This window comes from Papio anubis, chromosome 12, assembly GCF_008728515.1.
Source record: "Papio anubis isolate 15944 chromosome 12, Panubis1.0, whole genome shotgun sequence".
In the NCBI taxonomy this organism is placed as follows: domain Eukaryota; kingdom Metazoa; phylum Chordata; class Mammalia; order Primates; family Cercopithecidae; genus Papio; species Papio anubis.
In genome coordinates, this window is record NC_044987.1 from 105,289,031 (window position 1) to 105,577,388 (window position 288,358).

Genomic DNA, 288,358 nt, shown 5'->3' on the forward strand with positions numbered 1-288,358 from the left:
TGATAATCTCCACCCTTTAATTATAGTATTTAGATCATTTACATTTAATGTAGTTGGTGACATGTTTGGGTTTAACCCTATCTTGCTCTTTGTTTCCATTTGTCCCTTTTGTCCTTTGTTTACTTTTCTTTTCCTGCTTTTTGATTGAGTATACTTTTGATATTCCATTTCCAGTATTGCCTTATTAGCCTTGCCTCTTTTAAAAGTGATTTTTAGTGGTTGCTCTAGAGTTTATAGCATGCACTTTTAATTTATCACAGGTATCTTACAGACACCTTCCTGGTTATCTTCCTAATTCACTGGCAACTACTTCGTCTCCTTTGCTGGTTCTTCCTTTTATTCTCTACCTGTAAATGTTAGAGTGGGCCTAGTACTTGGGCCCCTATCCTTGTCACCTCTCTAACTACACTAATTCTCTGGGTAATCTTATTGAGTCCTAGGGTTTTAAATCCCATCTTTATTTGCAGTCGTAACTTTTCCTCTGAGCTCTAGATAACCAACTGTGTAAATGACACTATACCTTAGATGTCCAATAGACATCTTAAACTTAACATGTTCAAAGTAGAGCTCTTGATTTTTCTCTCTCAACATTTCCTTGCCCTCACCCTGCTCAGTCTGACATATTTCAGCTCATGGTATCATGCAGTTACTCAGGATAAAAACCTTGGAGTTACCTGTAAATCTTCTTTTGTTTTCATCTCTTATATTCAATTCATCAGTACATCCAATAAACTCTACTTCCAATATAACTTCTCACCACCTCTGCTGCTACCATCCTAGTTTAGGTCACCATTTCTTACTTGGGGTCCCTAAAATAGTGTCCTAGCTGAATTCCTTTCTTCTACTCTTGCTCCTTACAGCCTATTGTCCACTCAGTAGCAGGGATAACCTTTTTAAAAATGCCATTCAGATATGTCACTCTCTTGCTTAAAACTATCCAGTGTCTTTCCATCCTTACTCATAGTAAGACTCTAGAATCCTTTTGGCCCATATGATCCTAACACAATTTGGCACTGGTCTTCCTTTCTGGCATCATCATCTATCATGTTCTCCATACTCAATACGCTTCAGATATTATTCTTACTGTTCTTAAAATAAGCTGAGCTTGTTCCTGCCTGAGGGCCTTTATACCAGCTCTTCCCTCTGCCTGGTGTGCTCATGGTTCACTCCTCAACATTTATATTTGTGCTTAAATATCACCTCTGATCAACCTACCTAAAATGTCTCCAAGTCATTATCCACATGTAATACTCTGCTTTATTTTCTTCACAGCATTTATTGACATTTGAAATTATATTCAGTTACTTGTTTTGGTTATCTTCCTCATTAGAATGTAAGCTTGATGATGGTAGGTACATTGTTTTGTTCCGTGCCATATCCTCACACCAAAAACAGTATCTGGCACACAATAACTGCTCAATAAGTATTTGTTGACTGAAGGAAACCATCACATTAGGTTTTTTACTTTTTAAGGGAAAATAATCTTTTTAAGACAATAGACTTAAAAACATGAGTGAAATTTTACTTTCTCTTGGTCCTTTCTCTGAAAGTAAAGTAAATTTTGGTGTCAGATGCAATTCTCTTCAGTAATAGCCTTCAGGTTCAGATTGTGGGCATGAAAGGATTTCTTTACTGAGTGATTTAACCAAAGTAATCTGTACTGAGAAGTAGATAATAGTCACAGCCCAAGGTGAGAAACAATGTTGTGTCCTGCTCATAGTCTCACAGGATACTTTTGGTGTGTTGTTAAGGCCTAAAGGAACCAAAAATCATTCCTTAGGAAGTTCTCCCTCCAAATATTTCCTAAACCCCAGACTTCTACACAGCATATAATACACTGCAGTGGACTTCCAAATGTTTCCTTTCTATCCCAACCTCGTCCAAAGTCATCCTCTCCATTGAGATGGTACAGATGACATGAGAGTTGAAAGAGCATCAATCTCTTATTAAAGGATTTTCATCATTATGACTTCCAAAGAAGGGCCAGGGTACAACTGGCAACTGAAAGGTGCTACGAGAGAGAGAGAAAAAAAATCCTTGAATCCTCCATGCTTTGGACAAGACGGAGTTAATGGAACCCTCATTTGGCCAGGTTGTAAGATATCAAACCAACTGGTGACAAAAAGGCTGTTAGGAAAAAAATTATTGGAACTATATCCGGAAAACAGAACAAGGTATTTTGGTGCAGCGTAGACAGAAGACAGGAGATCAAGGTGAGCCCCCAAGGATCTACTAGAGAAAGACTATTGGAAATCCTATAGGAGCTGCTGCCACCAATGTACAATTTTCGTTAATTACCTCAATTGTGGCTGTTATCCCCTTAATGAGAAACATAACTTTACTTCTAAGCAGGCAGTGATGCTGGCAGAAAGTTGAAACCTGAAAATCAGCAGATACGGGGTTGCATACAGCCCTTTCTATTGAAATTAAGCCACACAGAAAACACAGGGAGAGGACTCCAAATAGCTTCAGACAGCAGCCAGCCATGCAGGGCCCTCACCAGGCACCGGATGGACGCTCTCCGGACTCCTCAAAAGAGGCCCAAATCACAAGTGCTCATTTCAATAATGTAAGAAAATAAACATGGGGCTTATTTACAGCACAGGAAAGGGACTGGGGCAAAAGAACTGCTCATTTGGTAATCCACCCTGACGGGGCCAGATAGGATCCAGACCCCCAGGCTCTCTGGTAACAGAGTAAGCAGAAATAGGGGCCGGAAGAGGGCTGGCTGGCAGCATCACCAGGTACAATCTGGTAAACGATCCGGTTAATAAAAGGGGAAGAGATCTGATACATCGTTCCATCTCACCAACTCAGGCATAAGTGCTCTTGCTATCTCCAGTTTCTGGCTGAGGAAACTAAGGCATGGTCAAGGGAAGACACTGTGAGAAAAGGACATTTTTTTAATTCTATTTATTATTATTATACTGTAAGTTGTAGGTACACATGTGCATAACGTGCAGGTTTGTTACATATATATTTGTGCCTTGTTGGTGTGCTGTCGCACCATCAACTCGCTGGCTTCATATCAGGTATAACTCCCAATGCAACCCTCCCCTCCCCCTCCCCATGATAGGCCCCGGTGTGATGTTCCCCTTCCCGAAGTCCAAGTGATCTCATTGTTCAGTTCCCACCTATGAGTGAGAACATGCTGCGGCTTGGTTTTCTGTTCTGTGATAGTTTGCTAAGAATGATGGATTCCAGTTTGCATCCATGTCCCTACAAAGGACGCAGAAACTCATCCTTTTTTATGGTCGCATAGTATTCATGGTGTATATAAAGCCACATTTTCTTAATCCAATCTGTCAATGATGACATTTGCTGATTCCAAGTCTTTGCTATTAGAATAGTGTGCTGCAATAAACATACGCTGCATGTGTCTTTATAGCAGGATAATTTTGCATCCTTTGGGTATATATACCAGTAATGGGATGGTTGGGTCATAAGGGTACATCTAGTTCTAGATCCCGAGGAATCGCCACCGTTTCCATAATGGTTGAACTATTATGGCGCATCAGTGTACTTCGTTCAGGTACGTAAATGCCATTGGAGAAGATGGGGTTAGTGGAATCCTCATTTATAGCTGGGACTAAAACATACCACGCAGCTTAGGTCTGGGCCGCGCGATGGACTCATACCATCTTACCAAGCTCAAGAACTCCCACTAAGGGCCGAGAACAAGGAACAGGCGAGGCGGGACATAATGTCGATCAGCTCATTATATCTTTACGGACTACCGCGCGGCAGACCGCGCGTGAGGGAATGTGCCATCACGAGGCTGGGTACGGTGGCATATCTCGAAAATCCACCACGGCGAGCTCCATACTCGGGTTAGCCATTCTCACCCTCAACCTCCCGGTAGCTGGGACTACAGGCGCTCCACCGGCCTTGACTAATTTTTGTATTTTAGTAGAGACGGGGTTTCACCTTGTTAGCCAGGATGGTCTCGATCTCCTGACCTCATTAGATAAAAGCCTTTCAAGCTCCCAAAGTGCAGGGATTACAGGCGTGAACCACAGCGCCCGACCATTTTTTTTTTTTGAGATGGAGTCTTGCTCTGTTGCCCAAGCTGGAGTGCAGTGGTGCGATCTTGGCTCACTGTAAGCTCACCTCCCGGGTTCATGTTCTCCTGCCTCAGCCTCCGGTGGCTGGACTGGGTGCTCAGCCACTTCATCCTTTCAGCTGTGCATGAAATTATAGTAGAGTAGGTTTCCGCCTGTTGTGGGAGGTCCTCAATCTCCTGACCTCGAGATCCGCCCACCTCAGTTATAGGCGTGAACCACCAGCCATACAAGCCAAAGACTACATTTTTGTGAGAAAATGAATAGTAGGAATAACAGAATGACTGAATAAATGTTCTCTTCCCTCAACTGGATTAATGCTTGATTTCCCCAGGTTGTTCTTCAGCTGTGCTCACCAGAAAACCAAATGTTCCTTGAGTTGATGCTTGGGTATAGTACCAATGGTATGTTTGCAGCTATAAGTAAAAGTCCAAATAAATATATTTTAAAGGGAAGGTTCTATATGGTGGCAAGGCCTGACTGGTGGCTTTGGTCTAAGACATATGGATCCCTGCTTTGTCAGCCGCTCCCACCCCACCTGCAGTTCCTGAGAGGTTGTAGACAAGATGGGGCTTTGCTGAGGAAGCCTCTAGCAGACATAGCTGCCTGGTAACTCTTGAGAACAACCTTGTCTTCTGTCTGATAGTTCTGTGCCTTTCAGGGAGAGTGGGAAGAGATGCAGCCAGTGTTCCAACCAATGGAGAGCAGAAGAAAGGAAAAAGCGCTATCCTGGGCCAGGCATGGTGGTTCACACCTGTAATCCCAACACTTTGGGATGCTGAGGCAGGAGAATCGCTTGAGCCCAGGAGTTAAGAGACCAGCCTAAGCAACATAGTGAGCCCTGTCTCTACAAAAAAAATAAGCCAGGTATGGTGGTGCATGCTTTTAGTTTCAGATACTTGGAAGGCTGAGATGGGAAGATTGTTTGAGCCCAGGAGTTTGAGGCTGCAGCAAGCCATGATCACAGCTCTGCACTTCAGCCGATGGGACAGAGTGAGACTCTGTTTAAAAAAAAAGCTCTACCCTAAAATGGTTGCAAATGTGAAGAAACAAAATGCCAGATACAGATGCTGGTGACTCAACTATTTCTTGAAAAGGAAAGAGGCCTGGAAACTTAGGAGAGGGGGCCAAACTTTCTCTGATTATCTTCCCACTGTTGCCAGCAGTGGTGAGCCAGAAATTGAAAGAATGACACGAGGTTGCCTGTACAGACCCACACACCCTCCCAGGAAATGTGGGGAAGCTGGGGATCCCTAACAGTCCATTGAATGGAGGTTGGGAGAGGCTGTGGCTTGAGCTTACAATGCCCTCACCCAGTCTTCAAATGAACTCACAGCTCCCACCCTAAAATGAGGGGGGAAACATTAAAATTTAGAGTGGGTCTTGCCTGCCTGACTTTCCTCTGCCAAGATAAGCTCAATAAGGCCTGTTCACAGATGATGCATAAAGGGACCAAATGCTGCCCTTGATTCTACTCAGAAGTAGAAAGTGGGTGAGTACCAAACACACGCCGAGGACAGGAGCTCCAGGGCTTGGACAGAGCTCAGGGGTGAGGTGAGTAGGGGTAGGCCTCACAGGTTTCATATGCGTCCAGGTCCTGCAGTGGAAAGCTCAAGTTGCTTTCAAAGTCTCTCTAGACGGAAGCTGCTGCCAATATGGTTAACACTCCTGCCAGAACTGCTCCTCGGGAAGCGGCTGGAAGAGGTATGGGGCCAGTTTAGCATTCTCTACCCTGCCTCTCCGTGCCAGGGCTGCTTGGGGAACAGCCCATTGTGGCTTCTCTTGCTGCAGTGGAAGAGTACCTGAGCCAAGAGAAATGGAAAAAGCAGCATACCCCCAAAGGAGCTACAAAGCAAAGGAAACACAGCAGGCTCAGGATGGGTGGCTGATGGGAAGTCTCCAATACCCAAAGCCTTTACCCTATCAGCTGGGTCCTCACAGGCTCTAACTGCAGAGCTACGAAGAGCCTTCCCAGAACCCAACCACTTCCCAAACCCAGTCTCTGCCTCATCTACTTTCTGATTACTATCTTGGCTGAAAACCATCAAAGGTTCTTGGATTTTAACCCCAAATCAACATCAGAACCTGTGGCTAGAAACGTGCTCTCTTTCAGTGATAAAGATGCTCTGGTTTCCTCCTGGCATGGTGCCTGTCAGAGGCTATCATCCTAGAAGGAAGCTGGGATCACAGGGTTATTAGCTACACCTGCGGCCAATGAGAGCCGAGAGAGTTTGTCTCTTTTAGCTCCCAGTCTGCGTCAGCACAGACCAGCATGACAGTCACTTTTTTCCAAAGGCAGCAGAGAAACCAGCACTTAAAAACCATGAGTTCAAAGCCCAGCTGAAGCAGATGAGGCTGTGGCAGAGAAACCAGGGTGGTCAGAACTTTGAACTCGACACTGAGTAAAAAAAGGATACAGCAGCTGAGCGTGGGGGTTCATGCCTGTAATCCCAGCACTTCAGGAGGCCAAGGTGTGTGGAGCACCTGAGGTCAGGAGTTTGAGACCAGCCTGGCCAACACGGTGAAACCCTGCCTCTACTAAAAACACAAACAGATTAGCCGTACGTGGTGGCAGGCGCCTGTAGTCCCAGCTACTTGGGAGGCTGAGGCAGGAGAATCGCTTGAACCTGGGAGGCGGAGGATGCAGTGAGCCGGAATCACGCTATCGCACTCCAGCCTGGGAGACAAGAGCAAGACTCTGTCTCAAAAAAAAAAAAAAAAAAAAGATACAGCAGAGCATCACTGGCAGGAAAGAACACAAGATTCTGACAACTAAAGTTGCTGTTTTCCTCTTTAATTCTTCCAGAAAAAGAGGTTTATACCTAAATGTGTGAGGGTTGGTAAAATACATGAGACAAACATTTTAACAACTATGTAATGTTAATCAGCAAAATAAAAAAGTGTTTCCAGCCCTGGCATTCCAAGCAGGCCCAGCCCAGTTAGGTCCCTGGGGGCAAAGCCAGTGGCTCCGTGTGCACTTGGGCCAGGGCCAGTTCAAGTTCGTCTTCTCTATAGGCCAGTAAGATGTGATTTCTTTAAAAAGATTTCTTAATCTAAAACCAGCTGTTGTCTGCTGTAGGCCAGAACATGACATTTTAATTAGCATGATTGTTCCGCTTCTGAAACCATGCTCTATGGCATCCCAAGGGCAGATGATCCTGACCTAAGCTTATGGGTGAGGTTTGCTGGTTAGCAGCACAGAAATACACTAACAAGGAAGTGAAGTCCCTAGCCCACTCTGAATCCATGAATCGCCATCACCTGCTATATCCCTGTCCTGAATTTCTACCGTGACTATACCACCTGTCTGTTCAGTGGGTATCCTCACCTTTGAGGTTGTTTCAGGTGCCTGGGATAGAATGCTCCTTCTTTAACATAAACTGTTCTATGCTATGTTGCAAGATCTAACACCCAGTATTCCTGGGAGTAATGAGGTACTTTAAATGGAGTTGTAATTCCTTTAAAGTCCAATGACTCCTATGACGATGACAAAGTCACACAGCTCTCTAGGGCTCACAATGAACTCAGGTGAAAGAGTTCCTCTTCCAAAATCAAAGGACTATTAAGATTTTAAAAAAGAAAAATTTAAAAATGTACCCTTTGGGAGAGAAGCTGCATTAGAAACCAGCCACTAAGGTAGTGCATTCAGTGATGAGCAAAAGGGCAGAAATATCTGAAGAAGCCAGGGCAATATGACACATACACAATGCCAGCAGAGTCCACAGCTTTCAGCTGAGATTTCAATGTAAGGCCCTCCCCTATACCTGCCCCACATCTTGGAAAACAAACTAGAAAATCCCTAGAAAGGTTAGAGGTCCCCACTGTGCTTGTCAGCCTCTGGTACCTGGGTGACAACAGAAATCTTTTCCTTGCTTTCTATCATATCGTCCCCAATATTATGAATATGAGACCAAAATGCTTTCCTATGTCTCCTACTGACCAGTACATATTACCCAAATCAAAAGTATTTGTTAAGTACCTGTGTTTGCTGTTGTCAGACACTGAAAAAAATCACAGCTTCAGTTTCTGCATTTACAAAATGAACAAACTGGATGAGATGATTGCTTGCCCCCTTTGGCAATAATAGTCCAGGATTCGATCACTCATTCAAACGAAAGAAGACAAAACTCATATGATTTCTACTTCCAACTTTGCTACTTCTGAAATTTTCTTTGACCTCTCAAAGTCTGGGGAACACATCTGAAGTGACTCTTGATGAAACTACAGCATAATAACTGCCCACCTTCATGTCACTCAACAGAACAATGGACGGTATATGAGTGACGTTGACTGGCATAACAACTAGATTTCTGTAATCATATCCATATTCTAAGCAAATTGTTATGTATTTTGTGTTTTGGGGACATATGTTATGGCTAAAGACCAAACTGTGGCTAATCTTAATATTAGAGCCATATAAATCTGTTTCGAATCCATAACATTTAACATTTGCCAGGGTAGATTTGTTCATCAACTGGGCTTAAAGAGGTATAATTCACACATGTGCAGTATTAGTAAATGCTGAAATTTAATGATTTAAATATACCAGCAACTGTTGCAAAGCAGTTGTATAGCAGCATTTAACGTTAGCCAGAACCTCCCTGGCTAATGTTAAGTTTATTGAGAGAAATTTTGGAATCCCCTTCGGATGGGGGTCACAATTCCCACAACTTTTACAGGTACCAGCTAGAGTGACTCCTTATATGGCTAGTTCAGACCCTCTGCTTTTCTCTGACAATACCTGTAAAACATTGACTGGATCTAATCAGGAAGCAAACAGATTCCTCTGGAGGTTTCTGAGTCATCTGCTCTTAAAGTGGTTACCATTTGGGACCTTCTGATGCTGGATGCACAGGGTACCAGACATTCCTCCTGGCGTGTGCTCCCAGACACGGGCAGAAGACTGTTGTCGGGCCAAAGACGGAGTTAAATATACCCAGAGAGAAAGGTGGTTCCTTGGACTATCAGGAATTGGTGTTGAAGACACAGTAGAAAAAGGAATAAAAAATAATTTTAATCATATCAAAAAGCCAAACCAAGGAGGAATAGTTCATGGAACTGACAGGGTCCTGACTCAGCGGCTGGTGCTCTTCCTGTGCACAAGCCCAGCACTCCAGGTCCCAAGGCATTTATCAAATCCCACCAAGATGTTTGGGTTTTGCACCAAATTCTGGGTTTGGCTGTTCCTCGAAAGAACTCACTGATGTAAATGACTAAAAGTGAGGTCTGGGTACCCCTTACATGATTCCCCAGACCTAAAATGGGCTGACAGGCTTCTCTTCTCCAGCAGTCTTACTGTCCGTGAAATTTCCTTCCAGATTGTTACACGGAACTGAAAACAAAGGGAGCCTCAGCTGGATTTAACTCTGGAGCATGCCAAAAAGGCTTCCACTTGGCATTTTTCAAAAGAACCCATCAGAGATCATAAGAAATACAAGAACAGAGGTTGCATAGCTCGAGGTGCTTGGATATTCATTCTAGGTTCTTGTTCTTGAGAAAGTGGGTTAGGTGGGTACATGCCAAGATCCAAGTAGGTCAACCTTCCACCCTTAACCCACTTCTCTGACATCGGAGGGCTGGGAGGCCTTGTTCTCTCGCTCTGTCCCAGTCTCACATTCAGACCTCCACCAATGGCACGTTTCATAAGCTGCCAATGTTGGGGAAGCTCTTCAGTTTCTCAGGAAAGTCGTCTTTGTACAGGACAGGGTCAGCTCGGTGTTCCACCACCTTGAGAGGCATGGTCCCGAAGACTGAAGCAAACTTGTTGATGCACTCTGACCTGTGGGGTTTGGGGAGGAGGTGGGGAGGAGGGGTTTGAGCAGAATGAGAAGGATGGGGGCAGGGAGAAAAGATAATATGTTCAAGAGGCTGAGAGATAACAGCAAAATACATAATGTTCAACATCAACAAAAAAAGCTCAAGGAGCCACAGTCTGCTCCCAGGTTCTTAAAAAGGTTGACAGGTGTGGAAAAAAGAGGTGTACTGGGGGTACTTGGACTATTAGTTCGGTGGGAGAACATGAACAGGAGATGGTGCTTGGCGGCCACAGGCCTGCAAAGGTCAGAATATCTTTTCCCCTCCCCCTCAAATTCCAGTCATTCCTCCAGCTCAGTGTGAGAGGGCCTCAAACCAAGGTGGATTAGCTGCCAACAGTACTTAACCCCATCTCTGCCAGCGAAGAGAAGGCAAAGGATGGAAAGAAAAAAAAAAACTACTTGGATCTGAGCTTCAGTTTACTGAAGTTTAAAAGGAGAGGAGAGATCTTGTTCACAAAGTGATGAAAGGCAAAAAAAAAAAAAGTGACAGGGCCAAATTTTAAACAATAAATACTTCATTCATTCAACCAACATTAACGGAGGGCCTGTAAGTGGCAATCTCTGGGTATGATGTCAATCTGCACAATCTTCTGTGAAAGCTGAAGTTCACATAGGACAGCCTTCATAATTCTCATCATTTTTGTCACTTCCATGTCAGAACTGTTAGTGACAACTGCTTCAGTGCCAGTGCAGGGCAGCACCACTGGAGGAGGGGAGAGGCTGTCTCCCTATCTCCACCTCACCCCCAAAGCCAGTCTTCTCAGAGGTGAGCAGGTCAGGCATGTGTTTGGGAATGGCTCTGGTCAATCAGGCCAACTGAGTGTGACAGCTGGGTAATGAGGATGCTTCAGCACTAGGCCGGGGGAAAACAAGCCTGGAAAAGCTGCTTTTGAAGTCAAGGGGACCTCAAGGATGGATTTCAGAAAGGTCAACACTCTTGCCTCAGTCGGGCCCAGGATATCTGAGAGCGCTACAAAAAGAACAGACTCTAACTGGAGGCAGAACTTTTCACCAAGCAGGAGCTGAACGTCAAGACACAGACCAGAGAGGTCTCTTCTGTCCTCAGAGATACTGCAAGCATTGTTTCAAATTCTTTTAACCAACAAGTTTTTGTTCAAGTGCTCTGAGCTTTAGCAAGAAAGCTGTTAATTAAGAAGACTGCTATTATCAATTCTTCTCTCTTGGTCATTATGTTTCTAAAAAAATTTGTTATTATTTCATTTTGAGCCTTTAACTCATAACATTATCATGCCCACCAATACCACAAAGCAACAACTACGATTTACTGTATGTTCCAAGCTGTGTTAAAATTACTTTCTACTCACTAATAATGCACTTAATCCTCACAACAACCCTATGGGGTAGGACTATTATTCCCATTTTATAATGGAAGACTGAGATACAGAGAGGATAAATAACATGTTCAAAGGTCAAATAACTAGAAAAGGCTACAGCCAAAGCAGGCATTCTGGCTTCTAAGGCTAAAGTCTTAATTAGACGATACAAAGGTACTTACTAACACAATTCTAGGGTCCAATGAGGGGGACTGGAAATTAACAACTGCTGAGCACCTATTATGTGCCAGATAATTTACATACATATCTCATGGATTCCTTAAAGTGATCCTCCCCCATAATCATCACCCGCCTTGCCCAACTATTGGGTTTATAGTAGCCTCATGTTATGGGTTAAGAAATTAAGGTTCAGAGAGGTTAAGCAACTTGCCCAAGGACCCAGGGGTAGAACGACCCAGGGGTAGAACGTGGTGGAACTTGGTTTTAAACTCATGTTTGAGCTGGCAATAGAGCCTGCTCTTTGGATCACACTCTACCATTACACACCAGTGACTGAGTTTCCCTCCTGCTGGAAGTCTTTTGAGACTCAGGAGGTGGTGTTCCTAGTTCCAAATTGAAGGGAGACTGGGAAAAGACGGATGAACTTTAACAAAGTGAGGTGGACCAAGCATGGGACAACAGCTTCCCTCTCTTCAGATTATGGGGTCAAAGCAATGGCAGATAAAATCAAATCTCTCCAAGGTTTACTTTTGACTGTTGTTCTGCCTGTAACATGTCCAGATTCTTCTCATTTCTAGTTATGCATACAGACTCTGGCCAGCAAAGCCCAGCTGTGCCCAGCGTAGGTACTAACAAGTATGTATTAAAGAAGAATCCTGGTTCTTGGCAGAGGATAGTGGTTCCATGGCCCTGTAGAGAGTATTGAGGACAATGTCTCCTCTGTAACTAGATCTGCCAACAGGAATGGGTCACAGGCAAGAAGCCACTGGGGCTCAGGCCAGCTTGATTTGTTGACAGCTGCCCCTGGCTAACCCAGGTCTAGTGAGTACTTCTTTCTCCTTCACACAGACCCACAATGGAGAAGCGGCAGGCCTCCACCGAACGGTCAAGGTCCTTAACTCTCCTGCCAGGTAATAACAGTGCTTCCTACTTTCTTTTCACACAGGGGGTCTGGGTTGGAGAGCAGGTTAGGGGAGACAGGATTTTGGCTGTTTGCTGGTGGCCCACATGAGCTGTTGTCAGGGGTCCAGCTACCATGTCAGTAACCATTCTCCTGTATTGGTTTTCCAATCAAGTACAAACACACCAAGAGCTGCCACTGACTATCTCTGAAGTGATGAAGGTGTCTGGGGAAGAAAGAACTAATGGTTTTCTATTTTCCTCTCAAACACATACCATTACTTAAAGTAACCAGCAGTCTTTAGGACTAACGCTGGGGAAACTGGGAAGGAAACTAACATTCCCAGGCCCTGTGCTGCAGGCTTTCATGTATCACTACTTCATTTATCCCCACACATAACAGCTTGGGTACAAAGATGCTCAATAAATATTTGTTGAACCTATGAATGGACATTGTAATTTGACAGACATTAATATCCCTATGTTAGGAGATGAACAGATTGAAGTTCGGATAAGGTAAAGTCAATTTCCTTAGGTCAGACAGCTGATAAGTGTGGCAAACTCATCATTTGAATAAAGATTAGCCTAATTCAAAATACTATGTTTTTTTTCTTAAATCAATACTGTCTGCCTGTCATACTGCCCTAACCTTGGTGAAGACATTTGTCAAAATGAAGAGCAACACATGCTTCTGACTCTTAAAGAACTAACAGCGGATCCTGGAAACAGAAGCTGGGCAGTAATGGAAGCTACTCTCCTACATAACTGAGATTTCTGATCCCAGACCCCCAAATATAGGAATAAATGAGCTACTGAACCACAAAACCCAACACAAGGTCACACACACTTGTACAGTGGCTAACTGCTTTCATTGTTTTGCATAAAATGTGTATTCTGCAAAGATTATTATTAAAAATAAAACAGCTGGGCATAGTGGCTCATACTTATAATCCCAGCTACTTATGTGGCTGAGGCAGGAGGCCTGTTTGAGGCCAGGAGACCAGCCAAAGATGGGGGAGGGAAAAGGAAGGAAGGATGGATTCTACAGTTGTAACACCATCTCTTTATCTACCCAAGATGGCTTAACTCACGTCTCCTTTCCTCCCTATCTAAATGCCTTATTGAATAATTCAGTGACTCAATTTTTAATATAAATAGTTTTGTTCCCAGTTGCTAATTTATTTCCAGATTTGTTTCCCTCTATTCTCTGTGAAATTTCTCAAAAGAGTAGTTTACATTCACTAACTCTACTTCCTCACCATCGACTCATACTCTAAAACCTTTTGGCTTCATACTCTATGACATTATTACTATTTTTTACAGATGGGGATTTTGCTATGTTGCCCAGGCAAGAGTGCAGTGGCTATTCACACAGGTGCAATTGTGCAGTGGTACTGCCTTGAACTCCTAAGCTCAAGGGATCCCCCGTCTCAGCGTCCCGAGTAGCTGGGACTACAGGTGCCCACCACCACACCTGGCTATTATTTTTGTAAGATACCAACAACCATGGAATTCAAAGACCTTCTCCAGCCTGTCTGTTCCTTGCTCCTTCCATGCTTCTGAGCACTGTATGTCCTGGTTCTCTCCTGGCCTTTCCAGTGGTTGCCTCTCTGTTTTCAGTTACTCTTTGTGTCTCCTAAATGTCAGAATTTCCCAAGATTCTGCCTTTGCTTTTCTTTAGTCAACTGCTGTCTCTGGACAGATGACTGCCAAATACAGTTAGTTATCCATATCCAAGGGTTCTGTGTTTGTAGATTCAACCAACCTTGGATCAAAGATATCTGGAAAAAAACTGTATCTATACTAAACATGTACAGACTTTTTTTTCATGTCATTTTTCCCTAAACAATGCCATGTAACAACTATTTACATAGTGTTTATGTTGTATTAGGGATTGTAAGTAATCTAGAGATGATTTAAACTATAAAGAAGGATATGCAAAGGTTATATGCAAATCCTAGGCCTTTATATAAGGGACTTGCGCATGCATGAAGTTTGGTATCCTCTAGTGGTCCTGGGACAAACCCCCTATGGATACTGAGGTATGACTGGGCTCAACTCTTTTTTTAAACTTCTTTCTGAAATTCTAGTTGCACATATCTATATCTTGATATACATATATAAAAGTATATACAGAGACTGATTTGAGTAATAATAAAACTCCGGTCTTCCAAAAAAAAAAAAAAAAGGCCAGGCAGGGTGGCTTATGCCTGTAATCCCAGCACTTTGGGAGGCCGAGGTGGGCAGATCACAAGGTCAGGAGATTAAGACCATCCTGGCCAACATGGTGAAACCTTGTCTCTACTAAAATACAAAAAATTATTGCCGAGAGTCTCTGCTTCTGGCCTAGGGTTTTACTGGTTGGGATCCTAGTGATTTTTGAGGGATCACTTCAAGTGTCACCTCTTTTAGAAAGTTATTCCTAATAATGAACCTAGCAAAAAGTTACTTTTCTTTCACCTGATCAATTATAGCCCTTTGAGCCTCTCTCAGGGCACTCATCACAAATAGCATTGTTACATATACATGTAACACTATTAAGGTCCTTGACGCTGTTAAAGTCCAACAGTTAGCTCCAATCCCTCCATCAGCATCTCCTCCTAGCTACATATCCTACATATCATAACATATCCTATCGTGCCTATAATCTCAGCACTTTGGGAGCCCTAGGCGAGAGGATACCTTGAGGCCAGGAGTTCAAGAGCAGGCTGAGTAACATGGTGAGACCCTGTCCCCACAAAAAATTTAAGAACTAGTTAGCATGGTGGTACTAGGATGCACCTGTAGTCCCAGCTACTCAGGTGGCTCAGATGAGAGGATCACTTGAGCCTAGCAGTTTAAGGTTGCAGTGAGCCATGATTGTATCACTGCACAACAGAGCAAGATCCTTTCTCTTAAAAAAAAAAAAAAAAAAAACAACTTCCAAAGAGGAAGCCTCCATATCCCCCTTAGTTACTCCAGTGTCTAATAATAATTATATCTAAATTAAATCCCCCTATTGCACTTTTTTTTTTTTGAGATGGAGTTTCGCTCTTGTTGCCCAGGCTGCGGTGTGACGGCACGATCTCAGCTCACTGCAACCTTCACCTCCCGGGTTCAAGTAATTCTCCTGTCTCAGCCTCCCAAATAGCTGGGATTACAGGCATACGCCAACATGCTCAGCTAATTTTGTATTTTTTTTTTTCTTTCAGTAGAGACAGGGTTTCACCATGTTGGTCAGGCTGGTCTTGAACTCCTGACCTCAGATGATCCACCGGCCTTGGCAACCCAAAGTGCTGGGATTACAGGCATGAGCCATCACACCTGGCTCTTGCTGCATTTTAAACCTCTTTACATTTGTTAAGATCTCAGTAGTGCTAGAGGAGTTGTTTAGTCTCAGCATGAACTTCAAGGCCATCATCAGGTCAACTTTTCTCCCTATACTTCCTTTCCTGGACCATGTATCCCCACCATTTTAACTCAGCCCAATGAATGACTACTTAGTTCACTGTTACGAATTTTCCCCAAACTGTTATTTAGGTTTAAATAACAATTTCATGTACTCCAATAGAAGTCCAGTTGGGGTCTCTTCCAAAGGAGCTCTGACAGTGTATGTCACTACCCTTAACTGTGAAATACTTAGGATACCAGTGACAGTATATTATTTCACATCAACAGCTGGTGAAGGTCATGTCATTTGGGTAATGTTTATATATGAAAAAGATAAAGAGATTATTTAGAGAGTAAAACAGAGTAAAACATTACAGAATCCAGGCCAACTGAAACAACTTTCTGCACACATATGCAAAAATTCTCTAGGCTTGAAGAATTTTAATATAGCTGATAGATTTCAGAAATGAATTCTGCAAGCAGAGGCATATGAGATCTGTGAAATCTGAACTAGATATTTCATTCTAAAAGGCTACTATATCCTTATCTGAGTGCATTTTTGTCCCCTGACAAGCGCTACTGGGATGTCAGAGTTTGCTGTCTTATATAAAGAACTGTCTTCTGAAAGTATTAGGTTTGATTCAGGCACTTCAAAGCTTGGGGACTTTTGGGGTACAGGTGAGAACTATTAGGTCTAGTACAGTCTTAACGGAAGACATACATCTCCCACGCCTTTAATACTTACCTACAAGGCCTAGGATTACATTCCACACAAAGGTGTGCTTGTTGAGTAACTGACTTGAATCGAAATAAAGAGAGTATTTTAGAGTTGTCTTGCCCCTCTGTCTGTAACGTGAGGGCTTTGCTTTCGATCCTGTTCATGGCAGGCATTTCCACAGTGTCAGCAAAGGTAATTTGTCTCTGGTGGGTTTGGTTTAATTCTTCTAATCAAGCTTTTACTATAATGTGGAGCTATTACCCTGAAAAATAATCCAGTATTTCCTTGGAATTAACTAGCTTCCACTCAAATGACTGTAGATGGCTAACTGCTTAGTCCACATGGAGAATTTGGCTTCTGGAGCTTAAGGCCAGCTATACTTTTAAGACCCTTCCAGCCATTACAAATTGAGTGAGTGGCATTCCGAATTAATTCTTTGGGTGACCTGGGCTTGAACTAACCCAATTCCCACAGTGCACATGGAGGTGACTATGGCTACCAGCTGCTGTCCTTATATCTCCAACAAAGTCCCATAAACAGGCCTGAGGCAGGAAGTAGAGATCAGAGGCTAAGGCGCACTTTTGGTTGGAGGCTCACTTACCTCTCCACCATGTGTGTTTGGTCTAGCGAAAGCCCATCTATGGCTGTGCACTCAGGACACTTGAATTTCTTTCGTGGGGTTACCTGCCAGAGGAGGATAAAAACATACCTGGCTGTCAGTGTCAAGGACAATCAAATCATGCTTGTGACACCACACTGCATTCTTTTGTGTTGTAAGCTGAGATGTTGCATGTGCGTGCACACACACACAGACACACACCTCGCCATTCCTCCATTCAACTCTGTCTGGCTCAGCCAACAGCAGAACTCACAAGGGCCCAATAAAAAAGGCTTGGAGGGCTTTTGCCTTCTGTAACTGGAAAGAAGTGGTGATGACAAGCTCCTTAATTCCTGTTTAATGACTGTTTTCTCACTGCCAAGGTCCTTGTATAAACACCATTTGTTCTTGTAGCCATAAGGGCGATGAAATACAGCTTCCCATAACTTTCACCGTAACCTAGTTCCAACAGGCGCTCTTTCTCCTCTTTCCAGCTAATGGCAAATGCTATGAGCAGCACCATGCTCTTGAAGATGCCAAGCTATTCTGCAATTCCCTTGAGTCAAGAAAAAAATTGAATGGTCCCTCATACTCTGAATCTTTTTCCCTGACTCCCCACTACCCTCTCAAACTTTAACTAGTGATCTTCCTAGCAAACTCAGGGGAAGCTGCTATCCCAACCTAGTGAAGATAAATAAACAGTGAAGAGATGGAAGGGAAAGAAAGCTAGATAAGTAAGTCCAGGCTAAGAAGCATAGAGACACTGGGCATTAATGTTCAGAGTCAGCAGCCACAGCTGAAAACATGTTGAAGCATGTTAAAAAGCAAATTTGGGGCCGGGCACAGTGCTCACACTTGTAATCTTAGCACTTTGGGAAGCCGAGGTGGGTGGACTGCCTGAGCTCAGGAGTTCAAGATCAGCCTGGCCAACATGGTGAAATGCTGTCTCTACTAAAATACAAAAAAAAAAAAAAAAAAATAGCTGAATCCGGCTGAGTATGCCTGTAGAACCAGTTACTCGGGAGGCTGAGGCAGCAGAATTGCTTGAACACAGGAGGCGGAGGTTGCAGTGAGCCGAGACTGTGCCATTGCACTCTAGCCTGGTGACAGAGAGAGATTCAGTCTCAAAAAAAAAAGAAAAAAAAGCAAATTTGGGGATGGGAGGGGTCCCTTTAAAATAACTCTCACAATTTGCATTATTTTTTTTGTGTGGTCAGCTGTTCACTGAGTTATTTAGAGAGCTGGGGGACAAGGTGTGGACTGGGGCAAGTTTGGTGAGCACAGACAGTGATGTTTCCTCCTTCCCTCCTCACTTTTGTTTAATCTGGCTTCTCTCATCAGTTAATAGCATGAGGAATCAGTGGATAATGCCACACCATGCTTCCAGCATAAGCTCACCTAGGAATTTGGCTTTCTGGGCAGATTGTTAGGGAACCTGGCATTGCCCATTTTCACACATGAAATTCTAATCTAGAAGGAAAAAAGACCAAGATAATTCTACTCATATAAAGAAGGGTACCTTCTGTACCTACCTAGGGATCTTATTTGAGCAATGTCTAAATTTCAGGAATAAACAGGCATCTTTTACAGATACAAAGGCCTCTCATAGGATCTTTGTGTATTCTCAGCTTTTAATATGTTATGGGAAAGGTACTTTTAAAAACTGGTAATTGATATTTAAAAACAATTAAATTAGTTGTGTTTAGGACAACTACAGTTACATAACTGGACGAGGTGTACTATTTTCTCAACATCTAATAAAAACAAAACCAGCTACCTTAAGAAAAATTTAAACTACATCCTTTAACTAAAAGAACTAGATCCCGTATCAGCTTTGAGAATATAATTAAGTTTTTGATTTACAGATTGATCATCATAGCCTTTGTCTCTGATACTGAAGGTTAAAAACTGCAACTAAAGAAACTGTATTAAAAAAAAATGTTTAAATTGTCAAAGCCTAGCTTCAGTTTCCCAATGTGACCACATCAATCATAGAAGCTTAAACTAAAATGGAGCTTAAAGTTTATCTAGTCCTATCCTTAATTTATAGTTACAAGAACTTCTTAGGCTCAGATAATAGATATTTGCCCAAGGTCTCAAAACAAGTGAGTGACAGAGCCTCCTACCTTGATAACTGCTTTTCCCGTGACGTTGGCCACCAGGAAGTTCATGGCAATATCTTCACAGTTCATATGAGCATCTACCCAGTTCTTGATATCCCCAGGCATTTTGTAGGTATACAGGTAATTAAAATACTGTCAAGTGAGACAGAAAGAAGAAATATTCAAAAATAGCAGTTCCCTTTGGCTGATAAATAAGGGGCAGCATAGCCAAGTCATGGGGACAAGCTTTCTCTCATAAGATTAATCACAAGGCTGTATTATTAGGAAAGGTACAAGGAGGTATTAGAATGCTTTTGGTCAAGTGACCAAGCATGTTCTATATGGTCATTCTTCTACCAAAGTGTGTGCTTTTTAAAGCAGAAGAAAAATGAGTCAATTCTAAAACTACCATATATATGAAATAGTATAGAAATGCGTCAAAAAAAAATAAAGCATACATAGTCTACTACCATAAATCTCGTTAATTATAAACCTTAGTTTTTGTTTTTTTGTTTGCTTGTTGCAAAATACAAAAACCCATTTCTGGATCTAGAGACCTGAAAAATATGAGGGCAGTAGTGCTGAGCTAACAACAAACAATCGATATGAATACAGCTAAATTAAATTAACTGTGTTGAGCTGAACAGACCTTTCTCCTGACATCAGTTCTTTGCTGACAACAGACAAGTTATTATTGTTTAATTAAACCATACACTCCCAGGGAGCATTCTACCATTGAACTGAATATTCTAAAATCAAATGCATATTCCCCAATCTCTCCCTAATAAAAAAAGAGTCAAAAAGACGAAGTGATGATTCCCAGAAGAGAGGAAATACAAAAGGCTAATAAATACACAAAAGGAATTTCAATCTTACTAGTAATCAAATCAAAGTTAAGACAATAAAAATCACTTTTACTTATAAAAATACTAACTTCTTTTCTATTAAACATTTCATGCAAGAAAAGGCATGGTAAAACAGTTTTATATTTTGCTGGTGGGAGTGTAAATTCACACAAACAATACTGAAACCAACAGACACATACACACATATATGTACATACACAACATATATACATTTAGAATATTCACAACATATATATGTATATGTTGTATATGTGTATATATACGTGTATGTACATACATCTTAAAAAACCCAAAATATTCATTCCCTTTAATATAATAATTCTATTTCTAGGACTCTATCATAATGGTCATGAGTACAAACAGTTATGAAAATGGACATCAATCACTAATATTAGATATTAAGCATTATCTAAAATAGCAAAAATTTAGAAAGAAATATCCAAGATAGCAAAATAGTTATACATGACTTCTAAAGCATTAAGATAATGGTATCTTAATTATGCTAAGAAGTAACTGTTTATGAAGATATGTCAATGACATGAGAAAAGGCTCACAATACAATACATGAAAAAAGCAAGCTAATGAGAATATTTACAACTGTCTGTGTATACATACGAGTAAGTAAATAAATAAACAGCAAGCTAGAAATAGCACCTGAAAGATAAAATGCTTATCTCTAAGTGACAGGATTATAAGTAACTTTTCTTCATTCTATTTTATGTATTTTCCTATTTTCTACCATGAGCGTGCATTATTACTTGTATAATTAGAAAAAGGATAGCTTTATTTGTAAAATACTGTCACACAATATGGCTTTTATAAGCCCTCTCTGCAGGTTTGGAAAATTAAATTGGGTCAGATAAAATGTGTATCATTCTCTCAGTTTTGTCAACTTGCCCCAGGACTGTGCCCCCTTACCTTGTGATAAAAAGCTGCCCCGGTGAGCACCATGGACACTTCATTCGTCCACTCAGACTCGTACTTCCACTTATTCATCTCATGGTCCCAGAGATGCAGACGACCCGGGTAACCCACCAACCGGTCAGGAAATTCTCGCCAGACCTAAGGACAGACAAATAATAACAATCAAGTCTCAATTCAGACAGCAACCATTCAGTGCTGAGTTATCCACACAGGTATCAACAGACTTGCTAGGTTTAAACCGTTATAACCTAAGAAGGTAAGAAGGTCATAATGGGATTCTGGAGATGTTCCATCAGACAGGTGCTAGTTATTCTGCCAATACTCAAAGACAGATGCTGATTCTGACTTCTTCCCAATCTTCTTGTATGTGCTTGGGAATTTCAAGTAATGTGGGGGTAATAGCTTACTGAGTTGGGCCAAGGTAGGCAATCTCTTAACATGATTAATGAAATAGGTTCCATTCTTAATGAATTCACAAAATGAAGAATAAATGGAACCTTGCAACTCAACTGCCCTGATTTGTATTAAATTGGTGATCATGAAAACTTATAATAAAGTCTCCATTTCTTAAAAAAAAAAAAAAGCATCTATTTCTCTTGAGCATACACCCATTCTTATGACCTATTGGAAGCCTAAAGTATAGAAGGGTTGCCTCATTCTGTAATCTGTAACACAATAAAAACAAATATTTGATTTCCATATCTGGAAAAGTCCTTACATAGAGTTTTGTTGGATTAAGCAGAATTGGGTATACTGGGGATGAGGAATTTCCAATACCTTCTCCCATGTATTTCTGTATAATTTAGTTTAACCTTGAAAAGATCCATACCATGAATGAGTATGATAATTTGCTGGTTGGTCTTCGTGCCTCTTATCAGTCTCCGTTGCTAGCTCCTCAACCATCACCAGACTTCTAAATAATGGAGTTCCTGAGAATTCAGTCCTAGGCCCTATTCTCTTCTTCAAACTCTCTTTAAGTAATCTCATCTAGTTTCAATAACTTTAAATATCATCAATAATCTGGTGACCTCTAAATTTATGTTTAGCCCTGAATGTTTCTAAGATAGCCAACCATTTAATTAATATCTCCACCTGAATAAACAAACCTAACACGTCCAAAACATAACTCTTGATTCCATATCCCCAGACCAGTCATTCTCTCAATCTTCTCCATCTCAATAAATCAGCCAGCCAGTTGCTCAAACCCAAAAGCTAAGACTCAGTCTTTATTCCTTCCTTTCCTCATGTTCAATCCATTAGCAAGTCCTGCTAGATCTTCTTCTATCTCTTACCACCTCTAGTGCCATTCCCTCTAGCCCAAACCACCACTGTCCATCACCAAGATTACTGTGCTAGCTTTCTAATTTGTCTCCTTCCTGCCATTCTTGCCCTTCCAAAGCATCATTTGCACAGCATCCCTAAAAGGACCATTCCTAAAAGAATATTGGGGTATTCTGCACAGGGTAATTCAACTAGTGCATTCTATCCTATTTTATATCTATTTTAATAGAGTTATTTTCATCATCAATTTCCCTAAATATATATAAAAGTCATATGATCATATGCCAGAGCGACTAGAGGCTTCCCCAACACACAAGTGTTGCTGAGTCCAGAAAGGACACTTCATGCCACTCCCTAGGGCAGAGCCAGTGTGTTTGGGCCCTATGCCCTTTTAAGTTTCCTACGGTTGCTGTTAACAAAGAACCACAAACTGGGGGGTTTAGATCAGAAACTAGTCTTAAGTTCTAGAGGTTAGAAATCTGAAAGCAAGGTGTTATTAGGGCCATGCTCCCACTGAAACATGTCGGGAAATGTTTCCTTGCCTCTTCCTAGCTTCTGGTGGCTGGCTGTCAATCTCTGGCATTGCTTGGCTTGTAGATGCCTCACTCCAACCCTCCGTCTTCACAGGCCATCTTCCCTCTGTGCAAGCCTATCTCTGTGTCTAAATTTCCCTTTTCGATAAGGACATCAGTCTGTGAATTAGGGGTCACCTGACAACATTTTAATTTGATTAACCTCTGAAAATACCCCATTTCCAAATAAGTAATACCCCATTTCCAAATAAAGTCACATTTTGAGCTACTGAAGATCAGGACTTCAACAATTCAACCTATAGTATCACTCCCAAAATATTCAAAGAAAGGTCTCGCCCTCAAAACAAAACAAAATGGCTTCCCACTGCACTGAGAATAATATTCGAACTCCTTCACATGTCACAGAGGGCCTGCCTACTCTTCACCTCTTCTCTCACCATGTCCCCTCACTCTCCAGTGGCCCTTCTGTTCTTCAGCCACCACTAGACCTCAAGCCCTCTGCACTTGCTATTTCTTCTGGCTGGAGTGTTCTTCCAGCTCTTCCAAAGGCTTGGGTCCTTCTCATCTGTCAGGTCCCTGTTTAAATGTCAACTACTTTGAGAGGGCTTCTCGAACCTTCCTTGCTGAGGCAAACAGCACCCCCAACCAGCCACTCGTCGCCAAACCCCCCCCAACCCCATCCTTTTCTTTACCAAACTTTCACTTGCACTATTATCTTGGTTATTTATTGTTTACTATGTATTTTCCTCTTGCAGAATTTAAACTCAAAGAGGACAGAGACTGTTTTATACACTGTGGTATCCCAAGCACAAAGAACAGTGTCTGGCACTCTACAACATTCCACACGCAGTTGTCTAACGCACGATTGGGCAGAATCTCAGCAAGTAAAAAGCCAAGAATGAAGGGAATCAAAAATCCTCCTCTTTTCTTCAGAGAAAATATATACCAGAGCCAGTATACTCCTTAATTCAGGAAGGAAGCCTGCAGCAATACTGACCAGCAGTTACCATTAATTATAACGTGATATCCATTGTGTGTGAAGACCACAGTCCTACTTCCCCACTAAAGCACATGTTGTGATTTGTTTTTCCAGAAGCGGGTAGAAGGGGCATTTTTGGTGAGACACTGCATTGTCTTGTCCAGTCCTCATTGTGACCATCTCCGTGCTTTTATGGAATGTCTGACCTAGGTCTTGGGCGTGGTCTGGGATCATGAAAAGAGCTTTCATTTGTGTGAAACCAGCTCACCTAACAGGGCTCTCAAACCCACAACCTTGGCTTCATTAACACCATGTTGTAACCAACAGAGCTAATCGACCACAGGCATCGTCATAATAGCTGCAGACAAATGAATCCATGTCAAACATTTTCTCAGATGTGTAATGCTGCTGCTGTGTTCTCTCTACTCTGGGGTTTGTATTTCAGCAGATTAAAATAATATGATACTATTACAGTTTTATAGAGCCCAGAGCAGCAACACAGTATGTGAGCCATAACTTCTGTTTGTTTTGCGGGCCTGGGCAGATGCCATGAAACGCGCTGCCAGCTTCCTTTTCTCAGCACCAAGCACCTGCCTGTTCAAGTCACACCAATGCCATGATCACTGATTCATGGGGTTAAAGAGATTTCCGAAGGGCTCCAAGCACACATAACTAAACACCAGGGATGCCAAAGTGAAAGAAAAGGAGTAGGGCGTGGGGAGGGGGCATCCAATTCAGTTGGCACTTCTGCTGAAGATGGAAGTTGCTTTTCTCCCCCTGTTTACTTTGAGTCAACACAGCTCTCTACTTCATGCTAAGAAAAGCTCAAATCGCTTTCCCTAGGGATTCTTCTTTACAAGCCCCTCTTTTGCAGCCATAATAATAACATTATTATTATTGGCTCAGTTGTCGAGTCCAGTGCTGTTAAGATTTCGGTCTTCTTACTGTTGGCTGAAGTCACTTATCAGACTTCTCTCAGGGACTTAATTTGGTGACAATGGGTCAGATGCTAAATTCCACTGCTCTAAAAGGCATCAGAGGTGTCCTGAATTTCAGGTTGCTTTGGAGCCTTTATAGTGAGCGCTGTTCCTCATGCGGGGCCTCTCAGCCCTTGACTGATTCCAAGCAGCTGGATACAATCAAGATACCATCCTTGTCACTTCATCTATAACTCTGCAGCTGACTACAGGATCAAAACGGAGTGAAACAGAATGGGATGGGCCCTCTCTAATTGAGCCCTAGTGTAGTACGAAGTCGATTATGTATACAGTAAAGCATTTTCCCAGCCAGACGAGCAAGAGCTCAAACTCTACCCTGTCTCTTCATGGCTACCCACCCCTACTCTAATTCAACTTTTTTCTTTTTACCTCGGGGAAATGCTCTGGGTCAGTCTTTTGTCATTACTACCAAATGCCTTTATATATTGTGGTGTGGGCATTTGAAACTTCACAGAATATCCCTGGAGTTCCAGAAACAGTGCTTCCACAGTTATATTCAAATCACAAAGTCAATATTAAATTGTCTGTACCGTTGAAATCCTCCATATATATAGCGCCCTCATCTATTTTAAATTGCACACATTTTGGGGGACAGAAGCCTATCTCTGTTATAATAAACTCTATGCCTAAGTTAGGGACTTACCAATAATTTGGATAGTCCTTCCATTTGTGGCTATCCCACACTACTAGTCAAATGGGGATTGTAACGATGTAAAAACATCCTCTAACTGTTTCTTTCCATTCTAATTTTTATAATCTTGGTCCTCAACACCTCTTACCTGATTATGGAAATGTTCTGCTCTCTGGATTCTCAGCTATGCCTACTTGGCCATTTTCCAAGTTCTTCTTTCTTGAGCCTCCTGAGGTCTTTTGTCATGTCCCGTTACTATAGATAGGATTAAACAACTATCTTCTACCTTTGTGTAAAAGCCCACAGGAGGCAGCCTAGACTGAGTCTCACACCCTCTAGAAAGTGGACCAGAGGCACGTGGTTAAAGCAGATCCAGGAGGCTCTGCCACTGGTGCATTGTGCAACTGACCTATTCAAGGTGTGTTGCTTCCATTTTGCATCTATAAAATAAGGGGTTGGATTAAGTGACTTCTAATGTCCTTTAACAGCTAAAATCTTTTATCTTCCTCCTCACTGACCTGTTCCCAGGGAACTAACCCACCAATTGTGATCTGTTTCAAGTTGTAAGTTTCTAAACAGCATGTGCTGCATTATCTAACTTTGTTTAAAATGCCATGCACATATAAGTACCCAATAAATGGTCCTAAAAAGAGGATAATGCACTACCTTCTAAGCCAGCTTAGAGAGTGCATTTTAAACTCAGGGTGTGTGCTAACCACAGTCAGATTCAGGAAACAGACTGGGGGGAGAAGGGGGAAGGTGTAACAACAGGTGGTGCCCATCTGGGATGTTCAATTATGAAATAACGGGTCAGCACTAGGAGAAAAGCCACTCTCTGAAGTGGCTTCTACAGTCATCACACTGTCAAAGGCACAGTTCCACAGGGATATTGCTACTGGGTGAGCAATGTATCAGGACTCATGAACCAAGAGACAGACTAAGCAGTAGTGAGGGAAATGGAGTGAGGGTGCAGTCTATGGATCCAAGGCACATCAAACTGGGCAATGGCTTCGTTTCCTTCCTTGCACACACTGCCTGAGTTTGGTCAATCCTTAACCATCAAAGTGCAACACAGCTCTAAGAACCAGCACAAACCTTGCTGTCACATGCCTAGGTCAGCCAAGACAGAGCACAAGGAATCCAATATGCAAAAGCATCTTTGAATTAGTGGCCCTTCTTCCCTTCAGGTTTCATCTTGCATGCTGCCCGGATGGGAAGGGGGCAGCTGGCCGGCTTCCAATTCTGAGCTGGTTTCCACAGAGAAGCCAGTTATAGGATTCACTCTCAGCCCTCTGGGAACAAAGCTCACCTTTTATTTTTGGAATTTCCTGAAATGAAGTGGAATGGAGGGACTGACTGGCTTCATTTTCAGCTTATGCTTTTAACTACATTGGTAGTTGGCAGTTTGTATCCAGGAGGTGCTTTGAAAAAAGCCAAAGAGCCTTCATTCACTCCTGGGCCACAATTCAATGCCGATACTAGCCATCTAGAGCCAGGGAGCCCAGAAGTTGTCACGTAGAGTTCCCTAATGCTGACTAGTTTTGACAAACACATGGACAAACTGCATTATGGATTAAGATTTACCTGCGAGATCACTTTAGTCTGCCCGAGAGACCTTCCCAACCCCAGGCAGGAGTTTGCTTAAAATAAGCCAAGCAGGAAAACCAATCATATGGGCAGGCTTCTGGGGTTTGGGCAGCATTCCCATTTGCTTCAGTCTGGGTAGAGGTTGGTACCTTGGTGCTGGGGCACATGGTCTTCATTCTTTGCAAGTTATCTTTTAAGGCCAGGGGCCATGAAGATGGCAAAGAGACAGACTGGGGTTGGCCATAGTTGATAGAAAAATTTGTGCCATTAAATCTTTCAATAATTACCCCTCCTAGGAAGATACTGCCAAAGAAAGTGTCTTTAAACATGTACCTCATGTTTGTATCTGTACCAGCTCACTGGACAGCACAACCATGAGCCTTCTGTGGATAATAATAAGACTCACACTTTGGGAGTTGGAGCTGATGACCACTGTCCAAGTCATCTCGGAGATCTGCAACCTCAGAGATCATGTAGAAGGCAGAGGGCACTTGGTCCAGTTCCCTCATTGCACAGATGAGAACACTGAGACCTGGAGAGACGTGGTTCTCCCAAGGTTACAGTGCTGGGTCAAATCTAAATTGGTCCGAACTCCCAGTCCAATCCTCTATTCATGAAGTCATCTGACTTGCTACTATGCTAATTCTAAAAAGCACCTTATTGTCCCCAAGCTCAGTCCCTCACCTGAAAACAAAGAAGTCAGATTATGGTGTCAAAAACGACATTCAGGGTCAATGTTCTTCAGCTCTGTGGTGCCAGTGGCAGATACGAAGAGGGTCACAGGTGCCTGCTGAATGACTAGGTTCAGAACAGAACCAGGTAAGGAGAGGAGGTAGGGAACATGACAAAACCCTTTGCTCCCATCAGTCCTCATTTCTAAAAACTACTGGCTCTTTGTGAATGTGGTTTTCATTTAGCAAAGAAAGCCATATGCTCACACCACTAAAAGAAAGAACTCCTGTCAGCTGTGCAGCAAACTAGTGAGACTCCACATCTGACATCTGAGGGCCTACTGGAACCTCGTAATCTGTGAGGCTCCAGAGCAGAGAAGGAAACGCAAGCAAAAAGCAGCTAAATGAAAGATTAACCCCAACTACTATTTTTCATGAGGCAATGAATCTCTTGGGAGATAATAAGAAGGGAAGGAAAGATGTGAGTTCGAGGGGATGAGAGGAGGAGGAAGACATGGGTCAGGATCAGGTCGTGGGTTTTCTAATTTTGTGCTCCCTAAGACCCAGTAAAGATGAAATCACTTTTATTTCCATAACCTCAGCTCCAGTGTGGGTCATACTATTTGTAAGTCTAATCTCAGGAGATTGCTTAATGAAGTTAAAAGGAGAATAGTCATCATAAGCCAAATGATGATTCTCTTTAAATCCTGCACAACCAGTGGAAACAGAGACTTCAGTTTCTTATAAATAACCATTATTGAGCCTTCAAAACTTCCAGCTGATTTTGGTGAGGCTTAATTTAAATGACCAGGGATCAAATATATTAGCTCTGTCCACCAAGGAGGAAATAAACTCTCCTTACTTCAAGTAGCCGCCCTGGTGACTTCCATCACTTGCAGTCAGGGACACTACAGAGTAACTGGCCAATCCCCTTTGTTTTCTTATCACTGTGCAAAGGTAGGAAATGACAGTGACCACAAACTCAGTAATCCTGGCTGGCTTCAAAGCATAAATCTGCTTCCCAAATCATTATTTAACGCATTAATTCATCCTAGTGCCCTATATGCATTCTTAAATCCCATAATCTCTTGGTGGAGAATCAAGCAGCAGAGAGACTTTTCCAGATTACTTATTTATTTATATCTCATCTATTTCCAAAAAATGATTTGGGGTCACTTATAATAAAAGGCAAAACTAAAGTCCAAAGTATCATAACAGATGATGTCCTCAACATTATTAAATATATCTATATATAAACACATATATCTAATATAAATACACATATATCTAATAAATATAGATAGATATAGATAGATAGATATATCTCCAGATATACCCCATCTAGCTTTAAAATCTTAATTCTGATATTAAGTTCTAGAAAGGCAATCCAACAGCAAGCTAAAGTCATACAAGCTTAGGGATGGAGAGATTTGAGTGTTCTTATTTTATTAATTCATTATGCATCTGACTCACAGATACTAAGCTCCCAATATTTTTTAAATTACACATTTTAGTTTGAGATATAGATTCACATACAGTTGTAAGAAAGAATGCAGACAGCCTGTATACGCTTTACCCAGTTTCCCCCAACATCCTGCAAAACTGTAGTATGACATCACAACATGATATTGACATTGAAAGAATCAAGGCACAGAGCATTTCCACAGCCACAAGGGTCCCTCCTGTTGAACTTTTAAGACACAACTGTCTCCCTCCCTGTCCCTCACTCCTGGCAAGTACCCATCTGGCCTCTATTTCTATAATTTTGTCATTTCGAGGAGGTTATATAAATAGAATCATACAGTATGTAATCTTTTTGGATTGGCTTTTTTCACTTGGCATAACTCCCTGGAGAATCATCCAAGCTGTTGTGTGTATCAGTAGTTTGCTCCTTTTCATTGCTGAATAGTATTCCATGGTATGCACCTGCCATAGTCTGCTTAACCATTTATCCACTGAAGGATGCCTGAGCTGATTTCAGGTTTTGGCAATTACAAATAAAGCTGCTACAAACATTCACATATAGGTTTTCATGTGAGCATAAATTATCATTCCTCTGGGATAAATGCCCAAATGTGTAATTGCTGAGTTCTATGGTAGTCTCATGTTTAATTTGATAAGAAACTATCAAACTATTTTTCAGAGTGGCTTTACCATTTTACATTTCCAAAAACAATGTGTGAGCAATTCAGTTTTTCTGTATTCTCACTGGCATTTGCTGTTTGTATTTTTTTTGGTTAACTTTAGCCATTCTTACAGGTGTGTGATGGTATCTCATTGCAGTTTTATTTTGCATTTCCATAATGGTTAATGATGCTGAACATCTTAGTTGCCACCTGTATATCCTCTTCAGTGCAAAGTCTGTTCATGGCCTTTGCCCATTTTCTAACTGGATTATTTGGTTTTTACTGTTGAGTTTTGAGAGTTTTAAAAAACATATTCTAGATGTTTAGCCCTTTGTTGGATATGTGGTTTGCAAATACTATCTCCCAGTCTATAGCTTGTCTTTTTGTCCTCTTCACAAGGTCTTGACAGAGCAAAAGTTTTACATTTTGATTAGGTCTAATTGGTCAATTTTTTTTTTTTTTAATGGATCATGCTTTTGGTGTCAGATCTAAGAATTCTTTGCCTAGCCCTAGAGTCTGAAGACTTTCTCCTTTTTTTCCTAAAAGTTTTATGGTTTCACATTTTACATTTAAATCTGATTCACTTTCAGTTAACTTTGCATAAAGTGTGAGGTCCAGGCCAAGGTTAAATTTTTGCCCATGGATGTCCAATCTTTCAGCACCATTTGTTGAAAAAGTCAGCAAGGAAAAGACCAGGACTTTTCCACTGAATATGGAATATGGAATCATTATACTTTGAACAACCCCTCACAATTCTACTGACAGGAAGTATATATAAATTCAACGTCCAAATACATCTAATTCAATAAATATTTACTGAGCATCTACTATGTGTCAAGCATTTAGGCATATAGTGGTAAACAAGGCAGATACAATTCTTGCATGAATGGACCACGCTGGAGAAGAGGCTTTCAATCAAGCCCAGATCTCTGCTGTGGATGTATTTAGTGGCCCTGGTTGTGAGAAGTCAGTTTCTTCCTTCCCTCTCCAAGCACAGTGTCAACATGTGGTCATGACCTCCACCCAACCCCTCAAATCTTCAGCCCAAAGGCTGATTGGAAACCTAGAAATATTACTAGTAATGGTTGCCAACTCTTGATCTAAACCAGCCAACAGACAGCAGCAAATATATTTCAATCATGATTAATGTGAACCCTAAGCACCAATTTTCATGCACCAAGAAATAAATACTATCTGAGAGATGAGCTGTAAATATCACACTGATTAGTTCATCTTGCTTTCTAGAGACTTGTTTCACAGTTGTGACATTTCTAAGGTCTGGGACTACTCTGATCCTTCAAGTTTTCTTTCTCTTTATTCTCCCCAAATGTGGAATCACTATGTCTAATGCAATAGCAATCACCAACCACTGCCTGAAACTCACGATTTTGCAGGCAGTTGTACAATTTTGCAATGAATGGGTGCAGCTTCATATTCAGGAGAAATGATAGAGCTTTCCTCCGAATGCTACATACACTGCCCTCTTGAGTGAACTGGGGAGTTCAGGCCTGGGGCTGCTCTGGCTTCCCCTGGCCCTGGGCCCAGTCCTGCCCACACATCTCCTTGGAGTATCTCTATCACATTTAAGACAGATAAGCAGCCCATGAAGACAAATTCCCCACATCCCCAAACCATAAGCCAAATTCTGAAGCTCTGAATTCCTGAAGCAGCCAAAGCTCCCCTGTAATCAATCCCAATGAGACAGCAGGCAGCTTTTGGAACAATAACCCTCAAACATATGGATCCTTTCAGGGTTGGAATATCATTGCAGATATCTCCTTTTGAACAGGGGGAGGGAAAGTACATATTCTTTAAACCATCAAATGTACCAACACCTCTTTAAAATAACGATCCCATATTATGAGCACTAGTTTTGAGGCAGAGATACAAAACCAGGTGGCCTCCATGGTGCTGCAGACAGGAAAGATCCTGGGGTGAGGTGAGGGTGCGGAACACACAGCGCTGGCTATGGAAAGGTCTGCAGGGCTCTTTCCTCACTAGGGCTGCTTGGTACAAAACGGAAAACATACTAAAACCAATGGAATGGATTTATCTGGAATGGCGGTCTTCGAGGAGGAGAGACCCTCAGACAGGCAGATGTGCCAGCAGGTAGTATGTGCCCTTCTCTGTGGGGCAGGGAGGCTGCTAGTCCTACTTTGGATGTTTCATTAATGGCTATATAAACAAATTCTGAACTTGCTGTTTTAATTTGCTCAGTGGGGAAGAAAAAAGTGCCACTCTCTTGTGATTCCCAACTAGGTGCTTTTTTTCAACGATCAGATGTTATTTCAATGTTCAGCAAACATATTTGATTTCCTTCCCTTAACATTTGTTTGACTTGTTCTCCAATGGGGACTGGGTGCTTTGGAAAAGCTCTGAGAGGTCAGGCTTTACTGCGGCTTCCCTCAGCACCTCCCTGGGCTTCTGGCCCACTACTTGGGATCTTCTTTCAGCAGCACTTGCTGTAGCCATGGCACACATGAACTATTTTCCCTCCAGGTCCCTGTGAGTCTTGGGGGTGTAAATCAATGCAAGCTGGAGATAGGACAGACCTAACCGATTATTTAGTTCTCCTACAGGCCGAAAAACAGGGAGCCTGAAGCAATGTGAAAAATACTCCAGGGAGATGATCCTCTAAGAAAGAATGACTCACCTCTGACCATAGTTTTCCATTTGTCTCTTTTAGGAAGCTCTAACTGTACCTGACAGATGGGAACACTCACAGAAATGAGCTGTTTGTGGCCCATTCTCTTCTAAAGACAATAGTCTCTATAATGGCAACCCTTCAGGTACTTCCAAAAAGTGAAAAATGGAGGTAACAGACAGGGATATGTTCTTTTCGACACTGTACTGACATTATGGCCAGGTTAAGGAAAGGTACTCGGGGGAACTGTTGCTTACTCAGATATATACACAAGGCTCAAAGAGAGCTCACACCCATCAACTTAAAGAACACGGCTAAAAAAATTATAGTTTTCTAAAAGCTCAACTTTGGCAAAGTGGTCCTAGCTACACTGTAAAGCTTTAGTGTCAGACCTAGCACAAAAGCTGATCCAGTGCAGCTCTGGCAAGGTTTGACCTTGTGCTCGCCAAAAACAGGCCTGGCTCAGTGTGAATTCCAGTGCCAGCAGCACACCAGCAGCCATGCAAGCTAACTCCCAGACTGGATCCACAGTGCACTCTGGGTACAGGCCACCATTCAGATACGAGAAAGAAAGACTTTAATTCCTAATCTTCCCAGTCATTGCTAGGTCAGACTTAGGCTCAACGATCTGAGTCACACAAGAGGTCAAGGAATGAAAATCTGAGGTGCTGGTTCCCACCGAAAGCTGAAATACTTTCAATAAGTATATTTACTGGAAGTGGATGCACTGCAGGTATGTACTTTGTTTTATGGTTCCTCTGTTAGGGATGGCCCCTTTTTATCAGCCTCAGCTATGTAAGTAAGAACTGAGTTTCTCTGTGCCCAAGATGAACTCAAAGGGTGAGCCTTTCCTAGAGCCCATCCATGGCAAGATGAGATAGGAGGTTCCATGTGCTGTAAAGAAAAACCCTTCTGCAGAGACCCTCCTGGATTCCCAACAGACCGAGGCACATTTTCACATTTAGGATTCTGGGGTGTAAATCTAGGCAGGTAAGCAGTTAATTTCTTATCATAAGCACAAGCCTGTGAGAAGCATGTCCAAGACTTGCTTTGCATTTTAATTTTTATTTATTTGTTGTTTTGAGACAGCATCTCACTTTGTTGCCCAGGCTGGAGTGCAGTGGCGCGATCCTAGACTCAAGCAATTCTCTCACCTCAGCCTCCTGAGTAGCTGGGACTACAGGTGAGTGCCACCACACTTGGTTAATTTTTTTTTTTTTTTTAATTTTTAGTAGAGATGAGGTCTCACTATGTTGTTCATGCTGGTCTTGAACTCCTGGCCTCAAACCATCCTCTCACCTTGGGTTCCTAAGGTGTAGGAATTACAGGAATGGGTCACTGCACCCAGTCATCTACTAGTTTTTAAAGAAGTTATGAAGTCTAATTCTAGGATATGTCATTTCTATTTTTCAGCTGTTGTAGTGAGAAGAGAAAAAGTGGAATCATTTATTAAGAATTGCAGATTCTAGGCCGGGTGCGGTGGCTCACACCTGTAGTCCCAGCACTTTGGGAGGCCGAGGTGGGCGGGTCACCTGAGGTCAGGAGTTTGAGACCAGCCTGGCCAACATGGTGAAACCCCATCTCTAGTAAAAATACAAAAAATTAGCTGGGTGTGGTGGCAGGTGCCTGTAATTCCAGCTACTTGGGAGGCTGGGGCAGGAGAATCGCTTGAACCCGGGAGGCGGAGGTTGCAGTGAGCCAAGACTGTGCCACTGCATTCCAGCCTGGACAACAGAGTGGGAAAAAAAAAAGAATTGCAGATTCTATAATCTCTCCTACTCTCGTTGGATACACATGTAGAGAGCCATAAGTTTTACTAATTCTGTTTAAAACATAAATGTTATACAGCATCTCAGCTCTGGAATTCTCCAATTAGCGAAGCCCCCTCATCACTAATTAAATCTGAGCTATGGAGTAAGCTGGTCTTTTCTTTCTCCTTGGTTCTTCAATCCATTCAAACACTAAGTCTATAGATTTTCCACTAGCACAATCTCCAGTCTCTGCAACCTCTAAGTCATCCTGTTATCTGATGGCTTTTACCATATACTTCTCTACAAACCTACAACAACTCTTTTCTGCCTGTCACTTTAAACTTTTCAGTTGACCTCTTAGCCTGGGCCTCCGCTGGCCCTCTATTAACCTAAGCAGGCTAGCTTCCACTGCTCACCAAAACAAAATTCCCACTCTGCCACATCGATATGCTGATGGCTCCCCTGTGCTACCACACACACCAAGCTCATTCTCCTTTGGTGTCTTTCTACTTGGTGCTTCCTGCACCAGGAAACCCCACTCAAAGATGGTTTTATGTTCTCATGAAAAAACTGGGGCATTCCATGCTATTTTGTGGTCTTCCATGGTTCTTTGAGAGTATTTACTTGTTATTACCTTGGGAAGTTGTGAACAAAGTAATACAAATAAATTCTCACAATGTATTAACACCCAGGAGGTATTACCAATGCTATCACCTACAGGATACCCAGGTTGTAGAAGGGAGAGCATCAGTATTTTGTGTGCTTAACAACACACAGTTGCTCTTGGTGAATTCCTATTCTCACATGAACAGGAATTCATTCACTGACTTTATAATGGATATTCTTAGCCAAGAGCATTTCACATCTCTCAGGTGAAAATGTTCAACACTTAAGTGTTACTAGTAATTTTTATGGTTGGAAATGAGGATCAAAGAATGAAAGAAAAAATAAATTCACAGATTCATACATTCAGCCAAGTCTCCATGGCTCATTTTCTGCCACATGTTTTAAACTGTCTCTCTCAAAGGTGGAGGAGGGGAGGAGGAATAAGTTGCTTTTTATTTCCCAGCTCTCAGATCTGAAATAAAAGCAGACAGCCTTGGAAAAAAAAAAAATCAAACATTCAAGTAACACTATACGCTGCTACTGTTCCCCTAGGAGTCCCTCGCAAATGAGTATCAAGAACTCAATAGATACTTTCCTAGTAAAATACATAAACAGATAAATAAATTATCCCAGGCTGAAAAGAATTTCCACATCTGGTAGCTCACTAGAGCTTGTCAAACAAGTCAGAAACACGCAGGGCCAGAGAAGATCATTCCTAGCTCCTGATTTCAGGGCTGGAGAGAGAATGGAACATTTCCCAAAGCCCTTTGCCTTCCAACAGGAAATACGATCCATATAAACACACAAATAACCCCTCTGTTGTCTTCCAATTAAATAAATAATGATACCCGGTATTCGGTCCAAATGTCTGTGTGCTCAAGTCACAGACGCTGGAAGAAAACGGGCTTTCCTACACGGTCTAGCCTTTCGTTCCCAAGAACTTGCTATGCTGTACCTTTAAGGGTTATATTCAATGTACATTTAACACCCCAAAGAAGTAACTTAACCCCTGTGCCCTTCAGTTTTCTCAGCAATAAAGCCTGAAGTGACAGGATGATCCTAAGATCTTCACATTCTGACACTGTGTTTCTTTTAAACAGAGCTTTCTGACTGGGGTCCTATGAATGGGTAATGAGCATGTAAAGATCTAATCCTCACCCATTAGCAGTGAGGCCTCGGGTGGGTCACATCTAGTGTGCCACAGCCTCATCTGTGTATCCCAATAGAGCGTATTGGCATCATCTATTTGCGCAATGATTTGACAAAGGATGGAGAAAGGACTATTGTGGCTCTAATAACTTTCTCCTGGAGAGTGATTCTAGAGTTCACTATCAATTTGCAAGCTAATATCCAGGTAGATCTCCCCTCATCATTTATCTTACATCTCTTCCCTCTTACACTAGGCCCAAGTTTCTCTCATAGCTCTTGGAAGTGTGCAATCTGTGAACTGGCCTTTAATTACTGCTTTATGTTCCTTTAGCAAGACCTGGAGCCAGTTGCTTTAAAATGGTCTCTGTAAATCAATTCTTCCAACTCTTTAACATAAGCACTGCCTTAGGATGCCTTCGTACTTGTGAAAAACATGCTGGAAGTCTAGGGCTTGAATCTACATGTTATTCCTCAATACAGGTATCGTTAGAATCCTGAACGAAGTAAGATCTGGTTCACCATATTCGGCTCTGTCTCCTCCATTAAAATAACTTCTTGATTTCTTTCTTCAATTTCAATATGCTGTTGGCTATCACCAGCAAATACACCCTTATCTTAACACACACAGTCTCTCTGTGTTCCACAAGAAAGTGAAGGAATCTGACATTTTTTATGCGTTGAAGTTTGGTACTTTTCCACACAGAATCACACCTTACAGATCTGGCTGTACTTCTGATGGTTTAGAATCATTACACCCAAAGGGATCTCAGGAAATCACTTGGTCTATTCTTCTGTGTCCAAGCAGAACTAGGAAAACCACTCTAAATGCTGGGGGATTGCGGGCTTCCTTTTCTTAAAAATTCCCAAATGGGAGACTGCTATCTCTCCAGGCCTCTTAAAAATTCTTTGGGGCAACAGCTAAAAAGGTCTGGTGCATGATTTCTCTTTGATTCTCTTATAGTAAATACTGTATTTAAACCATTTTTAATTTTAAGTAGGATAATGAATTTAACTATTACAGAAATGATAAAGGCTACAGAAAAAAGAAGAAATAGAGATGCTTATTTCAGAGAACAAGCAACGGCAAGGGGATATTTCGATTATGCTAAAGGTGCTGAGGTAGCTAGACTTACCTAACTGGCCTAGTAAGAACATTAAATCCACAGTGGCAGATGTGCCCTCTTTTTAATCACACATCAAACATTTACCAAAATAGACTTTTCATGGGGCCACACAGTCTCAACACATTCTAAAATAATAAAATCATAGAGTATATTTTCTGACCACAGTAGAATGAAGCCGGAAATACGTAAGAAAACTATTAACTTAAACATTTGACAAAAATAAGCTATGTACTTTTATATAACTATGGGTCAAAGAAGATAATACAATGGAAATCAGAAAATATTCTGAACTTAAAGACAATAGAAATATGACACATCAAAATTTGGAAATGCACCTAAGGCAGCAATTGAAGAGTAATTTATAGCTTTATAAGCATATATTAGAAAAACAAATATTGAACTCAATGAACTGATCTATCAAGTCAAAAGGCTAGAAAACAGCAGCAACGTAAATTCATCAAAGAAGAGAAAGAAATTAATCAAGAAAGGAGTAGTAATTAAATACAAAAAAGAGCACAAGAGAAAAATCAACAAAAATTAAAAGTTGAGGCCAGGTGGAGTGGCTCATGCCTGTAACCCCAGTGCTTTGGGAGGCTGAGGCAGGAGGATTCCTTGAAACCAGGAGTTCAAGACCAGCCCACAACAACATAGCAAGACCCTGTCTACAAAAAAAAAAAAAAAAAAAAAAATTAGCATAGTGGGACAATTCTGTAGTCCTAGCAACTGGGGAGACTGAGGCAGGAGAATCACTTGAGCCCAGGAGTTTGAAGTTACAGTTAGCTACAATCGCACCACTGCACACCAGCCTGGGTGATGGAGTGAGACCCTCTCTCTTTAAAAAAAAAAAAAAAAAAAAAATCAATTCTTTGAAAAGATTATAGATAAATCTCCAACAAGATTCATCAAGAAAGAGATAAAACAAAAATTGCCAGTATCAGGAATGAAAAAGAGTATATCATTCCAAATCTTACAGGCTTTAAACAATAAGAGAATATTATGAATGACTTTATACCAGTACATTTTGTAATTTAGAAAAAATGAACAATTCCTTGGAAAATACGATTTATCAAAACCAATACAAGAAGAAAATCTGAATAGTATTAGAGACATTAAAGAAACTGAGTCTGTAGTAAATATGCAAGGGTGCTGGTTGGGAAGGAAGGGAACATGGAATGGATAGAAGAAAGTTACAAATATTAACTATGGTCTGGAGATCAAGCAACAGAAGCAAAGAATGTGGTACCTATGCATATTTTCTCCTTTCCAATATAGACCAGTTTATTTTTCTTCTTTTCTAATTACTATCTGAAATAAGAAGTATTGCTACAATTTATTCAGGTTATACAATTTATGTAAATTTATGCTATTTATTCTTTGCGTGTTTACAGTTGGTTCAGCTTCTTGAGTCTGTACATTTATGTCTCTTGCTAATTTGGGACGTTTTTAGCCATTATTTCTTCAAATGTTTCTTCAGTCCCACATTCTTTCTCTTCTTCTGAAATTCTAATGACACAATATTATATCTTTTGTGATTGTCCCACAAGTCCCTGAAGCTCTGTTCATTTTTCGCCTATTTCTTCTCTGTTGTTTACACTGGAGAATTCCTATTGATTTATCTTCAAGTTCTCCAGTTTTTTCTGGTTATCTCCATTCTCCTACTGAGCCCATCCAGTGAGTTTTCAATTTTAGGTATTGTAATCAGTTTTGAAATTTCCATTTAGTTCTTCTTTATATCTTCTTTTTACTGAAACTTTCTGTTTTCCATTTGTTTTAACAGTACTCATAATTGCTTATTAGAGCTTTTTTGTGATAACCTTTTAAAAATCTTTATCAGATAATTCCAACATCTGTGTCATCTTGTTGGCATCTGTTAATTATCTTTTCTCATTGAAGTTGCAATTTCCTGGTTCCTGGTATAATGAGTAATTTTGGAACATTCTGATTATTGCTATAAGATGCTGGATCTGTAAATTTTCTCTGTTGGTGTTTTCTACTTCACTAATTTAGCATTTACCTTGCTTCCTTCCTTCTACTTGCTTTGAGTTTAATTTACTCTTCTTTTTCTAGGTTCTTAAAATGGAATGAACTTTTGGTCACTGTTTTAGACTTTACTTCTTTTTATAAGCATTTAATGCTATAATTTTCCCATAAGCACTGCTTTAGGTGTATCCCACAAATTTTTTTCCAGTTTTGAAAGAGTTTACTTACAATAAAAACTATCAATTTTAAAGATATAATTCACTGAGTGTTGACAAGTGTATATAATTATTATAACCACTACCATATCATAATATAAAACATTTCCATCACCTGAAAAGCTTCTTCTTGCTTTTCTGTGGTCGATCCCATGCCCCAGCCCTGGCAATGTAGTTTTTTCTACTCTAGAATTTCATATACATGGAGTCATACAGTCAGCAGCCTCCAACCTCTGACTTTGTTCACTTAGCATAACACTTCTGAGATTTATCCATGTTGCTGCATGTATCCATTTCTTTCTTTTTATTGCTGTGTAGTACTCCCCTGTATAGATATTCCACATTCTGTTTATCCATTACCAGCTGATGTTTCTAGTTTAGGGATCTTATAAGGATAAGTCTTTATGTAGACATATGTCTGCACATATTTATTTCTTTTGGAAGCTGGGTCATATAAAAAATGTTTTATATGCCAAACTGTTTTCTAAATTGGTTGTACCAGTTCACATTTTCACCAGTAATGTATGAGTTCAAGTTGCTCCACAGCCTCATCAATACTCAGTATTGTCATTCTTTTTAATTTTACTTATAGCCATTCTAGTGGAGATATAGTGGTAAACTCACTGTGCTTTTATTTTAAAATTGCTGCAATGACTATGATGTTGAGGATTTTTGTGTGTGTTATCTTATATCTCTATATCATCCTTTATTTATTTATTTATTTATTTATATTTTTATTTTATTTTTTTGTTTGAGATGGAGTCTCATACTGTCACCCAGGCTGGAGTGCAATGGTGCGATCTTGGCTCATGGCAACCTCTGCCTCCCAGATTCATGTGATTCTCCTGCCTCAGCCTCCTGAGTAGCTGGTATTACAGGCTCACACCACCACACCCAGCTAATTTTTTGTATTTTAAGTGGAGATGGGGTTTCATCACATTGGCCAGACTGGTCTCAAACTCCTGACCTCATGATTCACCTGCCTCAGCCTCCCAAAATGCTGGGATTGCAGGTGTGAGCCACCGCGCCCAGCCTATATCATCTTTTAAAAAATGCTTCAAGCAGTAATTTTTGCTCAACCCACCCTTTCCCCCTCTGTTTAATCCTATTCAGCTTTTTTAAAGAAGTTATTCTTATTGACAAGTTATAATTATATGTATTTATGGGGTACAATGTGATAGCTCCATACACATACACATTGTAGATAAGCAAATCAGACTAATCCATCACCTTGCATACTTATTTCTTTGTGGTGGAAAAATTTAAAATCCATTCTTTTAGCAATACTGAAATATAATATATGTCATTACTAACTATAGTCACCTTACTGTGAATAGATCACCAGAACTATTCCTCCTCTCTAACTGAAACTTTATACCTTTTGACCAATATTTCCCCTTTACCCGCCTTTCTCTCCAACGTCTGGTAACCACCATTCTACTCTCTACTTCAATGAGGTCGGACTTTTAGATTCTACATTTAGTGAGATAATACAATATTTGTCTTTTTGTGCCTGCCCTCTAGATAGCATAATGTCCTCTAGATTCATTCATGTTGTCACAAATGATAAAATTTCATTCTTTTTTCAAGCTGAATAGTATTCCATTGTGCATATGTATCACATTTTCTTTATCCACTCATCTGTTTATGGATACTTAGGTTGATTCCATATCTTCGCTATTGTGAACAACGCTGCAATGAATATGAGAGTGCAGATATCTCTTCAATATACTGATTTCAATTCCTTTGGATGTATACCCAGAAGTGGGGTTGCTGGATCATATGGCAGTTCTATTTTTAGTTTTTTAAGGAACATCTATACTGTTTTCTAAAACAGTTGTATCAATTTACATTCCCACCAAGTGTACAAGGCCATACATGTGTGGTCCATTTCTAAACTCTTTATTCTGTTTCATTGTCCTATATATCTAAATTTATCCCAATACTATCATGTCTTGATTACCGTAGGTTTATAGCAAGTTTGAAAATAGGGAGTGTAAGTCCTGCAACTTTGTTATTATTTTTTTAATTGCTTTGACTTTTTCAGGTCTGATGCATTTCCATTTCAATTTTAGCTTGTCAATTTCAATAACAAAAAGCCTTCTGGGATTTTGATTGGATTTCTTTGAATCTATACAATTTGGGGAGAATTTACATGGTAACAATACTGAGTCTTTGGATCCACAAGCATGCTATATCTTTCCAATTATGAAGTTGTTCTTCAATTTCTCTTGGCAACATTTTTTAGGTTTCACTAAACATATCTGGCACACATTTTGTTGAATTTTTCAAGTATTTCAGTTTTTATGCTACTGCTAGAGTATAAGTAACTTTTCTTGTAGCTTTTTGGAAATATAGCTGATATACAATAAATAGTTATTTAAAGTGTATAATTTGACATGTGTTGGCATCTGTATACACCAGTAAAACCATTACCCCAATTAAAATAATGAACATATCCATTTCCCCTAAAAGTTTTTTGTACCCCTCTGTTATTCGTCCCTCCTGCCCTTTACAGCCTGACCCTTCCCACTTACCTTCCAGGCAACCACTGATCTTTCTATCTCTAGGGTTAGTTTGCACTTTCTAGAATTTCATATATATGGAATCATAAAGTATGTTCTCTTTTTCATCCTGCTTCATTAACTTAGCATAATTATTTTGAAAAATGTCCATGTTGTTGCATGTATCAATAGTTACTTATTACTGAGCCATATTCTACTCTATGGATGTATCACAATGTTTATCCAGTCAACTGTTGATAGACATTGTTTTATTTTCTCCAGTTTTTGCCTATTACAAATAAAAGCTGCTTTCAATGTTAGCATACAAGTATTTGTACAGACATATGTTGTCATTTCTCTAGGGTAAATACCCATGGGAAGAATGGCTGGTCATAAGCTAGATGTATGTTTAACATTTTAAACTCCAAACTGTTTTCCAAAATGGATGTAACCAGATTATGGATCATGGTAAAGTGGAAGGGCATACAGGCCAGAATAATCTTTTCTATATCTTTCATATGTGTGTTGGTAAGGGAGATTTATTCATTAATCAAATGTTACTGAATTAACTACTGAATACAATGAACTGGGTTAGGCACAGAGGACACAGCAATGAATAAGAGAGCCATGGTTCCTGCCGTTTGCTGCTTACATTCTAGAAGGAAAAACAGACACTATAACAACATAGTTCACAATTATTTGCTCACAAAGACATACAGAGTGCTCTGAACCCAACCTGACTGGGGACTCTCTGAAAGCTTCGAGATAGTAACAGCCGAGCTGAGTGTTGAAGGATGAGTAGAGATTAAGAAGACAGATATAATCCCAAGGGACTATATGTGATAACACCACAAAATAGTAGTTCTGGGATCCAATATAACTCCCTTAGGATGTAAATATTTACTTATTTATTCCCTTAATCAGTCAAGCCTGCTCCCAATTCCTGCATGAAAATCAATCCTAGGCTTCAGCATAAAAAGCAGGATTTAGGAGCATCATGATCTTTTGTCTCTTGATTCAACACTAAACTGAGTCCCTTCTTCAAGATAGAAATGTCCCTTCTGAATAATGAAAACAACAATCTCTTTCGTGAATCATAGTGGAATCATGAATGGAATAATGAAAATAGCAGTAGTCATAATGATAACAGCAGCAGCAGCTAACATGGCATCTGTAAAGTGTACAGTCTACTGTCCATCACACAGGAGGTGTACTTACTGCCCTTTGGTGCTTACATTCCAAAAGGAAAAAAAGACACTAAACAACATAGTTCACTATTATTTGCTCACAAAGAGGTATAGAGTGCTCTGAACCCAACCTAGACTGGGGAATCTCACTTTCCATGTGGGAGGCACTATGTAATTTCATCCAATGCAAATAATAACCTCATGAAGTAGATACTGTCATTACCATTTTATATAAGAATGAACTATGTTCCAGAGAGATTAAATAACCTGTTCATCATCATAAATCGGTCAGTGATAACAGCAGGAATTTGGGCACAGAGGCCCTAAAGCACCAATGGTAGGGGTACCTAAAAAATGTATTTGTTTGCCTTAGAGTCAAAATAATTTTGTGACAGGCAAATGATATGCTGATGACTGTAAGTACTACTTCTGAGGACCACTGATCTCAGGCAAATGTCACAGTAAAATCCTCAGGGAAGACAGCACAGTGTCAGAAAAATTTGGATTTAAATCCCAATTCTTCCACTTATTAGCTGTGTGACTATAGGCAAGTTATCTAACCTTACTTAGTCTCAGTACAGAATGAGAAAAACATACCTGCTTTGCAGGCCTGGGCCAAGATCATAAGTAATGTACGGAAACACTCAGGACGTTGACAGTAACATAGTAAGTTGTATATACAAGGTTGTTATCAAAGTTGTTCCTTCCATAGCGTCTGGAGATTCTGACTAACAGAGATAAGAAAGCTTCCTGGTTTCACTCTTCTAATAATTCCTTCTTTAGAGGTAATATGGAATCAAACACAAATAATCAGAGGAAAGAGGTAAAGATTCGAGGTCAGTCCCTTTAAGTGCTGCAAAACTTCCTCTCGTTAACATATTCTTAGTTGCTTAAAACAAACTCAGGGTTGAAAGAAATCAAAGGAATACATTTAGCCCACCCTTCTTTTAGTAGTCTTCCTTTAGACCAACTGAAAATACTAAAGAGACAGCACTCTGTCCATCTTGGCCATGCTGTTTTGAACATTCCTTTTTTCCACCTCTCTTTTGCCACAAAAATAAACAGATGAGTAGCATTTGAAGCCATTATATGCAATGAAGAGAGAAATCACTGGCAAAAAAAAAAAAATTAGTCTTTTTTCCATGACTTGATTAGAAAAACAAGTAGGCAATTTGTTTTTAAAATGAGAATAGTAGTATACTAAATATCATCCAACACCCTAGACACTATGCTGTAAAAGTCATCTTCTACGAATAAAAATAAATCCAAAAAGATGAATGTATGTTTTATTAAGTACTCTCATGCCTTTCATTGGTCAGTAACTACATCACCCAGGGCATTACATATCAATCTATTTCATAACAATTTCTTTTACACTCAAATGAAGCTACATTTTTTAAAAAACCTGGGAAAACTTGAGCTTTTAATTTTTGGTGGTGGTGATAAGTGTCGGGAGGAGTGGATTCCTTTTCCTTTCCCTTAAAATCCACCTTCGATTTAAGTGTTTAAAAATACATTTCTATAATAAATACATGTACTAAATATAGCTTCACTAAAAAAAAGTATGATTTAAGAACCCCAAATTCAACAAATCCTCAGTTAACTAAAGAAAATGGTTACCTCACTCCCCTTTCCCCTGAGCCAGCTATAGCTAAATGACTTGAACACTCTGCGTGCTTAAGTCTGATACCACCTCTACCCCCAGCCGCAGGCCTCCGCCTGTCGTCATCATGCATCTCACGTACACCCTGACAGGGCCCATCAATTCCTATTGCTTTTCACCAGGCCTCGACTCTGGCACTTTCCCCTGGGGAGACCTTTACTGGTCTCCATACTTAACCCTTGAACCCAGCCTAATCCATCAGCCTCACTGAATAAACGGTGATAGGGAATGTTTCTCCCTAAAGACAGGCAGCCAGCCTCTCCACTTAAAACTCAGAAAGAAAGTCATCAACAGGGTCTGCTTTGTTTGTCAGTGTCGCCAGCTTCTTCACTTATTGATGTTTTTATTGTTGCAGTGCCCAGCTGCTTGAGTCAAAGGAAGTGGTATTCAAGGAGACATCAATTAAGTGCTTGTTAAATGCTATAGATGCTCTTTTGAAATTGTCCCCTGGGACTCTCTTTGGGAGTTCCCAAAACCAGTGGAGGGCACAGTTGCCATTTTGGAATAGGGTTTCTCCAGTGCTTCACAGAACAGCTTCATAACCCACACTCTTATGCACACCTTTTGGACTCTACTGGCAGATTTTAGGAATTCTGACTTTTAAGAAGGAAATATAATACTCTTTTTTAGGAAAGACAAGCAGTCATAGAAAGTAATATTAAACATATAAACATACGGTGTAAAACCTCCTTACCTCATAACCAAATTGCAGCTCGTCAGAGGTCAGCATAATGATGTCATCATCAATGGCCAGAACAGCTTCCGTCTCGATTTCATCATAAGGGAAGAAACGGTTACTTAACTTGTTTTCAGCAGTCCTCACAACTTTTAATGGAACCCGGATTTTGGGCCAGAGAGAATCTGGAAAAAGGGAAAAGGTATTTACTATTCTCTTAATTTTGTGAGGAGATAAAGTAGTAAAAGCATGACATCACAAATGAGATAGAAGAATCAACTTCTATCCATGGCTCTCATCAAATCCAAAGGTACAACTGTGCCAGGGGAGATTCTCACAGATGCATCTTTATTATTATAAAAACTATATATACTGTACATACACACACACATACACAACACGTATACACACATACAATATACATACATATTTATCCTCTCTAAATCCTTGTAACATTACTAATTCTCAACACTGTCCTAACTAGAATGAACAAATTGGCTTCAACTCACAATTGAGAGGCAGAGAAGCCAAACGACTCGACCAAGGTCACAATGACAGGAAGAAAAATAAAGTCTGCATTACCTCATTCTCAGGATCAAGACTTTAATATCAGAACTCTACCCACCTGTGGTAAATACTCTGTAAAATACTTCCAGGTAAGTTTATCCTAGCTGAAAACTTGCCTGTAGCTGTTCTAGGAAATACAGTGTATGTGCTGAAGATGTCTGCCCCGACGTGCCCACCTCCGTCATGCAATCAAACAGCTTTCAGTGCCGCTAAAATCCACCCCTCATCAAAGTATGTTTCATTGAATTAGTGTAGCTTCCTTAACTCAGCACTGTATCCCCTCCCCCTGACTCACTAGGTTTGGTTTCTCATCATGACCAATTTACAAAGTAAATATCAAATTTCTAGGTCCAATTATGTGGGATTTTCTAGTATACTAAAGAAGCACCAACCCATGACTTGCCTTATATTTTTTTCCCATTCTACTTTATGAAATGACTGGAGTAATTGAACCACAGGTTCTTTGTTTTAAAACACTGCATTTAGCAGAGATGAAATTCAAACTTCTTTGGTACAGTACCCATGTCCATAGATGTCAGAGGGCAGTTTGTTTGTTACACATTTATCAAATGAGAATAGGAAGGCTAGGTATCATACTGCTTTCAAAAAGTCCATCATGTCATTGTAGAAAAATCTCATTTTTGTGGGTCTTGAAGTCCCAAAGTGCTCATGGCCACTCCAAAGTCACCATAATGAAGGAGAAGTATGATACAGGGAAAGTCAGTAGGGAAAAGCTGTCTTAACTGACTGCATGTAAAATGTTTTACTTCTGCATAGTTGTAATATAACTGGTTGTAGAACACACTGTTGTGGCACTCCCAGGGTCTCGGAAGGGGCCTGTGCAAGTGAGAGGCCTTGTAGTCAAGGAAGAGATTCATGGTCTTAAAATAAACCTGTGGCACAGAGCCTAAAAGAGAGTGGTCAGCTCCAAAAAGTGTGTTTGGGAAAGGGCTGAATCCATGACCAAAGAAATAACCCTATGGGCCACTGCCTTTTCATCAATATCAACAGTTAATTATAGTTAATTCTTGGCACATAATTGATAAACATCTTTGGAATAATGCACGAACACATGACTGAAAGACTGGAGGCCTGAATTCTGCATTATCTATGGGATGTTAAGCAAGTCCATTCTTCTCAGGACAAGAATAAGCAGAGGGAAAGGGAGAAGTGGACTTTGTTAAGCAACTAATATATGCTAGATGCTTTACAGATGCACTGTCATTCAATCCTCCTGACAACCTTATGAGGCAGGAATTATTTACAAAGTAGTATTTTCACGGCTCAGAGAGGTTAATTAACTTGCCCAGTGATACACAGAAAATAATAAAGCTAGTATTTGAACTTAAGTCTGTTTAGCATTAAAAGACCAAAAAGGACCTGCAGCTTCAGAATTCCATGTTTCTCTGGATCTGGAACAAAACTAGTAAGGTTCAATCACTTTCTCCAGCAATCATTCTTATTCTTGCTTGATCCCTACTTCCTATATCAGATAAATAAAATTCCTGTCATACAACTACCGTTTCCAAATCCTTGTAAAACATGAATACATTGTAACAGTGGTCCTCAACCTTTTTGGCACCAGGGACCAGTTCTGAGGAAGAAAATTTTTCCATGAATGGGGGGGAAGGTGGGGCAGGGATGGTTTTAGGATGAAACTACTCCACCTCAGATCATTCGGCATTAGATTCTCATAAGGGGCGCGCAACCTAGATCCCTGCATGAGCCGTTCACAATAGGGTTCTCACTCTAGTGAGAATCTAATGCTGCCGCTGATCCTACAGGAGGCGGAGTTCAGGCGGTACCCACCATTCCTCCTGCTGTGCAGCTCGGTTCCTAACAGGTCACAGATGGCTACGGGTTCATGGCCTGGGGTTGGGGACCCCTGTACCGTAACATCTAAAATGAAGGAGGTTATAGCCCTACCTACCAGACCAGTGGTTTTCAAAACTTTTGGTCTCAGAATCCCTTTATGCTCTTAAAAATTATTGAAAATCCCAAAGAGATTTTGTTTATATAGGATACACACACACACGTGTGTGCACACATGCACAAACACACACATAAACACACTACTTACTATATTAGTAATTAAAACTGAGGAAATTTTAAAACATGAAATACATGAAAATATACAAGCACACATTCCATTAGCTGTGGGAAATGATGTCACTCATGACCTGTAGATTCTGGAGAACTCTACTGTACATTTGTGAGAGAATAAAAGAAGTGGAAAGATAAATTATGACTAAGTGTGATTATGAAAATAATTTCCATATCCTGGATCTCCTGAAACGATCTCAGGGATGTTCACGGTACCCGGATTACACTCAGAAATCAGAGTTAGACTCTGTTCAGATTTGGGTACCACAACGTTAAGAGAAGTACCAACAAGCCCAGAAAATAGTTGAGAAGAAATAACAAAGATAGTGCAGGCATCTGTATCCAGGCTTTCTATAGAATGCTTAAAGAAATGAAGTGTGCCACTTATCACTTTATTGCCTCTCAGTTTCAACTGTAGTCATCATTGCCCTGTTAGTGATAGCCGAACTGGACCCTGCAATCATGTCTCCTTTGCCAGCTGGCATGGCGTCACACTGTGTCAGTACAGGGCACTGAAGGGCCAGTGCAGTGCGTGGGGGTGGCTTTCTTCCTGGTTCTGGTATGCCTTTTATACTTCTTGCTCCAGTAGTGCCTGGCCAGCAGGCAGGCAGGCAGGCAGGCAGGGGCACTTGTCTCTAGCAAGTGTAAGTAGCACCTCTTCCCTGGGGCGGCTTCCCAGCAGGTTCTAGCACACCCCAACAGGCTTCCTAGTGAACTTAACAGCACCCCTCCAGGCAGCTTCCCAGCAAGTTCTGTGGATGCCCCACCAGCAACTCAGCCAAAATTCTCCCTGTGGGTAGCTCCAGGTGAGCTCCACTAAAGCCCTAGCCAGTTTCCCAGCAAGTTCACAGATTCCTGTTGAATTCTATGTGTAGATGAGGGCATGATTGGGTTTCCTGCTTGTCAACTTTGGCCTGTGGCACTTCAGTAAACTTTACTAATCCAGTGAGTGTGATTAGTAAGGTGTGAATCTCAGATCTAGCTGGGGAAGGGGCTCTCCCAAGTTTATTTTCTATAATCTTTAGAGTTCTCTTTACCCTTTAGTAGGCAAATCCTGTTACTAGTTAATAATTCTTCAGATTAAATTTTTCCTGTTCAAATTACCATGCGGTTTCTGTCTCCTAAATGCACCTTGACTAATATTCTTGGGCTATCAGAAAGATTATCGAATGAAAAGGGAATTGTTCTCTATGGCCTCTAGAGTTAGAAGCATGACAAATGGAAGGGTAGAAGTTACAGGGAAACTGATTCAGACTTAAAATAGGTAAGAACTTCCTGATGGTATAAACTGTTCTAAGATGTGTTGCGTTCAGCAGCACAATGTGCCCTTTTACTTCAAATGCACTCACTTAGGTCAGATTTCTACTTGATATCAGGTGGAAACTAAACAAGATGCCTCTATGGCCAAGGATTCCACGAGGCAGCAAACATCACAGAAAGAACACAGTCTTTGGAAACAGCTTCGGATCCCAGGTCTACCACTTACTTGTCATGTGACCTTGAACAAGTTAAACACCCTGAGCCTGCTTCTTCAACTATGAAGAAGGAATAACGACGCCACCATCTTGACATGATTGACTGTGAGGACGAATGGGAAAGTATTCAGCAACACAGTGCCCAGAACACCGGCGGTAGTCACTAAATGTCAGCCATGCTGTCTCTGGAAAGTCTGCGTCTACCTACAGAACCAGAGCATTTTTTCTGAACCCTAGGTAGCAGTGTCAAAGTGGTACATTTGAGATCTGGTACAATCCAGTGGTATACCCCTGGCTCAGGTCTTCCACATCCACTTTGAGAGAAGCAAGATCCCTGCCATGAATCCTCTAAACTCTCACACGCTAATAAAACAAAAGAACATGGAACTTTGGTCATGTTAATTCCACAAGGCAACAAACAGCTCCTCTTTCCACTATGTAGAGAAACTAGGCTAGCTACTTTGATTAAGTATGAACGTACCTCTACACTGGATGGAATCTGGACTTACAATTGGGGAATGTGTATAGCATATTCAACCCATAGACAGCTTTCCACACTGTTCATCTATATATGTCCAAAGAATTACCTGAGACCATGTCCACAAAGAACTAACTTGCCTCTGTGAAGTCTTTGAAGGGGAGGTTTTAGAGAGCAATGAAGACCCAGGAGGATGATATGGGGTGCAGGTAGAAATATAGACTGAATCACGGCTTTTTAAGATACATGGTTACTTTTCCCTGTTGCAAGTTAGGTCTGAGTAGCCAAAAGTCGGCTTTGGCAAAAGGTGTCTCCATTTTACTGATCAGCTATCTGTGGACCATCATTATCACCAGACAGGACTCTAAATAGAATTCTCAGTTTCATGTTTTCCCTTTGTCAAATTAAACAGCCTCCATGAAAGAGAAGTAGCATTCCCTCAGGCTTCTGACAGTATCCCTTTTGTGGAGGCCAGAAATGAGAGGGCAGCAATCAAAGAATAAGCATTAAAATTATATCCTGCCTTTAGATAATCCTGATATGGAATTTTGATTCTGGAAAGGTAACCTTTAAAAAAGTCAGGACTGGAGCAGTAGAAGGAGAAGAGCATGAGGTAGGAAAGAAAAATATATGTGAAAAAGAAAAGAGGTTTTTTCCTTCCCATTAGTCTTTTCAAAAAAATAGATTTACTTTTCTGTCTCTCTGAGTCCCTGACAAGGATCTAGTTCTTATATATGATCCCAAATCAAAGAACTGACAACACAAGATGATTTTCCTACAACTAAACGGTAATCTAAATAGACATGGTGGGGGCGCTTAGTGCAAAGGGCGTGAGCTTTAGATCTAGAAAGAGCTGTGTTGATTTCTGACAAATTACTAATCTGAGTTTCATTTTTCTTATTTTTGTAAAATGGGGATAATAATAGCTTCCTTGCAGGCTTGTCCTAAGGTCTAGAGATAATAAGCATGTAGCACAGTTCCTATTCCTAGGATTTAAAAAGTATATAATATGGTTACATCATTATCATCTTCACAAATGGATTCTTGTGAAGTCCTATAAACTTCACTTCTCTACTGATAACATGAAGAGGTCTAGACAAAGGATATGGGGGTGACCCCTAGAATGCAGACAGAAACTGTCATAGCTAGAAATCTTCAGGCCTAACTTCTATTGCTTAGCCTAAATGGGGTCTTTTTTCCTTACTCCTTTAAATTCTAAATGAAACAGCATGCCGTTGTATCTTATGTCTCATCCTGTGAACCTATAACAGACAAAATAGAAATGTCACCTTCCATTCATACAAAGTAGCCTGAAAAATATGATTTTTCAAATGCATTGCAGAATTTATGAAAAACAAACAGCTGAGCCAGGTGACCTGATAACTTCACAGTATGAGCTTTAGTCCAGCTCAAAGGAGAAAAAGAACTCCTTGTGTTATGGATTTCTTTTTTTAAGTATATTGATTAACGGTTTTCTCCATGTTGGATGCCAAGAGAAATGTGAGCAAAGACATTTTTCTCCAACTTGGCAAAGGTACTACAAAATGGTCAGGTTAACTGAAGATGACCCCAAGTCCCTCCTGCCAATCACTATCATAAATACAACCACAGATTCACAAAATAAATTATCAGATTATCTCCATACGAACCTTAAGCCTACTTCAGAATTGCCTGAGTTGCTGGTGTACAGCTGGTCTCATGAACCAACTCCCCGCAGTCCTAGAACTTGGCTCACAAGGAAGGTGGCTGCTGCTTTTACTCCCCTGTTGACCATCCTGGGTTGCTGACATGCTCAGCCAACACCACCCTGCCTGCTAAGGACTATGCAAATCACAATCTGAAGCTGGGAGGCTCCTGATATTAATACAAATTTAAAACTAAAGTCAGTTAAAAGAAGAAAGGCAGTAGCCTGCCTTTTCTTCTGACAAAGCTCAAAATCAATGTGATGAAAGCTCACTGGAAATTTCAATTGCCTAGTCTAAGTATTTACTTAAACTTAAAACCCAGAAATTTGGACTTAAGTATAACCAAAAGAAAAAAGTATTTGGTTGGGTTGGAGAATGAAAAAAAAAAAAAAAAAAATAGGAAGGCGGGTAGATTTCTGCCTACACAAATCCTCCCAGCAGCAGACATGGTAACCACAATATTTATTTTAGTAAATGTAGAGAAAGCGAAAAACATCAGTTTTGCCTCTAATATTTCAAAGACTTGGACTTGCTTTTATATATATATATAATATATATGTTACCAATGCTGTATGTGAAAAATCAGATGCCTTTGCTGGCATGCGGACCAGAGCTGACAGCCTCATTTACCAACTGAACAAACACCCCACAGAAGATTAAACATGGTTCATGTTCTCCCCAAACAACCACATAGCCAGAGCCAGAGCCCTGACCTAAAAACCGCTGTTAGAAAAAAGCCAGTCCAGTCACTACATGTGTCAAAATTAGGGCCTCATCAGTTAGGGGCTGTTTTTCCTCCCTAGAGTCAAAGTCTTTTAAAAATAAAGTCCTGGTCATAAAATTAACCACTACATTTTAGCAGGGTCTTACCAAAAATTAAAACTGAACACCCAACTCCAAAATCTGGGCTCCTGCTACACTGCCTTTAGTTGTGCCAGTGTAGAGGCTTAGATCAAGAAGGGGAAAAAAAAGTTATCCTTTCTCACAGTTTGCAACGATACCTTCCCAAAAGAAGTGACACAAATTCACAATAAATAACTCACCTTATGCCTAAAGTGGCTAACCAGGAGTTATAAGGAGAAGCCTCTTTTGCATTTAGCACTATAATTTGCAATTCTGCCTTTCAGGCAGGACTGCAGGAGCAGGCTGAGAGTCTCTCTGAAAGCTGGTGGCCTTTGCATGCAGGAGCAAATACAGGCCTGTGACTACCACAAGACACAATAAGCCATTCCAGACCCAGTGACAGGCCCCAGACTTCCTTCTACAAATATAACTCATCCTTTATAAATGAAGGGACTAATTAGCAATGCAATACCATCCAATTCACTTCACTCTGGAGAAAGGCAATTGGTATGAATAAATCCAAGTCAACAATTTCCTTCTTCACATAGTTCCTTATAATTGTCTCTCTTTTCCTTCCTTTCTGTATTCTCACCCTCCCTTCTTAAATGATGCCCACATCTTCCTTTTTCTTTTACCCCTTTCCTTCTCCCTCATTAAGTACCAAACAAAACAAAAACCCAGAAAACTGGCCATGCTATAGTGTTGAGAAAGAGCAAACAAATCTTGGCATAGAAAATTAATTTTTAAAAATCAGGGAATAATATAAGACCTTCATTTAAAATAGCTGTTTTATTTACTCAAACTGTGGCTCCCTAAATCTAAAAAGAAAGCATATGATTCTCTCAGAGAATAAACATCTCATGAAGTGAAGGAAAAACTAAAGAATTTTCTCAAGGCAAATTCTGATTTGCCTAACAGAGCCAGAAATATGGTCTTCTTCCAGCCTGGACTATAGATCTACTACTGGCCATTTTCAGGGTTGACTCTCCCGACTTCAGTATATCCATAAAAGAGACTAGCCATAAAAAGTGTAGATACTACTGTCAGGCAATAAACTAGACCTTATCGGTGACAGTGGTGCACATTACTAACTTCAAACTCATTCATTCCTTGCTCTAATCCATCAGAAACTTCCTGGCTTTAATAGGCTATAAATGGCAGGAGCTTTGAAGTCCCTGGGATTAGGATCAGTAATACACAGACTGAATGAGAAACTAAATGCAGGTGGAACATACTCTGTGCGTCCCGAATTAAAAACAAATCCAATGAATCAAATAGTCCTCAACCCTAGCTGCCAGCCAGCAGATTACAGGGGTGGCCAAGGCAAGGAACAAAGTGATTAAGGGAGAACCAATGGGAACTTCTAGTGATTGCTCTCTTTAAGGACCTGACTTGAAGTCTGGACAGGGTATGCTTTGCTGCTGACTTTTCCAATCAGACGTGAGGCCATCCTTTTTTATTTTATTATTATTATTTATTTTTGGAGGAAAGTACAGCATCAGAGCAGAGATAAGAAAGGAGAAAACTAATGCCTTTTAAACTGAGTTTTCATGTAAACAAATCAGCTGAGATGGCTGAGGGAAGCTGAGATCTGTTTTCCCAAGGCTGATAGCCTTTGATCCTATTGATTCCTAAGCCCTCAAACACTTGTGGCTACAGAGTATGCCAGGGCTTGGAGTTAAATGGGCCACCCTAGAACAAGAATGAGAGGACTGAGAAAAATGAAGGCATGCTGTCTCAGAAATGGCATTGCTATTGACAAAGCAGGAACATTTATTTAAAACAAAGGATGTGAATAATTTGGCCATCCAAAATCAATCCAGCTGAGAGATGCACTAAGGCTTCTTACCTTCTGGAGGGTTTTTATTCTGATTATTCCAGACGACAAGCAGTTTGGATAGACTGGGCACCTTGGACACTTCAGTGATGACCCGGAAGAGGCTCTCTACTCGGTCGTAAGTGAGGACTATGGCAGTGAACCCTTGAGACTGTGGTGGGATCAGCGGGAGGAAGAGTGGATTGCTCACACTGCCCCACTTCTACAAGAGGACAGATTAACACAGGTCAGAAAAGCAGCTGTAACAATATGGCTCACCCAATATCGTCAGCAAACCCAAACATGGCAGGCTTGGTGGCTTTTACCAGGACTGATCCCAGAGCTAAGCAACTGCTCAAAGTCTTTCCTTCCTCAAAATGTGCATGGACTAATTAAGTTTGGCCCTGATATCACTGAAAAAGGAGCTGAGAACTTTTGCAGCTGAGAAAAGAACTCTAGTTAAACACGACAGACTAAAGCATGCATTTATCTCCACTCTCTCCCCAAACCCAATAAAAAGGCAGTTGATGAATATAAAAGAATACAAATCTACAAGGACAAAGAGATGGGAGAAGAGACAACAGCTGATGGGCCTATTACGATATTTCTGAAAGACGGAAAGGGCTAGAGAAGGGATAGCAGAGGAGGAGTGAGAGTGGAGACGTGGGCACCTACCAGGAGGGGAGGCAGCAATGGCAAGCAAGCCAACCTGGGAATTCACAGGGCTCGGGAATGAAACTCACCAGATACCTTGTGAGGTAAGAGGAGTGGTAAGGTTGAAAACAGGAAGACTGTTAAAAATCTGTGTAAGGAGCAGTTAGAGGCCCAGATTCACAAACCCTCCCTTGATCCTACTCAGCCAGAAAACGACTCGTCCCTTATCCCAGCTAGAGAAGGGAGGTTTCCTTTCTGAGGAAACTGAAGCTCTAGACAGGGAAATACAGGCACAGAGGAGAGGAAAAGATAGGCTAAAAATCTACATTCTGAATGATGGGCCCTACAGCCTTCTTTCCCCTTCAGTTCCCAAAGCGTTGGCAACCATGTGGCTAGCTCGGCACCCCAACATCTTACAGTGAAGTCCTCCAGGCAATAAGCTGGCCTTCACACAGAGAACTTCCAATCAGCTTTTCAGTGCTTCCCTCTCAATCATGAGCAGATTCTAGAATCACAGACATTTCAAGAGCATCTTCAGCATGAATGACAGAAACCAAACGAATAAAGAAGAAAAGGAACTTAGAAGTAACAGGAACAACAGAAGTAGCAGAAGGAAATTAAAACAGCATCAACAACAAATTGTATCCACTGGGAGATAAGATTCTTCATCCATGAAACAAGAATAAATTCCTATTTTTATTTTAAAAGCTCTATCAAAGAACAGAAACAACTCTTTGACATTAAAAATATAATAGTTTAAAAATTTTTTTAAGGGCAGGATTGCTACCTGGTTGGTCCTGCCAGTCGGGGGAAAAAAGGTCAGGATTGCAAGATAAAGATGACAAAATATTCCAGACTGGTGAACAAAAAGGCAGAGATGAAAAATAAGGACAGAAAAAAATGAGAAAATCTAGGAGGTCCAACATCCATTTAATAGGAGATTCCAGAAAAGAAAACACAGACTATGGGAGAAATAAATCTATCAAAGAAATTAAAGAAGTTCTCAGTACGTAAGATATGAGAGGTATGAATTTTCAGATTGCAAACGATTAACAGAAGTAGCACAGTGAATTTTTTAAAAAGACAAAAATAAAAAAACAAAAACCACTGCCATATTACAGTGCATATTTCTGAACACAGAGAATAAAGAGAAAATGCTCACAATGTGTGAAAATAGGTGAGAAACATATGAGTTCAATGTACAATTCTCAAAACTTATCTGTTAAGTGTGAAATGTTTTTAAAATAAAGTTTAAAAAGTAATGAAAGAAATTCAATCTCTTTGCTATCATTAAAATATTAAGTACTTTTAATACAGCAATGTAAGCAAAACTGTTTTTGTACTGATAATAATTAAGATTATTTAAATGTTCTTATATTTTTTACCAGCTTTATTAGGATATGATTCATATACCATACAATCTACCCACTTAAAGCATATAAAGGTTTTGGTATATTACATCGTTCACTTTTTAAAACTGTAGTAAAATAGATATAATATTAAATTTGCCATTTTAACCATTGTTAAATGTGTAATTCAGTGGCATTAATTACACTCATATTCCTATGTTATCATGCAAAAAGCCCAGGACTGAACTCCATCTTTGCCAGAAAGTGGCTGAGTATGAAATGTCCTATCTGCTATCACGGCTGCTGCATACTTCCCAGCCTTTTATACTCTGGGATTGTCAAGGTCCCCTATCAATCTCATCCATATCACTGATGGACACCCATCACCACCTTTGTGACAACGGCTGTCTGCCAGATGTAAGAGTGTGGGATGAGAAATGCACACAAACACACGGAATACACATGGTATGGAAACTCAGAGAAGCTGAATGCGATTCCTGGGGTCCTAATTTCAGGATATTAAAGCCAAAGTGTCCACAACATGCTATAATTAGATTTCACAACCAAGACACAATAGGAAAGGCCATCTTTTCTTTTTCTTTTTTTTTCTTTGAGACAGAGTTTCATTCTTGTTGCCCAGGCTGGAGTGCAATGGCACAATCTTGGCTCACCTCAACCTCCATCTCCCGGGTTCAAGAGATTCTCCGGTCTCAGCCTCCCAAGTAGCTGGGATTACAGGCATGCACCACCACACTCAGCTAATTTTGTATTTTTAGTACAGACAGGGTTTCTCCATGTTGGTCAGGCTGGTCTCGAACTCCCAACCTCAGGTGATCCACCTGCCCTAACCTCCCAAAGTGCTGGAATTACAGGTGTCAGCCACCACGCCCGGCCAGGAAAGTCCATCTTTTCAATGTTGACCTTCTGTTTCCATGACATCACACTTTAATATTAAACTGTAGTCTTAGGAAGGTGCCTGGATTTTCGTATTTGACCTTAGCAACTCATTGTATTTCTAGAAACCTTTTTGAGTTTTCTACCCCAAATTTTATTCTTTATCTCTTCCTGACCTTTATGGAAACTGAAGTCAGAAAGTGGCCCTATATTTAAGTCATAATTAATCCCCAGGGACGGTTCATGGTCTATGTGTCATCACTATCCCCAACCCAGTCACCTAACCCTCTTGACACAATACTCACTAATGCCTGCTTGAAAAACATCATTTTAAGTGGAAAAGAAACAAAAAGATTCTTTTAAAAAAGTGTATAAAATGATTTAATGTGTGATATTGAAACAGTCAAGATTTACTGAGTACTTACTAAGTGCAAAGCACTGTGCTTTACATGTATTACCTCATTAGATACTCACAACAACCCCCAAGATAGATACAGTTATTGTTCTCACTTTACAGATGAGGAAACTGCAGAACTAGAAATAGCAAATGATGTTCAAGGCTATATAACCTGTAAGTGATGGAAGTGAGATATAACTCAAGCAATCTGATTCCAGAACACCAGACGGTAATGGTTCACAGCCCTTCCCTACGCCCTCCTACATACATACCCAGACCGGGTATGCATCACCATTTTACAGACTTTGGAAAATGCAAGTGTGGGGCACTCCAGAGTTTGCGGCTTCTAGCTCTTTTCTCAGACAAAAATCCTAAAAGTTCTTGATCCTTGTTAATAAAATCTGGGCCAATAAGCAAGAACCCACCCCAAACACTATGATTTCAGAGAGTCTATGGAATAAAAACACACCAAATATATAACACTGACACAAAGTGTGCACATAAATTTAAAAAGGTAAATACACCACTAAAACAGAAGGAAAAACTATTAAAACTCTAACAGAATGAGGTCTGTTCTTTGGGAGAAGGGGGGAGAATGCCAACACACTTAAATGTCTTTATGACATTAAGAGGAGAGGAAAATTCCCTAAGAGATGCAAAGCTTAGACTCACAAAACGAGTGCCTTGGCATTTAAACTAAGGCACCCCTGAAAGGCATCGCAGCTCTGATTTCAAGGAGCTGCCAGGGACATGGAGCCAGAGTCGCTGGCAAGACAACAGATCGGGTCTCATCCCACATGCCAGCTCCACTTGGGAAGTGAACTGGTAGGAGAGGAGGGAGGACAGGAAGGAATGGCTGGCTGGGAAGTGGACAGTAACTTTTCTTGATGTTCAGTTTTTCCACACTTGCATCCCAAACAGGGCTTGACTACTGGAGAAGCAGGGAAGGCAGCATGGGGGGTATGGACAGCATGGAAAGGAGCATAAGGAGGACTGGATCTTGCCGATACCTTCCCTTAAAATCCAGAAGTGGAGATGAACACAGGAGGCAGTATGTAAGCTTCTAAGCATGCATTTACTCAAATACAGGCTCAATTATTTACTGTAGAACACACCACCAGAGTTAATGCAAATGGCTTCAAAATTGAGTTAGCATGTTTGAAGTCAGTTTTGGAATCACAAGTCCTTAATCGGAATCCAGGTTCTTTCACTTGCCAGCTGCATAGCCTGGGCAAAGTACTTAACTTCTCTTGTACCTCAGTTTCTCTATCTATAAAACTCATCATACAACTATTACCATCTTTCTAGGTAGTATTACTTGGCCTAAATGAGGTAACATATGTAAGGTACTGTCATGTAGAAGCATTCAATAAATGATAGCCAATGGTTGATCTTGTGTGAGTTATAATTTCTCCGGGCTTTACTTTCTGTGTGTCTCAAAAGCGGGTAGGAGGTAGCCTAAGCAGTCTTGAGATCTCTTGCAGCACAAGAATTTCGAACGAATTGCAGTACAAGAATCCCAAATGAAATCCTTCTTTCTCCCTCTCTTTATCTTATCATGTTTTAAGGTCCTGGTTTAAGTGGATTCTCTACCGCTACTTCTTCCTGTCCAAATATATTGTTTTTAATATCCATGATTTTCTCTTTTCCTTTCTATTCATTATGCTTTGGCTATCCTGAAAGCTCCATGAAGGCAGGAGCCAGAACACCTACTATTTAGAACAATGCCTAATTTTTCAATCAAAACTTGTTTTTTAAAGAAGTGAGTAAGTTAAAGCCAAATGACTCAGGCCTGTTTTATCTGTCTCCCTTATGTATAGATATGAATAGCTGATGTACATTCAAATGACTAAAATTATGAGTTTTGAAATGACTCCCAACCTAGTTAACTCGTTTTATACATACTTACCAAGAATCTTACTGTGCTGTGTTCTGAAGAAGTGTAGGATTTTATAGGGATATTTAATAGAGAGCTTTAATCTGGGCCTTGCCATGTACTAGTCTTGTGACATGTACAGTTCTTTGAGTATCAGTTTCCTCATCTGTAAAACAGGGATCATGATAGTAACTACCTCCTAGGGTAATGATTAAATGAGATTATGTACATAAACATTTAGCAGAGGGCTCAACACAGGACCCTATGAATTAGAGTTTAAAGCAAACAAAATACTTTCACTCTTCTCAATTTGTATTCTTGCCTACTGAAACACTGGTATTGGTGATTCAGCAATCATTCCCACTAGCATTATTTCTGGTACTCATTCATTCAGCCAACATTTCCTGAACATACACTATAAGCCTGGAATAGTGTTAAAGCTGCAAAGATGAACACTTTCCTTCCTCTCAAAACACACATAACCTAGTGGGGAAGACAGTGCGGTAAAAACACAAATTACAATGTAAACTAACAAGTAGTAAACAAAGAATGAAAGGTACTCCATAGGTGGAAACGTGGAGAGCTACACAATCACCTCTCCCTACCTGGAGATGAGGAGGTCTGAGCAGTGCCTTTAAGAAGAAGCAGGAGAGGGCTGGCTAAAGAAGCCTAGGGGCAAGCTGAGAGGCATGTGCAAAGATTTGCCTACAAGACAGTGAACCATCCAACAGGACACCTCACAGTTTGCTGGGAGAAGAAAGGTCAGACAGCAGAAATGAGAGGAACTCAGGTAACGGCAAGTTAGAGCTTTATCGTGAAAAGCCTTAAATAACAATTGTTTTTTAAAGTTACACAGCTACTCTGTTGTTTCTTTTGAAACTTTCTTTTCCTGATCATTGTTTTAGTGACAAATTGACAAGGCTACCATTATGCTCTATTTCAAAGAGTCATAAATAGGAAATGCTGATCTGCAACTAAGCTTCTGTGTCAATTGCTTTTCCCTTCCTCAAGCATAATCCTATTTGCCTTCGGAGCTCAGTGACAGTGTGGAGAAAGGCAGCTTTAATTGGGGTGTATACCTTCACACAGACACTCCACCCCACTAGGGTAAGGTCAGCAAACTAACCTCCAGAGAAAAAAAGCTTACTGGGGAGGAACATTTCAAAAACGGCATTTAGTCACCTCTGAAATACCTTTAAGAACTGACCCCCTGCTGGCTGACCAAAGAGAGTGTCTACAGTCTGGGACCTCTTGACCCCACTTTCTGCAGGAAATCAAGCAAATTTAAACCTCCATAATTTACTCAAGACTGGTTTCTGCCAGGGAAAAGGCAAACAATGCTGTCAATTAACTCTGCTACCTGATTAAATCTCCATGATGGTAAGACAGGGCATAAAACCAGGCATCCAGCAACAGAGAGCTGGAGAAGAGGCAAAGCCCATCTATCACAGCTATGCCTTCAAAACCTTGGCTATCAATGCAATTTTCAAATGCACTCGATGAACCTGTTCACTCAAAGGTAGGAGGAGATACCAAAAGAATAAGTGTGTATTATTCTGACAACGTGCTGGCCTTTGGCCAAAATGCCTTGCTCACCTCTTGCCCATCCTCCCACTGTTTACTTCTCACTCCTCCAACGAATATTCACTATAGAAGCGCCAATAAGAAATCTCACATTGTTAAACTGCAATTGCATAAAAGTAATCCCTAACAGCCACGAGAACTGTCAGGTCACGATGCCAGCTGTAGAAAAGTTCTTTTATTCCGGAAAGCCCTGGTGTAAGAACTAGTAGTGTGCAGACACTAGTGAGAGGGATGTGTGGGCTCCGGTTTCAGGATGCCTTGAGGGAAAGGCCTTGGGAGACTAAGCTTAAAGTCAACTACCAGTTCAAAGGGGTTTCCCCTTCAGGAAAGAGATTCAGACTCAAGCAACTAGTGGTGCCTTTGGCAATCCCAAACAAAGGAAGTTGCCTGGGCCCTTCCTGCAATCCTGATTTGCTTTCTTGTAGTTGAAAGGTCATGGTAGCTATATACGAGCCTAACCAAAACCATTCTAGGGTTACCATACAGAAAGCAGAGAAAGGTGGTAAACGGGTGGCCTTTGCTAGCCATTCTGAAATGTTCTTGCTGATGCTACTCAGATTGTGAAATCAAGAGCAAGGAAAACCACATTTCATTACCAACTAAAAGATTCTTTCAGCCTAACCAAACCAAACTGTAGCACTGAAGAAATCAAGCTGCAATACAGGATGATCCAAATTTTAATTACTATTCCTCATCATATCAGATATTTTTTGTCACTATGTATAACTTCATGTGAAAATAAGAGAATTCAGCAGATATTTGAGTCAACCTATATCTGATTTAAGTGAACATATTTTGCCTAAACAGAAAAATGAGAAGACAGAGAAGAAGGTAAGAAAAGAGGACAGGCCTGTTATACAGAAGCTTTTGAGCCCCTAGTAATGAGAAAGAAGCCTTACCTATTCCTACCTTGATAGAAAGGGCAGTTTTCTTAGTTGTTTTGAAGTTATCAACCCTTACCTCAATGTGGTTTCAATTATGAATTACCAGACTAAAAGGGGAAAAAAGCTTTGATTTATTCTTTTTTGCTCCAATTATGCATGATGTGTTTCCACTGAAGACTTTGAAAAGTATTTCATCATGCCTCTCATCCAGAAGTGGTCAAAGGGCAAAACCAAAAGGAGTTAACCCTTCATTTCTCCTTTAGGTTCAAAGAGACTCCTCATCAATGAATATAGGACAAGGCCTTTGAAGCAGGGCAGTGAAAGAGTTAAGCATTAGCATCATATTACTAACGTGCATAGGGGTGGTGTCCCTTGTCCAAAATGGTGAGATGATATTTATGTTAATGGTTACTGGGAGATTTGAAAGGGGCAATCAGTAATGTGGTCCACGTTGCCTTAACCATTAAACCTCTACAGCCCCAAATACCCACAGCACAGCACTCTATCAGCCAGGCACATGCTGACTTGCAAAACTAAAGAATTACTGAGACCTAACAATGTCTTCAAGTAGCATCTCTTAGCTCAAAAGAGAAAAGTTTTGGGGACAAGTCTGAAGTTTACCTGATACATCGTGTCTACTTCATTTCACTCTCAAATAATAACTGATATGGTTTGGATTTGTGTTCCTACTCAAATCTCACATTGAATTGTAATCCCCAATGTTGGAGTAGAGGCCTGGTGGGATGTAAATGAATGATGGGGGTGGGTTTCCCCCTTGCTGTTCTCAAGACAGTGAGTGAATTCTCCCAAGATCTGGTTGTTTAAAAGTGTGTAGTACCTCTCCCTTCTCTATTCCTCCTGCTTCAGCTATGTAAAACTTGCCAACTTCCCTTTTGCCTTCTGCCATGATTGTAAGTTTCCTGTGGCTTCCCCAGAAGCAGAAGCCTGCACAGCCTGCAGAACCAAGAGCCAATTAAACCTCTTTTCTTTCCAAATTATCCAGTTTCAGGTAATTCTCTATAGCGATGTGAGAACAGACTCATACAATAACTGACTGTTCTGAAAAACAAGAATAACACTGAAGGCCAAATCTCACTGACCAAACATTAAACAGACACGTGAAAAATGGAGAAAAGCAAAGGCTAGAAATTCTCTTAAGGCTTCAACTAAATAAGATAGTTAATTATTAACTTAAAGCTCCTGAAACCTATTTACAGCAATTTGCTCATAAGTGAGTTTTCTAAATGGTGGCATCACATTTGGGGGCACTGAACTAACAAGTACCATGACTGATATCTGAAGAAACTGAGCCAGAGACTAACTCAGGGTCACAGGAGCAGGCCAAATATGTCTATAGATATTCTCCTTTTCCTACAGCTGCTTTTAAGATCTTCGCTTTTTCTTTGGTTTACTGCAGTCTCATTACGATTACCAGGCTGTAAATGTACTTTTACTTATCCTGCTTGTGGTCTGTTAGTCTTCCTGGATCTGTGGCCTATGTCATTCAACAACTGTGGAAAATTCTCAGCTCTGATCCTTTCAGTAGGGCTTCTTTCCATTCCCCACCTCTTCTTCTGCAACTCAGCTTAGCGTATGTTGGACCTTCTCTCTCTGTTCTCTATATTACTTCACTTACTCCTTCATATTTTCCATCTCTTTGTCTCTTTGGGCTGCATTCTGAACAATTTCATTGACTCTAATAATCTACTCTAATAATTGCAAGCCCTTGCATGTCTATTTCTGGTAGTTCTCACTCACAATATTGCCTATAGCTTTATGGTTGTGAGCTGCTAACTGTCCTCAGACACTTAATTTATAAGAATTATTTGAGACCTGGACTGAAAAAACGGTCCTTATGACAGGGTTTGTGTCTGCTTCTGCTGGTTCCTATCAACACAAAGCCACTTTCAACTAAATTCCCTCCTTAAGGCTTATTTGGATGATAACTGTAGTAAGAAGCCATCTGGGGGTGGCTTGTGATTGCAGTTCTCAATCACAAGGGTCAATACAGACAGGTTTACTCCTTCCTTACTCTTTCACTGAAGACATAATCTTTCAGTTCCCTAGCTTCATCCAGGAAGTCCTTGTGAGAGTTGGATGGGCCACAGGATTTAAATCCTAATCCCAGTCCCTTACTTCACAGAGTTACCAGGTCAAAGCTCCAGATCATCAAGGTCTACAAAAGTCTCCATAGCAAAAGCTGACTTTGGCTCCCATTCACCTCCCAGGATACTGAGTTTCACTTTGATTTGGGGATTAGCAAATACCTTACTTTCCTGCCAGCTCAGTAATAGGTTAAATTGCTTTGTAATACTTCATTCAATATTTTAGTTGTTCACTTAAGAAGGTCACTTAGCATATCTAACCTATCAGAAAGCCAGGGACAGAAGTCTTTTTTATATTTACACTGCCACTGTACTTACGTGTCATTGTGTTCCCTGTTTAGCTTGGGGGCCAAATTTGGGTGCAAGATGAAAACAATTATATGAAAAGAAAGCAATATAATAGGTGGAATGATGGGCAGAGAATCTCTGCATTAGATGAATCAACATACTTCTTTGGACCTCCATTTCCTCATTTAAAAAAAGAGGTGATCAGTGGATGGGTCTTGAAATAAATATGTCTCACTTCCTTCATCTGTAAGAATAGTGCTAAAGGAATGCTACTCTTGGTTGTAAGGAATAAACAAGAGAAAAAATATAATAAGACCTATCTGGGCACAAAAAATACCCTCCTGTATTTTTAATTTTCCTCTCCAGAGTCCACCCAATTCTAAAATTTATGTTTCCATGTGATAAAACATTATACTATCAACCTTATAATCAACACTTCACTTCTCATAGCCCCACACCACTTACAAAATGCTTCCATGTATATCATTAATTTCTTAAAGTAGTTCTCTCAAATAAGTATTCTCATTTTACAGATAAGAATAATGAAATTCAAAGAGATAAGAAACTTGCTGGGGTGGGAGGATTGCTCGAGGCCAGGAGTTCAAGAGCTGGAGGCCAGGAGTTCAAGATCAGCCTGGGCAACATAGCAAGACCCTGTCACTATCAAAAAAAAAATTACCTGTATATAGTGGTACAAGCCTATGGTCCTAGCTACTCAGGAGGCTGAAGCAGGAGGACTGGTGGAGCCCAGGAGTCTGAGGCTGCAGTGAGCTATGATCATGCCATTGCACTCTACAAAAATAAGATTTTTTAAAAGTAGCTCGGCATGTGGTGCACACCTATAATCCCAGCTACTCAGGAGGCCGAGGTAGGAGGATCACTTGAGCCCAGGAGGTCAAGGCTGTATTGAGCTATGATTGTGCCACTGCAGAAGGGAGGGAGGGAGGGACGGAGGGAGGGACGAGGGAAGGAGGGAAGTAAGGAAGGAAGGAAATTTTGCACAAGGTCAAGCTAATAAATGGTTTTGAACTCAGGTTTGATTCCAAATGTCCTTTGCAATGGTCTTAATTACAATCAGACATAATCAGATAATCATATAATCAGACAATAATCAGTTGCTAATTGTTACACTATTCTTCTGAAGCTATCATTATCCCTAATCTCCATCCTACAGATGGGCAAATTGTTGCAAAGAGAGATTTGGTAAGTAACCTCAAGTCACTCAGATCATCCCCAAGAAAAAAGGGATTGAAACGTGCAGTTTACGAATTTCTGGGCTACAGTTAGTTTACTGGAAGGCTCACAGGTTAAACCCATCTGAATGCCTCTTGAAAATTCCTGTTATTATCTGAGTTTTAGCTACTTCAATTTTTTCTTCATATAGCACTGAAATTCACATTTGGCTAAATGCCCACCCTTCTTCCATAAAGCCAAACTACTGTCAAGGAGAGCAAGAGAGGTTGCCACTGATTGCTTTTCAGGTAGTAGAGGAAAAAGTTGACATTTCATCCTCCTCTTGCTTGGAAAGAAAGCCAATCATTTATAAGAACCCTCATCTGGCTGCAGCTTCCATCAGTGGGATGGAGAGAAACCATTTAAATGGTTCAACATAAGCCATATTAAAAGAATTTGGAATGAGGGAACAGAGGGCTCCATATGCTGATACTTTTAATAATTCATGAGTTATAGCAGTCTGCAAGTAATAAATTTCACTAAATATATCTATAGTATGATTGCTTAAGATACTGGCAAAGATAACACACTATTGATTTTACTGGTTTATAACTTGATATGTTAACAGTTCAGCTGTTTCACAGTACAAAAGATTTAGATTATTTAGAACAAGGTCTTCAATCATCATCCTTGGACCTGCTACTTCATAAGTATACTGAAAATATTTAAATGCTTTAGTGAAAAAACTAGTGACTTATTTGATTCAAACAAAGAAAGCCAATCTATAAACCAAAGACAAAGTGTCCAACAATGTTCATGATGGCTTATACTACTATGTCTTATGAGAGGTAAGACAAATTTACAGCTTCATCTGATTCTCCCACACTTGAAATACTCTGGCAGTTTGAAAGAGTAGCTCATTCTCTGGTCTGGGCATAAAAATGCTTGTTGGTAGCCCATGACCATATTAGAGAGGTCATCTATGGTATAGGGGAAGACTTCATTGGCTTGGTAAATAAGAACTCTGGGGAGTGATTAAATTACAGCTTATGGCATCCAAGCTCAAAACACCAACACAGTTATAACCAAGAAAACCAAAGTTTCTGTATAGTTTGAGCCGTTAGGAGCCTAACACCAAAATGAAAGTTGATACAGAGTGGAAAGAAGAGCCTCCACAAGAAAGTGATTTCTTAAATATTAATTTCTCTGGAATTCCAATAAAGCATATGTTTTGTCTACTGTGTTCCATCTCTGCTTCTTCCTGAAAAAAAGGCATGAACCCACAAGGGCAAAAAAAAATATTTTATTGGAAACAAGAATGGACCAACGTTCAACAAATTTTTGGAAGGTAAAACAGATGAAGCCTTCCTTTTTCAAAATCCTCTTGCTATAAAATGTAAAATTGCAGTATAAAATAAAACAAAAATTATTTTAAATATACAGCTGAAGTCACTGGAAATGATAAGAAAATGAAAGCTGAACGCCCAGGAGCTAGTTGGCACTGTGGCACCACGGAGGGCCAAGTTTGTTGCAGGGGTTGGCAATGTAGTTGGTTTTAATGCTCATGCTGGAAGAGGAGACTTAGTTTTGGGCACAGGAAGTTAGGAAGTTGGAACTGAGACTTGTACATTAAAACAGATCCCTTGAAGGCCTATACAATCAGTGAAAGAGTGGGCTAGAAAAAGTCTCTCACTAGTACACAGAAGCAACAAAAGTCACTTTTGTTTCTCAACCTGAGCTTGGGGTGGTGATGTGGGTGAGGAGGAATCTTCCTGGGGAACTTTTTCTTTCAATTTATGTTTGCTTATTGTTTTGTAACATTTTGTTTTGAACATCAAGCACCGTACCAAAATATGAGCCATTCATCTTAAGACAACTGTATTTACCATAACGAAGAGTACTACACTAGTGTTTACAAGTAGTTGCTGACAACTTTAAAAACTTATTAGTGCCATTGCTGTCTAATAATCAAATGCTTCATCACAGGCTGAATGTAATTATTAAAAGAGAAAAGTTCCTCCTCCCTTTCTTACCTTCCAACCAACCAACCAAACAAACAAACAAAAAAAATAGTTTTCACCTGGAAAGAGCACTTACTTTAAGAAAAAACGTAATTTTTAGCTAGTTTTATTAAACCTAGAATGCTCTAAAACATGGGAAAACAAGGCTTCCCAGAGTAAATATGATGATACATGAAAAAACAAAATTCCCTGGAACAGCATGTTGCAAAAAGGGAGTTTACTGCTTTGTAACCAAGTCAGCTTTCCTTCCCTTGGGAGCTTTTAACAGAGGCTAGAGCTCATGCAGGTTTGGGGTTTTAAATGAATTATCTGAGTGGTACAGAAATCTCCAGTGAGACATTAATGTTAAAGAAGCAAAATAAACAAAAACAAATAAATTCTCTGGAAAATACCTCCTTATCCCAGGATGGAAGAATTTCCACAGAAAACCTCACATGTGAGATGAACTCACATTCCAAAATTATAAAACATCTAAGGAAACAATGCAACAAGAGCAGTGGACAGTAGACAAATGACAAGATCAGACCTTACAGGAATTCAGAAAATTGGATGCAGAATATAAAGTAAGTGTCTCAAATGATTAAAGATATAAAAGAAGGAATTAAAAATGTAAGGAAAAAAAGATGCTATGAAAAAGGCCAGGCAGACAGATTTGAAAAATAACCAAATAGAACTTCTACAAATAACCACTGAAATTTAAATCACGATGGATGGGTAAAAAACACATTAGTCAAAGATGAAGAAAACAGGAAAATAGATGTGAAAAAGTTATCTAGCATGCAGCACAGAGAGAGAAAAATGTGGAAAACCCAATGAAGGAAACAAAACAAAGCTGAGAGACATAAGGTAAGGACAGAATAAAAGGTCTAACAAAGATTTAATAGGATTCTAGAATGAAAGATTAGTGAGAACTGCAGATATGTAATATTCAAAGAGAAAATGAAAACTTTCCAAAAACGGATTAAAGAAGAACCTTTAAACTCAACAATCTTCAGGTTTAAAAAGAAAAATCACCCTCAAAAAAACTAGTGATTTATTTGAGAAGATAGAGAATAAGGACTGGAAAATCACCATTTGGCAACCACTATAACAACTGATTCAGGCAAGAATCACCAATGGATGCTAAAACTCTAGTGGGTGAAAGTTTGAGGAGTAACAGGATATTCACATAGTCTCAAACTAGTTCCCCACAAGACACATAATAAAAGGAAAAGTAGTAACTTGACATGACATTGGAGAAACTCCCAGAAACCTGTGATCCAAGTTATCATCACCAGTAACAGGACAAATTGACATCATGTGTTCTCCAACATGATACACTGAGAACACATTACTTTTATGATACTCCTGTCAAAATGCATAATTTGAATCTCATCATGCAGAAGCATCAGACAAACCCAAATCAAAGGATGTCTTACAAAATAACTGACATGTGCTCTTCAAAAATGTCAATTTCAGGTAAGAAAAAGAAAGACTGAGAAATTGTTCTAGACTGTAAAAGGAGGCTAAAGTGACATGAATGCAATGCATGGTCTTGGATTTTCTTTTGTTCTGATGGACATTATTGAGATAACTGCTGAAATCGAAATAAGGTCTATAGATTAAATAACAATATTGCACCAATGTTTATGTCCTGATGATTTCCATCGCTGTATTGTGATTCTATATAAGAAGTATTTAGAGATAACGGTGCATCATATCTGCAACTTCCAAAAAAATCGGGAAAAAATACACACACACGTACACAGAGAAAAAGGAATAAAGCAACTACGATAAAATACAAACAGCTGAAGAATCTGGGTGATGGGTATACAGAAACATTTGAGAAATCTGGGTAAAGAATGTACTATTTTTAGAAATTTAATTCTGAAATATGCTAAAGTAAAAAGTTAAAATTTAAAAAAATAGAGTTTTTAGATCAATTTAAATAAACAAAATGTAGATAGGTGGACAATAACCTACACAGCAAAGAAAAAAAAAAGCTAAACCTTCCAAGGATAAAACTCAGAAATTGGAGATACTTGATATCCTGGAAGAAGGGGCTCTGGAAACAGAAATAAGGAACAGTTGGTCTCAAGATCCCTTAAACTCAGCACTCACAGGCCAACCATCTCCCTGTTACCCCCACCCCTCAACCTTGGCAGGAGAAGGGAGGTTTATATTCTGGAAAAAAAAAATGATTGAGGGAGATTCCAGACTCAGAGATCCCAGGCACAGAAAGCAGGGTGAGGCACCATACTAAATATAACAGATTAAATAATAATCTGTAAGATGAAGGATGAGAACCCAACTCCTTCCTCTATTCAGCTCCCAAAATACCTGCAGCCCAGATTTATTATCCATCTTTTCCCAACCCCAAAAACAGAAAGATTATTCTCTGATCAATGAACCAGTCCAAGAGAAATAACCCATGCATGCCAACACTTAGGTAATCAGGTCCCTATCCTCTTAACCTAATTGTAAGCCCATTGCTTGACAAGCCTTATGCATGTATACAGAGCTTCCAATCAGCTTTCAGGACCTCACTCTCAAATAAGAGCAGACTGTCAATAATATCAGATATTTGAAGAAAGCATCCAATATGAAAAATAACAAATAAAAACTGAAAAAGGAATTCAAAGAAACCAAACAATAAAAGGAGCTGAAGAAAACTAAAAACTAAAAACCACAAACAATATCCTCAGAGAGAAAATACTCCACCTTTAAAACAAAATTAGGAAGCTATAAGATTAACTAGAAGTCAAGGAAAAAACTCTCAGATTTTAAAAGTAAACAAAATATTAAAAATCAAAAGAATGATCAGAATACAAAACTGAGAAAATATCCAAAACATCAGAAGAAGACGAACAGATGGTAAGATACGAAAAACAGGGATCAGTCTAGCACGTTCGTCATCTGTGTAACAGACGTCCCATAAAGAAAGAAAAGAGAAAACAGAAAAATAAAATAACCAAAGAAATAAAATAGAAAAATTTCTCACAACTGAAGCACATGGATTTCCAGTTTAAAAGGGTCCAAATCAGTATCCAGCTAGCAGAAAACACCTACATCAGGGCGTATCATCATAAGACTTTAGAACATAGAATTTGCCAGGAAGGAAAAAAATGTCACACAAAAGGACCAGGAATTAGAATGACATCTCACTTTTTGAGATTAAAATGAAAAGTTTAGAATATAATGGAGCAATTCTTTCAAAATTCATAAGAAAACCCACCTCAATCAGAATTCTCCACTAGCCCAATTATTAATCACATGTGTAACAGAATAAATTTTTTTTTTTTTTTTTTTTTGAGAGGAGTCCACTTGGGATGCCCAGGCTAGAAAGCAATGGCTGACCTCGGCTCACACTGCAACCTCCTCTGTTTCAAGCACTTGCCTCCTCAGCCTCCCAAGTAACTGGGGCCGGGATTACAGGCACACACCATCATGCCCAGCTTTGCTACTCCTTAAAGTTTTTGTAGAGATGGCTATGCTGGGCTGGGCTGGTCTTGAACACCTGACCTTAGGTGATCCGCCCACCTTGGCCTCCCAAAATGCTGGGATTACAGGCGTGAGCCACCATGCCCAGCCAGAATAAATAACTTTAGGACATGTAAGGTGACAGAAATGTATCTCCCTTCCTCCATTTCTTAAGAAGCTTTTGGAAAAAAATAAACCAAAACAGAGAAAGATGTTACAATATGGAAATAAAAAATCTGACAGAGCAGAGACAAAAAGGGAATTATCAGTGTCACGGTGAACTGAGCATCAGGATGATGGCTGCCCAGGAGACCTGGAGAGCAATCACTGCCACCTGGAACTGAAGAGAGGGGCTACAGGAGAGATGACTCCAGAAAGAAAGAAAAATCCTGGACTTCACTTGTGCTTGAACATTTTATTATTTTGTTTGGGAATCCAGCAAAATTAAATTAGTGATAGGAACATGGAAAACTGAGGGGGAAAAAAAAAAAAACCTAGGCATTTATTAGCTCTCTGGAAAATAGAAAGCTGTACAAGAAAGGAAACAAAATCCTTGTTTACAACTTTGTTCAGTTGAAAACAACATTTATACAGCTCTAATAATGCATATAATAAATACCACTTTAATGAAAAATGATGACAAAGTCGTAATGGTAAGATGGAACAGGAGGAGTGTGTAAGGGAAGTAGAAACAACAGGAGAAAAAGTGTTAACTTGAAGTAAAAAGAAGTTCCTGAGTAAGAAATGTAAAAACAGCATTAATGGGGAAATAGGAAGAAAGTATCAGAGAAAAGTTAAAGAGTTAAAAGCAGTTACCCCTTGAAAACAGGCCCTAATTTTCATTCTATGGTTTCTTTTACTTGAATTTTTAAGTCACATATATGTGTTAAGCCGCACTATTTTCTAAAACACAAAACTAAGAAATATAGCTGAGGGGAAAAAAAAAAAAAAACGGGGAGAGCCAAAAGTCAAGAATCAGCCTCTGGTTGAAGCAATGTGTAAAGTTTTCTAATCTGCAGCTGTAATGACCCATTTATTAGAAAATTACACTCAAAAAAAAGAAAAAAGAAAAAAGAAAATTACACTCAAATATTAATCAATTGGGAGATACATAAAAACGAAGACTATTAGAAATGGAAACAAAATTCATTATGTTGAGGTTATAATACTTAACTACCACATTTCCCTGGTAACTTCTATTATTGAATCATTTAAGCAGATCTCAAGGGAGAATTACAATGGCCCCTGAAGAAAGGGGAAAGGGAATTTGATGTGCTAATCTAAGTGATAGTTGGTACATGAAGGATTACTTTGCCAAAACACTCAGTATGTTCTTAATTAATCTGCTGCCAGATCAAGCTCCCACGGACTCTGAAAAACTATTCTACTCACTGCCCTCCCACAAGCTGTGTGATGTAAGGAAGCAGTCAGGTTTTGATTCATGAAAGCTAGAGCCATAAAAGTGAACTCTAAGTAAGCAACGAAGGCAGGACTGCATCCAAGGAAACAATGTGTGTACATTCATTCATCCAGCACCACCACTAGGGCTGCCATGCAGATGTGTGTTACACAGGCACATTCGTTTCTCTTGGCTACAAAAGCTCTAGCATGCTCTTCTGATTGACAAGATCATCTTAGTAATATCCCCGAGTCTGTCTTTTCATGTTCTTTATCTATATTCCCCATCTGGATCGGGCTTGTGATTTTCATTTTCTTTACCATTTTCCATCTGACCATCAGAATTGGCCAAGTTCTTTGCTTGGGGCCCCAGATGAAGCTTTCTGTATCTTTCCGCATCTCTCCATCTGCAGACCCAGCTCAGCTTTCCTTATTCCCTGGCTGCTGACATTCTGAGACTTTCTAGCTCGCTTCCAAAGAAGTAAAAGGTACTACTTAAGGAAAGGTCTGGAATTTAGGGTAGCATACTGGATCACTTGTGCAAATGTGATCCTCTAAATGTGATACCTATAAAAACAATAGACTTCAAAAAGTTTAAACGTACCTTAAATTCGAGCTAAAATTTCTAAATTCCATACTTTTTTTTTTTTTTTAATCATATCTAGGCAGTAGGAGGAAGACGGAGAGAATAAGCCAAGAAGGCCTCCTGTGGGGCAGGGTAGGCTTTCAAATTCCAGAGAAACATTCCACAACTTACAGGGTGCTGAGTTGAGTTACACAGACTGTTAACCTGGTATCTTTTCAACTTAGAGTTCTGCTTCATACATCTGAGCTAGCGCTTCTTCAGCTTGCAGAGTGATTTATTGCTTGTTAGTGTTTATAGCTGAGTGATATTTTCAGCTGCTTGTACAACCACAACCTTTGTGAGTGAGGGCCACCGTCTGGACATCTAAGTATAGGCAGCCCTGAGTTTTTCATGTAGCTGGGACAGATTCACTCTAAACCCAGCCTCTGGATGCCTCTAATCCAAGCCCCGCAGGGTTAAGAGGAGGAAATGGATGAGGAGAAAGGAAGAGCCTTCTCCAGGGAGTGAGTTAGGACACACACAGTGAATGAAATCCCACGTTGAAATACGGTCCCTGGACCAGCAGCATCAACACCCAAGACTTGGGAATTTGCTAGAAATGCGAATTCTAGGTTCCTAACCCAGACCTACCCAATGTGAATCTCAGGGCGGGGTGGCAGCACTCTGTATTCTGATGCATACGAAAGATTGGGAACCACTGCCTCATGGCACACCCTACCACATTTTGCCCACAGTTGTGATTTCTGATCCCCCTGGGTGATTCTTGCCAATCAAGTGCTCTTATGCAATACTCTCATCTGGCTGATCCCTTGCCCTTTCTATCTTCAAAAATTAGAGTTAGACTGAGACTTAGAGGAGGTCCAGGGAAGTATCTAATCCTCATCTGAGGCTTTGATTGCAGCGAAGTTGCCGCTCCGGCTAGATTTCATAGAAAAAGCTCTTGTTATTCAACCTCATTCTTATTCTGGGTATAATAATTCATTTTAAGATGCTTCCCCATTTTTCTCATCAATTTTTATCAATGGCTATAAGAACCCCTACTCTCTTTTCCTTTTGTTTTAAATCTGGTAAGGTAATTGCAGAAAGGAAAAAAACCTGGGGTATCTTTATTAGTGTTACCTATGATAGCAAACTTGGAAAAAAACACTGTCTATCAAAAATGTAAATAAAATTATAACATTGATAAGATGGAGTATAATCTTTCAAATCACATCATAGAAAAATAACACGGGAAAACACTCCACTCTACATCGTTTTCAGACTATATTACATTTAGTTTTTAAAAAGTTGTCACTGAGAGGATACAACTTTGGTGACACATGAATTCATAGTTTAAAGCTCACTTGTCTCAGTGTCTGTCCTCCTGCATATGTTCACATCTGGCAGAGAACCAGAAGTAAAATGGCACCAAAGACCAGAAATGGCACCAAAGTTAGAAGTAATATAGGATATTTAGGGAGATGATAAAGCTTTGCTGATATTTGCAAAAAGGAGAGAAAAATAAAAGCACGAAGGGACAGAAAAGGCATAAAAATATAGGCAGCCTTAACATGAACAGTTAAGACAATTAATATAAAAGCATGCATGCTTCCCCTCATAAAGAACTTTAACTTGGTGATAAATTAGAATTCCTTTCAAAACAAAGGGTCAATTTCTCCAATTTAGATAGGTCTATTACATTAACATTACGTCCAAGTTTTACTGTGTCAAACTTTTTCAGGTTCTGAGGGTGTGGTGCAACGTGGATAATGTCATCACCCTAGTTTTACAGATAAGAGTGACAAAGCATCTAGTGACATGAATACTCTGAAAGGCCACCTCTCACTGTCATAATCGTTGACACACATAGGCCCCCCCTCTTCTTTTTACATTAAACTAAGGCAGCTGTATCTAGCCAAAATATGATTCTGAACTCTCACCTCTCCTTCTCCAGTCTGAGCAAGCTCTGTGCATGGCTGGAGACCCTAAGAGTGTATCTCTGAAAACCCCAGACCACCCTTTGATTTACTGACCAAGATCCACGCCTACTCCCACCTCGGAGTGTCAGACATCATAAATTTGATGGAATCTAGAGAAGAGACTCCCCTGCAGGTTGGGCTCATAGTAATCTCATCTAGAGTAGGTTAAAGATTTCTGAGGGAAGGGGAGAAGTTAACTATAAATAAACCATCGCTATTCAGGCCTCCCATCAGTTGTTTTTACTGAAGATGCAGAAATGTATAACCTACTGCTTTAAATCAGGGCTCTCGTCACCTGAGCTAGAAATGTGATAAATACCAAAGTATCCTAAAAAGGATTAAGAAAGAGTTAAAAACATATAGAGAATATATTTCCCAGTTATATACCTTGATTTATGCTTTTTATGCTTATTTCTCAAATTGTTAAGAGTTTAGCACTTTGACCATTCCGTCCTGAATTAAAACATATCTATTTCAAAACTGCAAAATTTCATATTCTATTTTTCCTAGCCTATCTATATTCTTATAAAAAAGAACTAAAGTCCAACTCTTTATTTTTATTAAACATCTCTTAGAGCTTTAGATAAAAGTATAGGATAAAGTCCCAGTATTTCTGCACTTCCTGTCTGGGTCATGACCAGACAGAATTCTCTATGAATTCTCCTGCACCGGTATGAATTCTCCTGCAGAGGAACAGATGAAATATTTTTCCTCTCAAGCTTGTACCATTTGCTTGGAACAGCAGTAACGTTTTAGCCCAGAGGAGGCTCAAGGGCTCCCCTATAATTCCATGGCAATTCAAGATAATCTGCAGGTAGAAGACCTGGGTTCTCAGTTGTTCACACAACTTGCCATTACATGATCTTATATAAGTCATTGGGTTACTGTCATTATAACCACTTTACAGATGAGAAACAATCTACCACTTTCCCCACCTTCCCAGCAGGATGTGTCTTAGATGGCTCAAGTCCTAGGATGCCAATCTTCCTCCCTCCTTCCCTTTCTCCCTCTCTCCATCCCTCTTTCTTTCCTTTATATATCAAGATCTTCCTGTCTGAATTAAGTTGTCCTAGGTATTATGAGAAACACCAAGGTCAGAAATGACCTTAAGATGCTTAAAACTTTACAGGAAATTCCACTTATACACATGGTAAGTGATGGAAAAGAAACACAGATACCATGCTCTAAGAGTTACTTCCTACTGAAGGGGTTGGGAAGACCTCCTGGAGAGAAGAGTTTACCAGCCAGCCACTGAAGCCTGTATAAATCTGCAGATGATGGGGAAGAAAGGTGTGCCAAGGAAAAGGCTAGCAGCCACAAAGGCACAGAGGAGGAAAAACAGGGGCACACAGAGGAAGGATTGAGTTGTGCTGCCAGAAATCTAGAACTCTCTGAAACAGAACAAGAAAAAAAAAAAAGAAAGAAAGAAAGAAAAGAAAAAAAGAAAGAAAGGTAGATTGTGGAGGGCCCTGCCCTTAGACTGAGTTTGGACGCCAATACCATCCTCATCCATGACTCCTCATGCAACCAAATTCCCTATCTGGATAAACTATACAGTAAACCTCAGTCTTCTGAACTTCTCCCTCACTTACAGTTAGAATAGTCCATTTTTCCAGACACCACTCAAATGTGTCCTCTATTAATTTTCATCTGGATTTCTCAAACAGTCTACTGCCTCCAGTCTGGTCCCACTGCCATGCATCATCCATCCTCCACACTAAGATGAGACTGACCCAAAATGCAATCTTATCACATTACTCCCTTGTTTAAAAGGCTTCAGTGATTTTTTGTTTCTCACAGATAACACTCCAATGCCTTATGTAAGACACACGGTGTTTTGTGATCTGGACCCTCTCCAGACTTCATCCTCTGCCTCTTCCTCCCAAGCCTCCTTCACTGTTGCCACAGTGAACTCTCTGACGTTCCTTAAACTACCAAACTCCCCTGTCCCTCTATATCTTTGAATTTGTTGTTCCTTCTGGATGGAATCTAACTTTCTTCCTTTCTATTGACGAGATAATACCTACCGTTTTCTTTTAACATTCAAATCACCATTTAACATTGTTCTGGAAGTACTAGCCAATGCAATTAGATAAAAGAAAAAATAAAGGTTTCAAATACTGGAAAAATGAAGCAAAATTAGCATTTGTAGATATAATTGTATATCTAAAAAATATAAGAGAATCAAGTAAAAAAAGTAAACAACTATAGAATTCAGTAACAGAATAGTTGCAAAATTAATATACAAAAGTCAAAATGTGTCTGTATACAAATGGTAACCAGTTGAGAACTATAAGGTCAGAAAGAATTCTTTCATTAGAGCATAAGAAAAAATTTTAAATCTAAGAAATATTTACCAAGACTTGTAAAGGAGATATATATACACACAAATACACACACACACACACACACATCATATAAATTCTACCAGAAAGACAAATCTTTCTTCTAGATAGAAAGATCCATTGTAACGTAAGTTTCCCAAAGGCAAGGCTCCTCCTCTGCCTTGTTCATTCAAAGTACCACGCACCCTGCCTGGAACAAGGCAGGCATTCAGTAAATAACCACTGAACAAATAAATGTCTAAAACAATCTAAAAGTACAATGTGATAACAATAAAAATACAAATAGAATTATCTGAGAAAACTCAACAAAGCTATCAATCTTTGCTTTGAAAAATACACATGAAGACCATTTCTCACTTATGAGATGAGCAAAAAAATTCAAATACCCAGCATTACTGAAGGCATGGAGAACTAGAACACCCAAATGTTATTTGTGAAACTATACATTAATATAGTCTTTTGAAAGAGAAATTTGTTAATATCTATCAACATTTAAAATGTGTATTTTCTTTTTTTTTTTTTTTTATTGAGATGGAGTCTCGCTCTGTCGCCCAGGCTGGAGTGCAGTGGCGCGATCTCGGCTCACTGCAAGCTCTGCCTCCCGGGTTCACGCCATTCTCCTGCCTCAGCCTCCCAAGTAGCTGGGACTACAGGCACCCGCTGCCACGCCCGGCTAATTTTTTGCATTTTTAGTAGAGACGGGGTTTCACTGTGTTAGCCAGGATGGTCTCGATCTCCTGACCACGTGATCTGCCCGCCTCGGCCTCCCAAAGTGCTGGGATTACAGGCGTGAGCCACCGCGCCCGGCCAACGTGTATTTTCTTTAAGCAGTTTTTTAGCTGGAATTAATTCTGTAGATATATTCACATATTTATGTGTAAACATATGAAAGTATGCCCTTGTATTACTGTTAGAAAGAAGGAAAAAAAAAAAGAAAGCAGTCTAAATACCTATCAATAATAGATCTATTACATACGATATACCCAAACAATTGAATACTAATACAGCCATCCTAAAAAACTGAAGTAGACCTATATAGAATAAAACAAAAATAAGTCTACAATCTAGTGCTGAAATAAAAAAAGGCAGAAAAATAAGTATAGTATAATCCCATATATGTTTCAAAACTACAAAATTATGCTTATATATGAATGGTAACATTCTGAGATGTTGCCTTTGGTAATGGAGTCAAGGAGGAGATAGAAGGAAACTTCACCTCAAGCAAAACATAGAGATGTTTGCTGTTGTTTTTACCATATGCACATACTGACTTCCTCTCGGGCACTCCCTCTTCAGGAAGTGTCCCAGCAAGAAGAGATGCCTGTCCCCTGTGCACCCACAGCACTCAGTACACCACTCCACTACAGGACCTCTATGTTCACGGCATTACTTGCTAGCTTCCCAAATTAGTGGAGAGCTTCTTTGAGGGCAGGAACTGTTTTCTTTTTTCCGTATTCTCAGCACCTGAGTACCTAAAACCCAGTAATCATTTCAAAAAGCCTGGATGAAAGTAGGAAGAAGGGAAGCAGGAAAGGAAAGAGAAAAGGATGGTCCTATATGAAGATTAACCAGGTGGCCATATACAGCACTATTTAGAAAAGGTAGAATCGGGGCCTGGCGCAATGGCTCATGCCTATGATCTCAGCACTTCGGGAGGCCAAGGCGGGTGGATCACCTGAAGTCAGGAGTTCGAGACCAGCCTGGCCAACCCCGTCTCTACTAAAAGTAAAAAATCAGCTGGGTGTGGTGGCGGGCGCCTGTAATCCCAGTTACTAGGGAGGCTGAGGCAGGCGAATCACTTGAACCCAGGAGGCAGAGGTTGCAGTGAGCTGAGATCACGCCACTGCACTCAAGCCTGGGCAACAAGAGTAAAACTCAGTTTCAAAAAAAAAAAAAAGAAAGAAAGAAAGGAAAAGTAGAATCAATGATAGCAATAATGTCCATCAGTGATAGACTGGATTAAGAAAATGTGGCACATATACACCATGGAATACTATGCAGCCATAAAAAAAGATGAGTTCATGTCCTTGGTAGGGACATGGATGAAGCTGGAAACCATCATTCTGAGCAAATTATCGCAAGAACAGAAAACCAAACACCGCATGTTCTCACTCATAGGTTGGAGTTGAACAATGAGAACACCTGGACACAGGGTGGGGAACACCACACACTGGGGCCTGTTGTGGGGAGCGGGGAGTGGGGAGGGATAGCATTAGGAGATACACCTAATGTAAATGACGAGTTAACGGGCGCAGCACACTAACATGGCACATGTATACATACGTAACAAATCTGCATGTTGTGTACATGTACCCTAGAACTTAAAGTATAATAATAATTTTTAAAAAATAAAATAAAAGGTAGAATCGGGAGACAAGGAGGGCTGGTCAGAAAGAGAGAGACGATTAGAACGAAGAATGGAGAAGAGTCTAGTTCTCTTACAGGAACGCCTTGAGGTCTGTGAGCTGGACAGCCAGGTCCACTTCAGAGCAGCTAGGAAGTAGTAATTTCCAGCTCCAGAACTTCAGGCATTTTCAGTGAAAAAGAAGGTGTGTCTAGAAGCCACTGCCACAGTCTCTACAATGACACATGTGCCTTATGATTCCTTCACACAAGGAAGAAAGCCCAAGAACAGCTTCTGACCGCTCCATCTCTTTGCTGGAAATAGCTAGAGGCCTCTGCCACAATTGTGAGCAAATGACTATAGCAATCCGTAATGCCTCTAGATCACTTCTGCTTATTATTTTCCTCACAGTGTGTTGGAAATATTGATTGAAGTAATACATGTAAAGCACTTAGCACAGTCCCTGGCAGAGAGTAAGCACTCAAAGTACAAGCTATTATTATTAAGTTGCTTACAGAACTTTTTCAAAAGCTCTAAGCATTACAATTGCAAAAGTCACCAGGATGTCTTTGATTTCCAAAAAGACCCATGCCTCCTTACTTATCTCTGTAAAAAAATAAACAGACGGTCTTTCTAAGCACATTTAAAACACACTGGAAGCTGCTGCTTCCGTATTTTTCACTCTTGTCAGTGTTTCAAAATTACACTGCCCTTATCAGCCCCCAAGTATAAAAAGCACACTCTCACCTTAGAAAGCTATAATTTAAATAACCTTTACAATTGTAGTACATTTTCCTTTCACCCACCCTGACAGCTGGAGCATGCCTCACGTGGCTAGCACTGGAATTCACTTACCACAGCAGGAGGGTCATTCCATTCTTCATAGGAGATGGCAGCATATGGATAGATCCGGTCATTGATAATCTGCAGGGTGGCCAGGGCAATGGCTTTAATTGACTGGAAGTACGCTTCCCAGAACCACCGGGCCTATAAAGAAAACAACGCTGTTTTAAGTGAGCAAGCAAGCGAGACAGAGTGGGAAAACTAGATGCTCCATCACAGTCAACTCTGGGTTTAGCTAATTCCTTTATTCTCAAAGTTGTAGGGGTGGGGGTACCTAGGGCAAATGCTCCCTGCTGTTCAAGCCAGCTACTATCAGAAGTTTGTATTTATCAAATGCAGTCAAAATAAAATGTTAGCAAGTGAAATGCACATTGGATTCAATTAAGATAGAAGATAAATTATGTAATGATGAGACTATTGATGTGTTATAGCAGAGTGTATAATATTTTGTCTTATATAACATACACACAGTAAAGTGCACAAATCTCGTGTACAGCTCAATGGATTTATACATATGTATATACTCTTATAATTAGTATCCAGATAAAGATATAGAACATTCCAGCATTCCAAAAGATTCCCTCATGCTATTTCCCAGTCAGTATCTCAACCCTCTAAGAGTAACCATTATGCTGATTACGATTGTGGTGTCTGCTCTTGAATTTCATATTAATGGAATCAAACAGTATTTACCCTTTTGTGTCTGATTTGTTTTGCTCAACACTTGCAATATCTAAGTCAGGTTATGGTATCAAAGTTATGCTGGCCTTACAAAATGAGGTGGAAACTATTCTCTCTTTTTCTGTTCTTTGAGAACTTTTATGCGAGGTTGGCATTATTTCTTCCCTGAAAGGTTTTAGAGGAATTCCTCACAGAAGCCATCTGGGCAAGGGTGTGGGTGGGTGGGTGGATTGGTGTGTGTGTGTGTGTGTGTGTGTGTGTGTGTGAACATTTTAAATTATGGATTAATTTTCTTTCATAGTCATAGGATTATGCATGTTTTTCTGTGTGTATGTCAGTTTCATAAGTAGTGCTTTTCAAGGGATATCTTCATTCCATCTAAATTGTTAAATTTATTGAAATAAAGCTGTGCATTCACATCCATTTAACACCTGTAGAATCTATTGTAATACATCTCTTTTCATTCCTGATACTGTTGTGTTTTCTCTTTGTACTTGATCAGTCTTAGTAGAGCTTTATCAATTTTGTTAATCTTTTTGTAAAAATTGACTTTTGATTTTGTTGATTTTCCACATCATACTTTTTTTTATTTTGCTAGTTTTTGTTCTTATTATTTCCTTCTATTTTGAAAGAATTTAATTAATCTTGCTTTTAACTTCCTAAAATTAAAGTTTAGATCATTGATTTCAACCTTTCTTCATTTCTAATATATGCATTTAAAGTTATAAATTTCCCGCTATGTCCTATTTAAGTGCTCCCTGCACATTTACATATCATTTTCATTACCATTTAGACAAAAAAGTTCTAATTTCCTTTGAACATTGTTTAATTTCTAAATATTTTTATTTTTTCTATTTATCTTTCTATTACTGATTTCTACTTTGATTGCACTTTGACTGTGCTGTGGTCAGAGAACACATGTGATTTCAATACTTTACAATTTATTCAAACTTGATTTATGGCCCAGCACATTGTTTATTTTTATAAATAATGTATGTAGACTTAAAAATATATATATTCTGCAATTGATGGGTATAATTTTGTTTAAATATTCTATATCCTTATTGATTTTTATTTGTCTGCCTGTATGTGTGGCTATGGATTGTGTAGGGTGTGTGTGTATATTTATATACACATATATGTATTTCAAGTTTATAAATATATATTTCAAATTTTTACCCTCAAAGCTTGTCCCAAGCTTGTCTGTTGCAAAAAGCATATACAGGTTGAGCATCCTAAATCCAAAAAACTCAAATCTAAAATGCTCCAAAATCCAAAACTTTTTGAGTGCTGACATGATGCTCAAAGGAAATGCTCATTGGAGCATTTCAGATTCCCTAAAATCTAAAAAAAGAATCTGAAATCTTAAATACTTCTGCTCCCAAGCATTTTGGATAAGGGATAATCAATCTGTTACTGGGTTTTAATATATTATCTCATCCAAAAATATTTGTTTCCTAATTACAAATACAGTCCATTTATATTTAATTTACATTACTGATATGGCTGAGTTTAAATGTATGATCATTCTATTTGTTTCCTATTTATCTCTTGTTATTTTAGTTTTTTCTCATCTTTAGAATTGATCAAAAAATTTTTATTATTATTCCACATTTTTCTTCTTCATTAGGTTGCTAGTTATTTAGTCTTTTGTTATTGAGTAGCTTTCCTAACAACTACAGTAAGCATCATTGCTTTATTATATTACATCTCAAACTAACAATTTTATAACTTATCAGCTCTCTCCTATCTGCTATGCTATTATTGTCAAATATTTTTCATCTACACATTTTAAATCCCACAAGACATGTTTTTTATTTATTTATTTTTATTATTTATTTATTTATTTTTGAGACAGAGTCTTGCTCTGTCACCCAGGCTGGAGTACAGTGGTGCAATCTCGACTCACTGCAACCTCCACCTCCTAGGTTCAAGCGATTCTCCCACTTCGGCCTCCTAAGTAGCTGGGATTACAGGCATGCACCACCACACTCGGCTAATTTTTGTATTTTTAGTAGAGATGGGGTTTCACCATATTGGTCAGACTGGTCTCAAACTCCTGATCCCGTGATCCACGAGCCTTGGCCTCCCAAAGTGCTGGGATTACAAGCAAGAGCCACCGTGCCTGGGGACATCATTATTTTTTAAAGTAAATTTTCACCATGTATTTACCCTTTCTTTTCTTGATGCATATCTGAGCTTCCATCACATATCATCTTCCTGCTAACTGAAGAATTTATTTTATTTATTTCATTGCAGAATTAGTGGATGACTCTCTCTTTTTACTTGTTTGAAAGCTTCTTTTTACCCAAACAATTTTTGAAGGATACTTTTGATAGGTAGAGAATTCTAGGTTAGTGATTATTTTCTTTCAAAACATTCAAGGTATACTTCTATTGTATTCTGGTTTCAACCAATTCTTCATTGATAAACCAGCTGTCAATCTTACTGGTGCACCTTTGAAGACAATATGCTTTTTATTTCTGACTGCATTTAAGTTTCTCTGTCTTTGCCTTACAGTAATTCAACTATGACATGCCTAGATGTGGCCCTTTGTATTTATTCCACTGAGGACTGTAGTGCTTCTTCAATTTGTGGTTTGATGCTTTCCACTGATTTTAGAAAACTCTCAGCCAATATTTCTTCTTTTTTTTTGGAAACAGAGTCTCCCTCTGTCGCCCAGGCTGGAGTGCAGTGGCGCGATCTCAGCTCACTGACTGCAATCTCTGCTTTCCGGGTTCATGCCATTCTCCTGCCTCACCCTCCCTAGTAGCTGGGACTACAGGCACCCGCCACCACACCCGGCTAATTTTTTGTATTTTGAGTAGAGATGGGGTTTCACCAATATTTCTTAAATATTACTTCCGTTGCACTCTCCTGAGACTCCAAATGTACATATATGTGAAATATATTTCACAATGTTTTCAATATATCTCATGTATCTCTTATTCCCTTTTCAGTATGTTTTCTCTCTGTGCTTCAATCTGGGTGTTTTCTACTAACTTTTCTTCTGGTTCAATAATCTTCTATCCCTTTTTCTTTGGTGTTTAAACTGCTATTAAATAATGTATTAAATTCTTAATTTCATTCCTATATTTTTTCAGTTCCAGAATTTCCATTTGATCTTGTCAAAAGTAGATTTCATGTCTTTGTTGAAAGTATTCTTCTTTTTTTCTACTTTCTTAAACATAGTCAGTTCTTGACTAATAAACTCCAATATCTGAATCACCTGTGGATATCTTGCTACTGTCGTTTTTCTCTTCATTTTGGTCACTTGGTCTCAATTTTAGCATGCTTCTTAGTTTTTTATTGGATGGCAGACATTCTGTTTAAAACCTGTAGAGGTTCTGGATGATTCAGATTATCTTCCTCCTAAGAGTGTAACGTATTCTTCTGGCAGGTGTAATAGTACAGTCAGGCCACTTTAATCCTGTCAGAGGTCAGTTTTAAGTTGTGTCAGAGCTAGCTTATTTCAGCTTTCCCTTATGCTCAAAGTGTGGTCCTTCTGAGGCCTCCAATTAAAGCCTGGGGTGTCTGTATTTGCCAGGGCCCCTCTACCTTGGCAGGCCTTGAATACCAACCTCTCACCAGCACTGTATATGGCTGCTGAAATATCTGCATTGCTCACAACATTCCCAACTGCTGCTTTTTACAAGGATTCTTGGAGCCTTGCTCTGATCATGTGTACCTTAGGAGTTGGCAAATACCCCAAGGGAAGATTACAAGCACATTTTTCACTTTCTTCCTTGTGGTTTTCTTTCTCCTGGGATTTTGTGTTTCAGATCCCAAATACTTTAATAGCCCCTAACTCCAACCTCTAAGCCCTGTAGGACTGCTGCTTTCTGCTGGGACCCCACACTCTTGGATAGAGAATTGGCAAGTACCCTCAGGGAAAATGCCAGAGTGACTATGTAGCTCAATTCCAAGTGCTTTCTTCCTCTCAGGAATGGTATTCCCTCAAATACTATGTTAGTTGCTCTACAATGACTGTAAACAGTTGTTTTAAATAAACTTTTATAATTTTTTCTTCTTTTGGCAGGAGGGTTGCTCCAGTATCAGCTACTCTTTCCTGGTCCGATATAGTCTTTGGAAAGAAGGCAGTTCCTTATCCGAGCAGAGGTTAAACTCAATTCCTAACAAAAGCAGAATGCTACTCTATATGATCTCTCCAGCTTCATTCAGATCTCTGATTCCACTCAAAACCAGAGGCTATCAGGATTTATGCAAGGGAGTGAACATGGGAAAATTTAACATGGGGAAATTGTAAGGATAACCCAAAAGGGTAAAGGAAAAAGATGCTTTCTGGTCTAGATGTGCTTACTTTGCTTCTGTTTCCGGGGCAAGTGTTCTATCCATTAGTTAAAAGCCTAGGGTAACTTGAGTTATGTAACTACTATCATCTCCACTGACTAATAAGAAGAAGGCAAAGCATGCACAATGAGAATGTCTCCTACTCAAAGAAAAGCTGAAATACAGATTTAGCTTTCAAGGGTATCTGACTTTCTCAAGTTGTCCGATAGTTGGTCATCTGGGCACACAGCTGGCTGCCTCCCTGCTATTGCTTCTTAGATATGGCCGATTCGCTACTATCTCAATCCTGCTTAAATTCATGTTACTGCTTTCTCTCCTAGCATCCAGCCAAAATATTTACATTTTATGAGACCTGAAAGAACCCATCTTCCCTATGAAACTTTTACTGATCACTTCTACTACCACCAATCTCCCCTTGCTATGAAATCCCTTAGCCCTTACAGTTTTTGCCATACACATTAGTTGTTATATACTGTTCTATAATTGTTTTTCTGTCATTTCAGAGGATCACTTTTTTCTCTCCAGCTAGACTGTGAGGTCCTTGGAAATAGATATTGGCATTTTAAAAATCATCATCCTTGCAAATGTTCGTGTTCTACCTGCTGCAGAGCACTTTTATATTCATGATTTCATCTGCTCTTCACAACCAGTTTGTCACTTATTCGGGACAGTTTCATTTTATAAGTGAGGAAACTAAGATACAAAGATATTAAGGAGCAGAATCACGATTCAAATCCGTGATTCCTAACTCTAAATTCAGACCTTTTTCTACCCTGTTCTAGAGCATTAAGAGTACCAGCACACAGCAAGTTTTAGAAAATGGTCCTTTTTCAAGAAACTGAAAAGTGTAAAAATTTACAAAGCATCAGGCCAAACATAAACACACATATATCCTGAATATTTATCTCCTCTTCTACCCAAATGGGTCTATCATCATATGTTCTTTTAAGTCATATTCAAATTAAACCACATTCCAACTGAAGCATTCCAAAGCTTTATGCTCACATATAATCACAGTGGAGACAGCAGATTTTGGGATTTATAGAAAACAACGATTGGTAAGAAATCCACCCAGGACACCAGCCAAAGGCACAAATGCACAACTGAACTTCTAATTTAAGATGTCTCAAATCATCTCACCCTGTCCACCAAATTGCAATTCACTCAGAAAGGAAGCAAGTTTTGCCAATAATCATAGCTCAAGTGTCTCAGCCTGGGGATAAGTGAACTTCTCAGGCTTAATTGTTTCTGCAGGACCTCTGTAATACCTTGAAATGTTCAGAAGGTATTATAATTTATAGTCCCTCCAGGACTCAGTATAGCCTGCTTATCCACAGAGAGGAAGGAGTTTTCAGCTATGTTGGCAATGTACGAAAGCACCACTATTCTCATCCAGAGAGCAAATGCAAATAAGTGCTCATTATGGTTTTTTTCTCCCTTAAAACATGGTCCACATTTATATCTATCTTAAAAGTGTGAATGACGGATTCTTCAGCAGCTATGCAAATTCCCCAGTCACTCTAAACTGTGGAAGGTACACAGCTGAAGAGTTAAGTTACAGGTGAATAAATAGGTCATACCAATATAACCTTGAACAAAGCATTTAAACTTTCTTGGTTAATCAGATTCCACTGTGATTCTGTTTATAAAACATGCAGATTTCACAGCATAAGAACTACATAGTTCCTATGATACTTTAAAACATGAGAATTATAAAGCTCCTCTAGGGCAGGGACTGGGCCAGCTTAAAACTATCATGGGCAAAGTGGAACTCCAAATTGAAATTGCTATTTCAGTTGATACATCAGTTAAATGTGATTCATTTCTTAATTTTCAGTAATGCGTAGGCAATAGGATTAGCAGTAATTGTTGAAGGGAAGCCAGTGTGGTATAGGGGAAAGGACAACAGTTATAGAGCATCTTGCGCAATTTTAAGTTACTTAACCTCTGTTTTTTGAATCTGTAAGATGGAGATCACACCCCCTATCCCATGAAGATTCAATGAGATGAGGTTTACGAAGTACCGCAGTGCTAGCGCAGAATAGGCAGTTGGGAAATGTTAGCTCTCTCTCCAACACTTACATCCGTCCTGTCCCCTTAGGGTCTTTGTCACTTACATTAGAATATATTCAACAGGGCCGGGCACAGTGGCTCATGCCTGTAATCCCAACATTTTGGGAAGCCGAGGCGGGTGGATCATGAGGTCAGGAGTTTGAGACAAGCCTGGCCAAGATGGTGAAACCCTGTCTCCACTAAAAAATACAAAAATTAGCTGGGTGTGGTGGCGGGAGCCTGTAATCCCAGCTACTCGGGAGGCTAAGGTATGAGAATCACTTGAACCCGGGAGGCGGGGTTTGCATTGAGCCGAGATCGCGCCACTGCACTCTAGCCTGGGTGACAGAGCAAGACTCTGCCTCAAAAAAAAAAAGAAAAGAAGAAGAATATATTCAACAGTTGGCAGCACTGTTTTGGGGTGAGAATGGGTGAAGGGGAAGAGGAAAGAGAATAGGATCCCAGTGTTACAACTCCATTCATCTCAGTTCCTGAAGACAGTGAAGAAATCCAACCCCCAGAGAATGGAGTTGGAAATAATAAAAATACATCAAGTGGGAGTATGATAGCATTTCATATCGAAAAGTACAGCAATCAATAACATGTCCCTTCTAAATCAATCATGAGGCTTCTGAGAAAGAAGACAGTCCTTTTCCAGAAACTCCATGAGTGTGAATATGTCTGGTTTTGCTCACCACTAGCACCTAACACCTAACACAGCACCTGTTAAAGGGCAGGCAGTTAAACATTGTTGAAAGAACAAATCCATCTGACAACAGTGCCCTGCAGGCACAAGGTAGGACAGGCACCACTTGCATCCTACAAAACTTTTCCAAATCATCAAGGTGTCAATTCATGAGGCTTAAGGGGAAAACAATCATTTAATCATGGCATCACATCTTGTATACCAAATTTTTAAAAGTGAAAGATTAGGGGAGTGGATCTGAGGGAAAAGGAGGAAAATCTGTTCCTGGTTGTAACAGCAAGGCAGAAACAGGACTAAGAATGTCCTTTATGTTACGCTTGTAATAGACTACGAGAGAGATAAACAACTTTTAAAACTGTGTCATGTAAGTTTGCTACCTCAAAGTGGTCAGGAGGTCTGTCCAATAGCACAAAGATTATATAAAAACCCTACCTAGCCCAAGAGTATCTGCATCCAATGATGGCTGGCTCTAATGAACCAGTCAACTTTGGACTGCCCTTTTAATCAGAACCTCCTGAATGTGACGTAGGTCAATAGGCTTAATTTTGGTATATTAAAGGATTTTTCTAATGGAACCCACAAAACAAAACCAGCCAGCTATGCTTCTGTCCCAACTTCCAAGTGCTAATGCCATCCAAACATCTGGCAATGACATGTAACTATGGATTGGTACTTGCTTAAATACTGCTCCATTTCCCCTCTCCCCACTCACTGGTTGGTCATAACATAAAAGATTCGCTTCTGCTTAGGATGGAGAAAGTCAAAAGAGAACATGGAATCTACCATAATAATGAGAAAAAGCCTACAAACATCATAACCTACAAACATCATAACTTTCCTTAGGCCCATAAGAGAGCTATGTTCATAAGGCAGTCAAGGGAACTACATTTCAAAGATGGCAAGCCTCTCCAAGGAGAGCTGGGACACGCAAATTATTTCAGCTTTGGAAGAGCACAGGAAGAGGAGGTGGACTTCATAAAAGCAGCCACAGAAAACAGCTACAATTTTAACAAATTCTCAAAACTGAGCATGGGCCATCAGGACAGTTTAGAAGCTCTAGACACAAGGGGATCCACATTCACTCGCAAGTTCTCTTCTGCTGGATGCTTCTGAGGAAGATTTGGATAAAACTCTGCCCACTTATTGTAGTTTTTGTCATCCAAAACAAAAGTCTCAAGGGTTGGAGGACAGAAGGAAATCTTACTATGTCCAGGATCCACTATTTCTAGAAGTAGGAATCCTTCCAGCCCCCAGTAAACCACTACTGCTAGAAAGGGCGAAGCAAAAGCCCTCTGCTCCCAAAGGAGGGCAAAAAACTCCCCCAACTGCACCAGAAGCCATGCAAAAAGTCTACTGCTGTGGGAGGAACAGGATACCCTCCCACCACTAATCACAGGCAAAGGTATACTGCCTCGCCAGGAGGTGTAGAAGCAAAAGCCATCTGCCCCAGAAAGACAAGCGGGAGCACTGGCTCAGATCAGGACCCTGCACTGACACAAGGCAGAGGTTCACTACCACTCAGGGAAGGGCAGGAAACTCTCCAGTCCAAGACCCTCCAAGAGGAAGGGCAGGTTAAGCTGCCACCAGAGGAAAGAACAGGAACACTGAGAAAGATTCACTCCCCAGGCTCCAGGAAAAGGGCCTAAGACCGAGGCTGGATTAGGGGAAGGGAAAATCCCACTGCCCCCACCATGAGCCTAGCACCAAGTACAAGCACCAGCAGTCTATACCAAGGGAGGAACAGGAGTGAGAAGAAAGGGGGCAGGTTGGGTTTACTGAGAGCAGAGGGCCAGGCAGGAACTCTGAGAAGCACTCCAGGAGGCGGGGCCTCACACCAAGTGTAAGGTAGTGGCCACCATGTCCTGGGAGCACTGGAAGTCTGTGGCACACTGATGGTCACTCCAACCACAAATCAGCTGAAACCCACCCCTAATTACTGAGTAGACTGAGTCAGCCTCCCACACTAAGGGCCTGACAGAAGAGAAGGTGTGCTCATTTCTGAACATGATATTTAAGTTGGTCTCTTCTGTTTTTCTATACAGAATGCCCATCTTTCAATCAAAGTTTTCCAGAAACAAAAAATAAGAGAAAACAGACCATTGACATAAAACAAAGCTGTCAACAGAACCTAACTCAAAGATGACCAAGATGATGGAACTATTAGACAAGGACTTTAACTGTAATTAATATGTTAAAGGATCTAGTGAAAAAGGTGGACAACTCACAGGAACATATGGGAATTTTTAGTAGAAAGATGGATAATATAAAAAACAGTCAAATAAAAATGCTAGAAGTGAAAAAACAGTATTATAAATGAAGAATTCTTTTTAACAGGCTTAGCACACTAGACAGAGCCAAGACAAGAGAGAGCTTGAAGACAGAACAATAGAAACTATCCAAACTGAAACACAAAGAGAAAAAAGAGTTGGGGGGGGGGGAGGAAATCCAAAACAGAGTACTCTAGAACTGTAGACTGTAGGACGATATCAAACACTCTAACATACCTGTAACTATAGTCTCAGAAGAGGAGAGAGGGTGAAGTAGAGAACAAGGCAGCAGATGTATTTAAAGGAAAAAGAGCTAAGAATTTTCCAAACTTAATGAGAAAACAACAAAACACAGACCCCAAAACCTCAGAGAACCAAGACAGATTAAATAAAGCATTCACTTGCTCCCTCCCGAAGTTTAAGAAACAGCTGCATTGTTAAAAAGGCAAATCTTCTCCCTCTTAGCAAATGAGGAGATTCAAGAGATCTGAGCTATAGGAAATTTTCTCTTAACACACTAACATTGACAGAACCATTTATTTCAGGTGAAGGGCTGGAAAATATTTCCATGCATCATGGATTTATCTTTCAAAGCTGTGTCTGAAGATAAGCCTGAAAACTTCCAAAGGGATTCTAAGCCTTTCCAAATACATGTGCCAAAGGCTAATTATTCCTTTCCATTTGTTTGCTTTAACAAAATAGCAGCAAAGAACATTCCCAACTTTCCAAAGCCCTGTGTCCAACAGGCTCTTTGGTGCTCACTGGTCCTTTTGACAGCACAAGAGCAGGGAGTCTGATGTCCTTCCTGGACTACCTCATAACAGTCTGAAGGTCCCAGAGATAGGCTCTAATAATCTTCATCTGACAGCTCAAAAAGCTCAATAGTAAGGCCAAATTATAACCCAAGCATCCTTATTTTTAGTTTAGAATTACTGTAAGCAATATTTTTTTGTTTATTCTTTTACGTACTCCATTTTCATAAATATAAGAGTTACCTGACAACCAACTTAAAATTAGAGGGAAAAAAATATCAGCAAAACCCCTGAAAGGCACTTCTTGTGGACTGGAGGTTTTTGTAGACATTTACTATGCCCATGTTACCAGTTTCTCCAGAAGAGCAGAGGAAGTTCACAAACATGTGATATCCCTTCAACTTTGGGATTCAACAAACAGCAATTAATAGAACTTACTTTCTGTAACATAAAAAGGGATTTTGAAGCACAAAGGTTAATATACCTGGGATTTATCCACATACAAATTGTTTTCTTTATTTAAAATATTTATTTTGTTAATTTAGTTTAATGTAAAACACCTTGCCACATAAAACGTGAGACTGCTATTTTCCCTTCCTTATTCATGAAGCTGTTTTATTTGCCTTCTCCACGTGCAACTCCTGGAAACACGTTTCTATTAATCCAGTACATTTTCCCAGACCCACCATCTTCACCTCTCAGTTATATAAATTCAGTAATTTAGGAACCCACCCATATGGCACTCGCTGAAAATTTATAGAAAGTCACACCCAGTGGTTCACCTAACAGCAGCAGAATTCATTTTATAAGTTTTTGGTAGGTTTAAGTATTTTTCTACTTTTTTGCCATGTAAAGTGGTAATTGCTTTCTGTTTTTCTTTTCTTTTTTTTTTTTTTTTGAGATGGGGTTTCACTCTGTCTCCCAGGCTGGAGTGCAGTGGCGCAATCTCGGCTCACTGCAACCTCGGCCTACTGGGTTCAAGCGATTCTCCTACCTCAGCCTCCCGAGTAGCTGGGATTACAGGCATCTGCCACCATGCCTGGCTAATTTTTATATTTTTAGTAGAGATGGGGTTTCACTCGTGGCCAGGCTGGTCTCGAACACCTGACCTCAGGTGATCCACCTGCCTCGGCCTCCCAAAGTGCTGGGATTACAGGCATGAGCCACCATGCCCAACTGGTGATTGCTTTTTCTAACTTTTTATTTTGAAATACTTTTAGACTTAGGGAACAGTTGCAATAGTAGCCAGAGAGTTCTCAAATATCTGGAATGCCCCTCATCCAGCTTCTCCTAATGTTAACATCTTACATCACCATGGTACCATTATCAAAACCAAGAGGTTAACATCAGTACAATTCTATTAACCAAACGACATACTTTTTTTTCTTCTCCAGATTCCCAGTTTTCTCCAGAAGTCCCTTTTTCTGTTCCAGGATCTAATCCAGGACACCATATTGCATTTACTCATCATGTCAGCTCAGTCTCCTCTAATCAGTGACAGTTTCTCAGTCTTTCCTTGTCTTACATGACACTGACACAGTTGAACAGTACTGGTCAGGACTTTCATAGAATGTCCCTCAATTTGGGTTTATCTGATGTTTTCTACTTACTAGATTGAGGTTATAGATTTTGGAGAATACTACAGAGATGATGTACCCTTCTCTTCACATTCCATCAGGGGACACATGCTACCAATATGACTTATTACAAGTAATGTTAACCTTGCTCACATAGTTAAGGTGGGGTCTGCCAGGTTTCCCCACTGTTAAATTACTACTGTTCCCATCCCATAGTGTATGCCCCCTAGAAGCAAGTCACTATGTTCAGTCTATACTGAAAGGGAAAGTAATGAAGCTTCACCTCCTGGAGGAAGAAATATCAAAGATTTAGCATACTATTTTTAATGTACTTTGAAAGGATTAAAAACTGTAAAATTGTATTCACTGAATATTACTTTTTTTTTTTTTTTTAAGAGCCTGGGTCTTGTTCCATTGCCCAGACTGAAGCATAGTAGCTATTCACAGGCACAATCATTGCACACCACAGCTTCAAACTCCCAGGCTCAGGTAAACCTCCTGCCTTGGCCTCCTGAGCAGCTGTGGCTAGAGGTACGTGCCATTGATCCTGGCTTACAATTTTTTAACATACATAAAGTATGGCATTCGGTCAAAATCTTGAAACTTATGGGGATTTGTGGCTAGAGAAAAATATTTAAATGTTTTCTTTCCTCAGCAATAAGTTCACAGCAATAAAAAATCTGACATTTGTCTTAAATGTTAAGTTGAAGCCTGATAATATATCTCACCTATTTAAGAGAAAAGTGTATAGCCATTTTTTATTTTTAAACTCTAAGAGATGAAATCTGAGACTTCAGATATTTCTGAAATTCCAACTGCTTCTAGTTCCATTTTAATTTTATTCTGATGTATACACCAAATTACCATACAAAAATAAAGTAAGCATCCAACTTAATGTGGAAAATGAAACAAATCCAAAGAAAACAGAAAAAGGAAACAAATGTGAAAATAAATCCAAGAACTTTCCATAGATTGGCTATGAAGGAAACCCTAAAGAATCAGCTAAAAACCTAACGGAACTAATAAGCAAGTTCAGTAAATTAGCCAGCTACAAAATAACTTGTTAAGTAAATAACTAAAACAAATACCCAGACCCTTATATCCCAGCAATAGCCCATGAGAGTTTCCACACACACAATCAATAGCAGAGCTCTTCCCATTACCCCAGCTTCTCACAGTCCAGATTACTCTTTGTCCAATATCCATTACCTCCTTCATCTTTACTCCAAGACACTCAATATCCTTCAAAATCTGTTGCACTCAACATATCTAAACTTCTCGCCCACTATTTTCACCATGCTTCTGCTAGTCTAGGGAAGTCACTTCCTCCACTGGCCCACAAACACATGATCATTACTTTGTTCATGGTATTCCCTTCTTCTGGAATGCCATCTTCATACTCTTCCGTCTACTAAAATCCTGTCTGGGGGTTTCTGGTTTCCAGTCTGGCACTGAATAAGCTTAGCAGTCACCATTCTGTCCTAACACAAGTAAAAGGCTGAAATGAAAAAATCAACAGCTTTTCTCCAATCTGTCAAGCAAATGAGGTCACATGGCAAACAGCTGCCTTGAAAACTGAAGAGACAGACAGGTGAATAGAGAGAATCACAACTTACTGGAGCAGAAACTTCTCCAGGAACCAGTGCCAGGGTAGGAAAACCTTAACTGTAATCGACAAATTGCTGGAGGCTCAGTGTGGACAAGTCTGAGAGTTTAAAAACTCCAGGGAAACCCAGTCAGGGAGGGAGATGGGGGCATCCCCACACTTCGAGAGTTTTACCTCCAGAAGTTGTCCAACCAGGTTCTCACAGAGACTACTAGAGAACAACCCCTTGGCGCTTCTAGAAAGGGGAAGGAAAAGTAACCATTCTGAAATACACCAGACCATTCTGTTCTTAACAAGGTTTGCTCTCAGGAGAAACTATTTAACAAGAGCCTAACCTGTTAGGGTTTTATCAGAGCCTATCCTATCTGAGGGAAAGGAAATACCCAACTCCAGCTGGCTCTAACCTTCCACAGAAAAGTGGGGAAATACCCAACTCTAGTCCTCTGTAGCCATCCTGTCCCACCTACGCAAGGTTGGGGAAAAACTGAGAAGCATTTGTGAAGTTCACAGTCCAGGCCTTCCCCGACACAATACCACCATACCATTAAAGGCCTACTTTCCAGAGTTCCTTTCGCCCAGTACCTCATGTCCAGACTTCAACAAAAAAATTACAAGGCATACTGAAAAGCAAAAACACAGTTTGAAGATACTGAGTAAGCATCAGAACCAGAATGAGATATGGCAGAGATGTTGAAATTACCAGACCAGAAATTTAAAACAATTATGATTAATATGCTAAAGGTTCTAATGGAAAAAGCAGACAACATGCAAGAGCAGATGAATAATGTAAGCAGAGAGATGAAAATTCTAAGAAAGAATAAAAAAGAAATGATAGAGATCAAACACACTGTAATGAAAATGAAGATGGGCTCATTATTAAACTGGATACAACTGAAGAAAGAATCTCTGAACCTGAGGATATTATAACAGTAACTTCCAAACCTGAAAAGCACAGAAAAAAAAAAGACTGAAGAAAACAAAACAGGATCTCCAACAACTGTAGAACAACTACAAAAGGTATAAATTACATGTAATGAAAATACCAGAAGAGAAGAAACAGAGAAAGGAACAGAAGCAATATGTGAAGCAATAATGACTGAGGATTTTACCAAATTAATATCAAGATACCAAACTACAGATCCAGGAAGCTCAGAAAATAAACAGAATATATGAAAACAAAAAACAAAAAAACACAACAACAACAAAAAACAAAAGGAAAAAACCATAAAAACATTAAAAAAAGAAAACCCCAAAAAAACAAAAAGCACACCTAACATATCATATTCGAACTTCAGAAAATCAAGCATAAAGAAAAAAAAATCTGTATAGACACCAGGGGTAGGGGAAAACATCTTACCTACAGAGGAACAAGGATAAGAATTTCATCTGACTTCTCCTAAAAACCATGCAATAGAAGAAAGTGGAGTGAAATATTTAAAGTGTTGAGAGAAAAAATCACACACTGAAGAATTCTGGACCCTGCAAAATTATCCCCCAAAGTGAAGGAGAAATAAAGATCTTCTCGGAAAAAGAACTGAGGAAATTTGTCAGTAGCCTTGCCTTGCAAGAAATATTAAATGTTCTTCAGAGAGAAGGAAAATTATATAGGTCAGGAACTCAGATCTACATAAGGCAAGAAAAAGCATCAGAGAAAAAGCAAAGGTCAAATAAAATGTTTTTTTAAATTCTTACTATTTTGGAAGGAATATTTCTCTAAGCAGCAGGTCTCAATAGCGGGCTTAAAATATTCATAAACCATGCTATAAACCGATAGGCTGTCATACAGGCTTTGCCATCCCATTTACAGGACAAATAACAGTTTGTTTCAGATGTTCACAGCAACAATGTATCTGATTATATATGCTTGTCTGTGTGAATACATATATACATATATAAAAGGTTTTGTAAGCTTGTGTATAAGTAAAATGAATGACAGCAGTGAAACTACAAGGGAAAGGAAAGAAGAATAAGGAATATTTCATTATTATAAGGTACTTGTACTACCTGGAAGCTGTACAGTGTTACTTGAAACTAGAGTTGGATTAGCTGTAAGTGTATAGTGCAAATTCTAGCGCAACAACTAAAAAAAAAGTTTTTAAAAAAGTAAAACAGATATGTTAAGAAAGAGGAATCATATAAAATGCTCAATCAAAACTACAAAAATGGGCTGGGCGCGGTGGTTCACGCCTGTAATCCCAGCACTTTGGGAGGCCAAGGCAGGTGGATCACGAGGTCAGGAGATTGAGGCCATCCTGGCTAACAGAGTGAAACCGTGCTTCTACTAAAAAATACAAAAAATTAGCCGGGCGTGGTGGCAGGTGCCTGTAGTCCCAGCTACTTGGGAGGCTGAGGCAGGAGAATGGCATGAATCCAGGAGGCGGAGCTTGCAGTAAGCCGAGATCATGCCACTGCACTCCAGCCTGCGCGACAGAGCAAGACTGTCTAAAAACAAACAACAAACAAAAACAAAAACAAAAAAACACCTACAAAAATGCCAGATGTGGTGCACACTTGTAGTCCTAGCTACCTGGGAGGCTAAGGCCAAAGACTGCTAGAACTCGGGAGTTGAAAACCAGCCTGGTCAACATAGCTAGACACCATTTCTTAAAAACCACACACACAAAAGACAGAGAAAGAGTAGTAGAACATGAAAACAGAAACAAAAGAAAAGGGCAACAAAAAGAAAACAGTAATAAATATGGTAGATATTAACTCAACTATAACAGTACTAACTTTGAATGTCAATGGTCTAAATGGATCTATTAAAAAACAGACATTTCAGCATGGATCAAAAAATAAGACCCAACTATATGTTGTCTACAGGAAGCACACTTTAAATATAAACGCACACACAGATTAAAAGTAAATGGATGGAGAAGGATATACCATGTTAACACTAATCAAAAGAGAGAAGTAGCTATATTGATTTCAGACGAAGCAGATTTCACAGCAAAGAAAGTTATCAGGGATAAAAAAGAGGCGATACACATGATAAAGAAGTAAATTCTCCAAGAAGACATAACAATCTTTGACATGTATGCATGTGCCTAACAACAAACCTTCAACATATGTGAGGCAAAAACTAACAGAACTGCAAGAAGAAATACATACTTGAGACACTGAAGTTTTAGTTCCAGACCACCACAGTAAGGTGAATATAGAAATAAAGCAAGCCATACTTTTTTATGTGTTTCCCAGTGCATATAAGAGTTATGTTTATACTATAGTATGCAACAGCATTACATCTAAAAAGACAATGAGCATACCATAATTTAAAATACTTCCTTGTTAAGAAATGCTAATGATCATCTGAGTCTTCAGTGAGTCATAATCTTTTTGCTGGTGGAGGAACTTGCCTCAACATTGACAGATGCTGACTGATAAGGGTGGTGTTGCTGAAGGATGGGATGACTGTGGCAATTTCTGAAAATCAGATGACAATGAAGTTTTCTGCGTCAACTGACTCTTCCTTTCATGAAAGATTTCTCTGTAGCATGGGATGCTGTTTGACAGCACTTTGCCCAGAGCAGAACTTCTTTTGAAATTTGAGGCAATCTTCTCAAACCCTGACACTGCTTTATCAACTACGTCTACATAATATTCTTGTCATTTCATTGTTGTCATTTCAACAACGTTCAGAGCATCTTTATCTGGAGTAGATGCCATCTCAAGAGACCACTTTCTTGGCTCATGCATAAGAAGCAACTCCTCATCCATTCAAGTTTGATCATGAGATTGCAGCAATTCAGTCACATCTTCAGGCTCCACTTCTAATGATAGTTCTCTTGCTATTTCACCACATCTGCAGTCTGGAACCCCTCTAAGTCATTCACGAGTGTTGGGATCAACTTGTTCCAAACTCCTGTTAATATTGATATTTTGACCTCTACCCATGAATCACAAATGTTCTTAATGGCGTCTAGAATGGTAAGTCCTTGCCAGATGGTTTTCAATTTACTTTGCCTAGATCCATCAGAGGAATTACTAAATATCCCAGCTATAGCCTTACAAAATGTATTTCTTAAATAAGATGACTTGAAAGTCAAAATTACTCCTTGATGTATGGGCTGCAGAACAGACGTTGTGTTAGCAGGCATGAAAACATTTATTTCCTTGTACGTCTTCATCAAGCTCTTGTGTGGCCAGGTGCATTGTCAATGAGCAGTAGTATTTTGAAAGAAATCTTTTTCTGAGCAGTAGATCTCAACAGTGGGCTTAAAATACTCAGTGACTCACGCTGTAAACAGATGTGCTGTCATACAGGCTTTGTTGTTCCATTTAGAGAGCACAGGCAGAGTAGATTTAGCATAATTCTTAAAGACCCTAGGATCTTCAGAATGGTAAATGGGCACTGCCTTCAACTTAAACTCACCAGGTGCATTAGCTCCTAACAAGAGGGCACCCTGTCCTTTGAAGCATCGACTTCTCCTCTCTAGCTACAAAAGTCCTAGATGGAATCTTCTTTCAATAGAAGACTTTCATCTACATTAAAAATCCATTTAATGTAGCCACCATCATCCATGATCTTATCTAGAACTTCTGCATAATTTGCTGCAGGTTCTGCCTCAGCACTTGCTGCTTCACCTTGTACTTTTATATTATGAAGACAGCTTCTTTCCTTAAACCTCATGAACCAAACTCTGTTAGCTTCACATTTTTCTTCTGCAGCTTCCTCACCTCGCTTAGCCTTCGCAGAATTGAAGAGTTAGGATCTTGCTCTGGATTAGGCTGTGGCTTAAGGGAAACATATGGCTGGTTCAATCTTCTACCCAGACTACTAAAATGTTCTCCTTATCAGCAATCAGGCTATTTAACTTTCTTACCATTCATGTGTTCATTGCAATCATGCTTTTAATTTCCTCTGCATTCACAACTTGACTTACTGGTGCAAGAGGCCTAGCTTTCAGCCTGTTTCAGCTTTCAATATGTCTTCCTCATTAAGCTTAATCATTTCTAGTTTTTGACTTAAAGTGCGAGACATGCAACTCTTTCTTTTACTTCAACACTTGAGTCATTGTGGGGTTATTAATTGGCCTAAATTCAATATTGTTGTGTCTCAAGGAATAGGAAGGCCCAAGGAGAGGGAGAGATGAGGAACAGCTGGTTGGTGGAGCAGTCAGAACACACACAACATTTCTCAATTCAGTTCGCCATCTTATACGGGCATGGTTCATGGTGCCCAAAACAATTATAATAGTAACATCAAAGATCACTGATCACAGAGCACTATAACAGATATAATAATAATGAAAAGTTTGAAATATTGTAAGAATTACCAAAATTCTTGACACAGAGACATGAAGTGAGCAGCATATGTTGTTGGGAAAATGGCACCAATAGACTTGCTTGACACAGGCGACAGGCTTTAATTTGTAAAAACACAATAAAGCTAAGCACAATAAAACAAAGTATGCCTGTAGATGAACCCACTATTATAGATGAAGACTTCAATATTTCAATATTTCTCTACATCAGAAATAGACAGATCCAGCAAGCAGGAAATCAGTAAGGACATAGTTGAACTCAACAATACCATCAATCGACTGGATATGGTGGACGTCTATAGGCTACTTCACCCCAAACAGCAAAATAAACATTATTTTAAAGTTTACATGGAATATTTACCAAAATAAACCACACTGTGGGCCACAGAACACACCTTAACAAATTTACAAGAACAGAAATTATACAATGCCTGCCCTCAGATAACAGTGGAATTAAACGAGAAATAATAACTAACAATAGCTAGAAAATCCCAACAAACGTGCACAGTAAAGTTCTCCAGATGGCTTTAGACAGACCAAGTTGTCCCCCTTTTTCACTTGTGGTTCTAAAGAATAACTGTAGAATATGCTGGGGATGTAGTATCTTGAGATAAAAGGGAACTCATCAGAACAGCGTAGGCTGTTCCAGCCTCTCCTAGAAACAAGATGTGTCTGTTCAACATTTTAGCCCAGTATGTCATGTCACCCCGGCATATAAAACCCAGGGCAGGCTGCTTTCTAGGGTCCCTCAGCTGCAATGCAAGTGAGACACATGCAGCCAAGATTCCATCCACCCTGGGTGGCTTTCCTCAGCCTCAGGGGACAAGCGCACAATGAATCCCTAGGCTTCTGTTGTCCCTTGCTGCCTATCTGTAAGAAATAAACCCCCTTCATGAAACATGTGGAAAAGTGTTCTGTCTCACCTGACTCAGATGTAGCCCAAGGTGTAGTAGGCTGAAGTAGCAACCAGTGCATAGTGAAACTGCTTCGCAACTTGGAGATTAAACAACACAATTCTAACAAATGGATCAAAGAAGAAATCACAAGAGAAATACTTTAAAATGTTAAACTAAATAAAAATAAAAACACTACTTATTGAAATTTATGGGATGCAGCAAGAACAGTGCTTAGAGGAATATTTATAGCATGAAATGCATATATTAGAAAAGAAGACAGATCTAAAATGAATTATCTAAGCTTCACCCTTAGGAAACTAGAAAATGAAGAGCTAATGAAATCCAAAGTAAGCAGAAGAAAAGAAATAATAAAAATTAGAGCAGAAATTAATGAAACTAAAAACAGGAAATCAATAGCAAAAATCGATGAAACCAAAAGCTGGTTCCTGGAAAAGATCAATAAAATCAATAAGCCTCTAGGCCAGACTAACTGGCTAGAGAAAAAAGAAAAGAGAGACAAAAAAAGAAGAAAAAGAGAGAGAGAACACAAATTATTAACATCAGACATAAAAGACAGGACATCACTATAGATCCTATATACACTGAAAGAATAGTAAATATTATGATACATCTGGATAGACCAATTTGTTGAAAGACATAATCTGTCAAAACTCACACAAGAACAGACAGACAATGTGAACGGGCCTATATGTAGTTAAAACATTGAATCAATACTTAGTAACCTTTGAAAACAGAAAGTACCATGTCACATGGGTATGCTGGTTCATTCTACCAAATATTTAAGGAGGAAATCACACCTATTCTCTATAATCTTTTTCAGAAGATAGAAGCAGGGGAAATACTTACTCATTCTATGAGGCCAGAATTACCTTAATATGAAAACCAAACACTGACATTAAAAGAAAAACAAAAAGGTGAAACAAGACGGATGAACAGAACCCTTCAGTGATCATCCCCCCTGCAGGAACATCAAATTGAATAACTACCCACACAAGAAAGCACTATTGTAAGAATCAAACATCAGGTAAGCAATCACAGTACGTGGTTTTAACATCATATTAAGGAAAGAGGCACTGAAGAAGGTAGAAAAGATAGTCTTGAATTGCCAACACCAACCCCTTCCCCATCCTCTGGCAGTACAGCTTGGTGCAGAGAGAATCTGGGTGCTTGGGGAAGAGAGAGTACAGTGATTGTGGGACTTTGCATTAGAATTCTGGGCTGCTCTGCCACCCTGGAAATCAATAAGGGGCAAAATTCAGTCAGTGTCCATGGAGGGAGCATTTAGACCAGCCCTAGCTAGAGGAATATCATCCATCCCAGTGGTCGGAACCTGAGTTCTGGTTAATGGCTAAAGTGCTCTGGGGTAGGCAGTCTAGGCCTCAAGGATGGCAATTCCTGGGCAAGTCTGGGCTCAGAGCCAGTGGACTTGGGGTATATGTGGCCTACATATATACACCAGCTGGGACAGTAAAGTGGGTGCTTCTGTCACTGCTCCCCCAACCTCAGGCAGTGCAGCTCACAGCTCCAGGAAAGGCTTTTTCCTTCCACTTGAGGAGAGGAGAGGGGACAATAAAGAGGACTTCATCTTGCAACTTGGATACCAGCTCAACCACAGCAGAACAGGGAGGCAGGCAGAGTCCTGAAACCCTCATTCCAGGCTCTAGCTCTAGACCCACACTGGGCCAGAAGGAAACTCGCTTCCTTGAAGAGAAGGGCCCAGTGCTGGTAGGATTCAGTCTGCTGCCTTAAGAGCACTGGGTCCTGAATAAGCATCAGTGGTACATAGGCAGCTCTCACTGTGGGCCCTGGGTAAGACTCAGGGCTGTGCTGGCTTCAGGTATGACCCAGCACATTCACAGCTGTGGTGGCCACTGGGAGAGACTCCTTCTGCTCAGGGAAAGGGAAGAGAAAAGGGAACTTTGTTTTGCAGTTTGAGGACCAGCTTGGACATAGCAGGGTAGAGTACCAAGTGGACTCTTGGATCCCTCATCCCAGGCCCTGGTTTCTGGATGGCATTTCTGGACTCACCCTGGGCCAGAGGGGAGACTGCTGCCCTGAAGGGAGAGACCCAGGCCTGAGAGCATTCACCACAAGCTGACTGAAGAGCCCTTGGGCCTTGATTGAACATCAGCCAGTAGCCAGGCTGCACTTGCCATGGGCCTGGGGCAGTGGTGGCCATAGAGAGAGACTTCTTCTACATTTGGAAAGGACAGGGAAAAGTGGGAAGGACTTGCAGCTTGGATGCCAGCTCAGCCACAGCAGAACAGAGAACCAAGTAGATTCCTAAGGTTCCCAACTGAAGGCTCTTGTTCCCAGATGGCATTTCTGGTCATGACTTGGGCAGGGGTGAGGCCTGCTGTCCTGCAGAGGACATAAACCAGAACAGATTTGCCACTTGCTGACTGAAGAGCCCTTGGAGCCTGAGTGAGTATATCGAGTATATCGAGTATATCGAGCCTGAGTGAGTATATCGAGTATATCGAGTGAGTATATCGAAGAGATATCTATAAGCCCTTGGAGCCTGAGGAGCAGCCAGGCAGTGGTCACTGCAGGCCCTGGGAAAGATCCAGTGCTATGCTCACTTTGGATCTGATCCAGCACAGTCCAAGCAGCGGTGACCACAGGAGTGCCTGTGTCACCCCCTCCCCCAGCTCCAGGCAGCTCATCACAGAGAGAGAGACTCCATTTGTTAGGGAGAAAGTAAGACAAGAGAACAAGAGTCTTTGCCTGGTACCCAGAGAATTCTTCCAGACCTAATCCATGACCGCCAAGGCTGTACCTTCATGAGTCCATAAGACTGGCAGTACTGGGCTTGGAGTGCCACCCCCAATGCAGATACGGCTGCAGTGACCAAGATTTAGATCACAACATTCAATTTCCTTTGAATACTTAGAAAGCCTTCCTAAGAAGGATGTGTACAAACAAGCCCAGACTACTGAGACTACAATAAATACCTAACTCTTCAATGCCTAGACATTGACAAACATCCACAAGCATCAAAAACATTCAGGAAAACATGAACTAGCCAAATGAACTAAGATAAGTCATCAGTGATCAATCCTGGAGTGACATGTGACCTTTCAGATAGATAATTCAAATTAGCTCTTTTGAGGAAGCTCAAGGAAATTCAAGACAACACTGAGAAGGAATTCAGAATCCTAACAGATAAATGTAACAAAGGAGATTGAAATAATTTTTAAAAATCAAGCAGAAATTCTAGAGTTAAAAGATTCAATTGACAAACTGAAGAATACATCAATCTCTCAACAGCAGAATTTATCAAGCAATAGAATTAGTGAGCTTGAAAACATAGAGGAGACAAAAGAAAACAGAATAAGAAAGAATGAAGCATGCCTACAAGATCTATAAAACAGCTTCAAAAGGGCGAATCTAAGAGTTATTGGCCTTAAAGAAGAGGTGGAGAGATCAAGGTAGAAAGTTTATTCAAAGGGATAATAATAGAGAACTTTCCAAACCTACAGCAAGATATCAGTATTCAAGTATTAGCAGGTTATAGCACAACAAGCAGATTGAAACCCAAAGAAGACTATCTCGAGGCATTTAATAATCAAACTTCTGAAGGTCAAGAAAAAAGGAAGGGTCCTAAAAGCAGCAAGAGAAAAGAAACAAATAACTTATAAAGGAGCTCCAATACATCTGGCAGCAGACTTTTCAGTGGAAACCTTACAGGCCAGAAGAAAGTGACATGACTTTCTTATCCTTAATAAGAAGTCCTTAATAATAAGTCCTTAACTTATCAATAATAACACGGAATATTTGAAGTGCTAAGGGAAAAAAGCTTTTACTCTGGAATAATATATCTGGCAAAAATGTTCTTCAAACATAAAGGAGGAATACTTTCCCAGACAAACAAAGGCTGAGGGATTTCATCAACACTAGATCTGTCCTATAAGAAATGCTAAAGAGTTCTTCAATCTGAAAGAAAAGGATGTTAACAAGCAACAAGAAAGCATCTGAAGGTACAAAACTCACCAGTAACAGTAAGTCCACAGACACACACAGAATATTATAACACTGTAATTATGATGTATAAACTATTCATATCTTAGGTAGAAAGATTCAAAGATGAACTTAACAAAAATAGCTACAACAACTTTTCAAGACATAGGCAGTATCATAAAATATAAATAAAAACAAAATGTTAAAAGGTGGGGAGGAGTGAAGTTAAAGTGTAGAGTTTTCATTAGTTTTCTCTTTGCTTGTTAGCTTGTTTTTGCAATTAGTGTTAAGTTGTCATTAGTTTAAAATAATGGATTACAAAATGTTATTTGTAAGCCTCAAGGTAACCTTAAATTTAAAAAAAAAAAAAATCCTGCAACAGATACACAAAAAATAAAAAACAAGAAATTAAAACATACTACCAGAGAAAAACACCTTCACAAAAAGGAAGACAGGACAGAAGCAAGAAAAAATAAAAAGATCACAAAGCAACCAGGAAACAAATAACAAAATGGCAGGAATAAGTCTTTAACTTATCAATAACACAGAATGAAGAAGAAGGAAACTAGGTACCTATCTCTCACCATGTACAAAAATCAAATCAAAATGGATTAAAGACTAAGATCTCAAACCATGAAACTATTCAAAGAAAACACTAGGGAAACTGTCCAGGACATTGGTCCAGGCAAAGATTTCTTGAGTAAAATCCCCAAAGCACAGGCAATCAAATGGGCAAATGGCATCTCAGAGTTAAAAAGCTTCTGCATAGCAAAGGAAACAATCAACAAAGTGAAGAGACAACAAACAGAATGGGGGGAAATATCTGCAAACTATCTATCTGACAAGGGATTAATAACCAGAATATATAAGGAGCTCTAACAACTCAATACGAAAAAAAAATCTGATTTAAAAATGGGCAAAATTAAGCCATGTTGTTACATGCCAGGAAAGGGTGCTCAACATCATTGATCACTAGAGAAATGGAAATCAAAAATATAATGAGATATCATCTCCTCCTAGTTAAAATGGCTTTCAACCAAAAGACAGGCAATAATGAATGCTGGTGAGGATGTAGAGAAAATGGAACCCTCATACAGTGTTGGTGGGAATGCAAACAGGCACAGCATCTGTGGAGAACAGTATGGAGGTTCCTCAAAAAATTAAAAATAGAACTAAACTTTGATCCAGCAATCCCAATGCTAGGTATATACCAAAAGAAAGGAAATCAGTATATCGAAGAGATATCTATAATCTCTTGTTTATAACAGCACTATTCACAACAGCCAAGATTTGGAAGCAACCTAAGTGTCCAACAACAAATGAATGAAGAAAGAAAATGTGGTATATATACACAATGGAGTACTATCCAGTCATACAAAGAATGAGATCCTGCCATTTGCAACATGGATGGAACTGGAGGTCATTATGTTAAGTGAAATAACCCAGGTATGGAAAGACAAACTTGGCATGTTCTCACTCATTTGTAGGAGCTAAACATTAAAACAATGGAATTCATAGAGATAGAGGGTAGAATGATGATCACCAGAGGCTGGGAAGGGTGGGGAGTGGGTAAGTAGGGGGTGTTAATGGGTACAAAAATATAGTTAGATAGAATAAATACGATAGAGTATTTGACAGTGCAACAGAGTGACTATAGTCAACAATAATTTATTGTACATCTCAAAATGACTAAAAGACTATAACTGGAATGTTTGTAACACAAAGAAATGATCAATGCTTGAAGCAATAGATATCCCATTTTCCCATCGTATGCCTGTATCAAAATTATCTCATGTACCCCATAAATATATATACCTACTATGTACCCATAAAAATTTTTAATTAAAAAAAAACCCAGAAAACTATAGACCAATATCTCTCATGAAAATAGAAGCAAAAAATTCTAAAAAAAAAAAACAGTACTCAAATCCAACAATGTGTAAAAAGAATTAAACATCATGATCAAGTGAGATTTATCCCAGGTATGCAAGGCTGGTTCAGCATTCAAAGATCAATTAATGTAATCCACCACATCAACAAGCTAAATAGCAAAACTCTATGAGCACACCAATAGATACAGAAAAAGCATTTGACAAAATCTAATACTTACGCATGATAAAAACTCTCAGCAAACTAAAAATAGAAGGAAATTTCCTCTACTTGATAAAGAATATCTACAAAAAACCCTACTGCTTATATCATACTTAATGATGAAAAAGTCAAAGCTTTTCCACTCAGACCAGCAACAAGGAAGTGATGTTCCCTCTCACACTCCTTTTCAACACCATACTGAAAGGGCTAGCTAATGCAGTAAGTCAAGAAAAAAAATAAAAGGTATACAAATTGGGAAAAAAGAAATAAAGCTGTCTTTGTTCACAGATAACATGATTGTCTATATGGAGAATCCAACCAAAAAACTGGAACTAATAAGCAATTACAGCAAGATGGCAGGATATAAGTCTAATATATAAAAATCAATCCTTTTCATACATACTAGCAATGAATAAATGGAATTTGAAATTTAAAACACATTACCATTTACATTAGCACTGAAAACAATGAAATACTTAAGTATAAATCTAACAAAATATGTATAAGATCTATAAGAGTGAAAGTATAAAACTCTGATGAAAGATATCAAAGAACTAAATAAATGGAGAGATATTCTATATTCCTAGCTGGGAGGACTTAATATTGTCAAGATGTCAGTTCTTCCCAACTTGAATTATAGATTCAACAAAATTTCAATCAAAATCCCAGCAACTTACTTTGTGACTGTCAACAAACTGATTCTAAAGTTGTATGGAGAGGTAAAGATGCAGAATAGGCAACTCAATATTTAAGAACAAAGTCAGAAGACTGAGACTATCAGACTCCAAAACTTACAATAAAGCTACAGTTATCAAGACAGTGTGATATTGGTGAAAGAATAGACCAATAGATCAACGGAACAGAATAGAGAGCCCAGAAATAGACCTACATAAATATACCCAAATGATCTTTGACAAAGGAGCAAAAACAATACATATGAGGAAAAGACAGTCTTTCAGCAACGGTGCTGAAACAACTGGACATCTACATGCAAAAAAATCTAGACGAATTTTACACTCTTCAAAAAAAATTAACTCACAATGGATCACTGACCTAAATATAAAACGTAAAATTACAAAACTCCAGCCGGGTGCGGTGGCTCATGCCTATAATCTCAGCATTTTGGGAAGCTGAGGTGGCCGGATCACCTGAGGTCAGGAGTTCAAGACCAGCCTGGCCAACAGGATGAAAACCCATCTCTACTAAAAATACAAAGATTAGCCAGGCATGGTGGTGTGCGCCTGTAGTCCCAGCTACTCGGGAGGCTGAGGCATGAGAATTGCTTGAACCCAAGAGGAGGAGGCTGCATTGAGCCGAGGTCACACCACTGCACTCCAGCCTGGGTGACAGAGGGAGACTCTGTCTCAAAACAAAACAAAGAACAACAACAACAACAACAAAAACCTATAAAACTCCTAGATGATAACTTAGGAGAAAACCTAGATGGCCTTGGGTATGGCAATGACTTTTTGTTACAATACCAAAGGTATAATCCAGGAAATAAATAATAGATAAGCTAGACTTCATTAATATTAAACACTTCTGATGTGCAACAAACAATGTCAAGAGAATGAGAAGATAAGCCACAGACTGGGAGAAAACATTTGCAAAAATCACATCAATGATTTAATCTAATAAAGGACTGCTATCCAAAATAAGCAAAATACTCATAAAACTCTACAATAAGAAAGTAAACAAACAGATTAAAAAATGGCAAAAGGCCTGAACAGACACCTTACCAAAGAACATATATAGATGGCAAGTAAGCATATGAAAAGATGTTCAATATCACATATCATTAAGGAATTATAAATTAAAACAACAATAAGATACAAATACATATCTATTAGAATGGCCAAAATCCAAAGCACTGAGAACACCAAATGTTGGTGAAGATGTAGGGCAACAGGAACTCTCAATCATTCCGGGTGGGAAAGCAAAGTGGTACAGCCACTTTGAAAGATAGTTTGGCAGGTTCCTACAAAACCAGACGTATTCTTACCATGCAAGCCAGCAGTTGTGCTCCCTGATAGTTACCCAAATGCATTGAAAACTTACATCTACTTGAAAACCTGCACACAGATGTTTACAGCGGCTTTATTCATATCCAAAACATGGAAGGAATCAAGATGCCCTTCAGTAGGTGAATAGATAAACCATGGTACATCCAGACAATGGAATATTATTTAGCACTGAAAAGAAATGAGCTACTAAGCCATGAAGACATATGGAGGAAACTTAAATGCATATTACTAAGTAAAATAAGCCAAACTGAAAGGGCTACATACTATATGATTTCAACTATATGACTTCAAAAAAAGGCAAAACCACAGAGATAGCAAAAAGATCAATGGTTTCCGAGAGTTGGGAGAAGGGAGCAATTAATAGGCAGAGCACAGAGGATTTTTAGGGCAATGAAACTATTCTGTATATTACAATGGTAGATACACGTTTGTCCAAACCCATACAATGTAAAATATCAAGAGTGAACCCTAATGTAAATTATGGACTTCATGTGATAATGATGTGCCAATGTAGGTTCATGAACTGTAAGAAATGTACACTATGGTGTTCAATGTAAATAGTGGGGTATGTTGGACAACTATGAGGATGGGGGGTATATGGGAATTCTTTGTAGTTTCTGCTCAATTTTGCTGTGAACCTAAAACTGCTCTTAAAAATCTAAAGTTTATTAATTTAAAAAATCCTATCTGTACTTTAATGTTCATCTCTTCCTTGAAACTAGCCTTAATTCTTTTCTAATTTATCTGACAATTTTTCACAACAATCAGCATCTATTCTCTGCCCCATTGTAATTCTATGGGGGAAAAGCTTATCTTCACAGACAGACCAAAAACTCTCTGACGGTTGGCACACAATGTTAAGCAAAATTTACTAGTCCTCACCCATGGGCAAGGACTCAAGAAACCAGCCCACAAATACTACAGCTGTTGTATAATAGGTCTGTGGATTCTTACAGATTCTTTACACTAGTATACTGAATTTCCTCTAGAGTAAGGCCCAGGTGTCCCCCAAAATTAGAAATGGATTAAGGAGAGAGAACTCTACCCTTAACATCACAATTTTCTCAGCAACAGCAAGGCAAGACTACACTTGGCTTGACCAGTAGAGACTCTATTTTAAGCTGTGTTGTTCCAGAGGAACAGCTGAGAACCGTTTTAAATGTAGCCACTGCCCAGTGCAAGATCTAGTGTATCACACCTTAGTGAACACATATTTGCTTTCTTCCCAGGATCTCCTATACAGCCCAATAATTCTTGCTAGGAATTAATCTCTCCTAGGATTTAATCTCAATTTTCTTTTTACCTTATCCCATATTTCCATCCTTCTAAAAATATGTAAGAATGTAGAATCCACAGCGGGTTATTATTGTGGTTTTGTCTTTTTAAAAATAGTCTCTACCCAGTTGGCACATATGTAGTGAAACGGAAAAAAAGTTTTAATATTAACAAACACCATTATGAAACTCTGTGCCATACTAAATGGACCTTCTTTCTCTCTCTCTCTCACCCTTCTCAGGATTTTGACAACTTGCTCATGACCCTACCTCTTGGTTAGCTTCAAAGATCTTGCTCATTTAAATCTAACTTTCTTCACTCCTAGCATTTTTGTTAACCATCTCCTAACCTCCTCCAGTTTAATCCCACTTCCCTGGTGCTGAGAAAAAAAAAAAAAAAAAAAAAAAAGGCTCTACACAGTCTTCCAGGCCATGTGTCCCTAGCATGTTCCAGAATTTCTGAAGAACTCTCAACATCAGCATCAGCCCCATCCACACATAAAAAGTTCAATATACAACAATTTCCTCTTTGTGTAGTTTAATTTTGGGGAGTTCTAGATCTATTATTACATCCAAAACTATGAGTCACTCAAAGGTTAGAAAAACAAGAAAATACATGGACCAGCACTCAAATCCTATTCTCAAACAGAGCGGCCTGGTAAATTCCCAGAGGCCCATATATAAGCACATGTCATCCATTTTGAAGCATATTACTTCCTTTCATCTCCAATCTCAGTACTTATATTTATGGGGGGTAATTAAAGAATTACAATGCAGTTAGTTCCACCAGAGAAAATGGTTAAAGCATATATTCATTAATGACAAAAAAGTAGGGAAGAGGTCTAAATGATGAAATCCAGGATAATACTTTCTGATATCAAAATAGTGTACTCATGTAAGTTCACAAGAGTTTTTAGACAAGGTTTTATTTTCAAGGTCCAATACATATTTACAAGCTTATACAGCATTGGGTTACAGGGTTGATTCCTATAAAGAGTTTAAAAACCTGATTATCATCAGAGAAAGGATACAGAAAAAGAACTAGAACATGGGACAAAGAGAGGCAAATGAAAAATGGAGATTCCAAACTCCAATTGTTTTTAAGACAGAGTCTTGCTCTGTCGCCCAGGCTGAAGTACAGTGGCGTGATCACAGATCACTACAGCCTCCATCTCCCAGGTTCAAGCAATCGTCCCACCTCAGCCTCTTGAGTAGCTGAGACTACAGGCATGTACCACCACACCCAGCTAAGTTTTTTATTTTCTGTAGAGATGGGGCCTTACTATGCTGCCCAGGCTGATCTTGAGCTCCTGGGCTCAAGTGATCCTGTTGCCTCAGCCTCCCAAAGTGCTGGGATTATAGGCCTGAGCCACTGCACCCAATCCCAAACTCTTTCCTTTCTTTAAGTCATGCCATAGACTTTGGAATAAGACAACTAAACTTGCAATTAGAAGGAACACATTACAAAAAGGCAGGACAAGCAACCTAGAAACCATCTTCAACACAGGAATTTCCCAAAAAACATATTTACCTCAGTGTAAAAGACAAATACCCCTGGAGAAAGGGTGAAAAGTGAACTTAATGCTCACAGTTCATTCTGCTTCCAACATCTGTGACCTCAGATAATGACGATGCTCACCATCATCAACATCAGCATCATCTAACACTTGTTCCCGCCAGAGGAATGCAGGTTCCAAGCAGGCAGAGATTTGTGTCTGTTTTGTTAACTGTGGCATCTGTAGCACTCAGAACTGTACCTGAACAAAGCAGGTGCTCAATAAATATCTGTGATTAAATGAGGCATTTACTATGTATTGGGCACTATTTTAAGTATTTTACCTGTATGAATTTATTTAATCCTCACAACCCAATTATCCCTATTTTATGATGAGAAAATTGAGCCACTGACAGGTTCATGGGGGTTTACTGGTCCTGCTTTTCTCTAGCCTTCCTGATTTACCTTGGGTAATACTGGAGCATGTGCCGGGCTATGGTCCTGCACAGATTCCTAAAGGAATCAATCAGTGACTTCAAGACTCCTAATGCTACATAAAGTTCAACTTTTCCAGAAGTCTCCCTTTCTCAATCACAGTCCTATGTGCTCTTGGCTAATTTAAGAGAGGCATTTAACCTCTGACCCAACACAGTGGCAAGGACTGTTATATGTCCATCTTGAGTGATGTTGGAAGACCCTTCTGAGAATAACAATAACCAAGAATTTTCCTCAACAACGTTTAGGGAGCAGTTGTCTAGGTAACAAAATACCCACGTTCACCCCTGATCTCTTTCTACCTTGATTTCTTGTATTGTAACACAGTTGGGAGTTAGTCCTTACTAGAGAACATAAAAACAAACAGATGATGAAATGGAGACATTTAAAGCTAAGTACCTTGTCCAAAGTCATGCACTAAGAATCTTGAAAAGGACGGGAGGGAAACAGATGCACACGACTGCATGCCATCCCACTACCTCTCATGCCACTATTAGTACTCCAACGTGCCTTGCTCCAAGCGTGATGTTCAGCTCACAATTCCCTTGAGAGTTACTTCCTGGAAGATAGGGAGGATCCCACAGCACCTAAAAATAGTAGCTTGCTGCTGGATAAAAGAAACTAACACTTCATTAAAGATAAACCTCCTCTCTCAGGTCCAAAAATATAAAATGTTAAATGTTCCAATTATGTCAACAAATTTGCTACCAAAAAAAAAAGACAATGCGGAGTACAAAGGGGAAAATGCTCAATTAAAAAACAAAACAAAACAAAAACAGATATCTTCCTGCCCGGGTCTAGCCCATTAACAATTAATGCAGATAATATGGCTTGCTATTAAAGAAGTGTGGTATCAGTAAACTCTGCTTTACTGGTGGATCAATGGATCAATAGGCAAAACATCAGAAGAAATTATTTACATGTTTTACAGAAGATAAACTCAGAAGCCTCTGTGTCTCCTTAATCTTCTAAACACTTTGTGCCCTGCCTAGTAGTCAAGGAGAATCCAATGCTCTGAAAAACACGAATGAGGTAGGGAAGGCCATGACCTTATCTGGGCCAAGTAGACTACGATTCTATAACTTTAAAAAACGTTTTAAAAAAATTGCTGGAAAGATTTCTTCTTTATTACAATTTACTACGACATTAACACTCCATCAACCTGGCTGATCCCAAGAGCTAGAGTGTACAAGTATGTGCTGGGGTGGGTTGATCTAGCTGATGCATCTAGGTGAGGCAACAAAAGGCAGGCATGCAATGTTACAAGGATAAATTAACAATCTCTCTTTAGGGATAGAGATATGTTATTTTCATAAATCTATTTCCTCTGCCACCCTTCTGTCCTCCCCATCCCCCAAATCAACCATCCTGAGTGACGTAAGCATAAGAATGAAGAATTGCTTTTATTATAAGAGGCTTTCTGTACTATTAAATATTTTTAAAATTCTCAAGCATTTGTTAAAGGACCGAAGCTCTCAATCTAGTGTAGAATCCTGAACCTTCAACCTTCCCTTTCTGGAATTAAAACATAAACTGTGATATGCAAAATTTCAATGAAGAAAAAAGTCTTCTCCAAGAATCTTTCCATTGATACCACAAAACAAAACAAAACTGAGCATTTATTAGGTTTAATAAACTATTTTAAGAATCTAACTTACCCTGTGGTGATTAGGGAGCCATGAATATAAGTCCCACCTTGAAGATGAGGTATCCAGGGCAGAGTCACCTCACACAATCTGAGTTGAGCCCAACAGGCCGGTTCTCAGTGTTTAAACTTGCAACGGAATGAGGTGGTAGTGAAAGCACTCCTCTTCACTGGCTCCTACCCTCTGTCTGGCCTAACACCATGGCCACCGCTTATACTTGATAAGGTGTTGAGAATGGAGTTAGGAGAAAAAACCTCAGAGATGCACTCCAGTCAGAAGCAAAACCCTTTCTCAACTGAGCCACTAAATGACAACTACTGACTTTGGCTCTTATACTTTATACAGACCTAGCCAGGGCTGAGCTGAACTGCCTACCCCAAATTCACATGTTGACCCTCACCCCCAGCACCTCAACATGTAACTGTACTTAGAGAAAGGGCCTTTTCAAAGAGGTGATTAAGTGAAAATGAGGCTGTTAGGGTGGGCCCTGATCCAATCTGGTGTTCTTAAAGAAGAGGAATTTGGACACACAGAGTGACACCAGAGGTGCATGAATACAGAGGGATGACACGTGAAGAGGCAGCAAGAGGGCAGCCATCCACGAGCCAAGCAGAGAAGCCTCAGAGGAAACCCTCCCTGCCAACTCCTTGATCTTGGGCTTCCAGCCTCCAGAACTGTGAGAAATAGATTTCTGTTGTTTAAGCCATCCCATCTGTGGTATTTTGTTACGGCAGCTCTAGCAAACTAATATAGACACTAATGGACATCACATACCTCTTCCTTCAAAAATGTTGGCCACTTGAGAACAAGAACCATAGCTTGTATAGCTCTGAATTGTGTACAGTCTATTACCCAAAGTAGGCGTTTTACAAATATTTTAGATGATTATAATAGTTCAAGAGTATTCTAAACAAGGACAAAAGAGAGAGCTTTATAAACGAAGTTCATAGTTTTTAGTCACATGCCAAAATTCTTCCCAATCTTGAGTCTGTCACTTAAGTTTTATAACCACAGGCCATCTACTCAGCCTCTAAAGTTCCTCGTTTATAAAAATGACAATAATAGCTACCTCATCAAGTTTTCATGAGGAAGCTCCCAGTACAGTACCAGACACAGTAGTTAACACAAATGTTAACTTGGCCCTTCCCTTTGCAAACGGCGAACATGAGCTCATGATCCTACTCACGAAAATACCCATGACCACAGAACAAGACAATAGTAGAAACAGGCCTAACTCTTCTGATAACACTTCTAAAAACTTAAAACTTTGCTCTAAAGCAGAAAGAGACCTTTGTCCTTTCTGCTAAAAGTAGTATTATAATATCATCAATAATATTCTATTTGAATTGCAGAAAAGCAAAGACTTCAATGGATATTATCTGCTCCTTTTCTATGCTAAAGGCATCATGAGCAGAAGAGGCATTTTCTACTCAATGTTTTTAGAATGAGATGTTTGATTTCTTGCCAAAGAAGCTATACTGAAGTCATCTAATATCAACAGCTCCCTGGATTTGCCTCTAAATACCAGAAGTTTTCACTTTTGCTCTTCAGGCAAGAACCCAAGCAGATGTGGGAGGACAATCCATGCTATTTCTATGTCTTCTGGCAAGATCTAGTTTTTTCTGAAGATGGAATGGAATCAAGAAGGCAAAGAAAACTACAGCCAGGTTCTCTCACAACTAGGACTTCTGTGATCTGAACGCTTTAGGACTGAACACATAGCCTCATGACACTTCCACTACACCATCTTTACCACTATATTCCCAGACACCAAAGATGCTTGTGATTTGCACACTTTTGCCCTATTAAAAAAAAACAAACTTTCGAAATAAATGCTACTTGGGGAACATTAGAAGAATAAGGGGTGAAAGAGCTTGACAGTAAGAGAGGACTTCATGAATACTCTGAGGGAATGCTCCCATGTTATGACCTCCTGTCCTCCGGGAAACAAGAAGGGGTCAAGAAGGGAAAAGGGGAAGCCTGAGTCATGTTTCTTGGCATGTGACAGACAGCTCCTGAAATAGAAAGCCCTAGGTTTCAAGTCTCAGGGGTATCACCTTCAAATATGTCAATGTTCTAAGGGTGGATCGGTTTTCCCAACTGCTGAAACCCTGCTGTGAGGTGAGGTCCCCAGCAAAACACAAGCCTCTGACTGGGAGCCTTTGAGGTGGCAGGAGCCATGAGGAGTTCAAAGACAAGGCCGGCCAGTGGCTTGCACCTCCAAGAGCCACTGGGGTGAAAGGTTACTAAAGCAGGAGCCACTGACCAATAAAACTGTGTTTGGTCAAGCCTTCTCAGCAAAGAGACTAGAGATTCATTTCTGCTGGGCCCGGTTTTCTGAGTCACCCATGCCTGTGAATCCCACTGTTCCCTAGGCCAGATCAGGGAGTTCATTTGGTGATTAGCAGCTAACCAATGCTCTCTCTCCTGGCTGGTTCCATGAAGAGCTGAAAGGTGGATTGGAAACCTTTAATCAAGATGTGTCATCAAAAATAAATAAATAAGAGCACAACTTGGGTCAACTAGCTATAAAGGAATCTGCCTGGGCTGAGATTTCCCATGTTTGCCATGCTAAAACCAGGAGAAAGAAAGCATAAGTTTGTTTGATTAGAAAAGCAAATCTAAAACAAGCCTCACTCCAACAGGCACACTTGAAAGACCTGTCCCTTTTAATTAAAACACACACACAAACACAACACATGAAGGGAGTAAGAGGGGAGAAATCAAAAGCACACCTTATCCCCAGTGCTGCTATCATGACAGCCATGTTAGCGGGACGTTCTCTACTCTATTTTCTTCCCCACATAGCAACAATTCTGGAGAACACCAAGGAGACACTCTCTGGCAGGTTTTCCTTTTGGTCATGAATACTAACTCAGCAGTCAGGTGGCACAGCAGCCCTTTCCACTGTTATTACTACACATTCCCAGAAAAATGACATTGAGAATCGTGTAGGTCCAATACCATGTATCACTGCTGCACCTGACCAGAGGCACATGAGTCCTCTCTAAACTGCTTGCTGGTAGAGAGCCCCATCTTCTGATTAAAGGTTATAGAGATAAGCTCTGCTGGTGATTCTGAGGGAAGACCCCTGTGTATGTTCCCCAAATTGGGACTCTTGAAAAGAGGGAGCTACACTTGCTATGTCAGTGGCTGTCACTTTTTCTCCTTGCCCCTCCTCACCTGAAGAATGACAAACACCTATGAGTAGGAGTAGCTGTGGTTTGTTATGGCAGGGACTCTCCAGATAGATTCACGTCCCAAGCCCCCAGCCCAGAAAGCCTACAAAAATGGGAGTAGGAGTGGTATGTGAAGTTTGAAAATTCCCCCAGGGAATTGTATCCCTCTCTCATCTCACAGTCAAAAGTTGCTACAGTAGGAGATTAGACAGTTGAACTCCTTCTCTTCCATAGTCTCTAATCTAAAAGTATTCCCAAGGCCAGGTGTGATGGCTCATGCCTGTAATCCCAGCACTCTGGGAGGCCATGGCAGGAGGATCACCTTAAGTCAGGAGCTAAAGACCAGCCTGGTCAACATAGTGAAACCCCGCCTCTACTAAAAATACAAAAATTAGCCAGGTGTGGTGGTGCACACCTGTAATCCCAGCTACTCAGAAGGCTGAGGCAGGAGAATCGCTTGAACCTGGGAGGCAGAGGTTGCAGTGAGCCAAGATCACACCACTTCACTCCAGCCTAGGCAACAGAGTAAGGCTCTATTTCAAAAAATTAAAGTAAATAAATAAATAAAAGTATTTCCAAAGATTATACTTACTGATATATCATATGTGAAGTCATTTACCGCTTGCTAGGCAAAGAGATTCGGGGGCAATCATGATTTGGAGTTATTCTAAGCTGAAGGGAGCAGGACTGGGTCTAATACTCCCTATGCACTGCTTCACAGTCATGAGCATGTTACTCAGACCCTTCAGTGTATCACTGGCCTCTAGGCTTCCTCATTCCCATCAAATGCCAAAATACCACACTGCTGCCCTCAACCATAGTCTGCAGCTTAAAACCAAAGTAAAAACTCAAAGGTCTTTCTAAAATATAAATAATACATATATAAGATCATTAAATCCTGATCAAATAAACCTGAAACTTAAAAAAAAACACAAAAAATTTCAGTATAGATAGACTTCAAACATTTGGAAAGAAACCACTTGTTCCTCTTCATAAGAAAGTATTGGAATCTGAAAGAACAAGCAAACTGCTTTCCTACTATTAAAGTCCTTATCAAAATGGGCAGTAAGTACTCACTTAAATATAACAAATTAGCCTTTAAGGTACCAGTAGAAAAATAACTATATTGCCAGAAACGGCTTACATGGAGCTACTTTTGTACTCTGAGTGAAGATAATGAAATAAATACATGTGACTGTTGTCTAGACATTCCCAAGAACAGTAACACAGAATTATAAGATGAATTGTGCTATTATAAAACTATAAATTATACCATGCCAAAAATAATTAGGCAACTCCAAATTCTCTCAGCCTCTGCGATGCTTAAGGAGACACCATACACATAAGTATATAAGTTATTTTAATATTTATAAATAGAGACAGAAATCCTATGTTTCTGTTGTTGCCAATATTTGTAGCATGTTAGCCATCAACATACTAAATTCGGGCAAATAAACAAAGTGACTTATTTTATTAATCAGTTTAACCCTTACTTGAAGGTTTGAAAACACTGAGTTCTCTACCAAACATACTGACACTTGATAATTTACAAGTTATTGTATTGTAAACCTAGGTATTTGTCTAAGTAGGTATATAGCATGAATTCACAAACCTGCACTGCACTTCCTGTAATGATCATTATTTTTCAGAAATATTTGTCAAATAGTCCCACCCTGTGGGAAACCAGCCCCAAGGAATCAGATAATTCTTATATAGGCTGCAAATTAACATTTAACACTTTTATTAGACAGGCTATTTCCTAACGCAATATCCCATATTGGGGATTCATGACAAGGAATTAAACCAATGGTTAACTTTAGAGACAATTCTCCAACAAATGCCCAAGGAGCAAAGTATGACCATTTCACCCACTACCTTCAAAAGGCTATGTAATGAAGATTGTTCATGATCATAAATTTACTGACAACTTCCAACATACTTAAAAAGTATTTAGTTTGTTAAAAGTATATTATAAGCAATAACACCCAGTTCACTGTCCTAAATTAAATTTAACTAATTAGACGTTATCAACTTAGTCATCAGAAAAGTATGGAAAAGTGATTCTACCACTTTGGAGTTTGGGGGATTTTGTTTTGTTTTGCTGCTCATTTGGTTTTTGCACAATTACAGTTGGTCCCTTGTATTTGTGGTTCTGTATCTGTGGTTCCACATCCATGCATTTAATCAATCACGGATCAAAAACATTCAGAAAAAAAACTGTGCCTGTACTGAACATATATAAAATTTTCTTCTTTTCACTTATTCCCTAAACAATACAGTATAATAACTATCTGCATAGCATTTACATTGTATTAGGAAGTGTAATTAATCTAGGGGTAAAGTATAAGGGAGGATGTACATAGGTCGTATGCAAATACTATGCCATTTTGTAGCGGAGACTTGAGCATTCTTGAATGCTGGTATCTGCAGGAGGTCCTGGAACCAATCCCCCACAGACACTGAGGGATGACTGTACTCTTCCCCACAGGAGCTACACGAGTAATATCATGAATCAGTATATTTTATTATTTGTTCAATGACAATCCAAGATCAACAGTTATATATGTTTGACTAACTTACTATAAAAATTCTTGCTTTTGCCTCAACCTCAAGTTAAATGACTATTTTAAATTGAACACACTTGCAAAACTGCTCATGTCCACTTGGAAAAGGAAAAATAACATGTTTGTGCCAACAAGCTGTACAGAGTAGTTAGAAATATATATGCCCATTGGATTTTGCTTATCACTACTGACCTCTTCCTAAAAGCTTTAGTTAGAAGAAGAGCAGGAAGATATAAAGTACATTCTGAGGGCTTATTCTACCCATCCATCCCCCTCTGGAAGTCAAAGTTGGAAGGTTTAAAGGAGAAGGCGAGTAAGGATGCTCTTTTTAAAATGCCTGGAAAAACATTCTGGGCAGGAGATGCCAAAGATTTTGGAGCTCCCATCAAACCACTGGCCTTGATCCAGGTAATGGTTTTTCCTTCCCCTCAGCTGTCTGCTGCAGTTTTCCAGCAAAGAAAGAAAGAAAAGTGGTAGGATAGAGGGAGGAGCAGCCTCTAGTCCACTTCTCTATAACGGAGAGGGTAAAAAGGGCCAAGCATCGCAGGCTGACATTTATGGAGGGCCTGGTGTTTCCATGATACTCTCCGGGAGGATTATTGAGGGTTAACAGTCTGGTCTAAAAGGGTCAGCAAAGCAGACTGATGAAAGTCCCTTTCAATTCGATGACAGTGATGCTGTGGAGGCAGAGACAGCAGGCTGGAGCTGGCAAAGACATGCGAGCAGAGGTCCAGCCAGTCAGACTGCCTTTAGGAAAAAAAATTCATTGCAAACCTGGCCACCCTAACCCTTCAAGTTGCCCAACTCACTTGCTGAAGCATGAAAGCACAAACTACCAGTGGAATGGCATTTCTAAGCTTGGGATAAAAATAAAAGCCCTTGGAAAACCCTCTTTTGCCTAACCCTTCCTGCCCTGCCCCTACCAATGGCCAATGGCGAGGATCTGGACCTGCAAAGGTTAATTATCTTGCTAGTCTTTCACCTCTGCATCACTGACCCACCACCCAATCCCTTCTGCCTGGCATTTTTCTTCAATTTTAATATCAGAAGTTTCACACGCCTGCCTGAGCTCCTGGACTCGGCAGAAAGGCCCATATAGCTGTCAGCAAACTGATAAGGACTTTAAAATGACTCCACAGGGCCTCTTTATAAAGAAGAGCCAAAGAAGCCCATAAAGAAAAGGGCAGGGGCCACGGAAACCAGCCGCTCACACTGTTTTAACGTGGCATTAAAATGAGCTGCAGATTTATGGCAGTGCTTTAGCCCCTGGCCCAAATCATGTGGGGGATGAAGCTCGTCTCCCCTCTCCAGCGGGATTTCCAATATGGGATGGAGCTGGCTAGAAAGAAATGGGGGAAGGGAGGCAGAGGCAGCAAAATGGGGAGAAGAGGAAAAGTGAAGAGGCAGAGAGCACGATGAAAATCAGATATCAGAACTCATTCTCCTTTCGGCAGGATGTGAACAGCTATTTCTAAAAGGTATGTAACCAGTCCTCCTAAATTCACATAAAAATGTCCTTTATTTTTAGCTTATACTCAGTAGACTGCAGCTCCTCAGCTGTTTACCATTCAAACATCTATTCTGACTTTAACTTTCCTCTACAAGTTTTTAAATTAAAAAATGGATAAACTTATGATCAGACAAAGAAAAGAACAGAAGGGGGAAAAGGCTCAGTACCATTTTTTTTTCCCATTGGAAAGGGGAAAGAAAGCAATAATATTTTATCCAAATGTGCCACTGAATTAAAAAAAAAAAAAAAGATCAGCTAAAGAGTCACTGATTTTTATCTCCCTACATGTCATTCTGATCCTCACACATACACGCAAAAAAAAAAAAAAAAAAAAAAAGAGAGAAGTGAACCTCTTCCATGCCAAGATGTAAAATGTACACCAGAACCCACAGGAATAAATTCCCTTTCAAGTTTCCAAGCCCAGAAGCAAATGCATAATACATCCGTAGTTGTAACTTACTGTGGTTCTTTAAGACCACTCTGCATTCCTTGGAGGCTCCTTCTAATACTCAAATGCTGACTGCCAGCATAGAGCGGGGGGCCAGAATCTACATGCTCTGAGTGATCTCATTTAATCAATACAACTACTCCATGTTATTATCAGCTCCAGGTTATAGATAAAAAAACAGAAGCTAAAAAACCGGTACACACCCAGCAGAGCAGGATTCAAATTCAGGTCTCTCCAACTCACAGGCCCACGGGGCTTTCCAGTACCAACATTCTTCAAACTTTCTGGACTGGGACCCACAGTAAGAAACACACAAATACATTTTATGCAACAACTCACTACTGGAACAAAAGTTACAGGAAATATTTACCCTTACTTTGTATAAAGCTCTCTAATAGTTTCCTATTATATTTCATTAAAAAAAAAAAATGCCAGTCATGAACCACTGAATTGATTTCATGATCTCCTAATGAATCATTACCTTCAGTTTGGAAAATACTGCAGTACACCATGAAAAAAAAAAAAAAATCACCAGACTGGGAGTCAGGAGACCTAGGTTCCAGCTGCAGACTGAGCCTAACAATTCGTTCTCAAGATTACTCCAACTCTAGGGCTTGCTTGCCATTTGTAAAATACAAGGAATGGGATGAATAATTTCTAAGGTCCCTTCCAGCTTTTTGATTTCTTTCCTAAATCTCTTCAATTATATTCACTGCTTTCCCCTTGCCTCACAAATCTTTTCATTACCTTCCGCTTGTTAGTTACCATCCTTACCTTCAGTTCTCAACCAAGTTCTTTGTTGCTGGTATTCAAAGCTCTCCCCTGCCTCCCACGCCTGGGCCACCAGATGCTCCCCTTACCTACTAGTCTTTCCACAGAACCTCCTGGTGGAAGTCAGTGCCCTGATGCTCACCCTCCCTATCTGAGGTTACCCAGTTGTGAAGATTCCTTTCACCTTCTGATCCACTCTGATCTTGAGGTCATTCCTGGCTCTCCTTAGCATAACTGAGTACATAGCACTCCTGGCCTTATAATTTATGTATTACTGAATGTTCTCTTTCCAGCAACCTGAGGGCTTTTCTTAAAGACAAGATCTGTGCCCACCCTTTAAAACGTCTCCCTCAATATGCCAATACAATACTAGGAACAAAGCAAGCAAGTCCTTAATACATATTTATTTAACTGATTTGCATTATGAAATTAAGGACCCTAATTCTCCTAAATTTAAAGAATGCTTAGGTGAGCTACTCTTAGAAAAGTCACCAAACCAATTAAAACTGGTATCACAATAAGATGAGTGACTATTCTATACAGTCTAAGTTCCACATACCACTCAACTGTATTTGCCTAAAGACAAGACAGACCAAGGCTACCAGGGAAAGTAGCTTTATGGTCTCTCCATCTAGACTGTGAGAATTTAGATTTGCATTATGAAATTAGGGACCGTAATTCTCCTAAATGTAAAGAATGCTTTGGTGCGCTGCTCTTGGAAAAGTCGCCAAACCAATTAAAACTGGTATCACAGTAAGACGAGCGACCTATACAGACTAAGATCCACATACTACTCAATTGTATTTGCCCACAGACAAGACAGACCGAGGCTGCCAGGGAAAGTAACTTTATGGTCTCTCCATCTGGACTGTGAGGATTTAGATCTCAGAAGCTATACAAAACAACTGCAAATCAGTCCAAACCTTAAAGACAGGAAAATTTATTTACAGGCCCTAGTGCATTGTAAATCTGAGACAGTTCTATTAAAATGCTTTTCTTGGCTTACCATCAGATACTTGGTAAAAGTCTCTTCCCAACAAGGTTCTTAATACCAAAGTCCAAAAAAATAGTTAAACACATAAAAATCATCCTCCTTAGGCATTCCAATTAAATGAGGCCTTATTTTATGCTGCTTTAAAACAACACATATTGACCACTTTCCTTCACAATAGGGATATACATACATAGGAGAACTCGAACAGAATATAGAGTGCTACTGGAAAAAAAAAACCCTGAAATTTAAAATATCCCACAAAATGATTACACCCATCACCAAGGCTCTCCCACTGGCCAAAGAGCATCCGTTTGTATCAGAACCATGGTTGTCTATTTCACAGGAAGAACTCCAGGGATCAGGTCAATGTGCTCTGTTTAAGGGAAGCAGCCAGTAACTGTTTAAGGGCAAGTACAAAAGCAGAGACTGCCAAACACAGCTTGAAGTGGCATGTCAGAGGGGAGGAGGAGGGGCAGGGAATATTTTGGCATTTTTAAAAAAGCCCCAAGAGTCCAGTTTATGTATATTTTTAAAAATCCTCAATTTCACAGTGGGGGTGCAGGGTGGATAAGAATGGTAGACATTATAATATTGATACTGGAAATTAGAGTGAAACCTTTTCCACATTCCTCATAATATATTTCCAGGGATGTGTCCAGTCCTAAATGTCTCAAGCAACCACTTTTTCAAGGAAGACTATTCAATAAGCACTTAGCTTGAACTGTTGGGAAGCTCATCCTGATTTTTACCCTCAATCCAGGCCACACAGCTCTGTGGTTTGAATGAAGTTGTAGGCAGCAGAACAGAGTGTGCTGCTTGTCTGTCCCTCACATGTTGTGTGGTCTTGGGAGGATTACTTTACGTCTCTTTATCCTCAGTTTCTTCACATAAAAAAATTGAGATTACTCTTCTAATGGCCTAGCTTACCACTCTGTTGAGTCTGCTTTGTAAACTGGTGTACGCTGGGGGTGGGAAATGAGAGAGAAATGGACACAGACAGCTATATAACTGTCATGGACATAACAGACCGGCCAGCGGCACAGGGAACCCTCAGATAATACATCAGTCCGGGTTGCTAAGGTTTCTAGACATCTGAAGGTTTACACCTTTACGCAAATAACACTTTTTAAAAATAAAACAAACATTTTAAACAGAAACTTTATAAAATATATTATGCAAGGTCCAATATCTTAAAAACATACATGCTAAACAAAATTAAACTTAGCTTAGAGATTCAGGGGCATCACCATGAATAGTAATTTCTATATTTCCTCGATTTTAAGATGCCCCATTAATAATAATACTTTTGAGGGAAGAAACAGAAACTACGTTTGATGTTCAAATTGATGATAAGACTTATTTGGATGTCAGAAATTCAAAATATCGAAAATAAAGATGTACTTCTCTAAATTGAGGAATTCTGCCATCTTATAATGATATATCCAGGATATAGTGAAACCGGAAAAGCTGGCTGTCCTTACATTCAACATGCTGAAAATTCTTTATTATTAAAAATAGCTTTTCCACCCAGTGCAGTGGCTCATGCCTGTAATCCCAGCACTTTGGGAGGCCGAGGAGGGCTGATTGCTTGAGGCCAGGAGATCGAGACCAGCCTGGCTAACATGGCAAAACCCCATCTCTACTAAAAATACAAAAATTAGCTGGGTGTGGTGGCGTATGCCTATAATCCCAGCTTCTTGGGAGGCTGAGGCACGAGAATCACTTGAACCCAGGAGGCAGAGGTTGCAGTGAGCTGAGATCGCGCCACTGCACCCCAGCCTGGGTGACACAACGAGCCTCTGTCTCAAAAAAAAAAAAAAAAAAAGCATTTCCATCTTCTTTATTCATACCAGATTGGCAGATAACCCATCTCAGATACCTTCACTGTTAGTAGCCTTTCTTCACTTTAAAAGTGTGGCTTCCAAACTACTACGACTATGGAAACCAAATAATTAAATGTGTTGAAATTGTATGCAAGTAGGATAAAATAAGAGACCCTTCATGGGGCTCTCCTACAAAGTACATGAACTTTGGTGTATGCACACACATTTACTGTTCTGTGGCCTCTTCTACTCTCTTCTTGATCACTAATAGGCCCAACTATAGTCTAGAGGTTTTATTTTCTTAAATAAAAGTGTTTTGTCTTTTTCTAATCAGCCCACTACATCTTCAAGTACTTCTCTGCAGCACCAATATTTGGTATGCTTAATAGAAAATTATGAAAGCACATTGAGATGGATCAGTGTAGTAGACTGAAAAGAAACTGGTATTTTAATGTACCCCAAGTGTTAAAGGCTAGAGAGAAAAGAAGATGCTGAATGTTTCTGCCAACTCAAAGGCTTCTAGTCAATTGAGTACAAAGAAGAGTTCAAAGGCAAGGCAGGCTCCTGACTTCCACCTCCTAGTGTGGCTGAGGTTAGAGGTCACTGCTGGTGGAGCCACTGACCAATAAAAGAATGTTTGGAAATTCTACTCAACAGATAAACTGGGGATCCATTTACACCTTCCTCCCTATCCACACAAACATTTCTAACGATACAGTCTAGTGTCTATCCAGCCTTCCGAGCCCCCAGATTGTGTACTTTTTCTTTGTGATTCAGGGGAGACTGGGGATATGAATGTTCCATTTGACTACAGAAAAATATTTAGCTGCATACTTCTGCCTGCCTTCCAACATAAGAAAGATGGCTGATGGAACTCTCATCTCAAGGCCTACCTCAAATTCTACATCTCCAATAAATTCATCCTGACAGCTTTAGCCCCAGCTTTCTCTCTTCCATTTCAGACCCTTAATGTACATAGAAAAATTGGCATCCTCTTCTCAACTTTCTTTATGCTTATACCCATATATCCCCAACACAACTATTAGTCCTTTGTGAATGTGGATCACGGATTTTTTTTATCTCCTATAATCTCTCCCCGCTCCCCGCAAAAAATAATAGGAATTCAATAAATTGACTAGTTAATCATTAGCTCACAGGACAATAAAAGACCAACTGAGAAGTCAGCTTTATACGGTCACAACTACTATCTTCTACTGACTTAAGGAACTGTATTTTAACTTCCCCACAAAAAGCCCTATAAGCCCCCAGTAGTCTGTCCAGTGCCACGTATGGCAGCACTGCTCACTGGTGACCTTCAGGAATAGATACCAGAGACACAGGTTGTACTTTTTTTCAAAAGTCTTAATCTAACTATAGCTGTTACTTACATTAGGCTCTAACCTTGTTGTTAACTTTTTGGCTGCTACTATCACATCTAAGGTCAAGAGGGGAGTTTAATTTCTTTTCTTTGTCAGGCAGAATGACTTTCTCCCTTGGTACACACAAATTCCCATCACAACAAGGACTTCCACCACTGCAGACATCGGTCAGATCATAGCCTTTCTGATTCTAAACTCTAAGCTGCAAAATGTTGCTCCAATACCTTCCTCACCGAGATCCTACCCCACATTTCTGGGGCCAGATCAGAAAGTTTGGCTCCATTGCACCTAGGGAGAGTAAAATCCTGTGCTAAGCACTATTTCTTCCTCATCTGAAAGAAATGGTCTCTAGAGAGCAGCTATCAGGAAGATGTCAGTGTGAAACACTAGAGTGGCTCATGGCATTTAGGATTTCTTGGAAAGATTTAAATACTCAGAGGGAAAATGAGTTAATTAAAAGTGGATGGAGCCCTCTGCTGGCTACAACTGTTCAATGCAGCTCCGTAAAGCTAGTTCAGAGTTTCTAGGCAAGCAAATCCGATCCTCTGTTCCTCACCCTGAGTTCATTCTGACACATCATCTAGGGGCTCCAAGATATCACCTACTGATACAATAGGCTTTCCCCTAAAAGTTGATGCCTGTCTTGCAAAAAGACCCACCTCTGACCTCCCTAAAGAGAATTCACTAAGATACAGGAACTTTTCAGAATCAGGTGTTTTACCATTTTTTAAATTACTCCTGCCAAGGTCAGGTTAAATCAATAGAAGGTAAACAGAAAGCAAAATGACAAGAATGTTTTGGAAACAGTGTATTTTGTTACAGAACCAAAGAACTCTAATTTTAGAGAGATGAGACATTAACTATCTATAAAGAACAGCGGTTCTCAATCAAAGCAATTTTGCCTGCCCTCCACCCTCAACCCCAAAGGGAACAAGTGGCAAGCAATGTCTAGAGACATTTTTCGTGATCACAACTTGAGTGGCGAGGGGTGCTATTGGAATCTAGTAGTAGTTGAAGAAACCTAGTCATCCTTCATACCTAACTGGAAATTACTTTAACCAGATAATCTCATATCTAATTGAGATCAGCCTCCCTAGAAATGTGGGGTTGGGAGAAGAAGAGAGGTCATTTTGGGAATATGGATTACTCAGAGAAAGAGGAGTGGGACTAGTGAGGCGCCGCAGTGGAGAGCCTTAGACAGTCCGAAAGCAGCACAGGGAAAGAGGCTGTCAGAAAGCAGAGAGTTAGAAAGGGGGCTGGGAAAGTGCCAAGACCACCTTTCTTTTCAAGCTGGCGTCGTGGACTGTTCACCACCAGAGGAGGCAAGTGGCCCTTGTGACTAGAGCTGTTCAAGGGGAGAAGAGATGACCACTAAATTATTAATGTTGTCAAGGAGAGTAATATTCTTGGTAGGGACAAGCATTTCATAGAGTTTTTTAACAGCCACATGGAATATGAGAGATTATTTAGCCAACCCCTTCATTTCATAAATGAGGAAATGGAAGCCTAGGGAGCTTGGGGACTTACCATGGTCATGCAATTCAAAGGGACAGAGCCAGGGATCAAACCCAAGTCTTCTGACTCTAAGTATGTCTCTTTGGACCCAAATAACCCAAAAGTACACTGTTTTAAATGACCGGCATTCATTCCATCTCAACTGCTCTATGATTCCGAGCCAACGCTGAACATGACGAAGCTTATCTCAGACCTGCAGTTCCCATACCACCCTCCTACGGGCAACAGTACTCCATGAGCTGGCAGTAGACGCCGCTCCAAAAACCAAATGATTCTCTTTCCCAGCTTCAGGGTGGAGGGGTAGAGAAGAAACTGAATAAAATTTGTGCATTTTAACCTCCCCAGTTTTTTCTTAACCTTTCTAGACTAGATTCTAGTATAAAATAGTCTCTGCTTTAGCATATAATTCTCTATTTAGTTTTATTAATAAATCAAAATTCCATAAAAAGTAACAAAAGTGGGCCAGGTGTGGTGGCTCACGCCTGTAATCCCAGCACTTTGGGAAGCTGAGGCGAGCGGATCACTTGGGGTCAGGAGTTCGACCAGCCTGGTCAACACGGCGAAATTCTGTCTCTACTAAAAGTACAAAAATTAGCTGGGCATGGTGGTATGTGCCCGTAGTCCCAACTACTCAGGAGGCTGAGGCAGGAGAATCACTAGAACCCTGGTGGCAGAGGTTGCAGTGAGCCAAGATCATGCCACTGCACTCCAGCCTGGACTACAGAGTGAGACCTCTTGGGGTAAGGAAAAGGTAATATAAAGCACACAAATATTATGACTCCTCAAGGAGCATTTCCTTCTACACAAGTTTTAGGAACCACAGGTTTAGATAAAAAATCTAGAGATCTCTGGACTGATTTTCAGATTCACTGAAACTTAGATGAAATCAGTGGTTAAATAACAACTGGGAAACCCAGAAACTTAAAACGAACATGAGGATGTTATAAAGAAACTGCAGGGAAGCTAAAACTAACCTGTGATTTGTGTTCTAACCAGAATGCCAAAATGTTGTACAGATGAGGTCACTGAGGCCCAGAGAAGGCAGATCCTTACCTAAGGGTACAGAGTTTGTAACCCACAGAGCTGACACCAAAGCCAGGCAATCTGAGGTAAGAACCTACAGACTCAATCTGTGTCTAATAAGAAGTTCACTGTCATAATAAAGAGGGTGGACTGAACACATCCACTGACCCCTCTCTCTCCTAAAACCCTAAAATGACAAGAGGAATTTTCTAAATTAAGGTATGCATACCCTAAGATAAAGAAAATGAAAGACAAGATAACAGCATCAGAATGTGGAAGCTGAAAAGTAGAGGAAGAAGTGGTAACTGATGCTATAGACTCAAGACAGCGGCCTCCTAAATCAGCTGAGAAAAACTTGAGTCACATTGCAGAGCCCCAAGTCAGGGGAAGAGTGGGGTTCAAGCAGGAGGACAGACTGAAACTTTAAGAAACAGTCAGAACCTCAGATCCCCTCCCCACATAGCCAGGCAGATGCACTGCCCCCATCCAGACAGAAGCCTGTGGCCCATTCCTGGGACAAGGCCAAATGCAGGCTCTCTGCCTGAGGGTGGGGGTGCTGAACTAACAGCAGGGGGTTGCATGGGGCAGCTACGCACTTACTGCTGAGAATCTGCCAAGCCTCTTTTCCGGCTCTTCTCCCACACAGGTGATTTTGACAAAGATTAAACCTTTTTAAAAGTCCATTAAAAATTTCTGGGCCGGGCGCAGTGGCTCAAGCCTGTAATCCCAGCACTTTGGAAGGCCGAGATGGGCGGATCACGAGGTCAGGAGATTGAGACCATCCTGGCTAACACGGTGAAACCGTCTCTACTAAAAAATACAAAAAAACAAACAAACAAACAAACAAAACTAGCCGGGTGAGGTGGCGGGCACCTGTAGTCCCAGCTACTTGGGAGGCTGAGGCAGGAGAATGGTGTAAACCCGGGAGGCGGAGCTTGCAGTGAGCTGAGATCCGGCCACTGCACTCCAGCTTGGGCGACAGAGCGAGACTCTGTCTCAAAAAAAATAAAAATAAAAAATAAATTTCTGGGACAGTCTTCTTAACTTTTTCACCTTGCTTGATATTTAAAGCCAATTAAATGTCCTTCAGAAGAAAGAAAGGGAAGCAGGACTCAGGGAGACACTAAGTAGAGTATGAGACAGTCAGAGAGCAGCCCAGGGAATGGGGCATCAGAAGGCAGAAAAGAAATTTAGAAAGAGAGGCAGGAAAATGGCAAATGTTCCAGAAGAGAGGGGAGGATTCCCTAATTACAAAGACTGACTGAACTGGGAACCTGGCTAGTTTGTGCAGCAATAGCATCATGGGCAATAGCTACACAGAAGTATTACCCTGAATGGTCCAGCTTCCATGACTGTCTTAGTCACATGACTATCACCTGCTGTGACTACAAATCCTCCAAAGAGCTTCAGCTTTGCATCTGCTATGGTAAGACCCTAAAATTGCAGTAGGCTTACCTCTGCAGAGTTCTCTGAGAGTTATTATTCCAAACCTTATTTGACGCAACTTGCCTAACACTAATTTCCTATTGTTTAAGTTTGGTTAGTTGATCTAGTGGAGGAAGTAAACCCCACTCAGGTATTCAGCTCCTGTCCCTCTGTATCCAAACAGTCAAGGCCACCATTTCAGTACCACCCATGTCACATCCCCAAGAGGGCTGCTTGGACTTGGCCTCTTACCTGTCTCTGCATTTCTTCAATCTGTCTTTGAGGGATGCTCTGCAAAATACTGTACACATCTGACATCTTTTCTTCTGGTACAACCACAGATGCTCTGGAGACAACAGCAAAACAGTTTACATACACACAGCCCTTCACAGAAAGCATTTCTACACACAGTCTTGTTTCATTCTCACAAGCAGAAACAACACCCCAAACCTCCTTCAGCCCCACATCCCTTCCGGTAAGTATTCTCTCTTTCCCCTCCCTTCCTCACTGGCTGAACTTCTCAAAGGAGTTCTCTTACACCTTCATTTTTTAACCTCCCACTCCCTACTCCATTAATCTTTCATCCTGCCTCCACTCCACTAGTGTGCTCTAGCCACACTGGTATTCTTCAGTCACTTGAACACACCATGCTCTGCCCTACCATAGGGCCTTTGCATGTGAAATCCCACCCACCTAGTACACTACTCTTTATTTCCTTTCTAAATTAACAAACACTTTTCTCCTTTAGCTATCCATGCAAATCTATTCATTTACCTGGTGTATATTTATGGAAGCCCTATTATAAGTGTTAACCCAACAGTGAATTAATCAGACAAGGAAGGTGAGAGAGTAAGCAGGCCAGGAGATGCCTGGGGAACAGCATTCCAGGCAAAAAGTCTAATAAGCAAACAGCCCGGAAGAAGCACCATGGAAGCCAAGTTCCAGGAACAGCAAGGAGGCTATTGTGGCTGGAGCAGAGTAAATAAGGCAGAGAATAATACCAGGAAAGAAGAAATGGGACAGATAGAGTCACAGCAAAGAGTACTGTAGGCCACTGAAAGACTTGTGCTTTTCTTCTGAGATGGGAAGCCATGAGAGGGTTTTGGGCAAAAGCATGATATAACCTAATCATGTTCTAACAGGATCATTCCATCTAAAGTGTTAGAATAAACTACAGGAAAGCAAGAACAGGAGCAGAGAGAACAGCTGGGGAACACTGCAAAAGCCAGGCAACAGATGCAGATGAGGGAAGACTTGATGATGGGGATGACAGGGTACAGCCCACAGCGTTTGCTAACAGATTAGATGTGGTGGGTAAGAGAAAGAGAGGACTCGACAATCACTTTTCCTTCATTACATTTAGCAGAGTTTGTAATTACATTTGTATAAATTAAAGATTAAACTCTAACCCTCACTTCTGCAAACTCGGCCACTCCATTAGGACAGAAAGTGTGCCGGGCTCCACTCACCAGTGTATCCTCAGCACCTGGTATATTACTGCCTTGCACACAGTGAGCACTTGATAAACATTTGTTAAGTAAGTAAATGATTTCCACTATACAGATGGGAGAACTGAGACTCAAAGAAGATTAAGTCATTTGCTAAGATCAAAAAGTCAGCCAGTAAGAGAGCTGGTTATCTCAACCTAGGCCTTCTGACTTTCAATCCATAATTAGCACAACCCAAGCAGATCTAGATTCAGACTCAGCTTAGAGTTACCGCCTCTGTGAAGCCCTCACCAATGCCACGGCCAATGACAGTGTGTGTCTCCCCCTCCTCCTGGCATCCCATCCAGTCACAGCTGTCTCATCACAGGATTTGGTAACTGCTGATTTACTCCTCTGTCTTCCACCACTATACCATGAGTGTCCCCGAGAAAAGGTTTGGCCTTGATTGTCTCCCTACACTTAAGGTAGTACTTAGTAAATAAAAGGTACTTAATGAATGCTTTCATTGGGAGATAAATGCTGGAAGTGGCTCATCGCTTCTCTAAGACACGAAAAATAACTACTTGCTCTCCTCTTTCAAGCTGAGTTAGGCTCTCTCCTCTTTGGGTTTCCACGGTCCCCTGTGCATACACCTGCTCTGACATTTACCATAAAACATTACCACTGGTTTATCTTCTCTCACTAGATTCTAGTCTCCTTGGAAACAGAGACTCTATGTTACTCACAAGAGGCTTTCCAATCAATGTGAGATGAGTGAATAAATGAATGAATGAATGAATGAATGAACTAGAGCTATTCAAGTTGTTCAAATACTCTGGTGATCAAATTTGGACAGAAATATCAAAAAAGTTGGGAGAGGAAAAAACCAGTAAACATTTGAGGCAAGAAAAAGACTGAGAGACAGATATGAATGGAATTAATTTTCAACAACCTTCAACCTGCAAAATCTTGGGAAAACGAAGCATGAGAATAGAGGGCTATTCTGTTCATTGCAATATAAATGGCGAATACCCAATAGAATGGAACTGGGTCCATCTGTACACTGGGAATGTCCCTAAGCTTTCATCTACATGGAGGGCCTCCACCACCAGCTACAACATTATGCAAAATCGATAGAGACTGTAGACCAGTGGTTCTCAACTCTGACTACAAATCAGAATTACCTGGGAGCTTTAACATTCAGAGCACCCAAGAATTAGGCAAGGCTTTTTTTTTTTTTTTTTTTAAGTTCTCTAGGTGAGTCTACTCTGCAGTCAGAGTTGAACACTGGTCTAGGCTTGCAGTTGGTAACCATTTTCCGAAAAGCAACAGTCCCCAACCTTTTCGGCACCAGGGACCGGTTTTGTGGAAGACAATTTTTCCACGGACTGGGTTTGGCAGGGAATCGTTTGGGGATGAAACTGTTTCACGCCGATCATCAGGCATTAGTTGAATTCTCATAAGGAGAGCACAACCTAGATCCCTTGTATGCACAGTTCACAGCACAGTCCACGCTCCTGTGGTAATTTAATGCCACCACTGATCTTACAGGAGGCAAAGCTCAGGTGGTAATGCTCAGTGGCCCGCTGGTCACCTCCTGCTGTGCAGCCCGGCTCCAAACAGGCCACAGTCCAGGATTTGGGGACCTCTGTGATAAAAGGCCAGATACTGATATTTTAAGCCCTGCATGTCATCCAATTTCTGTTGCAATTACTCAACTCCACCAATGTGACACAACAACAGCCAGACTATATATAAAGGAAGGGACATGGCTGTGTTTCAATAAAACTTGACTTACAAAAACAGCCAGCCTGCAAACTGGCCTCAGTTTGTGAACTGCTCTAGGCCAATGTATGAACTCTCTTGATGGAAAATAGATAAAAACTATCTGTAGTAGTTCTTGAACCAGGGTATACATTACAATGACCTGAGAGGATTTTATTTATAATACACGCAGAACCACGAGTGTAGAGTTTACCAGAAGGTACTACCCACCTCTTCCAGTCAAGAACTTCAGAGAAAGGCAAAATATAGGAGTCTGCAATGACAACTGGGACACAGCCAGCTTGTAACACATCGCTCAATATTGCCTGGCCCAGCCGAGCTCCACGAAGGACCACACAGAAAGTAGCCTCCTGCAGGAACACAAAGAGGTAGGAGATTACAAACTAGTTTTGCTGATCCACTAACTTTGATCCCTATAGACCACAAAGTTTCTACAAGGGTTGACGCCAAGTAATACTGAGGCATCTTTTTTTTTTTTTTTTTTTTTTTTTTTTTTTGAGACGGAGTCTCGCTGTGTTGCCCAGGTTGGAGTGCAGTGGCGCGATCTCGGCTCACTGCAAGCTCCGCCTCCTGGGCTTACGCCATTCTCCTGCCTCAGCCTCCCGAGTAGCTGGGACCACAGGCGCCCGCCACCTCGCCCGGCTAGTTTTTTGTATTTTTTTAGTAGAGACGGGGTTTCACCGTGTTCGCCAGGATGGTCTCAATCTCCTGACCCCGTGATCCGCCCGTCTCGGCCTCCCAAAGTGCTGGGATTACAGGCTTGAGCCACCGCGCCCGGCCTACTGAGGCATCTTGACACAAAAATGCCAAAAGACAACAGCTCACACCTGTAAAACTTGAAAAGTTTAAATAGCTGCAATGTTTTGTATTAATATTTCTGCTCTTCAGTATTGCTTCAATGCCACCACTGTTGGCCTTCTGAAAATGTTCAAAGTCAATGTCAAAGTCTTCCTCTAGACAGTTAACAATGTGACTTTCCGCAAATGGGTCTCTTTAGGCCCCAGTGTACTATGTAAACACACCACAGCACACTGTCTGACATCTCTTACAGTACTTACCTCAGCCTACCTTATAATGGAATTATTTTGTCTGGGAATTTCAGGCTCTCTAGAAGACTCCCTATAGGGAAGGTATCAAATCTCTTTTCATCTTTCTACCCCCCATAGCATCTAACAGTGTGCTTTTTATATAGAAGATATTCATTTCATGAATTCAATGCCTCTGAAAAGATGTTAAGACTGATATGTTCTATAAAAAAAAGAAATTAATGAAAAATGTCTTCCTCATTCACTCCCTCAAACCCCCTCAATGTGGGGAATACTTGGGAAAAGGAGAGAAGTACCACAGAAAAAACAGTTGCAATAAGTAAACCAAAATACAGAGACCCTAACTATTTAACTTTCTGTTTCTCCTAGTTTTTGCCTCTTAAGGAAGGGAAGAGATTAAAAAACAAAACAAAACAAAAACAACAACAATTAAAAAAACACTAATCTTTAAAGCTAGAGAAAAGGAAAGTTCAGTAAAAGAAATAAAGGAATTCGATATTCCAAACACCTCTGGGGATAAATGAGAAAAGCAGCAAGAGGAGAGGAAGAGAAGTCATCATGGTGCCCGGAGGTGCAGGTGGAAAGCTCCCCTGACCTCGAGAGTCAGCATCCAGATGTGGACACATGTGCTGATAACCATTTTTCCTGTCTAGACAAAGGTTACTATAAATACTCCTGCCCTCATCACCACTGTTACCAGCCAGACATTCCAGAGGGAGTGCAGCACTTTTTGAGTGTATTTTTACAATCCCAGTATAGGCAACTCTCTGGAGATTTAAAAAAAAAAAAAAAAAAAAATCACACCAGCTCCTTTATGTTTCTTCTTTAACTAACCTGTGTCCATTTTAAATATTTAAGTAAACAAAGCTCAATTTCTCATTTCCTAGCCCCCATACCATTGGAATGTCAAATATCCTACATATAAAACATCCCCAAAGGGACTGCTTTCCCTGTGGTTATAGAAGTACAGCCATTCCCATTATGTAAATAAAGGACATGCTACTGACAGGACATGCTAAAGGTGGCAAGAACACCAAATACCAAAACGATAAAAACAACCCCCAAACCCCTTCACTCCAGGGGAAGTTCACTGTGGCTCTGTAGGCCAGTATGGTCAAGGGATGCAAGTTGCCACCTCAAAGAAGAAAATTTCTCTGGACTGCCTTAGGAATACAGGGGTAAAAGCAAGATACATTTGCCTGATTTGTCCATGTGGCTTCTCTGTGAATCTATGAGATTTGTGTTTTTGAAGTATAATGAATATCTGAAAGGAGTATGAACTCTCATAGGCCAAGCAGCTTTGCACGAACACAAGACACCAGACATCCAAGTACCTCAAGGTCTACGTGTCCAGTAAAGAACAATGCTACGTTTTCTTCCCCTTGGGTAATTCTAGTTGCATGTGGAAAACAACTCAGGATTGTTGGGCTCAATTTTAACCCATGGAAGCAACATCTACCGAGCCTTGGGAGAGGTAATGAATGACACTCACCTGTAGCACCTGTGGGTAATCGAAGACCTGGTGCTTGTGGCAGCGCTTACGGATAGAAAGGCCACCCTCTGAGAGGTTGGTGCATTTATCAAGCACTAACACTGACTCTCCGTGTTTGACCTGGAGGGCTTCTAGGTCTTCTCTGTACTCGGGATGGAGACCCACCTGAGACGATATGAGGAAGTATCGCCGCGGACTACAAGGGAAAAAACAGGTGATTGGCAAATTGCAGCTGGTATGTTAGTCAAGGTAAGACAAACTTTGATATTAAACTTATGGCACTAAGTGTTTCCTTACCAGTCTTGACATCCACTGATTTTTTTTTAAAATTATCTTCTGTAGTATTAGTAAATATTTAACATATTATATATTGTGAGAAGGTAAGATATGATTCATTCACACACTGAAATATTATGCAATCATAACAAATCTTATTTGGGAACAGTTCTTGATATTGTGAGGAAATGCTTATAATATGCTAAGCTGACAGCGCATGCTATAAATATGTGTGTGTGTATGTAGAAAGAGAGAAACTAACTGATTATTTGGAAGGCACATCAAAGTGTTGTCTTAGTTACATCTGAGTCCCCCATCTAAAAGGCCCTGGAAGCTGGCTGCATTCTTCAAATGGGGGAAGAGGGAAGCTCGATGGGAAGCACTGGCATGCAACTGAAGGACTCTGGAAAGGGCTCCTCCTGGCTGTCGAACAGCATCCCTGTGCAATGGAGAGGCTCCAGGGAAAGTCCCCATCATCAAGGCCACATAAATGGGAGGGAGACCAAATTGGTAGTTGAAAACAAGAAGTAGAAAAAACGATCTTCATTAAAGCCTGGAATCTCTAGTCTTAACATCTGGATGGCAAGGATGTGTAAAAGAAAACAGAGAAAGAAAGATCTCCAAGGGTCTAGTGCCATGTAGATCTTCACAAGAGACAGAAATGGGAACACAAAGTTAGTAAGCCTGAAGTCAAGGGGACGATTTTGGGGAGACCAGATGGGAAGTAATTCCTTCCTGGAAGACAAGACCCCCACAAGACAGACAGAGTGCAGAACATAAAAGCTATATCGTTGAGCATATCAAGTCTGTAAATCTGAAATCCAAAATGCTCCAAAATCCAAAACTTTCTGGATGCCAACATGATGCTCAAAAGAAACACTCATTGAAACAGTTTAGATTTCTGGATTTGGAATGCTCAACCAAGAGTATAATGCGAATGCTCTAAAATCTGAAAAAATCAGGAATCCAAAACACTTCCGGTCCCGAGCATTTTGGATAAGAGATACTCAATCTGTTTAGGCCGAGGGACCACAAGGAATCAGTGTCAAAGAGAAGAATTACAGAAAGCATGTTCCAGGAAGAAATGAAACACTCATCAGGCCTAGAAGCAACACCCAGTGAAATCCAGCTCAAACTGGTACAGCCCAGGGAAAATACTAGGACTACATATCTCTCACAGGCAACGCCACCACGCAACCTAGAGTTTGTGAACCCATCCTTTTTTTTTTTTTTTTTAAATTGTTTTTGGCTTTGAAGAGAGAACGGTAATTGTTACTTTCGCTTAGTTACTCAGACTTGTTTGGAAGTTCTAGCTGGGGAGCATCTCACTCAATAATTATACTCTAACTGAGAAGGTCATCTTCTTTTACAGAGGATTAAGCTTCAGGTCCAAATCACATAAAGCAATGAGTGAAGGTGAACACCCGCCTAACCAGCCAGACTAGTCAAATAAACCCAGAGAAAAGAGCAACCTATACCACAGCCAGACTGCTTTTACATCCTCAGAATCAATTCTTTTTTTGGCCGAACTAAGAGCAAAAGGCACTTCCCACATCACAATTAAGAAAAAAAGGAACCAGCAGACTCCCTAGAACTTCACTGTCTAATAGCGACTAGCCACCTGAGGCCATTTAAATTAAACTAATTAAAAGTAAATAAAATTAAAAGTTCAGTTTGTCAGTCACAGTAGGCCCATTGCCAGTGCTCAATAGCCATACGTGGCTGGGGGCTGCCTGACAGCACAAATGTAGACCATGTACTTACTGCAGAAAGTTCTACTCAATGGAGCCGTTCCACGAGGTAGGCGAGAGTCAGAGGCCAGGGTGAGGGTAAGTGAGATAAGAAAGATACACAGCAGCAACCCAGCAGGGAGATGGTTTGGATCAGCCGCATAGACTGGTTCCTTTTTCCTGGCCCATTTCTTCCTAAATTACAATTTATTGAGCAATATGTTGAATATTTATAGCCAAAAGTATTCTTTGTAGACATTGAAACAGGCTTTTGAGTTCTACTCCCAGCCCTGAGCCTCAGTAATTTTTCTTTTGTAAAAGTATTAATTTTCAGAGGATGACTTAGTGATGGCAAGATCACATATAGGGAGCACACGCGGTTCATCTCAAAGTAAACACCATTTTTGCTCAAATTATTTCTATAATCAAACTTACCTGTTTAAACTAGAGGAAAATTTATAGTCAAACCCACAAGACAAGCAGGGAAACTTCCTCAATAATTAAAGCTATTCAAAAATGAAATGGACTGTCTTGTGAGTTGGTGATTTTTCAATATAAACCAGAAACTTTTTCAGGAAAAAGTTACTGAAAACTCATGCTTCAACTAAATGGTCTTTAAAGGTCTTTCCAAACCATAAGATCCTGGTTCTTTGAAGGATCTCATGGATGTTTCTGGAGCCTTTCTCTTTAAGTAGAGCTGATAGCGCAAAACTAGTGTTCTACCCTCTCCAGAAAAAGAATAAACAGGTGGGCATCCAAGAGGGGTGAAGAGGCTGTCCAGGCAGAAGTGCATAGAGTGTTGGAGTCCCAGAGGGCATTTCTGCATGGTCGGGTGGGGAAGAAGGCGCATGTGGAATGTTCAAGTCCTAGTGGGGTGGGAGCTTCTGCTTAAGAGTAGAGTAGTAAGGTAGCCTGGCGCAGGATGTCAGAGCCCCAGAAGGGAAAAGAAGGCTTCTGTGCTGGGGTAAGGGTTATGGGGATGCTGGAGACCAAGTGAGGTTAGGAGGGCATCTGGGCAGCTCATAACAGAGTGTTAGAGCCTGGGCAGGCTGAGAAGGGTGCCCAAATTGTGGGGAGAATGGTGGTAATGATAGCATCACTCCAGCGCTAGAACCCAAGAAGTGTGAGGAAGGCATCTGTGCCAGGAGGGTGCAGAACAGCACAACATGGGGGGTCAGAGTCTGAGCAGGGATGAGGAGGGGTAGGGAAGGCCTCTGTGCAGTGTGGGGGCAGGGGGACAACAGAAGTTTGATTAATACAAGAGGGTTGATCAAATAAGTAAAGATATTGAGGATAATGGGAGCCAGATTTCTAGGAGTCAGAGAAGGGAGTTACAAATATGGAAAGAGAGAGAACCAGAATGCCCCTGCAGTGTCGGATGGAACTAGAGATACTGAGATGAATGCATGGTTTTCAATACAATAGATAGACATCTGTCTGTACAGATATAGAAATAAATACAGATGTTGATGTGTGGTGCTCAAAGAAACTCTGAAGAAAGACTCTGGGTTAGCTTTCACTGATAAGAAATAAAGTTCTATTTTAGACATTCAGTTACCAGGATCACTGGATCCCCACTCCACTGCTACTCCATTTTCAACATAAATGTGTAGATGTGAACGAGTCTAAAAATGTGTCCCCTGCTTGCATGCTGGCTGTCCCTGACAGGGCAGATGGCTGAAGGAGTATGCCCATTTTAGTTTTAAGCCAACTACATTTTAAGGTGGATTTGTTTTTCTTTTAAAGGCTAAAATGACTATCTATGGCTTTCATGTCTCCTAGCAGCACTGATATCTAAGTTTAAGCAAAACCATGCTGAGAACTTGAAGTCTCCCTCAATAGTAACAGTTGTAAACTCCCAATTTAGTTCCTTTTAGAAGGAAAATGACAAGAATTCCAGCTGAGGCCAAAACAGCTGTGAGAAGCAGCTATCAATAGCAACAATCATCCGCTTTCCATTGAACAAATACTGACAGAGATTTAAAACAAAAATAAAAGCAAAGCTCTCGCTATTCTGTATAGCCCGCAAGAGATGTGGGAATTCCCTTAAACAGCAACTCTCACAAGGACCAACAAACCCAAAACACTGCCATGAGGCGTCCCACCCTGCCTTCTCCCAAGTCCCTGGCAGGACGATGAGTCTGAACCTGTCTTCACTTTTTTTTTTTTTTGGTCTGGGTTTTCGGGGGCAGGGAGGGGTGGTGGTGGGAGATGTTCTTATATAAAAGTTAACACCACAAGAGCATGGCCAGACTGCAAGCTGGCACCAAAATGGACAGCACGGGCCCAAGCCAACTTGCAGAAATTGGCCAGCAGAGGTAGGTTCATGCTCAGTGCAGACTGACCTTTCGGTGCTACCCTGAAGATAAAATAGACGCTCCTATTGGGTTATTGAACCACAGAACTTTAGAAACTAACACCTTTTCAAAGGATCCAGTTAAAGATATTAATTCCGGCTGAGTTATACATAAAAATTAGAGACACTAAATTACTAGGAAAATACCACCAATCTATAATCTCTGAAACTAATTATATATCGATGTATCTAAATCTCTGAAACTAATTATTTGAAAATGAGTTTTACTGTTTGGAGTGGTTTTTCTCCTTTGTTTTATTTTCACTAAAGCTTTTATTTTCAGTTTTCTTCCCTGGATTAAATCTGAAAGGGATCAAGAGTCCTAAACCAATATAAGAGAGCTAGATTATATGAGAGGGATTAAACAATAAAGAGAGAGTTTGGTTCACGTGGTCTCAAGAAAAGTGCACTTAAGACAGAGGCCCACAGGCAGCTGAGCAGTCCTAGCAGACCAGTCCTCACATGCCACTCTCTGCCTCACCCAGGGTTTCTCAACCCCAGCGCTGCTGACATTTGCACTCCATACTTCTTCTTGTTGGGGGCTGCCCTGTCCTGTGCAGAGAAGGATTAACATAGCAGGCCTGAGTGTTCTCCTTAGAAAGGCTTGCTTATAAGTTTGGTTTTTGGCTGTCATCTTGAAACTTGGATTTGGAGAGGGTTCCCATCATCCCTGGAAACCGTAAGAGTGGCTCCCTGTGTTCAAACTGCACACACACGTGGTTTATGCTGAACACATGCTTTCCTTCTGGGAGTCTGGAAGTTTGGCACGTGCCAGGCAGAGACAGCCTATGCAATCAGCTCCTAAGAAAGGCCCTGGGTGCCAAGTCTCTGACAAACTCCCTTGGTTGACAGCATTTCACAGGTGTTGTCACAGCTTGCTGCTGAGGGAACTGAGCACATCCTGCTGTGCACTCCCCTGGAAGAGGGTGCTTGGAAGCTTGTGCCTGGTTTCCCCCAGATTCACCCCATGCGCCTTCTAACTCTCTGACTGTGCTGTGCATCCTTTTGCTGTAATAAGTCACAGACATTAGTTCAATTATATGCTGAGTCATGGAGCCCTCCTGGCAAATCATAGTAACTGGAAGTGGTCTTCAGGACCCTCTGACATATATCCCCACAGTCATGGCAGTCAAAAATGTATATACATGTATATATAGCCAAATGTCCCCTGGGGAACAAAATCATTCCCTTTCTCCTGATGACAGCCAGCAGTCTAGCCCAATATTTGATCCAAACAGGCCTTCAATAAAGGTTTGACTTGAAGTGAACTGAACTCAACTGAATTGAATTAAATAATTTCCAGAACAACTTTAGGAGGAAGAAAAGAGAAAAAGAACTGAATAAAAACTTTTTAAATCACACAACAGATTTAAGTAAAGCTCACAGAAGCAGCAAACAGAGAAGTAACTCTTTTCTCTACTTACAGTTATTTCTATCTCATGCTACATAAATATGCCAAATTAAGATCCTAGGCACATAACAGAAACTTCTTCCGCCCCAGAGGGTACCAGCTGGGCTAATGTAGACCATCCTTTCTGAGTTTATGAAAATCTAACCTCGAAATAGGGCACTGAATTATACCAGTTTCTTCTGTCCATGAATTCACTCTAAGAATTATTTGTGTATTTCCATTTTGATGATAATCCAAAAACTTAGTATGGGAATAGTTTTGCTCATATTTAATGATGAATACTACTAAAAAATATTCAACTTCCAAGTTTGTATTTAGTGGGCTAATGAGATGAGAGAAACGCTTAAAACCTAAATCATAAAGCAGTAGAGTAAAACGCAGATAGAATCTAGGCTGTGGGTATACATGATGTTCACTATAAAATTTTTTAAACTTTGCTATCTGTTTGGACATTTTCATAATAAAATATTGGGAAAAAATATGAATCATGCATCTGCACCATATGAAGATAAATGATGTCACAATATGCTGTCTAAAGGGAAGCTTCTAATGGTTCAAATAGAAAACATGGTTAAAAAAAAAAAAGTACATTGTCACCCAACATACAACAGTATAGGCACATCAAACCCAGCAAACCCATAATTAACTCCATATTCACCTAAAAGATGCAATCCCATTTCAAAGAAACAGCATCAGCTATCATATTAAATTATGTTAATCTGAATGTTATTAGTTTTGTAGATGTGCTTATATTTAATTTGTAAATTTGTTTCAGTTTTGTAGTTGTATAAGCACAGACAGTTTAGACTTTTTTATTTATATTTACTTATAACAAAAATAGTTAATTAAAATGCAAGGGACCTTGAATAGTCAGAAAAACTCTGAAAAAGAAGAACACAGCCTGGGCAATATCACAAGACCCTGTCTCTACAAAAAATTAGCCAGGTGTGGTGGCATGTGCCTATAGTCCTAGCTACTTGGGAGGCTGAGGCAGGAGGATCGCCTGAGCCCAGGGGTTCAAGGCTGCAGTGAGCTATGATTCCACCAATTCAATCCAGCACTCCAGAGTGACAGAGTGAGACTTTGTCTCTTAAAAAAAGAAAAAGGAAGAACAAAGTTGGAGAACTTACATTTATTTCAAAACTTAATACAAAGCTATGGTAACCAAGACAATGTGGTACTGGCATAACAGACATATAGACCAACAGATTCGAATTGAGAATCCAAAAATAAACCCATACATCTATGACCTGCAAGTAACCAAGGGTACCAAGACCACTCAATGGAAAAAGACTCGTTTTTTCAACAAGTGGTGTTTAGACAACTAGACATACACAAGCAAAAGAATGAAGTTGGACCCCCACCTTATACCACATACAAAAATTAACCAAAATGAACCAAAAATCTAAATGTAAGAGCTAAAACTGTAAAATTCTTAGAAGAAAACGTAAGGGTAAATCTTCATGGCCTTGGATTACGCAATGGTTTCTTTAAAATGACACCAAAACTGCAAGTAACCAAAGGAAAAATAGATATGACTTCATCAAAATGAGGAATTTTTGTGCATCAAAGGACACTATCAAGAAAGTGAGGCCAGGCGCAGTGGCTCACGCCTATAATCCCAGTACTTCGGGAGGCCAAGGCAGGTGGATCACCTGAGGTCAGGAGTTTCAGACCAGCCTGACCAACATGGAGAAACCCCGTCTCCACTAAAAATACAAAATTAGCCAGGCATGGTGGCACATGCCTCTAATCCCAGCTACTTGGGAGACTGAGGCAGGAGAATCGCTTGAACCTGGAAGGTGGAGGTTTTGGTGAGCTGAGATCGCGCCACTGCACTCCAGCCTGGGCAACAAGAGCAATACTCCGTCTCAAAAAAAAAAAGAAAAAAAAAGAAAGTGAAAAGCAATCTATAGAATGGGAGAAAGCATTTGCAAATCATGTATCTGATGAAGGTCTAACATCTGTTATAGATAAAGAATTGTTACAGCTCTACAATAAAAAGACAATTCAATTTTAAAATGGGCAAATGATCTGAATAGACATTTCTCCAAAGAAGTTATATAAACGGCCGATAAGCACATGAAAAGATACTCAAAATTATTAGTCAGTGGTGAAACGCAAACCAAAACCACAATGAAGATACGACTTCACATTCACTAGGATGGCTAGAGTAAAAAACACAGGCAATAACCAGGGTTAGTGAGGATAGGGGAAAATCGAAACTCTCATACTTGGCTGGTGGGAATGTGAAATGGTGCAGCCGCTTTGGAAAAGAGTTTGGCAGCTCCTCAAAAAGTTAAACACAGAGCTACCGTAGGACCCAGCAGTTCTGCTCCTAGGTCAAGAGAACTGAAACCAGCTTTACACAAAAACTTGTATACAAATGTTCATAGCAGCATTATTCCTAAGAGCTAACAGGTGGAAATAATCCAAATTTCCATCAACTGATGAAGAGATGAACCAAATGTGGTATATTCATATGATGAAATATTCAGCCGAAAAACAAAGGAAGTACTGATTCCGTGCTATGACATGAATAAGCCTTGGAAACATTACGCTAAGTGAAAGAAGACAGGTACAAAAGACCATTTATTGTATAATTATATTTATAGGAAATGTCCCGAATAGGCAAACCCATAGAGACAAAAAGCAGATTAAGGATTCTTGCTGGGGACAGAGGTTAAGGACTGACTGTTATTGGATATTAAGTTTATGGAGTGATGAAAATGTTCTAGAATTAGGTAGGAGGCCTGATGATAGTTGCACAATTTTGTAAATATACTAAAAACCACGAAATTGTACACATTAAAACAGTAAATTTTATGGTATATAAATTAATCTCAATTTTAAAAATAAAATAAGTCAACTCTGGGAGTCCATGAAGGGCGAAAAATCCAGGAAGATATCCCAAGCAACAAGTTCATGAACCACTCAGTCTTGCTCTGCACTTGCCTAAGGGTAGAAACAAAAATGTCTCAAGCTCACCTGGGCTTTACACATCGTCCACATAACAAAATTCGCTAAGTGAATGGCTAATGTAAGTTTCAGAATTTGGTCCCGGGCCACATGGCAGAACATAAACAGGAGAGAGATGTCTTCTCCTGGGAAAAGTTATCTTACTTCTCAGAGTCCACAAGGGTTTCTAAGGGGACATTTGAGATACTTAAAGAATGGTTCCAATGTTCTCCAAGCAAACTATTTCCATGAGACCCATTTCTCAAACCAAATATGACATTTTTAGTGTCACAATTTATATATCGGTCACCTCTGCTTCTGAGCACTTCCACACAAGTAAAGGATGCTTTTATTATGTTTGTTTAAAGCTTATTGAGATTCTCACCAGGAAACAGCACAATTTTTACATAGACTACAGAAAAAAAAGGTTACATCCATGCTCCACATCCATGTTGTCAGCCCTTTTCATTTACTCCCTCACATACTAAAATATGAGCCAAGAAATGCCAGACACTGAAGACATGGTAATTTAAAAAAACAGCTGGATGCAGTGGCATGGGCCTACAGTTCCTGCTACTTGTGAGGCTGAGGCAGGAGGGTCGCTTGAGCCCAAGAGTTTCAATCTAGCCTGGGCAACAGAGCAAGACTCTGTCACTTAAAAAAGCAAAAAAAAAAAAAAAAAAAAAGCAAAAACAAAAAACTAACCTCAGCTTCACTGCATGTACAAAATCCAAAATCCAAACAAGACAGGCTTTGAGCAAGACATCACGATGGGCATCACGTGTATCACTCTGGGAGACATGCAGGCTGCTATGTGAGCACAAAGCACAGGAGCCAGTGCAGGGGCCAAGAAGGTACCCCCTCCACCCCACCCCAGAAGGTGGTTTCAAGCTGAAACCTAAGGCACAAGCAGGATTTTAGATCGATGAAGATGAGGAAGAAGGTCTGCAGACAGTGGAGAGTGTGTCTACCACCCAGAAAACTGAGAGAGAGCACAGCGTGTTCTAGGAACTGAAAGAAGTAAAACGTTCTCAGACACAAAGCTAAAGATGGAGATAGCAGTCAGATGATAGAGAGCCTTGAAAGACGTTTTAAGGACTGTGGGCTAAGGACCAACGTGAATCTTATCCTAAGGAGCAATGTGAAGCCAAGGATCAGACTTGAGGGTAGCAAGACCAGAGGCAGGGAAACCACACAGGAAGCCGCTTCGGCAACCCAGGGGAGAGATGACAGTTCCCTGGTCTAGGGTAGAGGAGGAGGAGTCGGGGAGCAGATAGACCTAGCAAGTATTTAGGATGTAGAATCAATAGGACTTCCTACTTTGATATAGGAGACAAAGGAGAGAAAGGAGTTAAGGATACCACATGGATTCCTGCTTTAGAAAACTTGGTACACAGCACTGTGAATTTACGGAGATAGAGAAAACTGCAGGATGAATGAGACTGGCGTGGAGGTGGGAAAGATGGGTGCCTCAGGGACCCTGCCCTGGAACTGATGTTTTGGTTGCTTTGATGTCCACCACGCTAAACCTCGTCAACATCTCACAGATTCAGTAAAGGCAAACCTGGCTGGGATGAATGTACCTTACCCTGGTCCTTTCTCTGGAAGATCCACCTCAGCTGACAGTGGACTATAGACAGGAATGCTGACATCGTAGCCTTGCCGGTAAGTCCACGTAGAAAAGCCGCCGCCAGCTAACAGGGCCCTGAGAGCAAAGGATTTTGTTAAATGATGAGAAAGAAGGACTTTATTCTGATACACACTGTGGAGAGGAACAGGAATTACTGAGTCTTTATTATCAAAACCAACTAATGTTTACGGAGTCATTTTTCTATAAAGACACTGTGTTAAATGCCTTATACACGCATCTCGGGGCCATCAGCTGTATTCTATCCTTGAATCACCAGCCTTCCCCAGGGTCCTAAATAACCTTTCCTTACTTCCCAGTTTTTAAAACACATCATAGCCCAGAGGACACCTTATGGACAGCCTCTCTGCTACCTTTCTCAGATCCCATTTACCTCTCCCTAGTCATACTTTATAATTAAACACATTTACAATAACAGGAATAATAACAGTTCTGCATGGGAAGACTGGTTGGGGCAGTCATTTACCAACCACTGACTGGAATCTCAGAAGACGATGGGCCTGGAAAGCAGTGGTGGCCAGAAAGTATCACATCTAATATCGCTTACACCCCAGCCTCTCTTCAATCCCTGCCCCAAGCAGTTCTTTCCACCATCATCCCAGAGCTACGTGTCAATCACGTAGCCTCCACCAGCTCTCACTGTCCATTCCAGCTACTTAGTCTTATTAACCCAATTCCCTATACAGGAAGCAGAACCTAGAATTAAACCCTCAGTCCTTCTCCTGCAGTTTGCTTGTATTAGCCTTTACTCTCCTTAATTAGAAAACAGGGACCACATTGTTTTAACTGGATCCAGCAAGTAGTACAATGACACTTCATCAGAGAAAGGAAGCAGGTGTTTATCACACCAACTTTTACTGTTATTCTCTCCCAGGACCCCAAACCCATCAAAATCACTTTCTAAGGCAGAACTCTGCCAATTGCACACACCACAAAGTCTAAGCCAAGATGTCTGAACTGAGAAACCACATTTTTTGCAGTATTGATTGCTACCAATCCCCTCCCGGCCCTGATGACAACCTACATTCCCTTCTAACATGACCAGTTTAGGTTCAAAGATTTTGAAACCACCCCTGGAAATCCCACTCTGTTTGTTTAAGCTTTATGAAACCAAGAACTGGTGAATGAGGTAACGTGCAGGCTAAAAACTTCTCCAGCTGCCGGTCTACTCTGTAAAATGTAATGACTATTCTTGGTACCAACATACGGTCTTATTTTTCCTGATTAGCATGCAGCACTGAATCCGTCCAACATGAATTTGGGCAGGTTCCATGACCATGATAGCAAGCAGACTCTGTGGGCCCCATGGCCTATGTGCAGACAAGCAGACAATCCATGTCTATGGATGCAATATTCAAGCACCCGGCAGTCCAGGTAAGCCAGGGTCGTGGGTGATTAGGCTATTACACTCACAGCCCCAGAGGAGAAGTGGGTGTGCATGGGGAGAGAAAGGAAGCAGGTGTGTATCACATCAACCTTTACTGTTATTCTGTCCCTGGGGCCCCAAACTTGTTACTCTGTTCCAGGGGGTTAAGGTGAACGTTCAGCACTGGCAGTAGGAAAGTAGCAATCGGAAGCATGCCTTACGCTGAAGATCATCCACATGCAATCTCTGTTTGTCATCTCAAAAAGAGCCACGACTGCAGCTAGTCAAACTGGCCTCCTGCCAGCCCTGCTACTGACAAGACTTTAACTTTAAAGCACTGTATCTTCTTCTACCAAGGTCTCCATTACATTATAATGGAGAAAATATTGTAAGCATCCCTTGCTTTACAGAACACATGTTTTACATTGACTGAAAAGTGAATTTCTGAACAGCACATTCTGTTTTCCCATTATGTATACCAAAATCAGAGATCAGTTCCAAAGTTGCAAGAGACTGAATAGAAAACCTGCAGCTAAAGAAGTATTAATATGATGATCTGACTCAGGTCAGGCCAAGTATTATATCACTGGAGGTCTCGCCAGCATTTTTAGCACTTTGCAGGGCTGCCTGATTCTGGGACGTCTCCTCTGTCACTGAGCCTTCCTCCCCATCGCCTCGTACCCTCCACCCTCCCTAACCCAGTGTTGGGCATGTTTTCTCCCAGCTCTCCTGCTATCTAAGTATTCACTGAGGCTGCAAGTTTATCCTTCGTTTTCCTTTAAACCATGCATGGAATCAGGCCTGCAAATTCCTCAAATATAAAGCTTCAGGTTTTGCACAAAACAAAACCCAAAAAGCAGACCGATTCAATCGGTCATCCTTATTTGTTCACTGAGTCAAACAAACTGTAAAACAATATTTATGAGACAGGTAAACATGAGCAAAGGCTAGATATTTACTATTTACTGATATGGAAAAATTACTGTTAATTTTCCTAGGTATGATAATAGTATTATAGTTAGTTACATTTTTTGAAAAGGCTGTATTATGCAGAGATTCACACAAAAATATTTACAGATGTAATGATCTAATGTCTGGGATTTGTTTCTAGACAATCTAGCGGAGGTGGAGGTGGATGAAAGTAAGGATGAAACAAGACTGGCCACAAGCTAATGATTATGGAAGCTGGACAGAGGATATGTGGGGTTCACTGTACTAGTCTCGCTTCTTTATATACGTGTGAAATTTTCCATAACAAGTTTAAGTAAATAAATATACACCCACACAAAAGTAGAAACGTGTGAGAGATATTTGCCAAGAAAGGATAATAGAAATTCAAGGTAGTAACAGTATTACAGAACATATCTGAGAAAACTAACATCAGTTAAGTCGTTAAGGATGTATAAACCATTAAATATGCTCCCACTTAAGTTAAAATAAAATGGGTTTGTACGTGTGCTTGTGTCTATATCCATAGAACAAAGACTAGAAAAATATATCATATTTAACAATAAGTATCTTTCAATAAGGGAGTGAAAACAGAGGAGGGAATCAAAGCAGGTTTTTACATTTTACTCTTTATACACTTGTATGCTATTCATATTCAACCCTTGTACAAAGTATATATGTATCATGTGTATGGATTGTTTTAAAATGCAAGAGAAATATAAAAACATTTAAGCAGCATAAAAAAATACCATATTCACTGAGCAGAAGACATTTCCCTTCAGTGCAGGTCCTTGTATTGTATTTCCTTGAGTAAAATAATTTTTAAGTAATCACACCTATGACTTTGAACTTTAGGGGATCTTACAGCTGTCTAATCTCGCCCATCTGTTTTCTAATTTCCAAACAATCTGACATGCAGCTCCCGTAAAACCATTCTGCATTCACGGTTCTTACCTCCTTTGAATCCAGGAGCAAGGATGAAGGATAAAAAAAATTAACAAATAAATCTACTATTCCTTACCCAACAAGATGGCCACCTAAGTTTCAAAATGAAATTTCCCACATGCAAAGATAAAGAAGGACTAGATGGTGATTCATTACCTGCTATAGGATTGGCTATAATCACTTACAAAAATATACGCACAGGAAAAACTATTTAGCCTTCCTGATCCTAACATCTAAACTCTAGCATGTACTCACACTTTCTCCTGTCTACTTGACACCTTCCTGCAGAGAAATGCAACTGCATTTAACATGTGCACTTCATAAAAATAAAATCCAACTCCCATGCAGATGCATATACCAAAATGTCAGCAAAAAGTGAAATGCCCCAAACAGAAAGAAGCCTTTCTGCAAAGAAATCCAGAAAAGGAGATGGAGACTCTGCACTCCTAACAGCTCTTTTCCTTCCCTTCTCTGTTCTCCAAAGTATTTCACTTCCCCAGAACAACCAAATCCATAAAACAGTAGCCCACTCAGGAACAGGCACACCTGCTCTGGGGCTGAGAGCCAAATCCGCAATTGCCCTGTGTTCAGCCACTTCCTACAGCATTTGTGCACCCGGACTGCCCTCTATCGTCCAAAATGGTCTCTACACCTAAGCTGAGGGGTGGTCCTGGGGTGTCTGTCTCTTCTAGTTATAATTGTATTTCCAGACAGAAACTCAAAACTGACTTTAGATAATCACTTAAAGCAAAGAAGGTTTAGCTTTAATCTTCTGGGGAAAAGGAGTACTAAGTGTCGATTTTCATAATTGATAATGTTAGCCTCTAACAAGTTGAGAACTAACCTCAGGCTGTTCTCGGGCTAATAGCTCAGGCCGTTGCCTTTTCAGTAACAATGATTTTTAAGAGTTAAACGCCAACTGTAATAAGACTGGTGATAAACGAGTTTAGGTGAACTCTTAACAATCCTATACCTTGAGTATTGCCCAGGACCCTTATATGGGGCCCCAACTTTCTACTTTCCTCAAAGCCTTGAACCAAGCGCTAAGGGAGGTCCCTTAAGGAGCACCTCTTACCAGAGCTTTCCAAGAAAGTTCACACCCAAATGTTTCAGTCAGTGGATGAAAGGGCAGATAAATACAGCGAGGGAACTCAAAGTCACTCTCATGCAGTCATGGCCACCCCACACCACATCTGCCTATTTGGAAGGTTATTCTAGAAAGAAGGAAAGGCAAGAGGGGCCAGTAATGAAGGCAGGCAGGCAGGGAGGGAGGGACAGACGGAAAGAACCCTGCTGACTGAAACAACAGAAGGTAAATGAGAATCAGCATGCCCCCATTGCCCTCTACATTACAGGCTTTGGGTATCACTTTGACATATCCACGCTGCCTTCTCTCAGTAAACTGTGCATGTACTTGTGGCAAATGCTCCCGAATTCAGAGAGAGCTAGCACAAGCCTGGCACACTTTCGGGGGCTGGATGTGTTACACTCAGAAGTGCACGGCCCAGAGTGGGAAAACAGTTTTAGAGGCTATGCCAGGACATAGGCCCTAACCGGTTTTCCATAAAAGATTTAAGCACTTTTAAATCTTCAGGAGGAAAACACTTAGGACAATTTTCTAGTTTAATAAACAATTCTGATTACAAAGTATGCGGTAGATTTAGGAATATAATTTCACATGAACAAAAGGATCTAGCATTTACTTAATCCTCAGAAACCCGTCATAAGGACAGCCCCAAATATGCCTCCTACCTGTCTCTGGGGACATCCAGGGCCGTGTTATAATCTGGGGGACCTCCAGGCAACATGTTGAACAACAGGTGATTTGTACCTCGATCCCACCTGTCAAGAAATTTAAAACGTAGGAGAATTCATGTGTCCACTATGAAGAGACAAGAGTCAGTTACTGGATAACAAGTACCAAGGATCCCCAAGCCCAAATAGGGCCGCTTCTCAGGTATGCAAAGCAAACTCCTGGAAATCCCAACAGCACATCAGACACAAGTCGGGCTCCATGATAGAAAAAATGGACGGACGTGTACTTCACGCTTGTCCCATACAGAACTGCTTCTAACAATGAAAAGTTGAAAACTATCCAAATGTTCACCATTTGGTTAAAGAAACACAAATACATTAGAGAAGCCTGGCTAAATATACAGTAGAACATCGGCAAAATGGAATACTATGCAACCCTTAAGGTTATACAGTAAAAGAACATAAAGTTATGTCATAATTTGGAAATATATTCATGATATATAAGGGGAAAAGCAAAAGAGCATGTACTGTGTGATTCCATTTGGGACAAAACGTCTATATACACATGTGTATGTATATTTTTAGTAACATCAAAATATTAAAAATGTTTATCTCTTAAGAGGCAGGATTTCGGAATGAATCTTAGATTCTTCTTTTTGCTTACCTGTATTTTCAGATTTCTTACAGTGAATGTGTATTATGTAAGTGCTAAGAGGAGGCGGGAGCACGTTTAGATTTAAAAGGAAGAATATAGGAAGAAGAGCCACCCTAAGTTTGGAAACTCTAAGAGGCTGGGAACCCACAGCAGTAGTGCTGGAGACGGCAGACTACTCTTCACGGGCACACAGGCAGACGCTGCCACACAGGCCTCGTGCTGCAAGTCAGTCCCTTCAACACACCCCGTCCTGCAAGAAGACAGCATCGGGAGGCCGACTCAAGAGCAGAAGCATTCCCATCCTTCCCTTCCCTTTAGTTCCCTGAGGGCCACTCAAGTATCTCTTGGGCGCTGGGCTGTACCAGTGTGAGATACCTAGAGAGCTGGGCCAACGCTTGCGCTGTCTCCTTGATGCGGAGTGTGTTCTGGTTAAGCACATCGATGGAGGGAACAAACAGGCAGGCCCGGTTGATGTCGTCAGTGTAGTAGTCACTGTCTGAGATGGCTGTAAGCAGTTCATTATACTCCCGGGAGATGGTGTTGCTGACAGGGACGCCAAAGTCATCCACGTACTTTTTCAGAGCATAGATATACACCTTGATTTTGTTCTTTGGGTTGAAGCCACAGCGGTAGACATCAAAACACGTGTGCATTCTGCAACTGAGATCCCCGCGCTCTGGGATGGGACTGTCGGCTGGCAGCCTGACCACCGGCACATCACGGACGCTACGCTTCTCTACATTCCAGTCATTTGAGGACTCGATAGAATGGGGCCAGAACTGAAACATGCCAGTGGCAATGAGGCCCAGGAGGACAATGGAGAAGAGGGTGATATAGTAGATTCGGTGCTTGGTCTTCATTCTTGGGATGAGGGCAGGACCCCGGATATTATACTTGACCGACGCACACATAATGACACAGACAGCCTCTTTCTCACACTCCTGGTCATCAGGGAGAGAAATAAGAAAAATCAAGTGTTTAGGATGGCAAACGACACTTGAAAAGACTATTCAACTTTTTTTTTTTTTTGAGAAAGGGTCTCACTCTGTCACTCAGGCTGGAGTGCAGTGGTGCAATCTCAGCTCACTGCAACCTCCACCCCCTTAGGCTCAAGCGATCCTCCCACCTTAGCCTCCCAAATAACTGCGACCACCAAGCCCAGATAATTTTTTGTATTTTTAGTAGAGAAGGAGTCTTGCCATGTTGCCCAGGCTGGTCTTGAACTCCTGAGCTCAAGCTATCAGCCTGCCTCGGCCTCCCAAAATGCTAGGATTACAGGCATGAGCCACCGCGCCCAGCCTTGACTTTTAATGTACCTATTTCTTTCCCTAAAGTGGTGTGGTGAAATAACGAAAAGGGATTTTGAACACTTCTCATAAACATGGCCATCAGAGAAATGCAAATCAAAACCACAATGAGATACCATCTCACACCAGTTAGAATGGCAATCATTAAAAAGTCAGGAAACAACAGGTGCTGGAGAGGATGTGGAGAAACAGGAACACTTTTACACTGTTGGTGGGATTATAAACTAGTTCAACCATTATGGAAAACAGTATGGCGATTCCTCAAGGATCTAGAACTAGAAGTACCATATGACCCAGCCATCCCATTACTGGGTATATACCCAAAGGATTATAAATCATGCTGCTATAAAGACACATGCACATGTATGTTCTTTGCGGCACTATTCACAATAGCAAAGACTTGGAATCAACCCAAATGTCCATCAGTGACAGACTGGATTAAGAAAATGTGGCACATATACACCATGGAATACTATGCAGCCATAAAAAAGGATGAGTTTGTGTCCTTTGTAGGGACATGGATGCAGCTGGAAACCATCATTCTCAGCAAACTATCCCAAGAACAGAGAACCAAACACCGTATGTTCTCACTCATAGGTGGGAACTGAACAATGAGATCACTTGGACTCGGGAAGGGGAACATCACACACCGGGGCCTATTATGGGGAGGAGGGAGGGGGAAGGGATTGCATTGGGAGTTATACCTGATGTAAAGGACGAGTTGATGGGTGCTGACGAGTTGATGGGTGCAGCACACCAACATGGCACAAGTATACATATGTAACAAACCAGCACGTTATGCACATGTACCCTAGAACTTAAAGTATAATAATAATAATAAAACATTTAGAAATATATATCTAGATATATGAATATACATCATATATAATTTATTTAATATTTAATACTGCATATATTTAACATAAATATTAATTCATAATATAAAATATTATTATACCCTATCAATACACATTTGCCTAAAGCAGAAGCTGGCAAATGTGGGACTCTGGGAATGAGGGCTCGGACCAAGGCAGAAAAATCAAAAGTGGAATAGCAAAAGACAGTTATTTTATTTCAAAACACTTGCTTAATGTAAAATAATGATTTAACTGGACAAACTGATGCTTCATTATTCCAAAATCTGTTTTTAGCCTGGTGCGGTAGCTCATGCCTATAATCCCAGCACCTTGAGAGGCCGAGGTGGGTGGATCACCTGAGGTCAGGAGTTCGAGATCAGCCTGACCAACATGGCAAAACCCGTCTCTACTAAAAATACAAAAATTAGGCAGGCATAGTGGCATACACCTGTAATCCCAGCTACTTGGGAGGCTGAGGCAGGAAAATTGCTTGAATCCAGGAGGTGGAGGTTGCGATGAGCTGAGATCATGCCACTGCACTCCAGCCCAGGTGACAGAGCGACACTCTGTATCAAAAAAAAAAAAAAAAAAAATCTGTTTTCATTCACTTATTCATTCAAACCATTATTGAGCACTCACCATGCACTGTGAAGAAAACAAAGATGAAAGTAAAGACCCTACTCTAATGAGGGAGAGAACACAAAACTATAACAAAAGGCAGAATGTAAAAACACCACTAGGAAAGTATCAATAAAGTACAAAAGGGTATCAATAAGAAAAAAAATTAATCTTTCATGTTTAAATAAAACATATAGTGATGATTTATAATGAAGGTGATAGTTGCATTTAGATGAATGGAAGAAATGAAGAAAGGAATGGGGCAGGAGGGACAAAGGAAGGGAGAAGAGGAAGAGAAAGAGAGAAGGGAGGAAGGGAGGAAAAGGGCCAATGTGGCAGATTCATTTACAAAGACGAACACCAACAATTCTTTCCATCCCTGAATTTGCGTGGCACTTCTTCAAACAAAATGTAGAATCCACGTCCCTTCCCCATGAATCTAGGCTAGCTTTATGATTTGCTTTGACCAAGAAAATGTGGCTAAAGTGATGTTCTGGGATTTATGAGCACAGGACTTGAGAGGCCCTATAGCATCTGCCTTTGCACTCTTCGAATCCAGCCGCCATGCTCTAAGGAAGCTGAGCTCCCAGTGAAAGGCAGCCTACCCCAGCGGACACGGAGATCCCAGTCAAAGCCATTAGGGAAGAGATGAGCCATCCCCACCAAGCTCTGCACAGATTCCGTAATCATGAGCAAACAAATGATTGTTGTTGCTTTAAGCCTCTAAATTTTTGGGTGGTTTCTTACACAGCAATAGATAAATAAAACAGCCAATAAGCATTATTGACTGAGATGTAAAGAAAATTTTTAGTCCTCAGCTAAAAACATAGAGTTCCCATGTAGACCACATTTTAAGATCCTTACCAAACAAACTTCTCCTATGTGATTCCCAGATACTGTTTGCGGAGGGCAGAGCCTTGAGTGTGGCTACGTCATCTGCCACAGACTTACCATGTTACTCAACAAACTATTTTGACATTCTGCATGTCAAAATCCCAATCCACAAAAAAGCCAGGCACAGTGGCTCGCGCTTATAATCCCAGCACTTTGGGAGGCCAAGGCAGACGGATCACCTGAGATTAGGAGTTCAAGACCAGCCTAGCCAACCTGGTGAAACTCCGTCTCTACCAAAAATACAAAAATTAGCCAGGCATGATGGCGGGCGCCTGTAATCCCAGCTACTTGGGAGGCTGAGGCAAGAGAGTCACTTAAACCTGGGAGGCGGAGGTTGCAGTGAGCCGAGATCGTACCACTATACTACAGCCTGGGCAACACAACAAGCCTCTGTCTCAAAAAATATAACATAACATAACATAACATAACATAAAATAACAAAATGGTATCATTCTACTCACGGATCTTCTAAGAAACCTATTAATATAATGGGAAGTAACTGAAAAGCTCACAGACCATCTTAGAGTTCATCAACCATTTTTACTTCGGATAAATGGAGCTATCCCCATCACTGCCCACGTGGTAAACTGCTTCCTGCCTAACTAGCTGAGTATTACCAAGCCTTGAATGTCACAATCACTGTCAGTTTTTTGGGTAAAATATGCTAAACGGTCATAAATGATTTCAAGTCATATCTCTCTGAGACCAGAAACTGGAACGTAACAAGGAATTTGCTTGTCACTGAACTAACATATGAAAATTCATACATTTTGAGCTTAAAACATGATCATCTTTGGAGTATATACATCAGTCACTCAATATATTCTAATCGCTTTATGACAGAAATGTGGGCATGACAGCAATTTCACTTTTGCTATCATTCTAACAGCAGAACATTCCTGCCTGCTCCCATCCCCTACCAGCTCCAGGCCCACCCTACGGTATGGCTTGCTTGCCGTTCTGCATATCCTTCCTGAAGTTTGCAGACAGGAAGTTTTGGGACAAATGCATGCAAGGAGCTGTCCTCCACTGGCCTATGTTAAAACTTCCCAAAAAGCTCTCAAGGTCTATGTGTATACTTGAATCTGTGGTTCCCCAACACCTGAAGGGTAAGAAGCACAAGAGTTTGTTAAAACAGATTCCTTGGCCCCACCACTGGAGGCTGTTATCAGTAAGTCTAAAATAGGGCCACAGAATAGGTCATGTAAAAGCAAGCTCCTTACGTATTTTGTACCATCTGGTTTGAAACCTTTATTAATATTAGACAAACTACCCTTTAACAGTGTTTTTCAAAACTTTTTTTAAACTAAAATTGACAGTAAGAAATACAAGTTATATTGTGGTCCAATGTAGACAAATATATATATATGTGTGTCTATAGACATTTTAAATAAAGTTTCACAAAACAATATTTAAGCTATGTACTATGAGTACACAGTGTTAGCCACAGAACATGCAATGAACCCTCCATTTTTCTACTCTGTTATTCTATTGCTTTTTAAAAAATTCTGGCCATAACCTACTAGATCAATTATACCACTCAATAATGGGTTCTTCATAGTTTGAAAAATAGTTTCCATATATAACAAAATTAAGGTTAAGGAAACAAACACTGTATTCACACATGAGCTTTACAAATCTTCATGAGTTGCAGATTAACTATAAAAAAGACATACCACAACAAAATAAAACCAAAGATAACAGAAGAAAGTAATAAATAAAAGCACAGAAATTCATTTAAAAACAAAATAGAAATAGTCAACAAGGCTAAAAGTTGTTTTTTTGTTTTTGTGTTTTGTTTTTCTTGAGACACAGTCTCGCTCTGTCGCCCAGGCTGCAGTGCAGTAGTGTGATCTCAGCTCACTGCCAGCTCCGCCTCCCGGGTTCACACCATTCTCCTGCCACAGGCTCCCGAGTAGCTGGGACTACAGGCACCCACTACCACACCCGGCTAATTTTTTTGTATTTTTTAGTAGAGACGGGGTTTCATCATGTTAGCCAGGATGGTATCAATCTTCTGACCTCGTGATCCGCCTGCCTCAGCCTCCCAAAGTGTAAAAGTTGTTTTTTTAAAAACATACTAATAAAATTCTGGTAAGATTAATCAAGAGTTCAAGGAAAAAGGTGCAAATAAATACCTGAAAAGGGGAACATAACTCTAACTGCTGCATATATTTAAAAGATAAGATGATATCAATGAACTTATGCCACTACATTTGAAAACTCAGATAACATGGAAAAATTATTTTAAAATATACTTACCAAAAGCATCTTAAGGACAAACAGCAACTCTGAGTAGTTCTATAACATTAAAGAAACTGAACCAAAAGTTTAAAAGTCTCCCTATAAAGAAAATTCCAGGCCCAGAAAATTTTCTAAGTTCTACCAAATATTCAAGAAATAATAATTCCAATTTCCCACAAATTATTCCAGAGTTCAGAAAAAAAAGAGGAAACACTCCAAAGCTCATTTTAGGAGGCCAGCACATGCATCATACCAAAACCCTAGAACAGTGGTTCTTGAGGTATGCTTCAGGCACCCCAGGCCCTTTCAAACAGTTTATACTGGTTTAATACTGACAGTTGCTTTACTCACTTCCATTTTCCAAAGGCTACATGATGCATGACACTGCAACAGACTGAATGCAGAAGCAGATATGATAATCCAACTGTGTTTTGTTAAGTTTTTCCAAAAGTGATAAAATATACCAATTCACAGACTCAAGATGCTCAACTCAGAGCAGAATATATATGTAAAGAAAATGGTGACGGGCATGGTGGCTCACACCTGTAATCCCAGCACTTTGGGAGGCCAGGCCGAGGCGGGCGGATCATGAGGTCAGGAGATCAAGACCATCCTGGCTAACATGGTGAAACCCCGTCTCTACTAAAAATACAAAAAATTAGCTGGGCGTGGTGGCGGGCGCCTATAGTCCCAGCTACTCGGGAGGCTGAGGTAGGAGAATGGCGTGAACCTGGGAGGCGGAGCTTGCAGTGAGCTGAGATTGCGTCACTGCACTCCAGCCTGGGAGACAGGGAGACTCCGTCTCAAAAAAAACAAAAAAAAAACAAAAAAAAAAGGAAAATGCTACTTAGATGTATCAAAGCCAAACCGCTAAAAAGAAACTTAAAGAAGAATATTAAAAGTAGCCAAAGGGGAGAAAAATCTATTCAAGGTAGATCTTAAAACTAAATGTAAAAGGAAAAACTATAAAATATTTAGACCACAATAGAGAATATCGACATCCGGCAGAGAATGATTTCCAAAACAAAATACAAAAAGCACAAACCATTAAGAATTTTCCATCAAAAACACAATAAGGAAGTAAAAAGACAAGCTGCAAGCCTGAAGAATATATTTCCAGCACATATAACCAATAGGGACTTGCAACCAGAATAAACAACTGTACGAAGCAACAAGAAAAAACAAACAAAAAGAAAACAAAACAAAACAAAAAACAGAAAACATACTTAAACAGGAATTTCACAGACAAGGCAAAAAGGGCACATAAACATATAAAAAGATGTTTAGTCTCATTAATGGTCACAGAAAATAAAACCACAATGAAATGTATACCCAACAGCACAGGCAAATTAAGAGTCAGACACCACCAAGTATTGTTGGAGGAGATATGGAACCACAGGAACTGACTCCAGAGTCCCAAGTGGCCTCAGCAGAAGGAAGAGGGAGCTGATACCCACTATGTTAGTCTTACATATCACATTTTTCTTGCTACCTGTCATAGTTTGAGTCCCCTCACACCCCAGACCCCATGCAAAAAAAAAAAAAAAAAGAGTGACAAAGACAGGAGTGCAAATAGTCTACTTACTTGAGAGGTGATCTCAGAAAGCCACAGTGAGGGACCAAGAAGACAGGCAACAGGGCAAAGCCAATAAAGAGTGTGTTCTTAGGCTGGTTACTGCAGTGGGCAACAGGGGCTCCTAAGGCTACCAGGGGCCCTCTGAAGACTCATTTAGACTACAGCTGGTCGCTAAGCAGGATGGGAGGCTAGAGCATCTATCTGCAACACCTAGCTGCTGTTGGTTGAGGGTTGCCTGGTACTGTTATCAGTCCGGACCCTGTATTCAACAGCCCTATAAAGGTCTAAATATTATACTTTCTTTGCTATACAGCTATTCTGATAAAGATCTGCAGTTCCCTTGAGGAAGGATGGGAGAATGTCTGCCTATACGTGCAGGAATGTTACAAGATCTTTCCCAAAAGAGATCCAGCCTCCCCTTCAATTCATGGGATGTGGGTCTAAGAAGTGGCTCATATCTGAAAATGAGGTGAGAGACAGTGATTGTTCCATTGTAGCAGCTGACATCAATCTTCTACTTGCCAGCTCTTAATATTTTTTTTAACTGATTATACAAGTCAAGCAGCACCATGGCTAGCTGCCCATCTTAGAAACATCATGCTCTATTCGCATCAGAATGGGTCAAGAATCCCCAGTTGTGAGTCCAGCCTTGCTGCCCATTCTGGGCACTATGTCTACCTTGTCTCTGATGGTTAACTGCTACCATCTGGCCTCCACTATCTCAGAATCCTATCATCCTCATTGATACTTGGGAACCCAGTTCCATAGTAACATCTCCTAAGGTCAATCTTGTCCTACAGAGGGCAGCCAACACTGAGCTTCTCAAAGATGCAGGTCCCCTCACTGGCATTCCATATTAGCAGAGTGAAAGCAATAGGCCCTCCCAGGAACACAGGCAGGAGGTGCAGGTGATTCCTTCCTCAATACTCTGCCAAGATAGTTCTGATGCCTCCACCTCATTTATTGCAGTCCAAAATGTCTTGACCTTAGCACTAAGACATTTTAGGTCACATAACTCTTTTTTGTGGAGAGCTATTCTGTACACTGGAGGTGGCTGAATAGCATCCCTACTCAGTAGAAGCCAGAAGCAACCCCCAGGTGTAACAACCAAAAATATATCCAGACATTGCCAAATATCCCTTGGGGAGGCAAAATCAGCCCTGGTTGCAAACCACTGGTATGGGTCATTGTTATGTCCAAGCTTCGAGAAGCCCGCCCAGCCGCATACCAAGACTGGCTCCAGCTGTCCTTGCTAGGTCACCAAATCCTGAATCATGAAGGAATGCTCACCTGTCAACAGGTTCTCTCCTCTCCAGCTTTATAGTCCACCAATACCCCCACCTTTGGTCCAATACCCTTAAGATTCTCCCCGCCATTCATTTTGTTTGCCGTTTCTGCTGGTCCATATTAGCCAGGTCCTGCAACTCCTGGAGAAACTGCTTTCCTGCTCAGGCAATGCTGAGATCTGAGTGGGGGAGGAGGGAGATCTTGAGGAGGACAAGGATCATATGGTGAGGCATCTGCCTCAAGTGAGAGCTCTGCACAGCGTCCAGGCAAGAACAGACTGCTGTCCTCTGCATCAGAGAGGTGCATACCTCTACTGGTCCAAGGGATCTAAGGAAATCTGGGAATTCAAAGTTCTCTGTGCCTTCACCCAAATGTCTCCATCCAGGTCTCAGGGTCTCACATCTTGCTACCATTGCCCTGATTTAGCAGAGGCAACCTGTCAAGGCTGTGCATTCAGCTTCCTTTGCAGTTCTGCCACAAGTATAATCAAATTCTGGGCCTGACCTTCAAAACAGCCTGCCCTCCAGCTGCAGGAGATGTGGCCAGAGAGCCTTCTGTCTCTCACAGTGTACCCTGAGTTCATGTCTGGCTGACCTGGGCGTGGCATTCTCTTACCCCAAGGCTTCTAAGGAAGATAACAAGAGTCAGTCAACTGCACTATCCTTATCATTACCATTGTCCATACACTGCTCAAGTGCTAGAGCTACCATACTAGCCAATGCTTTTCCTTCCACTTGAGTCTCATCCCAACCCACTGCTGGTGACAGTCTTACTACAACTGTGATGTTAGAGAGTACCAGGGGTTACCAACACCTAAATTAATACTAGTAAAGGGGTCCTTGTTGCCAACTGAGGTTGAGTGATTCCAGTTTAACAATACTATCTCACACTGCTTTCTAGAGCCACTTTTAGTACCAACAGTCTTGGTTTGTGCTCTGCCAAACTAAGAGAAAACAACTTGGGTGCAAGTGTCTTGCAAAAGGTGAATCCAGAAAGCCAGAGTGAGGAAGTAAGGAGAGGAGTCAGAAGGGTGCACACCTGAGCTGGTTACCAGACTGAGCTAGGCCACAGTGCCCAGTCCTTCTATGATCCCTCTGGAGAAGCATGGAGAACACAACTCAGAGCTGTCCCTTTGGAGGATGGAAAGCCACATCATTCACCCACCAAAGCCCACCCCACACTGGCTGAGGGACGCCCCCAGACACGTAAACTCCTCCACGTTTGTGAAGTGTGTCGACACAAGCTAAGCGAACTCCCACATATCTGTTTCAAACTCCAAGGAATAAAAGCTGAGAGATACGGCAAGCACTTGAGGTGGAATAAACAATAAAAGAAATGAAAGGGAAAGGATGAGAAAAGAAAGGGGAAAAGCCCCTTACTAAGAAGTGCTTTACAGAGAGAGGATCTTCCCTGCGAGCACCCACATCACCTTTTATACACTTCATTCTAGCACCTGCCACATTTTATGAATTGGTTAAGTATTTGCAAGTCTGTCTCCTCTACTGGTTGTGATTTTTCCTGTAATCAGTTGTTCATCTCTGCTCAGTATTCCTAGAATCTAATACCAAATCTAGAACATATATTTAAGCCAGGTGCAGTGGCTCACACCTGTAATCCCAGCACTTTGGGAGGCTGAGGCGGAAGGATCACCTGAGTCCAGCAGTTTGAGACCAGCCTGGGCAACATAGCGAGAGCCTGTCTCTACTAAAAAATACAAAAATTAGTCAGGTGCACGACTATACTCCCAGCTCCTTGGGAGGCTGAGGTGGGAGGGTTTCTTGAACCCAGGAGGTTGAGGCTGCAGTGACCTATGACTGCGTCGCTTCACTCCAGCCTGGAGTGCATATTTAATATAAACATAAATATTTGTTGAATGAACAAATGTCTCTATCCTTCCCAGTTCCATAGGTGCACACGGTTTAGAAATAAGTTTTGAGTTACTATATGTGATGGCCTCTTACTATTATCTTTCCTAAATAGAAAGGAATTTCCAAAAGAGGAGGGGGATTAACTAGATATTTCCACAGACTCTGAATTTTCTGTACCCACCCCTGAACACCCTCCTCTCCAACCATCCATCATACGCAAACACATTCAAAGAGAACCATTACTCTCCCTACTCCTGCCTTTTTTTTTTTTTTTGAGACAGAGTCTCTCTCTGCTGCCCAGGCTGGAGTACGGTGGTGCCACCTCGGCTCACTGCAACCTCCACCTCCTGGGTTCAAGCGATTCTTGTGCCTCAGCCTCCCAAGTCACTGGGATTACAGACGCCCACCACGCAAGGCTAATTTTTTGTATTTTGTAGTAGAGGCAGGGTTTCGCCAAGTTGGCCAGGCTGGTCTTGAACTCCTGACCTCAGGTAATCCACCCACCTCAGCCTCCCAAAGTGCTGGGATTACAGGCTTGAGCCACTGCGCCCAGCCTGCACCCCTGCCTTTATAAACCTGTGCTACATTGGAACCTTTTTGTAAAACTGCTGGGCTAGACTGAAGTGACAGTGCTCCTGACTCAGGACACTCCAACCTCATCCCTGTAACACACAGAAGCCATCCTCCCAGAACAGTTTTCACATGCCAAAGCACAGAGAGATGGAATATCTCCAAACCATCATCCAAGGAAACAAGTCATAATCTGTCTGTCCAATGAGACAGCTCCCTACCACCAAGAAGTTAAAAGCCCAGGAAGATGACAGACTGAAACGAATCATCTACTAATGAAGGTTTATTCCATACAATACCATAACCTGGATCAAAACAAGAATTTCAGCCCTACAAACTTTATCGCCTTGAAACACATCAAACCTGCCCCTGCAAAACACTGGAATCATCTGGCTAGCTGTCAAGCACTGAGTCATTGGAAAAGTCTTTTAACCCCAATCTATGGTGAGGATGAGATGCATTTTCTGTTCCTGGAATTATTTATTCCTAAAATTTGCCTGAATAACCTTTCCTTGGTGCTTCAGGTTATATCCAATCCACTTAGTCCAATGTTTTGAGTCACAGTCTCTTGTCGTCTTAACCTTTTTATTTTTATTTTCTTTCTTTCTTTATTTTTTTGAGATGGAGTCTTGCTCTGTCACCCAGGCTGGAGTGCAGTGGCACAATCTCAGCTCACTACAACCTCAGCCTCCTGGGTTCAAGCAATCCTCCTGCCTCAGCCTCCTGAGTAGCTGGGATTCCAAGCGTGTGCCACTATACCTGGGTAGATTTTTTTTATTTTTGGTAGAGACGGGGTTTCATCATGTTGGCCAGGCTGGTCTTGAACTCATGACCTCAAGTGATCCACCCACTTTGGCCTCCCAAAATGTTGGGATTACAGGCGTGAGCCACCCCGCCTGGCCTCTTCTTAAACTTTTTAGAAAGGCCCTTACAGCTGAACTCCCGGGGCCACTGCTACACTGGATCTTAACCCAACCGTTCCAAAAAACAGAGGAACCAAATATAAGCGAAACCAAAAAAAGCCACAATTCATTGCCTTACTTGATAGGATTCTTTATAATTAAAGTTATTTTATGGTTAAATGCCCCTAAAAATTATTATCAATTAAAAACAATACCCTTTTAATTGTGGGATTATACTATAAGACAACCTGTGTCATTACATAATTAATATCTAAATCTTACTAAGCACTTACTACATGCCAGGGTCTGTCTGAAGCACTTTATAGTGTTAACTTATTTAATCTTCACAATAGCACTATAAGCCAAGCTATTATTACCCTGATTTTACAGATGGGGATAGTACAGCAGAAAGTTTAAGCACCTGGCCCAATATTACACAAGTGGAAATGCCAAAGCTAGGATTCAAAGCATGGCAGTCTGGCCCCAAAACTGATTATCCATTCATACCCTCACATGCAACCAGGAAGTCGGGGAAAGTGAATGATGGAAACTGAATCATCTATTTTATTAAGATGAATAGCCTTTGAGTTCCGAAAGTTACAAACTAAGTCCAGTTAAAGTACATAGAGCACTTACCTGACTTACAAGAAGAATGTAAGTGGACATATTTTCAAGACCACGTCTTCACACAAGTAAGTCAAGAACCTTTCTAGATTAGCACTGCCCAATTAGTAACACCAAGCAAATATTTGATTCTCAAAATCGTGTGTTTAGATCTGGTTCCCTCCGAATGTAACAAAGCCCCAAATACCCCTGGGCTTCAAGTTGAAATCCAGAGCCAGTGTGCTTCTGGCCACCCAGTCCCCAGACTAACATGCCCCTGGCCCCAGCCCGACACACCCCCGGGCCACCTAGTCCCTGGCCTAACATGCCACCAGCAATCTAGTTCGCAGCCTAACACGCCCCTGCCCCGTCCTGACAGGCCTCCGGCCACCCAGTCCCCTGCCTAACACGCCCCCAGCCACCTAGTGCCTGGCCCAACATGACCGCGACCACCCAGTCCCCGGCCTAACATGCCCCCGGCCACCTAGTTCCCGGCCACCCAGTCCCCGGCCTAAAACGCCCCCGGCCACCCAGTCCCCGGCCTAACACGCCCCTGGCCCCTTCCCCACCTCGTCCCACGGCTCCCGGCACCGCAGGGGATGCCGCAGGCCACCGCCGGGCCCTGAGGCGCAGGACATCCCCGTGGGAGTAATCAGATCCCTGTGGCTGGCGGGAAGGTGGCAGCAGGAAGGGAGGGGTCACGGCGGAGGGCGGAGAGCGGAGGGCGGGTCCCCGGAGGAAAGAAAGCAGCGGACTGGGGGCGAAGGTTGGCTAGGCGGACAGGTGGGTACCAAGATGCAGCAAGCACGGCCGCCGCCGGGGGAGAAGGAGAAGCAGGAGTGGAAATCGGAGCGCTCCAAAAGCGGGCAGTCATTGTCACGGCCCCGGCGGGGCTGGGGGTGGCCTCTCGCAGCCCACGGGCCTCCACGAAGCCTCTGCGCGGCCGCGCTCCCTCGGCCCTTGTCCCTACCTAGCCGCGGCCCCGGGAGGCCCGAGCCCTAGCCTCAGCGCCAGCCCGGCCGCCGCCCTGGAGCGCCGCGCTTACCTCGGCCACGGCTGCCTCCCGCTCGGCCCCGCGCTCGGTCACCGGCTCATGCCGCGGGGCACGGGCCACCTCCGCCCGGGTCGGATCGCGCCGATTCGCCAGCCACCACCTCCAGGGCCGAGTCTGGGCGAGCCAGCAGCGAGCTCGGGGCGGGTGACCGGGCTCCGGGGTGTCTGACACCGAGCGCACTGCGCATGCGGGAGCGGCCAGGCCGCGCCTCCTGGTGGACAGGAGGAGTCAGGACACCGCTGCAGTGTTTTCCCAGTCAGGCTCCGCAGTGAAATGCTCAGATACCCTCACTCATAATTAAAGAATCCTTAAACCCGAACGAGACACCACGCGTCGCTTATATAAAACTAACAAATATGTAGTCGTTTTATTATAATCAGTTCTGGTGAGGGTACAACATTCCTGGAGGGCAATTTGGTACTATCCATCAAATGGAAAATTCTGGTACCCTTCGGTCCAACAAGCTCTCTGTGGATAGGATATTCTCAACAATGTTTGCCAAAAATTTCCGCGACAGCATTCTTTCTAATCATAGCGAAATGCTAGACACAATCGAAATAAATTATGGAATTTGATTAGTGATTCGAATGTGAGAGGGTGCAATATATATGGGTAAGGAAATATTTCCAAGATATCAGTTAACATGAAAGCGTAGTCCAAAACAGGGGGCAAGTACGATCACTTTTAGGTAAACTACGCATATGCAAAAACAAAAGAGAGAAATATGTAAGGAAGTGCTTATATTCAGGCATGTATATAACTTTTTTCTGGAAGGAATGCAAGAAGAAATGAAGAGCTTCAGGTGGAGTAGTTGTCGTGGCAGAAATGGAAGCATTTATGGCCAGGCAAGGTGGCTCACGCCTGTAATCCCAGCATTTTGGGAGGTCTAAGCGAGAGGATGGCTTGAGACCAAGAGTTTGAGACCAGCCTGGGCGGCACAGCAAGACCCCGTCTCTACAAAAAATACAAAGTTAGCCAGGCATGGTAGCACCCGCTTGCAGTCCCAACTACTCAGGAGGGAGAGGCAGGAGGATTGCTTGAGCCCAGGAGGTTAAGGCTGCAGTGGGCCGTGGTCGTGCCACTGCACTCCAGCCGGGGTGTTAGAGCAAGACCCCGTCAAAAAAAAAAAAAACCCGCATTTTTTTGTATCTTTCTATATTATTGACATGATTTAGCGCTATACATGCACAGTAAAACCGCTGTCATAAAGCAGTAAGTGGAATCTAAAAAATTAAATGAAAATTCCGAGTGATGTTATTGAGAGGTTAATGAAATGACCCCGGGCCTGTGATGCTGGTTTGATAAGAGTTGTGGGTCTGGCTGCAAGATCCAAATCCCTTCTGGTCCTACATGTACTTTGGCGCCATCTGGTGGAAGTTGTCACTGATAGCTTCAATACTCACAGTGATTATTCTGAGACTAGACACCTACAGAGGCTTCCGGCAGCAACCATGATTCCAGGGATATTTTTGTGATTAATGCCTGATTGTCACAGGTCTAGGGAGATTGGGATGAGGGCATTCTGGGAATGGGACATTCATGTTCTGCTTCCCCACATCTAAGGGGGCATTGCTCTGCTTTCCAAATCAAATCCCCCCCTGCAAATGATACAAAATGTAGCACACATACACCCCATTTGAGAACTGGATGAGTGGAGAGCAGTGACGATCACCAGTGGAACTGTATCCAAATTTCTCTTATCCCAGGGAATATTGTTTTCACTTTTTAAAATAAGTCAACGATAGCCATCTGGTCTGGAAGACTGTGACCTCTTTTTTTCTTCTCCATATTTATCTGTATTTTAAAACATGCATATTTTAAATTAATCCTTTGTTCTTTTATAAAATGAGAATTTGCCATGTTAAAGAATTGTGTGAGGCATAGCCTTTGAGAAAGGCTGCCTATCTTACTCACTTTTTATAACCTGAAATTTGCCTAATGCCTGGCACATAGTAATTGCTCAATAAATATTTGTTGAATGGAGAAAGATGCCTAGGCACTGGGCGTAGCTACCTAGAAATAAGACAATAAGATTACTCAGAGGAGAAGGTAAAAAGTGGCATAGGAGAATATAAACAAAATGCTACAGAATTAAAAAAAGAAAGAGGTCACATCCAGTTGGAAAGATCTAGGAAGATTTCAATCAACAGTTGATATCTTTATTTATCCTGGAGGATACTTATGATTTTGACAAGCAGAGAGGTGAAAAGGGCATTTCAGGCAGAGAAAGAAAGTCAAGAGCATGTGTTAAAGAAGGAAAAGCAGTTAGGCAGAGTGGCTCACACCTGTAATCCCAGCACTTTGGGAGGCCGAGGCAGGAGGATTGCTTGAGACCACAAGTTCAAGACCAGCCTAGATAACAAAGTGAGACCCCCATCTCTGGGAAAAAAAAAAAAAAAGTAATAAATAAAAATAAAGAAGGAAAAGCAATCAGAAAGAGCAAGTGTTTTTCAATCCAGTGTGGTTTACACAGTGTAGCTACATTTCTAGGCATGGAAACCATGCAAGTAAGGGAGGTGGGAAAATATAGAAGCCGTGAAATTAGAAGCTACATGTTGCGAAAGTATCCAAGGATGACTTCAGGGAGGAGTGGGAAATAAATTATAAGCCAAGACCTGAAGTTTCTGAGAAGGCAGAAAAGTGTCTTAGTAGTTGGTGGTTGAAGAAGGAGAGGCTGTAGAAAGATACTGCATTACTGAATTTGAAGGTACAGGGCAAAGCAATGATTACACAAATACCCCCTTACCCAGTGAGTCAGGAAATATGAAAGTCAGGGTTAGAAAGGGAATGGCTTTCATGGAAAATAGTGTCATCAGGGGAAAGTGAGTTTCCAATTAGGAGAAATAGCTGGTGTAGGGTTGAATCCCATACTTAGCACTTCCTCTAAATACAGTTGATTCTTGAACAATACAGGTTTAAACTTTGCAGATCCACTTCTGTGCAGATTTTTTTTCAGTAAAAGTTACACCAAGTGTGCCTGCTTCTCCAGCTTCTCTTTCCACCTCTGCTACCTATTCTACCTCTGCCACTCCTGAGACAGTGAGACCAACACCCCTTCCTTCTCCTCCTTGGCCTACTACTCACCATGAAGATGAGGGGGATGAAGATCGTTTACTTCCACTTAATGAATAGTAAATATATTTTCCTTCCTTGTGATTTTCTTAATAACATTTTCTTTTCTCTTGCTTACTCTATTGTAAGAATACAGTATTATATATATATAAAACATATAAAATATGTTTAATAGACTATTTACATTATCAGTAAGGCTTCCAGTCAACAGAAGGCTATTAGTAGTTAAGTTTTGGGGGAGTCAAAAGTTAAATATAATTTTTCAACTGCTTAGGGGATTGGCACCACAACCCCCACATGATTCAAGAGTCTGCTGTAACAGAGGAATACAAGACTGGAAAAAGGCATATTCTCTAAAGAAAAGGGCTCCATAATACAATTGATCTGTGGGATCTTAGGGTGGCTTAGCTTAAAACAGCACTGGCAGGCAGCATGGTAGGCTAGAAAACACCTAACCAGGTGAAATGTAAGGAATACATTCTCAAGTGAATAGCTGAGCTCACGCCCAAAAAAAAGGAAGGAAAATCTCCACAGTTAAAAATGAAGGTGAAATAACAAAAATGATATTGAAGCTATAACTATCAGGCATACAAGGTAGGGAGCTGATGCAAAGAAACCCATAAAGCTAGGATCTTAAAGAATTACACCCAAAAGGGAATACTGGAAAACTTTGCTCAACATCCACCAAAGAAACTTACCTGTTTTGTCCAGGGAGTGGAAAAAAAAAAAGTCTCATTGATTGATGACCTCTAACATTCATGTCTTAGTCATTTCGGGCTGCTATAACAAAAATGCCACAGACTGGGTGGCTTAAACAACAGGAATTTATTTCTCCCAGCTCTAGAAGCGGGGAAGTCCAAGATCAAGGTGCTGGCCAATTTGGTTCCTGGTGAGGGCTCTTTTCCTGGTTTGCAGAGGGTTACCTTTTTGCTGTATTCTCATATGGTAGAGAAAAAGGCCTTTCTGTATCTCTTCTTTTCAGGGCACTAATCCCATTCATAAGGATTCCACCCTCAAGACCTAATTACATCCCAAAGGCCCCACCTCCAAATATCATCACATCGGGTGGACTTCAATATATGAATGAGGTGTGGGAGGGGATGAACATTCAGTTCATAGCCATCAAGCTTTATGACCATCTGGGGTTTGAATTTATACTACCAGCATGGTCTAGGAAGCTCCAAGCCAGGATGGTAACATACAGTATTCCCAGGTTGGTAGCACCCAAAGCCACGCAACAGAAGGAAACATAAATCCCCTCTTGAGGCCCACGTCTCCAACACAAGCTGCCTAGGATTCTGACAAATAAAACCCCAACAAATGTAAACTCACATTTCAGAACTACAAAGCATATGAGAAAACAAACCACCATGAACAAGAGTCAGCAGAAATCACAAACAGCAGAAATTTAACCCCCAATAACTATATATAACTGAATTATGAGATATAAATATAAAACAAGTATGTTTATAGCACTCAAAGACTTAAAGTGAAATATAAAACATTACAAAGAAATAAGATGTTATATTTTTAAAAGACCAAGGAGACTGAAAATGTACTAAATATAAACATCGAAATTGAAAACTCAATGCATAAGTTAAATAGTAGGTTAGAAACAACAACAACAGATCTGAAAGGCAGGAAACAAAGGAATTAAATATAGGAAAGAGAAGTTAAGAGAGGGTGAGGACAGATGAAGAAAATGGCACATATCTAAAAGGAGGGAATAGAGAAAATGAGGTGAAGGTAAAATCCAAGGATATTATAGCTATGAATTTTCCAAGATTTGAGCAGAGATGATCACCTGCAATGAACTAACAATGAGATTAACAGCAGACTTCTCAACAACAAAAACCTACAGCCATAAAATCATGGTAAAAATGCAGAGAGGACAATAGTTAATGATGCATAATTGTATACCCAGTAAAACCATCTTTGAAGAATAACAGGGAAGCAAAGATATCTTAGACAAACACAAATAGAAAGAGATTACCATCAATAGATCCTTCCTAAAGGAACTTCTTAAGAATGTATTTTAGGAAGAAAAAAATTAAAACCAAAAGGAAGTACTGCAATGAAGTAGGGCTAGGAAACAATGAAATTGATAAACCTGTGGGTAAATCAAAACAAATACTTACTGTATAAAACTAGAAAAATAATTTAGAAACTTAAAAACTAGGGCTGGGCACGGTGGCTCATGCTTATGTAATCGCAGCAATTTCGGCGGCTGAGGCAGGTGGATCTCCTGAGGTCAGGAGCTCGAAACCAGCCTGGCCAACATGGTGGAACCCCATCTCTACTAAAAATACAAAAATAAGCTGGGCATGGTGGTGCACACCTGCAATCCCAACTACTCAGGAGGCTGAAGCAGGAAAATAGCTTGAACCCAGCAGGCAGAAGTTTCAGTGAGCTAAGATCACACTACTGCACTCCAGCCTGGGTGACAGGGCAAGACTCCGTTTCAAAAAAAAAAAAGCTAGGTGTAACTAATATACCGTCAACAATATCACATGAGATGAAAGTAAAGGAGTAAGAGCTCAATGTTCTGAGGTCATTTCATGTTCAGGTAGAGGATAAAGAAGATAAAATTTAGACTTTATTAACTATGAATGCTGATAATTTAAAGGTATCTAACAAAGGACTCATTTTCAGGATATAAAAAGAACTCCTACACTTCAATTAGAAAAAGACAATTTTTTTAAATGAGCAAAATTCTTAAACACCACACAAAAGAATATACATAAAAGGGCAATACACATATGAAAACCTGTTCAATATCATTAGCAGCAGGAAATGCAAACCACATGGAATAGAGATATCTCCACTGAGGATATGCCAATGGCCAACAAGCATATGAAAAGATGCTAAACATCACTAACTATCAGAGAAATGCAAATCAAAATCACAATGAGATATTGTCTCATATCTATTAGGATAGCTATCAAAAAAAAACATAAGATCAGTGAGGTGGCTCATGCCTGTAATCCCAGCACTTTGGGAGGCTGAGGTGGGCAAATCACTTGAGGTCAACAGTTCAAGGCTAGCCTAGCCAACATGGTGAAACCTCATCTCTACTAAAATACAAAAATTAGCCAGGTATGGTGGTGCGTGCCTGTAATCCCAGCTACTTGGGAGGCTGAGGCAGGAGAATCTCTTGAGCCTGGGACGCAGAGGTTGCAGTGAGCCGAGATAATGCCACTGCACTCCAGCCTGCGCAACAGAGCAAGACCCCATCCTAAAACAACAACAACATCAACAAAAACATAAACAAGTGCTAATGAGAACATGGAGAAATTGGAACCTTTGTGCACTGTTGGTAGGACTGTAAAACAGTGTACCTGCTATGGAAAACAGTATGATGGTTCCTCAAAAAGTTAAGAATAGAATGACTATATGACCCAACAATTCCAATTCTGGGTATATACCCAAAAGCATTTAAAGCAGGGTCTTCAAGAGATTGCTGCACACCCATGTTCATAGCAGTGTATGAGTTAAAGACAGACAAAAGAAACATGAAAAGTGGCTCAATAGTCAAAGACAGGTTTATTTTGGAGAATAAACCTGAGAGGGGCTTCTGGCTAATTTTGGTCAGGAGCGTGTTCTCTCACAAACTAAGATTATTTAAGGGTTCAGGAAGAGACACCTTATCACAGGCTTGGAATGTTTCTGTGTAAGGGAGAAGTTTATGGTGGGGTTGGAATGTCTCTGGCCAGAGGGGAGGTGATCTTAGGGCTGACATCTCTCCTGCTGGAGAAGAGGTTATCTCAGGGCTGGCATGTCTCTAGTCAGGGAGGGGTTTGGAATGTTTCTGGTCAGAAATGTAACTTGTGGTTTATGGTCATGCTGACCTTAGCCATTAGACTGATGCCCTTTGGATTCGGGCAGTTTTGGATCAATGTGAACTTTAAAATGACAGTGCTTGTCCAAGATGGTGATGCTCCTGCTCTGTCAGCAGCACTATTCACAATAGCCAACAGGAGATAGCAACATAATGACCATGGATAGGTGAATGATAAACAAAATATGGCATAGACATATAATGGAATATTATTCAGCCTTAACAAGGAAAGAAAGCCTGTCAAATGCTATGACACAAATAAGCCATAAGGACATTATGTGAAGTGAAATAAGCCATTCACAAAAGGACCAATATTGTGTGACTCTACTTACAGGAGGTATCTAAAGTACTCATATTCATAGAAACAAAAGGTAGAATAGTGGTTACCAAGAGCTGAGAGGAAGAGAGCAGGAAGAGTGTTTTAACTGGTATAGAGATTCAGTTTTGCAGGACAAAAAACTCCTGGAGATCTGTTTAACCATACTGGGAATGTACTTAACATTACTGAAGTGTACACTTAAAAATGGTTAAAATAGTAAACGTTACTTTTTTTTTTTACCAGAACAGAAGAGAAAATGCAAACTACAAAGAGATGCTTCTTTTTTTTTTTTTCAGACAGAGTCTCGCTATGTCACTCAGGCTGGAGTGCAGTGGCGCAATCCTGGTTCACTACAACCTCCGCCTCCTGGGTTCAAGTGATTCTCCTGCCTCAGCCTCCTGAGTACCTGGGATTACAGGTGCCTGCCACCACACCCAGCTAATTTTTGTATTTTTAAAAGAGATGGGGTTTCACCATGTTGGCCAGGCTGGTCTCAAGCTCCTGACCTCAGGTGATCCACCCACCTCAGCCTCCCAAAGTGCTGGGATTACAGGCATGAGGCACCATGCCCAGCCTACAATGAGATACTGCTACATACCTTTTTTTACCTGATAATACCTAAAAGTTGGCAAGGATGAGGAGCTAATAGAATTTTTATACACTTCTATACACCGGTAGAATCATATTAGGAAACTGGCAGTATTTACTAAAGCTGAGCTTACCCCATTACCTAGCAGGTACATATCAAAAGGAAATGTGTATACATGTGTGTCAAAAAGTCACATTCAAGAATGTTCAGAGCAGCATTATTCCTAATAGTGAAAAGCTATACACCATGGAAATTCTACTTAAAAATATAACCAGGACAGCAATATCTGCCTTGTGATGAAGTCAGGATTAAATGAGAGTGCAAACGGAAAGCCCACGTAGTCATTTACAGTAAGGAAGACCCCCTCTCCCTACCACATACACTGAAAACTAGTAACAATGCTGAGTTAAAAACAAAATGTTCGGGACAGGCATGGTGGCTCACGCCTGTAATCCCAGCACTTTGGTAAGCCAAGGCAGGAGGATCATCTAAGTTCAGCAGTTCGTGACCAGCCTGGCCAACATGGTGAAACCCCATCTCTACCAAAAATGAAAAGAAAAAAAAAATTAACCGGATGTGGTGGTGGGTGCCTGTAGTCCCAACTACTCAGGAGGCTGAGGCTGGAGAGCTCAGGAATGATCAGGCATGGGACTGAGTGACAACTATGATGCATCTTGAGGCATTTGCCAAAACAATGATCTTGAGCTTCTATTTTCCCAATCTCCTGGAGGCTGACCGAAGATGAGAAATCTAATAGGAAACTCTTCTCCAATAAAGCCAGGACTCCAAAAAGCGAACTCCACAGAATAAGGTTAAACCAGAATCACATCCTTTCCTCCCTCTTCAAAAGACTGCAAGGAAAGCTGTCTCAAACCTTGGTGTTAAAGGTGGGAAGTTAATCTGAGAAGTTGTAACCAAAAGCTGGCTCTTGCCAGACTAGATTTCCAGACCAAATTCACAGCAGCTGATGGCCAAAAAAAAAAGCTAAACATTTAGTTTGAAGACTGGCATTGCCTCTAGTTGCCTGGTAGAAATAAACACAAAAACTCTCTTGAGGAATCTGTCTTCATCTAAGACTTCAAAGAATTCCAACAAATAAATTTCCCCCAAAAAATGAACAGCTCACCATAAAAAAATCACCAAACCCACAAAGAATCAAGGCATGAGACAGCATAGCAGAAACAAACCAGCAAAGATTTCAGACACTGGAATACTGGAAATACATACATACATACATATATACATACATACATACATACATAGAAAGATGCATAGAGATATATAAAAGAAATTGGCCAGGTACGGTGGTTCCCGCCTGTAATCCCAGCACTTTGGGAGGCTGAGGCAGACGGACTACTTGAGGCCAGGAGTTCAAGATCAACCTGGCCAACATGGCAAAACCCCATCTCTACTAAAAATGCCAAAAATTAGCCAGGCATAGTGGTGCACACCTGTAATCCTACCTACATTGGAGGCTGAGGCAGGAGAATCACTTGAACCTGGGAGGCAGAGGTTGCATTGAGCTGAGATCATGCCACTGTACTCCAGCACTCCAGCCTGGGCAACAGAGTGATACTCTGTCTCAAAAAATAAACTTATTATTATCATTATGCTTATTGAAATGAATAAACGAGCTTGAGGTATAAAGAATAACTTTTAGAACTTCTGCTAATAAAAATATATTTGCTTAAATTTAAAACTCAAATAGATTAAAGTAGATTAGACTCAGCTAAAGAAAGAATTATTAAATGGAAAAATAGACCAAAACAAATTACCCTGAATGCAGCACAGAAAGATGAGAAAGAAAATATGAAAAAGAGATTAGAATACATGAAGACAGAGCAAGTTGATCTATATCATACATTTAATAGGAATTCCAGAAGGAGAGAAGAGGGAGAATGAGGCAGAAGAAATATTTGATGAGAATTTTCCAGAGCTGCTGAAAGAATCCACAGATGCAAGAATCCCAATACCCAAAATAAGATCAGTAAAAAGAAACCATCAAGATATATAATAGTAACACTGTATAACATCAATGATAAGAGTATGTTTCAAAGGCATTGAGACAGAGGAAACAGATCACCTTTGAAGAAGCCACAGACTGACAGCCGACTACTTGACAGGAACAATGCAAGTCAGAAAATAACTATTAACCTGGAATCCTATACTCAGTGAAATTCTTTCAACAATAGAGCAAGCCAGGAGTGGTGGCTCATGCCTGTAATCCCAGCACTTTGGGAGGCCAACGCGGGCGGATCACCTGAGGTCGGGAGTTCAAGACCAGCCTGGCCAACATGTTGAAAACCTGTCTCTACTAAAATTACAAATTAGCTAGGCATGGTGGCACATGTCTGTAATTCCAGCTACTTGGGAGGCTGAGGTACAAGAATCACTTGAACATGCGAGGCAGAGGTTGCAGTGAACAAAGATCGCACCATTGGACTGTAGCCTGGGCAACAGAGTGAGACTCTGTCTCAAATAAAATAAAATAAAATAGAGCAAAATACAGATAAGCAAAAACTGAGGGTTTATCATCAGCAGACCCTCATCAAAGGACATTGAAGTGCTATACTCCAGGCAAAAGAAAAGTGATCTCAAAAAGAAGTCTGAGGCCAGGCATGGTGGCTCACACCTGTTTTCCAACACTTCAGGAGGCCAAGGTGGGTGGATCACCTGAGGTCAGGAGTTCGAGATCAGCCTGGCCAACATGGCAAAATCCCATCTCTACTAAAAATACAAATATATGTCGGGCATGGTGGCAGGTACCTGTAATCCCAGCTACTCAGGAGGCGGAGGCAGGAGAATCGCTTGAACCTGGGAGGTGGAGGTTGCAGTGAGCCGAGATTGTGCCACTGCACTCCAGCCTGGGCAAAAAAGTGAGACTCCATCTCAAAAAAAAAAAAAAAAAAAAAAAAAAAAAAACAGAAAGAAGGAAAGCATCGGCTTCCAAGCAGGAGTGTCAGCACATGGGAAGGCTCCTCAGCACACAGCTTTATGGTCAGATCTAGAAGCTCATTTAGCCTGATTTAAGGCACCCCTGAAAACGGGGTAGGTGGCCCTCATCTGCTCCTTACAGTAGAAAAGCCAGCCTTGGTTAGCTTGGCCTCATGGCAGCCTCAGTTCAGGGTTGCAGCACCAAATCTTCCCCCAACGACCAACACTAGGTCACTCTGCTTTGGGGACATCAGTGAAGGCAGCTCTTTCAAAGGGAGAGGGAGAAGGAGTTTCCTGGAGATTGAGGGACTGCTTCAGCTCTCCTGACTTCCACCATAGGGTCCTGTTCACCTCGTCCCAAGCAGAAGACGGTCCCAGGATCCCGGTGTGCTGTGAGCCCAACTGTCCTAAATGTGGGGAGAACAATCTGAACAAAACATTCATTCCATTCTCCTTGGAGTTTGGAAGTTATCACTTTTTTTTATTTTTCTGCACACTCTCCTGTATGTGCTGTTCCTTTGACTCGTTTCCATGGTGACAAAGAAAGAGGAATGATGGTGCTATCAGAAAGAAGGTACAGGTTGTTTGTTTTCTTTTCACATCCTCAGGAGGGCTGAGGCTCTGGTTAGGAGCAGTCACGACTCCTCCATTCTACATAACTCACAATGGAGACATCTGGACTCTCCTAGTTTTGTTTAATAGGAGAGAGGGAGGGCCCAGGCTGAACCACAGCTTAAGGAGTTTCTCACGGCTACAGCAAAAGGCAAGAAACAGTTCTTTGGGCGCAAAGCCAAGTTAGACACCTTCCTGGCAAATGGCACATCCACAGTCGGTCTTCTGCAGCCCTGGAACGCGCCAGGTCCACAGTGGCTGCTGGGCCCTCTGGCCACGAGGCAATGGCCAGCTCACCTGCATTGGTCACTTGGCTCCTGGCTCTGAGAGGGAGGGGGGTCTTCAGCCACTTGGGATTTGCCTGCAAGCACCTGCCGGACCCTCTGCATCCCTGGGAAGGGGAAGTGGGGGGCCAGTTGGCACTGATGGCCAGGTGGGTGGGGACAAACAAGCAGAGGCTAGAGTGAAGGCTGCAGTTAGGACTGGGTTGGGAAGGCAGGCTGCTCACCCAGGCAAAGCCGGTGGGCCTGGTCTGAGAAGACAAAGCGAAACCAACCAGGCTCTTTACACTCGAAGGCCTTGCCGAAGGACAGCAGCACCTTGTTGTCCAAAAAGCGGCGCCAGAGCAGCATTTCCTCCTCAAAGGTGGCCTTGGGCAGGTACTAAGAGGGTGGAAGGGGCTCAGGACATAGCTGAGACCCCTCACCAACTGCCCCTCACCTGCTGGAGGGAAGCCTGAAACTCCCTCCCAGCCCGCACCTCCACCAGCATTACCTTTCTCAAGTCAACCCAGATGAAGAAGCCAGCCCCACGACTCAAGAAGGGGATCCCCAACGCCCTGAGCTCTTCCGAGACGTAGGTGTGGGCAGCCTTGAGCCGGGCATGGTTTTCCGGCAGGTACACCTGGTTGATCCAGTCTGTTTGGGTGAAAGAGAGGCCAGAAGATCAATCTTTCATCAACCCTCTATTTGGTCCCGCTAGTCTAAATGCTGTAAAGAAAAAGGCCATAAGCTGCCAGGATGCTGTTGAGTCCCTCCTCTAGCTGGCTGCTGTGGTGGGGAGGATTATGAAGGGGAGGTCAAGAAGGGATGGAAATTCAGTGTTCAATGTAAAGCACCTTAAACCTAGATACTCAGCCCTGACAGCTCCAGGTCCCACACTCCCTCAGGAGTCCAGAGCACAAAGTCCCCCAGGATAAAGAATCAAACCCAAGGTTTATCTAGTTCTAAAGTTCCAGAGTGATCCTTTGTAGTCCCACCGACCAAGGTTCAGATCCCAGTGTGGCCAATGACAAGGGTGGGTCCTTGGGCAACTTCACCTCTCTGACCCTAATTGTTTGTACTTTTTGTTATTGCCATACAGTTCTAAGAATTCTAATATACGTATATGTTTATGTAACCACCACCATAGTCAGGATGCTGAACAGTTCCACCACTCTAAAGAACACCCTGATGCTGTTTATAGTCACACTGGCCCCTTCCCTGCAAGCACAGATCTGTTCTCCATCACTACAGTTTTGCCTTTTCCAGAATGTCATCGAATTGGAATTATATAGCATGTAATCTTTTAAGGCTAGCTGCTTTCACTCAGCACGATTCCTTTGAAACTATCCCATGTTGCCATGGATTTTATTGCACAGTAGTGTTCCATTGAGTGGATGGACCACGGTTTTTGCATCCACACATCTGTGGAAGGACATTTGGGTTGTTTCCAGTTATGGGTGATTATGAATAAAGCAGAGGTTTTTGTGTGACCATCAAGGTCAACATCTAGGAGTAGGATTGCTGAATGACTTGGCAAGTGTATGTTTACCTTTATAAGAAACTGCTGAATTTTTTTCCAAAGTGGCTGAACTGCTTACACTCCTACCAGCAATGTATGAGACTTCCAGCTGCTCCTTATCTTTGTCAACACTTGATGTTGTCACTATTTTTAAAACTTTTAGCTACTATAGTGAGTGGGGTAGTATCTGGTCCTCATTTTCCTCATCTGTAAAATAATAAGGAAAATATAGGAATTCTTGCTTCCTAGGATTCTAAAGAGAATGAGATGATACAGCAGGTGCATTTGCTAGGCTCAGTAAATGGTGGCATTGACAGGTAACCTTTGCTATTTAAACTCACTATTTGAATCCAGGAATAGAACAGATTCACAGGAAGAGACATACTTCCATTACAACAATTTTTCCTTACAAGCTTCTGCTCTGTTTGTGTTGTTGTTGTTGTTAAAGACATGGTCTTACTCTGTCACCCGAGCGGGAGTGCGGTGGCATGACGAAGGCTCACTGTAGCCTCAACCTCACAGGCTCAAGTGATCCTCCCACCTCAGCCTCCCAAAGTGCTGAAATTACAGGCATGAGCCACCATGCTCGACCCTGCTCTGTTTTTTAAGTGCTCTCAGCTAATCATAATGAATTCACATTAATCAAGTGCCTATTATATGCCAGGCACTATTCTAATTGAATTACAAATCACACTAACCTGTTACAGGACAGGTACCATTATGATCCCTGCTTTACAGATGAGGAAACTGAGGCTCATACAGATAAAGAGGTGAAGCAAAGTGCCGCATGGCCAGGAAGTGACCAAATAGGGTATGGACCCAGTCTGGGTCCAGAGCTGGTACTCTCTAACCCAACCCTAAATTCTTCTCATACGAGAAGCATCTATGATTCCTGGCTGTTCCCAGGATGCCTCCAACCCTCCTCCCATTTTCAGGTCACCAGGCCCAGGCAGTCACCACGGTCCCGCAGCAGCTGTGCCATCTGGTACTGGACCAAGCCACTGAGGCCGTGGTAGCGGCAGAGGGAAGCCACGGCAGTGGCCACGTCCTGGTTTTCTGTGTACAGTGTGCCAAAGCGGAGCCCAGACATCCCAAAGTCCTGCAGGAAGAAGTACCCTAGGTGGTGGCCAGCCCTCCATGGAGGAAGCTGCTTCCACCTACCTCGCTGCCCTCCCACCCTCCTGACACCCCCAAGGCCAGCCAGGAACTCACCTTGCTGGTTGCCCACATCACGTGGGTCCTCTGGGGGTCAGGCAGCCTGCAGAGAGCACAGCGTGGGAACAGAGGCAACACAGAACTATGGGAACCCACACGTGTTTGGTTGAACAAATGAAAAGATGGGTGGTTGAATCTAGTTTTGGTTCCAGGACAAGCCCTGGTTTCATCTCTTTGAACCACCCATTCCCATGCATCCTTTAGAGCAGGGGTCAGCAAATGACTGCCTGTGGGCCAAACCTAGCCTGCTGCCTGTTTTTTGTAAATAAAGTTTTATCGGAACACAGCCATGCTCATTCATTTACACAGTGTCTGTGGCAAAGTTGAGTGAGAGAGCATATGGCCTGGAAAGCCTAAAATATTTATCATCTGGCCTTTGCAGGAAAAGTTTGCGGGCCCCTGATCTAGAGCCTAGCTCAAATGTCACTCATCAAAGAGACTTTCCCTAACCACTCCCCCTGGGATGAGGCCAATCAGGTACCCTAAACAGATCCTCTCACAGCTCCCTGGTCTCTCCCTTTTAGCATTCATCATGGCCATAATCCAATGGCTGGATGTGCATTTAGCTGCTAAAATGTTTTTTTCTGGCTAGAAATTAAAGTTCCACACAGGAAGGGCCTACGTCTTTCCTGTTCACTGTTGTATCTCCAGCACTTAGCACAGCACCTGCCATGAAATCGATGCTCAATAATTTTTTTTGTTAATGACTAACCAAGGATCATGGACAATCACTTTTTGTCTGTGCCTCACTTTCCTAATCCAAAAAATAGATGGGATTCACAATCCATGCTCCATTCACTCCTCAAGGCTTTGTGAAGATGAGAAGAGAAGGCTAATGGAAAGGACTTGACAGGGCTGAAGGTTCTGGACAAACAGCAGGAACTGTTAGAATTCCTGAAGATCAGATTCACAGACGGCACACATGATCTGATCCCTGCTTTCTTTTTTTTTCCTATAGAAACAGAGTCTCTCTATGTTGCCCAGGATGGTCTCAAACTCCTGGGCTCAAGCAATCCTCCCACCTTGGCCTCCCAAAGTGCTGGGATTACAGGCATGGGCCAGTGTGCCTTGAGGATGATCTGCTCCAAGTGTTCCCAAATGTATTCTGGCCACAAATGCTTTGCTTACAGTAAACCTAATGAAAAACCCCAAAATGCAAATATCCAGAGGTGTTTGGCACATGCAAGGGGCTCCAGAGGTGCTAAGTGAATGAATGAGTGAGTAAAGGAATGAATGAAAGAATAAAACTGGAGCGACTCTGGAGGTAAAGGAAACAGCAAAGAGGCCAATTTCCCATCCACTCAGCCCTAACTTAAGGAATCCTGAGGCCTCTTCTTGGAGTTCTCAGAAATTCCACAGAATAACTTGAAAATCACGAATCTAGCCCAACCCTCCCTGCTTCTCATTAGGAGATCTGAGGACCAGCGGGATCAGCTGGGTGGAAATGGAATTGCTCTGGGCAGGCCACGCCCCGTGGGCTGAGCCAGAAAGTGGTCGGGGCTCCGTGGGATAATAGGGGCTGAGGGAGTTAGCTGAGTCGGGGAGCCTCACCTTTCCAGGCTTAGGACACTGCAGTACCCAACTGACTCCTCAAACACGGACAGCATGTAGACCTCATCCACAATCACATGCAGCTTGTGCCTGGGGTGAGGCAGGGGGTGGGGAGGAGAGACTTAGTGTGTAGGGCAAATGCGTCCCGCAGGGTGGGGAGGCAATACATGAGAAAACCAGAGGGGCCGGGGTCTAGCCCCGGGTTATCAAACTTGTTTTTTCCAGAACACCTTTCTTTGACCTATTTTTTCCAACAGAAAGCCATACATATAGAGCAGGTTGCAGAGGAGCTTTTGAAGCACTGTAGGGGAGAAAGGGAGCCCTCGGGCACCTCCATGGAGGGGCAGGGGCATGCACAAGAGCTCGAGACAGAGACACGCAGGTTCAAGTCTGGCTCCACCCCTCACTTGACCACTCTAAGGCTCAGTGAGCTGGGCGTGATAACAGCATCAGTACCTGACAGGTTTGTTGTGAGGATTGTATGAGGCACATAAAGTGCTTAGCATGGTGCCTGGCCCCTAGAGTGTGCGATAATTGATAGCTATTGTTATAAAGAGCCAAAGAGAAAGAGGAATGGCATCCCACAAATCCCTGCTTCCCCACTCTACTGCCAAGGAAGGGCCAAAGCAAGTAGCAGCCCACAGTGGGGTGAAGAGAGTAGAAAAACCTGCACCAAACCCACATTGGAACCCCAGGCTGCCCAGACCCTGTGTCGGGGCCAGTGTGGGGTACCTCACCTCTTGGCAAATACCAGGTACTCCTGCAGCTCTTCCGGGGAGTAGATGTCACCCAGAGGGTTCTGGGGGTTGATGAGGATGAGGCCTTTGACCTTCACACCCTGAAACCATCCGTTAGGGTAGGCGACCCTCAGCTCTTCCCCAAGGCCAGAGCCACACAGTCAAAGGGGGCTGGTCACTGGAAGGCTCCCAGGGAGATTTGATGGGGACATGTTCATAACACAACATGAAGCAAACAAGCAGGACACAGAATTACATCTGCAGCATCAGATAAAGGCAGAGGACAAGGACCAGAGAGAAATGTGTCCACATGCCAGTAGGTTACCTTTGCTGGTAGAATTTTGGGTGGGCCTTTTGCAGTTTCAAAATTCCTACAGTGAGCATGTATAGCTTTCATGACCGAAGTAAAAAAATTAAGTAGATTTTTGAAAAGTAGGTGGGAAAGGAATCAATGGAATACTGGTCTCTGCTCTTCTTTGGGAGTCCTCAGGTCCCCTCAAAGTGAGCAAGATTGCCCCCTCAGATGACCAGGGAGACTAGTTAAACCACAGATTCCTACACTCCACACTTGACCCACTGAACCAGAATCAGATGGATCAGCGATGGGGGTATCCTTAGTGACGTTCCCTGGTTGATTCTCTGTGAACTGAGGTCTAAGAGTCTGTTTTGAAAGGGAAGACCCTCCCTGGGCAGGGTTCTGCCTGACTCCCAGAATAATTCTGTGCTACCACCCTACCTGTCTGTCCTCATCACTGGGTACCAACCCTACTCCTGGGAGGAGATCAGCCACAAGAAGAGGGGTCCAGGCCCTGCTCAGACCCACCCACTCCCAGCCTCGGGTTTGATTTGATCCCCAGACCTCAGAGTGAGCTTCTCGCAGGGCCATCTCCAGCTTCTCCACTGTGAGCTGGAAGGGGCGTGTGTCTAGCCCAGTGACCTGGAAAAAGACCCATCAGAGCCACCAGCCACATTCAGTGACCACTGCCCCCCAAAACACACATGAACTCTCAGGCCTCTCCTCCCCTGTAAACCCCAGCCTCCTCAGAAGAGTCTCTGGAAAAGCAGGTGGGAGCCCCCGCCTCTTACTGCCATCCACCCCCACCCCACCACTTCAGGGACCCCCTCATCACTCTCGGGTGCTATACTTAGGTCTGCCCTGCTCTTTTCCCACCTCGTTGTTTCTGGGTCTGGCTCTTGGCTTCTACATCATCCCCAGGGATCTCAGAGACTAGAACTTTGGAACCACTGGGGATCCCAGGCACAGGCAGCCATGTGGCAACAGAAGGCTCCATTCCCTACTCATCACAACCCCAGAGCCCTCAGCATTGCGACCCTCAAATTCAGACTCAGGAAACTCTTGACCACAGGCACGCCCCGGTTCTACCTGGGAAGGCAAGACTCTTACCTCACTGTCCAAGTAGACACAGGCCAGTCGGACATTGCCGTAGAGACACACGTGCTGTGTGATGGCGCCATAGTAAGGAGTGGGGATCAGGAAAGCCTCTGGGGGCAGGAGTGGGCGAGGGCCTGTCACTTTCTGGCCAGAACACCCCAGACCCTCTGTCCACTGTCCCCACTCCCTCTCCAAGCCTTTAACTTCCTTGGGGACCATTTGGGGCATGCTTGCACTCTCAACTCCCAAAACACTTTAGAAAGCTTGGATCCACTGAGATCAGCCCCTGATACGGTTTGGCTGTGTCCCCACCCAAATCTTATCTTGAATTATAGCTCCCATAATTTCCATGTGTCATGGGAGGGACCTGGAGGGAAGTAATTGAATCATGGGGGCAGGTCTTTCCTGTGCTGCTCTGGTGATAGGGAATTAAGTCCCACAAGATCTGATGGTTTTATAGAGGGGAGTTCCCCTACACAACCTCTCTTGCCTGCCACCATGTAAGATGTGACTTTGCTCCTCATTCGCCTTCCACCATGATTGTGAGGCCTCCCCAGCCATGTGGAACTGTGAATCCATTAAACCTCTTTCCTTTACAAATTACCCAGTCTTGGGTATGTCTTTATTAGCAGCATGAGAACAAACTAATACAGCCCCCTTTCTAATTATTAACAGCTAACATTTGCTAAGCACTTACTATGTGATGGCAAATGCACTGAACATTTGTTTCTATTTTATCTCATTTGCTCCTGACAATTGGTCTCCGAAGTAGGCACTATTTATTATATCCTAACTTTATAGATGGGGAAACTGAAGCTTAGAAGGTTCCTGTTCTTGATTGTTCTGGAATGGGCAGGAAATTGCCTATCATATCCTTACAGTGAATCTCTCTTTGATGGTTCAAATCCTGGTTACTGCCTCTCTTTGTGTGACTCTGACAAGTTAACCTCCTGTGCCTTAGTCTCCTCATCTGTAAAATGGAGATCATCATAGAACCAACCTCATTGAAGTATTGTGAGGATTAAACAAAATACTCTGCATAAAGCCTTAGGCCAGTCCCTGGAACACAATTCATTAAATGTTACTAATAATCTCATTATTAAGTAAGTTACCATGAATGGGTCTCTTTTCCTTGCAACCAGTAACCCCTGACCATAACTGATTCTTAAAACAATCTGCTCTTGCGGCAGGCACTGCTGGCTGGCTGCCCATTCAACAGCCATTTCAATTTCCTTTCGTGCTAAGACAGTACCAGTTTTTTCAGGCATGACCAACAACATGTCTAAGGAAGGTTGGCCTTCCCCTAGCCCTGGGGGACAAACCACGTCTGGTTTCAGGCAACCCTTTGCCAGGGACCATTCTGGAGATAGGTTTATGAGTCAATTCTGGTCAGGAAGATAGAAGGGGGCCTCTTCTGGGAAACAGCTCCCTATCCCCATCTCTCCTGATTAAAAAGAGACAGGCACGGCACAACCACATCCCTTTCTTCCTGCTTTAAGACACACTGTCACGTGAGGATACGACAGCCCCCTTATGAGCATGAAGCAGCCAAGGTCATGGCAAAGAGACAGCCCAGGACCCTAACATCACACTAACCTCCCCTGGAACTGCTGACCCACGGGTGCTTTGTCAAGCCACTTATTCATGCCCCCTGCAGTCTAGTATATTCTAGTGTGCCTGAAAGCATATTATTGCAGCCCTTGAGGCCAGGCAACGGGGGGCCCTGCAGGCACAATGTGGCTCACAGTGCAGGGCAGGCCACAGAGATCACTTACCCCCGGCCTCACACAGCACCGTGGCCAGAGCAGAGAAGAGCGAGGCACCACCATTCAGGACAACCACCTAAGGGTGACATATCCAAGGGATGAAGATGAACCAGTTCCAGGAGTGGGCGGGGACCCGCAGCCTCCCAGGACAGCACAGAGGGGGCGTCAGGCCCTGCCTTGGTGCCACCTGGGGCTCTGTCACAACAAAGCCACTAGACTAACAGCCAAGCTCATCTGTGTGGACCCTGCTCCAGATCATCTGAGCCAGGAAGAGGGGGCTGGTCACTAAGAGGGTCTTGCCTGAGGGTGTGGAGGCAGAAGGCCCACAGAACAACATGGGGTGGAAATTATACCCAAACTCTAAACATCGAGGAGGGAGAAGGTATTCCTAATTCTACTTTGAAACAAATCAAAACTATGTGAAGGGCAGATCTCAATCCCAGCTTACCCTCAGGCCAGCCAAGAGGTGGGGAATGGAAGCCAGGCTTAGTGGCTCACACCTGTAATCCCAGTACTTTGGGAGGCTGAGGCGGGCAGATTACTTGAGGTCAGTAGTTTGAGAGTAGTCTGACCAACATAGTAAAACCCCATCTCTACTAAAAATACAAAAATTAGCCAGGCATGGTGGTGCACACCTGTAATCCCAGCTACTCGGGAGGCTGAGGCAGAAGAATCACGGAAACACAAGAGGCAGAGGTTGCAGTGAGCCAAGATTGCACCACTACATTCCAGTCTGGGAGACTGAACAAGAGTCTGTCTGGAAAAAGGAAGGAAGGAAGGAAGAAAGGAAGGAAGGAAGGGATGGAGGGAGGGAGGGAGGGAGGGAAAAGATGGAGAGGGGAGGCAAGAGAACAGGAAGGAGCAGTGGAGGGGGCTACTCACATTCTCTGGTCTGAGTGGCGCTGGGCTCTTGCAGTAGAAAGACAGGAACTTGGCCACTTCCTCCCGGAGGCTGAAGATAAGACAAACAGGCAGTGCTTGCCAGATGGTCCCCAACCCACGGTGCATCCCGAAGCTCCTCTGGTGAATCCTCAGGCAGCTGCCATCACTCTTCCCTAATTTCCCACGGTGGGGGTGTGGGTGCCTCTGTCTCCACTCCTCAGCACCCACCTTCTCCTCCCCACTACCCACATGCATTGCAGTGGACACCCCACCGCACCTAATCAGGAGATTTCAGGGATTATCAAAAGTAACACTCTCAATGGAGATCTAGCTAATTACACGAATAAACATTATTACTACAACAATAACTATTAGCACCATTATTGTTGCTCATATATTTTAAGCATTTACCTTATACAAATGTTATTTAGAAGACTTTTACTTACTGTTCATAATAATCCTATGATGTGGTTACTACTATTATTATTATTATTATTCCCATTGTACAGTCAAAGAAACAAAAACTGAGATTTAAAGGAATTAAGTCACTTGCTGGTAAGAGGCACAGTCCACACTCAAGCCCAGTGGTCTGACTCCAGGGCCCATCATCCTAATGACTACATTAGAAGAACACATGCTTTGCAATCAGTCTTGGGATCAGGTCCTGCTCAGCTGCTGAGCCCTTAGAACAGTGTTCCCAAGCAAGTGTTCAATAAGCACAAGCTACTATTAGTGTTACTTACCACCTCCCCTTTTAGCATTAGGAAAAGGCCCCAGCCAGCTCCCCCAACAGCAATTATGGTTTCTCCAAAGCTACCAACAAAGCAGGGACAAAGACTCCTTGCCTGAAGGCCCTCCCCATGCTACAGAGCCAGCTTCCCAGAAACCAGACTAGAGACCCCTGTGCTGAGGTGGGACTGGCAGGAGGCCCCAGGTCACCAGATCTCCAGAACTAGGCCCTCAGCCTACTGCAGGCTTTCTCAGCCTCCCACTACTGACGTTCGGGGCCGGGTCATTCTTTGTGGTGGCGGCTGTCCTGTGCATTGTAGGAACTTTAGCAGCAACCCTGACCTCTACACACCAAATGCCAGGAGCACCTGACTTCCCAGTTCTAACAACCAAAAATGTCTCCAGACATTGCCACACATCCCCAGGGGGCCAAACTCACCCTATGGCAACTACTTACAACAGATGTCCCCTCCAGTCAGCGTACTGCAGCAGGGACGGCTCCACTCTCTGCATGTCGCTCTGACTCAGCTGGGGACAGACAGGGAAGAGCGGGGCTGAGGGCCGGCACTGCCGCCTGCATCCACGGCACAGGGCAGGTAAAGCTGAATGCTTGTTCTGCTCATCAAGAGAAACCGTGAGAGGCGCAGACAGTGACAGCTTTCTCATACCCATGTTCCAGGAGAGGAAACTGAGGTCCAAAAAAATGAGGTCACTCAGCCAAGGTCACAGAGCTGGCAAGTGGCAGAGCTGAGACAAAAACCCCAAATTTTTGACTCCTAGTCTGGCACTCTTTATACAACACTGCCACCTAAAAAATTGGAGGGGTGGGTTTGCAGAAGCAGTAACGGGAGACCACACTGATCAGCATCTCCATGGGGCAACAGAAGACACTGAGAGCTAGAACCTCAGTCTTGGCTCCAACTTCTACAGGGACTTAGGCCACTATCTTCCTGTAAGCTCAGCTTGACCTCACACTTTGGAAGACACAGCAGTTTCTAGACCACCTACTCCATGACCAGGTGCTAGGTTAGAAACTCCTACTATTGTAGGCACTTTGTCAAAGAAGGGCCAATGCAGGGGCCTTGTGCACTGGGGCCAAAAGGAAGAAAGGGAATCAGCCACTTCTGCATAACTGGGTCCAGCCTTCGCCCTCTCTCCCTTCCTCCCTTAGAGCCACAGTGTCCAATATGGTAGCCACTGGCCACATGCGGCAAATGAGCATTTGAAATGTGGTTCAACTGAATTAAGACACACTGGATTTTGAAAAGTTGGTAGGAAAAAAGTATGTAAAATATATCATTAATAATTTTTATACTGATGACATGCTGAAATGGTCATATTTTGAATATATTGGGCTAAATAAAATATATTATTAAAATTAATGTTTACCTGGAATCTTTTTTATTTTTTTAATAGAAAATTTAAATTGCTATATGTGGCTCACCTTTTATTTCAGTGTTTAGCTGCCTGAGAAGAAGGAGCTGGCTTTAGGTAAAACAGGCCTTTAAAATCTATTCCCTGGCCGGGCACAGTGGCTCACACCTGTAATCCCAGCACTTTGGAAGGCTGAGGCAGGGAAATCACGAAGTCAGGAGTTCGAGACCAGCCTGGCCAAAATGATTAAACCCTGTCTCTACCAAAAATACAAAAATTAGCCGAGCGTGGTGGTGTGTGCCTGTAATCCCAGCTACTTAGGAGGCTGTGGTAGGAGAATTGCTTGAATCCGGGAGGAGGGGGTTGTAGTGAGCTGAGATCATGCCACTACACTCCTGCCTGGGCAACAGAGTGAGACTCCATCTCAAATAAATAAATTAATTCAATATATTCCCTATAAGCCCTTCCCCTTGGGGTTCAGATTTCTCACCTTTGGAAATATGTTCCTTTGGGTTAAGCATTGCTGTCTCTACAAACCCAAACTCTGCCACTGCCACCTTGGGAGACACATTTATTAGACATTGTCAGTGGTTGCTAAGATGGCTCACCCCAGCTCAAGAAATCAGATTATAAAATTTCAGAAATGTTTCAAGCTGTGTTAAAACAGCCACTTTAAAAAAGCAAATTAATATAAATGGACAATGAAATAAATTATCTTACAAACAAAGGTGATAAGCACTCAAACATCATCGCTTCCTGATTTGCTAGTACCTTTTACTATCTATGCTTTTGAGGTCGGTTCTGTCTACGTGTCTGTATGGTGAAAATATTACCTAAGTGTGCCCGTGCACCTCTCTTCCAACTCTGCCTGCAGTGATATCACAAGAGGAGGCTGAAATTGGCCATGGTGGGAGTATTTACACTATGGAAATTGGCAAAGCTACACATCAGGGGTTTATTTTTGTCCCCCTGAAGAGCTACTCGCTAAATATCTACACCACAAAGCACTGAGTGTTTCCCTCTGAGATCAGGGGACCCAACACAGCAGGAGGGACTGAGTGAAATAAGAGTCTGCAGAGATGAAGAAATAGGACTAGAGAGGGAAAGTAACTCACTTAAGATCACTCAGAAAACTGTCCCAAGGTAGGCCTGGAACCTGGGTCTCCTGATTCCCAGGCCAGGGCCACTGAGCCAAGCAGTAGGCTCCTGTTGGGAAAGCGTCCCAGGGAAGACAGCTCCTCGGAGCTAGTGATGCCCCCCAGAGGTGCCCTAGGACTTACCCGCCAGGACAGCAGGTCAAAGCAGAGTTTGTTCTCACTGACACCCAAGTTGATGATGCCCTGGAGGTACAGAGGCAGGGTTAGCATGGCAGGGGGTGCCAGTGAAAGGCCCCAGGAGCCCATGGAGGCAGCAAAGCAAAATGGGAGCTCTCTACAACCCCACCCTTTCAACCACCCCTCCTTGCCTTTGCTCAAGGTGTGCCTTCTGATCAGCTGCCTGATCCCATCTTCCCATTTCTAAAGCTCTGTCCAAACGCCATGTCCTCCAGGAAGTCCCCCCTATAATGCCACCTGGAAGAGATCTTTTCTTCTGCATCCCACAGCTCTTGATCTGTCCCCTTTAGAGCACTGGCCAGTTTCCACCCCAGGTCACAGAGACTGACATACACACCATATCTCCCGTACTGAGGGTAAGCTCCCTGAAGGACAGATGTGTGCTGAAGACACTGCCGTGTCTCTCGAGGGGCTTAGTGGGACTCAATACACATTTACAGAATGAAAGAAGAGAGAGGGTGTATTGGCAGTCTGGCAGGAACAGAAGCAAAGGTGGGTGTAGATCAAGAAGAGGTTCCTTTGCCAGTGCAAATACTCCCCCAGGAGACCCTGCAACATTACACAATACCTTGATCCCCACTCCATAGGCATTTATTGTCACAGGAGAGGCTGACAGGCGTAACCCGAGCTCTCCCTTACAGAGTCCCCAGGGAGACTCGGTGCGGGCCTGACGCACAGCTAACTGCTGACCCCTGAGTTACTGCAGGGGAAGTGAAGGAAGGAAGATGAAAAAGTAAAACCTGAATGAGCTCAGACTATGACAAAATGAAAGGCAGTGCTCCTTCATGCCCTGGGAAGCAAGCTGGGAAGCTCCTCCAAACAGAGCCAATCTATTCACACATCCTGGCAGCTCCAACTTCAAAACACATGCACAGTCCAACCATGTCTCACCCTCCACCACTGGGACCCTGGTATGAGCCACCATCATTTCTTGTCTATATTATTACAACAGCTTCCCTCCTCTCTCTGTGCATTCTCTTACCTGCCAAGTCAAATCTCCATACAGCAGTCCAAGTCATCTTTCCAAACCCCAAATCAGACCACACTGCTCCTCCTTTGAATACCTCTTATTCCACTTTGTCCAAAATCAGAAGGCTCACCAGGTCTTCTGGGGCCCTACAGGATCTATGACCTCCACCACCCCATCACCTTTCTGACCCCATCACCTGCCCATCTTGGTTTTGGCTTTATTCCAGCTCCAGTGGCCCCTCTGCTGTCCCTTGAACTCGTCAAGCATGACCCAAGCCTGGAGCCTTTGCACTGGCTCTTCCCTCTACTGGGAATGCTCTTCCCTAGATAACTGCATGGCTCACTCCCTGTGGCAGGCAGCCTCTAAGGTCCCAGCCTCCTGGCATTCACACCGCTTGAGTGTGGGCTGGGTCTAGCAATGTGCTTCTAATGAACAGAATAGGCAGATGGGGTGGGATGTCACTTCTGAAGTTAGGTTATAAAGAGTCTAAGGCTTCCATCTTGGGCACCCATGACCTCTCATTCTCTCTTGAATCACTTGCCCTGAGAGAATCCAGTTACCATGTCATGAGGCAATTCTGTGAAGAAGCCCACATGGAGAAGAACTGAAGCCTGCCAATAAGCATGAGAGTGTCATTGGAAGTAGAGCCTCCCATCCAATCCCCTGGCCCCAAGTCAACCTTTCAGATGAGACCACAGCCCCAGCTTTATGGCACCTTCACAGAAGATCTTGTGGCTGGGTGCGGTGGCTTGGCCAGGTGCAGTGGCTCATGCCTGTAATCCCAGCACTTTGGGAGGTTGAGGCAGGCAGATCACCTGAGGTCAAGAGTTCGTGACCAGCCTGGCCAACACGGCAAAACCCCATCTCTACTAAAAATACAAAAATTAGCCGGGCACAGTGGCACACGCCTGTAATCCCAGCTACTCGGGAGGCTGAGGCAGAATCCCTTGAACCCGGGAGACAGAGGTTGTGGTGAACCGAGATCGTGCCACTGCACTCCAGCCTGGGTAACACAGCAACACTCCATCACACACACACAAAAAAAGATCTTGAGCCTGAGGCATCCACCAGGATTCTGAACCCCAGAAATTATGCACTGTTGTTTTAACTTGCTAGATTTGAGGTCATTTGTTATGCAACAATAGATAACTAATACAATCCCTCACTTTTTCCAGGTATCTGCTCAAATGTTCACCTTATTAAAATAGCCTTCTGTGACCTCCTTCTACTTAATAGCAACATCCCCAGCCCACCCATCATTCTCTGTCTTCTTTACCCTGGTTTATGTTTCTCTATAGTATTTACCACCATATAGTATATATATTTTTTCTCTGTCCATTCACTGTCTGTCTCCCTAACTAGAATATGAGCTCTATGAGGATCAGAACTTTGTTTCTGTTCACATCTATATGGTAGATGCTCAACAAATAAGGATTATTAAAGGGTTACCGTAACAGCTTTCTGACTCCTGAAGGCATTATGAGAATAGCTTATATTGGGGACAGAAAATATTAATAATAGCAGCTATCATTTATTGAGTAGCACTGTGCTAAAAACTTCATATACTTGCTCTCATTTAATCTTGACTCTTCTACACAGCAGGTATTATTATCCCATTTGTTTCCTGTTTTTTTTTTTTTTTTTTTTTTTTGAGACGGAGTCTCGCTCTGTCGCCCAGGCTGGAGTGCAGTGGCCGGATCTCAGCTCACTGCAAGCTCCGCCTCCCGGGTCCACGCCATTCTCCTGCCTCAGCCTCCCAAGTAGCTGGGACTACAGGCGCCCGCCACTTCGCCCGGCTAGTTTTTTGTATTTTTTAGTAGAGACGGGGTTTCACTGGGTTAGCCAGGATGGTCTCGATCTCCTGACCTCATGATCCGCCCGTCTCGGCCTCCCAAAGTGCTGGGATTACAGGCGTGAGCCACCACGCCTGGCCTGTTTCCTGTTATTTTGAGACAGGGTCTCACTCCGTTGCCCAGGCTAGAACGCAGTGGCGTGATCTTGGCTCACTATAGCGTTGACCTCCAGGTTCAAGCAATCCTTCCACCTCAGCCTCCCCAGTAGCTGGGACCACAGGTGCACACCACCACACCCTGCTAATTTTTTTATTTTTATTTTTTTGTGGTGATGGGGTCTTGCTATGTGGCCCAGGCTGGTCTCAAACTCCTGGCCTCAAGGGTTCCCTCTGCCTCAGCCTCCCAAAGTGCTGGGATTACAGGTGTGAACCACCATGCCTGGTGTCATTATTTCATTTTAGAGATAATTTAAGATTCAAGGAAGTGAAGTAACTAGCTCAGCAATAAACAACCTATAAGTAAAACAGTTGCGACCTGAACCTTAGTTCTGCCCTAGCTCTAAAGTTGGACAGTTGACAGGTCATGGGTCAGAATCCATAGAAGAACATCGTGTGGCTCTTGAATTACTCCCTCACAAATCGAGGTCCCCTGTATTCCAAATGGACCATTTCCTGATCCAGGCAGTACACTGGAGCCTCTCTAAGCTACATCAGAAACCCTCTTGGAGGTCAGAGGACCGTAACTCCAACCTCACAAGAGCAGGCTGGATGCTGTCTTATTGGTCAAGGTAGGGTACCCCACCCTGCAGTTCCCTCTCGGGTGCCAGTAGGAGGGGAGCTTCACTCACACTGGGGTTCTTGTTCTCATCATACTCATCCATGTGGTAGGTCCTGTAGCCCTCCTCAGCGGAATCCCAGAACCATTTAATCATTCTTCCTCTAGAGGACAGGTAGGAGGTATCAGGGGAGAACATGGCAGAATCACCCACTCCAGGGAGCTCTGGCAGCTTCTGGTCCAGTTTTCTGGAGCATTCTCCTTCCAGATCATCCCCATGGCTACTGCCCAGGTCCTGCATGCAGGCGGGGCCCAGACAGGTGGTGGGAGCACTGAAGTCCTTTTGAGGAAGTGTGAACATCTGCAAAAAGACAAAATTCACAGGCCTGCTCAAGGGATTTCCACAGCACCAAGCATCAGAAAGGAGTTGGAGTCATGGGAGTTCCCTTTCTCTTATTCCCTTCCTTTAGGTTTATGCAAAAACCTCCCTTCCTTTAGGTTTATGCACTCATCACTTCCTGTGTCCCTTAGTTGTAACCATATGTGCAATCACTTCAACAAGAAAAATCTGTTAAGGACCTAGTATGTGCCAGGGACTACACTTGCCATATTTATATGACTTTAATGTATTGCTGCTTTAGCGTGTTCTACTTCTGCATAAGTTTTTCACTCTGCAGCCTAACGGGTCATCAACATTCTTCTTCCATCCTTGCTCACCTCAATTACCAAATGCCAGGTTAAAATTTCTTGAGTTAAAGCAGAGCATCGCCTGGGAGTCCTGGGGGTCTTGTGGTGTAAAGGGTAGGATGAGATCATGTGGTAGTCTGAGGCGGATAGTGGGTGGGAACCGAGGGGAGGGAGGAATGGGGGTCTCCATAAGTGCAGGCACCCCAGGCAGAGCTGCAGTGACTGCCTCTTCAGTCCTTAAGAAAAGAGGTGTGGACACCAAGGAGAGGGTGGTCTACTCCTGCCCGCGGGCGTGAACTCCTTCACTTCTCTAAGCCAGTTTAGTTTCCTCATCTGCTCAGTGGATATAACAGTAATCACCTCGGTTTGGCCGTGAAGATACAAATATATGGGTTAGTGACAATAAAGTACTTAGAACAAATCCTGGCTGATGACAAAAGTTCAATAAAATATGAGTCATTAGAGCATAAGTAACTCCTTGCCAATTTTCCAGTCCTGATGCACAACACAAGCTCTGATACACCGGGTGCACCAGAAACTCAGGGGGTACCCGCAGTTAAATTTTCCTCTGCAAAGTCTTCTCAAGGGGACTCTTTAAATCGGCGGGGCTCCCCCGAGTGCGCTCACCTCCGCCTCTCCCGACAGCCCAGGTCCGAGGAAGTGCAGCACCGTGGGCGGAAGCCGGGGTGGGAGCAAAGCCTGGGATCTGGGAGCGGCCGGGTTCGAGCCTCCAGGCGTCCAGTGGGACGGCGGCGAATCCACAGCCAGACACACCCGCGCCCGATTAGGCAGGCCTTGGAATCCCGCAAGTGGGGCGGCTACCGCGCACGAAGAACCGAAACGGCCTTCTACAGGGCGGAGGATGTCTCGCGAGAGACGACTCCAGGTTTCCAGGCGAAGGAAGTGCGATCGGTGCCAAGGGATTCGAGATGGAAGGGCAGAGGCGTTTGCAAAGTGCACACAGGGAGGCCTGAACGGCTTCCTCCTCTGCAAAGTAGGGGATCCCACCTACTTGGCGGAGCTGGAGGAGCTGGCACTCTGCAGGCGCGCATCACGTGTCGGTTTCCTCCGCCGGTAAACGCCCTCCGTCCGGCTCGTTACGCGCGGGTGAGGACAGCGCCGCCCTGCACTCGGACTAGGAAACTGAGGGCCGTCTGCCCCGGGCCGGGCTTCCTGGCCTGCTCAGGGCGCAGTTTGTTCCCTCGCCGCTCAGGCCGGGTGCCGTCTCGGCGGGGCCTACGCTTTAAGGGTCACACACGAGGTCTGACCGCGGGACCGGGAAAAGGGAAAGGGGCCCCTTTCAGCGAGGAAGGGGCGGAGCGCCGGTTTCCACCTCCACTCTGGGTGGCCTGCGGGTGCGGGGCCGCCGCCGGGCCGGGTGGGGTCAGTCACGTCCCTCTGCCACCTGGCCTTGGTTCTCCAGTTTTCAAAGGAGGTTAGAGCCACAGAAATTTCTTGGCCAAAGTATGCTTGGCTGCAGCCCACACAAAGGGCTTTTTAGATTCGGGTGTGAGCATCCTTGTGGCCTTTCATCGCAGCTTGTCATTTCTGCCCCTTTTATTTGTAGGGGATTTTCTTTAGCCCTCATAGGTTCTTAGTTGGGGGAGACTTCTGTTACCAAAGACAAATTAACAAGAGAAAAACAAACACAGATTTACTGACATGTATATTTCATTTATACATGAGAAATACGAAGGGAATGGAAGAGGTGAATAGAAGAGGTGACTTTGAATTCCATTTTTTATAGCATCTTCAACAAAGAACAGTAATTTTTTTAAGTTACAAGACAAAGAAATAGGACTTTGAGTCCAGGAGGGAACGTGTGAGAAAGCCAAAAAAAAAAAAAAAAAAAAAACGAAAAAAAAAAAACCAAAACAAAGGCCAGTTAGTCAAGCTTGTTAATGTAAATTCCTCTGATACCATCTCCAGGCCGTAGGGGTCTAAAGTAGTCTTTGTTCTCCCAGGTAGACAGAGGGACAGGATACCTTTTGTCTTTGTAAACCTGTGTCCTACTTTTAGGCAAAGGGCCAGGGAAGAGAGCTTTCCTGAATCTGCTGCTGCTTGTCTTTAGCACAGTCCTTCATGTTTTGGGGAGGCATGTCCTGGTCTCCCACATGTGGCTGCAACATTTGTTGAACTCTGGCTAGGCGTGCTGGCCCACGCCTGTAAGCCCAACACTTTGAGAGGACAAGGTGGGACCATCTCTTGAACCAAGGAGTTTGAAACCAGCGTAGGCAACATAGGGAGACCGTGTCTCTACCAAAAAAAGGTTTTTGTGTTTTTGTTTTTGTTTTGAGACGGAGTCTTGCTCTGTCGTCCAGGCTGGAGTGCAGTGGCAGGATCTCTGCTCACTGCAACCCTCGCCTCCCGGGTTCAAACAATTCTTCTGCCTCAGCCTCTGGAGTAGCTGGGACTACAGGCGTGCACCACCACATCTGGCTAATTTTTGTATTTTTAGTAGAGTCGGAGTTTCACTATATTGGCCAGGCTGGTCTTGAACTCCTGACCTTGTGATTCACCCGCCTCGGCCTCCCAAAGTGCTGGGATTGCAGGCGTGAGCCACCACTCTCAGCCAAAAGGTTTTTGTAAATTAGCCAGACGTGATGACATGTGTCTGTGGTTTCAGGTACTTGGGAGGCTGAGGTGCAAGGATCACTTGGGCTCAGAAGATAGAGGCTGCAGTGAATATTATCGTGCCACTGCACTCCCACCTGGGTATTTGCAAAACTCTGTCTAAAACAAACAAACAAAAAATTATATATATATATATATAATTTTAAAAGTATTTTTCAAACTTTGCCCTAAGATCTACATATTCTGGCAATGGGTACAATGGGCACCCAGTCCCAGGTAGCGCTGCAATCTCTGAGGTGCCTTGAATGGGAAAGTCTTCTTTCCCCATGGAAGGATATAAGCAGAATCTCTCAATACAGGTATGGCTGGGAAGGCATGGCTGTCTTCTGGCCATTCCACTTCTTGTCTTCACTTTTACCTTGCCACTAGCTAACACTGTGACCTCGAGCAACTCTCATGACTTTTTTGGCCCTGAATGTTTTCTTCTATAAGATAAGGAAGCCATCATTTCCCTCTATTTAAATCTTAACTCTATGTAATTCACATCTCAGTGAACGCCTGTTATATGCCAGGTCTCTGTAAAGTGCGAGGATACAGTGATGAGCAAGACAAACCAAAGCCTGCATGACTGATTGGGAAGGCCGACTTACAATGTGGGGACTATTTAAAAAATACTATTTCCTGGGTACCATGGAAGCATACAGCAGGGGGATTTAACCCCACCAAACAACAAACACAGGCATTTGTCCTACGTAGAAGACATACACACACGTTACATTAAATGTGAATTGTCTAAAGATCAATTAAAAGATCATTAGACTGGATAAAACAGCAAGAATCAAGCATATGGTGTGTGCAGGAGACACACGTTAAATACAAAACCAAATGGTCAAAGGTAAAAATGGGAAAAAAAAATACCAAGCAAATAATAATCATTAAAAAAGCTGTTGTGTTCATATTGGTATCTGACATAGTAGGCTTCAAGACAAAAATGATTAACAAAAATAAAATGGGGCATTTTATAATAAAATGATTAATTCATCAGGATGACAATCTTAAAAGTGTATGCTCCTAGTAACAAAGCTTCAAAATACATGAAGCAGAAATTGACAGAACGAAAAAGAGAAAAGACAAGTTCATAATTATAATTGGAAATAAAATTTTATACCCCTCTCTCGGTGATAGAATAAATGGATCAAAAGACACTAAGGATCAGAAGTTTTGGACATTATACAAAAATTTAATCTAATTGACATTTATAGAACATCATCCCCAATGCCACAGAATATACTTCTTTTCAAATGCAAATGAAACATTAAGATAGACCACATGCTATAAACAAATCTGGCCATAAACTGTCTTAATAAGTTGCAAAGGATTGAAACCGTAGAGTACATTCTCTAGTCACAATGAAATTAAAGTAGAAATCATTAACAAAGAAAGCTGAACAATCCCCAAGTATTTGGAAACTAAGTTACATATGCTAAGCAAACCATTGATTTCAAAAAAGATATCACAAGGGAAATTAGAAAATATTTTGAATGATTAAAAACCAGCAGATCAAAGTTTATGGAATGTAGCTAAAATAATGCTAAGCGAGAAATGAATAGCTTGTAATGCATATATTTGAAACCGACTTAAAACAAATGATCTAAGCTTCCACATTAAGAAGCTAGAAAAAAAAGAACAAATTAAATCCAGAGTAAATAGGAAGAAATAAAGAGCAGAAATGAAAGAGAAACAATAGAGAAAAATCAACGAAACCGAAAGTTGGTTCTTTGAAAAGTTCAATGCAATTGATAAACAGATTGACTGATCCAAAAATTAAGTTCAGCTAAAACCGGGTTCTTGTCACACCACCAGGAAGGATTAGGAACACGGACACATTGAAGGGTGAGGGGAACGGAATTTACTGGGCGAAAAGGAAGAAAGAAAAATACTCTCAGCAGAGCAAGAGGGGTTCCTGCTAACGGGCCCCCAACTCACAGATTGAATCCCAGGCCACCACACAGGAATTGCAGAGGCCAGGCTCCTCCCCTCTGAGCATGGCCGCAGCTTCCCTTGGCTCCATCTTGTTCTCCCAGTGCGCAGATGGGTTGGAGATTCTCCAGAGACCCTCCCCGTTATCTCCCTCCTGCATGTATCAATTTCATTATCAGGAAAGGAAAAGCAGATAAAACTAAAGGTCCTATATATATATTAAAAAGGATAACAGAATATTTATAACCAATTTTATGTCAATAATTAAACTTAGATGAAATAGACAAACTTTATTGAAAGGCACAAATAACCAAATCCGATACAAGAAATAGAAAACTTGAACTGTCACAGAAATTGAATTTATAAGTAAAAGCCGTCCCACAAAAAACAAACACAAAACAAAAAAAAACTCCAGGCCCTTATGGTTTTAAAGCTGAATTCAACCAAACATGTAAAGGTTGAAGAAGTTTTTGGACACAAACTTCTAGAAAATTGAGGAAAGCACAGTTTCACAAACATCTATGAAACCAGTATTAATCATGATATTGAAACTAACAATTGATTACAAATATATATATATAGAATGATGTCTCTCTTGAATGTAAAATTCTTAAAATAGCAAACCAAAGTCAGTGGTATGTAAAAGGACAATGCATCATGACCGAACAGGGTTTATTGCAGCAATGTGAAGTTGCTTTAACATTAAGAAATCAATGTAATTTACCACACTGATAAGAGAAAAATCATATCTCTATAGATGCAGATTGAAAACATCTAACAACATTGAACCCTCATACATGGTAAAACTCCCAGCAAACTAGTAATAGAAGGAAACTTTGTTGGATAAGGGGCAGAATGAAAATACAGTAACATACTCAAGAGCAGAAGATTGCACTCGATGCTGCTAAGACTGAGAACAAGGCAAGCTGTCCTCTCAACCACTTTTATTCAATATTATACTAGAGTTTTTTTAAAAAAAGAACAGTATCAGTCAGGAGCGGTGGCTCAGCTTGTAATCCGAGCACTTTGGGAGGCCGAGGCAGGTGGATCACTTGAGGTCAGGAGTTTGAGACCAGCCCAGCCAACATGGTAAAACCCTGTCTGTACTAAAGATATAAAAATTAGCTGGGCGAGATGGCGCATGCCTGTAGTCCCAGCTGCTCAGGAGGCAGAGGCAGGAGAATCGCTGAACCAGTGGCAGAGGTTGCAGTGAGCTGAGATTGCGCCACTGCACTCCAACCTGGGCGACAGAGTGAGACTCTGTCCCAACAACAACACAAGCAAACTGACAATGAAGGTAAACAAATTTGGATTCGGAGCAAGTAAGGCCACAAATCCAAGTGACTAAAGTCACCAGTTGGTACTGTGAGCTCTTTCTTCATCCATAAAATGGTAGTAGTCCCTTCTCTGCCCACTTCACAGCATCAGTGCTCTGATGTGCAAGGGCTTTGCAGAGAAAGTGATGGGTGGTGTGATTTGAACAGCTGAAAACACTGGAAATGGAAATGGACAACCCCAGATGCTAGGGACTGAATGTGTCCCCGCAACATTCATATGTGAAATCCTAACCCCTAAGGTAATGGTATTAGAAGGTGAGCCCTTTGAAAGGTGATTAGGTCATGAAGGCGGAGGGAGACCTCTCACCCCTCTGCCACATGAGGTGATACTGGGAAGATGGGACCCTCACCAGATGCCAAATCTGCCAGGGCCTTGAACTTGGCCTTTCCAGCCTTCAGAACTGTGAGAAAGATTTGTTTCTAAGCTATCCACTTTGTGATATTTTCATATCATAAAGGGACTAAGACACCAAGTTTATCAGATTTTTTTTTTTTTTTTTTTTTTTGATACAGGGTCTTACTCTATCACCAGGCTAGAGTGCAGTGGCATGATCATGGTCCACTGCAGGCTTGACCTCCTGGACTTAAGTGAGACCCCCAGCTCAGCCTCCTGAATAGCTTGGACTAGAGGCACACATCACCACACCCAGTTAATTTTATTTTTTGTAGAGACAGGGTCTCAGTTGCCCAGGCTGGTCTCGAACACCTGGCCTCAAGCCATTCTCTGGCCTCAGCCTCTCAAAGTGCTGGGATTACAGGCTTGAGCCACCGTACGCAACAAGAGACTTTAAAAGCCTCTTGGGAAGGTAAAAGTAGAGCAAACTCTAGTATTTGGAAGCAGGAATACCTGCAATTACACTCCCACCTGCCTCTTAGCAGGTCATGTGGAAGTGGATGTGATTTCATAAGAATCTTATAGAACATTGTGTCCAACACCTGGAAAATGGCCCATCAGTTAAGGATGACTTCTTTCTTTTTCTTGCCTGCTCTAGACAGTATTCTTTACATGGAACCTGCCTTAGAATTTAAAAATTAAAGAGGACAGAAAATCATCTGGCTTCCAAAGATGATTATGAAGAATATAAGCAAGAAAATAAGATGAGCCTAGAATTTAAAAGTATAGAATTTATTAGGTACTGAATATAAAAATAAACCATCTAAATAGGGGCCCAGAGAACTTCCTTTATTTCTCTAGGTGTCTCTAGGTCTTTCTACCCCAACCCCAATAAAAACATGTTGCATATATAATGGATAGCAAAGACTAAAAAGATGGAAAGCTTCCAAAGACAGCAGACACTCAGCTTAAGGAGGGTGACGACTGGGTCAGATGAGATCTTCCTGGAGGAGCCCACCATTTTCTCCATCACAACACTGACAAAAAGATACCCTGGCCTTCTGGACCAGAGGCTGACATTAGTGGGTCCCTGAGCAAGTGACGGGCTGGAACTACTGGTTGGGAGGCAGACGGCCTACTCCCTCATTGCATCCTCCAACTGCTTCACTATCAAAGCCTCCTTCTGCTCCTGCAGCACGTCACAGAACCGACGCATGGCTAGAGGGTCCAAATGGGGACAGAGAGAAATAGTGATTTAGTGGGTTTGCAGGTGGGTCCCAGACAGATCCAGGTCATGGTCAACCATAAAAGCCTCTCATTCAGGGATCCTGAACTTCAGCCCTCCCATCTTTGGGATGGGTTTCCAAGTCTACATGTTACATCCCTGATTTCTTTTTGAATATCATTGTTATGTCAGCCTGCGAGACATCTCAATATCTCGTATCAAAGCCTGTACTCTGGGGCTTATGGCCTTGGCCTAATTAGGATTTCTATTTGCCTCTAGTGTCTCTGCACTCAGCCTATCTTCTGTGCTAGCTCAAAAGAATTCTGCAACAAAACCCTTCATGAAAATGAACGATTCACTGCTATATTCCCAGCAGGTAGAACAGCATCTGGCATGTAGTGGAATGCAATAAATAAATGCTCACACGAATGTCCTATTCTCTATAACCTCAGAGGAGAATCTAAACTCTCTAGTATGGCATACAGGGACTTCCATGGTCACCTGCCTATCCATCTCACTTACTAGCCTGGCAGCCCCACAAGGGCAGAGTACTACTTTTTTTGTTTTTGTTTGTTTGTTTGTGTTTTTTTTTAAATGGAGTCTCACTCTGTCGCCCAGGCTGGAGTGCAGTGGTGCAATCTCAGCTTACTGCAACCTCTACCTCCCACGTTCAAGCAATTCTCCTGCCTCAGCACCCCCGAGTAGCTGGGACTACAGGCACACACCACCATGCCTGGCTAATTTTTTGTATTTTTAGTAGAGACGGGGTTTCACCATGCTGGCCAGGCTGGTCTCGAACTCCTGACCTCATGATTTGCCTGCCTCGGCCTCCCAAAGTGCTGGGATTACAGGCATAAGACACTGTGCCCGGCCTCAGAATAGTACTCTTTAGCTTGTTGTCCCAATGCCTCACTCAATGGCAGTCACAGAACAGATACCCCAAATGGGTAATGAATGGATAGGTGCTTGCAGTACATATCAGTTCTTGTTTGCAAAAGCACTTAACTAAAGATAGACATGGAAACAGTGAATAAAGGGCTATATCTATAGGATGTTTAAGGATGGGGAGAAGATTGAGATATTAAGTTGATGGGGCATCTTTAAAGGATTGGGAGGTCAGCTCCACTCACCCAATTTTAGCCGGGGGAGCTCATCTGCAAAGATGAGGCAGAACCAGCCTGGCTCCTTACACATGTAGGCTTTGCCACGGGATAACAACAGCTTGTTGTCCAGGAAGCGGCAATAGAGGAGCCGTTCTTCTTCAAATGTACAGGGATCCAGGTACTAGGGAGGGCACAGGAACAGAGCTGAGCCCAAGACCCAGCGGGCAGGTCTGCCCAAGAACACCTGTCCTGATTCCCAGAACACACCTTTTTCAAGTTGATCCAGACATAGAGGCCAGAGCTGCTGTTGTGAAAGGGGATCTCCAATGCCTTCAGCTTGGCAGTGATGTACTTGTGAGCTTCCCGGAGCCGGTAGCAATTGGTGGGTAGGTACACTTTGTCAATCCATTCTGGATAGGTAGAGGAAAAACATTGTCATAGATACTACTACAGAAATCTACCGAGAGTTCCTTCCCAAATGCTTCCTTCCTGGGCTTCATGCAAGTTTGTTGTTTTTGTTTTGTTTGTTTAAAAACAAAAACAAACAAACAAACAAAAAACCCCAGAGTCGCCCTCTGTCACCCAGGCTAGAGTGCAATGGCACAATCTCAGCACACTGCAATCTCCACCTCCTTGGCTCAAGCGATTCTCATGTCTCAGCCTCCCAAGTAACTGGGACTACAGGCATACGCCACCACACCCAGCTAATTTTTGTATTTTTAGTAGAGACGGCGTTTCACCATGTTGGCCAGCCTGGTCTCAAACTCCTGGCCTCAAGTGATCCATCTGCCTTGGCCTTCCAAAGTCCTGGGATTTTAGGTGTTAACCATTGCACCCCACAAGCTATTTCTAAGACTAACTCTAGCATATTTGAGCTAATGGTGTCCACACCCAATACACCCACCTCTTATCTAAGGCTCTGGTAAAGACACTGGGCTTCTCAAAGGTCTAGTAGGAAAGTTCTCTGAGTTCACAGCCCTGAGGCAAGGAGTCAATCCCCTAATAGGGGTTGATGCTGCTGTTGTTAACTGGGCAAGCAGCAGGGACTCACAGCTCCTACCACCCGAATTTGAGTCTCATACAATGGAGTTGAAGGAATATATGTGTGCCCGGGGATGCTCTTGGCCAGTCGCCCTCAGCATTCATAGAACAGAACCACTTGGGGAACTATTAGAAGCCCTGATGCTCAGACTATATATCTGATATAGCTCAGGCTATATCAGGATCTTTGAAGATGGAACACACATGTCAGTATTTAAGCTCCCTGGGAAACTCCCATGTCCATCCAAGATTGAGGACCAGCGTTCAAGGGGCTGGGATCTGGTTTCTGCCAAGTATCAAAGGTCTTGATATCTATGGAAGCATTCAGTTGGATTGCTCCTGTCTACCTCTCTCCTGTCCCAGACCTGAAAGCAAATTGTTTTCTAAACCAGCAAATATAATGATATTCGTTTGTTTAATTATATCCCAGCTATGAATTAAAACTTCCAGCTTCGTATCTGTTCTATTACAGGGAAGTAAAAAAAATGAGTCTCTAAGCTTGGGCCATGGCTTTAAAGGCGGAAGTCCCTTCTGAGGCCAGCATTCACTTGAGATCCAAGTGAGGGGATGATGAATCCAGGTGCCACAGGCCTAGCCACACCAACTTGCCCAAATGGCAGCTCTCCTTTGGCCACCTTGGAAGACGAAATTATGTTGTATTAGAAGAGTCAGGGTGTTTGTTTTGTTTCTGGTTTTATAATCTTTGTCTAAAGCAAACAGTTTTGGGGACGGAAAATCTATATTCACATAAAGATTAATTTCTGAAGTTCCTACCTTTACAACTTAAAGTAGGATTAGCCATCCCACCTCTAGGCAGAACACAAGCTACCAGACATCCAGAAATTAAGCTCATCCTGTGGTTTTTTGTTTTTGTTTTTGTTTTCTGAGACAGAGTTTCACTTTTTCTACCGAGACTGGAGTGCAATGGCGCGATCTCAGCTCACTGCGACCTCTGCCTCCTGCATTCAAGAGATTCTCCTGCCTCAGCCCCCAAAGTAGCTGGGATTACAGGCGTGCGCCACCGCACCTGGCTAATTTTGCATTTTTAGTAGAGACCGGGTTTCACCTTATTGGCCAGGCTGGTCTCAAACTCCCGACCTCAAGTGATCTGCCCACCTCGGCCTCCCAAAGTGCTGGGATTACACACGTGAGCCACCACACCTGGCCTCATCCTGTGTTTTAAAACAGCACCTCCATCTTCTGTCTATACCCTGCTGTGTTATCTGCCCTATCTTGCCCTCCTTCAAACTTCACGTCTTACCACAGTTAAATCTGAGACAGCACATAGGGTCTCAGTATATTAAGGGCACATCAGAGACCCAAGCAAATCCAAGAATTCCCCATGGCCATGACATCCAGCCAACATGCTGGCCTGTGCTAGATCTCAGTACCTGTGTTCTGGAGCAGTTGACACAGCTTGTGCTGTGCGATGCCAGAAATACTGTGGAGGTAGCCAAAGGCACTCACAGCAGAGACCACCTCCTTGTTGTGGGTATACAGAGCACCAAAGCGGAAGCCAGAGATGCCAAAATCCTAGAGGAAGAAAAGTAGGAACAGGAACAAGTGTTTTGTCTGCCTTCTATTCCCGGTTCCTCCTCCTTCGCTAGCCCAGGAGAGAAAGCAATGGCTCACCTTACTGGTACCCCAGATCACATGGGTCCTGTTGCGATCAGGCAAACTGAAGAAGAAATGGAAAAAATAACTAAGGTTATAGAGAAATAGTTGATGAAGATTTGGGGTATACGAGGGGAAAGTGGACTTGAGGTTCTTCCTAGACAGCAGGGCCTATAGGGCCCAACGTTCAAGAAACAGTTGTCCCAGTTAAGCCAGGAAGTCAACACAAGGTATCCCTGAAGACCTAGAGGGAACAGAACCGAAGTGCCCACTGAATGAAGTCTAGGGCCTTCAGCCTGACATGTGGCTCTCCTACAGCTTGGCCAAAGCTACCTTCCTGGCAGTTGGCTCTTCAGATGTGGGTCACCATCATTTCTAGAACATGCCTGAATATTTCTTACTGCTCCATCTTTGGTGAAGCTGTTCCTTCTGCCAGGCATTTCATTCCCTTGCTTTGAATGCTGCAATCCCATCTCGAGGGCCAGATACTACCCTTCAGAAGGTTCTGCCTCCTTTTTCTTTCCCTGTGCTCTACTTACCAAGAAGCTCCTACCCTGGCATTTTATGAGGCTTTATTTTGACCTTTGACGGTAGACTTTCTACCTTGACCTCAAATTATCGTATACAAAATGGCATATAGACTAGAAGACATTTAGGGGGAAAGATGATGCTTTGATTGCATTCACAGCCCCTGTGAGCAGTTAACTGGCTATGTGCTAGGAACTGAGTTAAGTTCATGTCACATAAACTCACCCTGCAAAACAAGAAGCTTGTGGTTCTCGTTCCCAACTCCAGCTGAGACCAACTCACCTTTTCATGCTCAGAACACTGTGGAATGTGATGGATTCATCAAACACAGACAGCATATAAATCTCATCTATGATCACATGTAGGTTATACCTGTAGATTAGATGAAAGAAGAATAAGGTCTAGCTTATCTCTAGCCTTTTTTCTTAGCATGCTTTTTACAAGCATCTTTGTAATCTTAAGTCATGTCTTTTATAGTGTTCTCTGGGCACAGATCATGCATTCCTACTGCCCCAGCAGCCCATCTGACCCTCCAAGGGGCATAGTAAGGTAGATGGGGTGGTACACCAGAAGGGACCCTTGGACCTAGCTTGGGGGTAATGAGAAGGAATAGGAACCAAAAGACACGTTGAGAACATATTGTCTAACCTTAGCTAACCATTCAACCATCAAGCAGAGACTATGGGAAGAGGTTGGGTAGCCCCGATAATTTTTAACTGGTAGAGTCAGGAGCTCCTAACTGCTTATGTGCCTCGTTCATTCTCCCAACAATCGTCACTACTGTCATCTCCATTTCAGATGAAGAAACTAAGGCGGGCTGGCCACCGTGGCTCATGCCTGTAATCCCAGCACTTTGGGAGGCCGAGGCGGGTGGATCATGAGGTCAGGAGTTCAAGACCAGCCTGGACAACATGGTGAAACCCTGTCTCTACTAAAAATACAAAAATTAGCTGGGTGTGTTGGTGCATGCCTGCAATTGTAGTGACTCAGGAGGCTGAGGCAGGAGAATTGCTTGAACCTGGGAGGTGGAGGTTGCAGTGAGCTGAGATCCCACCACAGCACTCTAGCCTGGGTGACAGAGTGTGACTCTGTCTCAAAAAAAAAGAAAAAGAAAAAGAAAAAAAAGAAACTAAGGCTCTTAGCTGTAAAGTCAATTAGCAGGTGCTATAGCTGGGAGGTGAACCCATTCTATCCAATTCATGCCTATCCCCTCTAGTATTTTTCCTCCTGACCCCACGCTGCACCATTCATTGGTCTGGGTTAGTCATGAAGTTTGACTAAGTCTGTTTCTTATGGAAAATGGAAGGTTATCTGCCTTAAGTAATAGGACTATTTCAGGACTGCAGAGAAAACTAAGGTTAACTTGCTCTTAGAAAGGAACGTGAACCTCTGTAGGAACACGTCTTCATCCCACAAGGTCTGAGAGTGTCTTCCTCGGCACTCCAGCCCAAGTGGCTTCCGAAATGGATGCTGGGAGAAAGTACTTAAGCTTAAGCAGAAAAGTAACAAATTATATATTTTTAAGTGATATATTTGTCAGAAAACAAAACTATATTTCGACTGTTATGTAAATGTCAATACATAGGCTGAGGCTAGAAAGGAAATGGCAAAAGGTTTGAAGTGGTAAGTATGTGATTGCGTTTTCCTTCATTTTAATTTCAGTTAGTTTTATATAACTCTGCAAAGTATGGTGTATAGTGAGAATATTTAGGGTAAATTACTTTTTGAGACAAAGTCTCACTCTGTTGCCTAGGCTGGAGCACGATCTCGGCTCACTGCAACCTCCTCCTCCCCGGCTCAAGCAATTCTCATGTCTCAGCCTCCCAAGTAGCTGGGATTGTAGGTGCCCACCACCATGCCTGGCTAATTTTGTATTTTTAGTGGAGACAAGGTTTCCCCCTGTTGGCCAGGCTGTTCTCGAACTCCTGACCTCAAGTGATCCACTGCCTCGGTGTCCCAAAGTGCTGGGATTACAGGCATGTGCCACCAGATCTGGCTCTTGACTACTTGACTATAAGTGACGGGAATCCTTTCAAGGAATATTACCTAGTCTCAAGGGGTGGAACTCATACCTCTTGGCAAATTCCAGGTATTTCATTAGCGAGTCTGGGGAGTAGATGTCACCCACAGGATTCTGAGGGTTGATTAGCACAAGGCCTCGGACCTTTTTCCCCTAAGAAAAACCCAAATATAACTGAGTGAATACAAGTCCTTTGCATCTACCCTAAATTCAAACAAGGATCTTTTACAGGTCAGGCACCCTAAAAGGCCTAGGTAGGGTATTGAAGCAGCAACTACTCTACTGCCCAAAGAGGGGGAACAGGAAGGAAGTCTGGGGCTGCTATAACATCCCCATAGGACTCAGGGATCTAGAGGGACACACCCCTGGATCATTCACTGTCTCTTCCAACTAAGGACAGCCCACCAGGTCTTGGTGAACAAGCAGCACCAGAGTTTCAATACTCAAACCCCTTTCAGGACCAGCAGTGGCCATCCTAAAAATATGGTTCCCTCTTTACCTCAAACCTAGCTTCAAGCAGGGCTTCTTCTAACTTGTCCACAGTGAGCTGGAAAGGTTGGGTGTTTGTAACAGTGACCTGGAAGAGAAACATTATGTGAGAAGTGTCTCTTAAAGTCTAAGCCTTGATTCCTCATTCCCATAAGCCCCAGATAATCCTCTGCCTTCATACCAGAGTGTTAGTCCACGTGCCTTCTCCACCCCTACCCAACCACTTAGATGGGTAGAAAGCAAGCCCCTCTACCCCTTTAAGTGTCCCCAGAACAGTCCATTGTCTAGGTGTATGGAGCAGGGAAGGGGCCCCATTCAGACCTCACTCTCCAGGTAGACAGGAATCAACTCAACCTTTGCATACAGGCGGGAGCTAAAGGCAAAGCCACCGTAGAAGGGAGCAGGGACCAGGAAGGCCTCTGGAAACAGAGAGACAGAGCCATCATTTCAAAGTCTCCCAATCAGAGCCTGTTGCCAGGCTCCCCAAACTAGCAAAGCTGTTGACCAAAAAAAAAAAAGTCAGTTTCACGATCCTTTCTACCTGGGGATTAATGTTCTTAGGTTCAGGTGCTATGAAAGTTATCCATTATTATAGACATCATTGGGGGAAACAAAACTCTAGTTTCTTCTTTGCAGGTATATTAGAGAAGAAGAGGGAAGGATATCACTGAATAACTCAGAATCCAGGGCACAAGTTAAGCAAGGCTCACTAGCAGATGGAGGAATGGTTATTAGGAAAGTCTCAACTGATCCAGGCCAAATATCAGAGGTCAAGGTCCATGTGCAAGGAGGGCTCCTTGTTTGGACCTGGGGATCTCACTTTCTTTTCTTCCCATCCATTTGGCCTTACTGATGAGTTAAGAGAAGCTCCTTTGCATGAAAGGGACTATCTTAACCACTTCTTTTGATGCATCCAGAGCTCTTTAACATTGGAGCCTCTTGCTTAAGCATTGTTACAGGGGAGGTTGAGAACAGTCCACTCAACCTTGTTTGGTCCAGGACTAATTAACCTTTTTCTGAAGAGATAAGAAATCTATATTGTCTGAGCCCATTGTCATGGCTCTCTGTATTGCAGCTGAGCCCAAAAGCCCAGCCATGAACATAGTAGGTAGGCCCCCATCGTCATTCCTGGGGCATGCCTCCTTGAGGTTCATCATGTCTCTCTTCCATTAAATGGAGAATCCAAACCCCTTGCTCCCACAGAAATAGGAAGATAACCTAGTCAGTGTGGGAAAAGGCCCACCACTGTGGGGAAAAGGCCTTGAGTCAGGATGCTGTTCTTCCTCAAAGTCCAGTGCCTGTGTGTTCCTACCCATGTTGCTAGTATTTCATTGAGAGGGAAAGCAGAGCCCACTGACTTACCGCCTGGATCACACAGAACCATGGCCAGGGCAGAGAAGACAGAGCAGCAGCCATTTAGAACTACCACCTGAAGACGACACATGAGAGGCAGAAGTCAAAACCAATACCTATGTGAGAAGGGGTAGCCATGCTTTCTCCATCCTCCTGGGCGGAACAGGCACAGGGAACCTCCTCAGCTGGGACACATTGGCCTTCACCCTGCCCTGGCCCCTGAGAGTCTCCACTGGTTCTCCTTGTATCCCCTAGAAAGGGCAGAGCATCCTCCAAGAATATAGCCCTTCACCAGGGTGGCAGCAAGGCTGGGAAACTGACTCACGTTTTCTGGATCAAGTTGGGTAGGTGCCCTGCAGTAGTAGGTCAGGAACCGGGCCACTTCTTCCCGCAGGCTGTAAACAGACCCAGAGACCTTGTGGTTCCTGAGCCCCTTTCCTCGCTCATGGTCTGGATGGCCATTGTCCAGCCTAATAGGGACCTTTGCTACCCAGTCCAACCTCATATCACAGGGCTACTGACTGAGACCATCAAATCCCCAAGTCACACAGACAATAAGTGAGAGTTGGCACAAGAACTCGGGCCTTTTGAATTATTCCTGGTATACCAGGAATAACCCTTCCTACTATACCAGGCTGCCTCCTGATGACGTTTTGCTCTAGGCATTTTCTAGACGTTATTACCCAAAGAGACAGGGAGGTAACCAACCAGGAATTTGGTGCCTTGAATCCTCCTTCTGGATAAGGACAGCTGCCTGTGGGACCAAGAGACCCTAAATCTGAAAGTCACTTACAACGGCTGCCCTCTCCAATCAGGGTACTGCAGCAAGGCGTCCTCAATGCAGTTCATGTCCCTTTCTTGCAACTGTTGACAAATAGAACATGAAAACAGGTAGGCCAGGGAAGTCCAAGAGGCCTCATCCTACTCCTAGTTCATACAAGAGTGTTTGCCCTCCACATACATGACCGCCTAGAAAGGGTATGGGTATACACACTGAGTGCTCCTTAATGAATGGAGGCTACCATCTTGTCATAAATTACACAAGTAGATACCTCACTGGGAAGTATTTGACCCAGAGGTTCCCATAGCAACCTTCCCACCATATACCTAATCAGAGAATACCTCTGGACAGTCAGCAAGGCCAGGAGGTTAAATGTGCTATTCTAGAAGCTATTTCTTCACTCTTCCTCCCAGCTCCTATGTCTCACCCCTGTATCTACCACAGCTGAGGAGCACGCTAGGGGGAGGGGGCGGGTCCCAACATAGCCCAGAACATCCTTACTCTTTCAGTTATCAGATCCATGCAGAGCTTGTTCTCACTGGTACCAAGGTTAATGAAGCCCTGGAGATGGAAGGAATCCAAGATCAGGTCAGTCCTCTTGCTCCACCCTATATAGATCCCTTGAAACACGCTAAGAAATGTTCATCTCAGATTAGCTCAAATGGAGATCTCACTGCCCACGAGGCAATTCAATCCAAATTTGACAACTTTACACGTTAGGAAAGCTTTCTATGAACCCAAAATAGTACAGCTTGCAAATTTCCCCCTTAGAGCCACATAAATAAGTTATGTCCTATCGACCAGTCATTGAGTTCTTATTATGTGCCAGACACTAGACCAAGTGTTTCACGTGAGTTGTCTCAATTCCTGAGAAGAAGGTTCTATATACTCCAATTTAAAGAGTGAAGTTTAGAAAAGTTGAATAACTTACTAGCCATGTGACCTTGGGTGATAGGTAGAACTCTACCTACCTGACTCCTGACCCTGGACCCTTAATCCCCAAGGCCCCACCTGGCACCTACCTCTGCTACTTCTCCTTACACATTAGGGCCTTCTAAGTTATTATGGGAGAATAGAAAGAACAGAAGGGGAAGGTATAGCTAATGTTGCCCTTCACCCTCTGGTTGGAGAACTGCTAAGGACCCCCTTTGCTGGAAGCCTTTCATCAGTTCCCCATCGCCCTTAGGGTAACATGCTTTTTTTTTTTTTTTTTTTGAGCTAGGGTCCTACTCTGTCCACTCTGTCACCCAGGCTGGAGTGCAGTGGCATGATCTCAGCTCACTGCAACCTCCACCCACCAGGGTCAAGTGATCCTCCCACCTCAGCTTCCCAGATAGTTGGGGCTCTAGGTGTGTGCCACCACGCCTAGCTAGTTTTTGTATTTTTTGTAGAGATGAGGTTTCACCATGTTGCCCAGGCTCGTCTCGAATTCCTGGACTTGAGCAATCCACCAACCTTGGCCTCCCAAAGTGCTGGGATTACAGGTGTGAGCCACCACGCCCAGTCCCTTAGGGTAACATCTTAGCATCTCCCATCCACCTCTGTTCACACCTCCTGCCACAGCACCAGTGGTCCCTACTCTGGCCACTGGACCTCCTTTCCCAATCACTCCTAGCCCTTCACATCTTGAAGGTTTTACCTGTGCTGTTCCTCCTGCCTGGAGGGTCATGGCCATGACCATCACCACATGGCTGGCAGATTCAGCCTTTAAAACATCTTCCCAGACCACCTGAAGTGGGCATCCCTTTCGTGCTCTTGGGAAGATTTTTTGTTTGTTTTTTTTGTTTTTTTTTTTTTGAGACAGTCTCGCTCTGTCGCCCAGGCTGGAGTGCAGTGGCCAGATCTCAGCTCACTGCAAGCTCCACCTCCCAGGTTTACACCATTTTCCTGCCTCAGCCTCCCGAGTAGCTGGGACTACAGGCGCCTGCCACCTCGCCCGGCTAGTTTTTTTGTATCTTTTTTAGTAGAGACGGGGTTTCACCGTGTTAGCCAGGATGGTCTCGATCTCCTGACCTCGCGATCCGCCTGTCTCGGCCTCCCAAAGTGCTAGGATTACAGGCTTGAGCCACCGCGCCCGGCCTTGGGAAGATTGTTAATGTCTGTGCCCCAGTTGCTGACTCCATTCATCACTATACTAAGTTCTATAACGGCAGGCTCATTTGCCCCTGTGACCACAGGGGCCAACTCCTAATAATTAAGAGCTGGGATTTAGGGAGAGGGAAGGATTTGGGGGTGGAGGGAGTTTTCCAACTTTCTGGGGCATTGTCACTTTATTTCTGCAATTACTCCCTTATCTGCAAGATGACAAGAGTGCCCATTTCATAAGGCTATAAAGAATGAGAGCACATACAGCACTTGGCCCAGGACTCAGTAAATCTAAGTGACTGGAGCCCGTGAGGATGCTGCCCACCCCCCACCCCAAATTCTCACCAAGGTGTTCTTGTCCTTATGATATTTATCTTTTTGGTAGGCATTGTAGTCCTGGAAGCTTGACTGATAGAAGACAGAGATGTCAATCCCACGGTTGGATAGGTCACGACTGACAAAGGCAGCTTCACAGTCACTCAGTTGGGGAACTGGATCAGGCTGTCCAGACAGTTGGGCCCTCTCCCCATATCTGACATCACCCCTAGAGTCCTCAGAAGGAAGAGGCACTTGGAGCTCCAGGTCACTTGCAGCCTCAGACTGTAGGAGGTTGATCATCCGGCGTATTAAGCAACTCAGAAGGGCTTCCTTCTCACGGATGGCCTGTGTGTGCTTCCTTTCCTCCAGTGACAGGCCCTGTCTGCTCGTCAGCTGCACGAAGTGCTCCCTCATGGCCTGCCGCAAGTGCAGTGTTATCTCCAGCAGCTGGGGATAGATGCTGTGGTCTCTGGGGACCTGGTCTCTCCTCTGGCCGGAGGGCACAGGGAGGGTGTCTGACCAATGACTCATACTCCAGGTATCTTCACTGGCCTCTGTGGGCTGCCTGGCACCTACAGAGAAAGAGACCATTGACATTGGAGCAAAGGAGGATCTCCTGGACCCTCAGTTCCAGGAACGGATGGAGACAGAACAGATCTCAAACTGGTTCTTCTTACTTCCATACCTTGGTTATATGACCAGATTGGTTCATGAAGAGTTACCTACTCATTAGGGCAATGAGTATGTGGCCCCCAGCCTAGACACTGAGTGCTTTACTTCAATGGCATTCAATAGAATGTGTTCTGAGGAAGAGCAGGGGATATGAACAAGGAGGCTCTGGATTGTCCACCCTGTTCTTCAACCTGAGCAGTTCCTGCTTTGTTTGGTTAAATAGGAAAAAAGCGTTTCTACTGCTCAAAAACAATCACCATCACTACCCACTGAGTAAAACATTCTGCTAGAATAAACTAAATGCCTGAGGGCCAAATCTGGCCTGCCACTTATTTTTGTAGATAGTTTTATTGAAACACAGCCCCATTCATTTATTTATGTCTTGATTATGGCTGCTTTTGTATTACAATGGCAGAGTTTAATAGTCATGACAGAGACCACGTGACAGAGACCATATGGTCCACAGAGCCTAAAATATTAACTGTCTGGCTCTTTACAGAAAAGGTTTGCAAAGCCCTGCTCAAGAACATCAGCCCTGCTTTTTGCCTGTTGTTCTCCAGGTTGGCCATACCAGATACTCAAAGTCTTTAGATTCCTCAGTTCCTCTATCCTCACTTGGCTTCCTGCAAATGCCTTCCACCTACTCACTGTGACAGCTGCCTTAGGCTTCCATCACTTGTAACTATGGGCTAGGTACATGGCTCTCAAACTTTGAAATCCATTACCAAGTCCTTCAGTAATCACCTGGAGGGCATGGTAGGAAACAGATGGTGAGACCTCACCTCTGAATTTTGAGTCAGTGTGTCTGGGGTGAGACCTGCGAATCCTCATTTCTAGCAAGTTCCTGGGACTATACTTAGCAAATTTTCCTTTTTTCTTTTTTTTTTTTGGAGGGACTGGGTCTTGCTCTGTCACTCAGACTGAAGTGCAGTGGCACAATTATGGCTTATTGCAACATACTTCCAACGATTAGGATTAGCCTTACTTCTGAAAACAAGTTAAATACTGAACAAGACCAAAAAATACCTCCTTAAAGCCTCAAAGAATCAGTAAATCAGATAGCAAGATCCCAGGAGGTAGGAAAGCTTGAGGCCAACACCTGCCGCTACTTCTTTAAAACAATCCTCATATCCCAAGACACCAAGACCCTTTTTTCTAAAAATATACATCTATGCCCATTCTACCAAATGCTACAATTCCAAGTTTTTCCCCCTAAGTAACACCCACTACACACACACAAACAAAAAAAACCTCATTGCTTCTTTTATAAATTTATGGCACCAGTACTTCAGAGTACCAAACACTCTGTCCAACTTCTTCAAACCATGTTCAGTTTGCCTGTGATGTTCCCATTGCAACCTATACCTCCCCCTTAATGACATTCAATACTGTTACTTGTTCAGTGTCTGCCCAGGTCAGCCTTCATTATTACATTCTTAGCACAGTACCTTGGCACATACGCAACTAACATAGTTAATGAGTAGGAGAGGCATAACCACAAGGATGTTGCCAAGTCAGGGCAGCAATGAGCCATAAATGAAGACTTTGGCCATGGAAGGTGAAGCAATAGACAGAGAAAGCCAGAGAACAAAGCTGTGTCAAGTCTTGACTTAGGATCCCAACCTTTCATCAGTGATGCAAAAACTTTATTCAGTGTTAGGAACATACTGATGTGAAAGAAATTGAATATGACTGTTTATGCCTAGATAAACCCTCTCTTCCACAAGCAAGAGCTTTGCTCTGGCCCAAATTCCCTGTCCTAGAAGAGATTCATTTTAATGGGGCTCTCAACTCTGTAGGTGAGTCACACTATCTTTCCAAACACTTGATTATCATAAAGCATTTCAAGGGCCAGGCGAGATTCCTTTGGTTTTGCCTTCCAAAAGGTGGTGCCTATCATCCCTGTTGGTCCTGCGGAGTGCTAGTGGAAACAGCCAAGATGGGGTGGTAACCTCCCTCCAGTGAACAAGAAGCCACTGTCACCGGGCATCTTCTTCGTTCTCCCAGGAGTGGGAGAGCATCTTTGTATCTTTGTCCTGTGTCACCATAACAACAAAGTCAAAGATGGGACAGCTCTTTGGACAGCTCCGTAACATCAGCCAGCTCAGCCCATGGTCCCAGAATTTTAGTTATTCCAGTTCAGTTAAATTAGGGGCTCTTAGACTTCTTGCCATGGAAGTCCTTGCTGTTAACAAAGTCCCACTAGTCTGCCCCATATATCAAACACTCAGCCAGGGACTCCAGGCACATACGAAATGGGGACCAGAATGGGACAGGGAAGCTGAAGGCCAGTGTGGCCTAGTAGGCAAATGGAGGAGGAAACTTGTTTAAAGTAGTTAGAATGAGAACCTCCCAGGGCAGATTTACATAGCAGAACTTGGGGGCCAAGGCAGTTAACTGAAAGTAATGCATTTTCCTGGTAAAAATGGTTTTTTTTTTTTTTTTTTTTTTTTTTTTTTTTTTTTTTGGCGGTGTGGTTGGGGGTTGTTTGTTTTTGAGACAGAATCTCACTCTCTCACCCAGGCTGGAGTACATTGGTGCAATCATGGCTCACTGCAACCTCTGACTCCTGGGCTCCAGCGTTCCTCCCACCTCAGCCTCCTGAGTAGCTGGGACTACAGGTGCATTCCACTACACCCAGCCGATTTTTGTGTATCTTTTGTACAGATGGAGTTTCATCATGTTGCCCAGGTTGGTCTCAAATTCCTGGGCTCAAGTGATCCTCCCGCCTCAGCCTCCCTAAGTGCTAGGGATTGTAGGCACAAGCCACCATGCCTGGCCCCAAGATGTGTTCTCTGATAACAAAGTGAGTATGCAGCAAGGCCAGGAGTAAACCTAGAAGCTGGACTTCTGCCAAGACTCATCTTTCTATGGGAAAAGTCTATTGTAAATGATACCATTCCACAAAGGCAACAATGCCCCTATACCTCAGCCCTGAGTTGTCTGGTACTGGGGGTACACCAATCCTCTCCTCAAGTCTTCTTGGCTATACCATTGGTTTCACTATTCCTCAGCCTCCCACCATCTACCTTTCAGTTCACTCAGGGGCCTTCTATAGCAGCTAGAACCAGTATCCCAGGATCAGCCCGGTGGATGCTAGCAGCCTTTTGACAAGAGTTGAAAGACAGATCTTCAACAGCAGACGTTGGGAAGGGGAAGTGAATGTGGGAAATGAAGTGAGAACAGGCTGGCAGTTCACTTTTGATACCAGCACATGGCTATACCATTTACACAAGGATACTTCTAGTATCACTTTTTCTAGTGCCCTACAAGCCCTTATAACTCTGCCTTGGTCCTCCAGCCTTCCTTCTTCTTGCCATACACCAGCCTCCTCTGGTGTCTCAGTACTCTCACCTAATTCAGATTCTTCCTTCTGGGTATGGCAAGTATGATAGGGATTACAGAATCGTCTTCATGTGCATGTAGGGGGAAGCAAGGTATTTGGGGATATAGATCCCTAGATACAGGGTCCAAAATTGAAAGCTCACGTAGAAGTACCCTTGACAGGCCTAGGCTCTGTTCTATAATTGCTGCTCACTAATTGTAGGATGTTGGAAAAATTACATCCCCTGTCTGGGCATCAGTTTCTCCGTATGTAAGATGAGAAGAATGTGATGAAACTGAAGCCCAGTGAAGATAAGTACCTTCTAGGGTCTCACATTAGAGCCAGGATTTAAACACATTTTAGCCCTAGGAAGCAGAGTGAACTAGTAGAAAACCAGTCCTTGCATGAACTCCAGCCTGGCTTCATGTCACATAATACCCAGAAAGCCTCAAGTTCTGAGATTGGGTTAAGTCATACTGTATTTTGGTGACTCAAAATTCCTGATAGAAGTGAGCAAATACTCTGGAAGCTGTTACCATAGAGTACATTGCTCAAAGAATTTTTAAAATATTGTGTCCAGCATATAGAAAATCAGGTACACGAATAAACAGCATGACCTAAAACCACCAGCACAGACAAGAGAAAGACCAACTGGTCTCCAGCTATTGGGAGTAGATAAAATAATTGCTTTTCTGTTGAAGGAGATAAAATCCAAGTTTAAAAATTGAAAGAAAATTAAGATTTATTAAAATAACAGATTTGAAAGAAAACAGGAGATCCCCAGAGGTTAAAATATAAGGACCAAAAATTTAAAACCTCTAAAGATAAAATTACTAACCTGGAAGGAGAGGCTGAAGAAACTTTCTGGAATGAGGCATGAAGACAAGAGAAAGAATGAGAATATGAAAAAATCTAATACACACACATATATGTATTTATTTGGAGTCCCAAAAGAAGAGGAAATGGGGCCAAAACCATTTGAATAAGATGTATCTTCAGTGCTAGATAGTTAGACATCAAAGCATGGATTCAAGAAGCCCAAATGCTAACTAGGATAAGGAAATCTACACTTATGTTGAAACTACAAAAAACAAGACAAAGATAACATCTCAAAAGGAGTCCAGGAAAAAAAAAAATGTACCTTTCAAGGAACAACAGATCAAAAGCTAACTTCATCAGCAGTAGAAACCTGAAGACAGTGGGATGTCATTTTCAATGTACTGAAAGAAAATAAGTCCACTTAGAATCTTGTGACCATCACAGGATCCATATTTCCAGAGGCAGTACCAATTCCTCAGAACAGTGGTTGCCAGGGGAGAGGTGTAAGAAACTGACTGCACTGGGGCCCAAGGAACTTTTCTAGGGAAATGGAGGTGATCTCTATTTGATGGAGTGGTAGGTAGATGGCGATAGCCATTTGTCCAAGCTCAAATGGTACACTTATGAATCTTATTATACTTAAATAGATTTAAAATGTAGCTATAACGAACTAAGTCTCTGCTAGAATATAGTCAAATATGTTTATTTTTGAGACAGGGTCTTGCTCTGTCACTGAGACTGGAGTGCAATGGTGCAATCACAGCTCACTGCAGCTTCAACTTCCCAGACTCAAGCAATCCTCCCACCTCAGCCTCCCAAGTAGCTGGTATCACAGACACACACCACCATGCCCAGCTAATTTTGTTGGATTTTTTGTAGAGACCAGGTCTCACCTTGTTGCCCAGGCTGGTTTCAATCTCCTGGGCTCAAGTGATTTGCCCACCTCAGTCTCCCAAAGTGCTAGGATAACAGGTGTGAGCCACTGCACCCAGTCAACAACTTTATTTTAAATGCTAGCCTTTCCAGTGGAAAGACCAGGATGGGGTTGGGTGCAAGATTTACACAGGATATTTGCATAATTATTTTATAGTAGAAAAAAGTGAACTAGTTCCAAAAAAGACAAGCTAATCAAATAAAGAGAGAGAGAGAGAGAGAGAAAAGGAAGGCTAGGCATAGCAGCTCACACTTGTAATCCAAACATTTGGGAGGCTGAGGCAAGAGAATGCCTTGAGGCCAGGAGTTGGAGACCAGCATAGTGAGATCTCATCTCTACCAAAAAAATAAAATAAAATAAAATCAACATAGTGAGATCTCATCTCTACCAAAAAAATAAAATAAAATAAAAATAACAGGAGAAAGCACGTACAGAGAAATAAGGACTAAAGACTATTTTGAATCGTTCTATGGCTACACTTCAATCTGGATGAAGTGGACAATTTAGTATAAAAACTGAATTTATTAGTCCTAATACCAGAAGAGAAAAAATCTAAACAAATCAGTTCCTATAGAAGTTAGAAAAGAGCTAACTCCCTAAGCAAGTATCTGGCCCAGACTGTCTCACAGGTGAATTCTATCATATATTTAAAGGAGTATATTACTCCAACGCTATTTAGATTATTTTAGAGAAGAAAACCCCCACATTTTCTAGTCAAATAAATAGTGATAAAGATTTGATGAAGTTTAATGAAGAACTACAGATGAATTTCACCTATGAGTAGATTATCAATGTCTTAAAAACTGAATAGCATTCAGCAAACGGAATCCAATGGCACCATAAAGTAACCTTATGACCAAGTGGGATTATATGCGAATGTAAGACTAGTTTAATACTATTATTTATATCAACTTTTCATTAATAGATCCTAGGGAGTTTTAAAAAAATCAATTATATCTATAGATGCTAAAAAGACACCTGACAAAATTCAGCACCCATTCTTTATTTGGACAACATATTAAAATGAATGGTACCTATTTAACATGAAACATCTCTCAGCTAAAAAGCCAGCCTCCTACACAATTGGGAAACAATGGAAGGATTCTCATAAACAAGGTAAGGCCTACCTATTGTCTCTGCTAAATATCTAACATTGTACCAGCAGTTTCAGCCAAGAATATTAGCCAAGGTAAGAAATTTGACTCAGAAAAGGGAATTTGAACTATCACTATCTACAGACTACTACTATACATCTGGGAAACACAAGAGAATTAATGGAAGATCTACAAGAGTTTAACATAGTTGTAGAATAGGGGCCTATCTCATGTTTTTATAAAGTTGTATTGGAACACAGCTATGCCTATGTTGCATACACACGTAGGTCAGACTTTGGTAGTAAACATTAGACTAGCATTTTCAACCTATCCTAGAGGTTCAGACATAAGGACCAAAAATGGAAAACCTCAACAAAAGGGTTTATCAGGCAATTAGATATAGCTAAAAAGAAAATTAGTAACCTGGAAGAAAAGGCTGCGTCACTTAGCTAATGAGTGAACCTAATGACCACCTAGCAGCCCCATTCAAGTAGTTAACCCTAACAACTGCTGTAAGGTAAGAATTATCCCCAACATTCAGATGACACGGTTAAGGATATAATTCATTAAAGTCCATTGAATTTAGCAAGGTCCCCAGATATGACCTAAATGATTATGAATGATGTAAACTATTCGTGGGGGACATCGAATTCTCTGAACCACAATATTACCAAAGACAGCTAAAATATTATTTGAGCACTGCCTCAAGTCAGGCCCTGATCTAGGTTCCTTATGTATGTTATGTTATTTAATTCTCAAAACAGTTCTATTAGGAGGGTACCATCATTAGACTCACTTTACAGGTGAGAAAACAGAGGCTCAATGAATCACACAAGATGGCACAAGTAGGACGTCGAAAGGGGAGCTTCAAACCCAAGTTGGTGAACCTCAGGCCCCATTGCCCTTATAAACATCCCTCCTTAAGACCTCCCCTGGAAGAGTGCACATACTCTCAAAGCTTAGCATTCACTTTTGGGGATCTATGAGCCACCTAAGTCCATCAGGGACCCCACCTCACTGGAGGCCCAGGAGCCCCAGGCATCACTGGGTCCAAAGCACCTCTCTCACTCTACATCCCACAGCTCACACTACCTTGCCACCAGCACTTACCTCTGTATCTCTTTTCACTCATCCTTTCTCCGGCCTAAAACCTGACTGAGCAAACTATCCTTGACTGTCAGTGCTCAGGGACCTGCTCTGCTATGCTGCTCCTCACTGAATGTGGTTACCACTGTGGCCTGCACGTTCTGCTTTTAGGCACAAGGTGGCTTTAGAGGTAATAATAAGATCCACCTTTTTACATCCAGGGCAATCTTCCCCAGGAGCTCCCTATTACCTAAAGTGGGCTTTCTTTGCCCCATTACAGAGAAAAGGCTTTGCAACGCCCACCCAGGGAGAACCACTCATTGAAGCCTTGGTTCTCAAACTTTGGAGGATATTGGCATCACCTGGAGAACTAATGAAGCACTACAGAACCAGGCTTTTTGAAGTAGGCTAGGCCTGGGCCTATGTACTTGATCAAGACCACCAGGTGATTCTAATACTTACCAACTACTAAGAACCACTAGAGCAAGAGACTTCCAATTAAAACACAAATGAGCTACTAACTTTTCCCCATAAGTCTCCCCATGACCTGGGGAGGTCATGATTTGAGAACAAGCTGAAGTGGGTTAACCCAGGGCAGAAAAGACAACTTGGTAAGAAAGCTTAGGAAGGAGACCCAGGAGGGCTGGATCCCCATCTGCCCAAGCCCCCCTGCCTGTGTGGCCTTGGCAAACCCACCTAGCCTTTCTGGTTTTCAGTTTCTCCTTGTTAAAGATGGGGGTAGGCCGGGCGCAGTGGTTCACGCCTGTAATCCCAGCACTTAGGGAGGCCGAGGCGGGCGGATCACGAGGTCAGGAGATCGAGACCATCCTGGCTAACACAGTGAAACCCCGTCTCTATTAAAAATACAAAAAAATTAGCCGGGCGTGGTGGTGGGCGCCTGTAGTCCCAGCTTCTAGGGAGGCTGAGGCAGAAGAATGGTGTGAACCCGGGAGACGGAGCTTGCAGTGAACCGAGATCACACCACTGCACTCCAGCAAGGGTGACAGAGTGAGATTCTGTCTCAAAAAAAAAAGGGGGGGGGGTAATGAAACCTACCTCCCCGAGGGTGATGTGAGAACTAGAAGGGAGCAGATATGCTAAAGCAATAGGGCAGGTGGAACTGCCCATGACTGTGTGCTGTGGGTTTGCCAAGCTTGCCCTCGGCAGCTAGCTGCTGTGCTGCTTTCTCTGGGGGTCTACACAGACGCAAGGCCCAAAGCAGCCTGTGGCCCCAGAATACTCTGCCTTGTGCCTCTTTGCAAACTTTAATGAGTGCTTGTTTGACATACAGATGCCTGGGCTCTACGTCAGTAGGATTCCAATTCAGTAGGTATATAACTGAACCCAGGAATATGCATTTTATTTATTTATTTTTAATTTTTTATTTCCATAGGTTTTTTGGGAAAGAGGCTGTATTTGGTTACATGAGTAAGTTCTTTAATGGTGATTTGTGAGACTTGGGTGCACCCAAGCAGTATACACTGAACCCAATTTATAGTCTTTTATCTCTCACCCCCTTCCCATCCTTTCCCCCTGAGTCCCCAAAGTCCTTTGTGTCGTTTTTATGCCTTTGCATCCTCATAGCTTAGCTCCCACTTATAAGTGAGAACATACAATGTTTGGTTTTCTATTCCTGAGTTACTTCCTTAAAATAAGTCTCCAATCCCATCCAGGTTGCTGTGATTGCCATTAATTCAATCCTTTTTTATGGCTGAGGAGTAGGAATCTGCGTTTTAAAACAAGCATGACAGGTGATTCTGGAAGACTCTTGGAAAGGCAGTGCCATAGTAGATTCCACACCAAAAGGAAGCATTAACTGTGGGCAGGCACCTTACCCCAGAGGGCAGGACCTCACATATCCCCCATCCTGGCCTGCACTGGGAGCCCATCTCCTCTGTCATTTGTTTATTCATTCCCCATTCATTAAAAACAACACTAAAAACAATCCACTGGGCACCTATTAGATACAAGTGTCGCCTTAGACCCTGGGAGCATCAAAATGAAGAAAAAATTCCCCTGACTTGAAGGAGCCCCAGAATAAACCTTCCAATGGAAAAGTCCGATCACCTATTTCCTTTGCTCAAGATCCTTCGATAGTTCCCTTTCACCTTACAGACTGCAAGTTCAAATACCTTCAGGGACACAGTGGTGACACATGCACAATGCTGACTTAAGGAAAAGGGAGAGGTTGGGGAGGACATGGGCTAATGGCAGCCTGCCTACTCCTCCAATACACATTCGAAATTTTTTAAAAAGTAAGGCCAGCTGAGCGAAGTCATTTTGCCGGTTGATTTCAGCCCTGTAACTATCATTTGCAAGCTCTTCAGTGTGGCAAATAGAGCTTTGGAACAATCAATCACATCTAGCTCCCTACTCTCATCCTTTGCACTCCTCTCCCCCTCATGCTACCCTCTGACTCTACCCTTTAATAACCCAAATCATTGAGCCTCCTTAACTCTCCCAGCACACCAGGATTTCTGGTTCCCCTGGTCCTTTGCACATGCTGCTCCTCCACTGGAAAGCCCTGTCAGAGCCTTGCCCACTCTGGATTCCTCCTCATACTTCAAGTCTGAGCTCTCTTATCACTTCCTCCAAGGAGCCTTCCTCCCTAACTCCTTAGGCAGATAAAGGGACCCATCCATGCCTATGTTCCCACATACTTTGTTCATGCCCTCTGTATAAAACACAATAGGTAGGCAGTGCTTTAGAGCCTTGGCTCTAGCGTGAATCCAGCGTCTGGGCTACTCTGTCCTCAGATACCTGCTTGGCTCACTCCCTCATCTCCTTCAAGGCTTTGCTCAAAGCTCACCTTCTCCCAGAGCTCTGCTATGACCACCTATTTAATTCTACAACCCGCTCCTCATGTTCACCACACTGCAGTTCCCCCTCCTCCATCATAGCACTTTTCCCCTCCAAGCATACTATATAATTTACTCATTTATTACATGCAGCGTTTATTTTCAGTCCCCTTCTCTAGAAGGTAAACTCCATGAGGGCAGAGGTCTTCAATTGTTTTGTTTACTGATGTTTCTCAAATGCAGAGAAGGGTGCTTGGCCCATGGAAGAACTCAATAATGTCTGTGAATGAATAAATGAATGACTAAGTGGATGGATGGATAGATGGATGGATGGATGGATGGATGGATGGATGAATACCATAACGCAATTTTTTAAGGTCTGGGCCCCCTCTGGTCTGTACGCTTTTCATGTTCTACCATAGTTCCAAGGCACACAGGGGATTTTTAGTTAATGTTTGTTGAATATTCATCTCTAACGAATCTTCCAGTGACTAAAGACAAGAATGAAGAAATCAATCAGTCGCAGGCACCTGGTGAATGTTGACAGTACAGTGAAGATTTACCCAGTGGAAAACTTCATTTTCCACAACCTTCTGGCTTTTCCACAACTTGACATGCCCGGGGGGGCCTCTCTGCTGTGGGCACCCTGACTACAGCAGCTGTAACATGGATTTGCCAAGAGAGGTCGCTAAGCCCTTATTCTCTTGCCCAGTGCAGAAAACTCAGGCCAGCCAGCACTGCAGACTCAGAGAAGCAGTGGGTGAGAGCAGTACAGAAGAGGCCAGGCGAGAAGCAGCCAGCGCTCCATCCGCGCGTGCGTGACCTCGGGAGTGCTGGGAGTCAACGGAGACAGCCGACTGCTGGGCTCCAGCCTCCAGTTGCCGCTAGCAGCCAAATGCATCTCTTTTCTGACTCACTGCAACCGCTGGTGGGTCTTGGAATCTCTTAGTATTTTTGTTTTACAGACAGGACTCAGGCCTCAGAGAGGTTGGGTACCGCGGTCACTGTCACAACCAGAATCTAGTGATAGGATTAGAATCCAGAATTGGCAAATATGGCTGTTCCTGCTACCACTCCTTTGGCATCTCTGCTCCAAAAGCAAACAAATTTCAAGTGCAGCATCTGGCTTGGCCTAATTTTTGGCCTAATTTAGAAGGTCTGTAGGTTCCAAGGTTGGGGAAAGGTGGAGGTAGGCAGTGGGAGATGGGGAAAGGAGAATTCCTCTTCCAGGGACACTGACCCAGCTGCCCTCAGCTCTCCCCATCCCTCCAGATTGTATAACCTTTGCTCCCTTGACTTCAGTTCCCTGGGCTTCTAAGTGGTCACTGGCCACATAGAAACTCACTTTGGAGACAGCAGCCTGGAGGGCACATAGGTGCGGGCCAGTGGGAAGAGACCGCAAAAGGTCCCCGACCCATCAATGAAACTGTGGTCCAGAGAGAGGTACAGGAACCTACCTGGCAAGACCCTGGCCCGTCGATGCCAGAACCTGGGAATCTTTTATTTATTTATTTATTTATTTATTTATTTATTTATTATTTTTTGAGATGGTGTCTTGCTCTGTTACCCAGGCTGGAGTGCAATGGCGTCATCTTGACTCACTGCAGCCTCTGCCCCCGGGGTTCAAGCGATTCTCCTGCCTCAGCCTCCCAAGTAGCTGCTATTACATGTGGGCACCACCACACACAGGTAATTTTTGTATTTTTTGTAGAGACAGGGTTTTGCCATGTTGGCCAGACTGGTCTCAAACTCCTGGCTTCAAGTGATCCACCCGCCTTAGCCTCCCAAAGTGCTGGGATTGCGGGTATGTGCCACGGCACCTGGCCTAGAACCTGGGAATCTATAATACTGTGCCCTGGATTCCAAATAACAGGCCTCCCAAGAATTCAGTGAGGAAAGCGTCCTTGGCCCCATTTTATAGGTAACAAAACTGAGGCCCAGCGAGGTTCCTCAATCTTGGCCAAGTTCATGCTACTTGCTTGGGCCTGACTGCAGGCCTGTCTGAATCCAGGCCCAGGGTGTTCTCTTCACAGATTCCTGGGCCATAGTGACAGGACCCTAACAATTCCATTAGGTCCAGCCTGGTCTCTAGGTTGCATGAGGTGACCTGGAGTGGAGATCCTGGGGAGGAGGAAGGCTACCATGTCGGGGTCCTAATGGCTCTTGCCTACTTTCCTCCAGCAGGGGCCAAAGGCCAGTTACCCAGTTGGTTGCTACCTGGTTGCCCTCTGGGGAACAGTCTGGCTCAAACCACTTACACTGCAGGGCCTGTTCTTCAAAGGGCACTGAAGGTCTCCCCTTCTCCAGAAAATTTCCCTGACTTCTCCAGTTCCCTCAGAACTTCAACTATTCTTTTCTTTCTTTCCTTTCTTTCCTTTCTTTCCCTCCCTTCCCTTTCCTCCCCTTTCCTTCCCTTTCCTTCTTTCCTTCCTTTCTTCCTTTCTCTCTTTCTCTCTTTCCTTCTTTCTTTTTGACACATAGTCTCACTCTATGGTCCAGGCTGGAGTGTAATGGCATGATCTTGGCTCACTGCAACCTCTACCTTCCAGGTTCAAGCAATTCTCCTGCCTCAGCCACTACAGGGAGGGGACTACAGGCATGCATCACCATGCCTGGCTAATTTTTGTATTTTTAGTAGAGACAGGGTTTCACCATGTTTCACCACATTGACCAGGCTGGTCTTGAACTCCTGGCCTCAAGTGATCAACCTGCCAAAGTGCTGGGATTACAGGCATGAGCCACCGTGCCCTGCCCCTTCAGCTATTCTTTATGGTTCTAATGCGTCCCAGGTATTCTCTGGCCTTAGCACTCAGACCCAAACAGACTGTGAAGACCTTGAAGAGAGGGACTAATGCTTTACTCTGCTTCTTTCTCCCTTAAGCCTGTGGTGGCTGAGCATATAGTAGATGCCAAGTGGCTGCTTTTTGTTTATTTGTTTACTGTTTACATGGGAAAACAGATCCAAAAAACAGCTCTCTGCTTTCCAGGGAATTTTTAACCACAGTTGAAAATGACATCTGTGTCCTGTTGGACAACAGAGAGGAGGGAATTAGCATTATTCATTCACTCAACAAATATTTAATGAGCAACTGCCATGTGCTAGACACCACTGTAGGTGCTGGCAAGAGAGAAGGCAATAAGCCAGACACAACCCTCTTGCAGTTTACCTAAAGCAGGTGACAGAAAATGAGCAACATATGTAAATAAGTATAATATAATTGGGTAAGCACTGTGAAGAAAACTCAAGTTGGGTAGAGGATTGAGAGCAAGAGGGGGTGCTATTTAGGTAGGGTAGTTGGGCAAAGACCCACAGGAAGCAAAGGAGCAACCCACATAGATCTGTAGGGGAAGGAAGAATGTTCCAGGCAGAGGGAGCGCCAAGTGCAAAGGCCCTGGGATGAGAGAGTGTATTTGCTGTAGTTGAGGAATGGATCTGCAAGGTTTCGTAAACCTGGATAGCCACTTTGGCTTTTATGGTGAGCATGATGGGAAGACAATACAGGTGCTCTAGAGCTACTGTATGAGTTACTCACTGCCTTATGGAGCTGGCTGGAGGCCCCCAAACCACTCAGGATGCCTGGAACTCTGTGAGGTTCATTCTCTGACTTAAAAATCACTTGTTCTCATTGCTAGAATGAAGCATCTGACATGGTTTGGGTATGTCCCCACCCAAATCTCATCTTGAATTGTAGCTCCCACAATTTCCACATGTCATAGGAGGGACCCAGTGGGAGGTAATTGAATCATGGGGATGGGTGTTTCCCGTGCTGTTCTCGTGAAGTGAATAAGTCTCATGAGATCTGATGGTTTTTTTAAAGGGGAGTTTCCCTGCACAAGCTCTCTCTCTTGCCTGCCACCATGTAAGACATACTTTTCGCCTTCCATCATGATTGTGAGGCCTCCTGAGCCATGTGGAACTGTGAGTCCATGAAAACTCTTTTTCTTTATAAATTACCCAGTTTGGGGTATGTCTTTATCAGCAGCATGAAAACAGACTTAATACAGCATCCTTGTTCCTCAAAGGCTAAGGTCTTCATCTGGGTTTCCTGGCGTCCCAGAGCAATATGCTCAACCAGGGGCCATGTCAAAATCGCTGGGAAGCTTTTTTCCTAAAACAAATGCCAAGTCCCACCTGTGCCTCACTGACCCAGTCTCTGGGGGTGAGCTATGGGATACACATTGCTCATGAAGACCCACAGTCCCAGAGGGGGTGTGGGTGGGTCCCCACCCTAAATTGTATCTGCATGTACATGTGGTGTAAGAGGGATGATGATGACCAGAGCTTTCATCAGATGCCCCCAAAGATGGAGAATCATATTCCAGGCAAACCAAATGGGGCTGCCACTGAAATGGCTGCACAATGATAGCCCAAGCCCGGGTGGGCATGACCCCTCTCCCTCCAGTTCCTTTCCGTCCCACCCACTGCCCCCACCCCATCCCATCTGCCAATGTCTTCTTTCTCAGGCTCCTGCATCTCATTACTTTGCTTAGATGTATTTTGATGGCAGCGTCTCCCTTCCTTTCAGCACTTAGGATGCCGCCAGCATCCAATACCTCTTCAAATATGAATAAGCTGTTTTCTTTGCCAGAGCTGCAGCTCAGTGAAGTCAGTCTTTTCTGGGCCCTTTCTGTTTACTCTCCCCGCAAAGAAGGTCTTCCTGCTTCAGCTGTCAAAGAGGAGTTTGTTCCAGCAACCCATTTCTCCCCCTGCCCAGGACTTGGTATCCTGCTTGGGACACAAAGAAAAGGGTCTTGTTTCATTTTCCATTGACACTATCTACTACTGTTACCCACATTTCAAATCCGAAGGGCCCCCTTCAAGAACTCTGGTGCTGTGGGGGAAACCAAATGACCTCAGCCCTGGGCGTGCAGAGGGTGATGAGGCCGGAGACAGCAGTGGTGGCCGTGTCAATGGCCTGGTTCCCTGGCTGGGAAGGGGTTGCTATCTGGCTTTGGCAGGCACTGAATTCATCTGCTCATTTTCTGGGCCTGTTTGCCAGGATTCCCTAAGAAGTTCCTTTCTCTTCAGGAGCTATGGTATGGTGTGCTGTGGTCTGATACGGAGTTTTTGTCAAAAGCCCAGGGTTCAAGTCACAAGTTCAAGTCCCAGCTGAGTCACTTACAGACCACGTGGCCAGGCAAACCACGTGGCCACGGATGAGTTATTAAGCATCTCTGGGCTTCAGTTTCTCCTCTGTGAAGGAAGGTGAGGGAGGAGGGCTCAAGAGGTTATGTGAAATAACAAATATAAATCTGAGCCTCTCCCTTCCAAATCCCATCCTGTCATCCACCAAACCTGACTGTTCCTCCACCTGACCATTTAAACTTTCATTCTTCCATTACTAACTTTTGTTGAGCCTTACTCCACTGTGCACACACCAGTCTTCTGAGACTGAGGCTGATAACAAGAAACATTTTAGAGGGAGCTCCTGCCGACTCCTCCCACTGTCGCCAGGGAGGCTTGAGCTCTGTAGAGAAGTCTCCACCCGCATCTCCCGTGGGGGAGCCTCTCAGAGATCATCAGCTGAGTTTCTATGGGACTTTTCCTTCCAGTCGTACCACATTTGTGAGTTCCTTCCCACTGGGAAAATTCTTGGCAGGAGGGATTTTCCTTGATTCTGAAAGGCCCCTTCTGACCTACTGGGCTTCTGTTGACCTAGGTCTCCCTCAAACCTGGACCTGCAGAGCTGGATTCTACCACCTCCCTTCTTCCTAGGAATTCTTGAGCAGGTATCCCCCTGTATTCCCGCTCCACATATCCCCACGCTCCCCACTCCAGTCCACTCTGCTATGTTTTCACAGAGCTAGGAGTGCTTATTTAATGCCTCGAGCCTTCCAGAGAGCAATTTCATCATGCCCCAGACCCAGGTTACTGGGCACATTGAGGCACCCCAGACACCGTGCTGAGCACTTGGCAATGTTATTTCATCCCCCTCCCCGCACCCTGCAGCTGCCTGGAACATTGCTGACCCACGGTGAATAACGCCTTCTGGTATTCATGCCCTTGCACACGGACTCTGGGTTTGGCCATGTGACTTGCTCAGTCAGTGGGACACGAACAAGAGCCACGCAAGCAGCGCTTGACAAGTGCAGTGGGTGGTCCAGAAGCCAGCTCCATGCTGCAGAGAAGCTCAGACTGCAGAGTGATGAGAGGCCATGTGGAGAGAGACCCTGGAGGGTGAGGCATCTTGCACATCCCAGCCCCAACAAAGCACCCGTTAGATTGCAGCCACATGAGTAACCTTGGCAATGCCATGTGAAGCAGAAAGACCCCTAACTGAGTCCCACTCACCAACAGAATTGTGAGAAATGATACATTTTCGTAGTCTTAAGCCACTAAGTATGAGGACAGTTTGTCACACAGCAATAGAAAATGGAAATAAAACTCCCAGACCCAGATATGACGATACTCAGTCCCATTTCACCGATGCTGACTCTGAGGTTCAGAGAGCTTGAGGGAATTTCCCAAGGTTGCCCCAGGGAGTAAGTGAATGTGGTGGCCATGCAACACGCACCTTGGATCTCCTGCTGGGGGGAGCTTAATTGACTGACAGCCCCCACCACTGTCCACCTGCATCCACCACCATCCACACTGAGGCCGTGCCTCCTCCAGGGCTGCCCCCAGCTATTAAATGAGCACAGCCAAGGTACTAGCACAAGCCTATTCCTAGGGGATGTGAATTCCTCCATCAGTCTACTTTGGCTCAAGGACTCCCCATCAGTCTGACTGAACCTTTCTTAGAAGTGTGTGGCAGTGCAAGACTCTTCCTACCTCAATCCCCATCCTTCTCTCTTCTCTCCCTGGGTCACACAGTCTGAAGACCCTCCCACCTCCTCCTGCTCCCTCTCTGTCATCCATCGCAGGTGTTTCCTCCAATAAATATATTGCATTTCTAATCCTGCCCAGTGGGAAAGCTAAGATTCAAGCTCATGGAGCTTCTGTCTTGATACTTTCCTTTTGTTTTCCTGCAGACACTTTTCCTCCCAGGAAACATGGGCATCTTCAAAAATCAGTACCATGCAGATCTCAGAAGTTCTAAGGCCACAGAAAAGGAAAACTTCAAAGACAGAAAAACAAGGTGCAGGAACCTCAGCAGACACCCCTGGGGGAGCCAGACTGACACCTGGGTCTTCAGGAACTGATGCAATCCAGGAGCCTCCATGGGAGGGACGGCAGGGGGCGAGATGATGTGCAAATGTTTCTTCTCTGTCCTGCGCTCTTTGCACACATTAACTCATGGAATCCTCCCAAATATTCACAAGCCAAGTAGTACCATTCCCATTTTATGGAGGACATGAGTCTCAAAGGGGTGAAGCAGCCTGCCTTCGGTCACACAGCTAACACATGGCAGGGCTGAGACTTAAACCTCAATGGAAGGAAACAACAGCCAGGTGCCTTCCAAATCCTGGGTGTAAATTCCTGCCCTTTGTGTGTTCCTGGGAGGCCTTGGGCACGTTGCTTAACCTCTCTGAGTTTCAGTTTCCCCATGCATAAAACTAGGACCCTCCTTGTCTCTTCCTCCTAAGAGCCTTGTGAGTATAGAGAATGAGTCTTGTGTGATCATGTGTTAGATGTGTTAGTCATATTAATTTTGACCCTGACTCCCACCCCAGCCTCCAGACCAGCCAGTTTTCCATTACACTGAGTTGTTTCCATCCTATTGACACAAACAAGATAAGAATTTTTTTTTAACCCAAACTCCAGGCTGATCACAAATTACACAAGAGTTGATGTCCATGTCTGATTCATAATCTGGTGTTGCCTTTGTTTCTATATATATATATATATACACACACACACATCAACAACGAAAACCCTGATAAATTAGCAAGGGGCACACAAAAATTGAAGGCTCCAAGCCAGGATCCAAAAAAATTCCCCTGGATTCTTTCCCCATGAGGGGAGGTTTTCCACAGGGACGCAGTCCTGTGGCTTGGCTCGGGGACTGGTGCTGTTTTCTCCTTGAAAAAGCTCCTGGGCTAAAAATAGCCAAGCAGCAGGCGGCCCCTTCTGGGGCTTGGAGAATAGGCGGGGAGGGATGGAAGGGAGGAGGCCTTGGCTTCTGGACGCCTGTGTCCATGAGAAACAGGAGGGAGAGTGGGGCTCTACAATCTGGGATTTTAGGGCAAGGTCGGGAGAAGGGGCTTTGTAGTGAAGGAGAGAAAGAAATGGGTCAAGACTCCTCAAATTTGTTGAGCAGGAGAATCCTGAGGAATCACTACTAGTGTTCTCAGATTTACCGGGGAGAGAGAAAAGGGCCCAGGGAGAGAGGGGTAGACTTTGATAGACCACGAAGAGACAGGCAGGTCTCCACTGTCACCAAACAAGGAAAACCACGGGGAGCCCCTTTATTAAAAAAAAAAAAAAAAAAAAAAAAGCGAGCAAAGAAACAAACAGAAAATAAAATAAAATAAAATAAAATAAAATAAGATAAAATAAAAACAGGGCCCAGAGGACCCTGGTTTGACTGGTTGAAATGAACCCAGGCCAATGGAGTCACTTCCAAGAAGCCCATGTTCTACGAAAGTTATCCCCTTGCCCTTTCAGTCCTACCCCAGGGACCCCAGCTTAGACTCCACTCTTCTTTATCCTAAGTGAGCCAACCCAAGATGAAGCTTCTCTTCTGGAGGGCCACCTCGCCAAGCCATCAGGCAAGGATGGAAGCAGAATCAGGGGCTCTATGGAACTTGGGGTTATGGACTCTTTGAAATGAGAAGGTATCTTCCAGATTATTCACACTCCCTTGTGTAGGCCTCAACATGCAGATGGGGCATCTGAAGTCCAGAAAGGGTGAACAGCTTGTTCAAGTCACCCAGCAAGTGTGCCATCTCCCAATCCAGCACCACCTCACTGCATGAGCTGCCAGTGATTCATTCTGACCAGGACTTCATTCATTCAGCAATAATGACTGAGCACCCATCCTGGCTAAGACAGTGAAACCCCGTCTCTACTAAAAAAAAAACACACAAAAATTAGCTGGATGTGGTGGTGGGCACCTGTAGTCCCAGCTACTCGGGAGGTTGAGGCAGGAGAATGGCGTGAACCCAGGAGGCGGAGCTTGCAGTGAGCAGAGATCACGCCACTGCACTCCAGCCTGGGTGACAGAGTGAGACTCTGTCTCAAAAAAAAAAAAAAAAAAAAAAAAAAAGAGAGAGAGAAAAGAAAAAGAAAAAGAATGACTGAGCACCTTTGCAGGCACTGTTGCAGGTGCATAGGTATCCAACAGTATACAGAGAGAGCCTCTCTGATAAGGTAGCATTTGAGCAATGGTGACCTGAAGGCAGCAAAGGGTGAGCCATGAGAATATCCAGCAGAACAGTCTAGTCAGGGGCAACAGCAAGTGCAAAGGCCCTGAGGCTTCTCATGTTTAAGGAATAGCAAGAAGCTGGATGGCTGGAGGGGAGTACTTGGAGATGAGGTCAGAGACAGAACAGGAGGGACCTGCAGGCCTCTGGAAGGATCTTGGCTTTCTCCTAGACAGGCCAGAAGCCTTTGCAGGGTTTTGAAGAAGACTAGATCTGATTTGGCATATAAAAGAGTCCCTCTGATGACAGTGTGGAAAAGATGCTGTTGCAGAGGGACAATGGCGGGGCCAGATAGGAGGACATCGTAATAGCCCCAGGGCAAGGTGGTGACAGTGTGCTCGGCATGATCACTGCTGGGGGGAATGAGAAGTGGTTGGATTCTGGGTGGAGTTAAGCCTACAGGATCACCACACCCCAGCCCGGCCTGAACACACCTGTTCTAAAGGACTCATCCATTCCAAACTTATTGTTTAAGCTGACTCATTTTTCTACTACTTTATGGCTTACAAAACATTCCTCCTGTATTATTCCACATGACCCTCATCACAAGCCTATGACATTTGTGAAGAAGGCATTATTACCCTTATTACTCTTATTTTACAGACAAGGAAACTGAGGCACAGACAAGACTGAGGAAACAAGGCTAAGTCCCTTGGGCTAGGCTGCTCAGTCACGCAATCCAGGATTTGGGTGCAGAAGCTTTGTCTCCTGACCCCTGGGTAAGGGCTCCCTGTGCCACACATTCTGCTCAATGAAGGTGACTCAAGGATGACCAGAGGATGCTGGCAGACCCATGGAGCAGCTGTAATCGATTTGGTTTATGGCTGAGCTGTTCCAACACAGCAGCTACTAGTCATATGTAGCTGTTTAAATTCAAAATGTAAAAATTAATTCTTTAATCATATTAGCCACATTTCAAGTGCTAAATGTGGCTGGTGGCCACCATACGGCATAGCACATATAGTAAAACATTTCCATTATCAGAGAAAATTCTACTGGACAGTGCTGGTACAAATAACCTTTCCTGCCCACTCCAACTCTAACTCCCAATGTCAGAATTGAGGGCTTGTGGGTAGAATGTGGTGCCATGCCAACTTCCACTACTCTCAGCTTTTGCCCTGACAACATACCACCTGTACCATATCTTACTTAATAACTGATTTTAGATTGACTCAATTTTTTTTAAGAGACAGGGTCTCACTCTGTCACCCAAGCAGGAGTACAGTGGCATGACCATAGCTTACTGCAGCCTCAAAATCCTAGGCTCAAGCAATCTTCCCTTTAGCCTCCCAAGTAGCTAAGACTATAGGTGCCTGCTACCATGCCCAGATAATTTTTTTAAAAAGACTTGTAGAGATAGAGTTTCACTCTGTTGTCCAGGCTGGTCTCACAATTAGGACAAGGCATATATATAATAGATATTTAAGCTTAAAGAGTGAGTCGATCTAGGCTGGGTGTGGCGGCTCATGCCTGTAATCCCAGCACTTTGGGAGGTCAAAGCAGGAGGATTACAGTTTACTTTTCATCAGAAACTATGGAAAACAGAAGGCATGGGGATGACATATTCAAAGTTCTGAAAGAAAAAGACTTTGAACATGAATTCTATATCCAGCAAAACTATCTTTCAGAAATGAAGAAGAAATTAAGACATTCCTAGATTTTTTTGTAACTGAGAGAATTTATCACTAGCAGACCAATCCTATAGGAAATACTGAGGAGTCATTTAGGCTATATGAACTAACCAGGAACTCAAATCCACATGAATAAATATAGTGTATAAGTAATTACATAGGAAAATATGAAAAACAGTTCAAAGATATGTTTTTGTTCATAACTCTTTATTTTACTATCTGATTTAAAAGATAATGGTATAATTCAATAATTACAAAACTGTTACGGTCTTATCATGCATAAGGATGTAAGTTGTCTGCCAACAATAGTAGAAAGGAGAGGGACAGCAGTGAACAAAGTTATATAAAAATAAAGTTTTTGTGTAGTATACTATTGAAATTAAGTTGATATTAGTCCAAACTAGATTGTTTTAAGTTAAGGTATTGTAATTCCCAGGGCAACCACTAAGAAAGTAACTTTAAAAACAAAGTGAAAGAAACAAGAAGCAAATTAAAATCACATATTTAAAAATATCGGTTTAATACAAATAAGGCAGCAGTGATAGAATACAGAGAGAAAAAGACATAGGACATTTAGAAAACAAATAGCAAAATGGCAAGTGTAAACCCTACCTAAATGGTAATTACAATAATGTAAACAGATTAAACACTCCAAGCAAAAGTATAAGACATATCATCCAATTATATGATTTTTATAAGAAATACACTTTAGAATCAAACACATAAATAGATTGAAAGTAAAAGAATAGAATAGTTACTATGCAAATGTGCCTAAAAGAGAGCTGGAGTTGCTGCATGAAGACAAAATAGACTTTAAGACAAAATCATCATTGGAGACAAAGAAGGGCATTTTTAAATAACAAAAGGATAAATAGATCATAAAAACATAACAATTCTATGCATATATGCACCCAACAAACAGCTGCAAAATACATGAAGCAAAAAATAACAGAAATGAAGGGAGAAATAGACAATTCAATAATAACAGAAACTTTAATACCTTGCTTTCACTAATGAATATAACAACCAGGCAGATCATCAGCAATGAAATCGAATATTTGGACAACATATAAACCAACTAGATCTAATGAACATCTATAGAACTCTCTACCCAACAACAGCAGAATACACATTCTTCTCAAGTGCACATGGAACATTCTCCAGGATAGACCATATGTCAGGCCATAAAACAAGTCTCAATACATTTAAAAGTATTTTTTTCTGATCACAATTGAATGAAATTGGAAGTCAATGTATTAGGGTTCTCCAGATAAACAGAATCAATAGGATGTACACACACACACACACAAACACACACACACACACACAGAGAGAGAGGTAGAGATAGAGAGATAGAGAGAGAGACATATATATAGGAGAAGATTTATTATGAGGAGCTGGCTTATGCAATTATGGAGGCTGAGAAGTCTCATAATCTGCCATCTGCAAGCTGGACACCCAGGAAAGCTGGGGGTATATTTCCAGATTGAGTCCAAAGGCCTGGAAACCAATGGAGCCAGTGATATATATCCCAGTCCAAGAGCAGGAGAAACTGATGTCCCAGCTCAAGCAGACAGGCAGGAAGCAAAAAAGTGAATCCCTCCTTCCCCTGCTTTTTGTTCTACTCAGACCATCAATAGACTGGATGATGCCTACCTACACTAGGAAGCACAATCTACTTTACTGAGTCCACTGATTCAAATGCTAATCTCATCCAGAGACACCTTCACAGACACACTTAGAAATAATGTATAATCTGTACACCCATTGCTCCAGTCAAATTGGCACATAGAGTTAACCATCACAATAACAACAGAAAATTCAGGAAATCCACACATATGGAAATTAAACAACACAATCTTAAATAACCACTGGATTAAAGAATAAATTACAGGGGAAAGTAGAAATGATCTGACATTAATAAAAGTGAAAACACAACATACCAAACTTATGAGAGGTTACTAAATTAGTACTTAGAGGAAAATTTATAGCTACAAACATTTATATTTTTAAAAAAGAAAGATCTCAAATAAATAACCTAACTTTCCACCTTCAGAAATTAGAAAATTGAAACCAAACTTAATCCAAAACAAGCCAGAGGAAGGAAATGATAAATTACTGGAGCAGAAATAGAGAATAGAAAAAGAAAACAGAGAAAATCAACAAAACTAAAAGTTAGTTCTTTGAAAAGATAATGAAATTGACAAACCTTTAGCTAGATTGACCAAGAAAAAAGAAAGAAAAAATTTGAATTACAAAAATCAGAAATGAAAGAGGAGACATGAATACCAATCATACAGAAATAAAAAGGATCATAAGGGAATACCAGAAACCACATATGCTAAAAAATTAGATAACTTAAATGGAAAAATTTCTAGAAAGACACAAACTACTCAAATTAAATTAAGAAGAAATAGAAAATCTAGGTCGTGTGTGGTGGCTTACACCTATAATCCCAACACTTTGGGAGGCTGCGGCAGGTGGATAGCTTGAGCCCAGGAGTTCAAGACAAGCCTAGGCAACATGGCAAAACTCCGCCTCTACTAAAAGTATAAAAAAGTAGCCGGGCATGTTGGTGTGCCCCTGTAGTCCCAGCTACTTGGGAGGCTGAGGTGGGAGGATCACCTGAGCCCAGAAAGTCTGCAGTGAGCTGCATTGAGCCATGATGGCGCCACTGCACCCCAGCCTGGGCAATAGGAGTGAGACTCTGTCTCAAAGAAAAAAAAAAAAAAGAGGAAGAAGAAGGAGGAGGAGGAGGAGAAAGAGGAGAAGGAGAAGAAGAAACAGAAAATCTGAATGGACCTATAATAAATAAAGAGATTGAATTAGCAACCAAAAAACTTCCCACTAAGAAAAGCCTAGGCCCAAAAGTCTTCACTGGTGAATTCTACTAAACATTTAAAGAAGAATCAACACAAACTCTTCCAAAAACAGAAAAGGAGGGAACACTTTTCAATGATTTCATGAGGCCTGAATTACCCTGATATCAAAGCCAGACAAAGAGATCACAAGAAAGGAAAACTACAGATCAATACCTCATATAAATATAGACACAAAAATCCTCAACAAAATACTTGCAAACTTAATGAAGCAACAAATAAAAAGGATAAAACACCACAACCAAGTGGGATTTATTCCAGGAGTGCAAGATTGTGTTAACATCCAAAAATCAATCAATGTAAGCCAGAGCAATCAGACAAGAAAAGGAAATAAAGTGTACTCAAATGAGTAAAGAGGAAATCAAACCTCTCTGTTCACCAATGATATGATTGTATGCCTAGAAAACCCTAAAGACTCATCCAAAAAGATCCTAGATCTGATAAATGAATTCAGTAAAGTTTCAAGATACAAAATCAATGTGCACAAATCAGCAGCACTGCTATATACCAACAGCGACCAAGCAGAGAATCAAATCAAGAACTCAACCAGTTTTACATAGCTGCAAAAAATAACAATAATAATAAAATATGTATGAATATACATAACCAAGGAGGTGAAAGACCACTACAAGGAAAGCTACAAAACACTGCTGAAAGAAATCATAGATGACACAAACAATGGAAACACATTCCATGATCACGGATGGGTAGAATCAATATTGTGAAAATGACCACACTGCCAAAAGCAATCTACAAATTCAATGCAATTCCCATCAAAATACCACAATCATTTTTCACAGAACTAGAAAAAGCAACCCTAAACTTCATGTGAAACCAAAAAAGAGCCCTCACAGCTACAAAACTAAGCAAAAATAATAAATCTGAAGGCATCACATTACCTGACTTCAAACTATACTATAAGGCTATAGTCACCAACACAGCATGCTACTGGTATAAAAATAGGCACATAGACCAATGGAACAGAAGGAAGAACCAAAAAGTAAAGCCAAATACTTACAGCCAATTATCTTCAACAAAGCAAACAAAAACACAAGGTGCGGAAAGGACACCCTATTCAACAAATGGTCCTGGGATCATCGGCAAGCCACATGTAGAAAAATGAAACTGGATCCTCATCTGCCACTTTATAAAAAAATCAACTCAAGATGAATCAAAGACTTAAATCTAAGACCTGAAACCATAAACATTCTAGAAGATAACACTGGAAAAACTATTCTAGACATTGGCTTAGGCAAAGAGTTCATGACCAAGAACCCAAAAGCAAATGCAACAAAAACAAAGATAAATAGATGAGACTTAATTAAGCTAAAAACCTTCTGCACAGCAAAAGAAATAATCAACAGAGTAAACAGAAATCCACAGAGTGGGAGAAAATTTTTGCAAACTATACATCCAACAAAGAACTAATATCCAGAAGCTACAAGGAACTTAAACAAATCAGCAAGAAAAAAAAAACCAAATAATCCCATCAAAAAGTAGGTAAAGGACATGAATGGACAATTCTCAAAAGAAGATATACAAATGGCCAACAAACATATGAAAAATGCTCAACATCACTAATTATCAGGGAAATGCAAATCAAAACCATGATGCAATACCACCTAACTCCTGCAAGAATGGCCATAAATAAAAAATCAAAATATAATAGATGTTAGTGTGGATGTGGTGAAAAGGGAACACTATTACACTGCTGGTGGGAATGTAAGCTAGTACAACCACTAGGAAAACAGTATGGAGAGTCCTTAAAGAACTAAAAATAGAGCTACCATTTGATCCATCAATCCCACCACTGGAGGAAAAGAAGTCATTATGTGAAAAAGACATTTGCACACACATGTTTATAGCAGCACAATTCACAATTGCAAAATACAGAACCAGCCTAAATGCCCATCAACCAACAACTAGTGAAAGAAAATGTGATATATATACACACACCATGGAATACTACTCAGCCATAAAAAGGAATGAAATAATGGCATTTGCAGCAACCCGGATGGAGTTGGAAACCATTATTCTAAGTGAAGTAACTTAGGAATGAGAAACCAAACATTATATGTTCTCATTTATAAGTGGGAGCTAAGCTATGAGGACTTGAAGGCATAAGAATGATAACAATGGACTTTGGGAACTTGGGGGAAAGGGTGGGAGGGGGTGAGGAATAAAAGACCACGCCTGGGTACAGTGTACACTGCTTTGGTGATGGGTGCACCAAAATGTCAGAAATCACCACTAAAGAACTTATCCATGTAACTAGATACCACCTGTTCCCCCAGAAACTATTGAAATAAAGAAAGAAAAAAATCAATCAATGTAATATACCATATTAATAGGATAAAGGACAAAAACCATGTGATTACCTTAATAGGCATGGGAAAAGCATTTGACAGAATGCAACATTCTTTCGTGATAAAAACACACAAAGAAACTAGGAATAGCTTTCTTCAATCTAATAAAGGACATCTATGAAAAATCCACGGTTATCATTCTTAATGGTGAAAGGCTTAAAATTCTCCTTGTAATATCAAGAGTAATAGAAGGATGTCTGCTCTCATCATTTCTATTCAACATTATACTGGATAGTCTAGTCAAGACAAGTAAGAAAAAGAAATAAAAGGCATCCAGGCTGTGGGAAACAAAAGGAGTAAAACAATCTTGATTTGTAGATGATACGATCTTATATATAGAAAAGCCTAAGGAAGCTACAAATACACAAACTATAAGAGCTAATAAACATGCAACAAATTGCAGGATACAAGATCAAAATTTACTACAAAGCAACAGTAATCAAGACCATATGGTACTAGAATAAGGGTAGAAATATAGATCAATGGAATAAAATTGAAAGTCCAGCTGTAAACCTTTACATTTATGGTCAACTGATTTTCAACAAGGGTTCCAAGATAATTCAGTGGGGGCAAAAATAGTTTTTTTCCAACAAATAATGCTGAGACAACTGGATATCCACTTGCAAAAGGATGGAATTAGACCCCTACCTTATACCATGTGCAAAAATTAACTCCAAATGGATCAGAGGTCTAAATGCAAGAGTTAAACCTATAAAGCTCTTAGAGAAAAACATAGAAGTAGATTTTTGTGAGCTTGGGGTAGGTAATGGTTTCTTAGATATGGCACTGAAAGTACAACTTATGAAAAAAAATATTTAAATTGAACTTCATCAACACTAGAAACTTCTGTGCTTCAAGGGACACTATCAAGAAAGTAAAAAGGTAACTCTCAGAAGGGAGAAAAGATTTGCAAATCATATCTCTGATAAAGGTCTAGTATTTAGAACACATAAAGAAATCTTACAGTTCAATAATAAAATGACAAATAACCTAATTTTTAAATGGGCAAATGATTTGAATAGATTTTTTTTCCAAATAACGTACACAAGTGTGCCAATAAGTCCATGAAAAATGTTCTCAAAAACCACAATTAGATACTACTTTATACTCATTAGGATGGCTAGAATAAAAATGACAGACAGTAACAAGTGTTGGCAAGGATGTGGAAAAATCAGAATCTTCATACACTGCTGGTTGGATTGTAAAATGATGCAGCCACTTTGGAAAACAGGCAGTTCTAAAAAGTTAAACACACAGTTACTATATGACCCAACAATTCCACTCCTAGGTATATACCCAAGAGAATATAAAACATGTGTGCAGGCAAAAACTTGTACCCATATGTTCATAACAATATTATTCATAATAGCCCCAACATGGAAACAACTTAGTCCATCAACTGATGGATGATTAAACAAAGTATGATATATCCATACAATGGAAAATGAGTACTGAGTCATGCATTAACATGGATGAACCTTGAAAACATACATTAAGTGAGAAAAACCAGTCACAAAAGACCACACATTGTATTACTTCATTCATATGACATGCCTAGAAGAGTCAAATTCATAGAAACAGTAAACGAATTAGTGGTTGCCAAGGGCTGGAAACACAGATGGGAATGGAGAATTAATGGGTATCAAATTTCTTTTTTGAAGTGATGAGAATGTTTTGGAATTAGATAATTGCATAACTTTGTGAATATACCTTAAAACACTGAATTGTATATTTTAAAGGGTGAATTTTTATTTTTGTTTTATTTTCCTTTATTTTTTTAAAAATGGGGTCTCACTATGTTGTCTAGGCTGGTCTGAAACTCCTGGCCTCAAGTGATTCTCCTGCCTTGGCCTCCCAATGTGCTGGGATTACAGGCATGAAAAGAGTGAATTTTATATATGAATTATATCTCAGTAAAGCAACTTTATTTTAAAACTGAGTAATTATTATTATCATCATCCTGGTCCCAAGTCTAGAAACCCATCTAGAATGGACTCTAAAAGGTCAAGGGTGCTGGTGCCCTCTACCAGGCACAAGGCGGAGATCCCTCAATCTCTGGCTGCCCAAGTGAAGAGAAAAGGAAGTTGAGCCTGGGCTGTGTCCAAGTCTGCAGGAGAAACTTTTGCCCTGACTGAGCACCAACTATATCGCCTGTAGACTTAGGGGTCAGGAGGGTAAGCCTGAGTGGGGCTGGGGCGAGTTGGGGCTCCTGCTATCAGTTCTGTGTCTGCACAGCTGGTGAGAGCAGGCAGAGGGCGAGACTGGCTGGCATCGACCTCCCTGCTGTGAGTTCACATCTCAGTCTGGCTGAGCCGTCTGCCTGGAGTCGTGATGCTCCCTGAGAAGTTCAACCTCTCTCAGATATCTGCATCTTTGGTCTCCTTAAGTAGTGCCCAGGTGGCCAAGGGGTCTATCCACTGTGAAGTTCCTTGCCCCACTGGGGCTGGGGGACAGACAGAGGCCCAGATGCAGGGAGTGGCCCAAGGTCCCTGATGGGTGAGGAAAAGAACTCCAGTCCCCTGGGTCCCTGGCTCCAGTGTACTTCACAAAGCATTTTTCCTAAAACAGTTCTCCCAGGAGACGCTACTGGTGTCCTGGGAGCCATCCAAATTTATGATTTATGGAAAAATCATTACTGCTTGGCAATGGCTCATCTCCAGCCCAATGACAAGCTGCTTACTTCCACCCCTCTGTTCCCAGTGCCCAGTAGCTTCCAGGAACCAATCCACCCAGCCTTTCTCTCTCTCTCTCTCTCAGGGTCAGTCATCATAACAAGGATCAATGATCAAGCCCAGGATTACACGGTTACTTTACATACATGATCCACCTGCAACCCTGTATGGCAGGAACTCTTATGACACCCACTTTCAAGGAGTAAACCGAGGCATAGACAGGTTATGTCAGTTGCCCAGAATCCCAGAAAGCACTGGAGGAAACATCTGAACCTGATGTCTTTGGCTGCACTCCTCTCATGAACACTTGAACCATTCAGGAAATGAAGAGATAATTGCCCCCAAGCCTGGGAGAACAGTAACCCCCACAGGCCAGGTGGGCAAATGGGCCACCCAGGGGCTACTCTTGCCTGTTCCTGAAGCCCTGGCAGACATCATTCATCTATGCCAGCACTTTTTTCAGGGTTTTAGCATAAGGTCATGCAGATTGTATACAGGGAGTATAGTCACACAGATCACAATGTGAATTCTGCCCCTGGAGTTGTGCAGTGCACAACCTACACAGCTGTATGTGTGAGCCCTGACTTTTCACAGGCCTTGCGTGGGACACCCTGCTCCCTTCTTCTAACCTAGTGAACTCTGTTCATCTTGCAAGACCTGGCTCAAATTCTCCCTCCTCCTGGAAGCCATCCTGAACCAGCCCAGGCCACCTTGCTGTCCCTTACTCTGGACCCCCATAGACAAATCCTTTCCATTGGGTATTGAGTGGCTGCTTCCATATGTGTGCCTGTGTGTATCTGAATGTCCTTGATGAGCTTCAGGAGGGCAGAGGCTGGTTTCGAAGTGACTTGTTTCTCCCACCTCACCTGACAGGGCTCTATAAATACTTGCTCATTGGCAGATCTTCAGATTATGAAAGATGAGGCAAAAACTCCAGAAATGAATCAGAGATTTTCAGGGCCGGAGGGGTCTCTATAAGAGATCCATTTTGTAAGTGGAGAAACTGAGGCTGTGAGTGGGAAGTGGTTTGCCCAAAATCCCAAGGTCAGTGGGCGCTCTGACACCATGTCCAGTGCTCTTTCTGTTGACTACTGCGGGCCTGGGTACTCGGCTGCCTCTCCCAAAGAAACGCCAAAGTAGCTTTGCCTATGGAGTCCACATACTTGTCTACCTGACTTCTTGGAAAGTCCCCTATCATGAAGTCCTGTATTTGGGGTATTGGAAAGGGCTTTCAAGGCTTGGTCCAACCACTCTTCAATTCCTGAGGACCACCCACCCTTTGTCCAGAGCTGGCCCCCCGACCTGAACAGATACTATCTTTTTCTGGTTCTATTAAACCACCTATTTTTGAGTGATCAAGCTACAGGGGCCTGGTTTCCCCCAAAAAAACCTCAGGTCAGAGCAGCTCAGGGAGGATTTAGGATCCTTTCCAATCCTGTTGTAGTCTAGCAGAGCATCTCTAGAATATCTGCTCGCCCTTTCCCCCTCCCCCAGCTCAGCTAGGACAGAAGCAGCTGCTTCCCAAGGGATCTCCGTTGCTGGAATCTAACCACCTCCCAGGCCTGCCCACTGTGACTAAGCCAGCCAGCAATACTGCAGCAGCCACCACCCGACAACCTGGGGTTTTTCCACTCCAGAAATGCTGCAGGATCTGTGTCCTTGACTGGCCCACCAGAGTAGCAGTTGGCTAAAATTAAGCCACCTGTACTAAAGTCTCATTTTCCTGGGGGCTTCAGGTCTGGCTTTATCAAGGCACGGAAAAGAAAGCCCCTATCAATGCTTGGAGGTCTTCATTGGTTGGAAGAAGTGTTTGGGTATGCTAGGGCCACATAGGAGAAAAAAATAGCAGGCTAGTGTAAGGGTCCCCTTTTCAACCCAAAGAAGAATATTTTTATTGGAGGAAGAATTGGAGCTTCTGCAATATGATAATAAATGACTAAAGGAAACAAAGAAATTAATATAATTTGTTACTACATGCCAGGCATTTTCATTTCTTATGTTTCACTTATTCCTTACAACTAAATTAGAAATTAGTGTGATTGCCCCATTTTACAGATATGAAAACTGAGGCTCAGAAAGCGTAAATACTTGTCCAAGGTCAGAAGACTAGGATTTGAATGCAGATCTATCTGATGACACAGCTCAGGCTCTTTCTAGTGCACCACCCTACTGGGAATTAGCTCCAATGTTCAAAACAAACCTAGCCGCATTCTTGTTGCAGAAATATTTTTGCATGAGCTGGGATGAGGATGGGCTTTAGGGTAGAAGCGAAAGATCACTAGTCTGGCTCTTAGGAGGCTTTGGGTGTGGGTTCTGCTCCCCACTCAAGGAGTAAAGCTGCTTCTTGTCTTGGGCCTGCACCTTGTGTGCCTCTTTAGTGAAGCAGGAAGGACTCGGAGGTCTATAAGATACCTACACGATGCTAGGCTCCTATTTATTCTCTCTGGTAGACGGTCCTGTCTCCCACTGGAGGAGAGTGGGTGGGAGACAATGTAATGTCAGAGGCAAGAGCAGAGGCTTTGAAGCCAGGCCGATCTGAGTGTAAGTCCTGTAAGGATTTGAGCAATGTGCTTAACCCTCCCAGCCTCAGTTTCCCATCCTTAAAATGGGGCTAATGTTATTAGTATATTTAGTGTCTGCTGTATTGCAACCTCAGTGTGACCAACAGAATATGGTGGAAGTGGTGGTATGTCCCTTCTGAGATTAGGTGATGAAAGATGAAAGGCAATGGCACCTGTCTCTCTTTCTCGCTCTCTCTCTCTCTCTCTCTCTCTCTCTACCCGGCTCTCTCTCAATCTCTCTCTCTCCCCGGCTCTCTCTGCCAGCTCATTGCTCTGGGGGAAGCCAGCTGCGATGTCACGATGACCCTCAGGCAGCCTGTGGCCCACATGGCAGGGACTGAGGTCTCTGGCTGACAGCCGATGAGGCATCGCCACCTGCCAAGGGCCACAGAGTGAGCCTGGAAGCCCAGTCCAGTTTTCAGATGACAGCAGCCCCTGCCTGCAGCTGGACCTCAAGGGGCCTCCTGTGAAGCCCTGAGCCAGGTTCAGCAGCTCAGCCACTCTTGAAACCCTGGCCTTCAGAAACTGTGAGGCAGTAAGTGAAGTAAGCATTTGTGGTCTTAAGATGTAAGATGCGGTGTGGGGATACATGTTTCACGGCGGTACATAACTGGCACCTGCCCCCAACCCCGCCACTGTCAGCACTCCTGGGGGCCCAGCAAAAAGAGCTCTCATCTGTTGTTTCCCCTTCAGGAAGGCGCTGTGCTGCTTTGGGCCTCAGTTTCCTCAGCATCACGATTGGTGACGATGAGGCCTTCTTGAGTTTGAGATGAAACAAACAGAAATGAGTTCAGAGTCCAGGTGATTTCTGGGGCAGGAGGGTTCCTCTGTAGGCCGTGAAAACCCATCCGTCTGCTACCAACCCTGAAGCCTCTGTCCGCAGAGCCCCAAATGCTACTTTTTACTTTTTACTTTTCCCTTTTACATCCAAGTCTTGTTGCAATCAAGGGGGACAAGCAGTCTTGTTTTTTTGTTTTTGTTTTTGAACTAAACTAGGTTTGCAGGGTGGTGGTAGTGGGTGTAGAATCAGTGTATGCTCACAAAATAAAACTAAAACAGCTCAAAAACCTATGAAATATACAATAAATACATTTTCATACCCTTCACTCCAAACTCTGTCTTACTCACAGAGAAAACTACTATTAAGACTTGCTTGGCCAGGCATGGTGGTTCACGCTTGTAATCCCAGCACTTTGGGAGGCCAAGGCGGGTGGATCACCTGAGGTCAGGGGTTCGAGACCAGCCTGGCCAACACGGCGAGCCCCCCGTCTCTACTAAAAGTACAAAAATTAGTCAGGCACGGTGGTGGGCACCTGTAATCTAAGCTGCTTGGGAGGCTGAGGCAGGAGAATCGCTTGAACCCAGCAGGCAGGCAGACGTTGCAGTGAGCTGAGATCACACCACTGCACTCCAGCTCCAGCCTGGCGACACAGCAAGACCCTGTCTCCAAAAAAAAAGAAAAAAAAAGAATTGCTTATGTTCTTTCACATACATAAGTTTCCTATGCATAGATAAGCAGATCCATTTATGTATACCTATTTGTGGCCCAAAAGTATGATAATATACACACTGCTTTGTACTTTGCTATTTCAGTGTATCTTGGACTTCTTTCCTTATTTGCATATATAGATCTACCTCATTCTCTTTCCTTCAATCATGTAACCATTATTTATTGAGCACCCACTATGCACTAGATCCTGTTCATATACCACAGATTTAATAAGTATTTACCATGTTCCCAGTACTGGGCTAGCCCAGGGCTTCTCACCCTTGGCACTATTTATATTTAGGACTAGATTATTCTGTTGTTGAGAGGAGGTGAACCCAGTACAGGACACCAAGAAGGAAAGTTGTTGAGTTAGGAAGAAAACCAAGAGACTGTAATATGAAAAGAGCCACGTTACAGCTTTCATAACATTTCACCGTAGGGAGGGACCACACAATGTATTAGGCCATTTCCTTATTGTTAGACTTTAATTGTTCTGACTTTTTTGCTAGCATAAAAAACACTGCAATGAACATCTTTATATGTCCATCTCTGTACATAACTTCAAGTGTTTCCATGAGATAGATTCCTGGAAGATAATTTGGCACTATCAAGGGTGTATGTCTTTAAATGTTTGACAGATATTGCTAAATTGCCCTGCAAAAAGTTAATCAAAGCTGGGTACAGTGGCTCACACCTGTAATCCCAGCACTTTGGGAGGCAGAGGCAGGTGGATCACCTGAGGTCAGGAGTTCGAAACCAGCCTGGCCAAAATGGTGAAACCCTGTCTCTACTAAAAATACAAAAATTTGCTGGGCATGGTGGCGTGCACCTGTAATCCCAGCTACTCAGGAGGCTGAGGCAGGAGAATTGCTTGAACCAGGGAGGTGGAGGTTGCAGTGAGCCGAGATCGTGCCATTGCACTCCACCCTGGGCAACAAGAGCAAAACTCTGTCTCAAAAAAAAAAAAAAAAAGTTAATCAAATTTATATTCCCAAGAAGAGTATATAAGAGAGGCTGTTTCCCCACACCTAGCCAGCATCAGGTCTTTTTGGAAGACTGAGCACAAAGTGGGTATAAATGGGAACCTGTGTTGAAAGCCAAACACTAGCCCCACTGACCACAGCAGACCACTTCCCAGGCCATCGCCTCCTTGAAGGAGTCCAGAGGATCATCCAGGAGAGGATGCTGGCAGGACGGAGAGAAAAAGGGCTAGAAGTGAAGCTCTTCTCTTTCCTCCTACATCCCTCCTAGCATCAGCACATTAGTAATGATTCCTTCATATATGCATTCAGTACACAAATACTTAGCAGTATTGGAGCAAGTATTCATTGCACAAATACTTCAAATAAGGCTCTAGGTTGGGTATATTTGTATTTTGATAGGTAATTCAGCAGAATCCTCTCTTCCTTTTTTTCCTCTCACCAAGGAATGTTCTTTTAACTTCTCAACCATACACATACATGTACACACACACATACACACACACACCCACACACATACACACACACACCCAGGGTTTATCAGGGTCTCCACCACCCATATGTGAGCTCTGAACAGACCAATATGTTCTTTCAAATGGACAGTCTTGAAACACTTCAGCATTTGTTTGGTTGGGGAGGAGAAAAACTGACTGCATATTTGCAAAAATTACTGATCTGAGGTTTATAACACCTTTGCTCATTTATTCATTCACTGAACAAATATTTATTGAGCACCTCTCATGATCAGGAGAGGAAGACAGAGTAAGTAGAGAATAGATCTAACTTATGTGGATATGTTTACAAAGCATTGGCCAAAATATGTTTCAGACTCCTTCTTCCACGCTTTGTGCTAAGTGCAGGGGACAGAATGATGAGCAAAAACAGACGCAGTCCCTCCACTCAAGGACATTATAATGAAATGGGGAAGGCAACCATTACTTAACAAGCTCACTAATAAATCCATAGCTAGGACCATGATGAGTGCTGGGGAGAAGTGCTGGAGCCAGCCGTGGGAGATTGTGGCCTCACTGGCTGGGGTTGGGAGGTGGAGGTCAGAGTGGATGCATTGGTTGAGCAGATGTGCAGGTGGGAAGTGAAGGTAGCATGGACTGAACAGGTAGCAGGGAAGATGGGAGACATAGACAGATCTGAGACATACTCAGGAACTAAACTCCCAGTGGGGCGAGGAGAGAGAGATGTACACTCTTGGGTTTCTGGCTCATGGTAAGATCCTTTCCAAAGGCTGGAAATATTGGAAGCTCCCCAGGTTACAGGCTCTAAATGCAACGCAATATTTTAACTTATTTGGACTTTTATGTCCCAGCTTTTCCATCATGCAATTGGCCTAACTTGAGTCACCCTCCCTGACTAAGGATAGGGGTAACTTACAAGGAGATGTTTACGAGTTCTTGCTAAAATAGAGTACAAACTCCTCAATCCTAGCTCTCATGTCAGCGAGACCTGACTCAGTTTATCCACACTTGTTGCTCCCGCTTCCATTTCTCAATTTTCTTTGCCATTTTCCAGACCAGACAATGTCTCAGGAGGCCCAGGAAAGGGTTTTGAGTTTGGAGAAAAAAGTAAATCAGTTGCTTCTAGCTACCAGCACCAAACCATGTACAATTCCATTTCAGAGTTTTGACTACCTGAGATTGGAGACTTCAGGGCACTGCCAGTAGGAAAAGATGAACATAGAAAAAGCACTCAGCAGAGAGAGCTCAAGAGAGAGGGGAGATTTTTTTCTTCCACGTTATCCACTTGGGCATGAGAGGGGTCAATTCAAGTTTTGTCAGTCATATGAGTCCCCTCTGAAAAACCTGCATTAACTTGGACCATCTGCCCACTTTATTTCAGGGGTATTTGTCCCTCTATCTCCAGCACCCAGAGTAATGCCTGTACATAGTAAGTGTTCAGTAAATACTTGTTGCCTAAATGAATGAGATGACTTTTTTTTTTTTTTTTTTTTTTTTTTGAGACGGAGTTTCGCTCTTGTCGCCCAGGCTGGAGTGTAATGGTATGATCTCGGCTCACCACAACCTCCGCCTCCCAGGTTCAAGCGATTCTCCTACCTCAGCCTCCCAAGTAGCTGGGATTACAGGCATACGCCACCATGCCAGGCTAATTTGGTATTTTTAGTAGAGACGGGGTTTCTCCATGTTGGTCAGGCTGGTCTCGAACTCCCGACCTCAGGTGTTCCCCCCACCTCGGCCTCCCAAAGTCCTGGGATTACAGGCGTGAGCCACTGCACCCGGCTGAGAGATGACGTTTTAATCTCTCATTTAGATGTCCGTCCTTTTAGTCCAGTTCTTCCATCACCAAACAGTTGTTTCAAGCAGGCATCTCTGGTCTCACATTTAGTACCATTAATAAGAGAGAAGACTTTATCCCCAAGAGAAGCAGAGTGAGGAGAGGGCTGGGGCTCAGGATGGCAACTTGTCCATTCAGAGTAACAAGGAAACCTTTTCTGTGGGTGGCCAGAGTCCTTTGATTCCAAGATGCACAATTTGTTCTCATTTTATTTTATCTTATTTTATTTATTTACTTATTTGAGACAGGGTCTTGCTCTGTCACCCAGGCTAGAGTGCAGTGGTGCGATCACGGCTCACTGCAGCTTCAACCTCCTGGGCTCAAGCGATCCTCCTGCCTCAACCTCCCAAGTAGCTGGGACCACAGGTGCACACCACCATGCCCAATAAATTTTTTATTTTTAGTAGAGACAGGGTCTCACTATGTTGCCCAGGCTGGTCTCAAACTCCTAGGTTCAAGCCATCCTCCTACCTTGACCTCTCAAAGTGTTGAGATTATGGGCATGAGCCACTGTGCCCGGCCCTGAGCACTTTTTATATGCAGCTTTTTCTTCTCCCCAGTATTGTTTCAGACTCTGTGCTCTCTGGCATTCCTCTTCCAACTCTGCTAATCCTTCTACAAGTGCTAGGCTAGGCCCAAGGAACTGACCTGACAACAGTAGAACCCTCCTGTGTGGGTGGAGAAGGGGAGAAACTGAGCGACAACAAATCCCTTTTAGCAGCTAGGAGAAGCAAAGGCCTAGGAACCCTGATACCGCAATCGCTCCTATCCTATTCAATAATGGTAGCTTGCATTTATAGAGCACTAGTATTACATTTTGATTGTTTGTTTTGAGACAGGGTCTCCCACTATCACCCAGGCTAGAATGCAGTGCCATGATCACAGCTCACTACAGCCTCAACCTCCCAGAATCAAGTGATCCTCCCACCTCAGCCTCCTGGGTAGCTGGGACCACAGATACACGCCACCATGTCTGGCTAATTTTTTGTATTTTCAGTAGAGACAGGGTCTCGCCACATTGCCCAGTCTGGTCTCAAACTCCTGGCCTCAGGTGATCTGCACACCTTGGCCTCCCAAAGTGCTGGGATTACAGGCGCTGACATTTACTAATGATACAACCTTGGACCTCAGTTTTCTCATCTGTAAACAGGGTTTAATATGAGCACCTCCTTCTGAGGGTTGTCAGGAAGATGACATTAGCTGATGCAGGTGATGTGCTCAGGCAGTGCCTGGCCCTTGGTAGGTGTTCAGCACATGGCACCAGGTGTCTCAGATTGTTTAAAGTGCAAACCTATGAGACAGGTGTTACCATCGCTGCCACGATGAGGAAACTGAGACCCAAGGAGGCAAAATAATTTGCCCAGGCTGACACAGTTCATATATAGAAGGACTATGCTTCGCGGTCATACAGCCAGTCCCAAGCCATCTTCTTAACCACTGTGCTCACTGTCTCTATCAATCCCCTTATACAGATTAGGAAAATGAGATTTGGATGAGTCCTGTTTACAATGACAGAAGAAGGACGGCCCCTGTGGGGCAGACCAGGTCTCCTGACATTGCTGTTTGCCCTGAGAGCCCTGGGAGGTCCCAGAGAGATGAACTACCCAGTGAGCAGAGAACCCTGCAGTCCAGGCACCAGCCCTGGACCACGCTGCCCACAGCTGGTATGTCACCTTTCTTCGCTTTCTGCAATTTGGTCGCATCCCAGGGAAAAATTGTCACATTTTCACAGTGGTCAAGGCCTCCCCCGGCCCCTGCATCACCACCACCACCAAAAGCATCTGCTCGTCCCTGGGGAAACAGGCAGCCTCAGAGGGTAAATCATCCTGGGGAATGAAAATTACTTCTGACATGCCTTTTGGGCACTAAAGTATTGGCATGTCCAGGTTGATGGGGATAATGACACAGAAGCCTGGAAATTGAACTGGAGAATCAGCCGCCACATCCCCACACCAGGCTAGACCAGTGCCCTGTGCACACTAGAAGAGATGGACCCTGTCTAATGCAAGAACCCTTTTCGGGCACTCAGATGCCTGAGCCACCTTGAGGGAGAGCTGCGCCCTGTGTGCTGTTTCTAGGAGTCGAGACAGATCTCGCTGCACCATCCAAACCATCCCCAATACTGTCTTATAACCAAAGGGATAAAGATGAGCATGTACAGAGCTCCTACTGCGTGCTAGCCCTGAACTTGGTCATTTCATCCTTCCATTGCCTCATGTAATCTACACCACAAACCAGCAAGGGCACACAGAATCATCCTTATTTTCCAGAGGAGGAGCCTCCCTGAGGCCCTCTGGGGCTCAGAGAGATTGAGTGCCCCGCCCAAGGTCACACAGGTAGAGCTTGCGAGGCAGAGAAAGGGTTCAAATGCTGCCTTTCCTGCTATACTTAGGTGCCTTTGCTTGGACTGACCCAAGGTCTTGTCTCTATGAGACAACAGGAACGTGGTTTGAGGAGCCAGCATCATCCTGGGACAGAGAAGAGGACTTAGGTGGTTCATCACTGCACAGTGGCCTAGAGGTCTGTTTCTTTGGGGGCTCTTGGAGTTCCCCAGCTTTTGCACAGACACTCCCCAGAAGCAATGGCTTCAGATTCCACATCCAAGTGGGGCCTCTGAACGATCTTGGGCCTTGGGATCTCTTTCTCGCCCAGGCTCTGGAATGTCTGGCTGGGAAGGGCGCCCGAAGCCGGGGGCACTTCTGTCTCAAACTGTTTTCAAATAAAATTCAGTCCCCAGAGAGTCATCCATCTGGGAGAGAAGGAGCCTGTGACATTCCCGGGGCCTCCCTGGGCAGATCTGGCAAAAACCAGAGCAGGCCTGAGGCAGTCTACCCTGCAGCTCCCCGGCCCTAGGGCCTGCCAGGTGGCACAGACTCTGGCCTTGTATGGGCAAAATTGTCCCGCTAAGCCTGACTTTGGAGTCAGCTTTCTCTCTATTTTTGGCCCCCGGAGTAGTGTTGGTCTCTCCTCTGAGCTCTCATTGGCTCAAACATCAGCTAGGCCTACCAGGATCCTTGAAGCTCCTCTAGGGGCAAGGGCCGGTGGGGAGACGTTAGCTTGAAAGTCCAGCCTCGGGGAGGAGAACATCGCTAAAAATAATAACAACAACATCAACAACTAGCTATTACTTCCTGCCAGGCATCATGCTGAGAGCTTTCCACAGATTGTCCCTTTAAGATCTTAAAGAGGGCTGGGTGTGGTGGCTTATGCCTATATTCCCAGCACTTTGAGAGGCCGAGGCAGGCAGATCACTTGAGGTCAGGAGTTCGAGACCAGCTGGGCCAACATGATGAAACCCCGTCTCTACTAAAAATACAAAAATTAGCCAGGTGTGATGGTGCGTGCCTGTAATCCCAGCTACTCGGGAGGCTGAGGCAGGAGAATCATTTGAACCCAGGAGATGGAGGCTGCAGTAAGCCAAGATTGCACCACTGCACTCCAGCCTGGGTGACAGAGCGAGACTCTGCCTCAAAACAAAAATAAAAACAAAAACAAAACTCAAAGAGGTGAGTAGCGTCATTATTCCCCCTTAAGCATCTTCTAGAAGTTGGGTACTTTACCCAAAGTCATGCAGTCGGCAAGGAGCTGCAAAGCCATGCACACTGGCTCTCAGCCACTCAGATGAGCTGCATTCAGCTGGTACCCAGAGCTGGAAGGGACCTCAGTCTACATCCAAGCCAGCTCCCACATCCCACAAGGAAGCCTGAACTACCTGGGTCCCACTTTGGTGGCAGGTCCAGGCCCCGATCACCCAGACTCCAAGGCCAGACCTTTGCCCTCCCACTGAGCACCCTGCCCCTAAGGGTCTAGCCATGCCCTGGCTGCCAGAGGAGGGTTCACACAGTCACCCCTCCTGGGACTGGTCCAGTTCTTTCAGACTGGTCCAGTTCTGGGATCCAGGAGAGGTAGTCTGTACAGAGAAAGGCGGGAACCCTGGCGGTCACTGGGGTGGCATGCTGGTGGGAGCCTTGAGCCTAGGCCACAGAAAAGACGGGGTGGGGAATACACCCTGCAAACTTGGGCCCTCCCCTGCACTTTGGTCTTTGGGCAGATTCCTTGCATTGTGGACCTTTGGAGTTTAGACCTGGGTCCAAATCCAGCTTCTGCCACTTAGCAGCTATTTGACCCTGGAGACAAAATCCTCAATGTCTCTAAGCCTTGGTTTCCTTATCTGTAAAGTGAGGATAACAGGTCCCCCATCTCCTCTAGTCGTTGAGAGAGTTTGATGTAGTGTGATAGTGTAATTACCTGTCCAGCTTTACCTGGGGGTGGAGGGTGGGGGAGGAGGTTCTGGAGATGTGAAACTTTCAGTAGTAAAAACTGGGAATGTCCGGGGAAGCCAGAATGTGTTGGTCTTCCTGTGAGAGCTAATATGCAAAGCACGGAGCACAGTGCCTGGTAGAAAACACATCCAATGCCCCAACCCGCTGTGCATTCAAAATTCACAGCCCACTCCTCAGCCGCACTCCCTCCTTCAGCCCTGCCTCGCTGTAAGCGATTTGCCACCCAGAGCCCCTCAGTCCAGGAGCAGAACAAAGCTAGTGCTGCCCTCCGTGCTCCCCTCACCAGAGTGGAACCCCTTTGTCCTCAGAACCCTCCCCTCCCCCGCCCCAGGCAGGCTGTGTGCCAGCAGCAATTACAGAATCACATATTCACAGAAGCCTGCACGTGCAGCCCACCATCGGCAGTAATTAGGCAGCTAAAGGGGTTTGAAAGCCCATCAGCCAATCCGGGGAGGGGGTGCTGAATGGGACAATCAGCCTCGCCAGGCAGGGGGCTGGGGGCAGGGAAAGAGTGGGACTCTTGTTTGGGGGGGGGTGGAGGGACAGCCATTGAAACTGTTCCCCTCACCGCCTCTACAGCTGTCGTGTACAATGGCAGGGTGGGGGTGTGCTTGCTGGGACTCGAAAAGCACAGGGCAGACTGGCACGAGGGAGAAAGGGAGGGGGGGCCGGGCGGGGTGTTTTGAAGACAAGGCCAACCTCACCACCAGTGGGCCTCCAAAAAACATACCTCCTACAAGTGTCCCAATGGCCTTGGTTAGGGGTGTCCTGGCTTTCCAGGCAGGTATCCTCTCCCTGCTAGGAAGCTGCATCCCCTCGATGGGAAAGAACTCCTAAAGCAGTGCTTCCCCAGCTGTAAAGTGCTAGCAAATCACCAGGTTCTTGCTAAAATGTACATTCTGGTTCCGCAGGTCCAGGAGGGGCCTAGAATTCTGCATTGCCAACCGGCTCCCAGACGCTGTGGGTGCTGCTGGTCTTGGACTGCATTTTCAGGAGCAAGGTTCAGTACATCTCTGAGGATAGGGCAGGCAGACAGGAGGGAAAGACTCTGGGGTCATTTGCCTGCTACGTGACCTTGGGCAAGCCCCCTCGATTCCCAGAGCCTCATTTTCCCGATGGCCATCCTACCTGCCTCGGGGTTGGGGGGGGTGGGTAGGCTGAGAATGAAAGGAGAAAACAGCTGGGGACATGACGTGCCCTTGAGAGTCGCAGACAGGCTTTTTGGGGGAGGGGACCAGACCTCAACTCAGCTCAGCTTGGCCTTGGAAGCCCTGGGTGCGGGTAGGGAGCAACTGGAGCTCAAATTTTGGAACAGGCTGGTGAGACTCCTTTTCTCACCTCTTGCTCTTGGGGGTCCCTGGGTAGTTTCTTGGTCCCCCAGGGCAGCATGCGGGGCTGAGCAAACACCAAGAACTCGACCCAGAAAACCTACTCTGTGTCCCTTCCCAGACTCACGCTCGTGACTGCCCTTCTGAGTCAGCCTCTCTCTACTCCAAGCCTCTGGGCATGTGGTTCTAGATGCCCGGGACACATGCCCCCCTTCACCTCACTCACTCCTGGGAGCCCCCTGGCCTCAGTTTCCCCCTTCCACCTGCAGGCTCAGCCCCTCCCCTGCCCTCAAGACCGACGGAACTAGAGGATGCAGGTTGCTAGGCAGTCAGCATCCCAGATATCTCATTCTGAGTATCTGGGTACCCCTTACCTCAGCATAGTGGTCTGGCTCTGCTCTACCTGCTGCAGCCGCTACCCCAGGAATGCTCACCTCCAAGGGGAACAGCTCTCTGCTACTGGCTGCTGCCAGAGGGTGAGGGCCTGGTGAGGTTCTTCCAAGTGAGGTACCCCCTATCCCTGGGTAACAGGGGATAGGCAGAACCCAGACCCACAGCCCCTGGGCAGCAGTCAGGTCAGGCTCCTGCACTGCCTCTCCAGGCTGGAAACCTGCGGAGCATGCAAAAAGTCAGAGGGGAATGGGCAGTTACTGTCCAGTGGGGATAGAATTTTGGTTGTATAGGATGAAAAGAGTTTTGGAGATGAATAATGGCAACAGTTGCCCAATGTAATGAATGCATTTTTTTTTTTTTTTTTTTTTTTTAGACAGAGTCTCACTCCGTTGCCCAGGCTGGAGTGTAGTGGCGTGATCTCAGCTCAGTGCAACCTCCACTTCCCGGGTTCAAGTGATTCTCCTGCCTCAGCCTCCCGATTACAGGCGTGCACCACCACACCCAGCTAATTTTTGTACTTTTAGTAGAGATGGAGCTTCACCGTGTTGGCCAGGCTGGTCTTGAACCCCTGGCCTCAAGTGACCCACCCACCTAAGCCTTCCAAAGGGCTGGGATTACAGGTATGAGCCACCACGCCCGGCCTATGAATGCATTTAATGCCACTAAACTGTACACTTAAAAATAGTTAAGATCGTAAACTTTATGTTATGTGTATTTGGCCACAATAAAAATGTATTCAGAGAGAAGAATCTGGCAGTGGCTGAAACACCATGTCCTCTCTCTGAGGCGACTTCCGTGACCTGCTCTGGCTTATACTTGGAACATTGAGTTATCATTTTTAATCACAATTTTTCTCCTCATTCTTTTTAAAAACCAGCTTCTCCTAATGCAATTACTTCTCTGCAAAATATAATAATATTTTACATCTGTAAATGTTGATTATGAAATATTTCAGATGAACCAAATGGTCTTTACTTACGTCCTCTCACCACGCTGAAGCAAGGACACATCACGAATGCAGCCGCAGCCTCCTTGTGACCCTGCGAGGTGGCATCTTCTCCCTCCCTACTCCCAGAAAGTCACATCACCGTGCCCCATCCAGACCCCTCCAGCCCTGAGCAAGGCCACGCAGCCATTCCCGTCAATAGAGCAGCTTCCCTACCCGGTGCCTTGTCAAGGGCTTTTGCTTACTGTCTCATTTAACCTCCACAACAAAAATCACTCCTAGCTAGGGTAACTATCCCCATTTTACTGGTAAGGATTCTGAGGCTCAGAGAGGTTAAATAGCTCCCCTCAGATCACACAGCATTCAGACCCACAGAAGGCGGATTCACAAACTGCCCTTTTCCAGATGCCAACTAGGGCCTCAAAGTGCCCCTCCCACCCTAGTAAGTGGGTGTCCCCCTGACTACAGCCTCCAGGGTCACTGGAGGTTCCCAAAGCCAAGTCTCTTGGGGAAGTGAGTGGTGAAACCCTGAGTTGGTCGCCAGGGATGACTTTGGCCCTCCTGTATCAGGAAGACTTAAAAACAGAAGCCAGAGGAAAGCGGTGTTTCCAGCATAACCTTTCCCTAGAAACTACGCGGGGGGCTTCTTCCAGAAACTTCTTCCAAAGAGTGGGTCATTCCTGGGGGTCCAGATTCACTCTACCTGGGTACAGGTAGGCCAGCTCGGGTTGGGGCAAGGTGGCGTCTGAAGGGGAGAATCCTTCAAGGCCAGGCCCACAGCTCAGGGCAGCGTGGGGAGGAACACTCTCAAACCCACCCCTTCTCCTGTCCTCACCAGAATGGCCCTTTCCGGTGGTCTGGGACCACATAACAGGAGGAAGGAGGACCTGTGTCACCTTGGCTCAGGAGCAGGGACAAAGGAGCAAGGGCAAACACTTGCCCACTTCCTTGTCCACAGATGAAAAAAAGCCCGACAAAACCAGGGCTGTAATTCCAAATCTATTTTCCTCTCCCTGGTGGGCTGACATCAGGACCCCCTCCCTGAGCCATTAATACTAGGAATGAGCCATGCTGGCTCTGAGAGGACCTGTCACCAGAGTGCAGCAGGGTGAGGACAGTGAGGACGTGCAGAGAGAAGAAGCCCTCAGAGCCTTCCAGCCCCTTCAACCACTTTGGGGAGGAAGAAGGAGCCTGTCGGGGAGCCCCAACCTCTACACACACACACAAACACACACACACACTTCCCTTTACCTCCACTTCCCCCCTGCCCCACCCCATCCATGAACCCCAGGCAAAGGCTGGCCTCCTTTTCTGTAATTCCTCCTGTCCACCCACGTTTAGATTTATAACAGCTCAGAAGGCGAGTGGGCAGGATCTCGTATTTTGCTTGCACAAGGCAGGAACGCATGAATGAATCTCCATTGAACAGATGGACATGCCGAGGCCAGACTCTGCCCCCGACAAGCCAGTGGCAGAGGAGGCACCTGACTCCCCGTCTTCTCTATACACAGTCTCACCCCGGAATCTTAGAACGTTTCCCAATTTCAATAATTGTAATACTTCTCCCCTAATTTTTTTTCAAAGCTTGGATGCCTGTTGCTGTCGTCTGCTAACAAAAGACTGAACAGAAATGGCTAGAAAAGACTGATGGAAAAACTTGGAAACCCACCCCCCAGAGCTCAGCAGCTTGCTTTGCTCCTGAATGCAAGCAGTACTCTTAGTTGCAGTTTCATTTTGCGTACAAATAACGAGTATTGTTCACCACATTTTCCACTGGTAAAAATTGTTCCTGGTTTCCACCTTGCTTGGTATTAAGTCTGTTTATGTTTCTGTCTTCCCCACAAGACTGCAGGCTTCCAGAGATGAGGGACTTTATTTTATGCATCTTTGTGACCCCCATAGTTAGGACAGGGCCTGGCACAAAACAGGGGCATAGTAAATGGTTGGATAATAATAATAATGTTTATCATTTCTTGAGGAGGCAGATTAATGTAAAAGTTATGAGGATGAGCTCCAGAATCACATCACCTGGGTTTGAAGCCCAGCTCGATTTTCTTAACTTATCAGTGCCTCAGCCTCCTAATCTGTGAAATGGGCTTATCGCATAGCTGTCTCTCAGTTCCTGGGGGATTGGCTCCAGGATCCCCTGTGGATACCAAAATCCATTGATGCTCACATCCCTGATATAAAATGGCATAGTATTTGTATATACACTATGCACATCGTCCCATATACTTTTATTTATTTATTTATTTTACAATTTTGTTTCTTTGTTTTGAGACAGAGTCTCACTCGGTCACCCAGGCTGGAGTGCAGTCGCATGAGCTCAGCACACTGCCACACTGCAACAGGCTTTTTTTTTTTTTTTTTTTTTTCCCAAATAGAGACAGGGGGCCAGGTGTGATGGCTCATTCCTGTAATCCCAGCACTTTGGGAGGCTGAGGCGGGGGATTACCTGAGGTCAAGAGTTCGAAACCAGCCTGGCCAACGTGGCAAAATCTTGTCTCTACTAAAAATACAAAAACTAGCTGAGCATGGTGGTGCACGCCTGTAATCCCAGCTACTCGAGAGGCTGAGGCAGGAGAATCACTAGCACCCAGGAGGCAGAGGTTGCAGTGAGCTGAGATCGTGCCACTGCACTCCAGCCTGGACAACAGAGCAAGACTCCATCTCAAAAAAAAAAATAATAATAATAAAAGAAAAGAAAAGAAAAAGAAAAATAGAGACAGGGTTTCACCATTTTGGTCAGGCTGGTCTCAAACTCCTGGGCTCAAGTGATCCGCCCCTCCCCTTGGCCTCCCAAAGTGAGGGGATTACAGCCATGATCCACCGTGCCTGGCCCCTTCCATATACTTTAAATCATCTCTAGATTATTTTTAACACCTAATACAACGTAAATGCTATGTAAATAATTATAATGCTGTATTAGTTTTTTATTTGTATTTTTTCATTGCTGTATTATTATTCTTTATTATTTATTTTTTCTGAATATTTTTGATCTGTGGATGTGGAACCCACAGATACTGAGAGCCGACTATACCTACTTCACAGGGTCAGGAAGGGGATTGAAAGACTGTAGCTGTCAACCCTACCTTGGCCTCTGATTATGCCATCCCCTGGTATTCAATAATCCTCTCCCCTTGAGTGTGGGCCGGACATAGTAGCTGGCTTCTAACCAACAGAATACAGCAAAGAAGGCATATCACTTCTGCAGTTAGGTTACTCAGTAGCAGACTCACCCTTGCTAGCTTTGCTGGAGTGTCATGGTGGAGAAGCCCATATGACAAGGAGCTGAGGGCCACCTGCAGCCAACAGCCTGCAAGAAACTGAGATCCCAGTCCAAAAACCCTCAGTAACTAAATTCTGCCAACACCAGAGTGAGCTGATACTGCCCTAGTCCAGCCTTCAGATGAAACCCCAGCCCCAGTTGACACTTCGGCTGCAGCTTTTTGAGAGATCCTGAAGTAGAGGACCCAGATAAGCTATGCCCATATTCCTGACCCAGAGGTTGAGAGGTGTGTTATTTTAAGCCTGGAAGTTTGTGGTAATTCGTTACACAGTAATAAACAACTAATATAAGGCCTTATACATGTGATATGCCTAGAACAGGGCTTGGTGTGCTGTAAAGGTTCGGTAAATGTTGGTTTTCATTATTGAACATGTACTATGGGCCAGGATTGTGTCTTAAGCACTTAACATTCAATATCTCATTTCATCCTCACAACTGTTAGCCTCATTGGAAAGACGAGGAAACTGAGGCACAGAAAGAGCCACTTAGCATATATGCAGAGGTTTCACAGCTAATGGTAAAGCCAGGATTTAAATTCAGGTCTGTATGACTCAAAGGCCATGAGTAACCTGAACAACATAGTGAGATCGCATCTCTGTAAAAACATAAAAAATTAGCCTCGTGTGGTGGTGCATGCCTGTAGTTTCAGCTACCGGGGAGGATGAGGTGGGAGGATCACCTAAGCCTGGGGGTTTGAGGCTGCAGTGAGCCGTGATCACATCACTACACTCTAGGCTGAGCAACAGAGAGAGACACTGTCTCAAAACAACAACAACAACAACAACAACAACAAAAAACTGCCATGTGACAATGAATGAATAAATAATGAATGAATCTATGAAGAAGTGAATGAATGAATAAGTGAGAGGGCAAACTGGGTCAATAAACATTCATTTAGTAAAGAAAATTTTTAACTCTCACTTTGCCAGACCCACTGAACCCAGAGATGCCAGGGATCTGGTTGGTGCCTGGCCCTGCAGCCTGCTAAGCCAGTGGCCACCAGAACCCAAGGGACCAGGGCCCCTCAAGGCTCAGACCTCAGTGCTGTGCCCACTGTGGAGAATGCCTAATCCAGGGCTTTCCTGATGGAACCAGCCAGAAAGGCTCTAGTTTTTTCACGAAATGAAGGCATGGGAGGAGAGACAAAAAAATCAACCAACACACACTGAAAAGAAAGGGGCTGAAGAAAGATCTGGGGCTCAGGAAAGAATCTAAGCCCCGTCAGCTGAATTTTACCCACACACTCGCCCTCCAGGAGTTCAGGAAGCATTTCCAAGTAATAGTGCTGCACTGAAGGGCACCAGCATTCTTGTAGTCCTTACTATGTGACTGTCCTGGCCGAATGCTTTACACACCTTGTCTCGTTCAATCATCTCCACAACAATAGTGAAGTCTATTGTCATCCCCTTTTCACCAATGGGAATTTGAGACCAAACTGGTTAAGAAACTGGCCCAAAGATACCCAGAAAGTGGCAGAGCTGGGATTTGAACCAAGATCTACCTAACTCCAAAATACCATGCTTTTAAACCACCATGCTACACTGGTGGTGATTTGATGTCTGAGACAGACACCGCTGGGTGGCTAAGTCAGCACCTGTTTCCTACCTCTTCTCCCTTGTCTATTTCCCCCATAGAAGTTGGAGGAAGGGGACATTCTCTTCCCATAGGAGAAGGCCAGGAGGACTGCAGAGCTGCTGTCACTAGCACTGTTGAGTCCCTAACCTAGATCTTTGGCTGCTTAATTCTAGACTCTAATGTGGGGTAAAAAAAAAAAAAAGCCACACTTGTTTTTGTCACTGTTGGTTGGGGTTTACATTACATGTAGCCAAAAACCTTCCTGACGATGCACTGGCAAAAGGAAACCTGTATCTCAAGGTGTTTAACACACATTTCTTGGCTGGTGAAGCTGGAACGCAGACATCTACGTTTGGTCCCTCCCAAATCTCACTGAAACAATAGTCAAGGGATGTTCTTTGAGGCATAAAACTACAAGAATGGGGAGAGTAGGAGAGGAGAGAACAGCACGGAAATCTCGCAACTGGAAACCTGCCAAACAGGTTGCAGCTGACTTAGCAGACCCCAGAAAGCTGAATCCTCAGCCAGCACACGGGAAATCTAAGAATTAACCTGATTTACATGCAGAAGCCCCAGAGGATCGGGAGGCAGGAGGAAGCCGGAAGAATCCTCTCTGGAACTGACAGCCCAAAAGAAACTGACATCAGGGATTTTCAAGAAACAGTCCAGCCAGAGCATTTCACAGTGAAGCAGCAAGACAGGGCCCTCTGTTTAGCATAAAATACCTGCTACATGCTGGTCCCCGCCCCCGAGATTCCAATTTAATTGGTCTGGGGAATCCCCTGGACATTGGGTTTTTTTATAATCTCCCCGCATGAGTATAATGTGAAATCAAGGTTGAGAACCTGGCCAGAAGCAGTGGCTCACACCTGTAATCCCAACACTTTGGGAGACTGAGGTGGGCAGATCACCTGAACTCGGGAGTTTGAGACCAGCCTGGCCAACATGGCGAAACCCGTCTCTACTAAAAATACAAAAATTCCAGGCATGGTGGTGGGTGCCTGTAATCCCAGCTACTCAGGAGGTTGAGGCGCAAGAAACGTTTGAACCCAGGAGGTGGAGTTTGCAGTGAGTCAAGAGTACACCAGTGCTCTTTAGCCTGGGTGACAGAGCAAGACTATGTCTCAAAAAAAAAAAAAAAAAAAAAAAAAGGTTAAGAAGTTGAGAACCTTGAGGAACCTGAGTCTCCCCACCAAGGCCCATCAAAGCTGCCCCAGCCAAGTCTCCAAGGAAGAGACTTCTGGAAACATCTAGAATGAGGTTCCAAGCTTTATCTCCAGTCCAAACTTTCCTCTAGGAGACAGAATCTGCAGCCCCACTGGAGGCCTTAAAAGCACCTCAGATTCTGATGCACACTTGTGCCTTTACCTTCAAACCTGGTCCTGCCACCCCCATCTCAGGCATGGACACTGTCACCTACTTAGCAGAAGCCATCGTCCCAGGGTTCATCCTTGACATGACCTATAAACTCCATCTTCTAAGTATCTCCCATATCTGTCCACTTTCCTCCATCTCCATCTGCCCCATCCTCACTAAGCCGCCATCAGTTGTTAACAGAGCATGGCAATCTCCCCACGACAGGTCTCCCCACAACCACTGACACCCCTCTGATCCATGTTCCATACCCTGTCAGTAAGGCCGTCTCAAGACATCAGTCAAACCATATTATTCTCCAGTTTAGAACCATCTATGGTGTTTTCATTTGCTGGGATTGCTCAAACAAAGTACTACCAACTGGGGGTGCTTAAACAACAGAAATGTATCCTCCCACAGTTCTAGTGGCTGGAAATCTGAGATCCAGGTGTCAGCAGAGTTGGTCCCTTCTGAGGGCTGGGGGACTATCCCAGGCCTTTCCCCTGGCTTCTGGGAGCCTCAAGCCTTCCTTGGCTTGTAAACAGCATTCTTCCTGTGCCACTACACATGTTCTTCCCTCTGTGTCTGCCTCTGTGACAAATTTCCCCCTTTTTATAAGGACACAGGTCATATTGGATTACGGCCCACCCTAATGACTTTTTCTTAAGTTGGTCATCTGCAAAGATCTTTTTCAAATTAAGGTGGCATTCACAGATTCTGGGGTTAGGGGAGGACTTCAATATCTTTCAGAGGGATCTGGTTAACTCATAACACATGGCTTCCCATTCTCTTGCTAAGTCTTCCCACAGTCATTTGGCACTGTGTGGTCTGGCCAGGCCACTTCTGCTTATTCTCCCTCTTGCTCTCTGGGGTCTGCACTCGCTGGCCTCTTTCCTCTGAAATGCTCTGGGGTCCTTCCAGCTCACCTACCACTGTCTGCTTGGGTACAGAACTCTCTCCTTCCTATCTCCTCGTGTACCAACTCTTATTTGCCCTCCCTGTCTATGCCCTAGCCTTTTTGCCCTCAAGCCCAGCTCAGGCCAGGTTCCCTAGGACATACTCTCTCTGTCCTCTACCCCTTGGTAGAACATATACATTGCAATGAACTATTTGCACTCACTTTGCCTTCTCCACTAGAAAGCCAATTCCATAAGGACAGACACTAAGTCAATTCTGTTGACGGCTGCCTTCCTAGGCTTCGTGTGTGTCCTCCATGTGCATTGACTGCCAACTGCTCAGTGAAAACATCAGTCACTGAAGATGTCCTCCTTCAACATGCAGGCAGAGCAGCCTCCTTAATGGCTGTTGAATCACAGTCTTGGATTGGGATCTGAACATCACAACTCGACAGCTATGTGTCTACTGAGCAGGTCACCCAACCTTCCTGTGCACAGGGTCCTCATGAGGCCTCAAAACAGCCCTAGTGACACCTTCTCCCTCCCCTGAAATACCCAGCACCGTGCCCAGCATGCAGTAGGCTCTTAGAAGTTAGTTCTCCCCATCCTAGAAAGAGTGCTATATCAGGAGTCAGGACCCTGGCTGGAACACACCATTCACCTGGCGTAAGCCTCTCTCCCCATCTGGGAAAATATTCCACCCTATAGAGTATAAAGGTTGGTCTAAATCAGTGGTCTCAACCCTGATGAATGCACAGTCCCCTTCTTATAATAAATATTTAGCCTGAGCATAGTGACTCACGCCTGTAATCCCAGCACTTTGCGAGGCCGAGGCAGGTGATCCCTTGAGCTCAGGAGTTTAAGACCAGCCTGGGCAACATGGTGAAACTTCATCTCTACAAACACAAAAAAATTAGCCAGGCATGGTGGCAGGTGCACTGTAGTCCCAGCTACTCAGGAGGTAGAGGTGGGAGGATTGCTTGAGCCTGGGAGGTTGAGGCTGCAGTTGGCTGTGATTGTGCCACTGCACTTCAGCCTGAACAACAGAGTGAGACCCTGTCTCAAAATAATAATAATAATAATAATAATAATAATAATACATATTTAGTAACACCCCTTTTACCTCCCCAAATGAAATTCTTAGAAACAAGAAACTACTCACCCACTAAATCAAAATGCACAACACACACACACACACATATACACACAATGCTCTAACTACAACATAAAGAACAAATAAAGGAAAAATAATTTAAACTAAAGTCATGAACATTCCCACCCTATTGAATAATGGTATGGCTACACTGACACCCTGCTGAAGCAGTCAGAGGCGGGCTTGCATTTGCAGAATCTCCATGAACATCACAGCTGTACATGCAGACTGCACAGACTGTTAGACTGGCAACTTGGATATCGCCAGTAGCACTACCAGTGAGGACTATATTTCTTGAGATGGTGAAACTCCCGGTAAAGTTCCAGACTAAACCAAAGAGACTGATCTATGCAGTAGTTGTAATCCAAGAAAGTTAAGTAAACACAAGAAATGCAAAAAGTCCTGTGTCTTTAAATGTAAAACAGAATTATATTCTAGGCTTGGATGTTTAAAAACAAATCTCCGTACAACAGTGGTTTTCCAAGTGTGTTTCCCACAGTATCAGAATCGCCTGGGAGCTGTCAGAAACGCACATCCTTTGGCCCGCTGCAAACCTGATGCATCAGGAACTCTGGGATGGAGTCCAGTTGAGAAGCATCACCCTATAGGAATATGCAGCTGGGCACAGGTTTTGCAAGATACAGGATACTTTTTCTTGCATGTCCCAGAATCTGTAGCATCCTTGGCCTCTGCCCACTAAATGCCCGTTCATCGCCCAATCGCTGCAGCAATCCAAAATGCCCCCACTGAGTTCCAAACATCCCCACTGAGGACCACTGGACCAGAGGGTCAGTAGGGATCCTTCCTACTCAAATTTCCTGAGATTCTCAGCCTGGGTGTGGGGTGCGCAGAGAAGGGGGCAGGCAGCTGAGGAGCCATCCAGGATGCTCATTGTTCTGGCTGAGTGATGCTGCCCATCCCGGCAAGGGGCGGCCAGGGCGCTGGTTTCAGCTTCCGATGGCTGGAAGTGTTGGGGAAAAGGCTTTCAAAGAGCCCTTTCAAACTGCAGCTGAGAGCACTTGGCCATGGAAGCAGGCACACTCACCGCTCCCTAGATGGTGCTGGGGCCTTGGATATTTCTTCCCTAACCAGCTGCGACCATCCCAGAGGCCAGGATGTTACTCAGGACACAGCTCAGCCCACTTCTGGAGAAGGAAGAGGAGCCACAGCCTGCTGGAGTCTGAATCCTGTGGCTACAAAAGCCTGTCCCAGAACCCTGAGAGAGCTCTCAGGCCCCTGAGAAGACTGCCTGACCTAGTGCCCCAACCCCATGGGATGCACGGAGCTACCCCTGCCCCGGCCCTGACCAATGGCCAGCCCTTCTATCTGTCTACCTAATAGACCAGGAGGCGCCATACCCCATGAATTGCTCAGGTTGTTTCAGCCCAGCATGGGCTGGGGAGTGGGGACAGCCAGATCAGCAGCCCAACCCCCTGTACCGAGGTCCGAGGGTCTGCCCTGCAGTCTCCAAACACATAGGAGCTGGAAAACTGTGATTCCGCTCTAGCCAAGGGTACATGAACAGAAGCAACACGTGCCATTTCAGAACCAAAGCTTTTAAGAGCAGCTGTGCCTCCTCCACGTTCTCACTTTCACTTTCTGCCAGCTGGATGTGGATGACAACAGGACCTGACTGAGGGTGCAGCCACACGATGGAGAGCGCTAGGATCCCCAAATTACTATGAGGAGGAAAGCCACATGCAGACCAGGAGGCTTCATCACAGACTCACATGAGGGAGAAATAAACTTCCACTGTGTTTGAACCATTATACATTTTGTGGTCTATTGGTTACTGCACCTATGCTAATGAATACCTTCCAGCACACTAGAATGTAGTGACACTCAGGTCATATCTGCTGCAGCTGGTAGTGGGGATGGCACTTGCCAATGCCCTTCTCTTCCAGCAGCGCATGAATCTCTAATATGGATCATACCTTTCACTTGGGTAAACTAAATGGTTCATTAGAGGTATCTCTAATCAAATGCCAATGAGTGTCCACAGTATGCCAAGCCAGCGCTAGGCTCTGGGACACAAAGATAAATGAAACCCATTCCTGCCCAGCGGCTGAGGCGACAGATCTGTGGCCATACAGTAATGATATACCATGGGAAGGTATGTACTGGAAGCGTGGACACCTGGCAGGAAAAGCCCAGATCTAAGAGGGATTTGTCCTGTTTGAGAGGCTGGAAAGGCTATCCTGCAAGGCATGTAGATGCAGCTGCTTTGAAAAGATGGGGAGGGCGGGGTGCAGTGGCTCACGGCTGTAATCCCAGCACTTCAAGAGAGGCGGGGATCGCTTGAGCTCAGGAGTTTGAGACCAGTCTGGGCAACATGCTAAACCCGGTCTCAACAAGAAAACACAAAAATTAGCCAGGTATGGTGGCATGAACCTGTAGTTCCAACTACTCAGGAGGCTGAGGTGGGAGGATCTCTCAGGCCCAGAAGGTCAAGGCTGCAGTGAGCCATGATCGAGCCTCTGCACTCCAGCCTGGGTAACAGAGTGAGACTCTGTCTCAAAAAAAAAAAAAGAAAGAAAGAAAGAAAAGAAAAGATGGGGAGGGAGGGGATTGTTAAGAAAAGAAAGTGAGAGGGCTTAAGTTCCAAGATGGGAGAACTATGTGTGCAAAGGTAAGCGATTTGAAGGGACCAAACTGTCTGAGGAGCAATGAGACACTTGGGTGACCTGATTATCAGGGAGTCATTACATCCTGCGCTGGTGGGGTTTGGGGGAGGTGTATATATTTTTTTGAGACAGAGTCTCGTTCTTTTACCCAAGCTAAAGTGTGGTGGCATGATCTCGGCTCACTGCAGCCTTTGCCTCCTGGGTTCAAGAAATTCTCCTGCCTCAGCCTCCCAAGTAGCTGGGACTACAGGCACCAACCACCAGGCCCAGCTAATGTTTGTATTTTTAGCAGAGATGGGTTTTGCCATGTTGGCCAGGCTGGTCTTGAACTCCTGACCTCAAGTGATCCTCCCACCTCGGCCTCCCAAAGTGCTGGGATTACAGGTGTGGGCCACCACGCCCTGCCAGGGAGTGTATATTGGATCCAGATCATGGACAGCTTGAATGCTACGCCTGAGCCCAGCATGAACCATGGAAACTTACGAGGAATTGAATGACACCATCCTCACTGTCCTCATTCTAGACCTGCCACCTGGGAAATATTTCATACACTTTGTGTGTGCAGCTGTGTGCCTATGAGGCAGGTTTCTGTGATCTCATTTTGCAGATGACAAAATGGAGGCTGCAGGAGATTAGGAAGTTGCCCAAGGCCACCCAGTAGCAGGAATGGCATTTAAATCCACTGGAATACAAGCTTCAGACTGTAGAGGGCACTGCCATATCCCAGCGCTCAGAACAGGGCCTGGCATGTAGTAAGCCCTCAGTAAATATTTGTTGAGTGAATGAATGAATCTCTCTGATTCCAAAACCTTGTGACACTAATCAGACTTTTTATTTTTCTTTTTTGAGACAGAGTCTCACTCTGTTGCCCAGGCTAGACTGCAGTGGCATGATCTGGGCTCACTGCAGCCTCTGCCACCAGGGTTCAAGTGGTTCTCCTGCCTCAGCCTCCCAAGTAGCTGGGATGACAGGCACCTGTCACCATACCGGGCTAATTTTTGCATTTTTAGTAGAGGCGGGGTCTTACCCTGCTGGCCAGGCTGGTCTCGAACTCTTGACCTCAAGTGATCCACCCACCTAGGCACCCAGCCTAATCAGACTTTTTATTTAGAAAGACACCCCTGGCTTTAGTGGGGTGGAAGAAAGAGATGACAAGAGCACCAGGAGCAGTTAAAGGAGGACAGAAATCTAGGAGGCAGAAGCAATGCCAAAGAATTGGAGTGGGTGGAATGTGTTGACCAATTTGATAACAGGACCTAGCATTAATTGAGTAGTTGCTATGTGCCAGAGCTATGGTCCAAATGCATCTCCCCAATTTCATATGTTGAAACTTAATCACCAATGTGATAGTATTAAGAGGAGGGGCTTTTAAGGGGTATTAAGGCATGAGGGCTCCACTTCGTGAATGGGATTAGAGCCCTCAGAAGGGGCTGAAGAGACCAGAACTCTTCCCTTCTACCTCACAACGAAGCGGTAAGAAGGCACCATTTATGACCCAAAGAAAACAGGCGCTTACCAGACACTAAATCTGTTTGTATCTTGATGTTGGACTTCCCAGCCTCCAGAACAATGAGACATAAATTACTGTGATTTATAAATTACCCAGTCTAAGGTATTTTGTTGCAGCAGCAGAACGGAGTAAGACAGCCAGGCACCGTCCTAAGCACTCTGTCTGTGTTAACTGTTATCTCTTCCCCACAAACCAATGAAGTAGGCACATGCTCTCCTGATCTCCACTTTACAGGAAGTAAATTAAGGCACAGAGAGATGAGAGTTTACAGGTCTGGTAAGTGATAGAGGTGGGACTCAAAGCCAGGCATGCTGGGGTCAGAGCTCTGGGCAGGGAGGAGTAAGGGAGAGGGAGGAATCACGGGTGGCTGCTAAGTTTCTGGCATGGCGACTGACAGCGTGTGGGGCCACCACTTCCCCTGCTGACCTGGAACTCAGACAAGGCAGGCTACAAGCCAGGGGCTGCCTGACCTCTTGGCGGGGCCGCCAGCGTTCTGGGTGGCCGTTTCTCTCTGGAGGACCCTCAGGAGGCTCTGGAGGAAGCTGTGTGGGGCGTGTGGAAGACTCCACCCCCCACCCCTGCAGTAAGCTGGAGATGCTGGCAGCCACCAACAGCAAGGCTCTGTAGCAAAGGGACTTGGGTGCGGTGGGACAGCTCACTGGTTCCTCCATAGTGCAGACAAGTGAAAAGTCCCCTACCCCAAATCCCCTGTGAAAGCCTGATCTCCACCCCTGCTGGGTGGGGGCCATGGTGCCTGGGCTGGGAACCAGGATATGGGGATTTACGGGGTCCAGACCACAAGGAAGGGCTGGGAGTGAGGGGTAGAGGAAGGCCAAGGTCAGGCTCTCTGAGCCCGTCCTGTAAGCAGAGACCCGCAGTCACCACATGGCCCCAGGCAGGAAAGGAAACAGGAGGCTTCTCAAAATAGACCAGGAGCGTGCAGCTCTGCTGCATTTCCCAGCTCCCACCATCTGGCCAAGCCTAGGCAGGAAGGCAGGCGGGGGAGGGGAGAGCCATGGAGGGCTCCGACTGTCTGCAGCCCACCTCCCACCCAGACCTTCCCCTGTGCCTCTTCTGTTGACTCTATGGCATCATTGCAAGGCCAGATCATCGTCATCTCACGGGTGAGAAAACTGAGGCTCAGAGAGGTAAAGTGACTGGTCCAAGGCCACACAGCTGGTGAGCAGCTGAGCTGAACCCAGCCCTGAGCCTCCCCACACAGCAGCTTGAGGCCTGGTCACAAGGCCTGCAGCCTGCACATGCCCTAAACGCCACTGTTGGTCACCTGCCTTTTGGCTGAATCTGACCTTAGACCACCTCCCCGTGAAGAAAACCAAATTTGTGATTCACCCGTTAGAAACCAGGGAGGACCAATCTTTGGCACTGTCACACCTGCCTTTTGGCTGTGGGTGACGACCACAGCAGTAGGAAGTCTGGCGAGAAGGGTGTGGTGGCATGTACCTATAGTCCCAGCTCCTCTAGAGGGTGAGGAGAGAGGATTGCTTGAGCTCAGGAGTTCAGGAGTTCAACTCCAGCCTGGGCAACATACTGAGACCCTGTCTCTAAAAAAAAAAAAAAAGAGAGAGAGAGAGAATAAGCAGACAGAAATGGTCTCCTGGGATTAGAGGAATTTAAGAGCAACCAGCCTGTTTTACAGCCTCCTGCCTTGCAGCCGGTTTCTTCCTAAACCCTGTGTGGAACCGAGTCGCCTGCTTGCTTAAGTAGGTGACAGACCCTGACAGACCCCGACAGACCCCAGCAACTTAGTGATAAACCTGAGTGAACTTATTCCCATGCTGAAGCCTCTGCCCTGGGAGGAGCTGCAGCTTTATTACTCCAACACTCGGCCTATGTGCTGGCAAAATGACTCACTGCGTCTACGCCACCGGCACCCCCTTCTACATGCGATGATGCAAACTCTCCCCGCTCCATCGCTCCGTAAAACCCTCCTGTCACCTTCTCTCTAGAAGACACCGTTTTGGAGAGTATTCCCAGGGTGCTCCTTACTTGCGCCAAGTAACAAAATGCCTATTGATCAAAACCTGAGTTCTTATGAAGAGTTATTTGTTACTGACCAGGCAAACGAACCCCAGGGTTTTGGAGGTAACACAGAGGGTAAGGGAGAGTGGTGTGGGCACTCCAGATAGGCCCTGCCAGGGTTCCCCCTATGGGGGGAACAGAGATCCCTAATAGCTAACAGGGAGTGAATTGTTCACACCTTAGTATGAATTCGTTTTATAAACTACTGTCTCTAAAAGCAGAGACTTTCCAGTGAGAGGATCAAGTCCTCAGGAGAAAGGGTCCACCGCATGGAAGACCCTTGCCTGAGGCTTGGGCATCAGGGACATTCGTCCTTCCTGTAGGGGTGGGAAAAAGCGGCTCTAACTCCTGGGACGGAAACCATTTTCCATGCAGATTCTTTCAGGGTCTGTCGTTCTTGGCCCAGGAAAATTCCCTGCAGGGGGCGGGGGAAGAAGCATCGTCTGAAATGCCTGAAAGGAAAAATCTTCTCTGCCTGCCAAACGCACATCATTGTTCCCACCATATCGCAGCCTCAGACCAGCTTCTGTCGGGATTCCACCCTGCCTTGGCCTTGACCCCCCCCACCCCGAGCGCTGGATTATCCTGGGAAGAGATTCGGGCTGTGTTGGGAAGTCTGCCAGGTCTCCGGCTCTGCAACGCCTCCTCCTCCTTTCACGGGGTAGAACAGTCACTGGACCCAGCCTGGATGACCACTGTGGCTCAGAGGGAGGCAGAGCCAGCCAGGGAGTGGGGGATGTGCTGTAGGGGAGGCTTGGGGGGCTGGTGACCCAGATTCCACTTCTGTCCCGCTTCTCTCCATTCCCAGACAGCAGCTGCAGCTGGACACTGACCACAGGCCAGAGGGAAACCTAGCGCCACCTCCTTGCTAGAAGCAGCGAATGGAGCTTCCCTAGGCTCTGAGTCAGGCACCCTGCAGCCCCTTCCTCCGCCACACCTTCCCACCCAAGCCACGAAGCAGCCCTTTCTGAAAGAAGGAGTCTAGAAATTCGTCCATCTGGTCCAGCCCACTCCCACTTTCCAAAGGAACAAACGGAGGCCCAGAAGGAGGCGGAGACCTGCCCGAAGCTACCAGAGTGGGTTGGTGGCAGGGGCCACCACCTGGACCCAGGTCTTCTGACTTCAGGTTCTCTGAAAGTTCCGTGGGTATCTGTTGAATAAATGGATGGATGGAAGGATGCACAAAGGGATGGAAATCCTGATGTGTGTGTCCCTACGACAGTGACAGGGGAGTCAAGAATCCATTGCACTCGATCTTCTTGAAGAAGACTCGGGGGTGGGGGGCAGGTCACTGGAGAGAACAGCCAGGGTCCCAGGCCTTGCTGTGCCACATCATGCCAGTACTTGGAGTGGGGGCATCACTAGAACTTACTTTCCAGAGTCCTGGAATCACACTGTCTCTGGCTTTTTCTAAGGAGCTCTTGCTTTCACCTCTTCTGGGATGGAGGTGCTGAGGCAGCACTCGCCATCGTCTCATCAACAAAAGTTTATTGGGGTGTCTCATATACTGAATCTAGAATTTGCACTGCAAACCCTGCACTTACCGGGGAGACAAACAGCCAATGAGCAAATGAAGGATTATCCCAATTGACAAACTTATGTGATGGAGGCAAACGCTGAGATGCATTTGGTGGAGAGAAGGGCTGGGTCTTCATTGCCTCTCTGAGGAAGCGACATTTAGGCTGATCCCAGAAAATAAGAAGGAAACCAGCCCACTAAAGTTCCAGGGAAATGGTTTTTCCAGGCAGAGGAGACAGCAGGTGCAAGGGCCCTGGGGTGAGCAAGAGCTCAGCATTGTCATCAAAGAAGGGCCACAGTGGGTGGCTAGAGCACCCTAAGGGGGCAGAGGGAGGCCCCGGGAGAGGTCTGTGAGGCTGGCCAGGGCCAGGTAACCCAGGGCTTCATGACCACAGTGTAAAGCCTGGGTCTTACTCTGAGAGCTATGCCAAGCCAGGAAAGGGTTGTAAACAAGAGGGTTGCTGGGATCCAGTTTCATGTTTGAAGATCATATTTTGCTTTTAAAAAAGAGTGGGTGGAGGGTGGGGGTGGGGTGGGAGAAAAAGGCAGCAGGGAGACAAGTTAGGAGGTGCTGGCAATGGTCATGATGAGAGATGATGTCACCTGAAGGGTGGCAGTGTCAGTGAAAGATGCGTACCCTTTAGAGAGAGCTTTACGTGGTGGAAATGATGGAGCCTGATGGCTGTGAGAGAAGGGGAAGAGGAAAGGCTCCCACGTCTCTGGCTTTCCGACCCCCATAAATGCTATTTAATAAGACTGGGGAGGGTGACACGGAGTGCTCGGCTTTGGATGAGTTCAGTTTGAGATGCTTTTATTTTTATTTATTTATTTATTTATTATATTTTTTGAGACAGAGTCTCACTCTGTCGCCCAGGCTGGAGTTCAGTGGGATTACAGGCGTACTCCCCACGATGCCTGGCTAATTTTTGTATTTTTAGTAGAGATGAGGTTTTGTCATGTTGGCCAGGCTGGTCTCGAACTCTTGACCTCAGGTGATCCGCCCGCCCAAAGTACAGGCATGAGCCACCGCGCCCAGCCTGAGATGCCTTTAGATATCCAAGGGGAAATGTTAGGAAGGTGATTGGATATTAATAATGGTGACAATGATTATGATAATCATCTACTATTTGTATTTCTCTTTTCCTGTTTGCCATGTGCCTTCTCACCAGACCGTGCCTCTCAAAGGCAGAGACTGAGCCGGATTTTGCTCATAACCCTGTTCTCAGCATTGAGCCCAGTGCTGTGCTGGGGCCAGGTGGGCAGGGCAGAGGGGAGGAAACAGGATAATTATTTGTCAGATAAACAATTGAATGGGCAGAAGCCATTGTGCAGACTAAGAAGGAAGAACAGCTCCTCCTGCAACAGCAACAGATCCTGCCTAAGAAAATGGTCCAGGCTGGGTTTCTGGGAACATCAGCCCATGGCCTCGGCTCTCCCTTCTCTCTCTTTGGTCTCCTCTCCCTGCCTGCCTGCCAGCTTCCTGCCAGGAAACACAGCCCCCAGGTATCAATCATTAACTAACACCACCTCTCACACTGGAGGTGCACTTTTCTTCTCAAAACACTTTGCCTTCCAATATCTTGAATGGTCCTTGAAAGCACACTGGGAGGGGGCAGAGGCAGCGCCCAATGCTCAGGACAGGAAAAGAGGCTCTGAGAAAGGGAGAGAGCACTCTGGGTACTGGTGCAGCCAGGAGGGAACCCGGGTCTCCTGCCACCCTGCCTCTCCTGGATTTGCTAAGTGCCCCTTTTAGCCCTGCAGTTCTCCGAGTCTCCCTCCAACACGAAGGTCCCTGGGATCCAGCTCTGAACTCTACCCAGGAGGATCTAAAGGCTGTGATATGAAGATCCCCTTCCCCAACCCTTCCTGGCATACTTCCCCTGCCCAGGGCCACTCCTCTGGTGGCCTCGAAGAGCTCCTGGCCATTTCCCAGCAGCCTCTGCTCCGTCCAGCAGACACACACCACCTGCTATCTGCATCTATAGACCCTTAGAGCAATTTCCCCTCTGTTGGGCAAGGCTGTGACAGGAAAGGGACAGGACCTGACCCCTGTTTGGGAAACCAATTGTGCAACATTGTCCTACGAGGGGAAGCATGTGGCCGACGGGAAAGGCAGCCCGAAGAAGCCAGGGCTTTCTTTGAAATGAACATCTTGGCAAGAACCACAGAGAAATGTCCTTTTGGACGCCACGAACTCTGGGTCATTGCTAATTTATTCTGAGTCTGGTTGCGGTGTCTGGTCCCAGCATTCCTGGATTCAGAGCCTGGCTAGGTCATTGTCAAGCGTATGTGGAGTTGCAGGACGGAGGATAACCTGCACTCCCATCTTCTGTTTGTACCCAGAGGAGGTCCGAGCCCACAGTCCATTCATCTGGGTCTCCTCTCCCTAGGCCAGCAAATAACACGTTCTCAGCAGCAGGTAAAAGTTATTTTGAAACAAATCTAAGTAAAGCAGATAATGGCACAGAAAGGCGAGGGAGAGATTTTAATGGGTAGCTATACAAAGCATTTTTTTTTCTTATAACATAAGGTGATTCTGACGATAACGAAATCATTACATCATTGCTTGGAATGAGTGCACAATAATGGCCACGTGTAGTGGACACCTACCACATGCCAGAGACAAGGCTGGGAATTTTATATACGTTATGTCTCATCTCACAGCATCTTTGCAAGGCAGTTTTTTTTGCTGTTGTTGTTGTGTTTTTTTGGTTTGTTTTTTTTCGTTTATACGGAGTCTCGTTCTGTCGCCCAGGCTGGAGTGAAGTGGCATGATCTTGGCTCACTGCAACCTCCGCCTCCCAGGTTCAAGTGATTCTCCCGCCTCAGCCGCCCAAGTAGCTGGGACTTACAGGTATGCACCACCACGCCTGGCTAATTTTTGTATTTTCAGTAGAGAAGGGGTTTCACCACGTTGGCCAGGCTAGTCTCGAACTCCTGACCTCAAGTGATCTGCCCGCCTCAGCCTCCCAAAGTCCTGAGATTACAGGCATGAGCCACAGCGCCCGGTCTGGCATATTTCTTATCAGTTTCACAGATGAGGGAATTGGGGCCCCAAGGAGGTCACATAACCCCCATGATCACGCCTCCACCCCCCACCCCACCCCCACCCAAGCCACAGGTAGTGGTTTGAGGAGCTGGAATCCAAACCAGGTCCGTTGGATTCTCCCCTGCCCTTCACCAGGTCCCTCACGATTCTGTTGATGGGAGACAATATTTAACAAGTGACTCACAAAGTGCCTCAGGTGTAATACCTCATCTGTTCAGTGCTTTCCTTAGAAAGCTTCTCATGATCTCAATGCAATCATTCTCCAGTTCTGGTCACCCCTTACAGCACCGAGCACCCATTTCGTTCCTACCCTTGCCCTTCGGGTATACTCGTGGCTGGTTCCCTTCCTTAGAAAGTGCATTCATGAAGACCAGGACCACATCCCCTGCACCAGGCACATAGTAGGTGCTCAGTAAATATTTCCAGATGAATACATAAATGAATGCAGCATAATTCTTTTTCCTTAAGAATATTCTCTAATTCAAACTTGGTCTCCTGTTTTTCTCTAATTAATTCCAAGTAATTGAGTGTTTCCTGGAGCACCTTTATTCTAAAACCCTTTTACCTGTGCTCTTATCCTATTGCTCTCTCAAGTTCCTTGAGAGCTTGTTGGGGAGAGAGACACAATCACCTCCAACGGGGGATGGGCCAAAATAGGGCACGCAAGGCTGTGGGTGGGCTCTGCAATGCTCACTCAGATCCCCTCAAGGCTGAGGGACTTCTTCCCCAACCCTTAGGGGTGCCCCAGGCAGAGACAGCTCCTCCTCCCCCATCTTGGTCCCCTTCCTAGGCACCTGCACCCAAGGCTGACTGACTAGAGGCTGGAGGCCTGCCCTTGCAACAGCGACTCGAGGCCACCCCAGCCTCGGAGTGACCTGGGCAGAGGCTGGCTGTACGGCAGCCCACCGCTCTTCAGACCACTCCTGCCTCCTCTCTTCTCCCACCGTGTGAATCCCAAAAGCACTCCCTAATTCTGGCTCTGCACACAATTCTCCTCCTCAGACTCCCTTGTGGAGACCTGAACCTCCACAGGAGGAATGACCTCCAGATCCTTCAGCAATTCCATGGCTGAGTTGGGACCAGAGCCCTGGACCCCTGAATCCCAGGCCCCCGTTAGAGGGTCCAGCTCCTGTGAGCCAGCTCCAGGTCAGAGTGCCAGGGACTCGGCCATGTGCTCAGCAGACACATCTGCACCCGCCTCCCCATGCGGGCAGCTCACACACATCAATAAAGAAAGCAGGTAAAGTGGGGACATGCTATGTGAGAAAAGGTTAGAAACAGGGAGTGATCGAGAGGCCTTGCCACTTTGGGAGGCCGAGGCGGGCTGATCACCTGAGGTCAGGAGTTCAAGACAAGCCTGGCCAACATGGTGAAACCCTGTCTCTACTAAAAATACAAAACTTAGCTGGGCATGGTGGTGCGTGCCTGTAATCCCAGCTACTCAAGAGGCTGAGGCACGAGAATCGCTTGAACCTGGGAGGTGGAGGTTGCAGTGAGCCGAGATCGCGCCACTGCACTCCAGCCTGGGTGACAGAGTGAGACTCTGTCTCAAAAAAAAAGAGGGTCTTGGGGTGGGAGAGGCAGGACCGAGAGGTGGTTCTGGGACCGCCTCTGAGGGAGTTGAAGGGCAGGATGAGTCGGCTGAGCCGCAGCCACCTTCCACAGCTCCCAGGCTGCAGTAAACCTGGGTGAGGCTTGGGCTCTGTCACCCGAGAACCCACCAACAGCTCCCGCTCTGCTCCAAGGAGTTTTGTCACCAAAGTTTACCAAAGCTTTCTCAGCAAACAGATGCTAGCTACTCAACTCCTTCAAAGTCACAAACAGACCAAGACTCAAGATGAGACCCTCTGAGCTTCCAGCTCCTTTGTGGGGAGCATGTTTTGAAGGGAGGGGGAAGAGAAGTCTGTGACGTTGCCCTGGGCGGGGAGAGGGGAGCAGAGCACAGGAACACCAGCTCATCTCCCTGGAAACCCAAGCTGGCTTGGGGTGTGCGCACCGCGGTCACACCCTTTCCGGCTGGGTATTCCGCCAAGACAGCCCAGGGGAGGCTCCTGAGCAAAGGGTCCCCAGAGCTTCGCTTCCCAGGTGGCCTCCTGGGCCTCCCAAGGCAAACTCCCCAGAGGAAGAGCAAAGGAAGACAAATTCCTTTCCACCCAACACCCATGGACTGCCAGCTGGGAGGAAGAAGGAGTGGCCATAATTAGGATGGACATATGTAGTGCTGCATTAGGAGAAAAGTGTTTTTCTTTAACATATTGACATGATCAAAAATATCCCCCACCCTTTTTTTAAAGATAAACTTGACTGGGGGAGTAAATCCTGTCTGTATCCCTCCCATATCCATATATCCCGACTTAAGCCTCCTGTTGCAAGCATCGTGTCTCTCTGCCTGGGGCCTTCTCTGACTGCTAGGAAAGCCCCAGTATCCAGGGAAGTCAGAAGTGCCAGGGAATTGTGCCCTCTAGCAGCTGACCTCAACCACGTTACCAGGACTTGCTGGAAGAATGCCCCTGTGGGCTGCCCCTCATGTGGGCCACATGGAGGCATGAGCTACCCAAGCTCCCAGAGGTCCCCAGGCAGATCACATCCCAAATAAACTGCATTCAAATCCTTTCGGGTTTACTACCTAAAGCATCATCTATGATGTTCTTTGAGGGAGGTCCTGCAGTGGCGCCTGTGCTCAAATCCTGGCTTCCCCCTCTACTATCCAGGTGACTTACGCTTCTGAGCCTCATTTTCTTTGCCTGTTAAATGATGATGATAATAATAGCACTTACCTCATAGTTGGAGGTAAGGATTGAATGAGATAATTCATGTAAAGCAATTTTCACAGCACCTGGTACTTGGTACACACTGAAAAGCTATTAGCTATAACTAATAGATGGCCGTAAAACAGAGCCAGATGACAAACCACAAATCGGGGGACAATATTTACAGCAATTGACAAGCAAAGGATTATTATTCCTAAATACAAAGAACTCTTTGAAATTATTAAGAAAAAGACAAAACTACCTTGTAGTATAGCAGCAAAGACCGTGAATAGGTAATTCACAGAAGAATGAATGAAATTACCTATTTCAGTGAAAGCACCCAATAAACATATTAAAGGATGTTTAAGCCAACTTCACTAATGAAGAAATGCTTAGAAAACCACAATAATTTGATTATGTAAACATTGTTCAGTTGGCCATGTTTTTTAAAGACTGATAAGATCCTGTGATAATAAGAGCGCAGCGAAAATAGACAGCTGATGATGAAAACATAAATTGCTCCAATGTTTCTACAGAACAATGTGGCAGTGCTCATTCAAATTCACAGATCACTTACAAGAACATCTCCTACAGAAATCCCACAGCTTTTGGGTTTAGGTGCAAAAATATTCATCACAATATTGTGCTAAGAAAATTCACAACAACACAAATGATGTTCGATAGGGGATTAAATAAATAAACTATGGTATATTCAAACAACAGAATTCTAGGCAGCTATCAAAAAGAATGAGAGATTTACATGTATGCCAAGAAAGGAAGGCTGAGATTTATTATAAAGAAGAAAAAGAAGTTGCACAATTCTAAAAACAGCAAGATTCTATTCCTGATTAAGTGATACTTTTTATACATCCTTGTAAATTTTTGGAATTGCATAGACAAATCTGGAAATAACATATCAGGGAGTGGTGGTGATTTCGGAGGCTTAGAATTACAGAAAATTTTTACATCTAAGTTACACATTTCTGTAATGTTTGAAATGTTGCCACTTTCTTTTTTTTTTTTTTTTGAGACAGAGTCTTACTTTGTCACCCGGGCCAGAGTGCAGCCTCTGCCTCCTGGGTTCAAGTGATTCTCCTGCCTCAGCCTCCTGAGTAGCTGGGACTACAGGCTTGCACCACCACACCCAGCTAATTTTTGTATTTTCAGTAGAGACAGAGTTTCCCCATGTTGGCCAGACTGGTCTCGAACTCCTGACCTTAGGTGATCCACCTGCCTCGGCCTTGAAAAGTGCTGGGATTACACCTGTGGTCCCAGCTACTCAGGAGGCTGAGACAGGAGAATCACTTGAATCCAGGAGGTGGAGGTTGCAGTGAACTGAGATCGCACCACTGCACTCCAGCTTGGGCGACAAAGCAAGACTCCATCTCAAAAAAAAAAAAAAAAAAAAAAATTTAGCTAGTCATGATGGCATGTGCTTGTAGTACCAGTTATTCAAGAATGCGAGAGAGGACTGCTTGAGCCTAGGAGTTCAAGGCTGCAGTGAGCTATGATCACACCACTGCACTGAAAAGAAAAAAACTGCAAAATATTTGCAGGAGAGGTACATTGGTGATTTTTTTTTTTCATTTTGGTAGTTATCATACGTTCTACAATGTTTCTATGTTATGTTCTAATGTTCTAATTATAAAATAGGTATTTGTTAATCAATGAACAAGTATCTCTTTTATAATTAGAAATGAAGCATGTGACTTTTACAGAGATGACATCAAGTTGTGGCGGTCTCAGCTTGCCATGACAGAGACTTACCATTCAGGGCATAAAATGAGAATGTTCTGAAAAATGTCCACTTTACATTAATATGTAGATCAAACAAAGGACACCTTAGGTGGTCTAAAGTCTCTATGAGTAGCTTCTTTTTCTTGTAGTAAAAGACCAGGACTGCCACAAATAACTGGGGCCTCATCTCCCAGGCTCCATGCAAATGCCACTACGGCTCATTAAGCTTTGATCTGAATTCGCTATTCTTTATTTATTTTCTTTTTTGAGACAGGGTATTGCTGCATCGCCCAGGCGGGAATGCAGTGGTGTGATCACAGCTCACTGTAGCCTTGACCTCCTGGCTCAAGCAGTCCTTCTGTCTCAGCCTCCCAAGTAGCTGGGACCACAGCCACGTGCCACCACCACTAGTTCATTTTTAAAATTATTTATCTTGCTGTGTTACCCAGGCTGTGGATTAGGTTTTGATGAAGTAGAAACCAGAAGTAACTTGACTTTGGCCAGGCATAAAAATCCTTCCAGAACCGTTTATGAAGGGACCTCCCGGGCCCCTTACTCAGATATAAGGGAAAACAATTGGAAGCATTCCTTATCCAGGAACAATAACAACAATAATTAGTGCCACAAGTCTTTCCCAACAAAACCCCAGTCACAGCCCCTCCCCATCAGCATTGAGGTTGAGCCAGGTAATTAAAAAATGAAAACCCCTTACCCGACCAGTTGACGCTGGAGAGTGTGAAGAACGCAGAACTGGGAGAGGAGCAGCTCTCCCTCTTATTGGTGAAAAACCCCACCTTCTCAGGTGCATCAGGAAATTTTATTTCACTGGGGTTTTGAAGCATTAAGCAGATGAGGTGTTCCATCAATCCCAGTGAGCCTTGTCTCAAGCAGGGAGAGAAAAACACATTTTCCCACCTCAAAGGGACGGGAAGATGGGAGAAACAGTTCGTCCCTGCCCAAGAGGGAACGAAGCCTACCTTAGGTGTGTGCAGATGGGACCTTGACAGTGGGTAAGCCAGGGAGGGAGCCTTCTGGGCCCTTTGATGCCTGCGCCTTGCCAGGACCACAGAAGAATCTCTGAATTCTATTCCTGATTACGTGATGCTTTTTATATATCCTTGTAAATTTACACACAGCAATCTCTATGAAATTGCAGTATGTTAGGGTTTTTGCCTTTTAATTACTTTTCAGGAGTGTCTTACGAAAACATTACACAAAATGGCAGCCCAAAGCCTTGATCAGCTTGAGCAACAGCTTCCTAGAGGCCAGGCGCAGTGGCTCATGCCTGTAATCTCAGCACTTTGGGAGGCCAAGGCAGGCAGATCACTTGAGGTCAGGAGGTTGAGACCAGCCTGGCCAACATGACAAAACCCCTGTCTCTACTAAAAATACAAAATTAGTTGGGCATGGTGGCAGGTGAATGTAATCCTAGTTACTCAGGAGGCTGAGGCAAGAGAATCACTTGAACCTGGGAGGCGGAGGTTGCAGTGAGCCAAGATCATACCACTGCACTCCAGCCTGGGCAACAGAGCAAGACTCCACCTCAAAAAAAAAAAAAAAAAAGAGCTTCCTAGAGACAGGAGGAGGAAGGACTCTTCCCGACTGGTAACACTTGTGCCACTTGTTGGTTGTCCATTAAGTAGGAAGTATATCCTACATGATGCACAAGCATGATGTCCCATCTTACAGATGAGGAAACTAAGGCTTAGAGAGATGATTAACTTTCTTCCCATCCAGTAACACTTGTGCCAGTTGTTGGTTGTCCATTAAGTAGGAAGCGTATCCTACATGATATACAAGCATGATGTCCCATCTTACAGATGAGGAAACTGAGGCTCAGAGAGATGATTAACTTGCTCAAGGTCACACAGCTGGTAGGTGGTGCGGTCAGGATTCAAACCCAGGTCAGGGTGACTCCACCACCAGAATAGATTATTAGAATTTAATAATCTACTATTAGATTCAGAGGGAGAGATGTCTCCAGGCAGCCCAGGTGGGATCTTTAGGCAGGATGCCTGGTACATTCGTTTCCTATTGCCGTTATAACAAATTAGCACAAATTTAATGGCTCAAAATGACATAAATTTATTATTTTAGAGTTCAGAAGGATGTCAGAAGGTTGAAACGGGTCTCACTAGGCTAAAAACAAGGTGTCAGCTGAGTTGCATTTCCTTCTGGAGGCTCTAGGAAGAAAATCTCTTTCCTTGTCCTTTCCGGCTTCTAAAGCTGCCTGCATTCCTTGGCTTATGGCCCCTCTCACCATTTTTAAAGCCAGCAATGGGTGATTGAGTCTTTCTCACCATGCCATATCTTTGGTTCTCACTCTTCAACCCTCTCATCCCCATTTAAAGACCCTTGTGACTACATTGGACACTCAGATAATCCCAGATAATCTCCTTAATTTAAGGTCACTGGACTGGCAAACTTAATTCCATCTACAGCCTAATCCCCCTTGCTATGTAGCATAACATATTATTCACAGGTTCCAGGGATTAGGACGTAGTGGGGAGCCATTATTCTACCTACCACACTCAGAGAGGCAGCAAGTTCATGGGGCCACCAAAGCCCAGGGTCTGGTTTCCACCTTTGCATGAGGATGGAGAAACTGACTCACTCTGGCTAAAATGTCCAATAGCCTGAATAACGGGCTAGGAATGCCTGAACACAGTGGGAGGACTGGCCTTTCAAGAGGCCATTTCCATTCAAGGCACCTCTGTCCTGGTCCTGATGGGATCAGAAGGATCTGGCCCACAGATTATTTACCCAGTCTTATTTATGTTTACTCTTATAAAAGTAATACCTACTCACTCATGCAAGATATTCAAACAGTACAGAGGTGCGTGCCTATGACACACTATAATGTGTTCATCCGAACTTGTTTTCTGCTCTCGCTGGGCACACACTAGCCCTCTGTTCCCAGCCTTCCTTGTAGTGTGGTGTGTCCACGTGACATGTTCTGGCCAATGGAGATGAGCAGGAATGAAGGGCACCCCTTCCAGGCCTGGGCCCAGGAAAACATCTACAGATGACCCTCCCTGCGCCTTCCCCTTCCACAGAAAACAGAGACTCTAGCATGGAAAATGGCAGAGCTTCAGGGTGAAACTGGAACTCTGGATCGCTGCTTGAAGAAGAAAGGCACACGGGTCAGGACACCCATTTTTGACTTTATGAGCCAGAAATAAAGTTGTATTGTGCATACCAGGGAGCTCTGACTGTTATACCAGCTCTCATTACCTTAACAAATGCTTAGACTTTGAAGTTTTGTTAACTCTTTCAGGATTTAAATATACATTCAAATATAAAAATAAGGGATATATAAGTAGAAAGCATATACGTAGAAGACCAACACTGGTACATTGTGAGAGGGAATGACATGAGGATGTGAGTATTGGGAGATGGAGATTATCAGGGAATATTGTGGAGGTGGATACCAGTCTGCCCTCTGTCCCTTGTGATTTGTATCCCTCTCTCATAGAAGATACACTCACTTCCTCCCAAGGTTCCCAAAGTCTCATCCCATTGCAGCATCAGCTTTAAGTTCAGAATCTCATCATCTAAATCAAGTCCAGGTATAGATGAGGCTTCTAGGGTGTAGTTCTTTAAGGATAGCTGCTTGAATACAGTTTTCTCAATCTGTAGACTGATAAACTACAGAGAAAAATTATCTTGCCCCCTATACACACCACATTCAATGATGCGACAGGCATAGAATAACAACTATAGACAGTCCTATTCAAAAAAGGTAAAATGAGAGGCACAAAGGAGTCACTGCATAGCAATTAATTAATTAATTAAGATCCAGACTGGGCAAATGTTGTAGGTTCCTTGATTAAGACTTGGTCTTACTCCTGTCAAGAAGTGATTCTCCATGGCCCTTGGCTGCACCTTCTAGTTCCACCCTCTGAGTCATCCTTTCCTTTTTATGGCAGGCAGCACATGTTTGCAGATCAGTAGCTTTGTATAAATTTGAGAGCCCAAATGCTTCTTTTTATTTGGTACATTCTCTGTCCTTTTCAGATCAAGGAGTGGTGTTTTTGCTGATACAACCAACTTAAAAGCTGTCTGAGTCTCTTGTGAATCTTATTGGGGTTTACACTATTACACAAAGTCAAACACACAAATCTGAGATAACCCCTTCTCTGCCTTGGGCTTCTGGTGAGACACAACACCCTTGAGCTTCTTAGTAGCTATATCATTTGATTGAGTAAATCTGTCAGGCACCTTAAAATATTAGAGGACATTCTGTCTGCTTGAATAGTATTCTGAGGCTCCTCCTTAAATGCTTCTGAGATATTAACAAAAGATCTGAAAGTCATATCCTATACTTCATTTTTAGCCTTTTTTAAGTCAGTACCTTGATTTGATCTTTGCTCAAATGTATTTCTTACTTTTAGCATTGTTTGCATCTGGACAGGCTTAGAATTATCAAATGTATCAAGTCCCTGCTTCTTTACGTTTAATAGTGTTGATAAACTTCCTGCCTCTACGTAATACGGATTTTCTCTCCTCCAATTTTGGGTAGGATTCTCCTCATTTTTTTTTTGAGCCCTCACTGGCAGCCTCCACAAAAGGTACAATGCTTCTATAAACAGTTTCTTCAGAACATTTAGATTGTCACTAACACTATCCTGAAAGTCCTTCCAGCTTCTGCCCACTCCCCAGTTCCAAAGCCATTCCTACATTTTTAGGTAGTTTTTATGATAACACCCCACTCCTAGTACCAAAATCTCCATTTTTCCTCTATTGCTGCACAGCAAATTACACCAAACTTAGTGTCTTAAAACAATAAACGTATTATCTCTCGGTCTCTGTATTACAGGAATTTGGGGGCTGCTCTTTTGGGAGATTCTGGCTCAGAGTCTCACATGAGATTGCAATCAAGATATTGGCCATGGCTGTAGTCAACTAAAGGCTTGCCTGGAGTGGGAGGATCTGCATCCAAGGTTACTCATGTGGCTGCTGGCCATAGGTTTTTGTTTCTACCATGTGGATCTCTCCATAGAGCTGCTCATTACATACTAGCTGGCTGTATTCTACTGGTCACACAGATCAACACTTGCACACTGTCAAGACAGACTACATAAATAGTCTGTTTCTTCACTGTGGTGCTCCCAGCACTGAGAACAATGTTTCAGCATGCAGGGATCCGTAGGGCCATCTTGAAGGCTGGTGTTGGAGATTGAATGGTGCCACTGCTCCTCTATCTCCCTGCAGAAGGTATATCCACCTACAACCCGTGAATGTGAACTTATTTGGAAAAGGGGTCTTTGAAAACATAATTAAGTTAACGATATCAAGATTAGATCATCCTGGATTATCCAGGTGGGCCCTAAATCCAATGACAAATGCCTTAAGAGAAGACACAGACCAAGAAGACCAGTGGAGATAAAGGTAGAGATAAAGAGTGATAAGTGTACAGGCCAAGCAATGCCAAGGATTGCTAGCAGCCCCCAGAAACTAGGAAAGAGGTGCAGAGTGAATTTGCCCTCAAAGCCTCCAGAAGGAACCAATCCTGCCAACACGGTGAATTACAGCAGTCATAGTCCATGAATATGGCTGGCTACCACAAGAAATCAGCCTGTCAATGTGATTCTCACTCTAAATTCAAAGGTATGTATCTTGAGGTCTCCTCCTAACTTTCTTTGCCTGTGGAATCTCATGACAGCCATTTCACAAATATTTATTAAACACCTGCCATTTGCCAAGCATCATTGTTCTCAGTGCTGGGAGCACCACAGTGAAGAAAAGAGACAAGAATCTCTGCCTTCGCTCTCTATCACAGGCTAGTGACATTCACTAGAAAGGAGCTTTCATCCTGGTGAGGATCAGTTCAATACCTTAGCGTGTTGGCTCTTCCAAATTCCTCATGTTATAATGATCTTATATATCCACTGGAGGAAGATTAAGATGAAAAGTCCTAGAGTTGGGGGTTGCATTTAATAAATGAAAAATACAGAATTCTGTAACATTGCCTATTTCAGGATAAACGGGAGGAGTGAATTATCCTTAAGCCTTTCTACCTCCAAATCATCATTCTTTAAGTGGAGATTTAAGAACAGTTCACCCAATACCCACTGAAACCATCTCATGCTCTTCCACCTTTTCCATTTCATTAGATGGTTCTCTTTCTTTCTTGGCCTGGAAGGTCCCTTGTATATCAATGCAATCAAATTGCCCTACCCTAGCCCACCACAAGGGTTGAGAGCAGACCAAGATGGGGATGGTATTTGATCAAGCAGTATGACCTTGCAAACTATTATTACATATACTGAGGTTTCTTTTCCAGGAGATACATATATATATATATATATATATATACACCAAAGAACAGAGCATCTGCATTTAAAAAACACATGATGTATTTGCATATGGAATCCATAAATGGAACACTCACACTGAAACTACCACTCAAAATCATTTTGTGCACAGAACATATTACACAACAATTACTTATTTGCCTAAAATAGTGTTGGATTATTTCACAAAACCTGTATGCACACCTGTTTATTTGGCACTAGATGTGTTTCATTCCAAGTCATGTTATGTAGTCTTCCCTCTAAAACATTGTTTCTCAAACTCCAGTGCACATCAGCATCACTTTGGATGGATAAATGCTTACCAAAGACAAAAATTCATCATAGAAGTTGTGTTTTTGCATTATTGAGGCAGGGTCCAAGAATCTGCATTTAACTAGCTTTCTCCGTGATTTTTTTCTTTTAAAATTTTTTTTCTAAAAAAAGAGAGAGATGGAGTCTCACTATCTTGCCCAAGCTGGTTTCAAACTCGTGGGCTCAAGTGATCCTCCTGTCTCAGCCTCCCAAAGTGCTAGGATTACAGGTGTGAGCCCTCAAACCCAGCCTCTCTCAGTGACTCTAATACACAGAAACTTGCTCCTGGTGCCCCCTCCCTGACCCTGGGTCATTGCTTGGGTTATAAGTGATCTGTTTTAATTGACATTCACCCTCTTCTTGGCCTTATTGATAAACATAATACAGAAGCTCCTTTCCTGACAGCCGTAAATCACCTGTCCCTTAAAGCACATCTCCTAATCTGCTGGTGTTAGCCCTGAACCATACTATTACAGGCAGGTCCAGCCTTCCCTGGGAAGTACGAGTGTCTTCACAGAAAGGTCTCCTCTAGTCACCCACAGGACTGGGCAGCCAAGCGTAGCTGTCATTTTTAGATGAGTTCTGAGGCCACTCCTGGTATCAGCATGAATCACCAACAACACGTCCATCACATAAATTTTAAGACCAGTATTAGGAATCCAAATACCTCAATTTTCTGAGAACTAATTACCCTTCGAGTCCCCTTTCATGAGTTTCCAGAAGCCCAGAGCTGTTTCTATAGGGCTGGGAATAAAAACTGAGTGAGGGGCAGTGGGGGACATGAGTATGCCAAGGTGGTGTGAACACTGGTCTAGGTTCTAGCTCTGCCCCTTGTCTGGTGTGGGATTTTGGAAATAGACCCTTTCCTTCTCTGAACCATCAATGGCACCTTCATTCTTTATATCTGGGGACACTCTCTTACAGGACTCTTGGGAAAAGTCAATGTAGGAATGGAGGAGAAAGGGAAGGTCTATAGTCACTCATGCAGTCGACAAGTATTTACTGAGTGCCCACTGTATGTCAGGTAGACCCAGGAGATGTAAGGATGACAAAAGTAGACATGCTGTTTTCTCGGAGCTCAGAGTCTATCAGGGTAGACAGACATAAAATGACTAATAAAATAAATAACTATAAAATTGTACCAGTTGTAAGTGCTAAGAGAAGGTCAATGGTGAAAGTCAAGGACCAGTGGTCAGGAGCTAACTGTCAGGGAGCACTGGTGAAGTCTGTGACCCTGAGCTATTGGCAGAGTGAGGGAGGGTAGAGGCAGCAGAATTGGTGGAAAGCAGCACAGGAGTTGGAAGGGCCTCACTAGCAGAGGACAGCTTCGGTCAGTGAGATGATGCCCAGGGAGCTGAGTAGGGAGGACAATTCAGGTGACAGGACCTTCACACCTTGTACTCCATCATTTGTGTGACACCCTCAGGGTGGCCCCCCCTATGTCTTTCCAGCCTCGATCTATCAAAATCCTTCCTATTTTATACTCAATAGTTTATCTGTCCCTCTCACATGACATAGTCGGAAGCAATATGGCACAGTGGTCAGAATGCAGGCTCTGGAGCAGACAGGCTTGGTTTCAAATCCTGGTTCCATTGCTTATTGCCTGAGGGACCTTGGGCAAGATACTTC

General features: G+C 43.0%; 3 protein-coding genes and 1 long non-coding RNA gene across 12 annotated transcripts; 1 reads left to right on the forward strand and 3 right to left on the reverse strand.

Annotated features, from left to right (window-relative positions):
• Positions 1–8,572: 8,572 nt before the first annotated feature.
• Positions 8,573–165,902, reverse strand: EXT2 (exostosin glycosyltransferase 2). 3 transcript variants are annotated; one of them, XM_009186257.3, is made up of 14 exons: positions 165,617–165,902; positions 152,221–152,786; positions 151,188–151,277; positions 146,117–146,233; positions 135,798–135,993; positions 133,470–133,609; positions 130,300–130,393; positions 80,311–80,442; positions 54,174–54,363; positions 45,192–45,358; positions 20,863–21,006; positions 19,103–19,231; positions 16,980–17,062; positions 8,573–9,840 (listed from the first exon to the last, which is right to left on the reverse strand). In XM_009186257.3, exons 2-14 carry the CDS (start codon positions 152,754–152,756, stop codon positions 9,702–9,704), a joined length of 2,157 nt encoding a protein of 718 aa, XP_009184521.3. In that variant the 5' UTR covers positions 152,757–152,786; positions 165,617–165,902; the 3' UTR covers positions 8,573–9,701. The 3 variants fall into 3 exon arrangements, with proteins under 3 accessions (XP_009184521.3, XP_003910045.3, XP_021781573.2); XM_003909996.5 differs by lacking the exon at positions 165,617–165,902 and adding an exon at positions 165,141–165,260; XM_021925881.2 differs by lacking the exons at positions 16,980–17,062; positions 165,617–165,902 and adding an exon at positions 165,141–165,260.
• LOC116269768 lies at positions 14,990–20,842 on the forward strand. The gene is made up of 3 exons (XR_004177543.1): positions 14,990–15,011; positions 20,455–20,561; positions 20,828–20,842. It is a non-coding gene; the product is annotated as an uncharacterized LOC116269768 (long non-coding RNA).
• A 10,935-nt stretch (positions 165,903–176,837) lies between the features above and the next one.
• Positions 176,838–195,116, reverse strand: ACCS (1-aminocyclopropane-1-carboxylate synthase homolog (inactive)). Of its 7 annotated transcripts, none has more exons than XM_003909999.5 (15): positions 194,989–195,116; positions 193,363–193,650; positions 189,699–189,758; positions 187,502–187,572; positions 186,316–186,385; positions 185,443–185,509; positions 183,680–183,777; positions 183,134–183,211; positions 182,275–182,375; positions 181,538–181,627; positions 179,984–180,029; positions 179,729–179,870; positions 177,764–177,906; positions 177,498–177,651; positions 176,838–177,380 (listed from the first exon to the last, which is right to left on the reverse strand). In XM_003909999.5, exons 2-15 carry the CDS (start codon positions 193,648–193,650, stop codon positions 177,283–177,285), a joined length of 1,506 nt encoding a protein of 501 aa, XP_003910048.2. In that variant the 5' UTR covers positions 194,989–195,116; the 3' UTR covers positions 176,838–177,282. The 7 variants fall into 7 exon arrangements, with proteins under 7 accessions (XP_003910048.2, XP_021781575.2, XP_021781574.2 ...); XM_021925883.2 differs by having other exon boundaries at positions 179,984–180,068; XM_021925882.2 differs by having other exon boundaries at positions 179,984–180,068; positions 194,604–195,038.
• A 5,861-nt stretch (positions 195,117–200,977) lies between these two features.
• Positions 200,978–215,875, reverse strand: ACCSL (1-aminocyclopropane-1-carboxylate synthase homolog (inactive) like). Its single transcript, XM_003910000.4, has 14 exons — positions 212,786–215,875; positions 210,857–210,916; positions 210,368–210,438; positions 209,900–209,969; positions 209,584–209,650; positions 208,543–208,640; positions 208,232–208,309; positions 207,785–207,885; positions 205,995–206,084; positions 205,203–205,248; positions 204,962–205,103; positions 202,797–202,939; positions 202,557–202,710; positions 200,978–201,419 (listed from the first exon to the last, which is right to left on the reverse strand). Exons 1-14 carry the CDS (start codon positions 213,353–213,355, stop codon positions 201,337–201,339), a joined length of 1,773 nt encoding a protein of 590 aa, XP_003910049.3. The 5' UTR covers positions 213,356–215,875; the 3' UTR covers positions 200,978–201,336.
• Between the last annotated feature and the right edge of the window lie 72,483 nt (positions 215,876–288,358).

Excerpts from the sequence above, each read along its gene's own strand:
- EXT2 (XM_003909996.5), bottom strand. The coding sequence starts at position 165,209 with ATGTCCTGCGCCTCAGGGCCCGGCGGTGGCCTGCGGCATCCCCTGCGG. Across the intron at positions 152,787-165,140 it reads GCCGGGAGCCGTGGGACGAG|GAGTGTGAGAAAGAGGCTGT; the intron begins GTGGGGAAGGGG and ends CCTGATGACCAG. Across the intron at positions 21,007-45,191 it reads AGCTGCAATTTGGTTATGAG|GTCTGGCGAGAATTTCCTGA; the intron begins GTAAGGAGGTTT and ends GTCTGTCCTTAG.
- ACCS (XM_021925883.2), bottom strand. The coding sequence starts at position 193,650 with ATGTTCACACTTCCTCAAAAGGACTTCAGTGCTCCCACCACCTGTCTG. Across the intron at positions 186,386-187,501 it reads GACTGGAGGGGACATCTGTT|CCTCCGGGAGGAAGTGGCCA; the intron begins GTAAGTAGTTGC and ends TCTTATCTTCAG. Across the intron at positions 183,778-185,442 it reads GGTGCTGTGTGAGGCCGGGG|AGGCTTTCCTGATCCCCACT; the intron begins GTAAGTGATCTC and ends TCCTGCCCCCAG.
- ACCSL (XM_003910000.4), bottom strand. The coding sequence starts at position 213,355 with ATGTCAATGGTCTCTTTCTCTGTAGGTGCCAGGCAGCCCACAGAGGCC. Across the intron at positions 206,085-207,784 it reads TACCTGGAATTTGCCAAGAG|GTATAACCTACATGTGATCA; the intron begins GTATGAGTTCCA and ends TCTAATCTACAG. Across the intron at positions 205,249-205,994 it reads AGTGTTCTGAGCATGAAAAG|TTTGCCTGATCGCAACAGGA; the intron begins GTGAGTTGGTCT and ends TTTCTTCTTCAG.